Source organism: Lynx rufus, unplaced genomic scaffold, assembly GCF_022079265.1.
Source record: "Lynx rufus isolate CCGP_SWC_20201006 ecotype Redwood Valley unplaced genomic scaffold, mLynRuf1.p SCAF_12, whole genome shotgun sequence".
In the NCBI taxonomy this organism is placed as follows: Eukaryota; Metazoa; Chordata; class Mammalia; order Carnivora; family Felidae; genus Lynx; species Lynx rufus.
The window spans coordinates 54377731-54666088 of NW_025814826.1; the positions used below are offsets into that span (position 1 = coordinate 54377731).

Consider the following 288358-nt stretch of genomic DNA (forward strand, 5'->3'; position numbering starts at 1 on the left):
GTGGAAAAGCGGGGAGTGGACGAAAGCTGAAGACAGAGGACGGGTGCACAATTGCTGATCAGGGAGAACAGAGTTCCGATACTAGAGACTGGGTAGCTGGGTAACGCCATTTTCACCGCTCCTGCGCATGCGCATACACACCTATAAGCGCCACAACACTCCACCCTAGTAGTCCAGTAGCGCCATCTAGTGGAGAACGGAGCCTTTACACTGAGCCCTGCCCAACTGGGCCAACCTTGCTCTTCAAGAACACAAGTCTCACCACCTGCTTAGTTTATGGACTATAAAGCACTTCATAGTCTGACTTCTAGAGGAAAATGAAGTAATTTCAGTCCTATTTCAATCTGTTACCAGATCCATTTATTCAATCTTCTTTCTTTCTTTTTTCTCTTTTTCACTTTTCTTTTTCTTGAATACAGAAAGAGAAAAAAATCATTTTTATTTTCAATTTTTGTTAAAAATATTTTTCTTTAATTTTTTACTATAATTTTTACTTTTGTGTAAATTTTTTCAAGTTCTATTTTACTTCCATCATTTTATTTTAGACTACTTCAGTGTATTCACTTTTTCAAATTTTCAAACGATTTCCTTTTTTTCCCTTTTTTCTCTTTTTTGTTTCTTTTCTTTTTCTTGAATACAGAAAGAGAAAAAATTCATTTTTATTTTTAATTTTTATTAAAAATATTTTTCTTTAATTTTTTCCTACAATATCTTTACTTTTGTGTAAATTTTTTCAAATCCTATTTTACTCCCATCATCTGATTTTAGTATACTTTAGTGTATTTATCTTTTCAAATTCTCAAATGATTTCCTCCCCCCCTTTTTTTCTCTAATCTGTCAAACCACTTTCAAAACCCAGGCCAAAACACACCTAGGATCTAGCATCATTTATTCAATTTTGTGTGTGTGTGTGTTTAATTTTGTAATTTTAATATTTTTTTAATTTTAATTTTTTCTACCTCATTAATTCCTTTTCTCCCTTAAAATGACAACACGAAGGAATTCACCCCAAAAAAAGAACACAAAGAAACGACAGCCAGGGATTTAACCAACACAGATACAAGCAAGATGTCTGAACCAGAATTTAGAATCACGATAATAAGAATACTAGCTGGAGTCGAAAATAGATTAGAATCCCTTTCTGCAGAGATAAAAGAAGTAAAAACTAGTCAGATTGAAATAAAAAATGCTATAACTGAGCTGCAATCACGGATGGATGCAGCGGCGGCAAGGATGGACAAGGCAGAACAGAGAATCAGCGATATAGAGGACAAACATAGAGAATAATGAAGCAGAAAAAAAGAGGGAGATTAAGGCAAAAGAGCATGATTTAAGAATTAGAGAAATCAGTGACTCATTAAAAAGGAGTCGCAGAAGATGAAGAGAGAGAAATAGGGGTAGAAGGGTTATGTGAGCAAATCATAGTGGAAAAAGTTTCCTAACCTGGGGACAGACACAGACATCAAAATCCAGGAAGCACAGAGGACCCCCATTAGATTCAACAAAAACCGACTATCAACAAGGCATATCATAGTCAAATTCACAAAATACTCAGGCAAGGAGAGAATCATGAAAGCAGCAAGGGAAAAAAAGTCCCTAACCTACCAGGGAAGACAGATCAGGTTTGCAGCAAAACTATCCACAGAAACTTGGCAGGCCAGAAAGGAGTGGCAGGATATATTCAGTGTGCTGAATCAGAAAAATATGCAGCCAAGAATTCCTTATCCAGCAAGGCTCTCATTCAAAATAGGAGAGATTAAAAGTTTCCCAGACAAACAAAAATTAAAGGAGTTTGTGACCACTAAACCAGCCCTGCAAGAATTTTAAGGGGGACTCTCTGAGGGGAGAAAAGATAAAAATATAAATAAATAAATAAATAAATATATAAATAAATACCAAAAGCAACAAAGATTAGAAAGGACCAGAGAACACCACCAGAAACTCCAAATCTGGAAGCATCATAATGGCCATACATTCATATCTTTCAGTACTCACTCTAAACATCAATGGACTCAATGCTCCAATCAAAAGACATAGAGTAACAGAATGGATAAGAAAACAAGATCCATCTATATGCTGTTTACAAGAGACCCACTTTAGACCTAAAGACACCTACAGATTGAAAATAAGGGGATGGAGAACCATCTATCATGCTAATGGTCACCAAAAGAAAGCCGGAGTAGCCATACTTATATCAGACAATCTAGACTTTAAAATAAAGCCTGGATCAAGAGATGCAGAAGGGCATTATATCATAATCAAGGGGTCTATCCACCAAGAAGACCTAACAATTGAAATAGAAGGAGAGTCTTTAAAGCAGCAGCCTGACATTTTTCCTCCCAAGTTTCATATTTCCTTTGCTTTTTTTTTTATGATTTCATTATTTCTACCACCTTGTTGGTCTCAGGGTCAATTTCTTTGACTTCAATATTGTGGCCTAGTTTGGGGGTGGAGTAGGGAAACCCTTCCCTTGATTCCCCTTAACAATGGTGAGTAGTATTAAATAACCAAAATAATGTTACTCAATAGTAGGGACAACATAATGAAAAGTTGTAAGTGAATCATTACAAACATAAATGCAATCAAGTTCTCTAAATACAGATTCTTTATTCTCTTCATTAAGATCACTATATTTTACTTCTCAAAAGATGTCAATAGGGATGTTGCTTATCACTCTTGAACTCCCTAAAATTGGCCCGTGCTCTGTTCCTTGAAAGCTAATTTTTATTGACTCAGTGCCTTCAAGCCCAGGTAAAGAGTACTCTCTATTCCTGCCTCCTGCCCCCAATCCTGCTCCTGTCTTTTCTGAGGGAGGACACCCATTCATTCAACACCTATTTATAACATGCTTGCTTATATGCCAAACAGAGTTCTAAGTGCTAGGCATTCAGCAGTAAACAGGATAGATAAGATCTATAACTCTTACTCTTATGGATTTAAAAAAATTTTTTTTGCATTTATTTATTTTTTGAGAGACATAGAGAGACAGAGCACAAGTTGGGGAGGGGCAGAGAGAGAAGGAGACACAGAATCCGAAGCCGGCTCCAGGCCTCGAGCTGTCAGCACAGAGCCCGACACGGGGCTCGAACTCACAAACCATGAGATCGTGACCTGAGTCGAGGTTGGACGTTCCACTGACTGAGCCCCCCAAGAGCCCCAACATGGGGAAAGGCAAAATCAGACAAAAAAAAAAAAAAAGAATAATTTCCAAGAGCGACCCAAAAGAAGAACAACATAAAATGATGGAGAGAGGAACCAAGGTCAGAGAAGGGAAACTGCTCCAGCAACATTGTTCCAGAGAGCTCCTCTGGGAAGGCTAAGTTTGAGCTGACACAGGAATGGGGAGAAAGAGCCATCTATGGGAAAATCTGGGGTCAAGACATCAAGGTGGAGGGAGCAACAACTGCAAACTGAGTAAGACTGTTGAAGCTGGCAGTGTACTAGATCAAAGAGAAGACCAGTATGGCTACAGCATGGTGAACCAGAAGTCCCACATGAGGTGAAAATAGTCAGGGGACAGATCTGGCGGGTCACAGTAAGGAGTTTAGATTTTCTTCTAACTGCCATCAGAAGCCACTATATATACACCAGTGCTCCATCAAAACAAACAACATTGATTACTCTTAGTAGATTTTTACTTCAAACAATAGTTCATACTTACCACAATCTACCAAATTTTCCACAGCAAACATGCACTCATTTATCATGCCCCACTAACAGGAGTCACAGATTCTGAGAGACATGATTTATTTCTAGTGTGAGAGTGGGAAAATACACGAGTCTAGAACATTCTGTTGTGACTGAAGCAAAGCAGTTCTCCAAGACTAACAGTGACATGTCAAGACAGGGACACTGAAAGGCTAAATGGTTGACAATTTGATCACTAAAAAAAAAAAAAAAAGAAAAAAAGATTATAACACATTGACTATTTTTCTTGAAAAGTCTCTAGTGTTAAAAGATAAACTGAGGCATATTAAAATTTTAAGAGTGTGAGTAAAAGTCCTTTCAAGTCAGGCAGCATCAGACTGGAAGTGCTTAGAAGTACTCCACTGATGGGACCTTGAGGGGGGAGATTTTACTGAGAAAAGGTAGAAGCAAAGTAAGGAAATTATTGACTGGCTATAGTTTGTAGCTTTGTTGGCTGTTAGTGATTTGTTGTCTTTAGGTTTCAATTTCCTAACTTCAAGGCAGGCTTAGATTTTGGATTTCGTGGCATTAGTCCACCATGGTGTTAGAGCCATGTAGTGATTAATATTCCTTAATCATGGGGAAAAAGGGGAGAAGGAAGGAGGGGAAAAGTTGGGTATTTTTTAATGTTTATTTATTTTGTGAGAGAGAAGGAGAGTGTGCAAACAGGGGAGGGGCAGAGAGAGAGGGAGAGAGAGATAATTCCTAACGGACTCCACACTCACAGCACAGAACCTGAAGAGGGGCTCAATCTCCATCTCACAACTTAGAGATCATAACCTGAGCCAAAATTAAGAGTTGGAAGCTTAACCGACTGAGCCCCTCAGGTGCCCCAACAAGAAAGTTATTTTTAAAGAAGAATGTCAAGTAAAAATAGAAACAAAGGTAGTATTAAAAAAAAAAAATTTGCAACTTCTCCCTTCCACCCACCCCAATGTAACAAGTGATTGAGGAAACAATCATCCGTGGTGATTCTTGGGTAAAAGATTTTGAAGAACCGGATATTTACAGGATAATCAAAGTGCTATGTTATTGGTTACTTATTAATTACAAGGGAAAATGTCTCATTACAAGAACAATTTAATCACATGATCAAACAGCATCACTGATATTGAAAACACAAACAAAAATAAACGAATATCATGTGCCTCTTGATGTGATGGTTAAAAGATAATATTAAAAACAATTAAATATTAAAAATCAGATTATGACTCACTCAGATATAAAACAAATTCATCAAAAAATTTAGTTAACTTATTAATCAGTGAGAGAACCAGGCAGATGTTATAATTGACTCATAAAAGAATTCAAGGGAGGAGCCTGGGTGGCTCAGTTAGTTAAGCACGGACTTCTGGCTCAGGTGGTGATCTCGCCTTGAAAGTTTGAGCCTCCCGTCCGGCCCTGTGCTGACAGCTTGGAGCCTGGAGCCTGCTTTGGAATTTGAGCCTCCCTATATGTCTGCCCCATCCTCTCTTTCTCTCTCTCTCTCTCTCTCTCTCTCTCAAAAATAAAATAAAACATTAAGAAAAATTTTTAAAAAAGAGAATTCAAGGAACAGATGCATTTATAGATCATGATTATGGAAATTGATGTGCAAATGTTGGGAATGCTGGTTTTCCTGCTGGAAGATTGAGAGTGGAACGAAGGGAAAGACAATTGAACCTCTTGGCTGGGGCCATAATTTGCACATCTATAGTCAAGAATTAGGGTACATTGTTATGTTATCTGTAATTTACACACTGTTTAGATAGCTTCCATAGAATCAGAATCAGATGGCCCAGAGGGATTCCTTTAGACAGTGCACGGTTTTCAATTGAAGCCCAACGTGTTAGTAAGAAATGTACAATATTAATAATGGAACATTTTTGCCAAAAACATTTCATCTGAATTTGGTCAGACAAAACTAGAATATAGCACATTCTATACAATATCTAGCCTCAACCCAATTAAAACAGTTGATGTCATGAAAAACTACAAAACCGTAGGGAGAATGTTCTTGACTGTAGCGGAATAAGAAGCATAATAACTATATATGGTGGATAAACCTTGACTGGATCTGGATTCAACAAAAAATACAGAATATATTTGGGAGGATACTCAAGAAAAATAATATATGGACTTCAAACTAGTTGATGTTATTGAATCAGTGTCAATTTTCTTAACTCATAGTGGTTTTGTGGTTATATAGGTAAAATTCTTCAGTCTTAGGTTGTGGTGTGAGGAACAAAGGCAAAAATGAAATGTAGATAAAATTAAACTTCTTTATAACCTGCAGCCCATTGACAAATACTTGAGGCCGGCAGAGTAAAGCATTGCTCCAGGAACTCCCAACTGTCTTAATGTTGATGCTTTACTAGAGGGAAAAACAACCTTAGTTTGGCTATAGTTAGGTCTCCAGGACCCTGTGAGTCTTCCTTAGCATCTGAAAGTCCTTTTGGGAGACTTCCCCTTGGCTTTACTTCCCCCAGCTCCCAAGTATATAATCAGTCACTCCTCACAACCCAATGCAGGTCTTTCTGCCCATGGGACATATTCCCATGCTTTGATATACACACATTTTTGCACCGAACACATCTCAAGAATTCCTCCTTTGCCGGCTGCCAACACCAACATTTTCCACATCAGGCTGTAGATGCTCAAGTATCAGGATTGACATGTAACCATGTCCCGCATACTTCAAATGTTTCCAAGAAAAAGATAATAATGCACATACAGAGAACAAATTGATCAAAATGTTAACTAATTGGTGAATCTAGTTGACAAATACATAAATCTTTCTTAAACTATTTTCATAGTTTCATGTCCACTGAACTATGAATTTTTAAAACAGATTTGCAACTTTTAGTACAAAAAAAGTTAAGGAAAAAGGTAAAACACTGTTTTTAGAATAAAACAATGTTTATAAAAACGAGTGTAAAAAACAATACATATTAAATATGTTGCTATAAAAATATATGAATCAATGATACTAATATACTTAGAGACAGATATGAGAGAGATAGATGCACGGACAGATTGATTTAATGCAGGAGGTACACGTCAATCAACTATTTGTACATAATAACCTCCATTTGGTCTCCATGTCAGACTTACCCGGCATCAAGGAGTCTCAGTCTTCCCAAGTAAAAGATGTCTTTTTAATGTGAAAAAAGTTACTAATATTGTCATTGTCAGTTTCTAGTATCTATTGATTTAAAAAAATACATAATGACAAATGCACCCATGAATTCAAGAAATGATTTAAAATGAATTTCTATGTCATTAAGCACAAGACTATTTCCATAAATGTGTGAATTGGGAATTCATATGTGGATGAGGCATTGTATTTGGTTAGTTTAGAGGCTATTTAGAATGTAGAATGATTATGGGTTCTACATTTTTTTTTTTTTTTTAGCATTCTGTAGACAAAATAAAATGGATTCAAATGGGAAAAAAAACTTTAGATGGTGATACAGAAGAGCTTATTTTTATTCTATCATCAAACTTCCTCTTGGAGAGGAAGATTAAAATTTGGTTTACTTGTTCTTAACACATTTAGGAGTTACCAAAGACAGAGCCCGGGGTTCTGGAGTAAGTGTGATGTGGAATAAATTTTGATTTCATGATTGTCCTTTCTGGATGCTGGTCCCTAGAAAAATTGCTTGGTTCCCCTCAGTCATGGTTTCATCATCTGAAATGAAATGGTAACGACAAAAAAAGATAATAATACCAACCTTTCTGGGGTAATTGTATTCTTCTTCATTATTTTTCATTTGTTCATGTATTTATTAGACCTTACCATACTTCCAAAAGGATTTGAAGCAACATAATGGTATCCTGGGATGAAAGGACAATTCTTGGAATGTGTTTATAAATAATAGAAGTACAACAACTTTGGTTTCTTTCTTCCTTCTCTGTCTTCCTATTTTAAACGTTAGGATTGATAACTCTGTGATCTTGAGCATTTAACTTTATTTCCGAACTTTGGTATTGCCTTTTGTAAAATGGGGATACATTCATTAAAATCTTGGAATTTCGGAGTGAGATGACCTGTTTCTATGAACTTGAGCAAATTATTGGACATTATCATTCCACAAGTTCTCACCTATAAAACTGAGAAATATGTCTGCCCTGACTATAATGTTCAACTGAAATACTATAGTTGTACAACGTCTTTGCAAATACTGAAGTGTAGATGTATGTGAGTGATAGCTACTCTATCATGAAAGCTAAGAAAACAAGCAGAGAGAATAAAATCATTTGCCCAAATAATCTTTTTTTAAAAATTGAAGTACAATTAACATACAGAATTATATTAGTTCCAGATGGGCAAGAGAATGGTTTAATAATTCTTTACATTTCTCAGTGCTCACGATAAACATAGTCCTCATCTGTCACCGAGGTTTTTTCAATTTTCATCTCTATGACTTACTTATTTTGTAACTAAGTTTGTACCTCTTAATCCCCTTTATCTATGTCACTCATCCCCCCCAACTCCCCTTTGGTAGCCACCTGTTTGTTCTCTGTATTTAAGAGTCTGTGTGTGTGTGCGTGTGTGTGTTTCACTTTGTTTTCTTTTTAAAAAACTTTTTTTAATGTTTGTTTATTTTTGAGAGAGAGAGAGAGAGAGAGAGAGAGAGACAAAGCATGAGCAGGGGAGGGCAGAGGGAGAGGGAGACACAGAATCCGAAGCAGGCTCCAGGCTCTGAGCTGTCAGCACAGAGCCCAGCGTGGTCGAACTCACGAACCATGAGATCATGACCTGAGCCAAAATCAGACGCTTAACCGACTGAGCCACCCAGGCGCCCCTGTTTGTTTTGTTTCTTAAGTTCCATATGTTAGTGAAATCATATGGCATTTGTCTTTCTTTGTCTGACTTATATCACTTATTTCACCAAATAATCTTTTAAATTAGACTTCTAAATTGTACTATTTTGAACTCGGAAAAATTTTAGATGCTTGGAAGTCATAAATATATCAATAGAATCCCCATAAAATGCTTTACATTTTTAATTTGCATTTTTTACCAACCAGACTTCAAAATTGACAAAAGTAATAAAGGAGAGAATTTATGTGAAAATCTCTGAATTCCTATGGGTAAATATACCATAACATTTAAAGATATCATTATGTTATTATCATTTTATGATTTTCAATACACTCTTCTCTTATTTGAAAATTAAAAGTATGATGAATATAATGTATTCATCAGTAAGTGCCATCAGCCTCTGTGTTACTGGAAGAATACACTTTGTAAAGAGAAGTAAAGAAAAAAGATCATTCTCAATCTCTTGTCTCCCTGGGAGAAGGTATAACATTACAGATTCCCTGGTGTGTCAAGAGGGTTTAATTTATGAATATCTCCCACATAGTATCCATCATGACTCAATCAGATTGCATGTATATTTCATTCCATCATTCAAAAGTCGGTGACCTATAGCTGGTCAATGAGGTGTAGGCTTTTCATTAACGAAAGTAACTGCTGATCTTGCACCCTTAGAATGTCAAAAGAACTGGAAATGGTTCTTGCTAAATTCTGTAGCAGCAAGGGCAATGTCAACTACACGGAAAATTCAGCTCTCTTAAGGAGAAACTCTTTAGCCATGAAATTTCCACAAGGATGATCACTTTCAATCAGAAAGTATGGTACAATGATCTCATTGAAGGAAACAAGAAGGAGATTGCAACTCAAAGAGGCAGATTCTCTCCAGGGTCCAAATCATTTCTGGGTAGTGTTGCAGGAAGCAACACTAACACATTCAGGCCATCAGAAAAATGTATTATTGTTGCCAAGCACTAAAGTACCCCACAGAGACTTAGTTCATTCATCTTTCTGAGAGCTTAATTTACTGGGAGGAGTTGACCTATGACTCACCGAGGGAAGGTAGAATTTATATGCACTGAGCACCTACTGTGGTTCCAGCACTATGAATTATACCCTTACGTGCATTGTCTTATTTAATTTTTACCACAATCTAGAAATAGATGTTAATACCTACAGCTTACAGATAAGAAAATGGAGGATAGAGAGATAGCATAACATTCTCAAGGGCACAAACACAAATAGCAAAGGTACATTTGCTTATGTATCTGTCTGCTACCAAGGTCCATGATGTCTCAAATACCAGGGCCACCACTGAGAGAGCCCAGAAAGCAAGTTCCCTCTTTTCATAATCTTACACTCAATTGTCTCTTTGCCACCACCCTCAGACACACCTACCAATTGGATACAGGTGCTGGCTACAATCTACTGGACTGGAAATCTGGCTTGATGAAGGTCCTGTATTTTTCTCCAAGACCATGAAGTTCTTGAACATAGCAAAGACTGCTGAGTTCTCCATTATGCTATCCATCTATTACCAAAGCCCTATCTCAGAAAATAAATGTTCAAAACACATTTCATTCCTATACTATGATGAGAAAAATGAAATCTAGTTGACACGATCAGGGCAGGAGCATCAGAGAAATTAAAGAATGGATATGCTTCCATATGCAAAGATGACATCAAGAATGGCATTCACTGAGTGCAGAGTAACATGAAGGAAGGCAGAGAAGGAGGCAAGTCAGGAGCAAACAAAGATAACTCGCAAGTTTTAGAGTTATAGGAAATGCTGGTGCTGTTAAGGAAAACTAAGAAACTTAAGGAATAAGTTGAAGGAGATAACAATGTTTTGGACATATTAGCTATCTTGGTTAGTTGGGCCTTTTGTCCAAACGCTCAGGCCAAAAACTTGGCAGCCGTCCTTGACATATCTACTTCATTCACACTCTGCATTGCAATCCACCAGCCAATCTTCTTGGCTCACCCTTCAATGCATATTTTGAATTCAACCCATTTTCCATCACCTCTTTGTTAACCTGTGGCCTTGACTGCCATCATCTTTTACCTGGATTATTATAATAGCTTTTTAATGGGTAATTACAGTTTTCTGCAGTCTCAACACAGCAGTTAGAATTACTCTTAATTTTTTTTCCCACTCAAATCACTACAGTTTGATGCAGAGGAAAAGCCAGAGACCTGCAATGGCCCGTAAGAACATAATCTTGCCCCACTCCACTCTCTCCCCAACCTTACTCTGTGCTACTCTGCCCTTCCACTCTCCATTCCAACCACACTGACCTCCTTGATCTTCCTGGAATGCACTAGCTATAATCATGTCTTAGTGCCTTCATACTTGCTGTAACTTAGAAAGCTCCTTTTTCAGAGAACCATATGGTTTTCTCCCTCTCTTCCTTCAGACCTTCACCCATTTTCTCAGAGAAACCTTCCTTGATGGTTCATGCAGTCCTTTGACAACACAACCACTCCCCTTCTGTTCTGATGTGTTTGTTTCTCTCCCTAGACATTCTCACTTTCTTACATTTTGTTATGATCTACTGTCTGTATCCCTGTATTAGAATGTAAATTCCACAAGACAGTGGGATGTGTCTGTTGGATTCACTACTGTATCTTCTGTGCCTAGAACAGTGCCAGGCACATAATGAATGCTCAATCAATACTTTCTGTATGAGTAAATGAAGTAATTAAGAAATTGAGAATTCAGAGAATTCAAGACTAAAGTGACTGACTTTGAGATCTTTCCCCATTGATGGAATAAACTATATGACAGATCACCAAAGGAGGAGAGTTAATAAACAAAAGGGTACATCATAGAGTGTTTGCATTTATTTGCAAGCAGCAGCAGGAGATGAAGAAAGGGAATTTGAAAAGGTGCTATTTTTCCTTTTCTTTCCTTTTCTTCAGTATACTTTTGTAGCTAATCACACTAATAGAAGTTTCTAATATTGAATGCTTAATCATATTGTATTATTTCAAAATACACTTTTGGTTTCAATTAGCTGAAGTTTTATTTCCTGTATTGTATATTATAGGAAAGAGACATTATTTTCTTTCTTTTTTCCTTTTTTCCTTCCTTCCTTCCTTCCTTCCTTCCCTTCCCTTCCTTTTCCTTCCTTTCCCTTCCCTTCTCCTCCCTTCCTTCCTTCCTTCCCTTCCCTTCCCTTCTCCTTCCTCCCTTCCCTTCCCTTCACCTTTTTCCCTTCCTTCCTCCCTTCCTTCCTTCCTTCCTCCCTTCCCTTCACTTCCCTTCTCCCCTTCCTTCCTTCCTCCCTCCCTTCTTTCCTTCCTTCCTTCCCTTCCCTTCTCCTTCCTCCCTTCCCTTCCCTTCTCCTTCTTCCCTTCCTTCCTCCCTCCCTTCTTTCCTTCCTTCCTCCCTTCCCTTCCCTTTCCTTCCCTTCTCCCCTTCCTTCCTTCCTTCCTTCCTTCTTTCCTTCCTTCCTTCATTCCCTTCCCTTCTCCTTCCTCCCTTCCCTTCCCTTCACCTTTTTCCCTTCCTTCCTCCCCTCCTTCCTTCCTTCCTCCCTTCCCTTCACTTCCCTTCTCCCCTTCCTTCCTTCCTCCCTCCCTTCTTTCCTTCCTTCCTTCCCTTCCCTTCTCCTTCCTCCCTTCCCTTCCCTTCTCCTTCTTCCCTTCCTTCCTCCCTCCCTTCTTTCCTTCCTTCCTCCCTTCCCTTCCCTTCCCTTTCCTTCCCTTCCCTTCTCCCCTTCCTTCCTTCCTTCCTTCCTTCCTTCCTTCCTTCCTTCCTTCCTTTTTCTTCCTTCCTCCTTTTCTTTTCCTATTTTTTTTTTCTGATTTGGAAACCACATGAAACTAGTTTCATAAGGCAAGCTGAGCAGCATTTACTTTTTCTGTCTCTGGAATGATTTACCTAAGAGAAGCATGAACTGAACCAACATTCAGAAGAATCATCTAGAATTGGAACTTACTGGGAGCGAAGATCTCTGATGACTGCCTTGCATCATTTAGTACTGACTTTAGCTTCACGCTCTCTCTTCCTTCTTGTACCAAGTTTGGCATTTACACATTTCTAGGAGTTTGTCCCTTTCATCTTGTATTTCAAATTCATATGCATATATTTATTTAAAATATTTTATAGTACTTAAAAATCTATTTTGTTTCTGCATTCTTCTCTTGCTATTTAGTATTTTATTTATTGGCATCACACTTTTTTCTTTCCTTGACAGTACTGGCTAAAGTCTATTTTATTAATCTTTACAAACAATCAGCTGTTAGTTTTATTAATCCTTCCTTTTATTTATTTATTTTTAAAGTTTATTTATTTATTTTCAGAGAAAGAGAGAGAGAGCATGAGTGTGAGCAGGGAGGGGCAGAGAGAGAGAGAGAGAGAGAGAGAGAGAGAAAATCCCAAGCAGGGTCCATGCTGTCAGCACAGAGCCTGACGTGGGGCTTGAACTCACAAACCATGAGATCATGATGTGAGCCAAAAAAGTCTCATTTTTTTCTTTTTTCTTTATATTTCCTTCCTTCTAGTTTCTTTGAGTTTGTTTGTTTTTTTTTTCTTTTTCTCTCTTCTTGAGCTGAATGTTTAGCTTGTTTGTTTTAAACTTGATATGTATTCTGGCAGATGCATTTGAAATACTTTTATCTCTCTCTGCAGCTGTATCAGCCTCCTGCAAACATCAATATCTTACATTTCATTGCCTCTCAATTCTAAGTATTTCATAATTTCCTTCATGATTTCTTTTTTAAGTAAGATGATTATTTTATTTCAGTTCATAACCTGTGGAAATTTTAGCTATTTTTATTGTACATCCCTAAATTTACTGGACTATCTTTAAGAATAGAGTCTATATGAAAGTGATCTTTGACGTTTAAAAGTGAGACTTCATTTGTGATCTAACATATAATCTTTATTTTTGTTTGTTTTTAATGTTAATTTATTTTTGAGAGAGAGACAGACAGAGCACAAGTGGGGGAGGGGCAGAGAGAGAGAGGGAGACACAGAATCTGAGGCAGGCTTCAGGCTCTGAGCTGTCAGCACAGAGCCCAAGGAGGGGCTCAAATCCACAAACTGTGAGATCATGACCTGAGCCAAAGTCAGATGCTTAACCAACTGAGCCGCCCAAGCACCCCTATAACCTGTATTTTGAAAACAAATTTCATACTTGCTCACTAGCAAAATATAGTTTTTATTTGCTGAGTAAAGAGTTTATATAAATTTAGATAAATATAGGTGATACAGATATTGATATAGAGATAAATCTGTGTCTGTATATAGAGATGTATTTAGATCTATGTCATTTCTGGTTTTGTTTCCCTGCCTGATTTTTTATTTTGTTAATCTATCAGTTCCTGAGAGGAGTGTTTTAATATCTCCACATACAGTTATTGACTTCTCTCCCTCCCTTCAGTTGTGTCAGTTTGAGCTTTCATATTGTTGAATATATATTTGTCATGATGCCTATCCCTTCTCATTCTTCTGTTCCTTTCACCAGGGTATAATGCTCCTCTTTTCTGCTGGCTTCTGAGGAAATTCTTCAACCTGATTCCCACCAAATTATTTCATTCTTTGGCTACTTATTCTATGTATTGTGTTTTTGCTATCAAATTTACAATTTTCATACCTAATATTTCACATTGGTCTTTCTCATAACTTTAACTATGGCTTTATGTCATCTGTTACCGATATATATATATATATATATATATATATTTTTTTTTTTTACCTCTTTTAAATTCTTGAGGCTTCGGTTCCAATAACTCTTCAGCTGTAAATGTTTTCCATACGTGTGTATGTTCTGTGATGGTTATATCGACCCAGGGTCTGATTATTTTGGCCCATGAGCTCACGTTCCCCTAGAGGCATCAATTAGCTACTCCATCTTGTAAAACGTCTTGGGGAAGACCCAAAAGGTAGGTCCTGGTCTGTATCCCCCCATCTGAGTTTAGTAAGTACGAAGAGGGACCAAGGGAGCTCTGGGTTCTGCAGAGTTGGTCCCTTACTCTTGCTACCACTGTAGAACTCATCTGTTCAGGATACACATGTAAGTTCTTAGAAATAAGCATTACTGGCAGTGCCTGGGTGGCTCAGTAGGTTAAGCATCTGACTCTTGGTTTCGGCTCAGGCCATGAACTCACGGTTCCTGAGATCGAGCCCCGCATTGGGCTCTGTGCTGACAGTGTGGAGCCCGCTTGGGATTCTCTCACTCTCCCTCTCTCTCTGCCCCTCCCCTGCTTGCACTGTCTCTACTGCTTTCAAAATAAATAAATAAATAAATAAATAAATAAATAAATAAATAAATGTTAAAAAAGAGAGAGAGAAGCATTACTGGAATGGGGCAATCTTGACATTTCAGTCCACTTGTCTTAAGAGTTTGAAGAGAAAGAAGGTGAACAAGAAACAATCCTAGGGTAACTCGTCAATTCCTGTCATTTTTAGCAATTCTTCACCCCCTTAGGGCCATGCTGTGCCCTAACATCACCTCTACTGGCTTCAGTGGCCTGGAATGTTCCCCACAATATCTGGAGAAGAGCGGATCAACTACTGCTCTGAGACCACTTGGGCAGAAACAAGGTAAAGGCTTCCCTCCAACCCTACTTCCCCTTGTAGTGAGGCCACCTCCATCCCAACTGTGGAAGCCAGAAAGCCTTCAGTCTCCCAGGAACTTCTATAACTGGCAACTATTCATTTTTTCTTCTAGCACATGCTTCTCTATTGCTTCTACAGTTCCTCTAGACTTGACTTTGGATGAGAAAACCATGCCGACTTACCATCTTGACCAGGGTCAAATAATACTTAAGCTGCCATCTTCATCAGCGGACCCTCTGTAAGTCAGGCAGGTAATAGAATCATTTCAAAATTTAAAATTTATATTTGAATTCATGCCTAGAGCATAGGGCTGTCTTTGACAGCTGAGAAACAATGGTCTTTAATGGTGTGCAGAATTGTCCAGTATTTATTTGGAGAAAAAATATTATCCTGGCCCTCCTTGGTCATGTCAGGCTGGAAGCCATCATCACCAATCTGAAGAATATTCTAAATAGTAAGTATGGAGTTGGCTTTGCTTCATTATGCTGTTTTTCCCATTGGAATTTGCACTACAGATTTTTCAGAGGTCACAGTGTTATGTTTTTCATTTGAATAAGCTCCCAACCCTGACTTTATGTGTCCATCATGTTAAAGAGTATGACCAATTTAAAAGTGTATTCCTACAATTTCACCAGAAAACTGACCCCTGGGACCACTCTGGGCCGGCATTAGACATCTGGCACCCTCGGCTGTGCTTTCTCTGGCTCTCCGAAGGCTATTTGAGAGTCATTTCTTTATTTAAATGCAGAATTCCTATCACTTTCTTTCAGATAGGGAATTCAGATACTTCCCTTCCATGTCCTCCTCAGGGCCAATTAGAGGAAGCAAACGACTGGCTTTTTTGAGTCTTCATCCCTATTTTACTATTGGCTTGCTTATAATATAATATTTATGTTAGGTATAATACATATTTTTGCAATTATATCTAATATTTATAATCAAATAAATATATAACATTTACATCATATAATATATATGATGTAGTGTCTAAGTATTCATTATATATTATAATATATAAAAACATACTTATTCTCATTATATATACTATATAATACTGATGTTACATATTATAATAAATAAAATATTCCTCATTATAAGAATCCCTGGTGTATGAAAGTTACAGTTCAGAGCCATCTAAACTTAAGAAACATTTGAAGATGTCTTGTGGCTTCTAAATAGGACTTTTGATAATTCTGTCCAAATACTAGAAGGGTAGATAACTCTTATTAGAATAGCAAACTAAACTACTTGGCAGGGACAAACTGGATTTAGGCATTTCGAAAAAGGAGACGAGGAGTTTAGATTGTAAATCCCAGATCTTTAATCTCAATCCCAAACCATGTTAAAATATCTACTGCTGTTTTTGCACACATTTTTTTAAAAAGCTTTTATTTAAGAAGAGATGTTGGCCACTTCCTCAAATACTTTTGCTGCAAACACTGAGCATTATTGGCAATTGTTCCTTCCTTTTCAAACTCAGTAACGAGAATTCATGTTCAAGGAAAAGAAACTTTGTTTTTTTCTTGGTCGAACCAGGGCTCTACTGAAAATGTGAATGCCCAGGGGCCCAACACGCTGAGCCTGAAGGAAGCTTTGGCACCTCAGCACACAGCCTCAGGCTTCCAGGTTAATAAACCATGTTTAAGGTTAATGTCTGTTCTTACATGGTCATCAATCCTCCTTAAAAAGAGCTGCCACAGTGGGATTTGCCACACCTGCCAATCAGTTCTACTCAAGAGACCTACGAGGGGCAAGAACAAAAGCTAACACCAGAGGGAAAATAAAGGTCAAACAAGTCTGACAGTTTGATGTACATGAATCGGAATTTTATATTAGCCCAAACTAAGTCGCTGTTACTTTTCTGGGCCCTTCCTGTGCATATGTCAGATTGGACACATGCTTTATTGCACGTTAGAATAAAATTTCAGTTACTAAGAGTTTGTTTTACATTGTTACTCTTACAGGGTATTTACAGATATTAGTATTATTAAGCAGTGCATGCTTTTTGATATGTGCACATTTTTCCACTCGCAACACCACATTATCAGCATGATGACCACTTTCAGTATCATTACTCTCTAAGTGGGTCACCCCTCCCCTCCAAATCAACCCTCTCCACTCTCATTCACACAACATTTAGGGGGAGCCTACTATGTGCCAGGCTCTGATGATGCAAGATCGATTCTCTCTTAAGGAACTTCAGTCAATGGAAAGCGCACATTCCCACAAAATATTCTTCCATTTGTGTTACTGCTCTTCTTTAATGCAGGTACGGTTCTCACAGGAGAACATTTGTGAAATGCTTTGAAACAAAGAACAAGATTTTGGGGTTCTTTGGTGGAAAGCCAGGCTTAGTCTAAGCCTACTTTTTAGGGTTCTTTCACTCTGTGGTATCTCTAAGCTTTGTATTGTCTTCCGGCCATTTTACAACTCCGTAATTTGCAGATATGTGATAGACAGCAAGCAATACAATTGATTCTCACACTCTCTTTTCTCCTGTTCCTTCAGCCTCATCCCAGACACAATCTAGCTTTACATATATTTGTAAATTCATTTTGGCACCATTTACTGCTCATAGGTGTGGTTCTTTGAATTCTCCTTCTGAACCAACTATAAACATCTTCCCTATCCCCTCAGTTAATGAGTTCAATAAAATCTCTGACATGTGTTCATTTGTATGAATGCCAAAACTTGTTTTAAAACTGCTTTTTAAAAAAAATACTGTTTAACAACTTTCAAGATACTTTAAAGTAGGTAACGAACTTCCTAACCAGCCTCAACATCTATCAATATCTCCTCATTCCCCAATATCCTCTGTCTTATCACCTTTGGGCTGCTCTCACAAAATGCCACAGAATGAGTAGTTTACAAAAAACAGAAGTGTACTTCTCACGGTTCTGGAGGCTTGATATCCAAGATCAATATGCCAGCATTGTCAAGTTCTGGTGAAGGTCTGCTTTCTGGCTCACAGATGGTACTTTCTTGCTGTGTCTTTTACAAGGTGGAAAGGGTGAGGGAGCTTTGTGGGGTGTCTTTTTTTATCAGAACACTAATCCTATTCATGAAGGCTCCACCCTCAAGACCCAATCATCTCCCAGAGGCCCCCACCTCCTAATACCATCACACTGGACATCAGACTTCCAACATATATATTTGGGAGGAATACAAACATTCAGACAATAGCACTGTCCATTTCCACACGGGTACACACACCTCCAATCCTTCTGAATGAATATATATTCACTGAGCACATCCTGCACATTTCTGTCTCAATGTTGCCATTTATTCTGTTTGTGTGGTATACCATACAAACTGTTTTCAGTTCTTCATACCGTTAATTTTTTACTCATTTACTAACATTCATTTTAAAAAGTTACTTCTGGGGCATCTGAGTGGCTCCGTTGCTTGAGCATCCGACTTCAGCTCAGGTCATGATCTCACGGTTCGTGAGTTCAAGCCCCACGTTGGGCTCTGTGCTGATAGCTCAGAGCCTGAAGCCTGCTTGGGATTCTGTGTCTCTCTCGCTCTCTCTGCCCCCCCCCACCCCGCTTGCATGCACGCTCTCTCTCTCTCTCTCTCTCTCATAAATAAATAAAACATTTTTTAAAAGTTACTTCTGTGACCATCGCCCTAAATGCCCAAGGTCAAGGTAAATATTCTTTCTTCTGTGCTCCCTCAGCACCTGGCCAGCACTGCTAGAATAGCACTCATCACACTGCACATACTTACTACCTGTGTGCCCATCTCTTTTGTCAAACACAAACAGTAACCTCCTAGAGAGCATTTCTTATTTATTTTTGCATACACATCACTTGATTAGAACCTGGTGCATCACCAGTCTCTATCCCGTGTTTGTGGAGTGAATGAATCATTGAATGATGGAATGAACAGGCAATTACAATCTCACCAGCAGAATCATAGACTTAATCCTCTGTATACACATTTTGATCAATTAGATCATTCTCATAGACCCTCTACATGGGAAGCTGAACATGAATAAATGAAAAAACATCTATCTGTGATTATTGGCATAAAAATTGGCAGTGGACACCAAAAAAACATTATGACCAAGGAAAAAGAATAAACACAATATCCAAACTCATAAATATGTTTTTGTCTCAAAGTTAATTTGCGAACTGGTTGATTAGAACTTCAGGCAGATTTCCCCAGACTAACAATAAGATGCAAAGGGTTTAGTCTCCAAGTTCAGTCCCCTCAAATCTCTTTATCCTGTGACATATTTGAGAACATATATATGCAATAAAGTAGAAGAAGATCACAGATTCAAGAGATACTCAGCATAGTGTCCTGATGACCTAGTATACTCTTTCTAACATTTAGGATTTAAAGAAGATGATTTAATTGACTAGCATATCACTTCTCCATCATTTTGAATACACTATTTGAGGACAAAGGAGGCTTTAGTAGAGCAGAATGATGTATTAGATGAATAACAGAGTATTTCTGAGCACTTTGACATGTGTTTGGCTAGAGAAGCCTGATACTTGACTACATCTAATTTCATTTCAAAATTCATTGCTTTGGGGAGCCTGGGTGGCTCAGTCAGTTGAGTGTCTGACTCTTGATTTTGGTTCAGGTCATGATCCCAGGGTCATGGGATTGAGCCCCGTGTCAGAGTCTGAGCTGAGTGGAGCCTGCTTAAGATTCTCTCTCTCTCTCTCTCTCTCTCTCTCTCTCTCTCTCTCTCTTTCTGTGTGTCTCTCTCTCCCCTCCCCCCTTGGCCCTTCTCCCCCACTCGCACACTCTGTCTCTCAAATAAAAAAGAAAAAGTTCAGTGCTTTGTGTTTCCTTAACTAGGGCATTATCCCTAGCACAATTTCCACTGTGTGTGTGTGTGTGTGTGTGTGTGTGTGTGTGTGTGTGTGTTTGCTTTCTGTGGCTTTAAATGCTGTTTGGGTTAACAGAATGTTGGCTGTTCTTTTTTTTCTTGTCATGTTGTTGGTGGTGTTTTCTGTGAAGAAAAACAAGAAAGAGAGAGAAGAAAGTAAAAGTAGGAGAGAAGAAAGAGAGGTTAATAATAAAGAAAGAAAAAAGGCAAGCAGAGCTTCTGAGGTAGAGGCGAGAGGAAGCAATATTATACTGGCAAACTGGCTGAGGTGAGGCGGAAGCATGACTTGCGTGGTTTGCAATTTCCGCAGTGTAAATATTCTTGATGTCGCTGATTCCAAGCTACCGGCACAATGCCCCGAATATAGACTTGCAAAGAAAAGTGTCCATTTGGCTCTTGCAAGTGATAGGAGCCTGACTAGCCAGCTCCAGGACACCACTGGGAAAGAGAGTGAGGAGAGAGTTTAGAAAAAGAGGAAGAAAGAATGTAAGAGAAATTTAAGAATAAGTTTTTTTTTTTTTTTAAAAAAAAAGGCTGGTGTTAAAATGATGGGTGTTGTGTAAGAATCAGGCTAAGAAAGGAATCATCCAGGTGTGAAGAAGTTCCCTCTCCTGGAATCCAGAGCTAAGATCATCTCTATTTGTGACCCGGTAGGAAAGAGTTTTCCTAGAGGACTTTAGTTACTAGTAGACATACAGTTTCTGTAAGGTGCATGGTGAGTCATTTTGGAGGTAATCATTCTCCTGCAGGTAGATATTCCCCCAAGAAGGCCTGCCCAGAGAGATGAGAGAGAGAGAGATGAGAGAGAGAGAGAGAGAGAGAGAGAGAGAGAGAGAGAGAGAGAGAGAGATGATAGAGAGATATGATTTCCACTAAACCAGTTCCCACATTTATGAGCATAAAAACCATCCAAGGATCTTGTTAAAATGAATATGCTGGTTCAGTGAGTCTGGGCTAGGCCAGTGACACTGCATTTTAAAAGGTCCCAGGTGATGCTGGTGCTGCAGGTACATAACCTACAATTTGAGTTTCAAAGCTCTAGTCTGACCTCTCGTCCATGTGCTTCTTTACGTGACAGATGCAAATCTGCTGGTGTCTCATGAGAAAATCCTGATCTTCACGAAGTACCACATGCTGTTCTTGTGCTCTAAGACTAATGATCTAATCACCCTAGGTCCTGATTAGACACAGATGATAACAATAGTAATCATGTTCCCTTCTATCTTCTAAGTGCCATTTGTGTGTCATTGGCTAACTTCCCATCAGTAACTAATACTTGTTCTTTTGCTGACATATGATCATAAATAGAGATCATTAGAGCAAAGAACCCATCTTTGCTTTTATCCCATGTGACAGCTCAGCCATTTATCTAACAACGTCAGTTCACAGTCACACTATCTGTCCTATCTGCTATGGTCTGAATGCTTGTTTCCCTCCCTCAAATTCATATGTTGAAATCTTAACCCTCAAAGATGATGATATTAGGAAGTGCTGCCTTTGGGAAATGCTGGAGTCATAAAGTCATGAATGAGATGAGTACCTTATATAAAAGATCCCACAGAGCTCCCTAGCTCTTTCCACCATGGGAGGCACAGTGAGAAGGTCTAGACTCTGAGCCAGAAGGAGGGCCTTCACCAGAATTTGATACTTCTGGCACCGAGATCTTGAACTTCCAGCCCCCAGAACCATGAGAAAAAAAATCTGTTGTTTATAAGCCACCAAGTCCATGGTATTTTGTTATAGCAGCCTGAACAGACTAAGATATTCCCTTATACCATTATCCTGAGAGGGTAACCATGGCTTGAACATCATACTCTTGCCTTTAGACTTTAGAAAGTTGACAGAGGAATCCATGCAAAATCTGACTTTCCTTAAAGAGCTTCCTTAGGCTAATAGCCACGCTGGTCCTCATCTTGTCATTTTAAGTCTATTTCAAAAATACCTTCCCCGTTGTAAGGATCTCAAATTCCTTACTGTGAGAAAGGTTGCTTATTGGAAACTAACTGTACTATAATCAATGAAACTCAAGTCGGGGGTGAGGGGAGCAAAAATGCCATGAGGGAGGGAGGAAAGATGAACTAGAGAAGAAATACTGCTTTTGCCAATGTCTTGTCCTGTCCACAAAGGTGACATCACCATCCATAGGCTAAAAGAAAGGACCCTGAGACTGTAAGAAATATGTGGGTTTCCAGGACTTCTTGTGTGCCATGATTATAAAGTGAATGTTAGTAAGTCAACAAATGTTTGTATTTCCATTATAACAAAGGACTCCTGGTGTTTCAGTCTTAACCTCAAAATGGAAGGCTGTAAAAAAAAAAAAAAAGAGCACCCCTTTTCAACTTAGATATATTTGGTTTTAAGTACAAGAATCCATCACTTATGCACTGTGACTGTCCTTGGGCAAATGACTTAACACACTTTGTCTTCACTTCCCCATCTTTAAATTGGTGATAATAAGACTTGTATCATAAAACACTTTTCCAGATTAAATTACATAACACTTAAGAAGTATCTACCACATAGGGGACATTCCATTAATACTACTTTTCCCACTTCCCTTCCTGTAAAGGATGAATTTTAAGTGTTAGAAATTTCAGGTCTTATGAGTAGCTGAAACTTTTTAAGAATGGTAAAAACTTCCTGAAGAATTAAATCACCATCATATATTCTATATTGTAGACACACATGTGGTATTTATACACAGATTCATTTTAATGTTTATGCAATTAGGTAAAATTTTGTCTTAAAATCTATTTTTGTCAAGACTCTATTTCCTTTTGTTCCATCCCAGTGGAATTCATTCATCATTTATTGTAGACTTCATTCGTTTATTACTATCATTGTCTTTTAATTGATAAAGATAGTACTTATTGTTCATAATATAATCATAATACTTTATAGTTGCACTCTTCTAAAATCTTAGATTTAGATTTTTTTTTCCTCGTTTAATCTTACAGCAATACCAGTTAGGTGGCAGATTAGATATTATTATTTCTATTGCATAGATGAAGATAACAATTTATGTAAGTTAACAAAGATCACATGAGAAGGCACAATGAAGACTGCTGTGTCGGCCAATCCTTTAAAGTAGATTAAATTATCTTTATATTCAGATGGGACCAGCTTCTGAGAAGTTAGGGATCTTGCTCAAAGCCACACAACTGATAGATGAATGCAGTTGGAACTGGCATACCAATCTGCCTGATTCCACATCTCACACTTCATCTATTTTTCTACTGTATCATTTGAGGTCTAAAGCTATTTTAACTTGGGCAGCACATTATACTAACAGTCCATTTACCTATGTTACTTTGCTTTGAGTCTGATGCTTATAAGAGTCTTATGAAATTAGGATGGACAGATATCATCATAATTCTTATTTTAGTATTTAAACAGAGGCTCAGATACAAAGTATGTGGCACAAGAAAGTCATAAACACTGTGGTTGGGAGGTTTGGTTGGGGAAGAAGAAGGTACTGTGTGTAATGAAGTATCTATATGGGCAAGGCCAGAAACTTTACTAATAATTCTTCTCTCATTCCACAAACGTTGATAAAATGTGCAAGCCCCTCACCCACCCCTCTTTGGGAGGGCACTATCTTGAAGTTCTAGGGTGATGCTACCTAGAACTGTGGTCATATGTATAAACAGGCTTACTACCACTGATACAGCTTGCTTTCCTTGGCAAATATCTTTTTATTTCCCAAGGAGGCAAGAGTTCAGAGTAGAATAAAGAACTACATTAGCAGTAGTGTCTGAGAGCCTGCACCTGTCTAAAACAGGCAGCTTGCAAATTAGTCCCAATCGATTGGACTTCCAGAGAGAAAGGGGAATAAAAAGACAATCAAGTCAACCCCCTACCCCTGTCCAGCCAGTGGGACACATTATTCATGACTCAAACTCAGTGTGTGCTGTTTATAAATAGTTCTAAACCCCAGGATGCCAAATAAACCCTCTGCTATTTGTACACCATTTGAGGTAAAGCAGGACAAGCTTCAAGCCTAGAGCCTGTACTTGAGGTTTCCAGAAATTCCCTGAGCATTTTCCTCAAGCCTTCTAACAGTGGGATGAAGATTTCATTAGGGCATTCTGGACAAATGGCAGACCCGGGCTATAAATGAGGGATGTGGGTGGCCAGTGAGCATAATAAATGTGTGAGAGGGAAAGCTACCCACTTATAATCAGAACTTCATTGTCGTAGACCAGCAGCAACACTGAAATGTGGTCCTCATCTGGCTGAAGTAGAGATGAGGGGCACAAGTTCTGTGTAATAAAATACCCATGTATTATTACTAAAGTGCTTTCTATAAGCAGACAGGACTTTAATTTTTTTTAAGTTTATTTATTTTGAGAGAGAAAGAGAGAGAGAGAGAGAGAGAGAGAGAGAAAGCCAGGGAGGAACAGAGAGAAAGAAGGAGACAGAGGATCTGAAGCAGGCTCGTCACTGACAGCAGCAAGCCTGATGCAGGGCTTGAACTCATGAACCATGAGATCATGACCTGAGCCAAAATCAGATGCTGCTTAACTGACTGAGCCACCCAGCTGCCACTGAGCAGATGGGACTTCATATTAATCAAGGTCTAGTCAGCCAATGAAGATGCCATGGCAGGTGCTTCAACAGAGGGAATTTAATATGGGGGACTTAGTTACGACAGTACTACGGTAACTGAAAAACCAAACACGAAAAGGTCCAAGAAGCATACATCAAGGTGGGATTAGGTATTCTAAAGATTTGTTGGGAAAAATCTCTGTCAAGTACCAAGTAAGAGGGAGCACAGACAAGCAGTTAGAGCCTTCAGAGTCAGGCGGATCTAACATTCATGAAACAAGAAGGGATGGAAGGACTGGGTAGCAAGAGCTTCAGGCTGCAGATAAGGTTCTGACAAAGTGCCAAACAGGTGAATAGGGGTCTCCACACAACAGTTGCTCATGAAAGGAATCCTGCATTGAACAAGGACGACCTGCATCTAGTTGCCCTGCCATCTGCAGCCATTGGCTGGGAGAAGCGTAGGGAAAAACATGATCTTGTCTCACAGCAGATGGATCCACCGAGTGGTGGGGCAGCTGGGCCTGTCAGTCAACCATAGTCCCCTTGTAGTGAAAGGGAACATCTAAGCAGCACTTCTCCATAGTGACCACACTGAGGACACCCAGAGATTCGCAACAGGAGGAAGCCACCACCCACCTCAGTACCAGAGAGGCAAAGGAAGATGATGTTACAGTATTACAGACCCCATCGGCCTGCAGGTGCTGGAACAACAGAGGAAATGTGGGCTCTGCAGAAGAAGAGCCATAACAACAAAAAGTAATAAAATAATAACAAAGTAATTCAAATCTGTGAAATGGACTGAGCCAGTTAGCTCCCCTGCTTTTTAAAAATTAATTTTTAAATATGGAAAAATTCTCAGGTGTGGAAATTCCACTTCCAGCCAATTTGGAGTAACAGGGACTATACCCAACTGCCTGGAACTACTAAAAACCCAGACAAAATATACGAAATAATCACTCTCAAACTATTGGACTTCAATTAACAAAGGTCAGTGGTTCCCTAAGAGACAGGAAACAAATTAGGTGATCCCCACCAATGCCTCCTATGACTACTTGTGGAAGGTCTCCATGCTGTAGCACGTGGACTGGAAGCCCAAGCAGAGTCCAGTGGACTTCCTGAGCTGAGGTGACAGAGCTGAGACTCCTGAGAAACCATGGCAACCAAAAGTTTGGCAGGGTATTGGAGATAAGAGATATGTATGTAAGAGAGAACTTTGAAGGTCCCTCTCAAATATTCAGCTAAATGCTACTCAGTGCATGCTTAATGAGGAGATTCCTCAAAGCCAGTGGAAGAGCCACCCAAAAAGATCAGAAGGAACATGTGCAAAGCTCACACAGGGTCTGTTCACCAATTAGAGAAGAGGAACACCTATCATATCATATCATGTGCATCATGAATGAACTAGTATAGAAAGACGGTCTTAGAACTGCAGGGAAAATTAGCCCTAGACTAAATACCTTCCTGATCCCACCCAACAATGCTTTAAAAGGGTAAAACTGTTTCCAAGTAACTTACTCACATTCCAGGACAATACTTATAGAAACACAAAAATATCCAGCATGCAACAAGGTAAAATTTAAACTGTCTGGAATCCGGGGCGCCTGGGTGGCTCAGTCGGTTGAGCGTCTGACTTTGGCTCAGGTCATCATCTCACAGTCTGTGAGTTGGAGCCCTGTGTTGGGCTCTGTGCTGACAGCTCAGAACCTGGAGCCTGCTTTGGATTCTGTGTCTCCCTCTTTCTCTGCCCCTCCCTCGCTCATGCTCTGTCTCTCTTTCTGTCAAAAATAAATAAATATTAAAAATACATACATACATACATACATACATACATACATACATGAATAGTCTGGAATCCAGTAAAAAATTCCCAGACATGCAAAGGGACAGCAAAATGCTACACATAATAAATAACAAGAGCAATTAATGAAAACAGACCTAAAATTGACAGAGATGACAATATTAAAAGATGGAGATGTTAGAACAGCTTTTATACCAGGATAATGTACACAAAAGTAGAAGGTTAAGTATGTTAAGGAAATAAATGAAAGATATAAAATGACAACATTGAACTTCAAGAAATAAAAATTATAATGTCTGAGATGAATAATACACTAAATAGGACTAACATTAGTTGATGAGACAATGCAGAAAAAAAGATTAGAAAAGTTTAAAACATAGCAAAGAAACTCTACAAAATGAAATACAGAAAGGAAAAGATTGAAAACAGAAGAGAATGAAGCATCAATAAATTGTGGGACAAATTCAAGGAGCCCCCCCCCCAAAAAAGCACATAGAAATATTTGAAGATAATGGCTAAAAATTTTTCCAGATGTGGAAAAAAGAAGCCAATAAAGTCACAGATCCAAGAGTATCAAAAACACACAATCAATCAAAAGAAAAATGAAGAAAACGATATCAAGGCATATCATGATCAAATTTCTTAAAACAAATGAGAAGGGGGAGAAAAATCCCAGAGAAAAAAGATCTACGTTTCACCTTTAATAAGCTAGAAGAGAAACTATACCCAAAGTAAGCAGAAGAAGGGGAATAATTAAGACTAAAGCAAAGTAGGGGTGCCTGGGTGGCTCATCAGTTAGGCATCTGACTTCAGCTCAGGTCATGATCTCCCTGCTCCTGAGTTCGAGCCCTGCACCAGGCTCTGTGCTGACAACTCAGAATCTGGAGCCTGCTTCAGATTCTGTGTTTTCCTCTCTTTTTCTGCCCCTCCCCGTCTTGCGTGCACACGTGTGGTGCTCTCTCTCCCTCTCTCTCTCTCTCTCTCAGATAAATAAACATCAAGAAATTTTTTTTTGAAAAATTAAAAAAAAGATTAGAGCAAAAGTCAAAGCAATAGAAAACAGAAGATAGTAAAGAAAACCAGTAAAAACCTCTCTGGGCCTCAGTTTCTTCATGTGTACAATGGGAATAAAAATGTCACTCTAATAAATCTCACTGATTCTATTTCCCAACATTAAGGATGAATGGTGGGCGTCATTTATCATCACAATTGCATTACTGTTTTTCTAGTGACAAAGAAAAAGAGGAATGATACTCAAATATAATTTCCAGTGTCAAAGATTTTTATACCCCGAAACATCTTTATTCATTCCTATTACGTGCTTGATTCCTGAGCCCTAGAAGTTGGCAGTGCTTGGCTTGCATGCACCTTAACATGGCATTAAAATATTTTCCCAAGCTCACCTTAACCTGCTGGTCCTTCCACATCTGTCATCTCCCATTTCTTGTATGCCTGTTACAGCCAGATTAACCATCTCACTGCCCCTGCTGTATATACCATGGTCATTCTTGGTGTTGAACTTTGGACATGCCCTACCTCCAAGGTGGAATGAGGAATCCTTCCACCTCGCTGAATTCTACTAACCCTGTCCTTTTGAAAGCCAATGTTTTCTGTAAAATGTTGTGATACCTCTTAACCAACTCCCCTTACATAATCTAGATCTCCAAGAAATATATAATCGAGAGGGGAACAATAACACATGGGCAAACAAGTGGGATAAAATCCAATGGGTACTATGTATGTAGCACAGGCATGTACAAAAACCTAGGAAATCAGAAAGGGGGAATTAATTTCATCCAGCAGATACGAAGAGGATACACAAAGTTCACATTTCACATAGGTCTCTAAGAATGAATGGAAGTTCAATCACAGAGTGAAGCGGGGGCAGAGAAAGCAGCCTGTGCAAAGCCAAGGAAATAGAGAGCTGCATGTTTAGGGAACAGTGAGTAGTATGGAGTGTCTGGGCAGAGAAGAGGACCCAAATCCTTATGCTCCCCCAATTCTTTCAGTTGGCTGTTAGAATGTAGGCTCCCGAGAAAGCAGACTGAATAAGATATTAACATGTGGGCCACTTATTAGGGAGTACTCTTGGGATTGATAGCTGTAGAAGAGAGGAAAAGGAAACAGGATTGAACAGAAGTTGAATTTACACACAATCCCAGTGACTGGATCAGATCACCCCACAGTTAGCTCCAGAACTGGAATGACCTCTCATACTTTCAGGCCCCTTCCTCTATCAGCCCACTAGATGTGGGCTGTCCTTGGAAAGAGATGTGACATTGAAGAAGGGAATTTTCTTCAACCTGTGACAATCCTCAAGCAGGGCTGACAGATGTGGGTCATCTTCCAGTAACACTCCCAATAGGTGAATTAACAAGTGCTTCATTCCTGGGGGGCGATCTGTGTGTCACATCAGTGTCCAGTCTGCTATTTTGGCCATCACATTTCATCATTTTCCCTCTCCCCCTCCAAAACACGATACTGGACTTGAAATATAGCAACATTGACCTGCAAAGTTGCGAAGCAAACCTGAGAAATTTGCAATTTAAGATGGGATGGATTTTATTGTTTTAGGTATCTGACAAAACACTAAGCATCAATACGAATAAATCTTCAAAAACCAACTCAGGAAGTAGAACTGTCTTTCACCAAGCAATTTGGCTAGACCAATCTTAGTGATATTTGTTCTTTCAAGGACTAATACCCTATTGATATGAAAATTAATTATCTTAATTTTAACTAACTAGAGATATAATGGAAATTGTAGTGGGCATGAATAGCCAAAATGTAGTAAAATAACATAGCTGGAACTATGCTCAGAACTCAAGGGAATGCTCTGTATGCAACTTCAGTGGTGAATTCATTTATTTGCTACCAGCTAAGACTTCCCTGTAATAAAATCAAACCTGTCCATCTCCTATACAGGAGGGAGAATTCTGAGATGGTCTTCAGTGATCCACACCTTTGTGTAATCCCCTTTCTTTGAGTGTGGGTGAAACCTGTGACTTACTTCTACCCAGTAGAATGTAGCAAAGATGATGGGATTTCACTCCCATGACTGTGTTTTGCAGTATGATAAAGATGAAGGGGTTTTGCAGATGTAATTAAGGTCCCTAATCAATTGATTTGAAATTAATCTAAAGGGAGATTATCAGGAGTGGGCCTTTACTAATCACTAATCACATGAGCCCTTTAAAAGAAGGTCTGGAGATTAGAAATGGAAAAAGTAAGGGAGGGGCGCCTGGGTGGCTCAGTGGGTTAAGTGTCTGACTCTTGGTTTCAGCTCAGATCATGATCTCATGGTTCATGAGTTCAAGCCCTGCATCAGGCTCTGAGCTGACAGCATGGAGCCTGTTGGGATTCTCTCTCTCTCTCAAAATAAAGAAATAAACTTAAAAAAAAATAAGTAAGAGATATTTTTCCGTATGGCCTTAAAAAACAAACTACCAGATTCTAGGGAAAATGGCGGCGTAGGAGGACGATGGGCTCACCGCGCGTCCTGCTGATCACTTAGATTCCACCTACACCTGCCTAAATAACCCAGAAAACCACCATAAGTCTAGCAGAATGAAGTCTCCGGAGCCAAGCACAGACGAGAGGCCCACGGAAGAGGGTAGGAAGGTCGGAGAGGCGGTGCACGCTCCACGGACTGGCGGGAGGGAGCTGGGGCAGAGGGGCAGCCCACTGGCCAAGCAGAGCCCCTGAGTCTGGCAAAAGCAGAGGGGCCAGATGGAGTGTGTTCCGACAGCAAGCGGGACTTAGCATGTGGGAGGTCATAAGTTAACAGCTCTGCTCGGAAAGCGGGAAGGCTGGAGGACAACAGGAGGGAGAGTTGTTGAGCCCCAGACGACAGAGCTCAGCTTGGCGGGGAACAAAGGCACTCGCCAGCGCCATCTCCCTAGCCCATCCCCCAGCCAAAAGCCCAAAGGGAACCAGTTCCTGCCAGGGAACTTGCTCGCTCCTTGCAAACAACCAACGCTGTGCTTCTGTGGATCCATCCCTCCGGCGGGTCTGACTCCCTCCCACTGCCACAGGGCCCCTCCTGAAGTGGATCATCAAAGGAGAAGCGAGCTAAGCCTACCCCTCCTGCCCCTGTGCACCTTGACTACCCACCCCAGCTAATATGCCAGATCCCCAGCACCACAAGCCTGGCAGTGTGCAAGTAGCCCAGACGGGCCACGCCACCCCACAGTGAATCCCGCCCCTAGGAGAGGGAAGAGAAGGCACACACCAGTCTGACTGTGGTGCCAGCAGTGGGCTGGGGGCAGACATCAGGTCTCACTGCAGCCCCGCCCACCAACTCCAGTTATACACCACAGCACAGGGGAAGTGCCCTGCAGGTCTGCACCACTCCAGAGACTATCCAAAATGACCAAACAGAAGAATTCCCCTCAGAAGAATCTCCAGGAAATAACAACAGCTAATGAACTGATCAAAAAGGATTTAAATAATATAACAGAAAGTGAATTTAGAATAATAGTCATAAAATTAATTGCTGGGCTTGAAAACAGTATAGAGGACAGCAGAGAATCTCTTGCTACAGAGATCAAGAGACTAAGGAATATTCAGGAGGAGCTGAAAAACGCTATAAACGAGATGCAAAATAAAATGGAAACGACCACGGCTTGGATTGAAGAGGCAGAGGAGAGAATAGGTGAACTAGAAGATAAAATTATGGAAAAAGAGGAAGCTGAGAAAAAGAGAGATAAAAAAAATCCAGGAGTATGAGGGGAAAATTAGAGAACTAAGTGATACACTAAAAAGAAATAATATACGCATAATTGGTATCCCAGAGGAGGAAGAGAGAGGGAAAGGTGCTGAAGGGGTACTTGAAGAAATAATAGCTGAGAACTTCCCTGAACTGGGGAAAGAAAAAGGCATTGAAATCCAAGAGGCACAGAGAACTCCCTTCAGACGTAACTTGAATCGATCTTCTGCACGGCATATCATAGTGAAACTGGCAAAATACAAGGATAAAGAGAAAATTCTGAAAGCAGCAAGGGATAAACGTGCCCTAACATATAAAGGGAGACCTATAAGACTCGTGACTGATCTCTCTTCTGAAACTTGGCAGGCCAGAAAGGATTGGCAGGAGATCTTCAATGTGATGAACAGAAAAAATATGCAGCAGAGAATCCTTTATCCAGCAAGTCTGTCATTTAGAATAGAAGGAGAGATAAAGGTCTTCCCAAACAAACAAAAACTGAAGGAATTCGTCACCACTAAACCAGCCCTACAAGAGATCCTAAGGGGGATCCTGGGAGACAAAGTACCAGAGACATCGCTACAAGCATAAAAGCTATGGACATCACAATGACTCTAAACCCATATCTATCTATGATAAAACTGAATGTAAATGGACTAAATGCGCCAACCAAAAGACATAGGGTATCAGAATGGATAAACAAACAAGACCCATCTATTTGCTGTCTACAAGAGACTCATTTTAGACCTGAGGACACCTTCAGATTGAGAGTGAGGGGATGGAGAACTATTTATCATGCTACTGGAAGCCAAAAGAAAGCTGGAGTAGCCATACTTACATCAGACAAACTAGACTTTAAATTAAAGTCTGTAACAAGAGATGAAGAAGGGCATTATATAATAATTACAGGGTCTACCCATCAGGAAGAGCTAACAATTATAAATGTCTATGCGCCGAATACCGGAGCCCCCAAATATATAAAACAATTACTCATAAACATAAGCAACCTTATTGATAAGAATGTGGTAATTGCAGGGGACTTTAACACTCCACTTACAGTAATGGATAGATCATCTAGACACACGGTCAATAAAGAAACAAGGGCCCTGAATGATACATTGCATCAGATGGACTTGACAGATATATTTAGAACTCTGCATCCCAAAGCAACAGAATATACTTTCTTCTCAAGTGCACATGGAACATTCTCCAAGATAGATCATATACTGGGACACAAAACAGCCCTTCATAAGTATACAAGAATTGAAATCATACCATGCATACTTTCAGACCACAATGCTATGAAGCTTGAAATCAACCACAGGAAAAAGTCTGGAAAACCTCCAAAAGCATGGAGGTGAAAGAACACCCTACTAAAGAATGAGTGGGTCAACCAGGCAATTAAATTCTAATAATTTAATTAGAAATTAAAAAATATATGGAAACAAACGAAAATGAAAATACAACAATCCAAACGCTTTGGGATGCAGCGAAGGCAGTCCTGAGAGGAAAATACATTGCAATCCAGGCCTATCTCAAGAAACAAGAAAAATCCCAAATACAAAATCTAACAGCACACCTAAAGGAACTAGAAGGAGAACAGCAAAGGCAGCCTAAACCCAGCAGAAGAAGAGAAATAATAAAGATCAGAGCAGAAATAAACAATATAGAATCTAAAAAAACTGTAGAGCAGATCAACGAAACCAAGAGTTGGTTTTTTGAAAAAATAAACAAAATTGACAAACCTCTAGCCAGGCTTCTCAAAAAGAAAAGGGAGATGACCCAAACAGATAAAATCATGAATGAAAATGGATTTATTACAACCAATCCCTCAGAGATACAAACAATTATCAGGGAATACTATGAAAAATTATATGCCAACAAACTGGACAACCTGGAAGAAATGGACAAATTCCTGAACACCCACACACTTCCAAAACTCAATCAGGAGGAAAGAGAAAGCTTGAACAGACCCATAACCAGCGAAGAAATTGAATCGGTTATCAAAAATCTCCCAACAAATAAGAGTCCAGGACCAGATGGCTTCCCAGGGGAGTTCTACCAGACGTTTAAAGCAGAGATAATACCTATCCTTCTCAAGCTATTCCAAGAAATAGAAAGGGAAGGAAAACTTCCAGACTCATTCTATGAAGCCAGTATTACTTTGATTCCTAAACCAGACAGAGACCCAGTAAAAAAAGAGAACTACAGGCCAATATCCCTGATGAATATGGATGCAAAAATTCTCAATAAGATACTAGCAAATCGAATTCAACAGCATATAAAAAGAATTATTCACCATGATCAAGTGGGATTCATTCCTGGGATGCAGGGCTGGTTCAACATTCGCAAATCAATCAACGTGATACATCACATTAATAAAAGAAAAGATAAGAACCATATGATCCTGTCAATCGATGCAGAAAAGGCCTTTGACAAAATCCAGCACCCTTTCTTAATAAAAACCCTTGAGAAAGTCGGGATAGAAGGAACAATCTTAAAGATCATAAAAGCCATTTATGAAAAGCCCACAGCTAACATCATACTCAATGGGGAAAAACTGAGAGCTTTTTCCCTGAGATCAGGAACACGACAGGGATGCCCACTCTCACCGCTGTTGTTTAACATAGCGTTGGAAGTTCTAGCATCAGCAATCAGACAACAAAAGGAAATCAAAGGCATCAAAATTGGCAAAGATGAAGTCAAGCTTTCTCTTTTTGCAGATGACATGATCCTATACATGGAAAATCCGATAGACTCCACCAAAAGTCTGCTAGAACTGATACATGAATTCAGCAAAGTTGCAGGATACAAAATCAATGTACAGAAATCAGTTGCATTCTTATACACTAACAATGAAGCAACAGAAAGACAAATAAAGAAACTGATCCCATTCACAATTGCACCAAGAAGCACAAAATACCTAGGAATAAATCTAACCAAAGATGTAAAAGATCTGTATGCTGAAAACTATAGAAAGCTTATGAAGGTAATTGAAGAAGATATAAAAAAATGGAAAGACATTCCCTGCTCATGGATTGGAAGAATAAATATTGTCAAAATGTCAATACTACCCAAAGCTATCTACACATTCAATGCAATCCCAATCAAAATTGCACCAGCATTCTTCTCGAAACTAGAACAAGCCATCCTAAAATTCATATGGAACCACAAAAGGCCCCGAATAGCCAAAGTAATTTTGAAGAAGAAGACCAAAGCAGGAGGCATCACAATCCCAGACTTTAGCCTCTACTACAAAGCTGTCATCATCAAGACAGCTTGGTATTGGCACAAAAACAGACACATAGACCAATGGAATAGAATAGAAACCCCAGAACTAGACCCACAAATGTATTGCCAACTAATCTTTGACAAAGCCGGAAAGAACACCCAATGGAAAAAAGACAGTCTCTTTAACAAATGGTGCTGGGAGAACTGGACAGCAACATGCAGAAGGTTGAAACTAGATCACTTTCTCACACCATTCACAAAAATAAACTCAAAATGGATAAAGGACCTGAATGTGAGACAGGAAACCATCAAAACCCTAGAGGAGAAAGCAGGAAAAGACCTCTCTGACCTCAGCCGTAGCAATCTCTTACTCGACACATCCCCAAAGGCAAGGGAATTAAAAGCAAAAATGAATTACTGGGACCTTATGAAGATAAAAAGCTTCTGCACAGCAAAGGAAACAGCCAACAAAACCTTTTAAAAGGCAACCAACGGAATGGGAAAAGATATTTGCAAATGACATATCAGACAAAGGGCTAGTATCCAAAATCTATAAAGAGCTCACCAAACTCCACACCCGAAAAACAAATAACCCCGTGCAGAAATGGGCAGAAAACATGAATAGACACTTCTCTAAAGAAGACATCCGGATGGCCAACAGGCACATGAAAAGATGCTCAACGTCGTTCCTTATCAGGGAAATACAAATCAAAACCACACTCAGATATCACCTCACGCCAGAGTGGCCAAAATGAACAAATCAGGAGACTGTAGATGCTGGCAAGGATGTAGAGAAACGGGAACCCTCTTGCACTGTTGGTGGGAATGCAAATTGGTGCAGCCGCTCTGGAAAGCAGTGTGGAGGTTCCTCAGAAAATTAAAAATAGACCTACCCTATGACCGAGCAATAGCACTGCTAGGAATTTACCCAAGGGATACAGGAGTACTGATGCATAGGGGCACTTGTACCCCAATGTTTATAGCAGCACTCTCAACAATAGCCAAATTATGGAAAGAGCCTAAATGTCCATCAACTGAGGAATGGATAAAGAAATTGTGGTTTATATACACATTGGAGTACTACGTGGCAATGAGAAAGAACGAAATATGGCCCTTTGTAGCAACGTGGATGGAACTGGAGAGTGTGATGGTAAGTGAAATAAGCCATACAGAGAAGGACAGATACCATATGTTTTCACTCTTATGTGGATCCTGAGAAACTTAACAGAAACCCATGGGGGAGGGGAAGGAAAAAAAAAAAAAAGAGGTTAGAGTGGGAGAGAGCCAAAGCATAAGAGACTCTTAAAAACTGAGAACAAACTGAGGGTTGATGGGGGGTGGGAGGGAGGGGAGGGTGGGTGATGGGTATTGAGGAGGGCACCTTTTGGGATGAGCACTGGGTGTTGTATGGAAACCAATTTGACAATAAATTTCATATATTGAAAAAAAAAAGAAAAAAAAACTACCATGAGTTCCACAGGTTCAGTATAAGGACATGTCATATGTGAATATGTGTCTCTATCTATACATCTATCTACATGTATTCAGCTGACCTCTAAACAACTGGGGGCTTAGCGGCAGTGAGTGACCTCCTGCACAGTCAAAAATCCAGTGTAACTTTTGACTCCCCAAAAGGCTACTAATAGCCCACTGTTGAGTAGAAGCCTTACTGATAATGTGTCAGTTAATACATGTATTATATGTTATATGTATTATATACTGTATTCTTACAATAAAGTAAGCCAAAGAAAGGAAAATGTTGAGAAAATCATAAGAGAAAATGTATTTGTAGTACTGTACTGTATTTACCAAACTTCTCCTATAAGTGGACCCACACAGTTGAAAACTGTGCTGTCCCAAGGGTCAGCTGTGTATGTACAAATTTTCTGTGTTCCAATATGTGTACTCTTCTACACATCTGCCGCTACATATATATTTATACATTCACACCTGTGCAAGTGTGCACCTGCATGTGGTCTACGAAAAAGCATGGTTAGGTTCAGTGCAGCTCAGTGTATATTTTGATATGTACAAATGCATATTTATATATATGTTCTGCTCATCATTTCCTAATTTTTGTACATTTAACTACATGATATGGTGTGCATGTGAGATGCAGCCTATGAGCCACTACTACCTGTGGCCTCACTTTTGCCTAAGTATCAAGAAAGAGCCATGATATTTAAGTGACTTTGGTTTCCCTTGGACATCCTGCAGTTCTCCATTTGATGTTAATGTAAATGAACTGAAATGGAGCATGAGATCAGGGCAGGATGACTGCCGATTCCATCTCCACTCCCAGTGGGCCACAAATGGAGCCTGGTAATTCATCCTTCCTGCTCCCCAGGCCAGGAGTTTGGGTCTCTTCCCATTACCCTTTACTAGGACTCTGCCTGTTTTCTGGGCCCCAGCTTTTTTTCCTGACAAAGAATTCAGTAAAACCATTTGGCAAGTGCAATCTTTCAGTCTCCTGGTATAATACTCAACGTCCAGAGAAGCACGTTCCTCTCCTTCTCTCCCTAAGAGGTCTTCTTTATTTCCTTCTAATGGACTCTCTTAAGTGACAAATTTCCAGCTGTTGTCAAGATTTCTCCATTAATGTGGTCTGAAACTCTTGGGTAGCCTTCAAGCGAGGCTGTGTTATCCTGAAGTCCAGACATACCTATACTGGCCTTAACTCCATGGTCAATACCTGTGTTGACAACACTCTTAAAGTACACAGCCACTGGGGACCCTCTCAGGATGCAGTAAATATGCATTAAAACCAGAGGCTCAGGGGCACCTGGGTGGCTAAGTCGGTTAAGCGTCCAACTTCAGCTCAAGTGATGATCTCGAAGTTCATGAGTTCAAGCCCCATGTTGGGCTCTGTGCTGACAGCTCAGAGCCTTGGAGCCTGCTTTGGATTCTGTGTCTCCCTCTCTCTCTCTGCCCCCCTGCCACTCACACTCTGTCTCTCTCTCTCTCTGTCAAAAATAAATAAACATTTTTTAAAAATGTTTAAAAACCCACAGTTTCAGATTTGAGAACTTTTTCTCTCTTTTGGTTGCAGGATATGGGCTTAGATTTTCTTGCTGAATCTACTACTACTACTAGAGAAAAGTGAGTCAGAGAGTTGAAAAATCACACCACCTTCCTTCTAGACTCCTTTTCTCTTTCTTCAGTAGAAAGGGTTAGGGCTTGTTATTGCTATGACTGTATTAAATGACTCAGCTATTTTATGAAACATGTCATGCTCTGACGTTTATAGCCGCTGAGGGTCATTAAAGGAGCAAGTTTCCAGGGTGCGTTACAAGTACAATTTCTGGTTCCCCACACACCGTAGCCAGAGTGGTCTTTTACAATGCAAATCAGACCCTGTCACGCTGTTTAAAATTATCCAAAGCGGTCCCATTACTTAGAATAAAACCCCCAAATTTTCATGGCTTAAAAGGCCCTGTGTACTGTTTTCCCTCAGCTCCCCAGCCTCATCTCAGGATCCCCTCCTCCTTGACTTTCTTATATAGAATAGAGCTCTTTCAGTTTCCCTAATTCACGGTGCTCCTTTCTATGAATGCTCCTTTAGCTCGTATGTTTTCTCTCTCCGATATTTTCTTTCCCTCCTGCCCCTTCACCGGCCAAATTTGTTCACGATTGGACCTCAGTTCCAGTGTCACCTTCTTTTGTACTCCTCCCCCCACACATACACCAGGTCAATCTCCTAGTCAGACCCCTTGATAGTACCTTCATTGGACCCATCAGAGTCTATAATTGAATGGGTCCTTCCTTGGACCCATTACAATTAGTAAGCATACATCTGCTTGCATGACTCTTTGCTAAGTGTCTGTCTTCTACTAGACACAGGATAAGAATCGTGTAAGTTTGGCTAAGCAGTATATTCTTCATACCAATTACCGCCAGTTGGTACCCAGCAGGGTGCTCAACCAATATCCCTGAGTAAATGAGTACGTAGGTTAGGCTTTACCCTGATTATAGCAAAGCCTGAACTCTGCTGGGCAAGCTGTCTCCTACATCTCTCAGCGTCCAGTTCCAATACCATGCACCAGAATAACTTCCTTCTAAAAAATATATTTATGATATTTGGTGGAGCTGTTTTGCTGGTGAGCATGAAAATTTTACTTCACAGCATTCAAACTGTCTTTCTGAAATAAGAGAACATTGCTTGTGAATCCTTTGCACAGTTTGGCAATTTTCAATTTAAATATTTACCGTGGGTTCACTTGTCATATTTACCATGAATACATAATGCAAGGCAGATGGTAATAAATATTATAATAGACCTCGAAGGTGCTATGAGAACCAAACAGAAGGAATTAATCTCCACTGGGGAGATCTGGGAAGGCCCCAAGTACAAGTTAACATATGAATAAGGCCTTGAAGTCTGGGTAGGTTGGTAAAGACACTTTCAACCCTGTTTACCTGGCCAACCCTTAGCTAACCCTAACTATCTTTATAGTTCAGCTTAAGAATCACTTCCTCCAGGAAGTTTTCTCTAATCCCATCCTCCAACCAAGTTACATGCTCCCATTGTCCTTTCTCCATTATCACATCACTTATTTGTCTATCTTGCTAAATTCTAAGCTCACAGGAAAAGGAACTGAAGGTGACTTATCCACCAATGCATCTGCATGGTTTGGTACAGTGCCTGGCAAAAGGCAGACATTCAATAAATACCCACTGCATGAATGAATGAGTGACAGAAAAATAAGAAGTAAAAGTGGGAATAGCAATTCAGGTATGGAGAAATACCATGAAGACATAAAAGGAAAGAAAGCCTGGTGTGGTCAACACAGATACATTGTTCCATAAGAGAAAGAAAACATCTAGGCAGTTAAGTGCATATTGTATATGGGAAACATAGGAAAAGGAAGGTTTGAAAGCTGGAGTCAGATTTTCAAAGGACTTGAATCATAATGAAGAAGTTGTAGTTTCTATCACCAAGAAGAGCTACATGTTACTTAAATAGGAGGGTAGTGATATTAGATGTGTACTTTACAAAAACCACTTCGGTGGACCAGAAGACTGGAGAAAGAAAAGAGAATAAAGGTACAGAGAACGTTTAAGCTACTATAATTATCTAGTTCATGATTTCTCAACCTCGGCACCATTAGCATTTGGGGCTGGTAATTCTTTATTGTGGGTGGCTATTTAGTGCATTGTAGGATGTGTACCAGCACTCTTGGGCTCTACCCACTAGATTCCAGTAGCACCTATCCCCTAAGGTGTGACAGTCAAGAATATCTCTAGACATTGCCTACTATCTCCTGCAGGACAAAATCACCCTCAGTTATTTGGAGTATGACGGATCCAGGTGATAGATAATATGATATAATCGTAGGTGATGGTTTTTAGGATGAATGGGTCAGATACCAAGGACACTAACAAAAGTGATTTACCACAGGGAACAGCCATTTGTTATTGTGCAGCATGACTGGTACACAATATGGAAGTAGGTATCCTCAAAAGAAGACAGGTAGATTCTTCTTAAAATGATCACATTTCTCCTAGAAAATGTACAGATAGCCGAGTTCTAGACATTTCCATCTATTTTGTTGGATTTAGTAGTCAGGAGGCCATCATTCTTCTTTGATAGTGAAACTCTGATTCTCTCTTGGGCATCAGTCCATGGACTTTAAGCCCCTACCTCTGACTCCAAGGATGAAACAGCTAACACAGAGCCCTGAGCTAAGCAGACACAGGGGATGCCATCATGACACCTCAAAAGAACAGTATATCTGAAGAAGTCAAAGGGAGAAAAGAAGCCAAGAGAAGAAGGGAAAGAAACCAGAGCCATGATGAGGTTATCTGTGCTCTGGAATCTTACCATGCCTGAAGGTAGGTCATCCTTGGATTCCTCAATTTAGTGAGTCAACAAATTTATATTTTTGGTTTGGGTTCTCTGAAGAACTGAGGGTGAGCCATATTGTTCAAGGAGAGTAACAGTCATCTAACAGTATCCAAGTATCATTATAGAGTGTAGAGTGAGCACTGGACATAGAATCAAACCTCAGAGTTGAATCTAAGCCCAATCATGCACTCATCTATTAGTCATGCATCAAACTTTTATTGAGTACTTCTTGTGTCCTGTGCAATGAACTACACTGAGGCCATAACGCCAGAAAAAAAGACGGTCTTACCTGCCAAGAACTTATATTCTAATGCTCAGTTGATGGGTGTCAACCCTGACTACATATTTGAATCAGTTCAGGATGTTTTATTTTTATTTTTTTAAGGTTTATTTATTTTTTAGAGACAGAGAGACAGAGCACGAGCAGGGGAGGAGGGGCAGAGAGGGAGACACAGAATCCAAAGCAGGCTCCAGACTCTGAGCTGACAGCACAGAGCCCAACAAGGGGCTCGAACTCACAAGCTGAACTGTGAGATCATGACCTGAGCTGAAGTTGGACACTCAACTGACTGACTGAGCCACCCAGGCCACCCCCAGGATGTTTTTAAATATGGCAATGCCTGGGTTCCATACCAGATGAGTCAAATAAGAATTTCTTAGACATGAGGTAGGCAATGTTTACTGAGGTAATAATAATGATGGTTAGGGTTCTATTCCCATCTTACGAAAAGGAAGGTGGGGTTAAATAACATGTTCAATGGGGCGCCTGGGTGGCTCAGCGAGTTAAGCGTCCGACTTCAGCTCAGGTCATAATCTCACAGTTCGTTGGTTTAAGCCCCGCATCAGGCTCTGTGCTGACAGCTCAGAGCCTGTAGCCTGCTTCAAATTCTGTGTCTCCCTCTCTTTCTGCCCCTCCCCTGCTCATGCTCTGTCTCTCTCTCTCAAAAATAAACATTAAAAAATTAAAAAAAAAAAAAAAAACATGTCCAAGAATACACCACTGATGAGAGGCAAAGCTAGGATTTGAACCCAGACAAAGTCCCACGGGGTTTCAGAGCCTCCTCTTAATCACTAAGTTATGCTGTCATTTGAAAGGCATAGAAACACCATGGTATATTCAATCCAATATTATTATATACAAGCCAAGTTCATTTTCAGAATTCTCAGCTCTTCCTTTGCCTTCCCTTGTTCTTGCACTCACCAGCCCCAGCCTCATACGTACCTTCCACATGTACAGGGATAACAACTTTTCTTCTCTGTCCTATTCAATATATTTTTTCCAGTGGTGCCTGGGTGGCTCAGATGGTTGAACGTCTGACTTCGGCTCAGGTCATGATCTCACAGTTCATGAGTTCTAGCCCTGTGTCAGGCCCTGTGCTGACAGCTCAGAGCCTGGAGCCTGCCTCACATTCTGTGTCTCCCTTTCTCTCTGCCCCTTCCCCACTCATGCTGTCTCTCTCTCAAAAATAAATAAACATTAAAATTTTTTTAATTACAAATAAAATAAAATATTTTTTTCCAGAAGTTATCTGCTACTCCTCACTTACAATAGAGTATGTGTAAGCCATGGTGCTTCCTTATCCAGAGTCACACTTACATCTTTTTTTAAAGTTTATTTATGTATTTTGAGAGAGAGAGAGAGAGAGCAAGCAGGAGAAGGGCAGAGAGAAAGGGAGAAAGAGAGTCCCGAGGGGGCTCTACACAGAGCCCGACTTGGGGCTCCAACCCATGAACCGTGAGATCAAGAACTGAACTGAAATCAAGAGTCAGAGGTTTAACCGATTAAGCCACCCAGACGCCCCCACACTATGTCTTGATATAGCACTTTCTGCCATGGTATAAAGAACACTGGCTCTGGAATTAGAAATCTCAACTATATCACTTTAACTTAACCAGCCCCATAGCTTCAGATAAATTACATAACTACTCTGAGCCCCAGTTTCCTTTCATGTAAAGTGGGAATAACACCTCTCTTGTTGTGTGGTGGTAAAGATTAAATTGAAATATATTTACAGTGTTTAACGGGGTCAAGCACGGCAGACACTGAATTAAAGGCAACTACTGCTATTACAATTGCTGAGTAGTCATACCGATTTTCATATGGCTGAGGCCGTCAAAAATATGTAAAAGTAATTAAAACACCCAATATTATCAATGATTTACTGTGTTCCTGACATTGTTATCATTTCTTTACATGTATTTTCTCAGCTATTTCCAAAAATAATTGCATAAAATATGTGTTTCCATTTTCCACGTTTTATAGATAATGAAACAAAAACAGAAGGATACCACATAGCTTTCCTAGGAAAGTGTTAAGGATTTATGTAATCTTAGTGCAGATTCTCTTAGGGTTTCCAGACTCAGTTTCCAATGGTGAAGGCAAGGGTGGTTCCCAAACACCACAAAAGCAATTCTTTCAAACACCAGCAGGCTGAGGATTCAACTCAATTCTGACACCACCTACTTCAAGAAAGCATCATATTCCACAAGTTAAGGGTTCAATCCTATAAGACAGTCTCCAACCCCTGACTTCGGAGGTCAGTTGCAAGCCCCAGAATGTTACTACCTATACTTCCGACTGACAGCCTACAGAGTGGAGGTTCCAACAACCTCCTCCTTAAATTCAATTAATTTGCTAGAGCGGCTCACAGAACTCAAGGAAACAGTTATTTACATTGACCAGTTTATTAAAGGAAACAAATCAACAGCCAGATGAAGAGATACACAGGGTGAGGTATTGTTGCAGGATTTTTTACCTCAACACCCAGGGTTCATTGCCTCGCCGCTTTGAAGAATCAAGAGGTGGACACGGAACAAAATGAGCAGCAGGCCAAAGTTTGTTAGGATATAAGATCAGAAAGTGAGAATAGTATGAAACCTGTCTTTACAAAGAGGGGGCGTTCGAAAGTGAATACCTGTAGACTATAGGCAAGGGACTTTGCTTTATAGGGTTTGGGGTGACCCCTTCCCTTCCCCTGTGTTCCTTCTCACGTTCTACCCTTACTGGCTTGACAACTGTAGTCATTCCCTTTGGATCGGGTCGGTTCCACTGTATGACGGGTGGTCTGTAGCCATACTGTTCCTTGTGGGTCATAGTTTTATGATCTGCTTATTTTTACTCAGGTCTTTGGTCAAATTCCTGAGGGAAACCTGAGGGAAAGTAAGTGATGTCTATTACATTCTTAAGAGGAACCTTATGCCTGAGGGAGTTTGCTTATGGTCAGATGCTCCCAGCATCGTTTTCAAATCTGTGTTTTCCCCACCCAGGGACCTCGAGTCCTGGCCTTTCCCTCTCTGCCTATTTTATCCTGTATTTCCCTATCATAGTACAGGGTAAGAGTGTGGAGAAGATGTGCCATTTTCTCCACATCTCCACTTGCTCATCACCCCAGAAGCACTCTGAATCTAGTAGTTTCGGTTTTTATGGGGGCTTCATTGCATAGTCATGATTGACTAAGATATTGGCCTTGGCCGGTTCAGTCTCCAGTCCCTCTCTCTTCCCCAGAAATGGGGTAGGGGGTGGGACTCCAATCACCAAGGCACTCCAGGCAACCAGCCCCTATCCTTGGGTGGAGTCCAAAAACGACTTTCATTAACATAACAAAAGACGTCTTTATTGCTTTGATTACAGGAAATTCCAAGGGTTTTAGGAGCCAGGAACCCTGGAGGAAGACTAAATACGTAAGAGGACTATAGTTTGGTAGTCTAAATAACAAAATATGTATTTCTTGTAAATTATAATACCACACAGATCACAGAAGTTTCCTGTTTGGGAACAAATATCAGCATTGTTATGACCATGTACGAGGCACTTGTCATGACAGATGTTTGTGTACATGATCTGATTTAAGCTTTACAACAACCCCAGTTTACAAACAAGCAAACAGAGGCTCAGTGAAATTATGTTAGTTGCCTGGATGTGGGTAGAACCCTGGTCTGTCTCACTCAAAGCTTGTGTGTGCCTTTTTCCCTCTTAGATATAAATAAAAGCTTAATTAAAGGTTTTGATTAATTAATATTATGTGTACACAGAAAAAAAAAAGGGCTTCATTTGTAGATCAACAAACCCCAACCCACCAGAGAAGGGATCTAATGAATTTTAATTTCCTTCTACTGCATTTTACTGACCTCTCAACACTCTTCTCATCTTTGGTTGTCCAGACATCGATACCTCTTCAGTTGTCCAGGGTTCCATCCAGAAAAACTCCCCTCTTGGGAGGACTCACACAGCATCTCCTTTATGAATCTAATCCCCTTCGCAAGCACAAACTTCCCTGGTCTAGTTTGAATTGGAAAGAGGTCCTCTATTTCAGAATACAGAACTCTCCCGGCATTAAAAAAGAAATTCCAGCAATATGTTCAAATAGGGTGATCAGCCCAAGTCTATCACATTGAAATAGAGGCAAAGATAGCTCCCATGACTTAATTAATTCTTCTATTATCAGCATTCATGCTCTTCAACTGAATCTCATTTGCATATTCCCGTAGAGCATCATTATTTAAGTTTAAAGGCACTTAAAATCAAGTCACACAATGGTTATATGTACTCAAATCAATGCAGGCTATTCAAAGAAAAGCACTGCATGGATATAAAGACTGGCTGATAGATGTACCATTTTCACGCTTGCTCTCTTTATGCTCACATCCCAATAATGCCACTGAGTACCTACTATATGCAAGATATTAAGCAATGAGTTTCACTTCTTATGGGTGTGGTACAGAGGAAACTATGCATTTAAAATAATGCTATCCTATCAAGTTATTGATCTACATTGTATATATTTCCTGGTCATAGGCAGCTTCCACACAGAAACATCTGGATGCAAATTGAAGAATTCAATTACTCAGATCCAAGTGGGTATATCTGTTTCCTGGGAGGTGGATAATTGACTTATAGCTGGCTTCGTACAGATATAGCCCAAAGCTATTTTGACAAAGACAGAATGAAGTAATGTTTTTTTTAATGCTGCTGAGAAGAAGATCTTTGCAGACATGCTTGACATTATGCAGGTAGCCACCAAAACAACCAAATTAGGATTACTATTGGGTCACCTCGAGATGCTACGTGAACCCTCTGATTAATACAACAGTGTAAAAAATATGTCAAGATATTGCCATAATATTGTCTGATATATTGCCTCTGGTACATTTTCTGAGGCATTTCCTTGCCCATGTATAAAACAATGATGGAAAAGTAGTAATTTCAGGAATGAGGGGAAGCCAAGAAAAGGTTTAGATGTTAAATAATGTTTTGAACGTTAAAATGTTAAAATGTTAAAACAATGCTTTGAAATCATTGTTACTCTAAAAATGCAACGTTAGAACTTTTATTGTGGTAGCCAGCCTAGTCTAGTCTAGTCTCTGAAACGAGAGCACAAAGTTATACATTTGAAGTTAAATGAAATGACAATTCAATCTGGATTCCTTTTTCTTTTAATATACTTTCATTAATTTCATCTGAGCCTTGGCCTCTCCAGATCCCTGGAATGCCAGGAGTCATCTCCATGCATTTGATGAGGAAAGGAGGAGGACTGGGCCAGGGGGTGGGGGAAGGGGGGAGGATGGGGTGAGGAGGACAACATAGAAGAGGGAGGACTTAATGAGAATAGACACACCTCTCCTTACACTCAAAAGACACTCTGCTGTGCTGCTCCATTCCCTTCTGTCAAACAGCTTCCCACACAAAAGCCATCTGTAAAGGGAGGTGACAAAGCAAGTTGTTGACAGTATGCAGTCAAGTTCATCTCTGGCCTTATTAGGAAGAGAAATGGAAAGCAGATCTTAGGGCTGTCAGGAATTTCAAAGGTGCTGTTTGCCCAGATGATGGAGAAGACCTTGTTTACTCTGTCTGAGCTCATCCTGCTTCCAAAATCTGCAGGGACTCCCTAGTGCATCTCAAAAGTTAATGCGATTTGGCAGATTGGAGCCACCTGGGAATCTTGTTACAAAGCAGATTCTGTTTGGGTGGGTCTGAATCCTGCATTTCTCACAAACTCCTAGGTGATGCTCTTTCCTAACCCCTTGCTCTTTCCTACCAGATGTTGTGCTCTGCTTCTTCTGACCCCCACCCCTAAAAGGTCCCTATGATTCCCAATGTGTAGCAGTAAGAAGAAAAAAACGTTTTCTATTCTGCCATGCTGCCAACCTCATTTCAAGGATATGTCTGCAATTCCTTCTTCCCCTAATGGTACTTGCTGATACTTTTGCAGGCTCTTGGAACACTTTAAGTCTGTCTCCTTCTTCTCCTTCTCCTTCTTCTCCTTCTTCTTCTTCGCTCTTTCTTTCTTTTGAATATTTAGTGAAGCATACTAAATGCCTGTGCTGAGGGTGAGGATTCTGAGATGAACACAGCTCCTGCCTTCCTGACTTTCACAGGCTGGCTGGGAGCATTTGGAGAGAGTAGGGTGCAACACAGCCAGTCAGTACAATATGGAGGTCCTCCTACAGAGAAAGCATGTGCTGCTGAGGAAGGGCTGGGAAACTGAGTTTTAAAGGAGGATTTTACGTGGCCGAGAAGGGAATGAATATTCTTCAGACAGGAGAAAAAAAAAATCACCAGCAGCAACACAGCAAGTAAGGAAGAAATAGCACTGCAGGTGATACAAAGGGCAAGGCGAAGAGTGTCAGAGTGGAAGCTGAAGTTTCTTTGACTTTCACTGTTGAGATTCTCTGACATCTATCAAGGGCTCCAAGCCAGGACACCCTCCTTCAATCCCTTCACTTGACAGAGCCTCCTTTGGAATTCTGGACAATCGTGTCTTGCCTCCTGGGGCAAACCCTGAGCTCATGAAGCACATGTGGTTACCTGTTGGTCCCTGAGCATCGCCTAACCTATAACTCGCATACTCTCATCTTCAGTAGCGGCCATTTCCATCTTCAATCTTTGCGTTTCTCCAAGAACAGACCCTGGAGCAAGGGCTTGAGAGCAAGTAGTTTAGCTTGGGATGTGAAGACCAGCAGGGGAGTGGAGAAGTGAGAAGGGGAAGGGAGGACAGACAACACAGGGAGGATTTTCAAGCCAGTTGCTGCTATGGGTGCCTGGAACTTCATCCCACGGAGGAAAGCTGGGGAGCCAGTGTGAAATATATGTCCCTACGGTACTACACAGAGGGCAAGGAAGCTGCTGGTGCTCCGACGTCCATTTCCCTCATCACTGGTGAGGGCTGCGGGTGGCACAGGAGTTATCCCTCTGGCATGGGATGCTTCTGCTCTGCCATGCATGGAAGTGAGTCTCCTGCAGCAAAAGAAAGCCCTCAGGCAAAGACACGCAGGACCTGGCAGCTGGATGCACACTGAGCTGGTGAGGTAGGGGGGCTGTGAGGTGTCTGCCACATGCCCCACGGAACCCAGGGCCAAACCTCCTTCCTCTTTGCCGGCTCCCAATACCACCCTCAGCCCGATCTTCCTAGCATCCGACCTTGCTGATTCAGTCTCCTGTTTTGGGTTCTCCTCCAACTGAAGCTTCCCTCCCCACCTGCCACTGGGTAGAGCTCACACCGGAGTACTCATGGAACGTTTGTGGCATTTCTACCTGATGACTCAAATCCAATGGGCCACCTGGTGAATTTATTTTTAACATGATCCTGAAATGAAACTGAGATGACTTTACATCAGATGCATATTTTATCTGTAGGTCAACATTTATATTACATCCTAGCTCTCTGGTGACTGATGAAACGTGACAGCAATTTATTTTTGTCTCGAAGTCTGATTCAATTACATCACCATGCCACGCTTAGGAGGTTACATTACATTGCCTCTTCTGTGCCCCAACTGTGCACAAGCCTGCAATATTAGGGAGATTTTGCTACAATTCTTAAGCCTCAAGTACAGTTCCCCAGTGGTCTGTTTTTATGTGCTCTTTTTGGATGGCATTAATGACATCAGTTTTAGGAGGCTGAAGTGTCAGTGGCAGGTTTTTCTCTTTAGTCATTCACTCATCTTCTGTTAGCAGAAGGAAGAAACTAGCCCCTCCATCGTCAGATCACGAGCCTCAGGTGGTATATTACCACCCGCAGCTCTAGCAGCAGGCAGAGACTGTTTGCCTTCTTTCTTCTGAACTTGAACTTGAGAGGATGTTGGCCAGGTACTGCTGTCAGCCTCCTATTGTCAAACCTGAGCCTGAGAACAAAGGTGACAGGGAAGAGAGAACTGGGAGAGGGAGGGGGGCTGAGACTAGATGACCATCGTAGCCGACCTTGAAGCCATGGATCTTTCTGGCCTCAGCGGCAATGTAAGATAACAAATCTCTTTTGCTTTACGATAGTTTGGTTGGATTTTCTGTCACGTGCACCCAAAAGATCTCGAGAGGATGCAGTCCCTGAGAAACCTGGATTCAAATCCCAATTCTGCTTTTTGTTAGTTCTGTTTTTAAAGTTCAGTTTCTTCAGCTTTCAAAGATGAAATATCCCCCTGACAGGGATATTGTAAAGATGAAATGAGATGATGGACTCAAGCTTCTCTGCCTAGTGTCTGCCCCCAAGGCAGGGATCTATGTACCCACTGTCCTTCGCTAAGGAAGTATGTCCCAGCCCAACCAGGGTAAAGTTCTGCACACTGGCTGCTTTCCCAGAATTGATAAAATCAGGAAAAAATGCACCCATGAAAAGCCTGATGTTGAAGTATCCCATGACCACTATCAGACTCCATGCTGAGGAAGGCAGGAGCTCCCAGCTAGCCCAAGAAGACTTGTGTCATCTTTGTGACTTAAATAATTTATGTGTCTGCGCTGGGCCTCAGTTGTTGTCATTTTCCAACGAGAAAAATAGCATAGAGATGGTATCTAAGGTCTCTTTCAGCTCAGAAATACTCTATGCCTCATTTCCTGAAATGCCCCCTCTTGGTACTTGGTAAAGTCTAAAGTCCCTGCAATTGTATTCAAAGCAGAGTCAAGACCCGGATGAGGCAAGTGGAAAGCCTAAGACAGAGTACACAAGGAGTCAGTGGCTCCTTGTGCCAAGCCACACAGCACAACTCCAAGAGCAAGTTCCTCCTTAAATTTTGCTCCCTAAGCACCAACCTTGATCTGTGTAGTCTCAACCCTAATATGTTCCTTGTATAGCAGACCTTGTCTAGAATAGATGGAAAACAAATGCTGTGTTCACCACAGCTGGCACTAACCAGCTAGCGCTGCTAAATAATTCTGAATTTTGAATTAGAATCAGGAAACCAAACCCTTCCTGGACCCAAATGAAGACATTTCCTGACCTATGAATTATAAGACTCATTTCAAGCAACCATGGAGAGACTTATGAATCATACTGTCCTATCTAGAGTTTAAGTTTTCAGTTTTGAATTAGCACAAACACCATGAACCTCCCCCAACCCCCACTCTGGCTTTTCTAGCACATCACAAGTGCCACCACCACCTTCACTCATTGAAGAACGATTTGGGGGGGCGCCTGGGTGGCTCAGTCGGTTGAGCGTCCGACTTCGGCTCAGGTCACGATCTTGCGGTCCGTGAGTTCGAGCCCCGCGTCAGGCTCTGGGCTGATGGCCCAGAGCCTGGAGCCTGCTTCCGATTCTGTGTCTCTCTCTCTGCCCCTCCCCTGTTCATGCTCTGTCCCTCTCTGTCTCAAAAATAAAATTAAAAAATGTTAAAAAAAAAATTAAAAAAAAAAAAAGAACGATTTGGGGAGCTTCGTCATTGATGTCAGTCTTTACCTGGCAAGTATATTGATTGAGCTCCTTAAAACAAATGAAAACAAACAAAACCGCCTCTGGTTTTGTTTTATTCTTTGGCAATATACGTATGATGTAGCTTTGGGAGAAAGAGTTGATCCCACTTCATTTATAATGAGGTGCATATGACTGAGAAAAGAGGCGTGTAGGGAAGGAATATTCAAACACTGAGAACAGTGTAGAAATAATTAGACACAGGAAGGAGAGGCAAGGATTGGATAGAAAGGGAGTCATTGTCAGACTCCATCTTTGATGTAGATATTCACATGTAAATGAGTACACAAATGTACTTTGAGCATTTGCCAAATACTGGGCACTTTACACGTGATGTCTTATTGAATGCTCACAATAAATGAGAAGACATTGCTATCTCCATTTTACAAATAAGTAAACAAAGACTGAGCCCAGGTCGGTTTCTCAAGGTCACAAGACCCAAGTGTGGTTAAAGTCTTTACTGAAAATGAGATTTCTCTGACTTTAAAGACAGTTTGCCACCATTCACAATTCTGTAAAAACTCAATGTGATTTTAATTGACTATTTGCCTTTTATACCCATCAAAGTTTTAGTGTTCTTGGTCATCAGCTTAGTTGTTTTTTTAAATGTTTCTGTTAATGTTTATTTATTTTTGAGAGAGAGAGAGACAGACAGACAGAACATGAATGGGGAGGGGCAAAGACAGAGGGAGACACAGAATCCCAAGCAGGCTCCAGGCTCTGAGCTGTCAGCACAGAACGTGATGAGGGGCTTGAACTCACGAACTGCAAGATCATGACCTGAGCTGAAGTCAGACGCTTGACCAACTGAGCCACCTGGGGAACCCCAGTCATCAGCTAAGTTATAAGAGGAAGAAGTCTCTGGCCACTGAAGGAGCTAGTTTTAATAGCCTGCTTCAGTGAGTGGAGTTACACTAGAACTCTTTTTGGAGAATTAGGTATCTGACTTCATGCCTGCTTTTCCAGCAAAGTCTCACAGCTTTTGGCTGTGGCCACGTTTGTAACAGATCTCTCAGCATTAGAGGGTCCACAGCAGCACCTGTAAGATCCCAGAGGAGCAGCAAGACTCCCTCTCTCTCTCTCTCTCTCTCTCTCCCCCATCTCCCACACCTAATGTGCCAGTAACACATACCTTACTGATAACCCCGAATTTTGACAGCTCTAGAAGAGAACGTTTTCCCAGTTATTGTCTTTTTAAGGCGCAGTTTCAAGAGTGGGTTCTGATGCAATTTGCCTGGTTGCATTACTAATCCAAACTCAGAACTGATCCAAACTCAGAACTGATCCAAACTCAGAATGGCCATCTGAAGGAATCGCTCCAATGATGCTGCACCTGCTATTTTATGGTCCTCTGAAAAGGCATTTGTTTGTGAGAAACACAATTAATGTCATTTAGTTCTTTTCAAACACCCCATAGTGGATGAAGAATCATCAGAGGAGAAAATGAACAGTTCTTGGAAGAGGTAATGGTAGGAAATAATTACAGCAAAGTGACTGGACCAGTACTGGCTCCTTCAGAGGGACAGAGGGATGACTCTGGCATCTGCCCAGTGCAGACACTGATGTTTTCTAGCCTTTCGTTAAAGCCATATTTGCAGAGTGAAATAGAATATCTAAAGTAATATGGACCATTCTGGGGTTAAATTTGCTTAATGTTTAAATATAGAGAATGTTCTTCATTTCAGACTCCTTGTGTAGTGCAGATATTCGCATGCAAATGAGTCCCTGGTAGGTAATGTAATAAAGAAAATATCTATAGAATATCTTTTGAAATTGATGCGATCAGTTAGGTATTATCAGTGGTCTTTTATAGCTTGAAAAATCTCAACAGTCAGTTCTGATTACTGCTGTTAGCCTATTTGTTTCATCCATTAAGTATATTATATTTTCTAATTTCAGTCTCTCTCCTCAAGTCCACCCCAAACTATGAGCCCCTTGAATACTCCATCACATCGTCAGCTCAGTGAACCCCTGTGAAGTTTTAGTCCTATTTGGCACATAACTGATCCTCAATAAATGCTTGTTGGATGCATTGATTTCCCAAACTGATCTCCAGCAATCTTCATGTATGATTTCTAATAATTTTGTAACAATTTCTCTTACAAAAACTGGGGAACCCAGTCAATAAACAGAATAAATATATATACATACACATACATATACATACATACATACATATATATATATATACACACAATATGAAATATAATATATAATCTGTGTATATGCATGTGTATATAATGTATATATGTATATAATATGTATACATTTATACATATATGTAATCCGTATACATATACATATATATTTGTATGTACACACACACAATTCCAGGATGGCCAACTCATAAACTAGGAATAAGAAAAGTCAGTCAGTTAACCTTTTCATTGTTTTTTTTTACCTAGCTTTTTAGTTTTTTTCCATTTATATGTTAACTCTGCCATTGGCAAGTTATTTATCCATTAGTGTATAGCTTTCCCTTTCTGCCATAAGTTTGCTTGTGGTTTATATTTGTTTCTAGGGATTCTTCCTACTCTGATTTTTCACCTAATGGGAGATAGACACAGAACAGCCAAGTTTTCAGGGGAAAGGTAGAGAAAGAGGGTAAAATATCCACTAAAACATAAGAGACAGGTTAGTGGATCTCTGCTAAGCTGATTTCGCACTGGTGTGTGAGCCTCTGTAGACAACAGAATTCAGAGTTGGGTGTGGGATGGTAAGACAGAAATGGAGAAGTGACCTCTTTATAGGCTGTTTCAAAAGGGGTTACTAGGGGTGAAGCAAAGTCATGTGTCAATCTGAACCTCATAGTATTGACCAGTGCCTGGGAGTTTCTCTTCTCTCTAATAAAAACTGGCCTTGGCTGAGTTCTTTGCTAACAATATCCCCCAACACTTGCCTTGGTTTCTGCCCATATGCTAAGCCTGGTTGTGCAGCCTTCCAATTGATTAAGAGAGCCAAGCAATAGCTTTCCAATAAAGTCTTTGTATGCCTAAACTGGCTAGAGTCTTGCAACCAAGAACATTCACAGATGAAAAAACTAAGAGATAGAGATGTTTGAGAAACTTGGCAAAAGTCACAGTTGCAGGCAGCACTGTTGTGATCCAAGCAAATCTATAGGGCTCCCAGAGTCCAGGCTCTTAACTAGTACTCAACACTGCTAGTTTTGCAATAAGGTATATAGTCCCTTTTGGAAAAAGTTTCTGAAAAATCTAGTAAGGTTGAACATATGTATATTCTACAACCCAGAAATTGCACTCTTTTATTTTTATTTTTTTTAAATAAGCTCCACCCCCAATATGGGGCTTGAACTCACAATCCCAAGATCAAGAGTCACATGCTCTACCGATTAGCTACCCAAGAACCCCCAGAAATTGTACTCTTAGGTGTGATTGCAAAAATCAGTGCAATATTTTTCATATCCTCTATCAAGAGGTAGAGTTTATTCTCCCACTCTGTGATTCTAGCCTGGTCTTGAGATTTGTTTTGTCCAAGAAAGTAAGTTAAAAGTGATGTTGGGCCAGTTCTGAACCTGGGCTTCAAGAGACCTTACAATTTTTGTTCTTGCTGCTCTTAAAACTTTGACAGCCTAGGCTGAACCAGACTGCTGGAGGAGGAGAGAAAGACCATGTAGAGCAGAGGTGAACAATCCCAGCTTAACCATTTGAGACCACCAGCTAATAGACATCTTACAAGCTGATCATAAAAATATAAAAAGCCCACCTCAAAACAACAGAGCCTGAGCACAACCTAAAATGCCAGCCCACAGAATTGTGAGCTAAATAAATGACTGTTTTGTTGTCACTAACTTCTGAAGTGATTTCGTGCAGCAAAAGCCAATTCATTAAGTGTCTTAGGGGTATCTATCTATCTTCACTAGCTGTGTGTATGTACACACACACACACACACACACACACACACACGCACACATATAAAGAAGTAGGTATAAGAATGTTCATAACAAAATTGTTTATAACAGCAAGAAATATAAGGCACCTGGGTGGCTCAGTTGGTTAAGCATCCAACTTCAGCTCAGGTCGTGATCTCAGGGTCCATGGGGTTCAAGAACCATGTTGGGCTCTGTGCTGACAGTTCAGAGTCTGAAGGCTACTTCACATTCTGTGTCTCCCTCTCTCTCTGCTCCTCCCCCACTCACACTTTGTCTCTCTCTCTCAAAAATAAATACACATTAAAAAATATTTATAATAGCAAGAAATATGAGACTATTTAAATAGCCAGCAATAGCGATATAGATACACAAATTTCTCTGCCTGGAGAAATTTATAGCAGTGAAAATAAACTGAGAGAACAGTACCTTACCTGTAGTATGGGAGGATCTCACAAGCAATGGTGAGTAAAAAAACAAGATGCTGAAGAAACACATGCGATTTAGTTCCATTTTTGTAAGTTGGAAAACATGAAAATTATGTGCTGATTGGGGACTCCTCTTCAGGGGGTAAAAGTTTATATAACTGCATGGAAATGACTAGTCTATTGGTGAGAGGAGGCTAACTCAAAACAAGTCCACTCTTCATTCATGTTTCAGTCCAGTGAAGTTGGTAGCGAAAAACTGCTTCATGCAGTCACTCAGAGACCCAGTTCTGTTCCTTGTTGTCCCCCATCCTCCTTTGGGAACTTTGGAAACTTCTCTATGCAGCCAGTTAAGGAAAGAGCTTGGAGAATACTCAGGATTATGAGCTAGATTTGGAAGTGGTGTACTTCCATTCCATTCACATTCTTTTGGCCAGAATTCTATCACATGCTCTGACCTACAGCAAGGGAAGTTGGCACATATAGTAATACCTACATGTCAAAGAAGAAAAAAAAGGGGGAGCGGAATTTTTTAGTAGGTTTCATTGTGATCACCACTGGATTGAATATGAAGTGTATTCAGGAGAGAAGAAATGAAAGGTTTCATCTACACTGTTGTGTTTTATTTCTTAAGCTGGGATGCATATATAAGTTTTTATTATATTTTATAACATTTTTCTTCAAAAATTTATGGGTTTTTTTTTCTGAAGTATGTCATAAGACAGTAAGAAGCTTAGGAAAGTAATTAGACAGAATGCAGGGGCTCTAACCAAGGGGACTGGGATAAAAACAGTTCTTCTGTATTGAATATTCAAGAGAAGTGAATCAGAATTCTAGTCTGTGATCCTGGAAAAGGAGTAGGGATTTTGCAATTTAGAACTATGTAAGTGCACAGGGCAGATCCCTATTTACGCTGGGTTGATCTTTGAATCAAGATTGATTCTGGAAAGGAGTGAAGATAAGCACTAATATTTCTACTGGAGAGAGGCAGGACAGTCCAAACACCTAATTCTTTCATGCTTCTCTTTGGCTAACCAGAGTTCCCCACTACTATGGGTCCTAACATACACCTTATTATAAAAGAACCATGAAATTTCTGAATGGGAAGCATCTGCAAGGTCATGCACTCTTACCAGCTTTTTACCAAGGACAGAAATCTGCCCCAGAATCTTTGGCAGGTGATCATCCAGCCCCTGTTAGAATATTTTCAGTGAAGAGTATTCTGGGTCTTCTCTATGGGCCTGACTGTCCATCATGTACTCCCTCAGACCCTATTTTCTGCCAGGACAGGGCTGAACAATCCAAGGTAATCTGTACTATGTTGTCATCTGGACTGCTTTTCTGGGAATAGGTAATGGCCTTTCAAAGTCTTAACCCAATGGATAGTCATGCCACAAGCCTGATAGGGAATGTCTTGGAACATATGGAACTTTCATCGAAACTTGCAGGTGCTCACTTATTATCTGTTTATTTTCAAACAAATTTCTTTGCTATTGTGGGACACATATCTGAGATCAAGATTTTTTAAAAAAATGATCATCTAAAGGTGATATTCAGTTTATGGGAGGCCAATCCCATAGTCATAAAGGTGATATTCCCTTAGTCTGTGCTCCTGGGGAACTGTGTTTATACCTCTTTTTTGAAACTTCATATAATCTGCCATCAGTGAGAGAGTGCTACTTGAATATATTCTCTCTAGTATTTGAAAAATTCCTCATAGATTTTTTTTTTAATTTTTTAAATGTTTATTCATTTTTGACAGAGACGGAGAAACAGAGCATGAGCAGAGGAAGGGCAGAGAGAGAGGGAGACACAGAATCTGAAGCAGGCTCAAGGTTCCAAGCTGTCAGCACAGAGCTCGATGTGAGGCTTGAACTCACGAACCGTGAGATCATGACCTGAGCCAAAGCTGGAAGCTTAACCGACTGAGCCGCCCTCATAGGTCTTATTAATCAGCTAAAGTCTTTGGTCTATAGAAGATGGTCAATAATAAGAAAAAAAAATATGGACATAAACATTAGAAAAGTAATGAGGAAAACAATTTTAAGGTATTGATGAAATGTGAAACTACTTCTATTTAATATGAGTTATTAATGACTATCCAGCTACATAATAAAAAATTATAGTGGGGATCATTCCAAGATTTCAATAAGAAGCTAGTTGAGTGAACCCTTAAATTACATGTAAATTGGGAGGCTTTCAGAATACATGTATAATGACCATGCTAAAAGCTGTGGCCAGCAGGAGTATGAAATTTACCCCTTTTCTTAGACACCCAAGAGTCAGCTATGTTCATGTGCTGAAATTCAAGAAGATGCACATTTTTATAAAACAAGAGAGATAAGATCAACAGTGTTTTCTTCTCCACCCCTAGGCGGGAGTGCTCAGTTCCAAAAATGTCAACCTCTTCCTTCCCACTTGAGTATAGATCCAGTTGAAAGATAAGCACAAAAGTCAGATAAAAATGATGACTTAAGTGCTCGGACAAATCGGCTTGCTACTATTTTGCTGAATTGAAAATTTCCCCCAGAGTGCAGTTCATCTCCACAAGGACTGAACCAGCTCTCTTGTGCCTGTGGCATGGTGAAGGCATGATGAGAAGGAGCTGAAACACGATCAAGGAGCATCCTCCGAAATTACCAATCAGAAAAGACCCTCTTAGCAAGGGAGCAGCGATAGGGTGAGAAAGACCAAGAGAGCTACGCCAATGGAAACTTCTCACCCAGAAACGGGAGAAATAGTACATAAGCATTGCCCACCAACAAAGCGGGATTCCCCAATTCTGTTTGCAGTCTGATACCCCATTCCCCATAAAACAATGCAGAGTGTGCTCACCCCCTGAATCTTTTTCATGACCCAGTAGAAGGCTCGGTTTGACAAGTTCCATGGAAGCCACACACTCCAACACCGTATTCCCCTGCTCCTGGTGGCCCCAGTGAATGCTGATAGAAATGCAAAGACAGTCATCATTAATAAATACATAAGTAGGTCTGAGCTTGGATAGCAAGGCACAAAAAGAATCCGGGAGCATGAAATAAAGCTGCTTAGGATTCTGCTGACTGGTCTGAGGGAGAAGTGGTGCAGGCGGATTGTACACTCTTTCTGTCAGAGCCTGAGCGGCTCAAAGGGATTGTTCTGGAAAGTCCCGAAGCAGTTATAAATTTATGGTTGCAAGTATTCTGTTGTGAATGTGCAATTCTAGCGGGGGTTTTAGAATTGAGTATTTCAATTCAATTTGAAAAAAAAGACTATGAAGCCAAAAGCACATCGATCCTTTATAGTATAATTATATAGTCTTCTGTGGCTTTGTTCTAGGACTCTAAAGTGGATACATACACACATATATATTTGTTCTGTGAATTTATATATTTATATAAGCATATCACACAACGTCAGCTACCAGAGGTTTCTGACTCATAAATCGTCCTATGTAAAGTGTCCCTCTTTAAATATCAAAACGTCTTAAATATCAAAGGTTTTACATTTAAAAAACTTTCTAAGCAGATTCTCTGAATTATTAAAAGAAGATTCTGAAGAAAAAATTAACCATTCCTGAATTTTATCATCATAAACATAGATGACTCTGGGATGAATGTGGGTTATTGAAATATTTATAGACACCTGCCCTTACATGTAATGGCATGTCCATGCTTATAATCTCTTTGTCACTGTCAGCTATGTGATGCTTTAAAGATAAAATTTACAGGGCACCTGGGTGGCTCAGTTGGTTGAGCGACTGACTCTTGATTTTGGCTCGGGTCATGATTCTAGGGTCATGGGATCAAGTTCCATGTCCATGCTGAATGTGGAGCCTGCTTGAGATTCTCCCTCTTTCTCCCTCTGCCCCCTCACACTCTCTTTCTCTCTCTGTCTCTAAAAAAAAATTGAAAAAAGGTAAAATTTACACACAATGAAATACACAGACCTTAAGTGTGAAATTCAATGAGTTCCGATAAGTGTTACACCTGTGTTAGCACCCCAATCAAGACATAGGATGTTTCTATCTGCACAGAGTCCCCGCATGTTCACTTCTAGTGAAGCCTCACTTCCTCCATCAGCAACCGCTGTGCTGATTTTCAATCCACACATTAACTTTGCCTACTCTTGAATTTCATATAAATAGAATCAACAGTATGTAGCCCTTTATGTCTGGCTTCTTTCACTCAATATAACATTTTCAGGATTCATCCATGCTGTTGCATATATCTATAGTAACTTTCTGTATTGCTGATTAGTATGCCATTGTTAGAATAATTGCAATATGTTCTTCCATTTCTCTTATTGATGGATATTTGGATTATTTCCCTTTTTCCCATTATGAACAAGGCTGTACTAGACATTTTTTATAAAATCTGGATATACATATGGAAAACAAACTTGGGACCTTACATCAAATCACATGCAAAAATTAGTCTGTGATTGATTATAAAATTAAATGTAAAAGCTAAAACCATAAAGATTCTAGGGGGAAAAAAAAGAAACATAGAATATCTTCATGACCTTGAAGCAGGGAAAAATTTCTTAGGTATAACTTAAAAAGCACTCAACATAAAATAAAAGTTGATAAATTATACCTCATGAAAATAAAAGCTCATCAAAACAAGCCATTTAAAAACTGGGAAATTATTGTCAATGTATTAGAGGCATTGAAATGTATTGGCAATATATTTGACAGAGGAATTGTGTCCAGAATAAATAAAGAGGTCTACATATCAAGAATAAGAAGACACACTAGTAAAAACTCGGCAGATGATTGGAAAAGACACCTGACACTAGAAGGCATGTGAATGACCAATAAATACACGAAAAATGCTCAACATCATTAGTCATGAGGGAAGACAAATCAAAGAACAATGATATACCATTTTATACTCACATGAATGCTAAAATTAAAAATATTGACAATATTAAATGCTGGAGAACGTGGAAGGGATGGAGGTGTGAGACGATACTGTCACTTTGGCAAATTGTGCGACAATTTCTTGAAAACTAATCATGTATAACTACTGAGAAATTCCATCCCTAGGTATTTACACAAGAAAAAGGAAAACCTAAGTTCCACTATTGTTTTTAGATTACTTTATACAGGATGCCTTGAAGAACTTTCCTTTAGGGTAGAACAGAAGCAACATATTCAAGGGGCACCCGGGTGGCTCAGCTGAGCCATGATTTCTGGGATCAAGCCTGTGCATTGGGCTCTGCAATGACAGCTTGGAGCCTGCTTAGGATTCTCTCTGACCCTCCCCCAATGTGCTCCCTCTCTCTCTCAAAATAAATTTAAAAACTTAAAAAAAAAAAAAAAAGCAAGCACAGTCAAGAGAAGCCGACATTATCTGAGCACTTGCTATATGCCAGCCGTTGTGCAAAGCAAGTTATGCATATTACAGGAAATATGTGATTTTCCCAAAGGCAAGACAGGTTAATAGATAACAGATAAGGCTTTTAAAACTCATTGTGGGCTCCTGGGTGGCTCAGTTGTTAAGTATCCAACCTCAGCTCAGGTCATGATCTCAGGGTTCTCGAGTTAAAGCCTTGCATCTGGCTCTGTGATGACAGCTCAGAGCCTGGAGCCTGCTTCAGATTCTGTGTCTCCCTCTCTCTCTGCCTCTCTCTCTCTCTCTCTCTCTCTCTCTCTTTCAGAAACAAATAAAAGACATTAAAAAATCATTGTATGGATTCATCAAATATTTAGGAAGTTTGTGTTGATGCTGGGCACTGCTCTGAGTGCTGAATATACTACCTGAAAAAAAAATTAAAGGCTTAGAGTTTTGTCCTAATGGTACCTCAGTTTTAGTGGGGATTGAAGAACCATAGACGATCAAATCGTTAACATATTAACATAACATTAATATTAGCATATTAATAAAAAGCTAATTCCCCATAGAGAGGACATTGAAACAAGGTAACAGGACAGAGTGACAGCAGGGTGGAGGCACATTAGACAGGGTAGCCACGGAAGGTGGATCTGAGGAGATGATGTGTGTGGGATGATATTCTGATGATGAGAAAGAATCAGGCACATGAAGATCTGGAGATGAATAATCTACGTGGAAGGAACAGTAAGAGCAAAGGTCCTGAGGTGAGAACTAGCTTGATGGGTCAGAATAAATAGAGCCTATGTGACTGAAAAGGGAGGATGCCAAGAAATCAGGCTGAAAAAGAAGGAAGCGGCCAGATCATCCAGCACCTTAGATGCTACGGTAAAAAGTTCAGATTTTTATTAAACTCAATAGGACTCCATTAGGAGGTTTTAAGAGCCACTCCAGAAACATTGTTAGGACCCGCTTGATGGTAACTGTAATTATTACAGCAGGATCTGACTTGAGTGTTGATTCTATCACTTCTTTAATAAAGTCAAGTACACATTCATTTATCAATTTATCTGCTCAATAAATATTACTTGAGCCCTACTGTCAGCTGGATACTTTTGTCCACACAAACAATGCAATCACAAATTGCACAATCAAAATTCCTGCCCTTCCGGAGTTTATAATCTATTTCTGTGCTTCTCTAACGCGGTTGCACAAGGAGAATCACCTGGGGAGGAAAGAAGCAAGAAACACGCAAGCAAGAAACTAACAGAGCCTGGTAATTTTTCATCTCTCCAGATTATTTTAATGTGCAAACTGGGGTCAGCACTCTGCTCTTTCCATAGACACATGGGGGCAGCATGAGGTCGTCTTATAGGTTTACAAAAAAAATTTTTTAGCCTTGTTTTCAAACAAATACTGTGATGAAGCCGAAGCACAAATCAACTTTAAAGTGCAGACCCTGCATTGTCCAGCAAGTAGCACAGCTGAGATTTGAACCCATATCTTTCTGATTGCATAGCAATTCTTTTTCCACACAGCAACTACAAAATGTTTTTTTTTTTAAATAAATAATATTTTTGTAATGACTCCTTAAGTTTTCTATTTAGTATCTCAATTCTTTTGGCTCTTACAAAAAGTTACAAGAAAAGATAATATATAATTAGGAGTAGAATTTTAATCTTCTACTTCAACTCTGGAGTTGATTATAGCACTGTCATGATTTAAAGAAACAGGTGATGAAACCTTGAATAACATTCATAGCTGCATAGAGTCTGAACATTGAATTTGCTCGAGATTTGGCCCCCTCCTTCATCTAGCATCATAGGGGGAGTAAGATAGGATGTTGCTTCTGTGGACAGAAGTCTGTTCCTGACATGATCTATGACTTTGTGGGGGGATATTTCCGTTTGCAAGATGAAGTTGGCCTTATTTTAAATAAAGAACAGAATTTAAAAAGAAGAGATATTCATGATCACTAAATCTTCCTTTTTGCTTGACGTCAATTTGCATAACACAGGTAACTTATGTCTAACATGCTTTCAGAAACAAATAGAGAAAATAGAAGTTTTCTTTCAACTCCAATAGTAATTTTATATTTTGCCAAATACCAGCTAATGTGGAACTTCAAGGAATAAGGAACAGCTAGGATTTAACCAGAGACGCCGGTGACCATTTATCAAAATTCAGTGTTAATATAAAATGTGACCTCTAGTAGACCTAGTTTGTCAGTGCCTATAAATAATTCACTTGTATTGGCACAAGTGTTTTGCATGTGTATGAAAAGGTTGATAAACCTTCACTGGCCACCAACACCCCTTACCATCAAGAGATTTACAGTATGTTACAGAAGTTAGATCAACATAAGGGCCGCCTATTGTTGTGTCCTTGAATGAACATTCATTTTGCTGAATGAAATAGATCTGAAAAATATCCAATATCTGGTCATTGTGTTTCTAGATAGTCTTGCCGCCCACTCCAGCCAAGTGGGCAACCTCTCATCTTGGCTCAAGTGCACTTAGCACTAAGACTCAATACTTCTTCGTTGCATCCGTGTACCCCGGTCCCCTCGTCCAAATTCAGAACTATCAATAGGTAGCATTTACATCATTTACCATGTGAAAAATTAGTAATAATGAAAAGCAAAAAAATGACACCTGGTTCTTCACCCATAATGGCCCTTTCTGGTGACTAGCTGTCTCAGGAGGCTTCTTCACTTTCCCTTCTCCATCACAGGAAGGATGCCATTGTTCTCAGCACCCACGCCCTGACTCCAAGCTTCTAGCACCAGTGCAAATTAGACAAGACACCACCTCTAGAGGACATAGATCCTGATCTAGCAGGAAAGCAGCTGGGCTGGGATGGATTTCAGGACCTATTTGTACCCAGTGACTAGGCACCCAGTGGCTCTGTGCATATCTCTTGGGATTAACCAAACCTACCCTCCTGAGGATGAGGTCTAGTAACCTATCCTTAGTGAGTATGTTTTTGAGGGTTCTCTACCATACGTTTCTAATTAAAGAAGTCACAAAACAAAAACAATTTTTCGGTGGGGAAGGAGGGGAGGTTTCTCTAATGTTAAAACAGCAGTAACAGCAGCAACGACAAAAACAACATTTTCTCCATATCTCAACTATTAAAATATGCCCCTATCCAAGGAAGATCCACATAGGAAGCGTTGAATCCCACCAGGCTGTCACCTGAAGAAGCCAGAAGAAGGCTTTATCCAAACTTAAAGGGAGACGATGAGTTTAGTGCTCAAAGTGGAAGGGAGGATGCCAACTGTTAAACCTCTTGGCTTTTTTCTGAAGACTTTGAAACACAGCCCTGACATTAGTTGGCTAGTTTCTTTCTAAGTCAATTTTATTGTTAGAAACAGCATGCCAGTAGTGATTAGGAAAATTGTGACTATGCCCATAAACAATATTATTAAAAGCTATAAGGAGTAAAACAGTTTGTGTGGACTAGCCAGAGGATCCTACCTTTTCTCTAAAAAAGCGTCTCAAATTTGGATGTATTTTATACATCGCATTAAGGAAGGAAGGGATAGAAGAATGACAGATGGAATTGCCATTTCTTGAGTCCTAGAAATGTGGAGTTACTTTACACACATTCTTTCTACGTTGCCGAAGCAAATATTACCGAGGGCTCACTTGGTTCTGTCTGGTTTGGGGACCGAAGAATCGGCCTCTGCCTTCAAAGGGGCAAAGGTATTTGGAAATGGAAAACAGATGGCATAGCCAGTGATTCATTACCTATTGAGTTGCCTGATGTCTTTTCCTTTAGTGTTGATCTAATCCACTAATTTAACCAAAATTACCAAGTGGACATTGGGAATCCATCTTGAAATATCTAATTATATGTGCCCATAACAGGAAGTAAAACCAGGTATATATAGGCCTCTATTTGTTTTTGGATAAAGTGAAAGAGTAGGTCTAACTTACAACCCACCCAAAGTCACAAGAAGTCCCTGTATTAGAGTTCTCCAGGGAAACAGAACCAACAAGAGATATTGATATCTCTATATCTGTATCTGTGTTTGTATCTGTATCTATCCATATCAATTTATTTTTTATTTAGTTTTTAAAGTTTATTTATTTATTTATTTAGAGAGACAACAAAAGAGAGTGCAAGCAGGGGAGGGACAGAGAGAGAGAGAGGGTGAAAGAGGATCCCCAGCAGGTTCCACGCTGCCAGCACAGAGCCCGACGTGGGGCTCAAACCCACAAACTGCGAGACCATGACCTGAGCCAAAACCAAGAATCAAAAGCTTGACCAATGGAGCCACCCAAGCATCCCAATCTATATCAATTTATGATGAAGAACTGGCTTATGCCATTACGGATGCTGAGAAGTCCCACAATCTGCCATCTACAGGCTAGAGACCCAGGAAAGCCAGAGGTATTATTCAGTCTTGAGTCTAAAAGGTCTAAGAGCCAGGAGAGCTGATGGGATAAATCCCAGTCCGAGGGCACAAGAAAATTAAATGATATAAGATGATGTGTCCCAGCTCATACAGTGAGGCGGGAAAAAATGGCAACTGGCCAAGGCAGAGGCCTTTTGCTATTCAGGCCCTCAACAGACTGCCCACCCACATGGGGGAGGGTAATCTACTGAGTCTACTGATTCAAATGCTAAGCTCATCCAGAAACACCCTCACCATCACACCCAGAAATAATCTTTAATCTGGGCACCCCCAAGCCCACTCACGTTGACACCTAAAATTAAACACTGCATTCCCCCCTTGGGTGTCAAAGGAGGCTGAGTGGAGAACCTGGACTTCTAGCCCCAGCTGGCAGTCACAGGACAATGCCCCTGCCTTTCCTTTGCCAGAGTGGTATCAGAGGGCCTAGCCGAAACAGATGGTTTAAATAAGGCCCGGAGTCTCATAGCGCAATATGAAAGTGTCCAAGTTTCAACTGCACATCACACATCATCCCGAGAACTAGGAAAATCTCCAGCTGAACGAAAAAGACAATTAACAGATGCAATCCCAAGGTGACAGAAATACTGAAATAACCTGACAAAGATTTAAAGCACTCCTCCTAGAGATACAAGGAGAGCTACAAACAAACAAGACAAATCAAGAAACAGGAAGTCTCAGCAAACAAATTGGAATTTTAGAACTAAACAAAAACACAATAGCTGCAATTTAAAAACCTCACTGGATGGGTCCCAGAGCAAAGTGCAGAGGCAGGGAGACAGAGGAAAGAACCAGTGGATTTGAAGATAGAAAAATAGAAATCACTAAACCTGAACAGAGAGAGAAAAAAACAGAACAAAAAGAGGAACAGAACCTCAGGGACCTGTGGACCGTCATAACAGACCCGACATTTCTGTCATCAGCATCACCGAGGAGAAAAGGAAGAGAGTGCGGCTGAGAAATTTCCCAAACTTCCCCAAAGACAGAAGCCTATGGATTTAAGAAGCTGAGTGAACCCTTTACTGAATAACCTGCTCCCCAAATCCACAAGCCACATTACAGTGTAACTTCGAAATCTAAAGACAAAGAAAAAAATCTTGAAAGCAATGAGACAGAAATGGTATTTCCTCTCCAGGGAAAAACCCAATTCAAATGACCCCAAGACTCTCATCATAAACTATGGAGCCAGAGAAAGTGGTACAATTGAGCGCCCCAGACAGTGTATGGAAAATAAGCATCTTAATGCTCTGAAAAGTGGACGGAACAAGGCGGGCCGGCTAGAAACTATAAAACTTACAGAAAACAAAATAGAGGAAATCTTCAGTATCCAGAGCCAGACAAAGAGTTCACAGTTTTGAGCGTAAGTTTGATTCATAAAAGGAAAATTGGCCAATGAAACTTGATCAAAATTAGAAGTGTTTTTCTCTATGAAGGACTCTGTCAAGAAGATGGAAAGACAAGCTGCAGAGTGATAGAAATTTTTTGCAAGCCACGCATCTGACAAAAGACTAGTATCTAGACTCTATAAAGAGCTTTCAAAATTCAATAGCCAAGAAATAATAAAATAAGATAAAAGACTGGAAGAAATATTTCACCAAAGACATACAGGTGACAAAAAAGCACCTAAGAGATATTTAACATCATTAGCCCTTAGGGAACTGCAAACTAAAACCATGATGAAATATGACCACACACCTATCAGAATGTCTAAAATAAAATGTGTGACAACATCAAATGTTGGTGAGGATGCCAGACTGAATCATTAATACATTCCTGGTCCAAATGTAAAATGGTACGATCCCTCTGGAAAACAGTTGGGAACTTTCCTTAGAAACGAAACACACAACTACCATAAATCCAACAATTACATTTTTGGCCCTTTATCCCAGAGAAATGATGACTCTCGTTCAAACACAAACCCCTACATACATGTAGAGCAGCTTTATTTGTAATAGCCCAAACCTAGAAATGACCCAGATGTCCTTGAATGGCTGAATGGTTTAACAAGCTAGGGTACGTCCACACCACAGAATCTTATTCCACAATAAAAATGAACACACTCGTTTTATACTCAACAACCTGGGTCAATCTCCAGAGAAATATGCTCACTGGGAAAAACCAACCCCATAAAGTTGCACACCATCTAACCCACTTATATATTATTAAAGTGATACTTGATAGGGTGGAAAACCTAAATGGAGAAAACTATGGGTAGTACACTGTCAATTAGCTAAGAAAGGAGGAGGGGAGGCATACATATATATTTTTTCCTTTTTTTGTTTTTAAGAAAAAAGAAAAAGTAGAACAAAAACTTGAAAAGAAACAGGTACAGGGCGCGTGGGTGACTCAGTTGAGTGTCTGACTCTTGATTTCAGCTTCAGTCATGATCTTGAGGTTTGTGGGTTCGAGCCCTGCATCTGGCTCTCTGCTGTCATCACGGAGCCTGCCTCAGATCCTCTGTGTCCCTCTCTCTCCTCCCCTTCTCATGATCTGTCTCTCTCTCAAAATAAATAAATAGACTTAAAAAAAAAAAAAAAAGAAACAGTTCCTCAAAGAACCCAAATAAGTGGTTCAAATGGAGGAAACAGGAGAGGGGAATGAGGTTAGAAGTTAAATTTCTCTGAATATACTCTATCATGTGATATGATTTTGGAATACACTAATATTTTGCATAATTATATAAATACATAAGTAATCTCTCTAAATAAAAAATAAAGTAAAATGACTTAATAGAATACTGAGTTGGTGTCATAACCACATGAGAGAAAATATTTCAGATGACTTTATGACATAATAATTTACTAAACATCTTTAGTGGGATGCAACTTAAGGCCGAAAATATAAAAAAACGTACAAAAAATCTTAAATTGATTTTAATAATCATATTGCTAATGGTAGCATTTATATTGTTTTTCTGAGTCTGTCGTGTGTGAACTATGTGAGTAATTACATCAGTGTTGAGAAATGCAATGCTTGGCATAACAGAAAAGGAAAGGATATGTACACTTAAACATATTAGGTAAAAACTATGTAGTCCTAATTTGATTGATAAGTATCCACATCAACTCATGACAATTTGTCTTTATTTCCCGGCTCTGTCCATTGAAAGGGCTTAGAAATAATAGCCAAGGAGTACCCTTAGTACCCAGACCATGGTCTTCCACTTTTAGAAGAACTCAGGAGACTCTGAAATATTTATGGATGAGATGATATGATGATATGATGCCAGAAGACAAAGAAGCTATAATGTCTATAAACGTCATATTGAAAGGTTTTAGGACCTCAGGAGTCCATTAAAAGACTCCTACTGGTCAAAAACAGGATAATTTGGGCATCACAAGAGTAGTCACAATGGATTAAAACATTTCAGACATGGTTGTATCCATGAATTCACAGTTACTAAAAGAAAAATGTCCTCATTCTTCTCTGGAGCTTGTGATAAAATAATCTCATATAGTTTGAAAAATAATAAAGGAAAAGCATCAAACATTTATTCTTTCTTTCCTATAAGAACTTATCTCAGGGAAATCAAGTAGTTGACAATGAAAAGTTTGTCTCTAGAAGCATTTTAGCTGGCAAATGAAGGAATGTTGCCATCTCCAACCCATGAAGATAGGCTGTCGTGACAGATGCCGACATCTCAGATCATCTGCTGACGGAAGCACAAAACACCACCTATGGGGACTTCTCGCCAAAAATAAAACTAAATCTGGAACAAAGCTCTATGGCCAACCACCAATTTAAAGAAAATAGAGGTGACAGAGAACATGTTAAATAACAGAAAATTCCTAACTGTGAGGAGCTCTAGAGATGAATAATCTGGTTTCTTTAAGAAATAAATAAACTGTAAGGATAAGGAGAGATCAAAATCATGAGATAGTGATTGAGAGAGAGGGAGAGGGAGAGAGAGAAAGAGGGAGGTAACCTGTACAAATGACCAAGCAGAATGAAGGAGCTGTAGTTTGAAGCATTTTAAGAGAAATACAAACTACTATGTTGTAATTTATAAATCTTACTTTAATTCTGACCCAAAGAGTATTAAAACTTTTTTAAATAATAAAATTCGAACATCAGCTTGTTTTTTATACTAAGAAAATTCCACTGGTCTTAAAGTATGTATGTATGATAATGATATAGGATTGTATTTTAAAAAAGAGTCTTTAACTTTTGAGGAAACAATTGAAGTATTTATGAAGAAAATAATATGATAATTGGGATTCATCTCAAAATAAGGGGAGGGAACTACATGGGGATACAGGTACCACAGGTTGGGTTGTAAATGAATGATTGGTGGAATTAGATGCTAGGTATAAGGGGGTTGATTAAACTGCTCTCCCAAATTTGTGTATGTTTGAAAGTTTTCATAATAAAAGAGTTTGTAGGGGGAGAGGAACCAAGATGGTGGAACAGCATGGAAGTTTTTTGTGTCTCACGTCCATGAAATACAGCCAGATCAACACTAAACCATCGTGCACACCTAGAAAACTGAGCTGAGGATTAACACGACAATCTGCACAACCTGAACCACAGAATTCAGCAGGTACATGGCACGGAGAGGTGAACTTGGGGAGCGAGAAAGGAGGTGCTTTTGCAGGTGGAGAGAGGACAGAGACAGGTGGGGGTGAGGGTGGAGAACGGGAAAAGCACCTCCCCTCAAAGCAGCTGGAGAGAAAGTGGAAAAGTGGAAACAGCCGCAGGGACTGAACTAAAAAAGGAGAAAGGAGAAAGGACAGGGTTTAAATGCCATTAAGACTCTCTACAGGGGGAGCACAGAGTTTGAAACTCAGCAGCTGATACCTGGCGGTGCTCTGGTTGGAAGGGCGAATCCCCAGGAGCAGAGGGAAGTCCAGGGGTCTTGGGGCCACACGGGAGAGGCGGTTCCTCTGCTGGGAGGCCATCTGGTAGAGGCTGTGTGGCCCCCCACACAGGCAAAGGCCCCAGTGGAGCCGGGAGAACAACCACGTTCGCTGGTGCTGGAACAAGGTCGTTGGGGGTGAACCCCCGTGCCAGATGCGTGTTGTGATTTTCCATAATCCCTGAAACGCTGCCGCTACACAATTGCGTGAACGTTTTCTGGGGCGGGCTGGCACCCGGCCGCAGTCTCTGGGCATTGGCAGCAGCACAGTCCCGCGAATGTTCCTGGGTGCGGCAGGCACCCGGCAGGTGCTGGTGAGACCCTCCCGCAGAGCGGCTGAGCGGGTCAAAGCCGCAGTCTCTCGGAAGTCAGGGGTCAGGAAACACAGCCGCACCTGAGATAAAACTCAGGAGGGAGGTGCTGCCTGGGGCTTGATCACAGACAGTGTAAAAGTGGGGAGTGGACGGAAGCTGAAGACAAAGGACGGGTGCGCAATTGCTGATCGGGAAGAACAGAATTCTGACACTAGAGGCCGGGTAGCCGGGTGATGCCATTTTTTACCGCTCCCACGCATGCGCATACGCACCCACGAGTGCCACGCACTCCACCCCAGTAGGCTAGCAGCGCCATCTAGTGGAGAATGGAGCCATTACACTAAGCCCCGCCCAAATGGGCTAACCTCCCTCTTCAGGAACACACATCTCTCCGCCCGCTTAGTTTACGAACTGTAAAGCGGTTCATAGTTTGACTTCTAGGGGAAAACGAAGTAATTTCCATCGTATTTCAGTCTGCTCGCTGGTCCATCTATTTAATTTTCTTTTTTTCCCCTTTTTCATTTCCTTTCTTTTTCTTGATACAGAAAGAGAACAAAATGATTTTTATTTTCAATTTTTATTAAAACTATTTTTTTAATTTTTTTCTACTATATTTTTTAATTTTGTGTGAATTTTTTCAAATTCTATTTTACTTCCATCTATTTCATTTTATTCTATTTCAATGTATTCATTTTTTCAAATTTTCAAATGATTTCTTTTTTTCCTCTTTCCCCCTTTTTCTCTATCTATCAAGCCCCTTTCAACACCCAGACCAAAACACACCTAGGATCTAGCATCGTTTATTTGATTTCTGTGTGGGTGTGTGTTGTTTTTAATTTTTTAATTTTAATTTTTAATTTTTTAATTTTAATTTTTTTAACTTTAATTTCTTTTTACCTCATTAACTCCTTTTCTCCCTTCAAAATGATGAAAGAAAGGAATTCGTCCCAAAAGAAAGGGCAGGAAGAAATGGCAGCCAGGAACTTAAGCAACACAAATACAAGCAAGATGTCTGAACCAGAATTTAGAATCATTATAATAAGAATACTTATTATCGAAAATACTTATTATGGAGTCAAAAATAGATTAGAATCCCTTTCTGCAGAGATAAAGGAAGTAAAAACTAGTCAGGATGAGATAAAAAACGCTATAACTGAGCTGCAATCTCAAACGGATGCCATGGCGGCACGGATGGATGAGGCAGTGCAGGGAAGAGCAATACAGAGGACAAACTTCTGGAGAATAATGAAGAAGAAAAGAAGAGAGAGGCTAAGGCAAAAGAGCACTATTTAAGAATTCAAGAAATCAGTGATTCATTAAAAAGGAACAACATCAGAATCAGGGGTCCCAGAAGATGAAGGGAGACAAAAAGGGGTAGAACGGTTATGTGAGCAAATCATAGCAGAAAACTTTCCTAACCTGGGGAGAGACTCAGACATCAAAATCCAGGAAGCATGGGGGACTCCCATTAGATTCAACAAAACTGACCATCAACAAGGCATATCATAGTCAAATTCACAAAATACCCAAGCAAGGAAAGAATCATGAAAGGAACAAGGGGAAAAAAGTCCTTAACCTACAAGGGAAGACAGATCAGGTTTGCAGCAGACCTATCCACAGAAACTTGGCAGTCCAGAAAGGAGTGGCAGAATATATTCAGTGGGCTGAATCAGAAAAATACGCAGCCAAGAATTCTTTATCCAGCAAGGCTGTCATTCAAAATAGAAGGAGAGATTAAAAGTTTCCCAGACAAACAAAAATTAAAGGAGTTCATGATCATTAAACCAGTCCTGCAAGAAACTTTAAGGGGGACTCTCTGAGGGGAGAAAAGATGAAAATACATGCATACATACATACATACCAAAAGCAACAAAGAGTAGAAAGGACCAGAGAACACCACCAGAAACTCCAACTCTACAAGCAACATAATGGCAATAAATTCATATCTTTCAATACTCATTCTAAATGTCAATGGGCTAAATGCTCCAATCAAAAGACATAGGGTAACAGATTGGATAAGAAAACAAGATCCATCTATATCCTGTTTACAAAAGACCCACTTTAGACCTAAAGACACCTTCAGATTGAAAGTAAGGGGATGGAGAACCATCTATCATGCTAATGGTCACCAAAAGAAAGACAGAGTAGCCATACTTATATCAAACAATCTAGACTTTAAAATAAAGACTGTAACAAGAGATGAAGAAAGGCATTATATCATAATTAGGGGGTCTATCCACCAAGAAGACCTAATAATTGTAAATATTTATGCTCCATATGTGGAAGAACCCAAGTATATAAATCAATTAATCACAAACATAAAAGAAACTCGTTGATAATAGTACCGTAATAGTAGGGGACTTCAACACCCCACTTACAACAATAAACAGATCATCTAATCAGAAAATCAATAAGGAAACAATGACTTTGAGTGACACAGTGGACCAGATGAACTTAGCAGATATATTCAGAACATTTCATCCTAAAGCAGTGAAATATACATTCTTCTTCATTGCACATGGAACATTCTCCAGAATAGACCACATCCTGGGACACAAATCAGCCTTCAACAAGTATAAAAAGATTGAGATCATACTGTGCATATTTTCAGACCACAATGCTATGAAACTTGAAAGAAACCACAAGAAAAAATTTGGAAAAGTACCAAATACTTGGACACTAAAGAACATCCTACTGAAGAATGAATGGGCTAACCAAGAAGAGTAAATTTAAAAGTACATGGAAGCCAATGAAAATGATAACACCACAGCCCAATCCTCAAAGAGAAAGCAGGCAAAAACCTTTTTGTCTTGGCCACAGCAACTTCTTAACTCAACACGTCTCCAGAGGCAAGGGAAACAAAAGCAAAAATGAACTATGGGACCTCATCAAAATAAAACAAAACAAAACAAAACAAAACTTCTGCACAGTGAAGGAAACAAGTAGCAAAACTAAAAGGCAACCAACAGAATGGGAGAAGATATTTGCAAATGACATATCAGATAAAGGGTTAGTATCCAAAATCTATAAAGAACTTATCAAACTCAACACCCAAAAAAACAAAGAATCTGGTGAAGAAATGGGCAAAAGACATGAATAGACACTTCTCCAAAGAAGACATCCAGATGGCCAACTGACACATGAAAAAATGCTCAACATCTCTCATCATCAGGGAAATATAAATCAAAACCACAATGAGATACCACCTCACACCTGTCAGAATGGCTAACATTAACAGCTCAGGCAACAACAGATGTTGGTGAGGGTGCCGAGAAAGAGGATCTCTTTTGAACTGCTGGTGGGAATGCAAACTGGTGCAGCCACTCTGGAAAACAGTATGGAGGTTCCTCAAAAATTAAAAATAGAACTACCTTATGACCCAGCAGTTGCACTACTAGGTATTTACCCAAAGGGATACAGGGATGCTGTTTTGATGGGGCACATGCACCCCAATGTTTATAGCAGCAATATCAACAATAGCCAAAGTATGGAAAGAGCCCAAATGCCCATCGATGGATGAATGGATATAGAAGATGTGGTACATATATACAATGGAGTCTTGCATGGCAATCAAAAAGAATGAAATCTTGCCACTTGCAATTATGTGGATGGAACTAGAGGGTATTATGCTAAGTGAAATTAGTTAGAGAAAGACAAATATCATACGACTTTACTCATATGAGGACTTTAAGACACAGAATAGATGAACACAAGGGAAGGGAAGCAAAAATAATATAAAAACAGGGAGGGGGGACAAAACATAGAGACTCTTAAATATGGAGAACAAACAGAGGGTTACTGTGGAGGGGTTGTGGGAGAGAGGATGGGCTAAATGGGTAAGGGACATTAAGGAATCTACTCCTGGGATCATTATTACACTATATGCTAACTAACTTGGATTAAATTAAAAAAATAAAATAAAAAATAAAAATAAATAAAAATTAAAACAAATAAAAAATAGGGACACCTGGGTGGCTCAGTTGGTTAAGTGTCTGACTTGGGCTCAGGTCACGATCTCGTGGTCTGTGAGTTCGAGCCCCACGTCAAGGCTCTGTGCTGACAGTTCAGAGCCTAGAGCCTGCTTCAGATTCCGTGTTTCCCTCTCTCTGCCTTTCCCCTGCCCACACACTGTCTCTCTCTCTCTCTCTCTCTCTCTCTCTCTCTCAAAAATAAATAAAACATTCAAAAAATTTTTTAAATAATTTAAAAAATAAAAAATAAAAGAGTTTTTAAAGTATCATCCAGGATGAGGGTAGTGTCTGTACTGTGTTTGAGGACTATGAGACAAGCTACTCAAAATCATTGGGCTCAAAGCAGGAGGGCAGATTTTCAAAACAGTTGAAAAGTAATGGTGATTCAACACAGTAATACCAGTGAAAAGCAGTGAATGAAAAAATAAATAAAAATTAATTCATTAATCACAATGAATGAAAAAATAAAAAGTAACTAATCACTGAATCAATGAATCAAAATAAAAATGAGCAAACTATAGAAACAGGTAACAGCATAAATGACCCTCCCATACAGGATATTGAGCCAGACACCAAATGAGACATACAAGGTGATTTCATTTATGTAGAGCTCAAAAAAGGCAGAATTAGTCTATATTCTTTTGGAATGCATATAAAAATGGTAAAATGATTTTTTTGATTTATTTAGTTTTAATAAAATGAGGTTTTTGTTTTGTTTTTTTCTTTTTTTAAGCAAGGGATAGGATTATACCAAATGTCAGAATCCTAGGTTCTCTCCATAAGGGGGGTGGGGTCCATGAGCGGTTGGAGGGACAGAGGTCTTCTTGGGTTCTGGCAACCATCTCATTCTTGGCCTATGTGGTATTTCCTGTGTATTCACTGTATAGTAATTATTTAAACTGTATGTCTATCTTCTGCACCTTTTAAACCATAGCATATATAAAAAGAGGTTTAAGGGAAAAAAAGCACAATGATCTGTGAGCAGCATCGTGGAAGGAGGAAGACTCACTCTCCCCTGGGATTAGGCTCAAGCTAGTCATCAGATTCTGGGCAGACAGAGGCAAAGGAGGAGGGCAGCGTCTCTTGCAGAGGGCCACAGAGTGATGGTGTTAGCAGTGTCCCACAGAAGAGCAGGTGGGGACATTCTGTGAAATAAGGCATGTGAATCCAGAGGAAGTGACCTTAGTCCAGAAGGACCAAAGGGGTTTTCGTCTAGGGCATCAGGAAGGATGGGACAGAGGGAGCTGAGTCTAAGCAACAGACCTCAAACTTCTGAATGGAACTCAGGAACAGTTATTCAATGTCCAAACTGACACAGCACACAGGTTCTTCTGGGTCCCATTTCTACCAGCAACTCCATCCTGGTCGGGGGGGGGTGAGCTACCAGCCCATGCGGAAGCCACGGTATCTGTGGGACCTGACAGGCACCAGTCCCGCCCCCCATCCATTTTCATCTTTTTCTTCTGTTTGCTGTAAGACCGTATCTGCCGTGAGCACTGTATCTCCAGAGCCCAGCACGGTGCCTGGGAGACTGATGCTGGTTCAGCCCTTGTGGAATGAACTAAAGAATGAATGAAGAATTCCTATTTCATATTTGTAGAAGCTAACTAAACCTAGAAGAGCTACAGACGGGAATGGAGCCAGCAGAGGGACAGATCGCTTAATACGCGCCATTTAATCCTCAAAACCGTTTTCCGTGACCAGCTTGATCTCTGGTTCCACAAGCTCCCCTAACAGTTTTTGCAGAGCCCAGACTTGGGCAGCTGGGGTTAAGATACGCCGAGGAAAGGAGCGAAAAGCAGGCTCTTGTTCCTTTAGTAAATGGACTTGCTACACTTTTTTTTTTTTTTAAGTGCAGAGCTGTTTTGAGATCATTCCTAAGTGAGAGCTCTGTGGGGAAGAAGAGTGAATGGTTGTTTAAGGCAGTTGCAAGGCCGCAGAGACGGCTGGAGGAACGGCCACAGATCGAACCAGGTCGGAAGGAGGCAGAAACAGATCAATGAAGGAGACCGGGCTGCCTCACATCTCAGGCACCTGGGGTGGGACAGAAAGACGAAGCAAGCTTGCAGACAGGGAAGATTAGAAAGGGAGCGGGGGAGGGGAGGCATGAGAGGGCCAGCAGGCACGGTAATAGAAGTCTGTTCTCCTGACTAGCAGGGAGCATCGCAGCCCCCACAGGGGGGTGGGCATGCCTGCTGCAGGGGCCTCCTAACCAGTGTCCGTGCCTCTGGCTTCCCTTGGATCCAGCCAGCACTCCCCACGCTGCTCTGGGTTAGCATGAATGGCAAGAAACCTGTGCTCTAATCCAAGCTTTAGAAGAATGCCGTCGGGTAGAAACAGAATGCAAGCCACGTCCGTTATGTTATGGTTTCTAACAGCCACGTGAACAAGGCAAAAGAAGACACAGGTGATCTTATTTTTGATAATACATTTAATTTAGCCAAAAGTTTCCAAAATGTCATCATTTCAACATATAATCAATGTAAAAAATATCAATGAGATACTTATGTTCCTACGGAGTCAATGAAATCCTGTGTGTATTTACACCGAAAGCACACTCGGGTCAGACTGGCCCCATTTCAAGGGCTTCGTGGGCACAGGAGGGGAGTGGCTACTGCATAGGACGAGGCAGGGCTGCTGGGTGACCCCGAGCGTGACACTCCACGTCCCTGAGCCTCAGTTATTTTCCTCCATAAAATGAAGTTTGGGCTCACAGCATTTCTAAGTTACCTTCAATACATTACGGACACACGTTATCAGCAAAGTAAAGCTCTGTTTCATAGCAAGGGACTCCACCTCCCACTCCGGCCAGCTGGTTGGAAGATGTGCAACAGAGGCTGATATTTCCAAACAGCAATACAGATCCACTCAGATGACCAGGGAGTGGGCACAGGGGACAGTCCCTGCAGCACAGCCATTGCCTGTGCAGATCTGGAGCTAGAAATGTCAAGTTTGTGGCTGTACGCCCCGCAGCGTTCTTTTGTGGTGTCCTCAATCTGCAGAGATGAGAAAAGGGACATTAACTTCCACAAACCATGCAGCTGCTACTAGCAATGAGGGCATCAAAGACAGAACCTTTATAAGCAGGAAACCCAAAGACCTTAAGGGTCCAATTGGTTGCCTAAGTTCCTTAAGAGAATTTAACTAGTACTTTCTTCTGGAAGGTACACTGCTGGAGGTCACACGTTTGCTGTACTGGTGGCAAAGAAGGTGGGGGGAAGGGAGGGGTCTCCCTTCCAGGAGAACTATTCCCCAGAAGATTTTTCTCCACTGCCAAACTCTGCAAAGACAAGTGCACATTCCGGCCATGCAGCTGGCTTATTATAGAATTCTCTGGAAGCTGTCCAAGTTGGATAGAATCGTGCCTCACCTATACTCTGACTCTAACTTGCCTGAGCACATCATCCCCCATCCTCTTACCTGCCTGACTTAGAACCCGTTCCCTGTGTGCAGCCGCACAGTCTCGCTTCTTCCTACCCATGCTCTGCCTTTTGCAAATGCAGCGCTGACTTGAATGCCCCCCGGCCCTTCTCCACATTGCAGAACGCATCTCAATATTCAGCTCACAAAACTTGCAGTATTTCCTCTGTGAAGACTGTTGTAAGCAGTGACTTCTGTGTTTCCACGGCTCTTTGCACGGTATCAGTGCCAAAGTGCTTCTCAGTGACGTGCACCAAACTCCCCGCGGTGTGGAAATGGACAGACCAGAGTTCAGATCCCAACTCTGCCATCAACAAGCTTTGTGCCTCTTGAGCAAGTTACTTAACTTCTTGCAGATTCCTCCTAAATAAAATGGGGACCAAAATAACTACCCGCTGACGCTGCCAGGTTGTTTTAGCTAATCTTCACAAGATGCCACTCAATGGTGTTTATTAAAGCTGATAGCATTGGAAGCACCAGATGCTTGTGCCTTAGTCCATTCAAAAGACATTTACTGAGCAGCTCTTAAGGGCTGGCACTATTGTCGAGGAAAAGGAGAAAGTCTGGTAAATAAGTGAGTCAGTCCCTGCCTGGGAGCAGCTCGTTACCTCAATGCACAAGCTTCAGTCTTTGATGCTGGAACACGAGCTCCTCTGGAAGGCGCGCAAGCAGTCGCTGACTGCCTTTGGTAACTGGGCTCTGTCGGGACACCTGTCGCCAGGCTGGAGAGAAGGAGACTGCTGGAAAGGAAACAAGACAAGGCTGTGTTCAGTAAGACGGGCCTCCCTAGGAGTCCACGTGGAACCGACAACAGCTTAACACCATCTAGAACATGCCCTGCCCCTACCTCCCTTATATTGACTTCGCATTTCAGAGAAGGCTCTGCCCCACCTGAGAACTGGGAGCCACAGCTGAAAGTCAGCAGGGCCAGCACATGGTTTCAGGAGGATCGTGACAAAACACATCTTCCCCACCCCCGATAGGCCCAGTTTTCATATAATGAAAGGAGAGAGGGTGCATGAGTTCATGCTGACTTAGCCATGCCTCCCTCAGGTAGACTAAGATTTGGGAAGACAAAAGGAATGTGTTTCTTCTCTAAGAAAGGAGGTATCCTGGAGGGGAGAGTGGCTATCACTCTTGTGAGGGGTCGGCGGGGGGGGGGGGGTTGCCAGAGACACTCAGGGGCTGTGATGGAGGAGGGGTCAGCAGGCGCAGGGCCAGGGGCAAGGGGCGGGGTGGGGGGGTGCGGTGTGAGCAGAGAAGTCAGGGAGGAGCCGGTCTGGCAGTGAGGTAGAACACATAACCCCAGGCAGACTCCTCTGGAAATAGTAAGTTCCTCCCAGACGTTAGACTCAGGTAAGCAGAAGTCTTCCAGACCCCCTCTTGCTGTAGAGAGGGGACTCAACCGCGATGCCCAATCCTGACACCTTCAGTTGACAGGACTAGATGGCATGGACAGCCCGGAGAGCAGGTGGCTAATACCACAAAGTAGGCCTCAAGCTTGCAAAGCAGAGCCCTGGGTGGTGAGACAGAGGAGGTGCTTTCCAACCTCCACCCTAGGAATTGGGATCCCCTAGGGCTCTCTCCTCCCAGGAGACTCCATCTGCCCCCAGGGAACTGGGTGGCAGCTGCTTCTGGTACTCAGTAAGCTGCAAATTTGCACTCACAGTGCAATATGGTGGGCTTGCTTCCTAAGCATGTTACAGATGGAGAGAGCTCAGTGGTCCTCGCTACCTTCCTTACTGCTAACCATTTTTCCCTTGGTAGGAAAGATACCTGGGTGTACACATGGGCATTGAAGTCAGAGAAGATGAGAGAGACAGAGAGAAGATATCTCTGGAAGCTCTGATTCAAAACAAAACAAGTCATTTAAACAAGGACACAAGCCTCGGTTAGCTGCAAAACTGCCCTAACCTGGATAATACTTGGTGACCAGCAGTGGCATTTATGCAGATGAATGGGAGACAGAAGTGCTCACCGAGCATCCTGGGGACTGTGTCATTAAAAAGATGGGGAGAAAATGCAGCCATTTCTGCACAAACCAAGCATAAATCCAAAATGGGAATGCAAACTTGGTGCAGCCACTCTGGAGAAGAGCATCGAGGTTCCTCAAAAAAGCTGAAAATAGAACTACTTTATGACCCAGCAATTGCACTATTAGGTATTTACTCAAAGGATACCAAAATACAAATTTGAAGTAGTACATGCACCCCAATGTTTATAGCAGCATCATCAACAACAGCAAGCTATGGGAAGAATCCAAATGCCCATCAACCGATGAATGTATATATATAATATATATATGTATGCATATATATATACACACACATATACATATATACACATATATGTGTGTATATATACATATAAATATATACACATATATGTGTATATATACATATACATATATACACATATATACGTGTATGTATATATACATATACATATATACACATATATGTGTGTGTGTGTATATATATATATATATATATATATATATATCATGGAATATTACTCAGCCATCAAAAAGAATGAAATCTTGCCATTTGCAATGACATGGATGGAGCGAGAGTGTATCATGCTAAGCAAAATAAGTCAATCAGAGAAAAACAAGTACCATATGATTTCACTCTATGTGAACTTTAAGAAACAAAACAGATGAACATATGGGAAGGGGTGGAGGAGGAAAGAGAAGAAAGAGAAATAAACCATGACAGGCTTTTAAAGATAGAAAACACGCTGAGGGTTGATGGAGGAAGGTGGGTGGGGAATGGTCTAGATGGGTGATGGGTACTAAGGAGGACTCCTGTTGTGATGACCACTGGGTGTTGTACATAAGTGATGAATCACTGAATTCTACCTCTGAAACCAATATTACATTGTATGTTAGCTAACTGGAATAAAAAAAAAAAAAAGACAAAAACCAACCAACCAATCAAACACAAAATAGGGAATGAGAAGGAGGATGGGTGAATGAGAGTGGCCTATCACACCTCCAGTTCCCTCTGTCAGGGTCACCCTGAGAACTCAGGGAGCTGCCACTCAAATGCACCTCTGGGGAGACAGGAAAGAGAAGTGACCGTGAATCAGAAGTTTAGTGGGCAAGTCTCGGACCTGCCCCTCAGGAGTGGTCTCAGAAAGTCTCCCAACACCTTGTTTGCCAGATTGTGAAGCATCCTCTCTCTTAGGGGCCTGGGTAATATGGCTCCACTTTCACATTCTGCTTTGTATATACGATTCCTTCTTCCAAACCCTGAGATTCTCCTTAGGTAAGAACTTTGTTTTACTCAGTCTCAATTTCTTACCCCCAGAGCCTACTTGATATAGACTGGATGGAAGAAAGGAAGGGAGGGGAGAAGGGAGGGAAAAAGGAAGAGGGAAGGAAAAGTCTGCTGCACGAGGCAGCCTGGGATACTGCACACATCTCTTTCTTTAAGTCAAATCTGGTGGGATCAGGTACTCTGGGTTCTCGATTCAGACCACACAGTGTCAATTCCTGGCCAAGCTAGCTAGCTGTATGACCTTTGGCAAGTTTCTCATACTCTCTGTGCCTCAGTCTTCTTGGGGATAAATGGCGAATTGTGATAGCATCCCTTTCTTAGGGCCGTCACGAGCACTGAATGACACAGTGTATAGAAATAGCTAATTACAGTGGCTGGCACTTATAGGTACACGCTAAATATTAGCAATCGTTGCTACGTAAAAAGAAGAAGTAATTAAAATAAAGCCGGTGTGGTTGAATCAAGTTGGGGGATACACAGCCCCATCTGTTCTACCTCCCCGCCTCGTCCCATGGTGCCGGAGAGAGCCCCTGTGCTCCCTTTGGGTACTAGAAATCTGCGGAAAGCAGTGAGAATCACCATAGAAAGGACTCAAGTGTGGAAATCAGACCTGGGTTCCAATCTCAGATTCATGACTTAGAAAAAAGGAAAGTTCCTGAACTTCTCTGAGTTTCAGTCCTCATCTGCAATTTAGGGATGAACGAATCCTTCCTGACAGATGTGAGGAAGAAATAAGGGAAACTATGCAGAGCATTTAGAACAGTTCACTTGGGGGCTCGATGAATTCACTTCCCTTCCTGCTAAACACCCCCCCCCCTTACGCGTGCACGGTAGTTCATTATTATTTTCCAAGCGCGTAAAGAAAGCGTCTTACTTACACAGCCGCGAGGAATTTGACAACATCCAGCCCCGTTTGGACATGTGAGGTGGTCCTTTCCCTTGCTTGATGGACAGCAGTAAGTACTCAGGGTCTCCTGCAGCCAGACCTGTCAGCCTTCTGCCAACATCGGGGACAGACTGCCGTCTGACAGAACTGCCCCTTCCAGAGGCCACATCTTTAGCAGACAGCAAAAAAAGAAAAAAAAAAAAATGCAAATCAGGAAATATGTGGCTTTTGAAATCACTTTATCAATTGTCAGATTAGGGTTGCTCCAAGACAGCTAGTAACTGAGCAAATATGAAAAAAGGAAAAACTCACAAATTCCCAAGAAGAGTTTCATAAATGACTCAAGAACGACAGCTACCTCATTTCAAGTAAGATAGCAACCTGTTGCGTAAAAAAAGAAAATTCCCAAACGTGTGTGACAGTGCAAGTGGCTCCAAGACAGAGGGAAGGAAAGAACATTCCCTACACGGAAGAGAGAAGGTTCCTGACTACTCTTTCCCTCCACTTTCCTCCTCCCTTCTAAAATCAGAGCTTGAAGCTAGATTTTAAAAAGGAAGGACAGAAACAGAGGAATCGAAACAACAGAGAGTATTATCTTTAATTCCCTAATTCCTTCAACAGACTGTTTTCCTCCTTTTTTGCTAATTGATTTTGTAATCTGGAACATTTCTAACGTGTGTAAAAATAGAATAACCCAATGAGGGGCGCCTAATTGGCTCAGTCGGTTGAGCTACCGACTCTTGATTTTGGCTCAGGTCATGGTCTCACGGTTCACGGGATGGAGCCCCCGTGTCAGACTCTGTGCTGACAGTGTGGAGACTGCTTGGGATTCTCTCTCCCTCTCTCTCTTCCCCTCCCCTGCTCTGTGTGTCTCTCTCTTTCTCTCTCTGTGTCTTTCAAAATAAATAAATACACATTAAAAAAAAAAAAAAGGAATAACCCAGTGAGTCTATCAATCATTTTCAACAATTATTCAATCTTGTTCTACCTCTACCTACACTCACTTTCCCTCCTCCTGTACTATTTTTGAGGAAGATCTCAGACATCATATCATTTACTCCATAATATTTCATCCTAGCTGTATACTGAGCACCTTCTAGATAGGCTTACCCTGGCCAGGCAAAAACAGATGGGGAAGACTCTGGCCCTCACAAAGCTTGGAGGGAAACATGGATCTGGTGAAACATGCAAAGTTGAGGCATTTATTTATGCAACAAATGTTGTAGAGTGTGATTAATGCCAGGCACAGTTCTCAGGGCTTTACAATATCAATTGATTTAAACGTAGTCCTCCAAAGTCCCCAGGGGGGTAGGTAAGATGATCTTCCCCATTTTACGAATGAGAAAGCTGAGGCACAGAGAGGCTAAGTGTTTTTGCCCAAGGTGACACAGCTAGTAAATGGTGGAGCTGAGGTGCACAAATTGCTACGAAGACACAGCAAAGGAAGCGGATCATTCTATCTGGGGCCACTGAGGAGTGAGTGGAAGTTCCCCATGTAGACAAGCAAAGTTCCCCGTGTAGACAAGGGCGTGAACAACGGTCCAGAAAAAGAAAGAGCTCAACACGCAAGAAGCAAGAGTTTTGGAACGGCTGGACCTGGAACTGGAAAGGCAGGTGAGACAGGGCTATGAAGGGCTTTCCTGTGCCGAGTGGAGCAGTGTGGACGTGCCATGGCCTCGGGACAGCCCGCAGAGCCTCAGCAGGTGAATGACAAGATCACATCATATTAGAAAGACAACTCTGAAAACTGCATGGAAGACAGACTGCAAGTGGGAGAAATAGAAGGGCTGTGCGTGTCCAGGTAAAGCTGGGAGGTGATCACATCTGGACAAGAACCATGGAAGTAGGAATAGAATGAAAGATACAGAAATAGGAATCAAGGGACATGATGATGATCGGAACTTCCATTTCTCAGAGTGTTGGCAGAAGCCCAAAGCTCTGAACAATAAAGAGCAAGTACTGCGAGTTCTGAGACCGGTGCTGGACACGCTGACAAAGAAGCTGAGAAGTGACCGGACCCTGTTCTGAACCCTTCAGCCCACCCCACTCCACTCCCCAGATAAGAGCTGCCTGGAGATTTCTCCGGGAGACATTTCTTCGCAGAACATTGTTGGCAATATAAGGGAGGAATGCTCTCCCCTCTCAAGCCAAGAGAGGGAACTCAGTGGCCCCCAGGATCAACGGGACACCAGAGTAGTGGGGAAATTCTTGGGAGCACATGACAGTCTTCTCAAGAGTTGGGTGGGACAGAATGAGGTGACTGACTGTTACTCGGGGGGAGGGCTGGTGGGACCCACCAGCAGAGCCAGAATGCCACAGCAGGAGACACGAGGAGCTTCTGAGTTCACAGCAAAGGCATCAGACGGTTAAGAGACGGCCCGCCTGGGTCCCTGCTTCCCCGCAGGAAGAGGCTGAATTGTGCTGCTGGCAGCTGCTGGCTGGCGGTTGGAGAGGGCTGCTTAGAGGTGCAGGATGAGAGCGCCTTGGAAGGGGTGATGAGTCACCACGGCAGGCCTGACGACTCTCTGATGAAAGCCTTGCTTACAAGGGTGGCCCTTAACTGGTGTCGGCTGGTGACTGGGAAATCAGACCCTTCCCAGCAGCCCCAGGACTGACCGCCGTTGTGGCTGTCTAGGCATAAACTGATCGCACAAACGGCATGATTTATGCCAAACACGTGCTTCCCTTCCAGGAGTCTGGAATTGGGGGCTGTGCCGGGAAGAGGGACGTACGTACTGGCCTCCAGTGAAGACTCTGGTGAATGGTCTCTAATGAGCTTGTTGTCACAACTCACCGCTGGAGAGTTAAGCGTGTCCCGGGTGACCCCACCAGGGAGGACCTTTGGAAGCTTGCATCCGGTTTCCCCGACTGAGGCCCCATGTGTCTCTTCCCTTTGCCGGTCTTGCTCCTCACCCTTGCCCTGTAATGAATTATAGCTGTGAGGGCTACTCTGTGCTGAGTCTCTGCGTCTTCCTCGTGATTCCCCAAATCTGACGGTGTTGCCAAAGAACTCACATAGCCCCCAAGAGAAGCAATGCCAGCATTTGGGTGTCGGCCAGATATAGGGGCACAGATGTCAGACGCGATAACATCGATCATGGAAAACCATTTTTAGATTTTAATTGCTCGGTTTTCTCCTTGAGCAGATCCTGGGGAGAGCAGAGGCCACGGGGGGCATGTGGGAGGAGGGGAGAAAGAGCAAATGAAAAAAAAAAAACAAAAAACAACCAGACGCAGAAGAGGGAGCCAGATGAAAAGTGCACACCCCCTCCCACTTTGCAGAGTCTGACCTGAGCTGGGCAGGAAGGAGAGTTGGCAGGAGGCTGGCGGGGGACGGGGCGGGCAAGGGGGAGTTTGGGAGGAAAAACTGAACTAGAAATTAAGTTTTGCTATTTCTAATATCAAAAATAACTGTAAATAACTAGGAAGAGGTTAGAAAAGCCATGTGATCTTCTTGAAATGTTGTCAAGGATGGGAATGAAGGTCCACAGTGTATATCTGAGGACAATATGGGAGCAGAATAAACCTATCTCCCCGTTGGATTTTACCAAGTCCAGACCATCCAATAGTACCAAAACCCACTTTCTAAACGCGAGCCAAGTGCTCCCTAAAACCACACAGGGCCTACAGGTAAGCACGTTCATCTGTAGTTCGAAGACCAGTGGCTTTGAATTCCAGCTCTGCTTTTTTATCCATGCAGTTTTGGCAGAGGGTTCTTAATCTCTGAGCCTTGATTTCTGTTGTCCTAAAATGTGGTCTTGAATGTCAAACCTCACACATGGCTCATTGTGGGAAAGAATGAGAGAAGACACATTAAGGGGCCTACTCGCTTTGGAGGGCTCAGCAATAGAACCCTTCTCCTATTGGTCACCCACCCTCTTTCACCCTCTTTGGAGTTTTGTGAAATATTTGGAGGAGGAGGGACTCTGTGGGGTTGCGTGTTTTTATGGTCTTTCCTCTGTTGGTGGGAGTGAACGTTCGCGCAAGTTTGCCGAATGTGTAGTTGGGGAAGCTGCGATTTGGGCCCAGGAGAGCTGGTTCCTCGACTGCCTCTCACAGGTGAGTCCAGCGGCCACCAGCACTGGCTCTGGGATGCTGTGTCCATTCCCAGTATGAACCTTGCTCGCTGTCTCTCCCATCACGCATCCCTGGGCTATCGTGTTGCTCAAAGGGAATTTGGCTGTGTTTCCTTCCCTATTAACGTCACTCTGATGACAGATGGAAGTGTATGTTTTTCCATGAGGATAGACTTACCCACATCCTTTCAAAGTACATCTCCATCCACGCCTTGGACAATACAGGTATGCCTGAAATTCAACGCGTGGAAAATACTGGATTTAAATAAAGCAAGTAGATGAAGGTATTCCTTAAGTGAAGGTAGCATTGCAAGCCACCCTTCAAGGCCATAGGATGTTTCTGGGAACCGGAGGGCCCATAGGCTATCCACCCAGCTGTGAAACTCAAGAGAGCCTGTTTCCATCAGGAACTGCCAGCTGGTCCTTCTGCCAACAAGAGCTTAAAACACTCCTAGCGCACAGTTCTTGGGTTTCCTTCTTATCTTTACCACTGCATATTTAGACCTGATGGGAGCGAGAATGCAAAACAGTAGAAACACGCATATTTAGCAAATATATTTTAAGCAAACTTTATGCCTCTCTGACCTTCATTTTCCTCTTCTGAGAATGAGGAAGACAGACTAGATCAGTGGTGTCTTAACCTTGCTGCATCTAGGATCATCTGGGAGCTTTTAAAAAATACAGATGCCCAGGCCCTCTGCTCACCAATTAAACTGGAATGTCTGAAGTGGGGGGGGGCAGGGTATGGGTGTTTTCCACAAGCTACCAAGGTCATTCTGATAGGAAGCTCCCGCTGGGCTACATGACGCTTGTTATTTCCACCTCTAATATTCCTTTTATGATCTTTTGCTTCAAGGGTGGCCATAAAACAGTGGGATGGCTTCCCATACCTCTCATGAAAAGCCACCTGAATGCCAATCTTTCTCTTTGTATAGTTGAAGGAATCCAGGCCAGCCTGTGGATTTGGGACTGACCAAGTCATAGCGTGGTTTTAGGAACTTTTCTACTGCTACACATCTGATAGGTAATGATGAAATCTAAGACCCGAGGAGTGAAGAAATCAAATGGGGGGCTTTTCAGGTCAGGCAAGGAACATAAATGTGTGACTGAGACCAGGCATAACAATAGACAGGGGTGGGGTTTGTGGAACTAAAAAACATGTGCCTTGCCTATAGGCATTTAAACAAACTCCTTTTCTCTTTCCCACTCTCCCCTCCTTCCCTCCCTCCCTTCCTTCCCTCTGTCCCTTCCCTCCTTTCTTCCTACCTTCCTTCCTTCTTTCCTTCTTTCCTTCCTTCCTTCCTTCCTTCCTTCCTTCCCTACTTTTCTACTTTCTTCCCTTCCTTCCTTTGTTTCTTAAATATCATGTTGGCAGAATGAGAGACTAATCTGTGTGCTCACCTCATCCATGGGTCACCTGTTTAAGACCCCTGTTCAAGACATTCTGATACATTAGGGAAAAAAATAATGAAAATATTACAAAGGCATCTGCCTCATTATTAGACCTCCCAAAAGACATCAAGTCTTCTGCATTCCACACTGCAGTAGACAATAAAATTGAGACATAGACAATAGGACCTACTGCCAAATGCTGCTCCAAACCTACTCAACCTCCTTTTCATTCGTGCATTTCCATGGTTCTACAGATCTGGTTCCACAATCTTCAGTCCAATATCTGCTTAATGTTCTCTGGGTTCTGTACCATTCTGGTTTCTCTCCTGGGCTTACCATACCGCCTTCCCACATGGAATTTTGAGCAGAAGCTCACAATTTCATTCTCTCTCATGAAAGCATACAGCTTCAGGGAGGAGAGCCTCTCCAATCCCCCAACCCTGGAGAGTCTCCCAACCAGCCATCTCCTAACTCAGGGTTTCTCAGCCTCAGCATTATTGACATTTGGGGCCAGATCATTCTTTTGTGGGGGAGCTGTCCTAGGCATGGTAGGATAGTTAGCAGCATTTCTGACTCCTACCCGCTAGATGCCAGCAGCAATCCCTCCCACATTTCCCAGCATCCCATGTGGAATGGAGACCCACTGCTTTAAGTACACGCAGCATCCCAGTGCCTGTGAGGAAAATGGTACAGTAAAGCTCCATCAGTTTGGGACATAGCCAGCATAATATCCAAGCTTCCAAAAGAGAGGCCCCAGCTGAAAAGGAAACAAGCTTCAGTATGATCAGCTGTGTCAGTTCTATTTAATTGTAAATTTGGACAGGCTCTGCTGAGTGAAGTACAGAATGTTTTTCGCCTTGGGCACTGATATTATATTAGAATAAAAGCAACCTGAGAGGCATTTGTTTTTGTGGAAAGTGCGTGCATGGGCAAATCTCTGCTCATCAGATTGTTTTGAATTAATGTGGAAACTATAAATAAAGTGCTCTCTCTTTTGGGGGCTGGCTTTGATCTATTGTTATCCCTCCCTTTTTAGAATTCTTTAAAGGCAATTTTCATTCAGATTCTTCATCAGTGAAGCAAGCGGACTTCAGTAATTCTGCTGAAAAGCCTCTGCCGCTTTCTGCACACAAGCTCCATGTCAATCAGCCAGCTAGCCTGCTCCCCTCCATGGCTGTCCCCCTAATGCCCTGGAGAATGGAGGGTGGATGGGCAGCTAGGCTGAGGTAACTTGGACAGGCGTGTAATGTGAAGAGAACAAGTCTGACTGACATTTTCTTCTTGTGTTAAGGTTATTGAATAATTATGCTAGAATTACTGTAGTCAAAATCCTCACGTGCCCTGGAGAAAGGGGCACAAAAGAGTTGACTGGGTGAGGGGCATGATTCAGAATCCTTGGGCCCAGTTGAGTCATTAACGACTGAATCCTCAGAAGCAGCCCACATTTCCGCAATTGTTGGAACCCACGCGTGAGAGGTGACATGAGCTTCTATTGCCGCAGGCACTTACAAGTCCAGAGTAATGGACCATTAGTGTGCCAAATGGGTATGGGAGGAGTGTGGAAGGAAGAAGAGAATGACCCCCTCCTCTGAAATAGTCCCAGCCCTGCCTCTTACTTGCTTTGTAATGTGACCTCCTCTGAGACTCAGTTTCTTTGCATGTAAAATGAGGGCCATCATATTTTTTTCATAAAGACATCAAAAACTTTAGAAATTTCTGTGGCAAGTGCTTGGCATAATACCTGGTTCATGGGAAGTCCTGCCTATCATCATCATTCTCTTCCTCTTCGTCCTCATCACTGTCATCACCATCACCATCATGACTGCCACCGTCATTCTTCATAGGGCGATGAACGGCTTTGGTGGTAATGTGCTAAACTCTTCTTCGTTTGTGGCAAAGAGGATTCTAGGTTATTCTTTCCATGGGATGCTTTGGCAGGAGGAGAGAACTTTTCTCAGTCTCTTATTTCTAGAGAAAAGTGAGAAGTTCCCCAGAGGTTTAGGTCCTCATAGACTTTCCAAGACTGAGTGAATAATAGCAGCATTCACAAAGACTTAGTTCAAAGATCTAGAAGGCTATGGAGGGGGTTGTGCAAATCGAAAATATGCTTCCCTGCCTGTCTTTCCCTTAAAGAGCATGGGCTGTGATTTTATAGAAATCGAAGACTCACGTGTCAACAAATATCCTCTCCACTCCAACTGGCCTGCCAGAGTAAGTTAGAAAAACCATGTGGATTAAGGCATAGGCCATGGACAAAGAAGTCAAGTGCATGTGGAATCAAATACTGACTCCTCCCTGTAGTAGATGGGGGACCCTTACCATCTCTAAGCCTCATTGTTTTATTCTAAAAAGATGGGTAGAATAATTCTTACTTCACAGGGGATTCGTTTCTGGTGCCGTGTCGCTAGGATGTACGACGAACTAGAGAGGAGGATTGTATTCAGTGCAAGAAGTTCATTAAGTAAAAGTGTTTTTATAACGAAGGGCTGTAAGATGCTGAGGCCGAGGCAACTGTTTTGCTCCAAGTCAGAGTTGAATACCAATGAGAGAGGAGACTTTCCTCCTCCTCTCAAGGTGGTGGCCACACTGTGTAAGGCTGGAGGGAGGGTAGAGGGGGAACTCTTTCATAGATAGGATCTGAGATGCAGCTGCTCCCAGACACAAAGGATCAGAGAGTCACCAGGCAAAATGACAGAAGCATCAGAAATGCTTCCTCAGGAGGGTCAAAGCCATCTGTGGGTCCACAAAAGACAATCCAAGAGATCCATGGACCATAAAGGGAAGATTAGGAAGGAGCGAGGGCCCATAAATTCTGTTATTTAGGATGAAGTCAGAAACTGTGGCTTGTTTGTCGTGACCCTTTGATGCTTCCAGCTGGTGTGCCATGGGAAACAGCGGCTACACATGGATTTACAAACTGCTCATCCTTGCAGCAAACAAGAAAGTATGCAAGGTTCGATCTGTGGGGAGGGCAGAATTCTATCACAGAGTGCCTTGCTAGGAATCAGGAGTCCAGTTCCTAGACCCAGCTCTGCCCTCCCTGTGATGCCGTGAATCTCAAACCAGGCTTTGCCGGTTGGACGTTCATCTATAAAATCAGTGGTGGACTTCGTTGGAGAATCCGCATCCAGGAGGTCAAGTAGCTGAATTTGGTAGTAACTTTGGTTGTCCTATCCGAGGCATTGGGAATCTGAGTCCAAGGTTCTTGGGATGTACCTGAGTGTCCAGGGGAAAGCTTCACCCCCTCCCACCCCCAGTCATCTTATATCTAGAACGGAGGCAAATCTCCCTACACCAAACCTAGCAATTAGCCCAAAGCACTCAAGGAATCAATTTTTTTTCTGTCACACAATTTGGCACTCTGTCTTCTCAGCAAAATGTGGCTAAACACATAGGGCTTCCCTAAGGGAAAAAAAATACCCTGGAGAGAAATCCAGTTTTAACCGAAAGATGACCTACACACCTCAGAATGGCATCCTCCCCCTACAACGAGGTGGTTTACCTGCCCCGTTATACAGACCTGAATTGCTCACCAAAGGCTCTCGATGGTCCACTGGGAAATAAAAGCAAAGACAACCTCACTTTTCAGAGACTTTAGGGACTTATCCTCATTTGGAGTGTGCGTGGAAATGAATTTTAAGCACAAATCTGTACTTACTGAGCTTGAAGCAAATTGGAATCTTGACCGCAAGGAATGAAGGTGGCTAATCTAATTTGAAGACCTGCATGCAGGCAAATGAGTGACTGTGAGCTTCTTGGGACCCAGGTCCTTCTATTGCCAAATACTCGAGAGAGAGAGGAATAATGCATTCATCTTCAGGGCAGGATAGGTCTTCAAGAAATCCGAGAGCTTGCTTCCAGCTCTAAAATGGTGTGACTATAGGTCTATGACCCTGTGATCCCTAAAAATTACTTGATGAAAGTAGAAATTCGCCTCAATAGGTTCACAAACACTGGTAATGGAAGTTACTCAAGCTATTTGTTATAAGCACCTACCATATGCCAAGAAATATTAAACAGAGCTCTCTTTTTCTGTCTCTGTTCTCCCTACCTCTCTCGACATAGATAGATATAGATCTAATTTCACACCAAGAGCCCTGGGGTTAGCATTATTATAACCATTTTAAGATGAAGTGATTGAAGTTCAAAGAGATTACATAACTTGACCTTGATAACCAGCTGAAAAATGGAAGAGTCAGCGCTTAAACTCTGATCAGCCTGACTCTAAAGAATTTTCCAGCATTTCATCCTTCTTGGGCATGTATTGGATATGGGCATATTTGCAGAAACATAAAGTGATAAACAGTCATGGTCATAGTGGTTTAATATCCCCCAAACAAAATAAAACTGGTGGCCGTTTCCTGTGATGATTCAATATAAGAGAATAGCACTATACCTCAGAGTATGAGGTATGAAGTTTGGCAGGGCATTTCCTTCCAGGAGTCATTTAGGGTCTTGCTACTCAAAGTAGGGCCCATGGACCCCTGGCATTGACATTCACCTGAGAGCTTCTAAGAGTTTCAAGCTTTGCCGTAGGGCTACTGGATCAGACTCTTAATTTGCATTAAAAGTCTGAGAAGTATTGGTTCAGGGCACCAAGGCATAATATGGATTGTTCCCAAAGCCACGGACACCCACAAATCGAGGCTTCTGGAGTGTTGTGATTTATAAAGATTTTAAGGTCTTTTACAAGGAACACGGTATATAATAACATAACATGTATTGAACACTAACTCTATCCCAGGCACAGTATTCAGCACTTTGCATTTATTATTTTATTTAATTCTTCTAACAGTTCTAACAGGCGCCCAGTCATTATCCTCATTTTGGAGAGTAGGAACTGACGTTCGTAGAGCTCAATGAACATGTTCAAAGTCACTTAGCTGGTAAGGGGTGGTTCTGGGATTGGAACACAGACAAGACAGTGTGATACTAATTCTTCCAACTTTGAATCGATTAGTGCGCTACGCCGCCTGTCCAGCCCCAACAAGGAAACACTCAGAAAAGTTTGATGGAGCATTGTGCTTCATGGAGGTTAGCTAGCATTATAGTTTTCAACAAGGGCCTCACTATGCCCAAGTGCAACCTCCCATCAGTTACCAGTTCTGCAGAAGGCGATTATTACTAATTAAACAGTAATCAAATTAAATTTATTACTGAGTAATTAAATGTCTCTGGATTAATTAAGAAGTAAATTAAGCACAGTGATCAGGCTGTGTCGATAATAATAGTGCCAATGGACATCGCTTGGCCTCCTGCTATGACACACGGACATAGTACATGCTTGCCAAACAGGGTTTAACCTGGATCAAATCAGATGAGTGACAAACCCAGAGAAATTGTTACGGATTACAGGAGACTAAGCAGACGTGCCAACCCAAAAGCCTGTGTAACCCCTGACTGAATCTTGAAAGGGGTGAATGGTGGTGGAGATATCTATGAAAGTGGTTATGGACACAGCTGAGGATCTCTGAGTAGGGACTGTCTGTATCGTTAAGTAATAGAACTGTATTGGTGTTAAATTAATTGAGTGCGACCATTGTGTTATAACTGTGTAGAATAAGTCCTTGTTCTTAGGATATGCGTGCTGAAGGGTCTTGGGTTTGAGAATCATTTATATATGCTCCTTCTTTTTACACGGTTCAAAAATAGAGGCGCAAGATAAATCAGATGTGGCACAATGTTAATTTGTGACTCTCGATGAAATAAATACGGGTGCATGTTGTACTATTCTTTCAACTTCCTATAGGTTTAAAACTTCAAATTTAATATTTGGGGAAGAGTGAATTAGTGCTGATTCAATGTTATTTCAGTAAAATAACGCCCACTCAAGTAAGAGACACAGGACAGTGTATGGTGGAGGAGAGATGTAGGGATGAGGGGCTGGGGAGAGAATTTATCGGAAGACCAGAAATTACCAAGAACCTAGGTGAGCCAAAGGGAGGTGGCCTGCTAGTGAATGTCACCTGCATGCATTTTGAAGTGTAAAATTGCAATTTACACCTTGTTGACTTTGCTGTGGTTTTTCAGCCCTGCCCCGCTAGACCCAGTAGATCCAGTCGGGAGTTGACACTAGTCCCAGGCTTCCCCCAACACTCATCATTTTGAACCAATACCCCCAAGCAACCTTCGCCTCAGTCCAGATATATTCTGAGGAGTTCTTATGGGGCCCCCACCCCACTTTCTTTGCTGAAGAGTTGGTCCTGGGCAGTCACGTTTGTCCTACCTTGCCCTCTCTCTTAGCCACGAGGACAGTATGATTAGACACCTAAACTGAGCTGGTCAGTCAGATTTCTCCCCCAGGAATCTCAAACACCGAGAAAATGAATCTGCTCTGGGAATCTGGGATGAAAAACCATAGTTGTTAAAGTTAGCTGAGCCAACTATAGCCAAAAGCATGCTGAAGTTATCAAGAAGCAGAAACCATAAATGCACAGAGGAAGGTAGTCATCCGCAGAGAGGAGAATGAGAAGGTGTGTGGAGAAATATAGATGAGAGACCTAAGTCCCCAGAGCAACTAGGAGCTGATTCATCCCAAGGATTAACTCCTAGCTCTGCTGCCCCTTAAGCCTGATTTCCTCCCCACCCTACCCCCAGGGAATCCTCTCTTCCTCCTTTCTCTGAACTAATAATTAAGTAAGTTTCAATTCCTCCAGCAGGCAACATCCCCAAGCTATTCGTTCCACCCTCCCCTCCTTTCATCCAATGCCTGTCTCCGAGCCAGCCCTGCACCTGAGCTCACTTGAATGGTGACATGATTTATTTTACTGTTTCTTTTGTTAATGTACGGATTGGTGGGATATTTGTTCTACTTCTAGTATACTGATTGCCTTAGGGATTCTAGAGGGCCAGGGACAGGAACTGCACTACTTATGTTTTTATTATAAAAGTAATACATGTTGATAATAGAATTCTTGGGGAAAAATAGAAAAGGTAAAAGAAGAAAAAGAAAAATCATTTGTAATTCTATCATCCAGAGATGAGTCCTATTAATAATGTTGGGCTTGTTTCCTTCAAGTCCTTTCAGATTTAGCAATATAATTCAGATTACGTGGCACATACAACTTTGAATCCTCATTTCCATTACATGGAAAGCATTTACCTATATTTTTAAAGTTCTGTTAAAGTACTCTAATATCAGCATGATGTTCTATTTTATATAAAATATATAAAACATATACATATACAAATATATGAAACATAAGCATAAATAACATTTAACATATATGAATAATAACAGACAAATATATGAAATAATCTGTACACACTCTTATTATTGTATATGTTGGTTGTTTTCATTGCTTGCTAATATAAATAACCCTGGGATAAATATCTGTGTGTTTTAGATTCTTAATGCAAATGGACAAGTCAGTTTCACAAAAGGTCACAGTTTGCTTTTTCTCCTCTGCTATCAAACTTTTCTTGCACAGCCTCTCTCCTCGTATTGCTGCAAGATTTTTTACCTCAATACCTCAAGGTTCTTTGTCTCGCCACGTCCAAGAATGAAGAGGTAGACACAGAATAAAGTGAGCAGCAGGCAAAAGTTTATTAGAGTATCAGATCAGAAAGTAAGAACAGTATGAAAGCTCTCTTTGCAGAGAGGGGGCATTCAAAAGTGAATGCCCTCAACAATAGACAAGGGACTTTGTTTTAGAAGGTTCTGGTCGGAGGCTCCTACCCCCAGTCCCTCACCCCTCACCCCATTCCTTCCCCCTTGCTCTTCTCAGGTTTTACCCTTATTAGCTGGGTAACTCTACATGCTTAGTCATTCCTTTGTAATTGGCTTGTTTTCCATTGTATGAGGTGTGGTCTATGGCCATACTGTTCCTTCTGGGTCATACATTTTATGGTCCACTACTTATTTTTAGTCAGGTCTTTTGTCAAATTCCCAAGGAAAACCTGAGGGGGGAGTGGATGGTGTCTGTTACATTCTTGGCAAAAACCTCATGCCTTGAGGGCCTTTGCTTAGATGCTCCCAGCATTGTTTTCAAATCCGCGTTTTCCCCACCCAGGACCTCAAGTGCTCACCTTTGCCTCTGTGCTTAGTTTACCCTGTCTTTCCCCACCATAGCATGGCTGCCACTGTTTCAATGTTTACCAATCTAATCATTAAAAAAAAAAAATAGTAGTTCATATTTGTTTGCATTTTTTAAAGTTTTTACTTAAACTCCAGGTAGCATACAGTGTAATATTAGTTTCAGGTATACAGTGTGGTGATTCAACACTTCCATGCAACACTCGGTGTTCATCACCACACGTGCCCTCCTTAATCCCCATCACCTATTAAAACCGCCTCCCCGCACCTCCACTCTGGTAACCATCAGTTTGTTTTCTATAGTTAAGAGTGTATTTCTTGGTTGCCTCTCTCTCTTTTTCCTTTGCTTATTTTTGTTTCATAAATTCCACATATGAATGAAATCATACGGTATTTGTCTTTCTCGGACGTATTTTGCTTAGCAGAATACTCTCTAGGTCCATCCACATCATTGCAAATGGCAAGATTTTTCTTTTTTATGGCTGTGTAATGTTCCATTATATATGTATATATGTGTAATATTTGTTTATGTATATATAAATTATACACATATAATAATAAACTGTTTATATAAAATGTATAAATATGTCTGCATAAATATATATGTATAAATATATATATATTACATATGTATGTATACATATAATGGAAAGATATAAAATATCTTCTTTATCCATTCACCAATGAATGGATACTTGGACTTTTCCCATACTTTGGCTATTGTAGATGATACTGCTATAAACATTGGTGTGCGTGTGTCCCTTTGAATTAGTATTTTCATATTCTTTCCATAAAGACCAGTAGTATAATTGCTGGATCGTAAAGTAGTTCTATTTTTAACTGTTTTGAAGAACCTTCATAGTGTTTTCCAGAGCAACTACACCAGTTTGCATTCCCTCCAACAGTGCAAGTGGGTTCCCCTTTCTCCACATCCTGCCAATACCTATTGTTTCTTGTCTTGCCAATCAATGGTTGATTTTAGCCATTCTGACAGATATGAGATGATATCTCATTATAGTTTTGATTTGTGTTTCCCTGATGATCAGTGATGTTTGCATTTTTGAAAGCTAGTAAGGTTGAACTTCTTTCATTTGTCATTTGACTAAAATCAGAGTGACTTATGTTTTGTTCCACTTGATGAAAGTCATGGGTATTTTTTAACATAAAGTAATGTTTTCTGCTATCTACTGTCTTGGAATTTCCAAAACAAAACAAACAAACAAACAAAACTCACCAGGTAAGTAAGTCAATGATTAGTGCTCTGGAGATAGTATCACAACGTTTTGATAATTCCCCCCAAACTGAGACCCAAACTTTAGTGGTTACATATCTAAATGGAGAAAAATAAAGGAATGATACTTAAGTGAAAATTACATCTGAAGAAAAAATATTGCAGTATTTTATTGTAAATGACTTCTCATTTCCTTGTTAATGCTTGGTTTCAATTAGGCACTATTATAAATGGTGGATTTGAGGCGTTTACGGGTAAAAAGCTTTGGTAATGTGGTTTGAAAAGATGGAAATTTCCATTTCTTAGAACTCCAGGTAGAATTCTAATGGGGGAACAAAGAGGGTCTAGCCTAAAAAGATTAGGTTTTCTCCTGGTTTTGAAAGTGTAAGACAGGAAATGCAATGGTACCAACTATTCATATTCATGGTTACCTAAGAACTTGGACTCACTGGACCCCTCCAATGTCTGGCCAGCTCCTTTTGAGCTGGAAAGTCTCATTTTCCTCCCAACTCTACATTGGAATCACTATTCTTGAGTTCCCAAGAAAGGAGATGGAGACAAGGAAAAGTCCAGGGACTTATTTAAGGTTGTGTTAAAATTTAGAGGGAAAGGGGGAATAGGATGGGTGGCCCAAAGGTACAAACTTCCAATTATAAGATAAAGAACCACCAGAGATATAACATACAACATAATAGCTATGGTTAACACGTCTGTGTGGTGTATTTGAAAGTTGTTGAGAGAGTAGATCCTAAGAGTTCTCATCACAGGGGAAAAAGAAAGCATTTTTTTTTCTCTTCTTCCTTTTCTGTATCTATATGATGTGATGGATGCTAACTGAACTCATTGTGGTAATCATTTCACAATATATGTAAGTCACATTATTATGTTGTACACCTTAAAGTTATACAGTGCTGTATGTCAGGTATAGCTCAAAAAAAAAAAAAAAAAAAAAAAAGAGACAGAGCTTTAGAGACTTTTTCAAACCCTCTTAAAAATACCAAAGAATCCCATTGTTGAACTGACCCTAAACTTGTTTTATATGGGCAGAAGCTATTGAAAATGTAACTCGGTCTTCTTTTGTTCCTAATCTCCAGACTTGTCAGAGAATATTCACATTTCATTTTGTAATTGTAATAGCAGAAGTCATTTTACATGTCTGCAATTTTCCCTCCCATGGAAGCTGGAGATGGCTTGTACCAGCTCAGGAAAGCTGATTGCTAAACCTTCAGGAATTTTGTGAGCCGACTGATAAATACAGCCATTTTGAATTACATAAGCCTAAAATTTAATCAATTATATTAAAACGTAAAGGTTTAATAAATTTTCCAAACATCACTTCCTAATTATTGTACTATATTTGGTTACTCTCTGTGTTCTTGGGTTTATTTGCATCGACTGCCTCTGTGTGATGGAGAACCTGCATCTCTCCCCAGCTTTGTGTTTAGTGGCATGACATTTGTAGCTTGGAATTTGCCATGGTAGTATTTCTTTCCACAAAATTGGAAACCACCACAGATCAGGGCTTCCCCCCCACCCCCACCCCACACGTACAGTCTACTCTGCTAAAGCGACAGCCATTGTTGAACATTTGCCAGCCCTCCAAGGCAAGCAGGACGTCTCATTTGGTGGAGAGGATAGGGATTCATGGCAAAGGCTTGAATTTCAAAGTCAGAGAAACTTAAGTTCTCTTCCGGCTCTGTCATTTACCAACTCTGTGGCTTTGGGCACATCATACAACTTCTCTGAAACTCACATTTCTCATCTATAAAATGGGAGAGTATCTGTCAAGATTATTTTATTGTGATATGGTGACAATCTAAATATCCTAGATATTCTTCAAGGTGTACTGTCATATCAAAAAGGCTCAATAGATGCTATTATTTTTTTTTCCACTATCATTATTCCTAATTTGACATATAAACGCTAAGAGTTATCATGTCGGATAAGGCAGGAAAAACACTCTCTCCTTTCCATAGCAGAAATAACTACAATAGGGCTGAGAATACTCCAGTGCTACATAAATAAAGAGGAAAGGAAAGATTGGGGGTGGGGGTGGGTAGAGGAACAGAGGGAGGAGACGAGGTTACAGAGGGGGACAGCAACAAAGTGTGGAAAACCTGTGTGCCCCACTAAAAACTGTACCCAGATTCTCAGGCCAGTTAGCATCTACTCAGGATGTTCGAGCAAGAGACTGTTACAATCAGATTTGTGCTCTGGATAGATCATTCTGGCATCGGTATGAAAATGAAAAGTAGAGGCCAAAGCTGATGAGTGAAATGGGAAGCTACTCTATGGTCTAAGTGAGAGAGGGCGATGGTTTAAATGAAGGTACAACAGGGGTGCCTGGGTGGCTCGGTCGGTTAAGTGTCCGACTCTAGACTTCGGCTCAGGTCATGATCTCATGGTTCCTGAGTTCCAGCTCCGTACTGGGCTCTGTGCTGACAGTGAGGAGGCTGCTTGGGATTCTCTCTCTCCTCTGCCCCTCCATCTCTCTCTCTTTCTCTCTCTCTCTAAAATTAATAAATAAACTTTAAAAAAATAAGTACAACAGTGAAATGGAGAGAAAGACATGGTAAGAAAGGCACTAAGAGCTCTCTGCTTACAGAAAGGCCTTGCCATCCTGGATAGTTCCTGCAGAGATAAGCGGTACTAGACTAAATTCTTGTAATATTCCAATCTATCATGAGCTGGAAAGATAAATTCTTGCCTCCCTTTCACTGCATTCTTGGTTAGAATGATTATCACGGAGCAGCACTAAAAAGATAACAGTATTAAACACTTTTTATTGAAAAAAATTAACAACCAGGGGTGCCTGAGTGGCTCAGTCAGTTTAGCGTCGGACATCAGCTCTGGTCATGATCTCACGGTCCGTGAGTTCGAGCCCCGCGTCAGGCTCTGGGCTGATGGCTCAGAGCCTGGAGCCTGCTCCAGATTCTGTGTCTCCCTCTCTCTCTGTCCCTCCCCCGTTCAGGCTCTGTCTCTCTCTGTCTCAAATATAAATAAACATTAAAAAAAAATTAAAAAAAAAAAAGACAAATTGATACGCTACCTGGAAGTCTCTAGCACAGGAGTCAGGAAAACTTTTCTGTAAGGGCCCAGACAGCAAATGCTTTAGGCTTCAAGAGCCATACGGTATCTGTTGCACTGACTCAGTTTGGGGCTTAGAGTGTGAACGTAGTCATAGACAACACTTGAGTGGATGAGAACGGCTGTGTTTTAACACTCTAGGCTCAATAGGCCTGCAAGAATACACATCGGGAGGATAGTCTCTGTCATTTTCAAATCCTAGCATTTTATTTTTCAGTGCTCAAAGGAAAGTCAAAAGAAAGGGCTTGATCCAGACAAAATCCCACACCTTGAGGAGGATCTTTCACAAGCGTTTTTGCTTCTCTCTGTGTCCCCTCATGGGCAGTGGACACCCCATAACCCTATTTCCCCCAGCTTGGCCTGGTAACGTTACTTACCAGTAGCCTGGCATGCTGATGCCTAAGGGCAGGCTGCCAACGACCCCTCTTCCTTAAGATCCTGAAGTCTTCTGGACTTCTGAGGTAAGCACTGGCCTTGGAATGAGAAGACTAGGACCTGAGGACCATCTCTATGACCTACCCACCATCTAACATTAAGCAATCTCTCTCCTCATCATTATAGTGACACTTCATGGCCGGAGGTTGTAAGAATCAAGTGAAACGCTGAGCTACGTTGACTGAAAGTTTGAGAGATCGTATCTTTTTCATATTTTTCCTAAAGTAGCCTCTAGTGAAACCCTTTATGTCTGGTTCTATGTCCTTCGTAAGCTCCATAGAAATTTGTGTATCTATCCACACATCACAATGGTCTCTCCGACAACTTTCCTTAGTGCTTGTTGTGAACACACTTAAGAAATAGGGGAAGGGGAGGAGGAAAGTATAACAGAAAGAGCCGAAGGCTAAAGGTCTGCTCCTCACTCCCTCATCTTTGTGGCTTTGGGAAAATAATGCCCCATCTTAAGACCTCACATCTACCTAATGATGGGGTTTCAATAAGTAACTGCAGAAATGCTCAGACTAAACTTCATTTCTAGGTAAGCCTTGGGGCTACGTTCTCCTTTGTTTTTCTTTCCCCAGCTTCCATTTTACAAAAAGTCTTCCCCTCTGTATCAGTATTTTTAAGCATGTGATCCTGAACCACCCAATCACAATCAGCTGGGAAGCTTGTTAGAAATGCAGATGCCCAGGTTTATATGGTGAGAGAAAAAAAAAATTAGAGGAGAGGCGTGAGACTTTGGTATCTTTATTTTAACAAACTCTCCAAGTGATTTACACCCACTAAAATCTGTGGTTTTCACCCTAAGCTTCTTGCCTATAATCCTAGAGGAGTGGGACCATATTTGTTTTGATTACAAACATATTCCAAGCCCTTCGTACAGTGTTTGGCACTCAGATGACACTCAGCGAGCTTTTAAATGAGTCATTTAATGAATCAATGGTTCAAATGAACTCTGAGTTCTAGGGCTTTGGTCCCTCCCTTCATTGGAAATGGCCACCCTACTGGCTGCTGACAGCCTAATCAATAACGCCAGTGGTCATGAGGGTAGCTGCTAAAAGCACCAAAATGTGAAACTGTTTCTCCCACATGAGAGAGGCTCCGTGGGCATTTTCCTCCTGCAAGTGCTGAGTGGGGAAGGATTTTTGAACAGGAGCAGACTTCGGTGTCCCTCCGTCAGATCACCTAAGAAATTTGTCCGCATACCCAGCATGAAACCTCCAACTGTCTATGCCTAGAGCCTGGTAGCTCCAGAGCTCCGGTGAGTGAGAAGGTCAAGAAACCCCCAGTAGTGCTCACTGGTCCTGCCAAGGCTTGCTTGGGGGTTACTCTGCACCTCATTTCCAGTTCTTTGGGTATGCTGAGGAGAGATAGGAATTTTGGAGAACTTTCAGTTTCTTAGACTGATCTAATCCCTTATCACTGAGATCTGGCATCCTCATATTACACCTAATTGCTCAAATATTATTCATTCATTCGTTCACAATTCACCCAACATCTGTTGAACATCTGCCAGATGCTGACGCTGTGCCAAGTGCTGTGAGAAATAACCCCCCTGACCCAAACAAAGGAGGGACGCGGAGACTCGAAGCACAGTGAAATGAGGCTTAAGTCAACGTTCCTGCAAGAGAGGGTGTCTGGTGGACAGGCACACTCAGGGCAGTTACAGCAGGCAATTTATCTCCTAGCGTGCAAGTCCCTCCCCTGATTCCTCATTGGCTGAGTACTTACAGGGGTTACAGCCTTCCCCAGTGGTAGCCTATGCCCATGTAAGGCAAACAGTAGTCTCATTGGAACAAATGTATGTTCTTTGAGGTGAGGCAGAGACTTCAGGTCTTTGGGGGCACGCTCCTTGCAAAGCTTGCAAAAAATAAGTCTGTGAAATGGAGAGGGGAGGAACCAGGAAGTGAAGTGTCTGAGGGTTTGGGACTCCGTTGCCAGGCGGGGGCTGGTACATATTTCCAGTAGGTCATAAACCTATTGTTAACCAGACAGCCCAGCTCTTATTTGGTATTTCTGAAACTGAATCATCTCCCTTACTTCTCACAATGCTCAGACCAAATAAATAAATAAATAAACAAAAATAAACAAAACAGAATTTTTACATTTAAGGAATTCACATGATAAAGGATTGTTTTATCATAATAAAGGAGGGTGAGATATACAAAAGTGAATCAATGCGAAGTGATAATCTTAACCTTAGGGTGGTGCTACGGAGAGTTGGCAAAAGTAAGACAAACAAGAAATGTTTGCTTCGTACGTTCATTCTTTCAGCAGGCTTTTATCGAGCACCGACCAAGCACCAACCACAGTCTGGACTTTCTGGGAATATGGCTTTGAATATTCTAGAGCTTGAGTGAATTCACTAAGTGATCAAGAGGGAAGCAATTCAAAGGCAATGGTAGTGGCCACCATAAAGGAATGGAGTCAAATGTCCTCAGGGCTCTCCATAGTATTTATCTTCCTTCTTTTTAACCCTTTCATTTATTTTCAAAACTTGCCAGTTTCTCTTCCAGTGGTACACCACAGAAAAGGACAAGTGCTTTATTTGGTAACTTGCTAATATAGACTCTCACCCAGACAATCGTGTCTCTAAAGCTTTACATAATTCCATAAATGAAACTAAGGGCATTTAAGGCAGCTCAGGAGGAAGCATAGATGTGTGTGAAGAGACTGGGTGCTGACGACCACCAGTTCCCACTTCTAGACCTTCTTTTATGAGTGGTAAGGCCGCCTCCACAGAGAGCTGTGGGCTTACTTCACAAAGAACTGATGATGGAAAGCTCCAAGGTTATAGAGAGGGCATCCTGTCTCCCGAGATCCTGCAGAGCTCCTGGAACAGGCCAAGTAATTGTGGCCAAACAGGGTTCACTTTTTCAGATACTCAAAATCAATGGACTTGCTCACACTCAGAAGTAGTCCCCGCTGTTCGAAGCTTCCAGAACAGAGGGGGTGGGCGCTGGGGGAAAACTGTTAGTAGCAGAACAGATTGGCCAAGCTTTAAACAACAACAACAACAAATTTCCAGCTTGATGTGGATGATTTAGACACGGCAGAGCCACTGTGTCACATTAGTATATGGACTCTTCACCCCTCCTGTCTAGAGCACAACGCTTTTCCTATTTCTTCAACCCCTTCTGACAATTTGTAGTTGGCACTGAACATTTTACATGTGTCATTTTGATTTGGATGATGACAAGGTATTTCTTGAAATTGATTTACTTTATGCCGAATATGAAATTGGATTTGTGATGGTTGGAGCACATGGAAAGTCCATGAAAAAAGTACCAAAGCCACCACACTGCAGGCCCAGGGGCTGTGAATCGGGCTGCTGTTCCCATGGGGGGCAGGTGATGCCCTAGAGCTATCGCTCAGGACAAAATGGAAGGAAAATCAACTCCCTTTGAACTGGTTTGAGTATAAGTTTCTTAGGGACTGTCCTGACTGGTCTGAGTAGACAAACCCAATCGACATGACTTCCCTCACATAGACCCTCCCTCTTGACTTCTTCCCAGGTCTCCTCTGTCCTCTGGTTGCATGAATTCACCTGATTTCTGGCACGCAGCCCTTCTCTCCCTCCACTCTCCCTCCACCTCTGATCCTCCATCTATCGCCCTCACTCTCACTGCTTCTTCCCTTCATCCTTCTCCAGCCCCCACCCACCTTTTTCTCCTTTCCCCATCTCACTCTGCCTCTTTGATGTGCTCCAGCTGCTGGGACTCCGTTCAACTCATTTTTTCTGTTACTAACAAGGAACAAATGGACAACGATTATCAGAAACAGAATGGGAAACTCTCTTTCCACTCCCTCTGTAAGCACAGGACATGCACTTAACACAGTGGTTTGGTGGGAAAGAGGAGCTTTGAGTACAAAACCCACAGACCTCACCGTGGGGATTGTGCAGACCCCTCAAATGGGGGGCTCTGTTCCTCCACACCTCAAAAGAGCCCCCTCAGGATCATCAGATTCGACAGTAATGGCTGGCCCCTGCTTCTCTCCACTTGGACAGTTCCTGCTTTGGATCAAGGGCTCCAGGGACACTATCAAGGGAAGATGAAGGCTACTGGTAGCCCAGGGCAAACATTCTCTTGAAACTCGATGCAATTTCACAACCTTTTCCTGCTCCCATTTTATAGTCTTTATTCTGCATCAAACAAAACTGCTAAAAGTAGACTTCCTGTAAAACCTGTGAATGACTCCTGGTCTTCTCTCCTTTTGGACAAAGCTCCTTGCTGGGGTTCACAGGACACTCCATCTTCTGCTAATTTTCTCCTTCGAGGCCAGCTTCCCATCTCTTTCTAATCTAGTCATGATAATGTATGCATCTATCCCTGGCCATTGGTGGGGTCCCAGTTCTCTTGGTGGGCTCACCCTCTCCACTCTTTCTACCAGTGTGCCTGGCTAACTCCATTTGTCCTTTCAGTTCAAGTATCGACGTCAACTCTTCCAGGAAGCCCTCCTTGATTCTCCTACCACATACACCTCTACCCTACCATTCACATGCACACCCTCTTCCCCGCACACGTTAAATATACATTCCATCCATACAACCCACACTCCCCAGCACATGCCCACTCCTCCATACAGAAATCCACATACCCACACTTATACCGCCTACACATGTGTCCAACCTTACACATCAGATTGAGCCATACGAAATTGCCCATATTAGGTGGGTTTTTTTTTAACCTCCAAAAAAGTAATTTGATATCATGTATATTCAACCTATGTATTCTCCCACTTCTGCCCAAAAATACACACCTATTCCCAAATGCATGCTCTCTTGGCCAACACAAAACCTCCCAACTGCCCCTTCTACGAAGTATTATGTAGATGAATTGCATGGTGTTTTCATCTCCCTCATGCTCAACATTTCTGGTGACAGTACACATTTCTAGTAGCAAGTTGCACATTAATGTCTCAGCATATACTTTGGAAAGGTGACCTTCCTCCTCCAGTGCCTCAGAAGCCTATGGCTGCTGATGAAAAGATACCTGGAATGAAGACGCCTCAGTATTTCAATAATTCCATTGTACTATAGAGCAGAAGAAACCCTTAAATCAATGTGTAGAGATTTCTGAATGACAGCAAAGTGTTTAAAAATGGTACAGAAGGTGGAACAAGGAAGAGGCTGAAAGGAATGCAATCCAGCTCCACAATTATTGAGAACCCCCTACGTGCCAGTGTTATGGGCTGAATTGTTTCTTCCCCCCAAATTCGGATATTGAAGCCCTAACCTTCAGTGTGACTCTATTTGGAAATAGGGCGTATAATGAGGTAATCAAGGTTAAGTGAGATCGTAAGGGTGGAGTCTTAATCCACTAGGGCTGGTGTCTTTCCAAGAAGAGGAGACACCAGAGATCTCCCAATCTCTTCCTCTGTCCGTGGAGACAGGTGAGGACATATCCAAAAAGCGATGTCTACAAATCAGAAAGAGCGGCTCTACCAGACATCAACCCTGAACTGCCAGCCCCTTGGTCTTGGACGTCTAGCCTACAGAACTGTGAGAAAATAAATTTCTATTGTTTAAGCCACCCAGTCGGTGATACTTTGCTACGGACGCTCTAGCAGACTCTACAGGCAGGCACACTATTCCAAGCATGAGCAAGAGGGCAGCGAGCAAACAGATGAGGTCTCCACACTCATAGAACATACACGCTGATGGGAAGGAGACGGACAATAAACAAATACAATAAGTATCATAGCCTAATTAGCGTGAAGACGAGAAAAACAGCAAGGAAAAGAAACAGAGAAGGGATTGGATTAACAAGGTAGTGAGATGTCAGACCCTGTAAGGACTTGAAAGCCATGATCAAACTTTGAATTTAATTCTGTGAAACGGGGAGCCATGGCAGGGTTTTGAGCAGAGCAGTAACCTTAATACAGGTTAATGAGGCAGTTTAATAATAAGCCTTAACACCCAGGCTAGGTCACTGTGGGGGAGGACAAATTAGGCTGAAGCCCAGGGCAGTGAGGATGACCCTGGCTGCACTGTCTTCCACGTGATGTTTACAGATGAGGACACCATGGGAGGGGCCACAGCTCAGGCAGATAGTGGGGGGCAGATTCACCCTAGCACACGTGGAATAAGTCCATGCTGTAGTTAGTGGCTCAAGCTCGACTGCTCACTCCCTTGCTGAAATTTAAGATATTATTTGATCTCTCCACCCTTCACTAATTCTCTCTGTCAAACAGCGTTTAAAATAGTATTTCCTTCTGAGGTTGTGATAAGGAATAAAGGCGATTACTCCAGAGGACACAGAAGAATTATAATTACTGCCACTTATGGATTCTTATGTTTTCCTAGCACCGTTCTCTGTGCTTTTTATCTATTTATGCAACCAATGCTCATAACAACCCTCGAGTTAGGTACTCAGGGTTGCTCCTTGCCTCTCTGGAGCTTATGTATAAAGCAGTAAAAGCCTCCCTTTATTTTACTCCCATCTTTTGGAAAACTGTCATAGTAAACGATTCTGTCAGAATAGGACATTCTGTTGGCATCTGCTGGGAAACTCCAGCAAGAAATATACCAGCCTCTCATGTTGATGAGGTGACTGGGGTTCCCTTAGATCTGGTGCCTTTGTGCACCGCACAGCTTGGATATCTGCATGAAGCAAGTCTGCAGATATGATTGCTATCCCCATTGGACAGCTGAGAAAACTGAGGCTCACAGAGATTAAGTAACTTGGTTGAGATTGTACCAAAAGAACGTCACTATGCTTTGAGCTAAGGTACCCAGCACAGTGCCAGGTACAAAGGAGGGTCTCATTAACGACCAGGGGCAATTTTTGTCATTGTGAGAATTGACTCAAATAGGCAAAGTGGAGTCCATTACAGGCTTTTGCCTTAAAAGGGAAATGATTCTAATGACAGCAAAATGGACAAATTGGGGGGGGGGGGGATAATTGCATCACCTGTCAGAATTGGTCCAGTGTTGTTAACTGGTCGTACAGCACAGTTTAGTTTTTGATGTTGTGAAACAGAGTTTTTACGTGTGTTTAAAGCTTTGTTCTTTGTTAAAATGCCTTGCGTCTGACATTCTTTATCATCTTCACAAGGTTTCTACATCTAGTCCTGGTGATAGCCCTGCATTGGCAAGAGTGCAAGGTATCCTCCAGATTTCACAGATGTAAAACGGGAGACTCTGTGTCCAGCATAGTCCCTTGTTTATAGGTTAAAGGACTGGATGGAGAAGCCTTAAAGTACACGTAAGCATTGACTCATTGACTCGTAGCCCCGGACAAATGGCGAGGGCATGCGCACACAGGTTCCTGTGCTCCCAGAGGCGAAAGTGATCAGGGACCGTGGGAATGAGAGGTTTCAGCGAATGGGCAACTGTCCTGCATGTTTTCCTCCAAAGATTTAAGAAATTCCTTGAGGGGCGTCTGGGTGGCTCCGTCTGTTGTGCGTCGCGTCGGACTTCAGCTCAGGTCGTGATCTCACAGTTGGTGAGTTCGAGCCCCACGCCAGGCTCTGTGCTGACAGCTCAGAACCTGGAGCCTGCTTTGCATTCTGTGTCTCCCTCTCTCTCTGCCCCTAGCCCACTCACATTCTGTCTCTGTCTCTCTCAAAAATAAATAAACATTAAAAAAAAGAGAGAGAGAAATTCCTTGAAAGAAGAAACCAATGATGTACACACCATGACTTAACTCCTAGTCAGCAGTTTTTGAAGTGTGGGGCGGCATCCATAAATAAATGAAAACTGTCCCACCTTACAGACAGACCTATCTGTTGGAAATGCTAATTCTGAGGATATTTTTCAAAAACAGAAGATTCTCCCCATACGGGCCACCCAAAAAACAAACAAAAACAAAAAAAAAAACAAAAACAAAAACAAACAAAAACAAAAAAAACCAAAAAACCGGAAGCATTCTTCCTTTAGGTTTTAAACCGAGAATACAAAACATAAGGTAACCTTTTCTTGATGCCTCAAGATCAGCCTTTTGCTGTCGGTGATCTTTTCTCAGGGCACCTAGGAGTCATTCCTAAATCTATACAGAACAGTCCAGGGAAGGGTCCGAGAGGGACATCTCATCTCTGGTACACGAAACAGCCAGGCGGTGGCCTGGCACGTTGCCTCTTGCCGGGTTGTGATACCGACTTCCATTCCCGAGGCTCTGTTAGCCGCGGGAATGTGACTTGCGGGGAGGTGGGGATTCCAGATGTTTCCTTCACTTTCCCTACAGGACCTGGATATACGCCGGACTGAACCTGGACTGTAAGATACACCGTTAGTTTTTGCCAGTGAAAAAAGAAGGTGCTACCAAAAGATGCCCTAAATACCAAGGATGCGAAGATGCTTCATCAGCAATGAAACAGCGTTAGTTGTAAAACACAACACGGTTCAGAGACTCAAGCAGTTAGGGGGATGGGGGAGGGGGCCAGACAAGGGCCGTGCTCTGTTAGTAAAGAGTCGGGTGGGAGTGAATTTGGGATAACAGCACTACTATGCATTGGTTGCTGTGGTCAAAAATGTATTTGTAGGTGGGAAGCGTGTTAAGACAAAATTCCCAGGTGGGGGGAAGGGCTGAAGGGGTGAGGGGCATTAAGGAGGACACTCGCTGGGATGCGCACTGGGTGTTTTGCATAAGTGATGAATCACTAAATTCTATTCCTGAAATTATTATTTTAAAAAAGAATACCCAATTCGTATTTTTGACTACATTATAATGCCTGCTTTCTAACATTATTGACATGGAAAATTTCTCTCTCTTTTTTAATTTTTAAAATTATGGTTCAGTATTTAAATAAATTCTTTTGACAAAAAAAAAAAAAGAACAAAATTTCCCACTGGCTGATAAAATCTGGGTTCTGGAACCTGGAAAAGTGGGCACTTAGCATCAGATACACACAGCAGCTCACCTCGTGGACACATTCCAGACTTCCGGATCAAAGTACTTCCTTTTTTAAGTACTCAGAGCCATTCTGAGAATGTTAGGTCCACATCTTTCCCATCTATGGGAGTGAATGCAGAGAAGCCTTCTTATCAGGAGTGCCTATCAGGAGAGTCTCCCTCTCTCTCCTTCCTCTTTGCTGCCTTTGACTTGGGCTTCTGACTTTTCTGAATAAAAGATATCACCCCTCCTCCACAGGTCCTGCTATTTAAAAGATGTTTAAAAAATTTTTGTGCTAGGGGTTGCATGGGTGGCTCAGTCAGCTAAGTGTCTGACTCTGGATCTCAGCTCAGGTCATGTGATCTCACTGTTTGTGACTTCGAGCCCCGCACCAGGCTCTGCGCTGATGGCACAGCCTGCTGGGGATTCTGTCTCTCCTTTCTGCCCCTCACCCGCTTGTGCTCTCTCTCTCTCTCTCTCTCTCTCAAAATAAATAAATAAACTTGAAAAAAATTGTGCTAGAACCAACAAAGTTTACAGTGACTAATCCTGAAAACAGTAGACACTTATTACACAGTAGGTGCTTATTAGTTAAATGCTCAGTAAACACATGACCAAGTCAGGGCAGAGTCTTGAACCCGAGTGCCCGCCTCCCGCTGCTTTGCTGGGAGCTTTGAGGGGCGTTACTTAGTCTCTCTCAGTTTTCCTCTCCTCATATCAGGAGGCTGAATAGGATATGAGCATAAATTGTCAGGCAGGGTGCCTGGCACGTAGTAAGACCTCAGTTAATGGAAGCTGAGAAACAGTCATTCAGTCTTACATCAGATTTGCTGAAACTTAGGGGCATCGAGATGAAGAGAACAGACTCTGCTCTGGAAAAGCTCAAGGCTCAGTGTGGGAGGCCAGTGTAGACACCGCCAATGATACTCTGGAGCAGTGGGGTTTCGCCCGAGGGGGCCAACATGGTCTGCAACGGCCCCACCGCATCTAAGCAGGTGACGCTAGAGCTGAACGGGCATTTGCCAGATGGACACATGGGAAAAGAGAAAGGCGGGCAGAATATGAATCCTGCAATGGGGGAGGAGACTGAGAAAATAGTACTATTTCTGGGGGCAAGAGGCAGGGGAGGAGGTAAGACAAACAAATGGGCAGGGAGCCTGACATACGGTTTTGTGTGCAGGCATAAGGACTTTACTTTTTCCCCATAGGAAGTAGGGGCACAGTAGGAACTACTCACACAGAGTTATACCTTCACATCTACTATGGTGTGGCAGACGGGCTGCTTGCTGTGTGTGCGTGTGTTGGGGGGTTGGGGGAGGCCAGGTAGGGAGGTGATTTCATTCGTGCTCCCCCAACTCCAATCCCATAGACACACTCCACTGTTCACGGCTCGTTCATTGTAATGAGTTTACAAATTCCCACCCACTCTAGAGTTGAACATCTAAGCAAGAAGTCCAGATTTAGAAAACCAGATATCTTTTCTCTTTGTCATTATTTTGCTCCATCCCGACCCTTAAATCATCCTCTGCCATCCCCCACACTAGCCTGGGGCTAGCACTTAAAACCCACAGACAGCACCTCCAGCTTGGAGTAGCTGTCCATCTGTTTACTCTCCCCCTTAGTAACAGCTGTCACTTAGTCATCCGAAAATAGAAGCAGAATGCCTACCACATATCTACTCTGAAGTGTAAGGTGAGAATAAAAGGGTGAATAATATAACTATAGTGCCTACCCTCAAGGAATTTTTAGACTGACAGAGAACTTTGTATAGACTGGATGCATTTTTCCTGTGTGTTGCTCCCAACAATGCTATGAGATGCAGGGTATCGTTATCCCCATTCTAGAGATTAGGAAATGGGTTTTGGGAGCTGAGGTGACTTGTCCAAGCACACAAATAGGATTCCTCTTTTGTTCTCAACATCTTTTCTCTTATTCTTTAATCATCATCTTGTCAGGACGGGAACCTCTTTCCCATTCCTGATATATCCTTCCTGTGTAGGGAACTCAAGGAACAAAACATGACCAACCTCTCTACTCCTTCTAGACACAGAAGAGTGACTCGAGGTGACTAGCGGTTTGAAAGGAGAAACTGCACACCTAGTCCTTTTCTTTCCCTGCCTCCTGAGACTTGCCCTAGTCTCAAAGCACACCTGCTGTCCTCCTCCATGGCCTCCCTTGCCCACACATCACCACTAAAAGCATTGCCACCACATGGCTAAGTAATGCGTCCATGGCTACCTATAGGTTTGAAGCCAGGTGGGTTCACCCCAGAGTCTCTATCCTTGACCACTGCGTTGGTTTGTGAGGGCTGCCATAATGAAACACCAAAGACTGGTTGGCTTAAAGAATAGAAATATATTTCCTCACAGTTCTAGAAGCTGTAAGTCTGAGATCAAGATGTCAGCAGGGTTGGTTTCTTCTAAGGCCTCTCTCCTTGGCCTATAGATGACCATCTTCTCCCCCGTCCTCACATGGTTTTCCCTCTGTGTGTGTCTGTGTCCTAATCTCCTCTTCTTATAAGGACATCAGAGATATTGGACTAAGGCCCATCTGAATGACCTCATTTTACCTTAACGATCTCTTTAAAGACCTTACCTTTTAATACCTTCACATTCTGAGGTAATGGGGATTCAGACTTCAACATGTGAATTTTTGGAGAACACAATTCAGCCCCTCCACATCCAGCAGCTAAGACTGTCTCTTTCATGGCTAGACAAGATTGATACAAAAATAATGGGAATGTGAGGGAAGAAGCTATGTAAGCTCTCAGGAATGGATAAACAAATTAATGTGGGAGTTGAAAAGAGGAAGGAATTACCTCCAGCTCCTGGAATGGGGCAGGGCTGTGAAGAAGATAAAGGAATGCCCCTCAGGGCTCTTGGCCATGGCCAACAGAGACCAACTCTGGCTTCCATAAGCAGATTAATAAAATATATATAGTGGGAAGAATAGAAGATTTACAGAATGCCAGAAAAGGATGAAGTTGGTGTGAGAAAAGCATAAAAAATAAAATAAAAATAAAATAAATAATAAAATAAAATAAATAAATAAAAAACAAAATAAAATAAAATAAAATAAAATAAAATAAAATAAAATAAAAACATTCCAAGGGGTCTGGGTGGCAGAAACCCATGGAGAGCCCCTTCCAAATGTCCCTTCCAAAATGAATTCACTCTAGTCACTTCTTCCCTTATAGCACTCCCTTTGAGACTCAGATTTCCAAGATGGAATACAATGAAGCTGGCTTGAGGCACGTATCTATTCCTTAGAGCTTAAGGGGTCCAGGATGCCTGGAATAAGGCTGCATCAAGTAGGGGTGGGTGGGTAGTGCCTTGGAGACAGATCAAGAGGCTGTCACCAGGGGAGGGGGAGTAAATGCTGAATAGGCAGAAACAGCACCACAATGGAAGGCCTCATTGTCATGTTATAGTTGGGGAAACTGAGTCTTAGCTTTAGGTGCAGCTGGTGATTTCAGAGATACGGGATTTATAAGAAGTTCTGCTAATTCTAAATGATGTGCTCTTTCTAGCTACCCCATAGTGCATCAGGTTGCCCAGTTCCAGGGTCAGCAAATGAATATACGAGTAAATACATAAATAAATAAGTAAGCAAACAGGTACATGACAAAGCAAGAATTCTGGAATTTTAATCCACTAATAAATATAAACTCTCTCTTCACTACTAAATTGAAGTGAAGGCTGAGGTATGCTTAATAAGAGAGCTTTTTTTGTTTGGTTATCATTAATATTCAAGAGAGGATCTGAATCCACACAATGTACCTTTTGCAAGAGGAGAACAAGTTCTCGTTTTCTCTCCTATCAATTCATCTGGGCCACGACAAGCTAAGGAATCTTTGTTCACAGCTCAGCTCTTGTAGGTGACCTCTGCTTTCTTGCCATTTGGATTATTAAGGCTACCAGGCAGGGGTCATGTCCACCTCCGTGTTTGCAGTAGCACTTGATATATTGGTGGATCGCAAAAAAGCATAAATTAACATAAGCAACGTGGATAGGTTTGTCATGTATATGTGAGCAGGAATGCTGAGTTCCATATTTGGGGAAAGGTACTTGAGAAGGGGTGGGGGTGGGGGAACAGCAGATCCTGCATCAGTCAATTGATTGGGTACTTAACGAGCCCCCAATTATAAGTCCAGTGCTATGCAAGCCCCTCAAAAGAGAGGCCAGAGAGTAAGCCAACAGCAGATTCTCAGGAATGTTTTGTCTTTCTAGTTACAGGTTTTGTAACACAAACTTCATCTCTGGAATGAATTTAAAGGCCAACTCACAAGGGCATGTCATGTCCATGGTATTCTTCTCCACAACCATCATGCTAATTATGAGAAAAAGACATTCTGCAGGATACCTGGCCGGTACTCCTCAAGAAGACTGTCAAGGTCATGAAAAACAAGGAAAGACAGAAACTGCAAGAGACCAGAAGAGGATGAGGGGACATAACAGCTAACTGCGATGTGGTGCCCTAATTGGATGCTGAAATAGAAAGAGAACAATACTGGATTGAATAGTGCACCCATTTCCTCCAAAGTTTATGTTTACCCAGTACCTGAGAATTGGACCTCATGTGGGAATAGGTTTTTTGCAGATGTAATCAAGTTAAGAGGAGGTCATACTTGATTAGGATGGCCATAAAGTCAGTATGATTGGTGTCCTTGGGAAAGGAGGAAAGGTTGTACACAGAGACATAGACCAAAGGGGAGAAGGCCATGCGAAAACAGAGGCAGAGACTGAAGCGGTATGTCTACAAGCCAAGTGTCTTAGTCTATTTGGGCTGCTATAACAAAATACAACAGACCGAGTGGCTTTTAAGGAAAAGAAGTTTATTTTTCACAGTTCTGGAAGCTGGAAGTCAAGATCAGGGTGTCAGCACTGGCAGATGAGGGCCCCCTTCTGGGTCACAGATTTCTTTCTTTCTCTCTTTCTTTCTTTTTTAATGTAAATCCATTCGTTAACATATAGTATAATAATGATTTCAGGAATCGAATTTAGTGACTCATCACTTACATATAACACCCAATGCTCATCCCAACAAGTGACCTCCTTAATTGGGTCACAGACTTCTTGCCATAGTCTCACATGACAGAAGGGGCAGGAGAAGTCTCATGGACCTCTTTTGATAAGGACATTCATTTCCTTTCCTAGGACCCCACTTCCGAATACCATCACATTCCGCATTAACATTTCTACTTACCAACTTAGTGGAAATACAAACATTCAGACCACAGCACCAGGGAGCTCAGGATTGCCCGCAACCATCAGATGCTAGAAGGTTTCCTCTCTAAAGTCTTTGGAGAGAGCATCATACTCTAGACACAATGCTTTTGAACTTCTAGTTTCCAGAACTGTGAGAGAATACATTTCTATCGTGTAAGCCACTTAGTTCATATGTTATGGTAGCCCTAGAAAACTAATGTAAGAACATTATTGGAAAAAATAATGGTGGGATCAAGATACAGGCTGGATTTTAGTGTAATAATAAAGTGCTGACATTGGTTTCTTAATCTGGCAAGTGCACTACCATAAGAGATCGACAATAAGGTATATACCAGAATTCTCTGCACTATCTTTGCACATTTTCCATAAATATATAATTATTCCAAAATAGAAAGTTTAGTTTGGGGAAAAAAGTCGACTTGCAGGCTGTATCATCTTTGGACTATCAACTCCCTAAGCTTGGGTCTCCTCGTCAATAAAATGGAGATAAGAACAGCCCTATTGAGGGTTTATTTATTTATTTTTGAGCCCGCGTCGGGCTCTGTGCTGACAGCTTGGAGCCTGGAGCCTGCCTCAGATTCTGTGTCTCCCTCTCTCTCTGCCCCTTTCCCACTCATACTCTGTCTCTCTCTGTCTCTCAAAAATGAATAGATGTTAAAAATTTTTTTAATTAAAATAATAATAATAAACAAACACGATAATGCGTATAAAGTTTAGCAAGGCACATCATTTCTCATTATGAATCTGTCACTTAGTTGATTTGCCAGTCCTTCCAAATGCATGTCACAGTGAATTTGCCCAGCTCATGCCCTCATCCATACCATTATTTAAAATCTTAACAAAGAAAAGGACTGAGCCTGGGTGGCTCAGTCGGTTAAGGGTCTGATTTCGGTTCAGGTCATGATCTCACAGTTCTTGAGTTCGAGCCGTGTGTCGGGCTCTGTGCTGGCAGCTCAGAGCCTGGACCCTGCTTAGGATTCTGTGTCTCCCTCTCTCTCTCTGCCCCTCCCCGGCTTGAGCTCTGTGTCTGTCTCTGTCTCTGTCTCTCTCAAAAATAAATACACATAAAAAAAATTTTTTTAAAAAGAAAGAAAAGGACAGAACCCTTCAGGCTTCTGTTGGATTCAGAGACAGTATCCCCACTGAACAGGAGTTCTCTTTGTCTATGAATCCATCTAACTCATGTGTTATAGCTCAGTTGAAAACCTAGGCACCCGATGAATCAACATCCCCACATGTCCACTAGTTGACTAATCTTACTAAAAAGTAAATGAGGTTAGTCCAGGAAAGATATGATGTTTTCCTTATCTTTTATAGGTGACCATGTAACATCATGATTAGGTGGAGTTATACTCACAGGATTCAAATGTTAGCTTGTACCACTAACTAGCAGTGTGCCATTGGGTAAGTTGGTTACTCTTAGATTCAGTTCACCCACCCGTAAAATGAGGACAAGAATACCTTTCTCATAGATTTGGTACAAAGTTTACAGTAAATAATGCACGTGAATCACTAAACCATAATTCCTTACACACAATAAGCACTGGCACTTATTAGCACGTGTATATACCTGTGTGAGTGTGTATATGTGCATTTTCATTGCCTGGTGCAGCGACTGACATTAGAAGCACAAAAATTGTATGTTTCAAGAAAAAAGCCTATAAGTGAGGACACTACAGACTGAAGAGAGACCGTAACTTGACCAATGTCGTTGTGCAAGTGAATGACAGCAGTAACAAGTAGAACATAGGATGTGTGACTCCAACGGCGTTTCCTCCACAAGGGTCTCGGGAATAATCTAATTGCTTTTATTTTGTAGATATGGAATCTGAATGCAAACAGTCACACGGGCTTGTCCGGGGCCCCACAGTTTGTTAGGGGTAAATATTACACCTCCATCTCATGTGTTCCAACTCCTAGTGTAAGCTTGTTTTCCTCCCTCTTCTGGATTCTCGATAGTTCCTAAATCTATGCGTAGGGCATCCAGTGTGCACTTAAAGAGTTGACTGTTGATATGTGGCGCCTCAGAAATCAAGGGCAGCTCTGAGAGTTACCAGACCTTTGAGCAAGGGCACTAAGGATGAAGACAGCAGAGCCAGGACAGCTTTGATTAAAACATAGTGCTTTGCTGAAAGACCTGTGGCTATATCTTAGCGTAAATACTAGAAAGGCACAGTAATCCCAGAGGCTTCAGCGGCATGCATCACAGCTCAGCAGTATTTTGGCAACTCAGGGAAGCACCGGGAAAGTTCCAGCCCAGCTCTGTCTGCCTCACTCATACTGTGGAATTCTGAGCAAATCATTTCTTCTAGCTGTGTTGCAGTTAATATTGGAAATAATGGGGCCGGAGAGTTTCAAAATACTTCATGGTTTTCAAAAGGACGTTTTGGCTCTTGGCCATTGTCTCACTTGTCCCTCTCGAGAACCTTCAAATTATTATTGTCATTACTAGATTACAGTGCCTATAATATAGATGAGAAAGCAGTTTCAGTGAGATAGAGTGGTATTGTTTTTATTGACACATATATATTGTCAACAATGAAAATAAGGAAAGTAGGGGCGCCTGGGTGGCGCAGTCGGTTAAGCGTCCGACTTCAGCCAGGTCACGATCTCGCGGTCCGTGAGTTCGAGCCCCGCGTCAGGCTCTGGGCTGATGGCTCGGAGCCTGGAGCCTGTTTCCGATTCTGTGTCTCCCTCTCTCTCTGCCCCTCCCCCGTTCATGCTCTGTCTCTCTCTGTCCCAAAAAAAAAAAAAAAAAAAAGAAAATAAGGAAAGTAGTAGCTGTTCATATTTGCTGAGCATCTATCACAGTCCCAAGCATTTTAAGAATATTTGTCATTCAATTTTCACACAACTCTGTGAAGTTGTTGATAATTGTTACCCAGTTGTATTCTAAGCCACAGAGACATTAAGCAATTTGCCCGAGGCAGCACAGCTAGGAAGTGGAGGAGTCCGGATGTGAACACAAGCAGTCTGGCTTCAGAGCCCCATGTTCTTACTAGTAAGCTCTAATAAACACAACCTCCTGCTAAAGAATGCGCTTGTGAGACACACATGCCCCCTTCTCCTTAAAGAGCTCTCAGGCTAGTTTGAGGAAACTGACATGTAAATTAGATCATTAACATTTAGGAAGATAAAAAGTATAAGGTGCACTTGATCAGAGCGATGGCATCGGGTGACTAAAAATCAATATGGTGGAGATTGGATTAAAACCCGAGCCTCCTGACCATATAATCAATATTCATTCTTTTCTTTATTCAATAAACACTTAACATTAAGTGTTAGAGATTGGAAATAATAACGATAATAATACAAAGACACTGTTGTTCTCCTCAAGAACCAGTTACAGTCCAGAGAAAACACCTTCCAACCTGCTTCAAGCCCCCAGCCTTTGTTCCAATATGAACGCACCAAGAGCCCTCCAGGTACCAGCTGAAGCGAGGACTCTTTCGCTCTCCGGGGCCCCTCCCACCTCCTCTGCCCCCACCCGTGAAGAGGGCCATTCCATTCCAGTCCCGCTGGCAGTCCTCCCCGGATTGATTGATTGACTGATTTACATTACAGCCTTTTCTTCTTTACTTTCTGTATTTAAACGCAAGTTAGTTAACATACCCTGTAGCATTGGTTTCAAGAGCAGAACCCAGTGATTCACGTCTTACACGTAACACCCAGGGCTCATCCCAACAAGGGCCCCCCCTTAATGCCCATCACCCATTTAGCCCATCCCCGCACCCACCCCCACCTCTGGCAACCCTGAGTTTGTTCTCCGTGTTCAAGGGTCTCTTACGGTTTGCTTCCCTCTCTGTTTTTATCGCATTTTTCCTTCCTTTTCCTGAAGTTCATCTATTTTGGTGGCCTGATTTAATATAACCTCAAACCCCCCTGCTTCCACTAAATGTAGGGTCAAGTGGGACCCCTTAGAGGTTTCTTCTCAGTAGACTGGGTGGTGTCTCTGCCATGAGAACTGTGCTCTCTGATGCCAGGTCTCCAGCAGGAGTCTCTCAGCCATCTCGGAGCCCAGCAGCGGTCAGCACACTCTTCAGTATCGGCTAGGGGTTTTCAGCCAGTCCTCACGGTAACGTTGATGAAGGAGGGATGTAGTCAAACGTTCCACACCTACTCCCTCTGGGGCCAGACCCATCTCAGAAGACCCGTTCTCCAATGTTTGGAGGATAGAACCCATGAGATTACAATTAGAAAATGCTAACGATGGCGTTTTATTCTTAAAATAACTCTTAAAATTCAGCTATAAATTCCACTATGTAGCTCAGAGTGTGTGAGGTAAAACTATAAAATATGCCTGCTTCAACAACGTGACTTCCAAATATGGTTATAGTTCTTTCATGTTTCCAAGTAATCACCAGAATACCCATCCCGCCTATTAGCAGAAAGGCCAAACCTTGAGCCTTCCCTAGCAATTGGCTGGAGGAGTCCATCGCCATATTCACGCCATCTAAAGGGCAAGGAAGGGGTGGGGGTTGATTCTGTTTCTACATAGCGAGAGCAGAGAGAACACATATCCAGTCTGCCAACTATCTTGCTGCCACACTGTGCCACTATCAGACTGGCCCATGACCTTGTTGACCCAGGTCATCGACCAGAGCACAGAGAATCCCCAGGTTGGACCACAAGTCTGGCCACTTGACCCCAGGGCTTAACCAGGGTGCCCGGGTCCAGTTTCAGCCACTACTTGGCCAAACCCAGCTGCCCCTTATCCCTCTCCACGAGGAGTGCTTCCATGAACCTGGGCCGCCTACCTAGGCTACCTCTGTTGGAGACGTTTTTGATCGTCTCCTTCATTGGGCTTCGGTTGGACCACCCTGGTCCCTCATGGCCCATCTTCCTCGCTTCACATTTTCCTGGCTTCTTTCTGTCCTTGGACAATTAATGCAAGCTGGTCCCCCTCTTCCTCCTCGGGGATCAGTTTTGCATACCAGGGGTCTCAGCGATGGACACCTTCATCAAGGGCGTGCCTTCGGTTACCCCTCCTCCTCACGGACGCCTATTCATTCCGAGTCTGTGCCACCCAAAGAGTCATTAAAGCCTCTCCTTTGAATGGAGATCTCCTTCAGGACTTTCACCACTGCATCCAGTTCAAGAAGAGTCTGGCCTCTTTTTCAGGACCTCCCTCATCATCTCCACCCTGGAGGCAGCACGTACACGTGCCAGAGGGCCCGAGTGGGGTGGCAGCGTGCTCCAACCTCAGCGAAACCCAAGGGGCATGGACTCCACTTTGGACAAACTGGTCGGGGCAGGGAGGCAAAGCCACAACAGCAGAGCGACTGTACATGGCCTCGTCTACTTTTTCTCCTCTGGCCTGGAAGCCCGGCAGTTAGAGCACAGCTTGCTTGTGTGAGCGGCTGACCCGCAGAGGGTGACCCCAGAGAGGAGACGACAGCCAGCCAAAGAAAGGCTCCAGGATGGAGTTTGTACGTCAGCGTGACTCATGGCCCAATCGAGCCCGTGGTCCTCAAATGTGAACCCTTGAGGTTCGCCAGGGCTGGCGAGGCTGCTGCTGTGAATTCAGAGGACAACGTCGTGTAGGCAAAGTGTGTTGTTGTGCCTGGAGCCGTTTGCCTTCCCTGTCTTTGTTCCAGAGGCCCAGGCGGCGGCCTTCACCTGCTTGCCTTCTTCCGGGGTCCTCCTGCTCAGATAAATCAATTAAAAGCATCATCTGCTGGAGGAACACAAACGCAGGCAGCAGGAGAGGGCCCGGAGGGCCAGGTTCTGTTCAGTTACTCTGGGTTTCTGGGTTTCTAAGCACGTTCCAAAAATATAACCCCCACCGCCGTGGCAAACCTGCCTTTGATGAAACACAATGTACGATCTCTAATGTTGACACAGAACAGATGGGACTTTGATTTTTTTTTAATCTGTTCTCGATAGAAGAGAAATAAGCACAATGGATTTTTTTTCTTGATTTGGAGGGTTTTTCTTTCCTTTTTTTTTTTTTCTTCCTCACATGCATATCTGAGACTGAGAGTCCTTTGGTTCTTTCTCCTTGTTTGTCATTGATCCCTTCTATACCAGGGAGTCTCTGGTGGACCGGGCCTTTCTTTTCTCATCAACCAGCCAAGATGAAGGTTACTGGCCCCCGTGTCCCTTCCATCTGGCTCAACAGAGAAGTTGTGGGAGCTGCACACCCAGAGCGTCCTCAGACTTACAGGCAGTGAGACAGTGGCTTGTCATTAATGATCTACAAAGTGATGGCTGAACAGGGGACATGAGGGGCAGTTAGCCTCACCTACCCCAGATATTGCTCCAATCCAAGCAAACCTGTGGGCAAGCCATGAGAAATTGGCTTCAAGACAAGTCTGAACAGGGGTGCCTGGGTGGCGCAGTCGGTTAAGCGTCCGACTTCACCCAGGTCACGATCTCGCGGTCCGGGAGTTCGAGCCCCGTGTCGGGCTCTGGGCTGATGGCTCAGAGCCTGGAGCCTGTTTCCGATTCTGTGTCTCCCTCTCTCTCTGCCCCTCCCCTGTTCATGCTCTGTCTCTCTCTGTCCCAAAAATAAATAAACGTTGAAAAAAAATTTAAAAAAATAAAATAAAATAAAAAAAATTAAAAAAAAAAAGACAAGTCTGAACAGACTGCAGCCCATTAGCCCGTCCCAAACAGGTCTTCCAGAGCCGACCCTGGTTACAAAATGTCTTCTTCAAGCCCTCCCAATGACTGCCAACAGATCCTTTGAGCATGATCTAAGCATGGAATGTTCTTTGGTGCGGGGATGTCCACTCCCCCATGATTCCATTCCCATAACAACAGCTGTTACAGGGGCAGAGTGCAGTAGACACTGTGAGACAGGTTAGGCCCCACTATATTAACTCCAAACTGTTTGATTAGATGATAACAGGTACAACTGGATAGCTGCTTAAGCCACATTTCAAACCTAATTTGCTCTTGGGTTTTAATTTCTTCTCACCCAAACACATCGTTCAAGAAAGAAAAATGTTACAAGAGACAGGGAAGAACACACAAGAGACTGCCACTTGGGGTAGTCTGGGGTCGTGGATGTTCTGCCCAATGCCGAGAGTAGTCTGGCCGTTAGTCTCAATTAGACAGCTCCCCGGGGTTGTTGGATTGATTCAAAGAAACAAAGGCGTCTTGTGTGTGAGTGGGTGTGCAGGTTTTGTTGACTTTCCCAAGCCCTGCTCACTGTCCCACCATTCTCAAGGGGCTGTTGGGGTGGCAGGAGGTCTGGGAAGGTTTACGTTTATGAAACTGGTAGGATGGCAGCCTGGAGTCCCATCTTAGAGCCTGGAGTCAGTCTCTCCAGTCAGTCTTAACACCCAGATGCCAGTCTCTCCAGCACAAATTAAATTGCCCTAACCATTTTTCTGAAAGAAAAATATGGAAATAGGAACATCTCTCCAAAAACCATTTTTTGCAGAGGAAAAAAAACAAGATCATACAGCAATATTTTGTTAACAACAGCAACAGTAAAAACCCAAAATCATGATCTTCAAGAGATATCTGCACCCTCATGTTCACTGCATCATTATCCACAATAGCCAAGACTCGGAAACAACCTAAGCATCCACTGGTGGATGAAAAGATAAAGAAAAATGTAATATACATATTGTGGTATACATCATTCAGCCATAGAGAAGGAAATCCTGCCGTTTGGGACAACATAGATGGACCTTCAGAGTATCATGCTTAGAGAAGTCAGAGAATGACAAACACTGTATGATCTCTCTTATATGCAGAATCTAAAAACCAAACCAAAACAAAACAAACCAACCCCCACACACCCACACAAACCAAACTCAGAAACAGAGAACAGGTTGGTGATTGCCAGATGGGGAGTGGAGGAAATAGGTGAAGGTGATGAAAATATACAAACTTCCAGTTATGAAACTAATACATTCTGGGGTCTAATGTAGAGCATGTTGACTATAGATCACAATACTGCATTGCATATTAGAAAGTTCCTAAGATCTCAAAAGTTCTCATCACAAGAAAAAAAAATCACTGTTATAATTCTCATCACAAAATGTTACAGTTTCTCATCATAAAAAATCATAATCTCTCATCACAAGAAAAAATTTGAACTATGCCACAATTGTTATATATATGCTATGAATGTTAACCAAACTTATTGTGGCAATCGTTTCCCAATAGATCCATATCCAATCATTATTTTGTACACCTTAAGCTAATGCAATTTTACATGTCAATGATAGCTCAATAAAACTGGACAAAATTTTACAGAGGGACAGAAAATATTCCTGGGTTTATTTATTTTGTGAGCTAGCTCTAGAAAAAGAAGTCTGATTCTACCTTTTAGATATTTCACACACAACGGAAGCATGTCCTCTTGGTGACTCTATTTCCCATACTCAATACCACGTATATAAACAAGAGGACACTTGTCATTTCGTTTGCCATGCTAGACAGGAAGTGCCATGATACATAAAAGATACTCAATAAATGTTTTGGCTTTAAAAAAAAAATGTTTTAACAGTCATTATTTAGTTAATGAGCATTGAGTGAACAAGCAGCAGGAGGAGAATGACAGCAATGACGCTGACCGTGGAGTAAAGAAGAGAAAAACAAGATGGGCTAATAACCTATGTGGGGTAACCTACCAATTATCTGATGAGTAAGTGTAAGGAAGATGGGAGCACCAGGGACTCAAAGCCCGCTCTTACCACTTAGGATGATTAGTTGGCCAGTCACATCATGTCCCATGTCACTTTCTTCACCTTTAACAGGGAGGTGATGATTCTTCACAAACTGTGAAAAATCAAGAGAGAAAACTATATGTGAAAGCATTCTGGAAAAGGGTTTGTACAAACATAAGGAGGTAATCTGATTTACAATCATAAAAGATCTACATAAGTCACTCAGCATCTGCTCAAGTGTTAAAACATCATAACTACAGTCTATCTATAAAAATGCAGAATTACCAGGAATGATATATTCTTTTTTTGTTGTTGTTGCTGTGTAATGAATGAGCACAAACTTAGCTACTTAACACAACACCCATGTATAATATTACAGTACTGGAGGTCTGAAGTCCAGGCGGGTTCACCTGGGTTTTTGCTTGGGGCCTCACAAATTTGAAGTCAAAGGTGACAATTGGATTGGGTTCTTATCTGGTAACTCTTAGGAAGAACAGCTCCAGAGCTCATTCATATGGTTGCTCAAGTTCAATTCCTTGGGTTATAGGACTGAGGTCCCTATTTTCTTGCTTACTATCGGTAAGATACCACACTCAGCATCTTGAGGCTGCTCTTAGGACCTTGCCCTGTGGCCTCCTCCATCTCAACAGCCTTCCTTGCATCATATTCTCTCCCTCTGACCTCCTGTTCTACAGCCAGCAAGATAAAACTCTTTTTTTAAAATGCTTTTTATTGTTTTTAATTTTTTTTAACGTTTATTCATTTTTGAGAGATAGAGAGCGACAGAGCGTGAGTGGGGAAGGGGCAGAGAGAGGGAGACACAGAATCTGAAGCAGGCTCCAGGCTCTGAGCTGTTAGCACGGAACCCAACGTGGGGCTTGAACTCACGAACTGTGAGATCATGACCTGAGCCTAAGTTGGACGCTTAACCGCCTAGGCCACCCAGGTGCCCCATAAAAACTCTTTTTTTTAATGTTTATTTATTTACTTTGAGAGAGAAAGAGATAGAGCTTAAGTGGGGAAGGGGCAGAGAGAGAGGGAGAGAGAGAATCCCAAACGGGCTCCGTGCTGTCAGTGCATTGCCTGACACAGGGCTGGAACCCACGAACCATGAGATCATGACCTGAGCTGAGACCAAGAGTCTGACACTTAACTGACTGAGCCACCCATGTGCCCCAAAGAAAACTCTGCTTTAAAAATATTTTTAAATGTTTATTTTATTTTTGAGGGAGAGATAGAGACAGAGCACAAGCGGTGGGGGGGGGGGGGGGCAGAGAGAGAGGGAGACACAGAATCTAAAACAGGCTCCAGGCTCTGAGCTGTCAGCACACAGCCTGACGTGGGGCTTGAACTCATGACCCATGAGATCATGACCTGAGCTGAAGTGGTTGCTTAACTGGCTGAGCCACCCAAGTGCCCCAGAAAACTCTGCTTCTACAGTGATTAGATTAGGTCTGCCAGAAACAGTCATTATTTTGATTAACTTAAAGTCAACTGATTAGAAACCTTAACTACACCTAAAAAATCCCTTTTGCCAGGAAATGTAATCATGAGTACAATATCTCATCGCATTTACACTCCTGGGGATTAGGGTTGGATATCTGGGGAAGGGGATATCTTAAAATTCTGCCCACCACAGATTAGGAACCCCTTGGAGGATAGCTTTGAATCTGTACAAGATCCCATTCATATACTCTTGGTGCCTGTATACTTACTTATACACAGCAAGTATTTAGTGTGAGTTTGTTATTTTTTTTTTTTGTTCACTTAAAAAAATTTTTTTTATGCTTATTTATTTTTGAGAGAGAGAGAGAGAGCATGAGTAGGGGAGAGTCAGAGAGAGAGAGACCCAGAATACAATGCAGGCTCCAGGCTCCGGCTGTCAGCACAGAGCCCGATGCAGGGCCCGAACCCACGGAACATGAGATCATGACCTGAGCCAAAGTCGGTGGCTTAACTGAGCCACCTCAGTGCCCCTAATGTGAGTTTATTAAACAGAGACATGAGGCTTCTTTAGGGACATCTTCCCTGAAATCTCTGCTTTCATAAAGAAAATAAGGAAAGAAAGTGCTAATAATTGCTAATTATTGTACATCTTGCTAATAATTGTACTGTACCCACCTCACCCCTCTGCCACCTAGCAAAATACCCAACATATAGTGAGCCCACAATAAATCATGCTGAATGAATAAGTGAATGAATGAATGGAAGAATTTTCCACTTAGGCTCAACTGATGATCTCTTTTGATATCTGCATATTAAGCTAAGTTTTTTAGTCTTGTTTTTATTTTTTCTAATTTTTTTGGAAAAGAAGAGATTGGGGAAACCTCAACAGTAAGATTTTATTTTGCCTTTTTAAATTTTTTATACATGTTTATTTATTGACTTCTTTATTCTGAGAGAGAAAGAGAGAAAGAGGCTGAGACAGAGGGAGAGAGAGAACTGCAAGCCAGAGCCCGACACGGGGCTCAAACCCACAAACCGCGAGATCATGACCTGAGCGGAGATCAAGAGTTGCATGCTTAACCCACTGAGCCACACAGGTGCCCCGATTTTGTTTTGACTTTTTAGACACTTTTTATAAAAGTTTCTTCAGGGATTTGTTCCACTATGACCTACTTGCACAGAATAATACTGTTCCCCGTCCACACAGAGAACAGTATTTCCAGACAAGAAGGAGATTTACGTAGATCAAAGGAGAGTTCTGCCCGAGGCATCGGACAGCACCTGAACAAGGACCAACTCCAAGAGCCTTCTCAGAAAGAATTTGAGAGCCTTACCATTTTGCTAAGGAATTTGACTTCACGGAGCATCATAACAAACTAGATTCTAGCTCAGCTAAAGAGTGAATGGCTCCTACCAAACAAGGCACAAAAATACTTCCATTACCCATCCGCGAAAATAACAAAGCCTCCACACTGTGCAAAGCTTCCTCTTTGAAAGCTGGATTGACAGATATTGGATTGAAGCAACGCAGCTTAATATCAAGAAACGACAGCTGGCAGCGTAGCGGGGAAACACAACCCACTTCGCTGTGGATAAATCAATGTTCTGCTCTGAGCCATTACTGCATTAGTGGCTGGTTATTACTTAAAAATAAAAACTCACAAATGTATTGGCTACACCTTCATCAGACCGTCTCTCTGGAGGATTCTTTTATGATTCTTCTGTTTTCCAAGTTGCACAAAACAATTTTCCACTAAACCGTATCCCAGCATATTCTGCTTACTAAACCAAACCATTTACATAATAGGTAATTTAACACACACACACACATACACACACAGAGGCACACAAATTAGCTAAATATATGTGTAAACAAATACCTTGCTAAGGTTTGGATACACTTGGGAAATGCAAAATATTTACACTGTGGTGGAAGGGGAAGATGGGAGTAAAGTATATATATGTCACAAGTTCAAGAACAAAATACATTACTATTATCTAATATTTATGATAGCACTTGCTACACTATTCTAAGCACTGTATTTGTATTAATTCATTTCATCCTCACAGAAACTCTATGATGTGGGTGTATTACTAGTATCAACTCCCACTTACAGATGGACCTCTGAGCCAGGGAGGGCAGACAGAAGAGCTGGGTATCAAATTCAAGAAGACTTAATTATTAGACTCTGCTACCGCTAGTATACTCAGTGGTGGGCTGTCCAGACTTCACAACCACTTTGTTACCATGTGACCAGGTGCTGCCTCCTGCTGCTGGTTGGCTCCCAGTTCTTGGCTCCATTTCTCTAATCCCCAGTTCCCACATCTGTAAAATAAGGATAAAAATAGAGGCAACCTCCAAGGGATAATTAATGTGAGGATTATTCATTTCTCCATTCGAAAGATATTCGATATTCAGTGAGCATCTGCTCTGTGCCAGGCACTGTCCTGAACAATAAGAGGAATGGACAAGCTCCTGCCCTCAGAAAACTTACCTTCTAAAGTGAGGACTAGACAATAAACAAAAATGCGGCTGAACTATACAGATTCTATAGGTGCTAAAGCAGTGGAGAGTGGACCTCCTCACTGGGCTGATCAGATACAAACCTGACCCTTGGGGTGAAGAAGCCACTGGGACACCTAGACATATCATAAAGAAAATGGTCTCACATTATTTAGCCAACACAGACTCAGAAAAGTTAAGTTTTGCCCTCAGGATACTGTGTCTAGTGAGTGATGGCGGCTGTGTTTTTCAGGTCTGTGGGACCCCCAAATCAGTGGTTATTCTAATGGAGATGTTCAATAAATGAGCATTTTCTAAGCTGCTTGCAGCTGAAGAATCTTCCTCTTCTTCTAGGCTTTACATTATGGCTGGCTTTAGCACAACTGATAAAAGAAAAAGTGGGCAGAGATAGCAACTTGACTTTCAGGTACCAACTGCATAAAAGACTCTATCTCAAGACATGACTTCTTCCTGAGCTGGTCAAGGTCATCCATAGAAATGGGGATCAGAACGTGCCATCTCAGGAGAAGGGCTGATGAACTCTTAGTAAGATGTCACTTTCTGTTGTCAGAATCCTCCTGGGGTGATTTTAGGCAAGTTAAATAATGTCTTTCTTCCCTGTTCCTCATCTGCAAAATGGGGTTAAGAGGAGTCCTATTTCACAGAGTTGTTACAAGTGTTGAGACAGCACCATTTGAATGTTTGAATGAGATACATCCAAACATACCCAAATTAAATATGATGATTCTGATTTTCATCCCCAAACTACTCCTACCCAGCCTTCTCCATTTCAGTAAGTGGCAATTCTGTTTTTCAAGGGTCTCAGTCTAAAAGCAAGCAAACAAAAAATAAATTTTCTGGATTCTCTCCCCCACAACCCCTGCCATATGCATTAACAGAAGTCTGTCATGTCAACCTTGAAAATTACCCAGAATCCAACCACCTCTCACATATTTACCTGCTAGAACCCTTGTTCAATCACTATAATCTGTCACTGGATTGTTGCCATGACTACTTAATGGTCTCCTTATTTCCATCCTTGGCCCTCAATAGTCAATTCTCAAAGCAGTGACCAGAAGAATCCTTTAAAAATATAAATCAGCTTATGACACTCAGCCCAGAACCCTGCAATGGCTTTCTCTCTCACACAGAATAAATTCAAACCCTGGTCTACAAACCCCACACACTGTCCCTCCCCCGTTTCCCTCTAAGTTTGTGTCCCCTCTCACATTCTCCTTAGGTCACAATGGTCTTCTTGCTATATTCCTTGAAAAACCCTTGCTATTCATGCTCTTCTCTGGGTCCTTTCCTTTTGCTTTTCCCTCTGGCTGGAAGTAACTCTTCCCCTTGGTATCCACATACATGCCCCCCACTCCTTTAAGGCTTTCTTCCAAAGTCACCTCTTCAGCTAGGTCTTTCTTGAACATTCTGTTTAAATTTCCAACCACCAACCCTCCAGCCGAGCACACAAATGTACTTCTTATCCTTCCTCCCTGGTTTTATTTTTCCCTTCACAGTATAAAACGTTTACTGCCTTACAATATAATTGACAAATATTTATTTTTTAAGTGGTTTGTCTCCCCTCCCTAAAATATAAATTTCAGGAGGGCAGAAATTTTGTCTGTTTTGTTCACTGTTGTACCTCTGTTGCCCAGAATAGGGTTTCTCAACCTCAGCACTACTGACATTTTGGGCAGGATAATCCTTTATAGCAGAGGGCTATCTTGTGTATTGAAGGCTATTTAGCATTGTCCCTGGCCTCTGCCCATCAGTGCTTTTCCCCAGTTACAACTAGTCTCCAAATATTGCCAAACACCCCCTGGAAAGCAAAATATCTTCCAGTTGGGTATCACTGATCTAAAGCAATGCCTAATACAAAGCAAATGCTCAATACATGTTTATTGAAAGAATAAATCAATGTTAAATGAGTTAATGTCTTAAGTACATAGAACACTGTTTGGCACGTAGTAAGAACTCAAAAAATGTTACATTTTATGAATGTGTTATTTTTATTATTATTATTGCCTTGCTGTCTACATCTAGAATAAACTATGGAGGCAACCAAAGTGTATTATGTGGAGCCCTAGGACTTGGTACAGACTTCATTTTTTAAATATATGTGAATTATTTTAAAAACTGCAGTACAAAGCCTCACACTGAGAAGCGTTAACACATTGGTTACCACCAATTCATTAACTTGTGTTGCCACGTTAAATTGTTTTGTGCAGACCTCAGAATACATCATCTTCTGCCATCTCTGCATATATTTTAACTTCTTATAAATGTGTTACTGATTCGGAAGGCTATAGTTTGGCACTGGTGTTTATTTTTATTCTTGTCTATTCCTGTCGGCTCATGTAAAACTGTTCAAGCAAGTATTCCATGGTAGAGTTGTATCAAACATACATTGATTTAATCTGCCCAAATTCAACTCTACAAGCTTGGCCAAAAAAATAAAGAGAAAAAGCATAATTTTCATTCAACATGGGCCCCTAAATGCAAGCCAATTACTTCATCTGGTGCTCAACTAAGCAACAGCAATCTGTTCCACCCTGGAGAAACAATTGGCTGTATTAGACTTAGCGGAAAAAATGGGACACTCTACACAAAACTGATATACCATCTTTTATGGGAGATTTAGGGTATTTTTCATGGCCAAATTTGACCATGTATGTTTATAGTTCTTTTTTTATCTACAGCCTCAAAATGCAAAAAGTCTTTGAAAAATAGCATTTGGGAGTAACTCATATGGCAGCAAATTCTGTGAGGTTATTCATGGTCATTGGTTTCCCCGTGTGTTTGATTATGAGATGCTGCCCAGACCCTGCTGAAGGGGTCACAAAGAGAAGACACGTGCCTTATTGCCTTATGAAAATTCTGATTTTCAAAACACATGTGACCACACAGTTTCAGAAGATGGATTGTGGACCAGTAACTGGTTTTCTGCTCACTTGTTATTTTTTTGAGGCCTCAGTAGGATGTTACCTAGGGGTACAGCAATACCACTGTAATGCACCCCACCCAATCCGTGCTCCCTGCTTGTACCTCATATGTCAAAAGAATGATAGTGAGTAAAAGCATATACAACATTTAGGTAGCTTTCGTACTTAGTGTAAGTTTGGGGTACTTCTTGTCTCATTTTTATATTTACAATATCAAATTAAAGTAGTTGTTATATAACCCATGAAGCCACTAATCACAGGGACTAACTATACTACACACAAAGTCTTATTTATTTTTATAATAATAATAAGCATCATCATTGTCATGGCTGGTGGTTCATCTTTGAAGTCAAATTTCTTACCAGTGTTTTTTCACACTTCAGTAACAGTTTAGTTGAACAGGTAAACTGTTAAAAATGGTCATGTCTGCTCCCACATGTAATATCTTATTTGTTCAGTGCAGACTTTATCAACAAAACCGGTAAACCACTAACCAGACAGATCAAGTTAAAAAAAGAGAAGACATAAATGATCCATAATAGAAATGAAAGAGGGAGTATCATTACAGTGCCAACAAGTGTGCAAAGGATAGTAAGGAAGTATTTTAAACAAGTTTATGCCAATAAATTTGATGATACATGGACACATTCTTTGAAAGACACAAACTACCAAAGCTGACTAAAGAAGAATTAGATAATTTGAATAGTCTTATATCTGTCTAAAAAGTTGAATTTCAAGTTACATCCTTACAAATTGATTCTAATGCTCTCATTTTTGAGCTCTAGATTTAACATGTAAGAAAGAATGCAAAGGAGTAGTAGAGATCTTTGGGGGCTTGAGCAGAAATAATCTGTAATCTTAGTTACGGCACAAGTTCCATAATGTGTACATCTTTTAAAACTCTTCAAACTATACACCTAAAATAAGGGGTGAATTTTACCACATGTAAATTATATCTTTAAAAACCTGAATAAAAAGGGGTGCCTCAGTGGCTCAGTCATTTGAGTGTCTGACTTTGGCTCAGATCATGATCTCCCAGTCCGTGAGTTTGAGTCCTGCTTCGTGCTCTCTGCTGACAGCTGGAGCCTGGAGCCTGCTTTGGATTCTGTGTCTCCCTCTCTCTCTGGCCCTCCCCTGCTCATGCTCTGTCTCTCTCTCGCTCTCAAGAATAAATAAACATTAAAAAAAAACCTGAAGAAAGAAAGATGAAGAAAAAGTGAAAAGTGGCCACTATTTGGGAACCAAAATCCAGGCAGAGTCTGAAACAGCAAAATTCAACATAGAGAGTGCTCAGATGACAAGCCCAAAGAAGGTTCTCAGGCAGTGAAGTCTAGACAGAGTTACGGGTTTTACATCAAGTTGGGTAGAGGCCCTAATGAAAGCAAAAGCCACATCTAAAACCACCACAAAGTCCTGTCCTCACTCTCCATCCAGCAGGCTCTAGAAGAACACAGAATCAATCTGACCTCTAGTAGCTTTCCCTTTGATGAAGAAACATTTCTCTTCCTTCTCCATGGCTCCTGTGAGAAAGTACACGTACAAGTACATGGAGTGGTTATAGCTGCTTTCCTTGGGAAATAACCTGCTCTTCTCGAATGCGAAAGAGACATTTTTTAGGTGAACGACAGAGGCCTAAAAAGGAATTAAAATAAATTTCTTCGCTCAAAGTAAAAAATACACAAAACTAAAGAATTTTGTCTCCCTTTTACTTCTAGGACCTAAGATTTTATTAAAGCTCAGAAGTGTCACTTGTAGACCCAACTGTCATCATTTTTGTTTTATTTTTTACTACTTTGTTACGGGCTGAACTGTATTCCCTACAAATGTGTATGTTGAAGTCCTGACCCCTGCTACCTCAGGATGTTACTATTATTGGAGATAGGGTCTTTGAAGAGATGACTAGGGTTGAATGAGGTCATTAGTGTGGGCCCTATTCAAATCTGACCCATGTCCTTATTAGTAGAGGAGATTTGGACACAGACACACACGGAGATAAAACTTTGTGAAGACACAAAGAGAAAATGGCCTGCAAGCCAATAAGAAAGGTGTTTAAGAAAAAAAACAACATGGGGCACCAGGGTGGCTTAGTCGGTTAAGCGTTCAACTTCGGCTCAGGTCATGATCTCACGGTTCATGGGTTTGAGGCCTGCATCCAGCTCTGTGCTGACAGCTGGAACCTGGAACCTGCTTCGGATTCTGTGTCTCCTTCTCTCTGTCCCTCTCTCACTTGCTCTCTGTCTCTCTCTGTCTCCCAAGAATAAAGGAAAAAAAAACATTAAAAAAAAAGATAGAAAAAAGAAAAAAAACCCTACAGACTGCAGACGCTTTGACCTTGGTCTAAAATCATGAGAAAATAAACTTCTGGCCTTCAGCCTGTGGCCCCTCATTATGGAAGCCCTTACAAGACTCAAATAGTGACTTTCTGGGCAGTGGGTACATAATAAATACAGGGAAAACTCTGCATTAGGAAGCTATGATCTCTGCCTTGCTTGAGCCAAGTCACAGCCCTCACAGAAAGGGCAAGAAACTCCAAATGAGCTTGTCCCAAATGGAGTCAGACGTGACTCAACCATGCTGGACACTGGTCTCAGCCTTCAAGTTCATTTTAGCAGCCCTGGAGCGATTGTAGTGTGAGCCTTTTCTGTATGATTTCCTAATGGCATTTGTGCCTTGTTCGTGCCCATATTTGAAAATGAACAAAACAGGCATTTGGTTAATTACATATTTTTAAATCTGAACAAATTTTATTCCTGAATCCAGCCCAGCTTGTTTTTCGCTACTCCAAATGCGACAGTGAGCTATGCGGGGTGACAGAGTAATTTTCTACCCAAAAAAGTCACAACAATAATTTAAGAGCCCCAAAAAGAAACAGGAAGAGGAGGACAAGAGAGGATATTTATTTTCAACGAACACAGACGGAGCATGTTCTCTGTTCTCCGTACCAGCCTCTTCATCAAGGAGCACACAGCCTTGGAGCTCATCTCACGTTCTCTGAAAAGCCTGCTTTACAACATACTGCTTCACAGCAAGGACTTTAAAACAAGAATGCCTTGGGTTTCAATTCTGGCTTCATCACTTACTGCTCTGTTTCATTTATCTAGCTTTTAATCTCTCTGGGGCCTGCGTTCCCTCATCTTCTAAGTTTTATTACTGTTTGGAAGGCACTTATTAATTACTATCCTTCAAATTCAATAGAAACTGTCATCGTTTGTATAAGAGTTTGAGACATTGTAAAGCACTTTTACATACGCTATTGTTTTTATCCCTAAAATGCCTCTGCGAAGCCAAGGGAGGGTATTGTTACACCTGTTTGATTTGTAAGGAAATTGAGTCTAAAGAGATTTGATGACAAGCAGGGAGACAGTTTTATACTTAATTCCACATCTTCAAACCCCTAATGCTAGGCTCTTTCCCATCAGTACACTGCCTTCTCCCTCCCTAAAGGTGACCTGGAAGGTTGCTTTAGGCCAGGATTTATTTCAAATACCTGCCTTCCCTCTTGCAAGTTGTAATCAACAATCCATAAACCAGGCAGACCGCAACCACGCCAGACAAACGCAAGTCTGCTAAATGCCTTTTGCTGAGACAACTGATATCAACGATGATGGTCTACACACACACACACACACACACACACACACACGCATCACATACATCCCCTGGGGCTCCCTGCCTGGAATCAGGTCATTTTAAGAACTCATTTAATACAACTATGCTTTGAAAGGCAACTGCTATTGGTTCAGAACAGCACTGTCCGAAGGCAGCCCACTCCTGGAGCCCTGGCTGCTGACGGCAAGGGCCATTAACTAGCCTCCCGGCTCGTCATCACAGAATTTCCCCAGCGTGGGATCTGAGTGATCTCAAGTCAAAGGCCATTTGCCTGGGGTATGCTCTCTGATGCAGAATGTCTGGGCCTGGGCCTTGGCTTGTAAAGCAGGATTGCTCAGACTTTTTAAAATGCAATCTTCAGTAAAAAAGATATTTATGTCGTGACCCAGCTGCAAGTGTGTTTGGAAACAGTGGGTAGAGAAATCAGTTTAGTTGAGTACAACCAAAATTTTAAAAAAATAATTAGATTAGAAGGGGATGAAATGGAATGAAATAATTATAGAATAGAATAGAAAGCGTATTGTATGTGGTCAGGATGATCTATCTATCTATCATCTATCAATCAGTCAATCATGTGTCAATCTATCTATGAACTGAGACTTCACGTTTAATCTACTTCTGACTGTGAGTCATAGTCAAAAAGGTTTGAAAGACCACAGTGCAGACCATGTCAACAGAAGGGTGTTGCAGTGGTTGGGGATTTGAAGAAAGAGCTGTAATAAGGTTTGAGAAGATGAGTGAATCCTACTTCTTCCCTCACTGGGTTCTTTCAAAGGCTCCTCCTCATCATTTCCCAGCAACCCCCCTCCTTGCTGAGCACACGCAGTCATGTGAGATAGAGCCTGTGACATCCCCAGCCTCATGGCTGACCACTCCGTCGAAGTAATGAAACAAGGAGGCCATGAGGCTGGGGTGACTCTAATGCCTTGATAGCCTGTGAGCAAACCAAAACCCAAGCCAGGCTCAATGCATTGAAATTTGAGAAAATGAAACTGGAAAACAATTATCCGAGACAGCCAACCAGACTTCCCCAAATAAGTCAACTGCTTACGGCTATAGCCAACCAAAAAATGTCCTTGCTTTGCTTCCACATCTCTATAAGGACTTAACCCTAAGCTCCTCTTTGTGGCGGGGGGTGAGGGGGGGGGTTCCCAACCACCTTTGGTTTAGCAGCACCTAACTCAAATCAGTGTCTGCTCAAATAAACTCTTGAAAGTTTTCATGTGCCTCAGTTTCTCTTTTAACAACTCCTGTTGCCATCCTGCCTAAGCTTCAGCCACACCAGTGCAGTTGCTGTTTGGGGAACAACCCAAGCTCCCCCATCCTTACAGGGTTCTGCTCGTCTATTTCTTCTACCTAGCATTCCTGTTCTTACCGTGCTTCTGCCTTGGTTACTCCTGTTCAATGCTTTCAATTGTACAATGGAATTAACCACCTATCTCCTCCAGGAAGCTTTCAGATCTCACTGAGCATTCATTCATTACCAGATTAGTCCCCTCTACATATTTAAATGTGTGAAGAAAGAAATCAACAAGCAACTAAGGAAATGATTGACAGAATGAATAAATGAGTAAAGCTTTTCCTGTCTTAGGATCCTCTAGAGTGAAGCAGGTACCTATACCTAGAAGGAACAATGGGCAGGATATAGTCCATCCTTGACTATACGGATAAGGAAGTGGATACAGAAGAAGAGTCACTTCCAAGGGTCTCACTGGAAATTAGTGGGAGTAAGGGCCAAATTCCCGGTTTCTTGAGAGATCCAGATCTAGAGACTCATCTTTCCATTAGACCTGTAGTTACATCCCAAGGAGAAGGGAGAAGCAGGGCAGACCTTGTTGTCTGTGGTCTTCATCCAGGCAACAGGGGAACTCCAAGAAATGTACACTTTGAAAGGGAAACTCCGGAAAGAAAAAAAAAGAAACAAACTTTCCCAGAACTAGCCCAGCTGATATAAGCAAAACCAAAAGAAGAGGTGAGTAGATTGCTTAATTCTGTGAAAAATGTGCCCCATTAGGCTGAACCATCCAGACTCATTAGTTTGGAAACTAAATTGCCTTTCAGGGGCGCCTGGGTGGCTCAGTCGGTTAAAGCGTCCGACTTTAGCTCAGGTCCCGATCTCGCGATCTCGTTGGATCTCGCGATCTCGCGGTCCGTGAGTTTGAGCCCCGCGTCGGGCTCTGGGCTGATGGCTCAGAGCCTGGAGCCTGTTTCTGATTCTGTGTCTCCCTCTCTCTCTGCCCCTGCCCCGTTCATGCTCTGTCTCTCTCTGTCTCAAAAATAAATAAAACGTTAAAAAAAAAATTAAAAAAGAAAAAAGAAATTCCTCTTGGCTCTGCAAATATTCAGTCTTGTGAAAAGAGATGCCATGCCCCTGAAAATATTTTCAACTGTCTACAATATGGTTCTCTAAAATATTAGAGGTAGAAGAAAAAGAGAAACTTCCCCAAAGTCCTCATCTGATCATATAGAGAAGGAGGCAGGGTACTTGCTTGCCCAGGCTGTGCCCAGAACCTGTCCTGTCCCTTTCATGTTGGGGCACTTGCCTCCCACCATACTGCCTTATCTTTTGCTCGTTGCAGATTAGTTTTCTTCTTTAATTTTGTGAGAGAACATTCCTCCCAATTATAGGATTGAGATTTATGGAGATAACTGGAAAGCGTGAAATTCTATTGGCCTTCTCCCAGATTCCAAGATATCAGAGGAAAGATTGCAACACTGTCACATCAAATTAAGTGTCGGATGAAAAGAGCTCCAGGGAATCTTCAATCCAAGAGCTCCTTCCCATCTCACTCTCTTTCTCTTTGAACTCCTGCACTTTAAATAAAGCTTAATGGGAGCTGATCTCAGAAATAGCCACTTTTTCTCAGCACAGATTATATTGGGAAGAGATTTAGAATGGTAAGGTTGTGAAGTGTGCTCAGGGATAATAATATGACTTGGAGAGTTCTTTGCATTTTACATTTCTTAACCAATAGTCAAAGAGATTCAATATTGAATATTATTTAAGTATTTATTTTAGAATATTTTGGGGCTTAATTTTGGTTGCAAAGATAATACAGAAAGCTCCCACATATCCCTCATGCAGTATCCTTTATCACCTACACCTTACAATACCGTGGGACATTTGTCACCGCTAAGGAACCAAGGCTGGTCATTATAACCAACTGAACTCTACACTTCATTTGGATTTCACTAATTTTGCCCTAATGCCCTTTTTTTGTTCCAGAGTCCCATGCAGGAAACCATGTTCCATTAAGTCATCCCATCTCCTTATACTTCTTTGATCTATAACGATTCCTTCAGATTGCTTTTGTTTTTGATGACCTTGACAGTTTTGAGGACTCCTGGTTGGAGAGTCCATACATTGGCCTTCACTCTGCGCTTGTCTCTTATCTTTTTCACAGTTAGAATGGGGTCATGGGTTTTGGAGAGGAAGCCTGCAGAGCTAACATGCCATTCCCGTCATATTTCGAAGGTTCTTGTGATCAACATGACTTATTGCTGATGATAACCCTGATCGCCTGGCTGAGACATGGACTAAATCAAAATAGCAAAACTTTTTAACCACGTGTAAATCACTTCCGTTGCCAAAACTTCTCTCACTACACTTCCCGGGAGTACAGAAGACAGGCAGTTTACAAAGCGTATCGCATTCTTCATCCTGATAGTTCTTTGTTCATGCTGCTGTCTCTGCCTAGAACTCACTCTCCTTCTGCCTTGGCTAATCCCTACTCATCCGTCCATATTCAGTCTTGCTGATACTTACATTACTTTTTCTGGGACCCTCATTGCCTAGAGAGAGGCAGGGCAGGGTATCCCTACGTTTGTTCCCACAGTGCCCAGTTTGCACCATTTGGCATGCTGATTTATATGTGCTTACTCTCTACCACCTCCCTCTCATCTGTGAGCTTCTTGAATAACATGGCCATGTATTATATATTCTCATCCTTAGGGCATAAGAGCGCATAGAGGAAAGTTGAGAAATGCTCACTGAGTAGGTGAGAGAATGAATAAACCAGAGCCTTACAACATTGTCCAGTGGATATTATTTTCATTTTTAAGATGGGGAAACTGAGGCTTGGAGACATTAGATAACTTCCTCGAAGTTAGGAAGTAAGGACTGTGTCCTTCATGTCAACTTCAGTGCTAATATCTCAAGAATTTGAAATGACCTGGTGATGTGTGCAAATTCCTTAGTAGCTAGAGGTGGTTTTTGTGCTGTCTTGCCTCTTCTTCTAGGTTCAGCGGCTACTATTTGGGTCTTGATTACAGTGTTTTAATGTAATGTAGTTGAACCTTAATTGTAAGAGCTTCATGTTCTCTCCTAAAATTTGACGCAGGGTGCCCAAGGGACTTCAAGGTTTGTCCTTTGAAAGTGAATTTAAGAGCGTACCTAATGTTGGAGGCCCAAATGTGATCATTCACATTATTTGCACTCTCAGTTTGTGAGATATATATATATCTCAGTTTGTGATATATATATATATATATATATATTTGGAAGCAATTGCTAGTCCTAATTTGGATTACAATCAAGGATGTCTGTTCATAAAGATCACTACATTTGGAGCTCATCCTTTGCTTTATACGGGATGATGCAGAGATCCAGAGAAGTGATTTATGTGCTGAAGGCCAACCAGCCAGAAGGGGATGAGACCATGTCCTGAAGCTCCTCACCACGCCCTTCCTCTCCATCACTTGGGCTCCACTAGAATTGGCTGACTTCCAGAACACTAGGTAGTACATACATTCTCCACGGAGTATGATAAAATATTGGAGTTGCTGAAGACAGAATGAAGAAAACCTGGGCCATATGTACAGCCCTTCTCTCACCCCTTCTTTGTCCTCCTTTGCTCTTTCCTCTTCCCTCCCCCTCCTTCTGCTTGACAAGTGGGTTACAGTAAGAGAGAGGGAAGTGGGCAGAGTGCCAAACTAATTATAACATCTAAACTTAACCTACAGCTAAACAAACATATGCTAGATTTTCTAGATGAGTTCCAATCTCAACGATTCTGTTCACTCTCCCTGAAGAATTTCTCACAATGCTACACTCAAAATGGGAACCTCACCACTCCTAGGAAAGGTGGGCAGTCCTTGTAGCTGTGCCAGAGAAGCTCCAGCTGACTGACAACATGGGTAGAGTCTTCTTTCTTGGCATTCTGCATCATTGTTGTTTTCCAGCACAAACTCTCAGATCACCGATTCCCCCTAACTGTTGGTTAAATATCCTGTCCATTCCCATCCACAGCTGCCAACCCAAGGACATCCCAGCTGCAACAGTGGCCATCAGACCACTGCAGCCCCTACTCAGATTTTTTTGTATGGCCTCCAAGCTAAGAATGGTTTTTGCATTCTTGAATGGTTGAAAATAAATCAAAAGGATAATAGTATCTCTTGACATATGAAAAGCACATGCACCTGAAATTCAAATTTCAACATGCATAAAGTTTTGAATTTCATTGTTTAAAAATTTGTAAAAATTAGTTTTTGCTTTTTTTATATAAGTACCTATATAATCGTCTCAATTTTGCCTCTTGGCCTACAAAGCCTAAAATATTTACTACCTAGCTCTTTACATTAAAGATTTGTTTCCCCCTGTTATGGAGAAAAACTGTAATGTCATAGTTAGAAACTCATGTCTTAGCAAGCTGACTTGGATGGAATCCCCATCTGTGGGGCTTCAAAGCTGGGTGATTTGGGGGCAAGTTACATACCCCTCGCAAATTTGCTTGTCAATTAAATGGGAGAAAATAGCACTTGCCCTGTAAGAATATCAATGAGGATTAAAAGGGAAGATACATGTAAGGCACTTAAGCGTGTGCCTGGCACATAACAAGCACTCAGTAAGTGTTGGTTATTATCAGTGTCTACATCATCATCCCTGTTATCTTTGTCATTTATTATTAAAGTGATTCTTCTGAAGTTCAGTTCAGAAACTCAAAATCTCTCTAAAGTGGGTCCTCTACTGAAACGGTGATTACGGGGAGAAGCTGATAACAGGAAAGCATGTAAAACTCCCTTTCAGGCTCCTCAGTCCGAAGTTCTGATAACAGGGAACCTGCATACTGGGCTCTCCCTGAGATGCTGATCTAATTAAGTTTATGCACATTAGAGAGTCTACAAGGCTTAGCCCTCACAGAGGAGGCATTTTTGTATTAACAGAGTTACTTATTTCACCAAATAAATCTTTAGTTGTTGAAATAAGTAGATGATGGAGAAGGGAAATTGGTCAATGATGGTAGAAAAAGAATACTTACCTATTTTTTGTGCACAGGAACCAGTCCGCCCTTAGTCCCTGTCAATGTCACCTTACATACTTCTCACTACTCCCATTTAGGATGATTCAATAACCCTCCCTCTGCCTCCTCCAGCCCAATACACATTTACATCACCTACACACATACTTTAATTTGTCTTTACGAAAGCCTGATATATATAAAAATGGCATTGTATTGTTTTGTTTTTAAATATTTATTTTCATTATAAATGCCATATTACCATATCATTGAAATTTGGGGAAACAAGGAAATAAAAGAGAAAAAAGCCAATATCCCACTTCAGACCTTACTTTTCCTGAGCATATGCTTTTTCAGAATTGTACTCATTTTTTAGGTATATTCGTATCATTCAACAAAGTCACACACTGCAATTTTCACCTGCTTGGTGAAAACATTTTTCTGTGTTATTTTATAGCCTTCGTAACCATTGGTTAGTTGTAGGCCGGACACAGCTAACCCAAATGGTAACTTTGAGGGAATTAAACTTTCCTTTTCCCAAGCCAAGGCAGTCCCACTGTTGGATAAGCAGAGCACAGACTAGATTTCAGTCTTTACTGGTCTCTACTTGCCCTTGGTTGGATAGCCTTGTACAGTGAACAATCTAAAGCACTATGCATGGCAGCTTTGGCTATCCTGGAGTCTTAGACTATGAATCACAAGATGCCAGTTGTGACCCTTTGGGGCTTTTACTTCACCTGTGTTTTTACACTACTGAGTTCTGAATCTTTAAAGGTATGATAGATGTAACGCCAACGATAGGTAGGGGAGATACTAATAAAGTAACAAGCCATAAAAATAAAAGAACAACACTAAGAAGGACTCAGGAATCAGATAACTAGGTTAAAATCCATCTCCTCTACGTAGAGCAAAGTACAATAAAACATTTATTTGGTCTTTGTCCCAGTTCCTGGCACAGGGCTCCTAAAAACCCTGGGGTTTCCTGAGTGATAGGTGTGTCTTTTATTACTCATAACAAGGCCCCTTTTGATTATATTTGAGTTTATCCTAATGAAGTGTTACACGGTAGAGGTCCCAGATAGCATCAGGATGGGAAAAACCAAACCTGTGATCAGTAGGTAAGAACTTTCAGCCCCTCCAGCCATCCACCCCACCCTAATGTCAAGGGAGGGAAGGGGGGGGGCTGTAGATTCAGTTACAAAAACTCTTGAACGACAAAATTTAGAGAGCTTCTGAGTTGAAGAACACATCGATGTGCTTGGAGAGTGGTGCACCCCAACGGGCTCCTCACATTCCCCCACTCCATGCACCATATACCTTGCCTTATACATCTCTTCCATTTGTCTGTTTCTGAGTTCTAGTCTTTATGCAAAACTGGTACAGGAAAACCTTGGTTTGCGAGCATAAGTCATTCTGGAAGCATACTTGTAATCCAAAGCACTTACATATCAAAGCAAATTTCCCCATAAGAAATAATGGAAACTCAGATGATTTGTTCCACGATCTAAAAATATTCATTTAAAAAAGGATGACGACACTGTAATACTCTACAAAATAATAAAGAAAAATGTAAAGAAAATAGAAAAGTAAACAAATTAACTTGCACTTACCTTTGAAAACCTTTGTGTGGGTGTGAAGGAGACGAGAGAGGAGGATTATTGTGTAAGACAATTTTCACTATCACTAACGGAATCGCTGCTATTGGCTTGATGGAATCCTTTTCTCTTCGTTCAACTTTAACAAGGAAACTGTCCAGTGACACTTGCTTTTGCCTCCTTTTGAGGACTTTGTGGAAAAGTGACATCACGCTGTCGTTAAACAGATTCATCGCTTGCCCTGCTACAGCCTTATTCGGGTGGTGCTTTTCCACAAAATTTTGCAGTTTCCCAAATTTTTTTTTTTTTAAATTTTTTTTTTTTAACATTTTATTTATTTTTGAGACAGAGAGAGACAGAGCATGAACGGGGAAGGGGCAGAGAGAGAGGGAGACACAGAATCGGAAGCAGGCTCCAGGCTCTGAGCCATCAGCCCAGAGCCTGACGCGGGGCTCGAACTCACGGACCGCGAGATCGTGACCTGAGCCGAAGTCGGACGCTTAACCGACTGAGCCACCCAGGCGCCCCCAGTTTCCCAAATTTTACACATCTCCCTAATCTCATTTGAAGTGAGGGATTCCTCCACCTTTCTCTCCTCCTCCTCTGCAGGCGAGAGGTAGATGCAGACTTCTTGTGAAATCTTGCAATTTCGACCACTCGCATACCTCGTTCATACTTCTCGATGATTTCCTTCTTTTTAAAAAATTTTTTTTTCAATGTTTATTTATTTTTGGGACAGAGAGAGACAGAGCATGAACGGGGGAGGGGCAGAGAGAGAGGCAGACACAGAATCGGAAACAGGCTCCAGGCTCTGAGCCATCAGCCCAGAGCCTGACACGGGGCTCGAACTCACGGACCGCGAGATCGTGACCTGGCTGAAGTCGGACGCTTAACCGACTGCGCCACCCAGGCGCCCCCACGATGATTTCCTTCTTAACTTCCACTGTAATCATCTCCTTTTTCTTACTGCGTTTCTTTTCAATCTTTTTCTGCATGGGAGCCATTTTATGCGCTCGCACGGATGTTGACTATAGTACAGTAGTAATAAACTCTTGTCATGTACTGTTAATGTAACTGGCAACAAGGCAGCAGAGGAAAGAGTCTGTATCTGCAGGCAGCCTGACCTAGAGTGAAGCAAAGCATTCCTAAGCTTTCTCTTGTCTGGAAAAGCAAAGGACTGTTCATAGGCGCTTTGAAGAGACAAAATACACTAGTGCCAGCTGTAGGCACCTTCCAACATTCTGAAAAATCACTGATTTCTGCCAAACTCCGCCGTCTGAGACGGACCATCCAAGCATGGGAGAGGATCACCCACAATCCTGGAGACAGAGAGAGAGAAAACCATTGGCTCAGTTGTGATCATGTGACATTCAGTGTCACGTACTACTCATATTGCAAGAGGTCACTCATTTATCAAATTAAAATTTATTAGAAATGTTTGCTCATCTTGCAGAACACTCGCAGATCAAGTTACTCATAACTCAGGGTTTTACCATAAATGTAAATAGATGTTTTTCTGAGTTCTGTGAGTCATTTTACTAGATTATAGAACCCGATGAAGGGAGTCATGGGAGCCTCCAAATCTGGAGTGAGCTGGCCAGGAGTGTGGGTGGCCTGGCCATTCCATCCGTAGCTGGCATCTGAGGTAGGGGCAGTCTTCTGGGGTCTGTGTTACCTCCGGGTGGATAGTGTCAGAATTGCATTGCATTGCTGGATACCCAGTTGGGATTGGGGAATTAGAGAGCTGGGATGGGAAAATGACACACATTTGATATCCGAAGTGGGGTCAGAAAACACCACACAACACCCTTCATGACTGCCGGTGACAGTTCATAGAACAGGGGAAGAGATTTCCCCAGCATGGTCCAAGCATTCCCGGGTTCTCCAGTTCTCATTCCTTCCCAAGCACCCACTATGGGAGTGCAGACACACTTGTTAGGCAAAACACTCCCAAGGTACAACCTCCCCAGGACAAATCTGGGGAAAGAATCTTCTCAACCACAAGAACGAAAAAACTAATTTTGGAAGCGCTTCATAATTTGAAAAGTTCATCTCTACCCATAGCATCTGTAAATCACATTATCCTGCAGAGTAGAGTGAAGCCCTTTTTATTTAACCTTCCCCCCTTCTAAATTGGGCCACTTGGAGCTTGCAGGGAAAAAGAACAGACCCCATGGCAAGAGCTGCTTCCTTCATTACTGGAAGAAAATCAGTGCAATCGCTGTCCTAGCAAGGATTCAATTAAATTCTTAGCCAAAGGCCCTTGTTCTCTGTAGTTTCTATCTAAGGAAAGAAGGCGAGAGAAAGCTCTTGATCTCTCGATGACTCCAGGTTTTGCTCTTAGCTTCATCAACATTTTATTCATATCTCTGTAGTGGTACTCAACATTGCAGGATTTATCTTTTTGCTGCTTTCTCCCCCTCGCCTTCTCCTACCCTATTAAACTGGATGCACCTCAAAGGCAGGGTCGACTCACCTTGCACAACAGAACCCGGTAGAGTGGCCTACAGCAGGCATCCAGTGAGTAAGTGGATGAGTTTGTGGGAGTCTATATGTATAAATAAGGCATGAATGAATACACAAATAAATAGCTAGTTAGGCTAATAAGGCCGACCTTTCAGGATTCTTGCAAATAAGGAAGGGAACTGGAGGGAAGAGGGAGCACAGTTCCTAGTCTGTGTCCCTGTTGAGTAAACGCTAAGTTTCCTCCGTTCATTTGCTAAATACAAAGGCTCCCATTTTGCCTCTGGGGTTTATGACGTCATTATCATTTATATGTTGTTTTACTGTAGTAATTGGACACTTTTAAGAAGTCCTCAGCTCAGTTTTTGTCTGTGCTTTTAGCTGTTATGTGTCTCATTTTATCGCGGTATTGCAATGTATTCCAGGGAGCAAATCTCTATTCTCATGTTATAAGCAAAGAGCCTCCTTGCCAAGGATGGTTGAGTGTTAAGTGCAGCATCTATTTGGGATGATAAGTGGGGTCCTTGAAAAAATACAGGGTATATATAGAAGAAGACAGTCTTTAACCTAGAAGGGGGAAACATCAGCATATTGCAATAATTTAGGGAGAAAGTGGGTAAGAATATCTTAATTTTAAATGATATATGAAACCCACTCAGCCATTAAAGGAAGAAAATTTTTTAACCTTTAAAAAGGGGGAGAGGGGGTATCTCTCTAGTATGCAGATAAAATAGTATGCAGAAAAAAAATTGCTAGGAATATCATAATTCAAAAGCAGATACTAAAACTACCCAGCCACAAACAGTGTATAAACACAAAGCCTTTCCAGACATTATATTTGCTCATTAAAAGAGAAAGCACTTTCCAGGTTTGATTTTCTATTTTATTCTGTTTAGCTGTGTGTGTATAGTACTTCCTTTTATCTTTACTTAATGAGAAGAAGCAAAAGAAAATAGAGTAGGAATTGCTAAGTCAAGTTATGTTCATTTTAGCCCATCAGAGGTTTGTTTTGTTTTTTGTTTTTCAGAGAATCGGGGTACCTCCAGAATATTCAAAATAACCTAAAATGGGATTTTGTTTTTCTTACTCATGCCCAACCTCCTTAAAAACAAAAACGAAAACAAAACCACTCTGCCCACTGACCTGTATGAAACTGAAATTTGGCATCCATGAACCAAGCCATGGTTCTTTTAAAAACCTTCAGAGTCATAGCCATTCTCTCCCTTGGATAGAACCACAGGATACCTAAGTATAATTACCATTTAATTTGTTTTCTCCCTCTTGGTGATGATAAACTTTGTTGCAACAAAGTTCCAATTAAGGAAGAATTAAGAGAAACCACGCCTCTCTGGATCTAAGCAGAATTCAAGGGGGCTCCTGGCTTGGGTCTTCTAAATGGGAGAGGAGCCAGCTTATTTGCGTAGCTTAATTTATATCCATTACAATTACAATATGGTGAGTCTGATGCCGGTAATGATGGCTTGGAATCCAGCCAAGGTTTCCCTTTCCCTCCGTCAGGCTCTGGCCGGGTGTGCCTTTCAGAGCCCCTCCTGCCCAGGCTTCTTTCTATTGTCCATAACCAAAAGGCTTTCCCATTCAGGCCACAACAAGCCCCACTCAGTACCCATGGTCAAAGAAAAAAAGGATCAGCACATAAATTTAACTGACGGAGTCACCAGGGATTAGAAAACAGAATCTGGCAATAAATATGGTAATTAGGTAATTCGAGACTTTAGCGCAAGGTCTTTTGAAAATGCAATCTCAGAACTGGAGTCTGGAGCTGATTTTTGCACCATTAAGGAGAATTACGAAGAGTCGAAACTTTTTAATGATATTTAAGTATTTTTCATTGGCCAGTTAGTAACTGCTCTGTCCACACTAGGGAAATTTTAATGATGCGGCTAGGAAAAAGACCCCTAGCCTATTCCAAGCTGCCCAGTCCAAAGCAAACTCCCATTCCTCTGGAAGGCAAAGCAGAGTTTGGCTTGAGTATGTAATGAGCACTTAGTGGATGCTTAAGAATTCAATTCAGCTGCTACTTAGAAGAAAGAGAAAGAGCTGGGGGGAGGGAGGGAGGGAGGAAGGCACGAAGGAGGGAAGGAAGGAAGGGGAAGAAGAATGAAGCAGCCATCTTTTCTCCCCCCTCTAATTTAATAGCGTGGACGTTTTAATTGTTTTGCCATTTCACAGAGGAGAGTTTGGGACATTTAATCAATCTGTAGGTTGTGCCTCAGCATGCTGTGTTGGCTGTGAAGAAGCCTTTATTCATCAAGGAAGCCTTCCCTTTGTGTTTGGAAAAGGAAGAGAGAAGGCAGCTCAATGTGACTTCCTTCAGAAGGTCACTTCTAAACACCCAAGACTGAGTCTTGAGCTCCTCCTGGGGCCATTGCCTCCCGTCTCCCTGTACCCTCACAGGGGCGGTTGTATTGAGATCCCTGGTTTTCTGGTCTCTCCTCCTCCCCCAGCTTCTGAGCTCCTCCAAAGAAAGGACTATGTGCTGTTCCCTATGGGACTCCAAGTCTTTCCACAGCTCCTGGTACATAACGGCTCAGTTATTTATTGAATAAATGAGGGGGTAGGGCCCATAGGAATAAAAAATGCTCTCATCATATAAAAACTCTGTGTATTGGAAAGATTCCAGGTTCTATTTTCCTGCAAAGGCTATTTGTGTAATTCCTTGTACTGTCCTAAACTATAATCTTTGAGGCCTCAAGATAAAAGAGCCTTGGAATAGTAGCTCTCAACCTGATTAGTGATCAAAATCACACTCAAAAGTTAAAATATCGATTTCCTTGTGAAATTCTAGGATGGGGGTCTGAAATACTACTGTTTTGTCGTAGTGGAATTGGTAGCTAGATCTCTACTTAATCCTGAAACACTGGAACCCCTGCTTTTGAAATTAGATCATCTAATCCTTGCAGTTGATGGATTAGGTCATTGGCTAGAAAGAATAAGGGACCTTGGGCAACCAAGGTCAAAAGCAAGTCAGTGGCAGAGGTAAGACTTGGACCTACGTTTCCTGATTCTCAGCTCTTATAGCTCTTTCTTGCACTTCAAGTGCTTAAGAGTTTACTGAGCACCGATTATGTGCCAGCACTCTGCTGGGTGTTGGAAATAAAAGACGAATAGTAATAAAGCTCCTTTATCAAACACTTAGTATGTATGCGATACGGAGTGAAGTGCTTTATATAACACAACCCTGGAACGTATTATTATAACTGACTCAGAGAATTTCAGCCTAAAGAGGTTAACTTGCTCAACAGTAAAAAAATAAAAATAAAAATAAATAAATCAGTGGTTTTTAAATAGTGGGTCCTGCTGGGGGGGAATTCAGTCTAACAACAGAGCTCAGAAACACCTCTATGCGGTTTGATCCAGTTTTCTCCCCCAACACTCCTCCCACCCCTATCTTTCCTGGAGCTGGTGACTTTGACAACATCACTCAAACTGGGGAAGGAGACAGACCCTCTTCAGCATAAGATACAGGATATAATAAGGTATAGAAGATGTGTCTATAGGAGCTGGGTTTTGTGGAATAAGGCCTTTGTGGATTTTTTTTTTCTTCATATAATCACCCTCTGGCAGACCAGTGAACTGTGAAACCCACTGCTTCTCTTTCCCACTTCTATCCCCAAACCCCAAACCCCTGCTAGGCCTCTAGCAGCTGCAGAAACAAACATAAAAGAATACTTAACGTGGAAGAGTGGACTTTGAAGATAGGACAGAATGGGTGATAGGGTTAAAAGGGCTCAGGGTGTTGATTTGGGAGGAAAGAAGGTAAGTGGGAAGGGTCCCAAGGGTCACACCCTGCAGGTGACGAAGGTGGCCCAGGAGCCTGCTTGGAAATCCAAGGACAAAACCCCACACCCATGATGATATGGAACTCAGGGAAAGGCAGATGATCTAAAAAGGCCATTCCCAAATGCCCGTTATTTTATAGATTCTCACTCAACAGAAAAGCGAAATATCTTATCCAGGATTTCATGTGCTCTTTATGTGTTTTCTGCTGACATTTTCTGATAGACTATGTTCTATCCTTGTCTTCCATGGTGGGGTGGAACAGGGAACAGAACAATGAGCACATTCCAGAAGTGCTATGGAGCCCAGATAAAAGAGAAACAAAATCTGCCTGAGGATAGGGTGTAGGATGAAGACAATTATCAGGGAAAATGTGGCAATGTTGGGGCAAGCCCTGCAAGCAGAAGGAGCCTTGAAAGTATAGCTGTTTGGAACACAATGCTCAGGCAGTGGGTCTCCTGTTCTGGAAACTTGCTGAAATGCGGATTCTTAGACCTTCTCTCTGAGACTTGACTCTCTGAGGTTTAGAGGAGTGTTGTTGTTTTTTTAAAACTTGGTGTACCTAACTCAAATTCAGGAGGTCCCTGACCTTGGATGGAAAACATTTCACATCTTTATTTTCACTAACCCTTATTTTTCATAACATGATTTTTAATGTTTATTTATTTTTGATAGAGAGAGAGAGACAGAGCGTGCAAGTTGGGGAGGGACAGAGAGAGGGGGACAGAAGATCTGAAGCAGGCTCTGTGCTGACAGCAGTGAGCCAGGTACGGGGCTCAAACTCACAAACTGAGTTAGCGACCTGAGCCGAAGTTGGACGCTTAACCGACTGAGCCACCCAGGTGCCTCTTTTCACTAACCTTTAAGTGAAGTTTAGCATTTTTTTTATATATATATGAAATTTATTGACAAATTGGTTTCCATACAACACCCAGTGCTCATCCCAAAAGGTGCCCTCCTCAATACCCATCACCCACCCTCCCCTCCCTCCCACCCCCCATCAACCCTCAGTTTGTTCTCAGTTTTTAAGAGTCTCTTATGCTTTGGCTCTCTCCCACTCTAACCTCTTTTTTTTTTTTTCCTTCCCCTCCCCCATGGGTTCCTGTTAAGTTTCTCAGGATCCACATAAGAGTGAAACCATATGGTATCTGTCTTTCTCTGTATGGCTTATTTCACTTAGCATCACACTCTCCAGTTCCATCCACGTTGCTACAAAAGGCCAGATTTCATTTTTTCTCATTGCCACGTAGTATTCCATTGTGTATATATACCACAATTTGAAGTTTAGCATTTTGAAAGTAGGCCACAAACTCGGGAAGTATCAGTACCTGTGATGCCACCAACAGACACCCCAAATATTTTGAAGTCACGTTATTATTGTTGTAGATACCGCAAAATAATGTTTATGCTGAAACAACAGAAGCTATTAAACTTGATGTTAGATCTTATTTCATGTGTTAATAAATAAACATATATATTACCACATCAGAAAATTGATATATAGTTATAGAGATAGAAAACTATATAATTATTTCCCCTTGTAGGTCCCACGTATTTAATTGTGTGCATTGTGAGAAGGGAGTCCAAGGGAGGGGTCTGAGCACAAAAAGTGCCATTACTTCTTACAGGGTAAGTTCCAAAAATCTCCATTTTTAATATGTAAACCTGGTATTTCTGATGGTAACGGTCTAGAGACCAAACTTTGAGAGATTCTGATGTAGGTTATGTGTGTATGTGTATATGTGTTTGTGTGGTTGTGGGGGAGGGGGTAGGAGGTCGGTGTAAGTGTGTGTATTGACATGTGTGTATGTGTGTGTACGTGTATATGTGAACACATGTGTATGCACGTGTGTGTATGTGAATGCGTATGTGTATGTTTGTGTACATGTATATGTGAATGCGTGTGTATATGTGGGTATCTATGTGTGTGTGTGTGAATGCATGTATATATGTGTGTGTATGTGTGTGTGAACGCGTGTGTATATGTGGGGGTGTGTGTACGTGTGTATGTGAATGCGTGTGCGTATGTGTGTACGTGTGTACATGAATGTGTGTGTATATGTGGGTGTGCATGTGTGTGTATGTGTATATACGAATCCATATGTATATGTGTGTGTATGTGTGTATGTGTTTGTGTGAATGTGGAGGGGTAGAAGGTGGGTGTGAATGTGTGTATATGTGTGTGTGTTTGTGTATGTGTATATGTGAATGCGTGTGTATATGTGAGTGTGTATGTGTGTATGTGTTTGTGTGAATGTGGAGGGGTAGAAGGTGGGTGTGAATGTGTGTGTGTGTGTGTGTTTGCGTATGTGTATATGTGAATGCGTGTGTATATGTGGGTATCTATGTGTGTGTGTATGTGAATGCATGTATATATGTGTGTGTATGTGTGTGTGTGAACGCGTGTGTATATGTGGGTGTGTGTGTACGTGTGTATGTGAATGCGTGTGCGTATGTGTGTATGTGTGTACGTGAATATGTGTGTATATGTGGGTGTGCATGTGTGTGTATGTGTATATATGAATCCGTATGTATATGTGTGTGAATGTGTGTATGTGTTTGTGTGAATGTGGAGGGGTAGAAAGTGGGTGTGAATGTGTGTATGTGTGTGTGTGTGTGTGTGTATATGTGAACGTGTGTGTATATGTCAGTGTGTGCGTATGTGTGTACGTGTGTATGTGAATGTGTGTGTATACGTGGGTGTGCATGTGTGTGTATGTGTATATATGAATGCGTGTGTATGTGTGTGTGTGAATGTGTGTGCGTACGTGTGTATCCCTAATGCGGAGGAATTGGGGGTGAAACGTAGTGTTACAGAGCAACAGCGCGTAAAAATGAGACGGCAAAGTCAGCTGGGCCTAATACGCAAGTCTTCTTGAGAAAGTTTGTTAAGCACAGCACAAGGAATGTCACACTCTCAAACTTAAATGTAAAGTCATAAACGAGTAATGCATACCACTTAGCCACCCAGCTGTAATTTATTCCTCACTTCCTACAGTCACTGTTAAATCACAGAAGCAAAGCTACCAGGGTTTATGACAATAGTGGATTTATGTGTATGCTATGGCTCTTATTAGCCTGAAATCCAGGCCAAGAATAGGAATGAAAACAAATGAGCTTCGAGAGACAAAAGGAAGCAGGAAATGCCAAGAAACCAGGGCTCCACTGGTAACAAAGGTGGGGACCTGGGGCTCCGGGATCATTCTGGCAGGCTGATCTCCCCTTGGCTGGTGTCCAAAGAAAGAAGAGACAGCAGCCACAAAGGGAGATAATACGCATGCCACCCACAGTCTTACTTCAAGTGTTTTATTTGACCTCTTCATGTTTAATTATAAACCACATTCCTTTGTGGGTTCAAAGGGAACCAAGAACTAAATTTCATATATATTTCCTGCAATCCAGATACCGTATGTACCTGATCTCATTGAACTTTGAGGGAGCTACTCTGGTCCCCATTTGACAGTTACATGAAACCCACATGGCTAAAGATTGTGCTTAGCGGCTAAAAGGGCTACTGCCATGATCAACCCTCGCTACTTTTCCAATTCCACGCTGCTTCTCTAATTTGTGCTGAGGAATTTCTGCAATTAGATGGGGAGAAAAATTACATACTGTTTGTCTTGAAAAACAAAATAAAGACGGAAACACGCACTCATTTTTCTCTTCAGCTACCCAAACGCAGTCCAGTCGAAAGAGAGTGAAAGGATTATTCTAAGTACAAACCCTCAAGGACAAAGAAAACAGGAAAGGACATAATAGTGGCATAATCTGAGAAGCTACAAAGCAGATGGATGATTGATATGACAGTGAATGCAAAGGGCTGATCCAAAGCCTGCAGTGGGAAAGCCAGTTGTACAAGCTGGTTTATGCTGTGTCCCCAGAGAATCAGAAATAGGTGGCACTGTGTATCTCTGGAGAGGGGGATCTTGGAGGCTAACAACAAAAGGATTCCTTTAAAATAGGCTTAAGAAACAGTGAAACCCCACATTGATTTCTCTATGAATCACAGTCAGGAGTCAGTTGCTTTACTGCAGCAAAAAGCCTGGAGGTTTATTCTTTGGAAGAGCACAACCAACTCGGTGGCCACCCATATTAAGGTGAATTCGGGTTGGCTTCCCACATCCTCTCCTTCCTTGGCTGTGTACTGGGTTCCCAGTCTCCTTAAAACCTGCTGAATCTGGAAGATGGTGATAAATGACCCAGACTCTTGCAGTGAAACGATGGTCTCAAAAAAACAAAAACAAAAAAACCCGAGAAGATGCGCTGGGGATTGAGAAGGCACAGTAGCCAGAGAGAAGCATAAATTTCCCACCACCAGCTTCACAGAAATGCTGACACCAAAGATTGTGGGTGAGATTTCTGACTTCTGCAGCGAGTGTCAGCATGATGCCAGATACCACAGACAGTTGTAAAAGTGCCCAAGTTTCCCGTGAAATTTCCTGGCAAGACAACTGGGTTCCATCTTCAGAAACGCACTAGGTTTGGTAAATGTCATGATTGGACAGAGCCTTAGCACCAGGGCTGTCTGATTCTGCCTTCCCCTTGTTTTCAGGGAGAAGAAAAAGGGTAAAGAGGAGGCCATGGGGAGGACCAATGTTTATTGACTCACTGCAATCATCTACTATGTGCTTTCCCTGAAATAGCAAGAAAAAAAAAAGAAAGCTAAAAGCCCATAGCCACTAGAAGTTGCTCTGGACAACAGTGAAGACATTCTTTCATGGCCTCTCTCTCCTTCCACCAGCAGATGCTGCTAAAAGGGAGAGAGTATGTTGGACTTTCTTTAAGAACGGGGGTGAGACGGGCACCTGGATGGTTCCGTCAGTTAAGTATGACTTCAGCTCAGGTCATGATCTCATGGTTCATAGGTTCAAGCCCTGTGTCGGGCTCTGTACTGACAGCTCAGAGCCTGGAGCCTGCTTTGGATTCTGTGTCTCCCTCTCTCTCTGCCTCTTCCCCACTCACACTCTTCTCTGTCCCTCTCAAAAAAATAAATAAAACGTTAAAAAAAAAAAAAGAACAGGGGATGGGAGAATTAAAAAAAAAAAAGGTTTTTTTCAAAGTTTCTGCCTTGCTAAGATTAATGATACGTGATGAATAGCTCACTAACTTAGGAAAACATTCCTATGTCCTTTGGGGTTAGGAAAGACAAGACGCAGCTGTGATTTACAAGGAGAAGGTTGAAACCAAAGGGGGGATAAAGTACCCTGGAAAATAAAGGGAGTTTTCAATCCACCCCAATCCCCCAACCCACACCCCAGGAGGCTGCAGGGTGGAAGACATAGGAGGGCAGGGCTGAAGGGAGGACCAACGCCCAGAGGTGATGCCAGGCTGAGACCTAAGGAGAACTAGACCGACAATGTTCATCCTTGGGGCTGGCCAAGGAAGTGTTGGGAGAGTGATAGCCGATACTCGCTTTAAGAGGTGCCTTTTGTTCTTCATGGTAGTCAGGCTGGCCCTGACAACCGAGTCAGAAGATGAGAAGATGCGTGACGTTGGCAGGTCTGTAAGGTCACAGATGCTGGGGTCAGTGCCTCCCGAATCTGGCTTATACTTGAGAACAGCTTTTTTTTTCTGGGCCTGAGCTGAACAAACCAGTAATGAAGCAATCATGCCTGAGGTTTGAGCCCATTGGGGTGTGGGGTCCCTGTCACAGAGTATAACCCTGGGAAGTGGACCCAGGAATCACTGTCCTTGGTGTAAGAACGATCTTCTCTGGGAGTCAGGGACTCTGACCCAGCTCTGCTTTTTGGACTTGACCTGGCCCCAGACCATCTTCTATTTAGCAACCAACATTTTCCTCCCTTTCTGTTCTTTGCCATCCCAGACATCATGCTCAGATAGAGACTGAAGTGCTGACTCTGGGTTCTCTTCCAACTTTGTCTGTCACATACTATGAACAACTACAATATTAACAGCTACCATATTAAGAAAACTTACTACATGCCAAGCATTGTTCAAAGTGCTTTCTGTGTATTAACTCATTTAATCTTCATAAACCCCTTTGAGATAGCGGCTGGTGACATGCCCACCTTTCAGTTAGAGATGAAAGGCTGTTGGTCTGGACTCCCGCAGGCCCATCCTGCTGTGCAGATAATAAAGGGAGGTATAGCCATCTGAGCCTCGGTTTCTACCACCCCTGCTCAGTGTTTGCAAAGTCCCCCACCAGCCAGCCAGGGGGCCTGGAGTGGGGCAGGAGAAGCACTGTGGATCCCCATGCATTTAGTTTGTCATTTACACTGACTGCATCCAAGTTAGCAGAGGGCACAGTGGTCTGCCGTACCCAAGATTTTCCTCTTGGCCAAACTGTGCCAAACTCACTTCTCCCCAGACCTTCCTCCAGGGAGCTCTTGCTAGGTCACAGGTACAGGTTTTGTTTTTGTTTTTGTTTTTTTCTCATTATAACATCCTGATCCCCAAGAAGGAGTTACCAAGGTAACCAGGAATGATGCATACACACCGTCTTTATGGAGACTTCATCTCCACTTAATCGGATTACGTGTTCTTGGCTTACTCTGTTTCTGTGATAACAAGAACATGACATTTTCTTCTTATGTAGTTTCCTGCTCCTTATTCTGCATTTCGCTCACCCTTTCTTACTGACCTTCAAACTTTTTCCAGAAGTTACTACCAACTCAAGAATTTACCAGATGTGAAAACTCCCTAACCTTCCGTGAGATAGATAACCTTTTTGAGCCAAGCTTCCCCTCCACATGAGGCACGTGGAGATTCCTTAGAAGGAGAAGGACCAGATGTTTGGACTCCCTTCTATACCACTGTATGCTCTGAGAAGTGATTTGAAGACATCCTCTACAACTCAGGTGGCAAAGATGGACACTGCAGTTAAACACACACACACACACACACACACGCACACACACACACACACATCACTTCCTATCTTCTTGATGATTAGAAGAGACAATGTTTTAATGTCCCTGAGTTCCCCTGCCTTCTCTCATGTCACTCTTTCCTTGAATACCTAAATAGATCATCTCAAGTCCCCATTCTACGAGACTGAGAGAAGTCCGAAATGTTCCCAAGAGGTCTGAAGATTCTCACGATTCTGCAAAGTACCACATAATAAAGCCGTTCTTGTCTTTAATGAGTTAGTTTTTAAAAATAATGTCAGGGCACCTGGGTGGCTCAGTCAGTTAAGTGTCCAACTCTTGATTTTGGCTCAGGTCATGATCTCAGTGTTCATGAGATCGAGCCCTGCATCGGGTTCCATGCGGACAGCACAGAGCCTGCTTGGGATTCTGTCTCTCCCTCCCTCTCTGCCCCTGCTCTGCTGTCTTTCTTTCTCTCTCTCTCTCAAAATAAATGAATAAGTACTTTTTTATTCAATGAATAAAAACTTCTAAAAATTAATTAATTAAAATAATGTCAAGTGACTACCATGAAGAACAAAAGGCACCTCTTAAAGCGAGTATCGGCTATCACTCTCCCAACACTTCCTTGGCCAGCCCCAAGGACGAACATTGTCGGCCTAGTTCTCCTTAGGTCTCAGCCTGGCATCACCTCTGGGCGTTGGTCCTCCCTTCAGCCCTGCCCTCCTATGTCTTCCACCCTGCAGCCTCCTGGGGTGTGGGTTGGGGGATTGGGGTGGGTTGAAAACTCCCTTTATTTTCCAGGGTAACAGCGGCCCTGGGAAAATAATACCAACATGAACTTGGTGGCCCCGCTGCCTTTGTCCACCTCTGAGCAGGTCACGTTCCCATTGTCCTCTGAGTAGCTCTTTCCACTTGGAGTCTTTGGTACCAGTCCTTTCTTCCTCAGAATATCATCTGGGTCCCTTAAACAAAATGGCCCACCACTCCCCAGAGCTCTGCAGGCCACAAGGAGCAGAGGTAAGGAGGTCATAGACTGTTGGCTGCTGTCTAAAGGGAATGGAATTAAGCAGAAATACAATTTTGGATTCACCCTCTCCTAGGGTGGGACCATCTTATGATAGGAAAAGATAGGATTCAGTCGGCAGGGAGGGAAAAATTAGGACTGAGGTCCCTGGGGGGGGGGTGGGGGTGGAAGGAACACAGATTTTGGAACAATGCTGGGAGTGTCTGACCACAGCAAACCCCCTTAGGCTTAAGGTTCCTCTTAGGAAAGTAACAGATACCACCTGCTCCCCCTCAGGTTTCCCTCAGGAATCTGACAAAAGACCTAACTAAAAACAAATAGTGGACCATAAAATGTATGACCCACTAGGAATGGTATGGCCTTAGGCCACCCCTCATACAATGGAACTGAGCCAATCAGGAATGGACAACCCAGCACCTAGAACTATCAAGCCTGTAAGGGTAGGACCTGAGAAGGAACGCGGGGGGAGAGAACAGGGGAGAGTCAATCAGAACCTTATAAAACAAAGTCCCTTGCCTATTGTAGTGGGCATTCGCTTTCGAACACCCCCTCTCTGTAAAGAGAGCTTTTCTACTCTTCTTCCTTTCTGATCTTACACTCTAATAAACTTCTGCCTGCTGCTCATTTTGTGTCCACCTCTTCGTTCTTCAAAGCAGTGAGACGACGAACCCCGGGTATTGAGGTAAAAAATCCCGCGACAATCTGACATCCGCCCGCATGCCTAACATAACGCCCTAAAGATCAGCATGAACGTGACATTGTTTCTCTGCCTACCCTGAAAGTACCAGGTAACTGTTTGGGAGCAGCGTCATTTGAAAGAGAGAAGAAAATCAGTCTTCAGTGAGTCTTTCCAACTTATTCCCAACATAAGGATTAAAGAACTGAGGCTCAGAAAGGTAAGCCTTTCTGAGAAATTAATAGGAGAAAATAAATTTTAATGCATGTGTATCTGGTTCTAAGCATGTCTCCCTGCCGTAATCAGAATAAATGCCCTATGTAATAGAAGCAAAATAGAAAGAGGTGCGGAGTAGAATCAAAAGACCAGGGTCATGCCCTTCTTCGCATTCAATTTTTGTTGTTTCTGTGTGTGTATCACAAGGGAGGGTGTGACCTGCACGGAATAACGGCAGCGGTTAACCAAAGTTGGTACTCAGAAAACACTAGAGCATGGGAGAGACAGATCTGAAGGAGCTGCGGAAGGAAAGGAGAGGAAGAAGAAAAGAACGTCGTTAAAGGAAGGAAGGAAAAAGAAACAGGATAGAACAAAGTCCCTCACAAACTCAGAGGCTCCAGCTCTCAGTTGAGGCACCAACTGAGAACAGGAGGAAAAAGCAAGTCCAAAATGGAAAACCCCCCAACAATTCATGGGACTGAGCCAAGCCCAAATGCCATGGCTTACATTTCTGGCTGTTAGATACACATTGACTTAATAACAGACTTCCGGAAGGGGTGGGGAGCAGGGAACCAACCCTTCATTAGCTGGGCACATAGATGTTGTGGTTTCTCGGAGGTAACAATTACAAGCCTTCATCTTCTGAGTTGGGAGCCCATTGACGTTAGATACCGGTGTCCGGAAATAAAAATCTCAACTTCGTCGTGGACAAAACTGGATTGGACAACTACAGCTTGGATATGCCGCCAAGAGGAAGGGTTGTACATTTTCCTGGGTGGAGTCTGCAAAGCCGTAGGGCCCGCAGGGGAGCTTTCAGATGAAACAGAAAAAGGGGCCCTTTCTGGCGACAGCAGCCCCATGGGCGCACGGCCTGGCACACAGAGCGAGGGCTGCCTCTTAGCCCCCGCTGGTCCTCATGGCTGGCCACGCTTTTGTTCGAACACTGACCACTCCATTCCTTACAGCTGTTCTGCCAAGGAAGGACGTGCCCCTCAGTCCGCAGCACCGAGAAACTCAGCCTGGCTCCAACTTCCTGACCCTAACCGACCACCAGTGAAACCGTGGGCCTCTAAACCTGCCTCCAGAAGAGGCCCTTGATCCAGATGTCCTTACTACATTGGACATGAAGCAAACAAAGGAAACACCGTGCTCAGGAAGCAGGCCAAGTGACCTGAGGAAGTGAAGACAGGCAGACCCTGCGGGAGTAATGGCCTGTGATGAGCCATCTCAGTCCAGGGACACCAACTAGTAAAGACGCATAAAAGGTTTTGACCAAGACCTACAAGAAGAGATATGTTTTCGCTGGTGGGAGTGCCAACCGGTGCAGCCACTGTGGAATCAGTGTGGATGTTCCTCGAAAAGTTAAAAACGGGGGCACCCGGGTAGCTCAGTCAGTTAAGCGTGCAACTCGTGATTCCAGCTCAAGTCATGATCTCACGGTTTGTGAGATCGAACCCCACATCAGGCTCCGCACTGTCAACGTGGGATTCTCTCTCTCTCTCTGCCCCTTCCCTGCTCATGTGCTCTCTCTCTTTCTCTTTCAAAATAAATAAATAAATTTAAAAAATTAAAAATAGAATTACGATACAATCAAGTAATTTTACTACTGGCTATTTACCCAAAGAATATGAACATACTAATTCAAAAAGATATATGCACCCCTCTGTGGGTTTTTTGTTGTTGTTTTTTGTTGTTGTTGTTTTAAAAGAAAGACAGGCTGTGTCATGCAGCACCTCCTTTGGATGTGTCCAGAGTCTTGGAAACTTGACTACCCTGCGTTCTCCTGAGAAAGGACCTTGAGAGCTTATTTGGAGACGCTAGAGGCAAGTGCAACTACTCCTACAGCCTCGCCTGAAGAACGATCCTCCTCGATCGGGGAAGGTCATCCTCTTCGACAGACCGATCGTGCAGTTTCGGGAGGGATGCACAAGGAGCAGTGATGGAGGAAGGGGACCTCAGCCCAGCCAGCCAGATCGGCCAACTCAACGCTAGTGATCAATGGGGTGACGGGTGTCACAGCCAGATCACCTTCACATCCTGTGTACCCTTATGTTTGTGCACCCAGTGTTATTTACAATAGCCAAATTATGGAAGCAGCCCAAGTGTCCATCAATAGATAAATGGATAAAGAAGATATAGTATATATACACAATGGGGCAGTACTCGGCCATAAAAAAAGAATGAAACCTGGCCATTTACAACAACACGGAGGGAGCTAGAAAGTACAATGCTAAGCAGAATAAGTCAGAGGAAGACAAATACCATATGATTTCACTCGTGTGTAGTTTAAGAAACAAAACAAATGAGCAAAGCAAAACAAAAATAAAAAGAGAGACAGACAGACAGACAGGCAAACCAAGAAACAGACTCTTAACTGTAGAAAACAAACTGATGGTTACCAGAGGGGAGGTGGGCAGGGGGGTGGGTGAAATTGTGGATGGGAATTAAGGAATGCACTTGTCATGAGCACCGGGTGATGTAAGGAAGTGTTGAATCACTAAATTGTACACCAGAAACTAACCTCACACTGTATGTTAACTAACTGGAATTAAAATACATACATACATACATACATACATACATACATAAATACATAAATAAAGATATGTTTTATGCTATGATCCCACACATGTGTGTGCCCACACCCAACCCAAAATAAATCTCACGGAAACTATATTTACAACATCCTCCATATTTATGTGATGTAAATCTCAACCTTTTATTGATTTCAACCTTTAATCAGTCACCACTCCAGTCTGAAAATATTCTGAACTAGTGGAAGAAATCTTCTCCCATCAATCAGAAAAATGACTCTTCCTTCCTTATGGAGGATTTGGTGACGGGGCTGGAGAGAAAAACCGGTCTCACCTTTCTGATACTTTGTACAGGGATAAAATGCCCATTCTAGGACCCTTGCCCTGGCAATGCAGACACGGTAGTTTGAACGATGGATGACAATTTCAGAAATGACAAAATGGTTTAAGTGCTTCTTTTAATTAAAGAAACATGTTTTGTTTTGTTTTGTTGTCTTGAACTGTGACTTGAATGAAAAGTACTTTTTTGTTTGTTTTTTCTACAAATATGCCTACTGGATGGTTTCAAAGTGTGACCAAATCAATGCATTATCTGGTGATTCAACTGGAAAAAACCAAAACAACAAAAACATCCTTCATGCTGAACCAATATTTTGTTCCTTTCAAGCCTCGATGGATCCTGAGACTTAAGGCTTCGGAAGTGTTGATCCCAGAAGCAAAAGGACCCTGGACTTAATGCCACTCTGTCCCCCTAACTTGGAGCCTGTAACCCTGTTGTCCTCAGTTACTCTCAGTTCCCATACAGATCCCCAAAGGCTCATGTCTCCAAGCCTCTGCTCACATAGCTCCTTCTATTTAAGCTGTCCTTCTTTCTACCTCTTGCCTCCCTGTCCGCTTGCCTCTCTACTCATCTTTCAAAAGTCAACCTCATAATCACTTCACTCATTCATTCATTTATTCATTCACTTTTTCAACAAATGTTAGTTGGAGATTCATCATATGCTAGGACCCATCCTAGCTAGGACCCATCATATGCTAGGACCCATCCTGGTTTATTGGGGGAATCCAAAGATGAACAACACATGGTATTTCATGGTACAGCACATAGTACTAGTCAAGTGCAGTAGGCATTTATAAAATAATGTGGTGGGGGTAGTCATCCAAGAAAGCATATAGGATAGTATCAGAGGACAGAGCGGGGTCCTTAACTCAATGTAATGGGCCACATAAAGCTCCCTGGAGGAGCTGAGGCTTGACTCAGCTGAAAATATGGAAAGAGTGGGGATTCTAGGGGTCAGCAATAATCGAATTAACTATCATTATCTCCAGTTTAGAGATGAGGAAATAAAGGCATAGAACGGTTAAATACATCTCCCAAAGTGCAAAGTTATCAATTAACAGAGCTGATATTTGGTTGTAATGCACACTGACTCCAAGGCAGGTCTCTTTAATCATTAACTTGAATCATCTCTCATTTGCCATAGGAATCCAGAAAAGGTGGCAATACTAGTGGACAAATAGAAGAAAGAAAGGAAATGGGATAGATCCGTGGTGAAGGCAAGTGCTAAGCCCAGAGAGATTTATTGAGAGAGGTGGCGTCTGGGTGGGGGATGGGGACAAACCCCCATGCACAGGACCTGTAGTAAAGTGTTAGGTCCTTGTAGAGAATCTATCAATACTACACGTTGGTTGAACACTTGTTATTTCAAAGCCAAACCAAAAGAGGTTTTTGGTAAATCCTCTGATAATTATTATAAAAGTGTCCTTGGACAATGCATGTATCCTTTGTGAGCCTCCCTTTCTGTGCCTGTACAATGGAGATAGCAATGTGTCTACCTTATGGGGCTGTGATGAGGATTATATTGAGCGAATAAAGCATCAAGCGTAGATCCTGGGACACAGTGCTGATTCACATTCTGTCTGCTTCCCTTTTGCATCCCTTAGGTTTTCCCTCCTTTGCTGAGAACTTATGCCTGGTGTCCATCCACTTCCTCTGCCACAGAGTGAGCAGCAGCCTGGGACTCAACCTCATCCTGGTACAGGTGGGTCCTTGGTAGCAACTTTGCCAGGGAGCGGCTGGGAACAGAGTCCCAGGGCACTCAGCAGAGTTTATTAGAGTGAAAATGAGGAGAACAGGGTCCATCTTTAAGAGCTGTCCAAGGGAGACCGGAGCCACCCAGCCCCTGTAGGAAGGAACTGTTAATTGTGCCATTAATAATACTTAGCATTCTCCCCATGCTTTTCCAAGCTAATTAATTCTGCTTCAAATCCTGGAAAACAAATGACTGGGTGTGTTGGGGACAGGCTTCTGTTTCTGAGATTGAAGGGTGGGGAAGCTTGCCCTCTGCAATGACTGGGGGAAGGGAAAAGTGGTGTTACCTCTTCTTCGGGTCAAGTTTCTCGGAATGTGCAGAGGGCTTTGACCCCTGGTAGGGACTTCCCCTTTACCCTCAAGACCTTCTTCAAACAGGGATAATCACCCAAAGGTACAAAGATACAAGGCTCACCCAGCCGTAGGACACTGTCCAGAAGTGGCAGATGTTAAGCTGACACCGTGGTCTGGAGGGAAACTTTCTCTTTCTCTTTCCCCAGAACCCAGGGTAGAGCTTGCGTGCCAGAGGCTAGGATGTGTAGTTAGCTCATCAACTCTGCTGTCCTTTAACTCAGTGGAGACTAACCTTACAGACCAGAATCTGGGGGTCCCAAGAATCTGACCCAATTCCCTCCCTTCACAGAAGTGCACGGTCAAGCATGAGAGACAGAAGTGTCAGGTAAGCAAAGAGAAAGCTACAATAATAAAAAGAATGACTTCGATAAGGGGAGCACCAAGAACCTGTGGCAATCTGAGAAGTATAGAATGGGTTCCTGGTGGAGAACATGTTTGAGCTGTTCGGGTGGTTGACTAAGAGACAACAAAACAAAGAAATGGAGATGATGGTCAAGTGAGGACTAGCTGTGCAGATGCTTAAGGTCAAGAGGAAACAAAGTACGTCCGGGAACTTGAACCTAGTCCCATGCGTTGTGGGGAGTTGGGGGATTGCAATTAGACAGTGATTTTTGTCATCACAGAGCAAAGAAAGGCTAGTGGGAAGGCACACAGATGTAGAGGCATGCATAATACATGAGGAGGGCTCTGGTGAAAGAGAAGCGATTGAACGAAGTAGACACTACTTTTGCCTTTCAGGAAAGGAGCAAGTCAGTGACAGATGAACAGGGCAGGGTCCTGGCTTGAGGCCAGAGGAAGCATTTCTCAGGCATGAACTTTTGCCAGAAGCTCCTAGCCCACAAGATTCTGATTCAGCAGGTCTGGTTGGGGCCCAAGAACCTACACTTCTAACGAATATTCTAGGTTACACAGATATGGGACATCATCTCCCAGGTCTCCCTTGGGAGGTGTGGTAGAGATGTCTCGGTACCCAGGCTGGCCTCACAGGTGTTCTGACTCTGGTCTGTGCTATTTGCAAAGAAATCCCAGGGGGGGCAGCACCCACTGCGAGATGGGTATGGTGCACAGGGTAAGTTTTCATATTCTTTTCCAGTATTCTACCTTTCTAAATCCAGAAAAGCTCCTGCAACATAATTTTTCAGATTCTATCCCTTGTCGCAAGACCCTTGAGAGAAGGGATGCATCCTATTCGAAGGTATACCCCAGCTCCTAACACAGAGACAGCCTGGGCAGATTAATGCTTGTTTAAATAAATGGAACTGATCTCCATTTCTTTCCTGAAGAGTGTCCAAATGTCAGCAGCCATCATGGTTATTTGTGTGGGTATAGGCTGCCTATCCTAATTTCTCTCTTAAAAGTAGGAATCTGGTCTCTAGTTATTCTAGAACCACAGTTGGCACAGGGACCAGTGGTTTCATGTGCTTGTGGTGTTATGTCCCCTGTGTGGTCACTGCAAAGGGCAATGGACATAAGAAAACTCACAATTGTGACTTAGCTAGTTACTAGTTACAGAACTCTGGGAAAGTGAACTATTGTCTCCATATTTCAATTTCATCTTTAATGAAAGTGAAGGCATTAAGTAATTTACTCATTGGTTCCTTCACTCAATAAGTAATAATCAGGCACAAACACAAAGACTACTGTGCGCTCTCCTCGTTGCAACGAGTTATTGATCAACAAGACACACTCCAGGGGCGCCCGGGTGGCTCGGTTGGTTGAGTGTGACTTTGGCTGAGATCATGATCTCACAGTTCATGAGTCTGCGCCCAGCATCTGGCTTGCTGCTGTCAGTGCAGAGCCCGCTTTGGATTCTCAGTCCTCCTCTCTCTGCCCCTCCCCCACTCGTTCTCTCTCTCTCTCTCTCTCTCTCTTTCTCTCTCTGAAAAATAAATAAATAAAGACTTAAAAAAATAAGACACACTCCACCCTCGTCTGGAGGACATAATGATGGGTAATGAGACCATCCCCTCTCCACACAGTCATTCATACCCAAAGTTTGGAACCATCTTGGAACAGGATCCTTCTACATCCTCCTACCAATCACTGTGTCTGGATAATTCTATTGCCTCAATAACCCTATAATCAATTCCCTCTTTTCCATCCCCATTATTGCACAGATATTCCAACCCGCTCCTAAGTGGTCCCTGCCTTTCATGTGACCCATTAATGTTCTTCCTTTTCCATGGCCCCCAGCTGCACTTTCTCAGATGTAAATCTGCTTCTGTTACCCCTCTGTTGACACGCCCTCCCTGACTCCCTGAGTCACTAGATAATAGCGGTAATTCTTAAAAGCAACTGCTTACTAACACCAGGTATTGTTTTAAAGGGCCTTGCGTACTTGAACTCATTAACTCACAGCAAGCAGACAAGGTCCTTGTCCCCATTTGTGCTGGTTGCCTGTCAGCTGCCAGCTCCATTCCTGCCCTCTGCTGTTCTCCTTTACACCGCGTGGGAGCCTGCACACTACAGTTCCCAGGCCCCCTGGTCAGCTGCCTCCTGGTTGGGCTTTGCCAGTGGGAGGCACTGGGAGAGACTGGACCGCTGGAGGAAGGGAGAAGTTTGCCTCTGTCTTGTTTTGCTTGCTCCCTGCTGCCGCGGGTGTCCCCCCCCCCACCAAGTGGTAGTGGTGTTAGTGGGGGTGCCGCTTCTGGTCCTCACAGCTGCGGGGACTGCCTGAGAGCAGTGGCAGCGACCATGCCTCTAGCGGATGAATAGCACGCGCAGGCTGCGCTCCCGCCAAGTCTGGTAAGCAAGCGCCTACTCCCCTCTTGGTCGTTTTCTTCTCCCCTTTATTCTTCGATCTCTTCCCAAGGCTTATAACTAATCACCTGCATTGAAGCCTTCTCTGCTGGAAATATCTGCAGTGCATTCTATTTTCTTGACTGCATCCTGATGGCTACACCACTTAATGTATGAGAAACTGAGGCACAGAGAGGTTAAGTAACTTGTCTCAAGTTCAACAGCCAGGGAGTACAGCAGAGCATGGATAAAGCAGGGGAAAACAACAACAACAACAGATACTAAATTAAGTCGAAGTTCTTTAAATATGTCATTCAAAGCCCTTCAAAACGGTTTTCCTGATATCTCACAGTCCAGTTGGGGAGTGACACCCGGTAGGGGATTGTATTTTGTTCTTGCTTTTGCTGCTGAATAAATGAACAGACGAATGGCAAATGCACCATACTTGTGCAAAAACCCCAGCAGGATGGGTAACTGTAGCAGATGTTTGATGGATGAGTAGGAAACACGTAATAAACAAATGAATAAACTCCAAGCATAGAACAAATTGACCCAAGAAGCAATTCCCTACCTCTGTTCCTTCCAGCCTCAGTATCAGAGCCTGCTGTATTTGAGACAGTGAATATGCACATTCCTTATATGGAGTCAGTGTACGATAAATACACATTTGTTAAATGGATGGACGAATCAATCAAGCAAAAATGTGATCAATCAAGCCGTGGCTCAATGATGTTTGAAATTCTAGTTTATCAAAATATGAAATTTTCCAGGAGAATGGCACGCACACACACAAAAAAAGCATTACGTTTTCCTAAAAACAAAAACCTTGCACACAGCAGCCCACAAATAATTAGATGTTAATGTTTCTAACTTGACAGGAAAAAAAAAAAGCCACAGTTAATCTCAAGGGACATCCTGTATGAACAAGGAAAAAACAAAACAAAACAAAACAAAACAATGAGTCATGGATTCTAACCTCCTATTTATAACCTGGATCCACAAATGATCTGTTGCTAAAGGAGAAGAAAGCCATTAATCTCCCAACTCTGGGAGCAATTTTATATTTCGAATAAAAACAAAATAAACAGCATTAAGGAGGAAAATAAATCAGATATGCAGTAATTAGTTTGAAAGAGCCGGATTTTCCTGCCTAACACTCTCTTTGGAACTTAAGCCTCATCCATCAAAGCGAAAGTGTATCCGATGACACGGAGATTTTCCATTCTCTTTTCAGACAGAATTAGTCAGTTGATCTGAATAGTGAATTGACAGGAGCCAGAAGAGAGGGCAGGAGTGATGGGGCTTTAGCAGAGGTGGGACCTGAGGCTTAATAACGTTTGGTGAAGCCCTGACTTTGCACTTTTAACCTCCTAGCCTCTTTACTCATTAAGTTGTTAGTTTTCTATCCGTGCAGTCTTAAAAGACTAAGGATTTTTAAAAATAGAATCTAAAAGGGACCTTATTCATTTTCTAACCCAGTGTCCTTAGTTTACAGATTGAGAAAGCTGGGCCCAGCGATAGTAACTGACTTGCTTAAGTCTGCACAACACAATGAGCTTCAACTCCAGAACCCACATCCTCCCAGCACTTTCTCACAAAATTCCATAAAGACAAAAGCCCCAGCGATCATAAAGGGGTTCCTTACTTCAGGCGAGATCTTTGATTTTTTGCACCACTTTCTGGGCGGGATTCCCCCTTTATGCCTACATTATGGACAAGGTCTACTTCCTTTCCAGGCTCCACTTTCTGTATGCTCCCTCAGCCATTTTTCTTCCCAATCAAAACCCTTTCTCCAGATTCCTCTATGACTCATTAGTACCTTCTTCTGAATTCTAATTATTATATCCTCTCTCCCTACTATTTTCAAATGTCCTGCTGGAAGAGGTTTTTTTTTTTTTTTTTTCAGCAGCAGTTTGGTAACTAATTTATTTGAAGCACAAGCATAATAAGTCTCTCCAGATATATTTACAAATCCTTGTGTCGGATTTTTTAAAACTCTTGTGAATAGAGCTCTGTGTATAACATGTCCTTTTCATCTTCCGCAATCCCAGCTATTCGGTTTGGGCCTATATGTGCAAAGATTAATGATCATACCAGTGGAGAGAGCAAGGAGATGTAGAAAGATTAAGGATCTCATCAAAGCATTGGTCAATACTACTACTAATAATAATACTGGATAATATTAGCTATATACAAGGTCTAAAAATGATATTCATTATCAGAATAATTCAAAATTTGCCAAAAGTTAAATGCCCATCAACTTTTGGTTCACCGATATAACAAAAAGCTATTTAGCCATTGAAAATGATTTAGGGAAGGACATGCATTAACATAGAACAATGTTCAAGGGGCGTGGTTAACATAGGGAATGTGAAGATTTATCAAACGACACTTATTATATGGTCCTATTTTTTTTTTATATGGTCCTATTTTTTACCAAAAACAAATAAACAGATTTTTATGAAAAAAGTATGTAATGATATTTTCAACTTTTCTATTGCATTTCATAGCCATACATAGATTCCATTTGTTATTTTTTTATGTTTATTTATTTTTGAGAGAGAGAGAGGGAGCCCAAGGATGAGCAGGGGAGGGACAGAGAGAGAGACGGAGACACAGAATCCAAAGGAGGCTCCAGGCTCTGAGCTGTCAGCACAGAGCCCAACGTAGGGCTTGAACTCACAAGCTGTGAGATCGTGACCTGTCCGAAGTTGGACGCTTAACCAACTGAGCCACCCAGGTGCCCCTTGTTATTTTTAAATATAAAGTAAAACTACCCAAGCCGTTGCCCTGCACACCTCGAAAAACAAGGAAGAAATTACTCCTGAGTGTTCTCAGGGAATATGTAAATATTGGGGAGAAGAAGGATCCTTGGTGATTGGTCCCATCCTTCCCACTACCGTGCTTTATTTTATATATTGGTTTTGTTTGTTTTTATGTATGACGTTCTCTTTGAACGAAAGCTCCCAAGGGCAGATATGTAGATGTATTTTGCTCAGTTTCCTTTAATAATGATCAGAGTAAGTACTTACATTTGGGTATCTTCTTGGTGTGGACAAAAGTAGGAACATAAACAGGTACTGAAAGGGTCCGATGTATCAGGTGTTGTCCTAGAGCTTTTTATGGATGCTGTCCTATTTGTCATCACAGCTCTGAGAAGCAGGTGTGATTTCGTCTAATTTGAAAACACAGGAGGGGCGCCTGGGTGGCGCAGTCGGTTAAGCGTCCGACTTCAGCCAGGTCACCATCTCGCGATCCGTGAGTTCGAGCCCTGCGTCGGGCTCTGGGCTGACGGCTCAGAGCCTGGAGCATGTTTCCGATTCTTCCGATTCTGTGTCTCCCTCTCTCTCTGCCCCTCCCCCGTTCATACTCTGTCTTTCTCTGTCCCAAAAAATAAATAAACGTTGAAAAAAAATATTTAAAAAAAAAAGAAAACACAGGAGTAGAAGCTTAGAAAGAAGTAGTGACCTATTCATGTTCTCTCAGGCAGACGATGGTGAGACTGAGAAAGGAACTCAGAGCCGGGAGAAACAAGTCCTATCTTCCGGCCAACTCATAGCCACGTGGTCTACCAGTGCACTTGGCATTAAGGGTTGAATCGTATCCCTGGCTCAAATGCACGCGTTGAAATCCTAACCTCTCAGTACCTCAGAATATAACTTGATTTGGAGACCGGGTGTTTACAGAGGCAACCAAGATAAAGCAAGGTCATTCTGGTGGGCTCTAATCAAATATGACTGTCGTGCTTCTTCTAAGAAGGGGAAAGTTGGACACAGACATGTACAGACGGAAGACGATGTGACCAGGTGAAGATACTGGGGGAATGCCATTGAACATGAAGACAACCAAGCCAAGGGGAGAGGCCTGGAACAGAGCCCTCCCTCAGAGCCCTCAGAAAGAACCAGCCGTCCCAACCAACACCTTAATTTGGGACTTCCAGCCTCCAGGAGATGAGACAAGAAATTTTCTGTTGGTTAAGCCATCCAGGCTGTGATACTTGGTTACAGTAGCCCTAGCAAACGAATACAGCTGGCCGCCTGGTGAACATAAGAAATGTCAATTGTGATGTGGGAAGGGGTACCCCTAAGAACACAGGGAAGTTTGAGGCCACTATATGGCTTTGAGGAAGGGAATAGGGAAGAGGGGGCAATGCCCAGGAGGAAAGACGTCCCACAAAGCCCTGCTGCCTTCCTGCCCCTGGGGCCTTTGCCCGCCCTACTACTAGGAATAAATCTACAAGGTAAATTATTCACAATTGTGTGTATTAGCACCCAAAGTGCATTATTTAATTTTTTTTTTTTTGCAGCAGATGTACCTTTTTAATTTGGTTTTATTTTAGGCTAAAATTGCAATATTAAATTTTAAAATCCAAACACTAGCATGACTTTGCATTCCCTGAACATCCACTGCCTCCTTCTTCCAGCAGACGCAGAATAGCAATAGGGCAGAGCTGGAAAGAAGACCAGGCTTTGGCTGCTGGTCCTGTCCCTGCACCAGAGTGGTTGTGTGACCTTGAATACGTGGCTTCACTCTTCTGAGGCTTGGTGATCTCTGCTGTCAATGGTAGAGACGACCCCGGTGTTCCCAAGATTCCTCCTGCTGAGAGTATCAGCAGGTCTGAGTATCTATAGAGACCAGGGGGAGCCAGGTTGAGATCAGCTATGGCTGGCAGTGCAGGAAGTGAGTCTTAATCTGTCCCTTTGCCATTGCCAGAGAAGGGCAGGCAGCCACGGAAGGTGAGCATCTCCAAGTGTTGATAGGTGTATGTACCCTAAGGAGGGTCTTTATAGATCTTCAAGGACCCAAACAAAAGTTCATAGTGCCTGTTCCTTATTCTCGTTAGTAAATGATAAAATACAAAAGTTACACGTATGCTGAAAATAAAAGATTTTCTGGGGGCGCCTGGGTGGCTCAGTTGGTTAAGCAACCAACTTCGGCTCAGGTCATGATCTCACAGTTCGTGGGTTCGAGCCCCGCGTTGGGTCCTGTGCTGACAGCTCAGAGCCTGGAGCCTGCTTCAGATTCTGTGTCTCCCTCTCTCTCTGCCCCTCCCCTGCTTGAGCTCTGTCTCTCTGTCTCTCTCTGAAAAATAAACAAACAACAAAAACAAAAGACAAACAAACAAAAAAAGATTTTCTGGGCTCCTGGGTGGCTCAGTCAGTTGAACAGCTGAATACAGCTCAAGTCATGATCTCGCAGTTCATCAGTTCGAGCCCCACATCAGGCTCGCTGCTGTCATTTGGGAGCCTGCTTCAGACCCTCTGTCTGCCTCGCTCTCTGTCCCTCCCCCGCTTGCATTCTCTCCCTCAGAAGTAAATAAGCCATTAAAAAAAATAAAAGATTTTCTGACTGCAAATCTTGGATTATTTGTTCAAGCTTCTATGATTATGGAGGGGTGTGTGTGTGTTTGTGTGTGTGTGTGTGTGTGCACATGCACGCACCTACATCACACAGGAGGTGCCTCAGCCTCAGTTTCCCTGGTCTCTCAAGCAGGTTCTCAGTCTTTCTGGGGGTGGTCATTAAGCTTTGAAAAGCAGGTGCTTCAGTAATCCTTCCTATTCTCTCCAGGCTGCCTTTTAATTTCTACTATTGTGGAGAGTATGATTTGGTGACACTTTACTTAGTACTCGGAGCTTCTCTACAGCCCCACGGGTTGGGAGTCTCTGTGCTATGACTGATATCCTCGCTCTAGAGAAATTTTGTGCCAGAACTTGGAATGAAATTGGATAGAGAAATTGGTCTCTCCTGGCCCCCTTCCTGATCGGCCCCATCAGTCAAATGCAGCAGACTGCAACAATACTAGAAGTTTTTCACTGAAGAGTCAGGTAATGCCAGAAAATTATTGTGACATAGTAAGAGCAGATAATGACTTTCCAGCTAACTTAGAAGTTTCCTAGAAAACGCTTCTATGCTTACGTCTTAGACAGCAGGGATACTCTGCCATATGGTGTAACCGAATCGAGGGACTGACATCCTTTGCCATATTCTGTTGGTTAGAAGCTAGTCACAGGTCCTGTCCACACTGCAGAGGAGGGGATTATACAAGGGATACCTCACTGGGAGTTACTTTAGGGTGTTTCTATGATGCTTGTAATAATTTTGAACCCCTTCCCGGCCTTGTTCTTCTGCTTCCTCCCACCAGAGCACAGTAGCAAAAGTGGATGACCAACCTGGAAGAAACTAACAGAATCAAGAGCACTGCCTGGCTTTTCTTTCCTTACTTCAGTAAATATTTCATAGAACATCACTGAGCCCGGAATTTCCTAGGTAAAGTGAGCAACTAAATGAACAATAAAAATGGTTATCACATGCATCTACTACTCACTGTGTTCCATGAGCTGTATACTAAATATTTCAGTTATTTTGTTAAATACAGTAAGTTTTCATTATTAATCCCATTGTGTCGACCTGAAGGTAAGGATTCAGAACTTGAACAAGATCTGTCGGACCCAAGCACAATATAATAATAAACCAAAAAAATTTATGGAATGCTTAATAGGTTTCAGGCAGCATTCTGTGGATTCCATACATAACAATGAACTCATTTGATTTTCATAGCATTCCTAGGACGTAGGTACCACTATTAACCCCATTTTATCTATGAAGAAACCGATGATCAGAGAAAGTAGTTAACTTGCTTTAGATCATGCAGCTGGCCGGTGGCAGAACTGAAATTAACCAGAAAGTATGGTCCCAGAAGTTATGTTTTTAATCTCTGTGCTATCCTTGCTGCCACAGCCTTGAAGGAGAAAGAGTGGGTCATAGTATATCTACCCTCCCAAGGGTTAGCAAAATAGATAACTCATAGTAGAAGAAGAATGAAAAAAATGAGTAACATAAAATAAAATATTCTTCATCAAGAATTATCTTTCATTTTAGAAGCAACATACTTCATTTGGATTCTCTGGTCAAAAATAGACTTAAAGCCTTCTGAAATATTTTTATGAGAGCAATATTTTAGACCTTGAGTCCAAACAGAGAAGTACAATGGCCAGAATTCTCAGCTATGAGTTCAAACACTGAGCTAAACTGACTGAATATTTGATGATATTAAGTAATTATTGTTATATTCGTTTCCTACGGCCCTATAACAAATTACTACAAATTTAGGGGTTTTCACACCACACAAAGTTATTATCTTATAGTTCTGGGATCTGAAATGGGTCTCACTGAGTTAATAAAAGGTATCCACATGATTTCATTCTTTCTAGAGGCTTTGAGGGAAAAACTGTTTCCTTACCTTTTCCAACTTCTATAGGTCACCCCCATTCCTTGGCCCCCTTCCTCTACCTTCAAGGCTAGCAGTACCAAACTATGTCCTTTTGGGGGTGGCCTGGGTGGCTCAGTCAGTTAAGTGTCCAACTTTGACTCAGGTCATGATCTCATAGTTTGTGAGTTCAAGCCCCGCATCAGGTTCTGTGCTGACAGCTCAGAGCCTGGAGCCTGCATCAGATTCTGTGTCTCCCTCTCTCTCTGTCCCTCCCCTGCTCATGCTCTGTCTCTCAAAAATAAATAAACATTAAAAAATAAAAAAAAAACAACAACTATGTTCTTCCTCTGCTGCCATCTCTAGGGTTCTCCCTCCCTGCTTTCCTCTTCCCTTTAAGGACTCTTACGATTTCCTTGGGCCCACCTGGATAATCCAGGATAATCTCCCTATTTTAAGGTCAGCCAATTAGCAATCGTAAACCCATATGTAACCTTAATTCTCCTCTGCCATATAACTTATTCACAGGTTCAGGGATCAGGACATGAACATCTCTGGGGAGTTACTATTCAGTCTGCTACGACTATTGGTTTTCTTTGGTTTTGTGTTTTTCAGGGCCAAGTGATAATTGTACTGTAGTTATGAATATTTTTTTAAGTTTATGTATTTATTTTGAGAGAGAGAGAGTGCAAGTGTGAACAGGGGAGGGGCAGAGAGAGAGAAAAACAGGGAGAATCCCAAGCAGGCTCTGCACTGTCAGCATAGAGCTCCATGCAGGGCTCAAACCCACGAACCGTGAGATTGTGACCTGATCCGAAATCAAGAGTCGGATGCTTAACCAACTGAGCCACCCAGGTGCCCCATGGTTATTACTACTTTTTAATCTTTATCTTTCAAGGGCACATGTTGCATAACTTACAGATGAAAGGATAGGATGCTTGACATCTCCTTCAAAGTAATAACGGGGAAAAGAAGATGGGGACGGGGGTCAAATTGGCCATGAGCTGAGCCCCGTAGATGCTGTGTGTTTGGTATGGGGTGGTCACTGTGCAATTCTGCCTACACTCGAATACATTTAAAATTTCGTGTAAGATAAAGATAATGACTTCAAATAGAGACCCAGGGACCAAGAGACAATAGCATAAACTAAGCAATTCTGTGTGCCAGGCAGTATGCTAAATGCCTCATCTGACTCTCACAACAGCCCTATGAGGAAAACATTCACAGTCCCACTTACACATAAGAACCCGCTGCTCTGCTAGGGTTAGGTTTCACCCAATATGCCAAGAACCAGGTTCTGAATCCAGGTTAGCCTCTGTTTCAAAGCTCATGTGCTGAATCACTATTTTAAGTTAAATCTCAAATCGAGGTTAAGTGGCTATTTAAAGCACTGGTAGGGTGCCAATATTTTAAGAGATGTGATGGTTGGTCTCAAGGAGATGAAGCGTTAGAAAACACTTGTTGAATCAAAATTCTGATCCTGGCTCAACCACCTACAAATGATGAGAGGCAAAATATCTCAATTCTCTAGACCTCAGGCCTACACGATGAGATCACAGAATCCATTTTGCACATTGTAGAGGAGAGTAGGGAAGATCAGATTTAAGTAAAACCATTATCATCAGTAAAGGGTTGTATAAGTAAAAAGGACAAAATGCAGCAACGGTGATGATATTGTGGTTGAAGATAAAAAGGCTCACAACCCACACACAAAGAAGAGTTTTAAGGTACTGTGTCACGTTCTCCCATGCCACATGGTTTTTTCTTCATGGAAGCTCCTCAGCAAATTCACACAGAGTGAGGCCGACCCTAAGAACACCCAAGACAGTGACATTTCAGAGTGACTGTGGAAAAGCTCGGTCATTGCACTGATATCTCTCCCACCTCAGGGACTGTGCTTAGCACACAGGGGCAGCCATGTATGGGGAACAGGGATTATTCTCGATGTGGTGACTGGGGAATCATGACATGGTATATTAATAAGGAGACAAGAACAGATGGTGTCAAATGCACATTAACCTTCACTGTGATGTCCTTCAGGATCCGGTCCCAGCTGGGATCTCCAGGTTTATCATCCAAACCCAAGTCATCTATACCTTTCATTCTGGCCTGATGTAAAATGAAGTTTCTGGGGAAGTCATGCCATCTCACTGCCGTCTTGTTTATAATTCTCATGTGAGCTCGCCCTTCCTTCACCCTTTGCTTGGTTCTTACTCATTCTTTAAGATTCAAGTCAGGTCCTTCCTTAGGAAGACTTGCCTGACTTAGGTCCACTTTGTTTTTGTGTTTGTTTTGTGTTGCTTTTAAAAAAATTTTTTTTGAGAGAGAGAGAGAGAGGGGGAAAGATGCAAGCAGGGGAGGGGCAGAGAGAGGGGGACACGGAGGTTACAAAGAGGGCTCTGTGTGGACAGCAGAAAGCCCGATGTGGGGCTTCAGTTCACAAACCATGAGATCATGATCTGGGTCAAAGGCAGACACCCAACCGACTGAGTCATCTAGGCACCCCAGGTCCACTTTGAATTAGTTATCCCTGCTTTGACTTCCATAAGGCTCTCTGACTTCCAAACTATATTGTATTATCCATTTTAGAACACTGAAGGCAGCTGTTGACTTTCCTTGCTCTATCTCATTTCTAGAGAATGGGAGAGAACACAGTGTATTGTGATTATATGTTGAATGTAAGATAGTATATCACCAAAAATAAATATTATTGAATGTACTCTTCCTTTGTAATTGAAGGCTTCTTTGCTGAGCACTGCACGGATTGTGAGGGTGCCAGCCTGGAAACAGCTGCCTGAGATCTACATAATCAAGAAAAGAGAGACTTGGAGAAGAACAAATATTGTTAAAATGTCCATACTACCCAAAGCAATCGATAGACTTAATTCAATCTCTGTCAAAATACCAACAGCATTTTTCACAGAACTAGAATAAACAATCCTAAAATAATTGTACAGAACCATGAAAGACTTCATATAGCCAAAGCAATCTTGAAAAATAAAAACAAGGGGCGCCTGGGTGGCGCAGTCGGTTAAGCGTCCGACTTCAGCCAGGTCACGATCTCGCGGTCCGTGAGTTCGAGCCCCGCGTCGGGCTCTGGGCTGATGGCTCAGAGCCTGGAGCCTGTTTCCGATTCTGTGTCTCCCTCTCTCTGTGGCCCTCCCCCGTTCATGCTCTGTCTCTCTCTGTCCCAAAAATAAAAATTAAAAAAAAAAAATTAAAAAAAAAAAAAGAAAAATAAAAACAAAACTGGAGGTTTTCAAGATACATTACAGAGTTCAAGTTATATTACCATGTGGTAGCTTTTAAAACAGTGTGGTGCTGGCATAAAAATGGACACATAGATATGTAGAATAGAATAGGAGACTCATAAATAAGCCACAGTTATATGGTCAGTTAACTTTGACAAAGGAGGAATGAATATACAATGGGAAAAATACAGTCTATTCAACAAATAGTGTTGGAAAAACTGAACGGCCACATGCAACAGAATGAAACTGGACCACTTTTTTTCACCATACACAAAAATAAACTCAAAATAGATTAAAGCCCTAAATGTGAGACCTGAAACCATAAAAATTCTTGGAAAGAGTGCAGGCAGTAATCTCTCTGACATCAACTGTAGCAACATTTTTCTAGATAGGTCTCCTGAATCAATAGAAATAAAAGCAAAAATAAACCTTTGGGACTATATCAAAATGAAAAGTTTCTGTGCAGTGAAGGAACCAATCAACAAAACTAAAAGGTAACCTATTGAGTGGGAGAAGATATTTGCAAATGATATATCTGATAAAGGGTTAGTATCCAAAATATATAAAGAGCAGATACAATGCAATACCTAAAAAACAAATAATACAATTAAAAAATAGGCAGAAGACATGAAGAGACATTCCTCCAAAGAAGACATCCAGATGGCCAACAGACACATGAAAAGATGTTCAACATCATCCTTCATCAGGGAAACACAAATCAAAACTACGGTGAGATGTTGCTTTACTCCTGTCAGAATGGCTACACACACACACACACACACACACACACACACACACCACATACACACACACACACACACACACACACACACACAAGAAACAACAGGTGTTGGTGAGGATGTGGAGAGAAAGGAACCCTCTTGCAGTATTAGTAGGAATGCAGATTGGTGCAGCCATTGTGGGAAATCGTATGGAGGTTTCTCAAAAAATTGAAAATAAAACTACTCTGATCAAAAAATATGAAAACACTAATTCAAAGGGATACATATACCCCTATGTTTATAGCAGCATTATTTACAATAGCCAGGCTATTCAAGTAGCTCAAGTGCCCATTGATAGATAAATGGATAAAGAAGATGTGGTGTGTATATATATACATATGTACATACTGGAGCATTATTCAGCCATAAAACAGAATGAAATATTGCCATTTGCAAGGACATGGACAGAGCTAGAGAAGACAATCCCAAGCAAAATAAGTCAGTCAGAGAAGGACAAATACCACATGATTTCACTCATATATGGAATTTAAGAAACAAAACAAACAAGCAAAGGAAAACAAAACAGAGAGAGACAAACGAAGAGACAGACTCTTAACTATAGAGAACAGATTGATGGTTGTCAGAGCGGAGGTGGGTGGGGGATGGGAAAATAGGGGATGGGGGTTAAAGAGTATACTTAACCATGAAGAAAAAAGTGAAATAAAATAAAACGATTTAAAAAAAGAAAGAAGGAGGTGGGTGAGAGGATGGGTTAAATAGGTGATGAGGATTAAGGAGTGCACTTGTGATGAGCACTGGGTGATGTATGGAAGTGTTGAATCCCTGTATTGCACACCTGAAACTAATATTACAATGTAGGTTAACTAAATGGAATTTAAATAAAACTTTAAAAAAAAGAAAAGAAGAAGAAGAGAAATGTTCTTCCAGCAGGTACCTAGAGGATCTGAGGCCATACGTGCACATCCACTGAACACATTTTTAAAATAATTTTAGAGAGAAAGAGAGCACACACGAGAAGGGGAGGAGGCAGAGAGAGAGAGAGAGAGAGAGAGAGAATGTTAAGCAGGTTCCACCCTCAGCACAAAGCCAGATGTGAGGCTCCATCCCATGACCCTGGGTTCATGACCTGAGCTAAAATCAAGAATCAGACACTCAACTGACTGAGCCGCTTAGGCACCCCCACTGAACACATTTTTATTGAACACCTACTCTGTGCCAGGCAGTAAAGATGAAAGAGAGAGCAAAAGTGCTCCCGGGTCTTGGGGAGGTTAGCTCATAAAGTGTCACTAAAGCAAAGCAATAGTGTTGTCCCTTCCATTTTTGTCCCCCCCCCCCACCTCCAAGAGATTGAATTTTGCCCTTTGTGGCTTTTTTTCCTGTGTAACAGCCCTTTTCATATTGCTGTAATATCCACTTCCTAATAAAATTGACCAATGGCAAAAAGAGAAAGAGAGTGACTTGGAAAAGCACAAGATCCGAAACAGTGGGAAAGGAGTCTTCTCGGGCTATTTAGACATAAAGTTTAATTTTCATTTACAAGAACTTTCTCACTCACATAAGCCCCCAAGAGATGATTGTGATGGCAAGGGGTAGAGGTGTAGACCAGAGTTAGAAGTAGTTCAGCCCCACATGTAGACAGGTTGCTGGAGGCTTCAACACCATCAACAGTCCCTGGATTTCAACACTGAGCCGGTAGTGCCGGGAAGAGAGAGTGGACCGTCCATGCGAGGTTTTTACGGGCCAGGTCATCAGGAAGCGGTGCTCCCCATTTTTACTCATATGTCAGTGGATCAACTCCGTCACATGGCTACACCTCACTGCAAAGGACCCTGGGAAATGTACTCTCACCATGCGTCCAAGCGCAAGAGAAAACCACCTTTGAGGAACACAGGGTAGTCTCTACTGCGAGGGCTGAGAGATGGAGAGGATCAAGAATGAGGAAGTGTTCTGGCAAGACAGAAGGCAGAGAAAGGGCAGATGCAGGCAACGAAGAAGGAAAAAGGAAAAAGAAAGGAGAGAAGAAGGAAACGGCAAAGGAGAACTAGAAGGAGATCGTGGTGAATTGTGTTATAGTTACAGTTACAGCCTCAACTCCACCGTCCCTTAAAAAAGAATCGTCAGTGTATGACACTGCTTAGTCATGATTGTGCCTGAGTGGATACATCTGGAAAGGGACGAGACCTGAAGAACGAGGACAAAGGTAACATGTGGGTTATAGCATGAATAATTACAGAGATTACATGCTTCTTCCAATGATGATTCCCTCTATCAAAGCATGACTGACACTCTTTTTGGGTAACTGCCTCCACAGCCAATTTCCAGACTTTCAAGAAAAGCAGAGCATTTTGTTTGTTTGTTTGTTTTAAGGAAAAGTCACTAAATGAACACTTTAGTCATGGCATAGCCAAGACGAAGACCCAGTCTACAAATCCTGTTGTCTCTCTACTCCACTAACGGAGCTAAATATGAGACAAGACATGAGCCTTGGACCATTTGGGTACTGAGAAAGCAGCCTCCATGATCTATACGAGGACTGTGCATTTGCTTTATCACTAAATCCACCTGATCCCTCGTCAGGTGGTGTCATTTCCTCCATTTACAGATGAGGAAGCTGCGATCACCAGGGCCACGTGACTGGTAACCGGCAGAGCTAGGAATAAAAATCCAGACTGCTAATTGTATCAACAGCAATAATAAAAGGTGATGTTTGGCTAGCACATCCTATACGCGAAGCGGAATTTTAAGAACTTTACCTGAGTTATTGAATTTTAATCTCAAGGCAAACATATGAGGGAGGTATTAAATACTATTCCCATTTTGCAGATGAAGAAGCTGGAGTAGCACAGACGAATCACGTATACAAGTTTCCTCAGCTGTTTTGCAATAGGGCTGGTACCTGCACCCAGGTGTTCTGACTGTGACTCTGCCAGACTAGCTTCCTACCGCCCCCATGACCAGCCCAAATCCATCTCTGCCAATGACACCCATTGCTTCCTGACAACACATCTACCATGTACAGACCCCTTTGAATATTTATCCAGTCAGAACCCCCAGAGGAGAGAATATATTTTGGAGCCTTATGTCTGAGAAGATTGCTTTATGGTCCCTTCCATCTGGATGATCAACCATCCCAGCTTGCCTGGAACTGTCCCAATTTCACTCTGAAAGTCTTACATGCCTGGAAACTCCTCCGTCATGGACAAACCAGGAATGTCAGTCACCCTACTTTCAACTCTGAAATCTGTGTATTTATAAACTTTACGCAAGACCCTCTGTCCTACCCCGAAAAGAAGAGGGTCAACTGGGCGCATGCTTAGAATCCTAACTCTTCTCTCAATTAGACCCAAGTCACCCACACTATTTTCTCTTTTTAACCCACCTCCTATAGCTGGTTAAGGAAAACATGTGAAAAGTGAGACACCATTGGAAGGAATGAGGAGCCATAATATTCTCAGTGGATCATGCAGTTTTATCATCTGCGAAGACTCTAATGGGGAGAACATTCTTCATTTTTAGTAAGCCATCCAAATGGTACATTTGAGATCAGGCACCATTAGAAATTAGCAAGTCTCTCTTTGGTCTGTGCTGTTTGCAAACCCGGAGAATTAATGAAGCCATGGACAGAAGCTGAGACATGGAGCGCTGGGGAAGGGGGGGTGCTGGCACAACTTCGATAGGGGCGGCACATGTTTCAACACCGTTTGGGGTCCAACCCTGGATTGGTGACTCAAACATGGCACAGAAGTGAGCGAGCTTTCGCGACATCCTAGTCTGCACTGCGAGCAACCATAGAAGAAAGGTTTGCCTGGGTGGAATGTGAGATGCGAGTCAAAATGAACCATTACCAATTCCCCCACGTTACTGCAATTTCATTTTAAAGTATCGTTTCTTTAGCTTGCCACCCTTAACAAAGGATGTCATCCTCTGTCTTGGTCTTTCCCGGGCTGCTATAACAACATACCACAGACTGTGTAGCTTAAACAACAAACACTGATTTCTTACAGGTCCAGAGGCTGTGAAGTCCAAGATCAAGGTGCCAGTGGATTCGGTTCTTGGTGAGAGCTCTCTTCCTAGCTTGCAGATGGCTGCCTTTTCTCTGTGTCCTCACATGCTGGAGGACGAGTGAGCTCTGGGTCTCTTCCTCTTTTTATCGGGACACTAATCTCATCACAGGGGCCTCATCCTCATGACCTTGTCTAAACCTAATTACCTCCCCAAGGCACTACCTCCAGATACCAGCACATTGAGGAATAAGTCTTCAACATATGGATCTGGGGGGGATACAACATTCAGTCTATAACACCTTGTGTCAGGAGCTCCCCCCACCTACAGGTCTGCCCCAGGCTCTACAATTGATCATGTGTTTAGTCAGGGGAAAATGAACACACACACACACACACACACACACACACACACACACAATTTTGTTTTAACAAACACTTAATTTTGGAATAACTTTAAATTCACAGAATAACTGTAAAGATAGTGCAAAGAGCACCTGTATGTCCTTCACCCAGCATCCGCTATCATTAACATCTTACATTATCATGGTAATATTTGTCAAAGCTAAGAAACCGACATGGGTACATTATTTTTAGTGAAACTCCAGACTTTATTTGGATTTCACCAATTTTTCCATTAATGTCTTTTTCTTTTTCTGTTCCAAGACTCAATCCGGGATTGAATTTAGCTGCCATGCCTCTTTAATCTCCACTGGTCTGTGACAGCATCTCAGCCTTTCCTTGTTTTTGATGACCTTGACCAGCTTTGAGGAATATGGATCAGATATTTTGTAGAATGTCCCTCAATTTGGGTTTAAGTGATGAAAAATGGTTTTTATTCTATGACATATCTGCCATGAGTTTGATTTTGCTTTGGCCAGATGACCTATAACATTAATAGGGCCCTGACTCATTTTGGGGAAGAAGCATCTCTTTTACATGCACAATTTCTGTAGCTAAGTATTATCCCTCTGTCCTCAGTCCCTCTGGCACTGAAAGATGTCTGACCCAGAGGAAAGAGCATAGGCATTAGGATCATAAAAACTTGGATTCAAATCTTGACTTCACATTTACTAACTTTGATCTTGGGCAAGTCGCTTAACTTCTGTGAGCCTCAGTTTAGCCTTTAAAAACAAAGGAGAAAGAGAGAGAATCGAATGCTGAGTTTCTGGTAGTGTTGCTTAAGATTAAACGAGCTACAATGTAGCATTTGCAATACTATGTAGTACATGTGGGTATTTAATTAACTTCTGTTATCTCCCCCTTAGATTTGTTCTTTTTAGTCAAAAGAGCCTGCCTCTAAGTATCATCTGTTGTCATTTGTTTCTTAATAAGAATATATGGAAAATGAGCTTGTCACAAGGAAAAAAATTCTAGCTTTAAATGGGGACAGATGACAACTAGACATTGGTGATCATTTTGCATTGTACACAAATATCAAATCATCGTGTCATACACCTGAAACTAATATAATGTTATATGTCGATTACACCTGAAAGAGAGAGAAAGGATGAAAGGAAGAAAGCAAGGAAGAAAGGAAGAAAGGAAAAGAAAGAAAGAAAGAAAGAAAGAAAGAAAGAAAGAAGAGAATAGAGAATAAAAAAGAGAAAAAAGAAAAAAGAAAAGAAAAGAAGGAAGGAGGAAAATGGAGACTGGGGTGACAATCCAGCTCACAATCCCCCTCGTAGTGCCATTATCTGTGTGATTAATTCCTTTCTTACAGTAATGGACCTGCCTTACTGGTCATAGAAGGGACATGTGATCCAAGTCACCTAATGGTAGGGCTCCCCTTCCCTGGCCATAGTGATTGGTCCAAGCTCAGCCAATCAGAGTTTTTCCCTGGAATTTTTTCCACTAGAGTTAAGAGAAAGTTCTCTTTCCTCTCTGTTCATGCAGTTAGCTGTAAGGATAAGCTGCTTGTAGCTTTGCTTACTGCCGTGTGGAGACAGCCAGCCTGACGGCAGGAAACCAGCATGCATGAAGAAGCTGAGCTGAGAGATGGAGAGAGCATTCAATGGAACTCTAGTACTTGGCTCCGGAGATTCCTGAGGACAGCCTATCTCTGGCCTTTCCATAGTTTGGTGACCTGATTAAATCAAAGATCCTTTTTTCTTAAGTTATTTTTGGATTGCGATTTTATAAAGTGCAAATTAAAAGCATCTGAATAGATTGCTTTTCTGAACTTCGCTGCCTATGCCACCTGTTCTAAGCACCTTGCCCTATAACCTGTTATCTTTCCTTTCCCCCTCCTGTGGACTGGTTGGTACCGAAGTGGCCTCCCTCTTTGGTCCTTTGCCCAACACTGGCTCTAACGTTAAAAGTCTAAATTACTCTGACACAGACCATCCACTAAAGGGACAAGAATCGAAATCTCTAGGAGCAAGTCTGTGAGAATGCACTGAAAAGAAATAAAACTACAGATAATGTCACCGAATTGTTCAGAACATAGACTCCAGAGTCCATCAGACCTTACTCCATACCCTGCCTCTGTCACTCACGAGTTGTATGACTTCAGGCAACCCACTTAACCTCTGAGCCTGTTTCGCTTCGTTAATAAAGGAGCACGAGGAGACCTTTTTATGCAGTTTTTGTGTGGGTTCAATAAGATAACACACATGTGATGCCAAGCTTAGTGCCTGCTACGTTGTTGATACTTAACTTTACAATACCAGTCATTGATAATGATAAAACTGTGTAAATCACCTGAATCCACCAATTCATCTCAGCCGCAGGAAAGGTAGAGTAGTTGAACTTTGTGTCTAGCTTGATGTGCTGTAGTATGAGACACACATGAAGCGCCACTCATGAAATATTCTTGCCAAAAACAAAAAAAAAATCTGAATCTGAATCAAATCAATCCTCAAGGGCTCATTTATAGGAAAGGGGCATGAGAAAGAATAACAAGTTACATAAAACTCTAAGGAAAGAAACACACATTCAGAATGTGGGACATCGTAAAAGACAGATAACTTGATTTCTTCAAGGAGTCAATGGCAGGAGGAAAAAAAAGAAAGACAAACATACAGACAGACAGAGACAGAGACTGAGAACAAACCATGATTATGCTGTTATCTCACCATGTTATACTCATTTGGGAGGTACTGGAAAGAGTGCTGATTTTATGAGGTGACCTGAGCACATATCCCTATCAGCTATAGTCATTACACAAATAAGCTTGTGTGATTCGTTGAGGGATGATAATCCAAGAGCTGAGGTGAGCTTCAAAAGAGACAATGTCTACGAACTAAGTCATGTATACATAACTTTGTTTACACTGTCTCACATAAATGCCTATACACTAAGTTCCTGCAATGCTTATCATTTCTCTCCGTTTGCTCATACTGTCCTCATGTGTTTCAAGCTTATCTGTAACCTGCCCCTCCACCCATTAATGCTGTCAACCAACTCTTACTGAATATCTGTGTGTGCTCGGGATGGCAGCAATTATAAACACAGTAAGAAAAAGTCCCTGCCCCGAGAGGATTTCCACTGCAGTCAAACTGTCACAGGTGCATCATGAAATAAAGGCAGAGGCAACCAAATGTGACATAGGGGTTGGGGTAGGCAGACACGGTTTCAAACCTCAGCTCCGCCATTACTGGCTGAGTGGGTCAGATCCACTCTCCACCCCAAATCCCCTTGCTCATGGCTCTGGGAGACCCACATATAGGGACAGCTTTAACAGGCACGGGTAGTGCCTGCTGGCTCCTTACTGGGTTTGACTTCCAGAGGAGCTTGGAGACAGAGAGTAGAGGCAGGCAGGCTGGCTTCCTTCCTGAGCCATGACTTAGGACCTGCTGGCTCCTACAACCTGAGCTCTCTGCTCCTCTCAAAGTGGCCCTCAAGACCGTTTTCTCCTTCCCTCCTCCTTTTCGTCCTGGGGGTAATAGCCCTGCTGCTAACTAGTCCCGAAAAACTGCACTATCCCCTGTGGCTTCCTAACGCTGCCCACATCTTTCTAAATGATTCTCTATTAAACTGTTTTCGAGCTGCTTCCTTTGTGTGAGCTGCTGGAACTTGGACTCGACCACAAGATGGACTTTGACTAGTCTACAAGGTGAACTCAAACTTCTGGAGACTTTGTTTGCTCATCTGTAAAATAGGATTAAGTGTAATCTCTTCTTCTTGGTCCTAGGCCACTTCGGTTAGGAGAAGGCTTTGGAGTACAGGGAAGACTGAGCAGGGAGAAGGACAGATCAGGGTTCAGATCTGATTTCTGCTCTCACAAGTTGAGTGACTACTGGCATTTGGCAACAAATTTCTTTGCAGTTCAGTTCCTTGTGGGTAAAAGGATAATAGCCAATGTTTACTAAGACGAAGTTTTGGCTGAAACCTCAAAGATGGGGACAAAGCTAAGTAGCCGTGTGTCCTCAAGACAGGACCTCGACCCCTCTCCACAAGAATGCCTGGTCTGCATCCAAATCAACATTCCCAATAGCTTGTTTATAGGAAGGCCAGAAGCTTCCTTAGATAAAAGGAATTCTTCCAAGGAGCCTAGTAGTATTGGGTATGGCATTGCTTCCATTCACCCACAACAAGATGAGGACATCTAGGATAATTGATCTTGGAGAGAGGATTCATTGGAAGAGGGCAGGCTGGATGCTTGCAGGATGTGGAGATGCAGGGACTGGTCCCAAGCTGTCCAGTCTTGGAGCATAGTTGAATTCTTGGGAGATCTTCAAATATGTTCTATTGGCATTGGTTGCTAAGAGACTGGTGCCTAGTGCTTGCCTGGAGAAGGCTGGGGCTGGGGCTTGTGAAAGCTGCTCACGATGGCAAAGCAGGTATGTAAGCATTTTACTAGGGCCAGGTGAATGCATTGGAAAGCAGCCAGCTTAACTTATCTGCTCAAATGGACTGGGGTACCACGAGGTACAGACACTGAGAGAAGTCACAAGAGGTTAGTAGAGTGCCTTGCCAAGTCAGGGTCTCTAATGAAAGCCACCATTTGGATCCTACTATTTGTAGGGCCTTCAACAGCTAAAAGGACACCAAGAACAGCATCCACCACGAGATCGCTCATCCTTCTCACTACTCTAACCTTGGAATATCCATCGGCAATTAGGCGAGTCAGGTAAGAGGTGGAGCAAAGATTGTTGAAGAACAGATCAAAGGCTCTATGTCTTTTCTGGTACCTGAGCATCTGGATACACCTGAGCCGGGCAGAAGGGAGAAGCTCTGAACTGGATATGAGATTCAATTTTGATTTCGATTGGACTGGACATTTTAATACTTACAAGTGACCAGGAAGCTATAGACTGTCCCCAATATGCCATCAGGGGAAGGAAGAGGCAAATGAGTGTGAAGGCCATAGGGAGAAAAAGAAAGCTATTTCCTGACACTATCAACCAGGTCCAACCTATTTCCAACAAACCTATTGTATTTACTGTGCAGAGTATTTGCCAAAAATAAGTGAAATGACATGAAGTCGTGCCTGGAACAGTGCATACTTGTGAAAAGCAACAGTATTAAGATTCCAGTGTATATGTTACAGTGCGCGTGAACAACACACGAAGTAATCACATCCCAACAGTTAATGTAGAAGACTGGCTGCCCACAGTGAGCTTTGCTCCAGGGATCTGTTTTTAGGGGATCCCAGTTTCCTCCTGGAAGCAGCCTGTCCTGCCTTTTGGACCTGGTTGCCCTTTCAGAACAATCAAATTCTTTCCATTAAGAATAGAATACCTAGGTGTCTATGTTCTTTTCGGCTTCTTTTTCACCTCCTTTTAGTAATTCACTAACTCTATCATTTAACTATTACATCCTTTAAAGGCGAGTTAGGTGAGCAGACTTGCCTGGATTGAACAGGTGATGGAACGCAGGCTGGGGCATTAAGAAATTCGTCAAAATTCACAGGTAGGACACAGACCTTGAGACTTTGAGAAGACTCACTCCGTGGTTTTGCACACTCAGCGAATGTCGAGTGGCTGTTCTTGTAAGAGCACATCTGTGGCAATACACAAAAGCCATCAAAGCTTCTGTGTAATCAACATATCCCTTCCTGGCTGTACCTGTGTGGCAGGCACGGAGGGTGAGTGCCCATCTTTAACCACTTCATGGCTAGTATTTTGGAGACCACACAGATTCAGAAAGCCAGCTGGTATCCGAGTGGGGGCTACAACTGAGCTTCAACTCCCACTACTCCTTCGCCACTCCCACCACCGTCCCTGTGCGTGGGTCTTGTGACGAGAGTAAGACTGCTGTAAGCCAAGGAAAAAGGGAGTTTCTTCCCCTCTCTTTTTTGCCTAAAATATACTTTGTACAGTTTACAGAATGTTTCAACTAACCCTCCACGTTAGTGGTTCTTAATGTTTTGGAGGATGTGCACAACCATGGGATTCTCCTGAAAGACTTGGAAATTTTTCTCAGAAAGAGAAGCCCATGGAAGACAGAGATACAAAACTGGTCTAAGTATCAGAAGGTTCATGAACACTATGTATAGATCTTTGCACATCAGTGAACTCCAGGCTGAGATTCCTGCACTCATTCAAGTGGGAGAGAACCAGAGGATCGATGAATCCAACATGGTTCCCCTTCCAAGTAGTGCAGGAGAAGAGAGGACAAGGTCACTTGGATCAATGCTACTGAAATGTGCCCTACGGGAAGTCCTCGGCTGAGCCTTCCCCAGGCACTTTCATGCAGCAAACAGCAATGTTCACCGGTGCTACACATTTCAGGGAAGTTTGCTTCAAGTCCAGCTTGCATTCCTGACTGTGATTCATGTTATATGGATCGCCATAATGCACAGGAACCAAGTACCATCCTCAGCTGCTGAATTTAATGAGAACATTTTGCTTTAATGTCTAGCTAATAACACCTTGAAAGAAAGCTGCCAAATGCCTCGTATTTTGTGGCCCCTCATTCCTGCCTCCTCTCTCCTCCTCCAGCACCCAAGTTGCAGAGGAGACTGATGAGCTCATGTTAGAAACACAGTGAACACAGAGTAGGGACAGTCCCTGTAGAGAGAGTCCCTCCTTGTCAGACCACAGGTGGGTGTCAGCAAGGGAGCTGATACAGAGAGCCAGGGGGAGTCGGTCCGCCATTTTGTCTGTTAAATGCTGTCTTCACCGATATTACCACTAAACACACTGCTTTTGGTGGAATGAGGGGTGGGAAGCATGGGAACGAGAGCAAGGTATGAGACTCTCGTGGTGAGAATGATGAAGGCAAAAAGACTCGAACTTTTACAGGCTGAGAAAGCTGACTGGAAAAACAAAACAAAAAAAAAAGATAAAAAAAAATCACAACTAACCCAGAGATGAACTACTTAAGCACCATGTCGTGACCTGGTGTCATCCCGGGCTTAGGAAGGCTCAGCAAACCCCTGCAGCAAGAGCTTTTACCTCAGAGAGGACGAGGAGGGGTGGCTTTTAAACCTTCCTTCGTAACCCTTACACGTGGGGTGAGAAGCCTGCTCCGTTGTGTTGATTTTTTTTTTTAATATTTTTTTTCAACGTTTTTATTTATTTTTGGGACAGAGAGAGACAGAGCATGAACGGGGGAGGGGCAGAGAGAGAGGGAGACACAGAATTGGAAACAGGCTCCAGGCTCTGAGCCATCAGCCCAGAGCCTGACGCGGGGCTCGAACTCACGGGCCGCGAGATGGTGACCTGGCTGAAGTCGGACGCTTAACCGACTGCGCCACCCAGGCGCCCCCCGTTGTGTTGATTTAATAACAGAGGTCACCTTGCTACCTGCACAGCTTTCTTCGTCGGCTTTTTTCTCAAGTGGGAAGCTTAAGACCTGTTTGTTGTTTAGACGGGACTGTCTGGAAGCAAATTCGTTCAAATAATGGAGGTAGCGAAACGTTTCCCCAAGGGAGGTTGCGTCCTCGTTATCACAGTCACTGTCATCATATCATCATGGTTACCTTGCCAGATGCAAAAACAGTATTGAGTGTGCACGTGTGCGTGTGTGTGTGTACAACTTCCCAGAAATCCTGCAAATGTAGGGACGTTTAGTTGTCCTTTCATGTGTGAGCACACTCAGGCTCCCAAAGACTCGATGGCCTCCCCAGGGACTCTCACTTCACTCAAAGATCAATAGCACCAGAATGATGTTCCTGATGTCATTGGCTACCAAAACCCTCAGGGTTCCATTATTTGCTCTGTTTCCAAAGACTGATTTAACAAATGGATTTGCGGATGGTAGCTACTAAGTGTCAGACGCCTTGCTGGGTTGTAGGGACACCAAAATGACAAGCCACCATCCTCAGGAAGCCCACAGTCTAGTAAAGGAAACTATCGGCTGCTGAAATATTTGGGAATCTGTCTTAACCACTAAAGCACTATACAAATCATGGCTGCCGTGGTTGCACTAAAGCAATGTGTCACTCTCCTCTTTCACCCATTTCTTGAGGAATGGTGCCAACCTCATGTATAACCTTTATGTTCCTTATCGCTTTTCCTCTGGGCCCAACCTCCAGGCTCCAGGTGAAAGTCTGCATCTGGTCTCTATGTTCCTTTCTGCTGGTTCCCTGGTCACTGTTCTGCGGCCCTGTCTGTCCACCATGAGCTGCTCAACCGCGGGCCTTCACCGGATCCGGTCTTGCCTGTTAGCGCCTGGACCCGATTTCTGAATCCTGTGACCAGTGATTCAGACAACTTTTGGAGAGGAGGGGAAGTCAAGGAACCAGGTCATAAAGGCCCCTTAGGGTGCTGAAGAAGCGTCTGGCTCTGAGGAAGTGCCCAAGGAGAGGGTAGAATAAGTTTGTAGAATGTAGTGGTTATAAGCAAGGACTGAACAGGGGCGTCTTACAAACTTTTTCTCAGAAGTCTTTCTAGCTATATTGGAGCAGTAATTAATCGCTGTCTGCCTTGGTTTCTGGGGAGTTAATAATAATAAATCCCTTACAGGGTGACTCAAAGTAGTGACTGAATTATCAGAGCAAAGTAATTATCGTTGTACGGTACTTTGCCATTTAATTGAAAAAGTCTTAGATTGCCGTATGAACACTCGATGACATGTGGTCCCCGTGGCCTTTGTGCTGGGCGTGTGCAAGTGACTGGCCCAGATCCACTCTCCATTCTTCTCTGTGCCCCAGGAGGCCGCCTGGAGGAACCCATCAATGGGTTCTCTTGCCATTCGGCTTCTTGTAGGCTTTGGCTAATTATCAACACCAGCAGAAGAGGGAGGAATGTGAGGTGGGGTGTTTATTCTGAGTCACACCTGGAGACGGCCACCTCCTTCCTCTTTGGGTCTGTCTCATGTCAGGCAGCTTTCTCCATACTGGTCAGGCCCTCTCTGTTTCTGTTCGATATGCCACTCTGCCCCCTCTTTCCCTTGGACCTGGGGATGCAAAGGAACCTTGTTCTTATCAGCCCTGGTACTGGCCCTCAGGGTTTCCTTATACCCACATGTGACATCAGGAGTCTCTCCATGAAACTCGCCTTGACTGTGACTAACCTGAAGGGCATGTCTTCTCCCAGGAACAAGACTGAAGCCACTCCCTTCACTTTGCCTGAGATGCTGCTGCTTGCTCCAAAAGAGGGCCGGAGTCCAGCTTTGAAGTTCTTGTCTTCTGGTTGGAATTTCTGTTGGTAGGATAATTGAGAACAAAGTACTAGTTAAAATAAATTACCCTGGGGACGATAGGTCCTGAAGGAATAAAGGGAAATGTTGCAAGGAGATTTTAGCCCTAGAGATGAACAAATCCTAAGGGAAGAGCTGACAAACGGAATCAGGAACCACCTATCTCAGTTCTCATACCTCCCCAAATCCCCCTACCACATCTTCCTCCCTGTCTAGCACCTCCAGGCTCCCTCCCCTGCCACCCCCCAGGACTCCTGAGAGCAGATCTGGGACCACACTGGCTCTGGGGCAGGGCGGGGCTGGGAAGAGCAGAACAGATGTTCAACTTCACTGGTAACCGAAGAAAGGAAATTAAATAGCAATAATGGTTTTAAAGAAATGAGGAATGCTTTCTAAGCCAGGACACAGTTTTAGATTCACAGGTTTAATGAAAAGACTTCTGGTGTCAGCTCAGAGATGTAGAGAACAGGAAAGGACAAAGGGGGAGAAGGGGGGAGGGCACAGGGCTGTCCTGGAATCTGGGAGAAGCAGGCATTTGTAAAGGAGACACGGGATCCAAGAATTTGCTCATTTACTACCCCGGGGCCGATGCCAGGTAAGAAGATTCAGTTAAACTCATGTGTGGTTATATGTGTTATGTGAAAAATACATAGAGATAAACACACACATGTATATAAATTCACTGATGCAAACATATGGTGGGTAAGCATTAATTTGAGTTTAGGGTACTGTAAATTATACCATGCCTGGTTCATTTCACAACGTGGGTTTAATCATTCTCATTCAGCCCGTTGTTACCTGTACTCTTATTTTACATCTTATTCATCTAATTTTTTAAATGTTTATTTATTTATTTTTGAGAAAGAAAGAGCACAAGCAGGGGAGGGGCAGAGAGAGAGACACAGAATCCGAAGCAGGCTCCAGGCTCTGAGCTGTCAGCACAGAGCCCGACGTGGGACTCGAACTCACGAACCACGAGATCATGACCTGAGCCGAAGTCGGACGCTCAACCGACTGAGCCACCCAGGTGCCCCAATTTTACATTGTATTTTTAAATATTTCCAACATACGTAAGATGACAGAGAGTATAGACATCGACAGAGCTCTTGCTCCCCAGGTTTAACCAATGAGGATATATGTCACCTGCCACGTTGGCCACCCCTCCTGTGTTTAAACACGGCCGCCCCAGCTCCTTGGGTTCAGCAGACTTCTGGGACAATGCCTACCCCATCTTACTGCCCACGCCCACCGCACCATGCCTGGACAACCGCAGCCCGTGTTCTCCTCCGGTTCTAGCAATCCACCCCCTTCCTCTCCGAATGGAACTCAGTGTGGTGAGGCAGAACATCAGAGTTCATTTTTATTTCTCTTGGAGCTGGTGAGTTTTGTTTTCATGTGTAAGCAAAAGGATCTTCTCTGAGCCTCAGCTTTGAAACAGAAGTTGGCCTGTACCCGGCCTAAAATAGCATGCTTCCTGTCACACAAAGACCTTAATGTTAAAAAAAAAAAAAAAAAAAAAAAAAAAAAAACTCTTGGTTTTTGAAGCTCTGATTTGTACTAACTCATTTAATGAATTGTTCCATTTGTCTTTCCAGCAACACTGTGAGATGGATGGGGTGAGCCCTGCATGACAGACGGGACCCAGAGAACAGGAAAGGTCACCAGCTTACCCAGGTATACAAATGTATATCTGTCAGGCATCAAAGCCTGCACTTTCTTTCTTTCTTTCTTTCTTTCTTTCTTTCTTTCTTTCTTTCTTTCTTTCTTTCTTTCTTTTTTAATGTTTATTTATTTTGAGAGAAAGAGAGAGCACCAGCAGGGGAGGGGCAAAGGGAGGGGGGTAAAGAGGACCCAGAAGCAGGCTTCGAGCTGACAACAGAGAGCCCAAAGTGGGGCTCGAACTCACCAACCATGAGATCGTGACCTGAGCAGAAGTAGGACACTCAACTGACTGAGCCATCCAGGCGCCCCAACACCTGCACTTTGTTTTTAATGACGAAGGTACAGGTTGCCTTTTATCTTACAATATCTAGATCTGTTACTCATAAGCCTTTTCTAGGTCTGTGGCTACATTCAAGGTAATTGACGCTGAAAGGTAAATGACCTCCACGTTCGTAAGGACAAGGGGGACTAGCCGATGGTTTTTTATAGCAAGACCTTTAATTCCTGGCTATGATATTATTTTGGACTTAGAGGAAAGATCCAGCAGAATTTCGTTACTATCTGCCTTAGGTCAGTGACATCAAAGCAGCCCTTGCAACAGTGATTTGGGTGAATGTAGATTCAATGCCTGCAGAAGGCCCTGGAGAGAGAAGAAATGCAGGGAGCAGGGTGGGCAGAGGAGGATTCTAAGCAAGGATGTGGTCTCTGGTCTCGGCAGGATCCAGCCTTCGCCTGATCAAAAAGGGAGCTCTGGAGCATGAAACACACCTGCTTAGTCATTGCCGCTTTGAGGCAGTGTGGAAAGACGAGAGATACCTTCTCACAGCAGTAGGGGAATTTGTGTGGGGACCAAGTAAAAGGGAATCTGGAAAGGGAACCAACATCCCAGCTCCACTGTCCTTGAACATTTGAAGGACTGATTGATGAGGCCACAAGTGTCCATTTGCATTACAATGGAAAGCCACAGCATCATTAAAAAGATCGAATTGGAACTAAAGAAAACCTGCTACCTTTTAGATGATTGGACACGCTGAATAAGGAGATTAAGTAGAGGGAGGTGGGAAAGCTGGTCCTAAATGGTTAATTTCCTCTACCACTTGCAAAACCATTCAACTGAAGTGAAGTGAGAATGAGTTTGGTCCATGGCTGACTACCTTCAGAACCTTCTGCTATTCTTTGTGATGAGGCCTTCACGGAAGTCCCCTTTGCCAGCCTTGAGATTGCTGATTTCAAGGCACTTCTAAGACAAAAATAAAAATTCCATTACTTTCTGCGGGAGATGACTGTCTGCTCCTTTAGAGCTGGGCCGGAGGGAGCATTCAGAATACATTGCTGGGAGTAAATGGAATTTCTCAGCTATTTAAATTGCAATTCACCCCTGAAAACTCCATTTTATCAAAACTCCTGGTTAATACTATTTTCCATGCTCAAGTATTCTCCCCAGGTACACAGGCAGGAGATGCAGGAGCCCGGGGGAGACTGTGCCGGGAACAAAGTTCCTTTAAGGGGCCTCAGATACTAACATCCTTACTGCCGTGTAACAAACAAAACTTAGAAAGGCCTGAGCTTTAACATGGCGGACAGGTGTGCAGAAGGACAGCGGGTGTTCTACAGGAATCAGAGGATTTAATCTGCCTCTCATTAGTTGTACGCCCATGAGAAAGTCATATGGTCTCTCTGAGCCTTTAAGTTCCCATCTCTGAAATGCGTTTTGGAACACCTTCTTTGCTATCTCAAAGAACTGTTGTGATGATTACATTAGGTTAATTTATAGGTATGATTTATATAAAACAGTGCTACACAAAACCCTACAATTAAGACTATGGTAGGCAAAATTCTAAGACAGCCCCCAAGAATCCCATCCCCTGGTGTATGTACCTTATATTATCCCTCCTCCTTGAGTGTGAGTATGTCCTGTGAATATGATAGGCTAGTCACTCCCATGATTAGACTATGTAGCTTAAGTCTCTATCTTAACAGACCGGGGAGAGGCTTTTCCTGCTGGCTTCAAAGAAAGTAAGTTTCTAGGCCATGTTAGGACCTGAGGGTGGCCTTGAGGAGATGAATGGACTGTCAGCCAGTGAAGAAACAGGGACCTCAGTACCGCAACCAAAACTCAAAATCTACCAACAACCTCAAGGAGGATGAAAGGAGAGCCCAGGTTCAGAAAGAACTCGGTCTAGCCAACACGTTGATTTTAGCCTCATAAGACCCTGAGCGGAAAATCCAGTTGTTCTGTGCCAAAACTTCTGACCTATGAAAACTATGACATAATAAATGGGTGTTGGTTTAGCCTCCAAGTTTGTGCTAATTTGTTACGTAACTATAGAAAGTGGATATACAGCTGGTTGTTCTGAAATGGTTGATTGAGGACCTCTGAAACCCGCTTCTCCATAACGGCAATGAGAACCCTAGTGAAAACTGTCAAAATTAACTGTTTCGTAACTGAAAAATCACCGGTGGCTTGCAACAACCCCAGCAGCATTTACTCAAGAAAAATGGCCGAATCTCAACAAGGACAGGGAGTATCGTGGCATTTTAACGGGACTTAAGCCCATCACCCTCTCCCCAGCACTTCAGTAGCACTGAAAGCCAATAGCCTCACAATTACAGTAGCTGTGAAAAATAGCAGATTAGCAGCTACTGAAGAAAGCAAAATGGCTTTGGAGCTTCTAGGAAGTCCCATTCCTAGAAACTGTCGCCACATGATCTGTCTGGCAGTTCACGGAGAAGCTCCACTTTCAAGAATGCCTTTATCTGATCTAATCAGAGCGTGCTTTCTGAGGAGCCCCACCCACAGAGTATTTGTCAAATATAATCAGTGGCAATTGTTTAATATCACCGCTGCCTGAGGATGTGTTAACAGTTGGAGCTAACAAGTGGCAAACCAAAAGTATTAAAAAGAAAAGCAAAACTGGGTAATGAGATATCATAGGCATCTTTGAAAAGCTCCAGCATATTCCCGGGAGTCTAGAAGCCCATGTGCATATTCGGGACTGTTGGGTATGCCCAGGAAAGCCTTGAGAATGTCCTACTCTCACCTCTGGTTATCTTGAGTCTCTGTGTGAGCAAGGAGTTGACTACAAACTAGAGTTGTAAATTGCCTGCCAGAGCACTGAAAACATAACTCTACACACACACACACACACACACACCTTAACAAGGCTGAAAGATTATTAGTTTGAGTAATTTTATGGAAACCTCTTGTCCAGTCATCAGTTAACCACTAGGCTAAATGAATAGAAACTTCGGTAAGTTACACATGACATAGAATACATATTTTACACAAATAGTCCAGGAATGTCACTAAATTAGCAAACAGTGGCAACAATAACAAAGCTCAGAGAAGAGAAGGAATCTGAGTTTCAGAACTGACAAACCATATTATTTTAAATGTCCAGTTTTCAGTAACAATAGCAACAAATACAAGACATGAAATGAAATAGGAAAGTATGGCCCACACACAGGAAAAAAAAATAGTTTACAGAAACTGTCCCTGAGAAAGCACAAGACACTGGAGTCACTAGGCAAAGACTTAAATCAGTTATCACTGATATATTCCATTCCACTTGGTCATGATGTGTTATCCTTTTTTATATATGCCTGCATTTGATTTGCTTATGTTTTGTGAAGAATTTTTGCATTTATCTTGATGAGGGATATTAGTCTAAAGGTTTTTGCTATTTGGGAGGCATTTCAAAATAAAGCAAACCCACAGTTTTTCCCGAGTGTCTATTCTGTCCACGAAGCATAAGCACATGCACTTGTTTAATTGCTATGTGACTTTGGACAAGTTATGTGACCTCTCTGAGCCTCAATGTCCTCATCTATAAAATGGGAATAATACTAACATCTGCTTCATTGGGTTGTTATGAAGATTGAATGAGAAAATATGTATTACGATAGGTTGAATTGTTGTCTCCAAAAAAGATATGCTGAAGTCCTAACCCTCAATATCCCAGAAAGGGATTTTATTTGGAAATGGAGACATCGTAGATGTGATTAGTTAAGATGACAGTAAGACGTGAGTAAGGTAGGCTCTTCCCCCAATATGACCAGTGTCCTTATAAAAAGGTAACTAAGTGACGACACAGACACGTGGGGGAGAATGCCATGTCACAACAGAGGTGGAGATTGGAGTTATGCTACCGTAAGCCAAGGGATGCCTGTGGCTTCCAGAAACTAGGAAAAGGCAAGGAAGAACATCCCTCAGAGACTTTCAAAAGGAGTTTGGTCCTGTCAACATCTTGACTTTGGACCTTCTAACCTTCAAAACTGTGAAACAATGAATTTCCATTGTTTTAATCCACCTAGTTTGTGGCATTTTGTTATGGAAGCCCTAGGAAACTAACGTACGTGCGACGCTCTGAGAACAATGCCAGGCATAGGATAACTCCATAGTTGTTTGTATTAATTTTAAAACAATTTCATAAGTTAGGTTATTCTGGCTACCATATCAAAATACCGCAGACTGGGTGGCTTAAACAACAGAAACTTCTTACAGTTCTGAAAGCTGGAAGTCCAAGATCAGGGTGCCAGTGTGGTCGGGTCTCTGCAAGGACTCTACCTTCTTGCTGTATGCTCACGTGGTGGAGACAGGAAGCAGGGTCTCTGGTGTCTCTTTTTATAAGGACACTCATCTCATCATGACCTCATCTAAACTTAATTGCCTCTTTTTTTTAATGTTTATTTTGAGAGAGAGAGAGAGAGAGAGAGAGAGAGCACAGCAGGGAGGGGCAGAGAGAGAGAGAGAGAGAGAGGGAGAGACAGAGAATCCCAAGCAGGCTCTATGCTGTCAGCACAGAGCCCAACGTGGGGCTTGAACTCACGAACTGTGAGACCATGACCTGAGCAGAAATCAAGAGTCAGACGCTTAATCGACGGAGCCACCTGGGCGCCCCATAAACCTAATTACCTCTTAAACGCCCAACCTCCAGACACCATCACACTGGGGGTTAGGGCTTCAACATATGAATTTTGGGGAGCACAATTCAGTCCATAGCAATAGGTATTATTAAATCCATGAAAATGGAGTCTCAGTGAAATTAGTACATGAAAAACTATAAAAGGACAATGGGGGGCGCCTGGGTGGCGCAGTCGGTTAAGCGTCCGACTTCAGCCAGGTCACGATCTCGCGGTCCGTGAGTTCGAGCCCCGCGTCGGGCTCTGGGCTGATGGCTCAGAGCCTGGAGCCTGTTTCCGATTCTGTGTCTTCCTCTCTCTCTGCCCCTCCCCTGTTCATGCTCTGTCTCTCTCTGTCCCAAAAATAAATAAACGTTGAAAAAAAAAATTAAAAAAAAAAAAAGGACAATGGTATTAAGAGGAGAATATTCTTGTAGACACGTGAATTCCTCATGGGCATTTTCATACACAGCCATCCATACATATACATCCATGTATATTCCATAGTAACAGTCATGTTACAGGTCCTGAACTCAGAGCCTGAGTTCAATTCCACTTTCTGCCAATCATGAACTTTGGGGCCTTGGGGAAGTTACTTAACTGTTCGGAGTCTCAATGTCCATTACCTGCAAAGGGGAGAATTCCTAATTTCATGGAGTAGTTGTGGGCACTAAATGACAAATACATATAAAGAGTGTCCCAGAGTGCATGGTACAAAGCAGACATCGATTAAGAGTTCAGACATCAAAGATACATATACAAACCTGTTTGATGCCCATGTGATTGTTAGAATAGATTTGGACGACTTCCATATCCAACAATAAGTCACACAAACTACGGTTCATTCCCATAGATACTATTCAGGCACAAAACAGAATAAGATAGATTTTTTTTTAACCTCCTGGGTTCTCTTCCCATCCCTAAGTGTTGTGTGAATTTAGGCAAGTGATTTAACCCCTCTGGGCCTGTTTTCCTATCTAAAATATGAAAATAAAAGCAGGACCTTTTTCACAGAGTTGTCATGAGGGTTACATGGCATATTGTCCATACAAGATGCTTAAAATCTTCCCAGGCACATAGCAAGTATGTGATAAATATTATCCATTATTATATTATAATTCCATTTGTGTGGAAGGAAGGAAGAAGGCTAATTGATTAATTTCTGGGAAAAGATGTAAGAATCTGCTATTAGCTGTTGTTTCTGGGGAGTGAGAGTGGGAAGTAAGAGTGGGAAGTGAAAGAGAGAAGGGCTTCAACCTTCCCTTTACCCCTCGGGTGCCATTGGGAAAAACCACCCCCGAATCATTAGCTCTACCCCTTCCCTCTTTCTCACATAATGAAGGCTAGACTGAATGGTAGGTGAGCACTTTCTTTTACTGCCAGCCAAGGCTGTTGTTCAGTCAGGACACATGAACACAGTAGCTAAAAGATCTCCGTTCTACTTGGTACATGGCCTCCTTGCCCCCATTATCCAGTAAGGAAGCATTAACTCCTTGCCTGCTGGGGGACCCCTGAGAGCCTCTGGGATGCTGATTCACCATGACTGGTTTCTTTAGGCGCCTGTAATCCAAGTTAGTAAATATTTTGACTCACTCTTGGTGCTAGGCATTGAGCTCAGGGCTTTGCACCCATTGTATTCGACTCTAAATAAGTCTTCAAGGGACTTATTCTTACTTTCCCAGTGATGAAATACAGATTACTTATTATATAACTGGCCCAATAGCACACCACTAATAAGAGTCTCTCTGGCTCCCAAGGACATGCTCCTCTCATTGTGTCTTTGCTTTCATTGGCTCACATTCTGTCTCTAAAAATATTCCTATGTTCTGCCTCAACGAGTTATTTTTAAAAAGTTAGTTTTACCAGCTTTGTAGTTCTGGCTTGTTCCAACTGGTTCAACGGTTTCCAGAGAAGAGCAGAATTATCATCAACTCTGTGAATAATTAACAAGTTGAGTTTGATCTCTGGACTAAAACTGACCACTGAACTTAATATTTGCCATGAACAAAAAGACAAGGAAAATTTCCCTAGATCAGCACTTTTTCCATGCCTGGAGAAGTAGGGAAGCCAGAGAATCATTCTCACTCTGTTGCCCCTCTAGGAGATGAAGTCCCCTGCTCAAGGTCACAGGTGCTGAACCCAGCCTGGAGGCTGGGACTCTACTCTGTGGGGACTGGACAAGGTTTTGGAAATTAAATAGTCTCAGGCTGAAGTCATTATCAGTTGTGTGACATTGGGCAAAGTTACTCCCTCCTTCCCTCAACTTCCTTCGTCATTTGTAAATGGGGGTGGTAGTATTTATAGGTACTTAAGCTAATATTCTGCAGTGATATTAACATTTTTCGGCAGTCATCAACCAATCAAAGCGGTGCACATAGAACTTCAGCCGAGTGCTGGAGGCCCCAACTCTGCAGGCGTGTACCTGTTAGTCTTTGGGGATGTTGTGGTGGGGGGGGTCCCAGGGCAGCGGCAAGGTAGCCAGGAAGGTGGGAGTGCTGAGGGGGTGAGGGGCAGGTTTTGGGGAAGCAGATATTTATCAACTGCTATGGAAGTGTTTTAAGATTTTAACATCTGCTAGGCTGTTCAAATGGTTACAGGATGAAATAGGGGTCCTTCGCAATGTGAGTTTGCATTTATAGGGGAATTTACTCTGCTTGGTGCTGTGGCGAAACTTCTTTTCTCTCACATGATCCCACATAATCTTCACAAACACTCTGGAAGGGGCCACCTCAGGCCCCTTCTTTCGACGAGGAAACTGCCTCTCTGAAACTTACAATAGTAGTAAGTGGTAGACCAGCATGCCAGAGCCAGCCATGCACCTCCGATGGGTGAGAGCAGGAAATCCTGGGCAATAGTGCAAAACTGAAGTTGAGAACATGGGTAGGAAAGGACGAGTAAGAGAGATGGGCTGCAGGACACTTCTTATGAGGAATAACAGAGCTGCTAAACTCACGGAGTCCTTGGCAAGAATGACATTAAAAACATGTATCCCACTCCCATTTTGCAAATGGAACAAAATGCTGACAAAAGATGAATCTGCATCAAGGGTAGGTAAGAGTTTTTTGCATTATGCTTATTGAAGCAACTTTGAAATTCTGCCCAAAAAATAAGTTCAAGTAAAAAAAAAAAAAATCACATAGCCCTTTGTACAGAGGGCTTTGTCCTCTCTCAGCTCTTGGTCATCTGTCAGTTGGATTGTTCAGTTTCTTGCCTTCATTGACTCAGTTTTCAGAGTACCAGGGGCCACTGAAGAAGGTATAGGTGGGATGTTCCACCTCGCCAACTTTCAGCAGCACCGAGGAAATCTGAAGACAAGCTTTTGTGATTGTGTGACCTGGAAATGCTTGCATTTCCAGTCAGATAACTGTGAGCCGAATCTTGTTTGGCCCATTTCACAGGTCGGCCATCTTGGACAAATCATGACTTCATATTAAAATAAGAATCACCGTGGCAACCTCCCAGGTTATACTGGAGATTAAATGAAATACCACTTGTAAGGCTGCAACCATGGGGTCTGGAGTATAGTATGTGCTCAGTGGACATTTTATTTCCTTTTCTCAGAAGCTCAATTTCTACACCTATTCAAGGAGAATGGTAATCGTATCTTAAAGAGAGCGTGCAGAGATTTAATTCAACAACCTGTGAAACATGCTTTAGCAATGCATAACATTATCAACACGTTAAATTAGTGTTTTCATTGCTAGAGGGAGATGATGAAGGTGGCTCAAATGCCCTCTTGTCCCTAGCTACATCTCACAGTTGAATGTCTCATTTTATCTTTATTACTTTCAAGTGTCTTTCAACTCTTTAATCTGATTCTTCCAAAATGACTATTGAAACATTATACATGCCTCATAACACAATTCACATCTCCCTATCATGCCTCGCCCAGGTCTGTAAGCTCCAAACGTGTGGTGAACATGTGCATTTCTGAAGGAAAGGCTAAGGAGGTGACAGGCATTCAAATGAAACGTTTGTCTAAAGTGATCTGTAAAGAGGTGAAACTATGAGGCTCTGGATATTTCTTCCCCTTACGAGTGAATCTTCAATTTCAGGATTTCAACGAGTCAGAAAACATTAGGGTGCAGACAGCTTTGGGGAGCCATGATTCTGCACCATCTTGCGACATGGTATCACAGTGCAGTTAGGAATTGTTTGGTCAAATTTAGTTTCAGATATGTACATACACACACATATATACACACACAGGCACACACATACATATATGTAGGCATTTAGTTATGACACAGTTCATTTCGTATTGCAGGTCGACAGAGTGTCTGAAAATACTGTTCTAAAGCAAGTTAGAAAGACCTTGGTGTGTTTAGGGAAAAAAATATAGGACTGTGAGGCTGGAATACAGCTGCAAGAAGGAGTGATAAGAAGTGAAGTTGGCAGCTAAGCAGAGGCCGGATTGTGCAGGCCAACAGGTCACGGTAAAGAACTTAGATTTTATTCTAAGCACCACTGGAAGCCACTAAAGGGTGTAAAGCAGCATGTTGCACACTCCGATTAACATTTTTAAAAGCACAGTTTTGGTTTGCTCAAGTTCACATATTAGACTCTGGAATTCGTCAGGCCCACTCAATAACCAAGTGCTTTGGAGAGAATTAGAATGTTTGTAATGGAATAACACTGTAAACCGCTGATTTGAATTCTTGGAGATACCAATGAGATTAGCTCGGGCGGTAAAAAATAAAACTCCCATAGAAACTCAAACAACAATGTACTATTTTTCACCTGTAAGTAAGCGAATATTTTCAAACAGCTTTACTGTAATTGGCACAATCTTTTTTAGAGGGTCACGTGGTCATTCCTATCAAAACTTACATTTTGCATAACCTTTAATCCAGAAATTTCACTTCAATGATTATGTCCTTCAGAAATACTCCCATACAGGGGTGCCTGGGTGGCTCAGTCAGTTAAGCATCTGACTTTGGCTCAGGTCATGATCTCATAGCTTGTGGGTTCAAGCCCCACATCAGGCTCTGTGCTGACAGCTCAGAGCCTGAAGCCTGCTTCGGATTCTGTGTCGCTCTCTTTCCCTACCCTGCTCACACTCTGTCTCTCTCTCTCTCTCTCAAAAAATAAACATTTAAAAAAAATTTCCTTAAAGAAACACTCCCATACATGCCAAGAACATGTATAGCAAAAATGTTTGTATTATTTATAATTAAGAAAAAATGGATATAGTTGAAATGCACATTAAGGAAAAAATGCATAAATAAGAAACAGAAACTTTTTACTATGAAATATTAAAGAGCTATTTAAAAAGAACATTCTAGAAACTTTATGTACTAATATGAAGAAGGTTTGGATTTATTAACGAGTGAAAAATAGAACTATCACAGTAATATGAGTAGCATGAGCTAATTAAAAAAACTGAGCAGATGGGGCGCCTGGGTGGCGCAGTCGGTTAAGCGTCCGACTTCAGCCAGGTCACGATCTCGCGGTCCGGGAGTTCGAGCCCCGCGTCGGGCTCTGGGCTGATGGCTCAGAGCCTGGAGCCTGTTTCCGATTCTGTGTCTCCCTCTCTCTCTGCCCCTCCCCCGTTCATGCTCTGTCTCTCTCTGTCCCAAAAATAAATAAACGTTAAAAAAAAAAAATTAAAAAAAAAACAAACTGAGCAGCTAAGCATATCTGAATATTCATAGAAAAAATTCTAGAAGGAATACACAACACATGTAATATTGATAACCCCTGGTCACATGTGGAACAAGGTGAAAAAAGGCAATGGAAGATGTCCTTTCTTTTACTTTATAGACTTTGCTATTTGAACTTCTTCTAAGCACATATTATTTTTGAACTGTAAAAAAAAAGTAATAAAATTATATTAATAAAAAAATATTCATAAGCTGAAAGGGCAGGCAGAGAGAGGCACTAACCCGGGAGGTAATAAAACAGTTACAGCTTTATGAGGATATGATGTCAAAGCCTGAGCTTCACCTCCTACGTTGTCGGGTTGGGGAGAAACTAAAGATTCCGATGAAATGATGCACTTGGCTCGTTGGGGTGTGTGTGCATGTGAGCATACATGTATGTGCACATCTATTTATGATTTTCTTCAAACACCTGGAGCCAGAGAGTTTTAACCATTACAAAACTAAATGTCACATCATCTCCGACCATCTTAACTCTGGTTAAGTTTCTTTGGCTCAACTTGCTGAGTTTTGGGTGAGTCGCGCACACAGGGCAAAAGGGAAAAGGGGAAAATGGATAATGACAGCAACCAATCCCTGAGCATCAAGCTTCCTCCCAGGACTACTTCCCAGTGATTTCCGTCTATTACCAGGTACTCCATAACCCCGCGTGGTGGGTAACACATCATTCCCCCTTTACAAATGAATACAGCCCGGTCTCCCAAGCCAGGCGAGGCCATCTGCCCAAGTGGCACAGAAAGGGGAGGTGCTGGACTGACAACCCAGGCCTGACTCCAGCGCCGGGCAATGCTCTCCACTCCCTTTCCAATGAGAGCCTCTCAGCTCCCTCGAAACACAGAGAAAGCAGCCTCAACCTCAACTGTGTTGCAACTGCTTAGTTATGCCTAAAGGTAGCTGGAGGATGGGGCTAAAGAGAACAGAACACTTTTAACGCAGTGCAATTATGCTTTCAGAGCTTTCAATAATGTGCCCTGGTTGGCTGAAATCTGTATCCGTGCTACAAAAAAGAAAAAAAGGAATTACTAAGCAATTTATAGTATTCGTTCTCATGTCCCCCCACTCCCCCAACCTCGTACAGAGACAGATGTGTGTTTTGCTCCCAAAATAAAGGGTTGATGAGATGGGAGCAGGATTATGTCAGAACCTTCCTCTGATAAGACTTCCTCCTATCTACTTAACTTTGCCTAGGAATTTCATTCTGGCCCCCCTTCCCTAACCCCACCACATGGGGTTAGCTGCTAACACCCCCACCCCTTGCCAGTGCTGCTATAACGCCTGGAGCCTGCCCGTTCTCCGTCCTATTTACTATGTGCCTGTCTTGCTCAGCGGAATGCGTGTAGGCACCTGGACACGGGGACCACGTGGTATTCCTTTTTCTAGCCCCAGTGGGTAGCAGGTTGCCTGGTCAGCCTCAATACGTAAAGAATGAATGAACACAATGCTAGCCAGACGCATCATTCGGAATGGCAAAGAAAACAGAAGGGTCCTGCAGAGAAGTGTCCCTTAAGGCTTGATAAAGAGCTGAAAATAGTCCAATTCTTAGCTTGGGAGAGAAAGAAAGGAAGGAGACATGTCTTGCGTAAAACTATTCCCAGATACTAGAATGGTGGATATACTTTTCAAAACCATAGAATGCACAACACAAAGAGTGAGACCTAACGTAACTATGGTTGCTAATGATGTGTCAATGTTGGCTCATCCAGTGGAACAATGTGTGAAACTGATAGTCATGCTGACCCTGGGGGAGGCTTTGTGGTTGGGAGAGGGGGGATATGGGAACTCTGTGCTTTCCACCCAATTTCGCTGTGAACCTAAAAAATAAATTTTGCTCTAAAAAATAAAGTCTATTAAGTTTTTTTTTAAAGTACTAAAAGAGATGTCAGCACAAAGAACTGCCACCGTTTGATGCTTTATGGCTTTATGAACAACCTTGCTCTTACTGAAATATAAAAAGAAATAGACCCCATTAGAATAAAGTAGAATAAATCATGTGTATCCATTGAGATACAAGAGAATTCTCTCTCCGTGGGCTTTGATGTATCCACCAACAGTAGAGCCAGATAGCAAAGTGTACCCTAGCGTGCAAAAAAAAAAAAAAAAAAAAAAAAAAAAAATCAGTGTTCAAAGAGCAAAATTAAAAAAAAATTAAAAATGGAACAGCAACAAAAAACTTACTCTAGGAAATACTATTTCTAAAGGAGATACAGATTTACTCTTATCATTGCCTTTTACCTCATCAATGGCCCAGATTTGGTTTCTAACATTAAATATTGTAACACAATTTGCCGGTTCATAAAAACATTATATAGTCTCTACTTTTCATAATAAAAGTACTCCCTGAAGTTCAGTCATCCTAGTATTACTTTTTTACATTTACATAGTAATTTTTTTACATATTAATTTTTTACATTAATGAGGTTCAGGGCTATGGCCAAGGAATAAGTATTCATTAATTATAATCAATTAAAGCAACTAGCAACTTCTAGAACCATCTCAAAGGATAAAGTTGTACTTGGAATCTTGTCATGGACTGCTGTTGGGAGTCCTAAATTCAGGATCCTAGTGTGGTAAAGGGACTTGTTCAAGGTCATATATCATACTTGTAGCCACACCATTTGTGGCAAAGCCAATATGGCCACCACTCCATACCTACATGCTCCATGATGCACTTGATTCACGTTATCTCATGTAAGCTGGTAAACAGACCTATGGAGTACAGAGTCATACTAGCTCCAATTTTTAGGTCCGTCAAAGTGGCTTCAAGAAGTTATTCACTTGCCCACTGGCCACATAGCAGGCCAGGGGCTGGAGCCATGATATGAAGTCGGCCTGTGTGACCTGACTTTGGCCTTAAGGGGGAAAGGGAGTCACAGAAGCACAGAGAGGGACAGTTTCAGTAGGACTGTCACAATGCTCAACCACAGGGAGGGTGGAGGTAATTAGGGGATGGTCAACATTCACCCAGGGCTGGTGATCGTTACTCATTATAAGGATGTAAAATCTCTCTTGTGAGAGCTGCTTCTCCTCTTCCTGACTCTTCTGGCTTCCAGGGTCACACTGCCCTCAGAGTTGCTGCAACAGGATGAAAATCTACCTGCTACTCAGATAACGCAACAAGCCAAATGTCGGAGCAGAAGAATGTTCTATATATTCTTTTTGGGTAAGGAGGGAGGGGCAGCCAAAAGTGGGGAGTGACCAGATGATCTTCTAGTGGGGGAATCCTAGCCTGGGGCTTTGGAGACCAGCATTCCTGTTCCAGGCCAGAAGCTGTAGCTTATTAGCTATGTGACCATGGACAAATCGCTTCATTTCTCTAAACCTGTTTCCTCAACTATAAAATGGAGATCTGAGCATCTGTCCAGAAAGTCTGTTGTGATGATTCAAACTGGACATTGTGGACAAGGTGACCTCATCAGTGTTAATATTATCACCACACAATCACTTCTAATTCCTCCTCAGCTCTCCAACACCTTAGTACCTTAAAAGTTCTTTGGAAATACTTGAATTAATGAGTAAACGTAAAAAAACGTATTAACAAGTTAAACGGTTCATCTACTAAAAATCAAAGCTCAAGAAAACATTTCAAATGCTATAGCAGTAGTGAGACAACTAAAGTATTAATTAGTTATCTCTTTACCTTACCAATTTCTTGTATCTAGCTGAGAAATTCTCCAGAACTAAAGGGAAGATCTCTCTCCCAGAGAGTCACTTCATTCTGAATAAGGTTTTCAACACATACAATATCCTAGATTTTCTCTAGTCAATCATAATAGCTATTGATCTGCGCTTTATGTGCATGTTTCATTTTGTGCTTACAGCCATTTGAAGTAGATACTATTATTTTAGTCCGATTATGTTATTATACACACTATATATTTTCCAAGAATGACTGAAATGAATTGACCACCGTTGTCAGCCACACCATACAGAAGATAAACTAAAGCTTCCAAGCAAGTATGTAACTTCTCCCACGAAGCTTAAGATTACGAGCTTCATAGTAAGCAGAGCGCAGAGGAGAGAAACCCAGGTAGTTTGACAGTCAGGCCTTAACCACTATTCAGTTCTTTGTTACCTAGGTCAGACTCTCTACCTCCAGTTTATTTTTTATTTAAAAAATTTTTTTTAATGTTTATTTATTTTTGAGACAGAGAGAGACAGAGCATGAGCAGGGAAGGGGCAGAGAGAGAGGGAGACACAGAATCTGAAGCAGGCTCCAGGCTCTGAGCCGTCAGCACAGAGGCTGATGCGGGGCTCGAACTCACGAACTGTGAGATCATGACCTGAGCTGAAGTCGGATGCTCAACCGACTGAGCCACCCAGGCGCCCCTCTACCTCCAGTTTAGCCCAACTACTGAGAATCCTCAGTTATGAGGTTTAAAAAAAAAAATGCACCTATCAAGACAATCAAATCTTGGGGGTTAATTACATTATTGTACAAGTTTCTCCCCAAAAGTAGCAGAGCGCATCTTCTGAGTCATTTATGGCCACACTTCACAAGCAAGGCATCAAAGACTTATTATAGCATCAGGGAAAAGACCGAAATTCACTCTACTTCATAACCTGGCTGGCAATTGAGTTCTGGGAGAGGGAAAGACAGTATCACTCACTTGCTCCCACTTTTCATTCCATCCTAAACCCACTGCTGCCTGACCCTATTCAAACCAGAGCTATGACAGTACCTTTAGATGATAGGAAGGCTTTCTACTCTAGCAAACCCAATCCCCAAATTCATTCACTCACTCAAACTCTGCTTTGTCCTACTGGAGTATGAAGCAAAGCCATTCTGAGAGCACTCAACATTCTTTTGCTCACTCCCCAGACTTCCCCACCCCCCACCGAATTAATGTAACCTGTGCACACTCTGAAGCCCCTGGCTCTCTCCTGCACCTCTTCCAGAGTTCAGCATAAATGCCTCTTCATGGAAGCCTCCACTGACTCATTGATGGAGAGATCCTCTTTTATATACCCTGTACATTCCCATTGACTGAAATGAAATTCCTTACTGTGAATTCCTTTTTGGCAAGTAGTTACCTGCCTTACCTGTCAGAATGTAAGTTACATTGAGGACAGAAACTATGGATCTGGTTTATCTTCGTAGGTTAGGCACTGGGAATTTAGAAGCCTCCCGGTTAAGTACTTTGAGAGTATTTTATTAGTTACCTCCTTTTTGCCATCATTTGTACAATTTTGGTCTGAATTCTCCAAAGGGAGTACTTCAACTAAACCTACACCCATGGGAATGCCAGCTGGTGCAGCCACTCTGGAAAACAGTATGGAGGTTCCTCAAAAACTAAAAATAGAACTACCCTAGGACCCAGCAATTGCACTAGTAGGCATTTATCCATGGATACAGGTGTGCTGTTTCGAAGGGACACATGCACCCCCATGTTTATAGCAGCACTATCAACAATAGCCAAAGTATGGAAAGAGCCCAAATGTCCATCGATGGATGAATGGATCAAGAAGATGTGGGATATGTATACAATGGAGTATTACCCGGCAACCAAAAAAGAATGAAATCTTGCCGTTTGTAACTACGTGGATGGAACTGGAGGGTATTATGCTAAGTGAAATTACTCAGAGAAAGACAAAAATCATGACTTCACTCATATGAGGACTTTAAGAGACAAAACAGATGAACATAAGGGAAGGGAAACAAAAATAATACAAAAACAGGGAGGGGGACAAAACAGAAGAGACTCATAAATATGAAGAACAAACTGAGGGTTATTGGAGGGGTTGTGGGAGGGCGGATGGGCTAAATGGGTAAGGGGCCCTAAGGAATCTACTCCTGAAATCATTGTGGCACTAAATGCTAACTAATTTGGATGTAAATTAAAAAAAATAAAATTAAAAAAAAAAAACAAAAAACCCTACACCCATCTGCTTTCTTTGAAGACCTACCAACCATCAGCACTTTCCAGGGCTATCTTTGATTAGAATCTGTCCTAAACATAGGTGTGAAATTGATTTGCCCTGAGAAACAAACTCCAGGGCAGGGACTATCTCTCAAGGTGTTGCTTGTAACCTGTGTTCTAGTACCTAGACTAGAGCTCAACATCCTCCAGCCCTTCATAAATAGCTAGTAGTATCTTGTTGTGCTCGCAAATATACCCTAATCACTCTTGCATCTACTCTGCAGATAAAATTGCTACATTCGTTCAATAAGCAGTTTTCCCAGTTAATTCAGTAAAAGGAAATAAAAGCCCTTCTGCACATATTCTGGGCCTGTTCATTTTGGAGGTCCTTTTAAATGCCTCCAAACATGTCATTTTCCTACATTAGGCAGGCTCAGTCCACTTAGAGGAAATGGGAACAGCAGCCTACACCAAGATCACCCAAGTATAAATGCACATCCTGTATTAGGGTCCCCTCCCTTTACTTTGTGCAGTGAGAACCATGATAAATTAAGGACTCCCACTCTGGGGATAAATGGGCTCCCCGCCATGGAGCGTCCTACTCCCTTCTGCATTCACCTTTCTTCCTATTTACATTTTTCATAGGAGCCTGTTGACAAAGCCAAGGCTTTTGAATCTCACAGGTCTGTGGCAATGGTTTCAGGTGCTGGCCACCTCCCACACACCAGTCCCAGATGCCACATCTGCTCCTCTACCAACGCTGGCACCTGCCTCCTTACTATGCCAACAGGGCCATATGGTCACATTTGCCCATTTTCTGTAATTCAGCTACCCAATGAGCACACTCCCTTTGTCTGAGACTCTGAAACTACTTAAGATGCAACTGATCTTAATACCAAAATGCCCCAGTGTAGACTCCAACAGGGGAGCGTAGTGATCAGCAATGTTCCCATTGATTCTGAAAATCAATGCGCTCAGAAAATTTATGTTTATGAGACATTTTTCACGAACACTGATAACCTAGAAGCAATGGGTGATGAAATTCTCACACAGCAAACGTAGGGAGGGCTTTGTCACTAAATGAATTCATCAAAATGTTTACTGAACAACCTAACGATGAAACACACTAACATTCTCAGAAAAATTGCAGCTTGATTTTGGACCGCATATGGCAGAAGAAGGTATACAAGTGGGAAAAAAATATAAATTCAGTTAACACTAATGGATGGTTTATTGGAAACCCTCAGAGCGCTTTTCAAAAGGACTTGACAGATTTTAATAAGATAGTGAAGAGGAAGTAGTTCAAAAGAGGTCATCAGTCTTTTATTTAACTAAACACTGCCCTTCATTTTGAAGGAAATGATACAATTTCAAATCGGAACCTCCTTCTCAAGAAGAACGTAACATTGATTTAACGTACAATCTTCAACAAAAATACAGTTTACACAATTCACCAGGAAATAAAACACACAGAGAATTTACCGTATTAGTCAAAGGAATTCCCCATGGGTCACAGGAATTAGAGCTAAGAAGAGAACATAGTGAAAATCTGAATAAACCAGTCAAGTTCATAGCTACCACGATTTGAAAAAAAAAATTCACAAATAAAACATAACTTTTCAAACAAAACCATTCAAGGACCATGATCACAAGAGATTTTATTCTCATTTATATTTTAAAAAATGGTTAGACAATCACATAATATCAAGAGTCTTCGACACAGTGAATTCCATCTTAAGAAAAAAAAAATAGAAAACAAGTAGCATTAAATTTTCTTCACTCTCCATAGCATATGTCATATAAAATTAAAGTTTTGCTTCCAAAAATATGTTTTCATGTGGTTGTCGTGTTGTCTAGTGGTGCTCTTAGGGCCAGAAGCACCAAAGACACGAGAAGTGTTAACCACCCAAGTGTCATTTTTTTCATAAAAACTAAAAACTTTCTTAAAGGTCTGGTGTAAAGTCTTCTGCTAGGCATTTTAGTGCTATAAAGTCATTTGAAATCACATGTGGAATAAAAGCTACAAAAAGTAGTTCTTTCAATACAAAAAGTCGTGTAGCTGAAGTTGTGGGCTTCTCTGACATACATAAGCACTCTCACTAAAATATTTGCTCAAATAAGAAAATAGAATTTGTTTCATTACTTTTTAGTATTCGGTCCGGTCCGCGGCCCTGTTCATCCCTGCCACAGCTTCTCAAGAACGTCAGAATCAATATTTCTTTCTTTCAGAGAACATACATACTTCACAGCGCAAAACAGTTCTGAAGTCTTATTACAAGGGAGAAACAGAAATTATTAAATATATCTATTTTTTTTTTAAAGTGCCGGATGTAGCCATAGCCTGGACATGAAGAACTCACTTATCCACAACACTGCCACCTTGAGGAGAGAGCGGAGTCGATGGAGTCCCCCTTTCTTGGAGCCTTCGTTGGTTGGTTGTTCCTTTAAAGCATTAGAACTCTAACAAAACTTCCAGTGAAATCCTTTTTTGTATTTACACGCTTCACTTCTCGGGTAGCCAGTAAAGACACATGCGTTACACGGGAAAGCCATATCCGGAGTAGATGGATTTTCTCGTCCGGTTCATTTTCACAAAAACCTCTTCTCTGGAGGCAGAATGATACAATGGGCGCGGATTTCACAAGTTCTTCCTTCAAGTTGAGACTTCTCACAGAAAGCAGTTCCTTTGGGGCGCCCGGGGGGGGCTCTTGGTTTCACTTCAGGTCATGATTTCATGGCTTCGAGGGTTCAAGCCCTGTGTCAGGCTCCGCGCTGACAGTGCGGAGCCTGCTTGGGATTCTTTCTCCCTCACTTTCGGCCCCTCCCCACTCGTGCTCGCTCTCTCAAAATAAATAAATAAAAACTTAAAAACAAACAAAAAAGCAGTTCCTTTTTAACAGACTGTCACTGCTGTTACCTCCATGTGACCAATGACATTCACTTTCCAACTGAGGGCAAAGGAGGGACACAGAGATGGGGGAGTGAAAGAGCTAGCTGGCTAGCCAGCCCAAAACTGCTAGAAAGTGCCGTTCTGCTGTTCTCCTTCTGGCTGTCCGCACATTGGTCTTTCGACTACTGCATTAAGCATAAAAGAAAATCCAGATCTGTTAGGTATGTTAGGCTCTCCTAAAGGTCTCTTACCTTGCTCAGCTTTTCCATGAGCAAAAGAATGTAGACATGAAACTGTGACATTATTAAGCATGGAAAACTAGATCTACATCTCCACAGGTGACTGGTAGCTCTCCAAAGTTCCAGACTAGGGCTGAGTGTGGTTCATCTTTAGCAAAGTGACAGGACCTGTTTGGTGATCCTTGTGAGAACAGGGAACACAGCTAATGTCCCTGAAATTAAATTATTTCATATTGAGGTGCTACGACGGTCTAGGCTTTTAAAAATTATGGCCTCAGCTTCCAAGTTTGAAAAACGTATACCAGGACATCCTTCAAGTCTTGTTGCCATGAGTTAGAAATCCCCAGGGGAGAAGGCCCAAGGACCACTATAGGATGTTCACACAGAATTCCAATCCAACTGTGAGAATTCATTCACAAAAGGACTTGTTTAGTGTCATCTATAAGGATTCCCAAGAGAAAGAAAAACTTCACTCAACTTTTGAGACGGCATTAGCAATGCCAATCTGCAGCAGAGAAGAACTGTGAAATCAAGGGCATACACTACCAAAGAGCTCACAGGAATACAAGAGATGGGTTGTAAAAATGCTCTAAAAGTCCCGCAGTAAAGCACACAGGATCAGCAGCAGATCCAAACGGTATAGGCCAGCCTGTGGCTGACAGATCTCACAACCCTAACCCGTGCCTTAGGACTGTCACCAGATTTGGTGCTGACTACACCAGGTGGCATTTAATTTGTGATGGCTGTCACCCCTCTGAATTGCAAAAGCGCTCTGAAGGGGTGTTCTCCAAGGATCAAAGACACTGCTGCAACAGAACAAGACTTTGCATCTTGAATTAAATTGCATCAGGTGTGGCTAGCGAAACAAACAAACACCTTATCCTTGAGCCCACTTCAAGCCTAAGATTTTATCCCGGGCAGAATAAAAGCGAAAGTGAGGAGGAGGAACAGTGAGGAGGGAAAAAAAAAAAAAATTACAGGCCCACCACCAAAGCCTTACATTTTAAAAAAGGTTACCTTCACTGTTCAGGAAGGGGGTTAGGGTGATGGGTGGGAGATTAACTAATCCCTGCCAGGGCAACCCCATTTGGCTGCTTCTGTAGTGGATACTTTATGGGGTGGCACCAGCCAAGCCCCTAGATGACCTGCCGAGGAACACAGCCAAGCAGGTTTAATTAGATCTGAGACACAAAGGGCTATTCCCTCCTTTGATAACAACGAGGCTGCAAGTGCCCACGATAGCAGGTGAGAAACAAAGGCGGCAAAACAGAACCATAATTGAATCCTTCCCCTAGCTGGTCGGTGACAATGATTTACTTGGAACCTGGGAAGTGGTGGCTGGAGCAGGAAGGAGCAGGAGACTCTGCTAGAAGCCAGCGCCAGATGATGAATTACTTGCGGGCGGGGGTGTGAGGGGGGAGGTAGCAAAGTCTTTGTTTTGTAGCCCAAGTTTACCCAACTATTTATCCCTGCTGTAGTCTGCTGCTCCCGGACCTGGGCCTGGTCTCCGGCCTTACACCCCAGGAATCCCCAGCTTCCCAGGTACCACACACACCCCTGGGGAGTGGCGGTAGCAGATCTGTAGCTCGGAGCTGGCGGGGCGCCGCCACCCAGGCCGCAGTACAGGGCACCCTTCAGGCCTTCAGAGGAGGGGAGGAAGTGGGGCGGGGGGGGGGGGGGGGGAGGTAGGCAACGGCCGGCCCTAGTACTCCGAACTTCCCTCCACCCCCGAGGGCGAGTGCTTAAGGGTCGATTTTGGAGCCAGGGCCAGCAGGGATGAAGTGTCAGGCAAGTCCACCTTTTGGCCCACCTCAGAAAGAAAGAAAGAGCCAGCGGGCAGGCAGGACGTGCCCCCCTCCCCCCGCCCCGGCCAAAGTGCTCCTACCTGCTCCCTCTTCCTCCTCCGTCCAAGATAAAAGCTCAAGCCACAGCTGGCTGCGCAATTCGCCACCTCTCCTTTTCCCAAAGGGCCCAGGAGCCCAGATGGGGCCCGGAAGGTGCTGGAGGAGGGAGTGAGAGGAGGGAGGGGGTGGTGGCCGCGGAGAACGGCTCCCTCTCAAGGCTCAGCACTCGGCTCGCGCCTCAGTGCACCGCCGCCTCTCGGGCCTCTTCCTCCCGTCCGGGCGCAGGGGGGCGCCCGGGAGGCGGCGTAGTCCGCGCCGCATCGCTGTCGCCCTCGTCCGGCTCGGCCGGATGTAGGTGCATGGCGAGCTCCTGCAGCACCGCCGCGCGCCCGATCTGGTCGTTGCGCCGTTTCTCCATGATCAGGTCCTCCAGGCTCTGGAACTCGAGCGTGTGGCTGCGCTGCGCCGAGAGCTGGATCTGCAGCCGGTAGGGCTGCTTGCCGATGCGCAGCTCGCCGCCAATCTTGAACTCGCGCTTGCCGTAGCGGCACCAGGCGGCGAAGCTCTCGGAGTTGCGCCAGCTCAGCTCGCGCTCCTTGGCGCCCACGTGTGCCAGCGCGTTGCGCACCACGGCGCCCGGGCTTAGTGGCTTGTAGCGGTACAGGTCGTTCACCACGCGGCCGCGCCGGCCCTGGCTCGCGTCGGTCAGGAAGCTGTTGCTCACTTCCAGCCGGTGCAAGTGCACCACCTGGAAGTTGCCCACGTATACAGCCCAGTGCGGGTACTGCGCCTGCGACACGAACTCCACCAGGTCGCCAGGCCTGCACTTGTTGAGCAGGTTCTCGGGCGTGTAGGTGCTCAGCGCCGCGGAGCCCGGCGAGAAGCTCTTCTGGTAGATGCACTCGTCGCGGTAGAACACGGAACACTCCACTTCGTGCAGCCGCGGGTCGTACGGCTGCGGCGGCGGCAGTGGCGGTCCGTCGCCGCCGTCGGGCAAGCTGTCGCCGCCGCCGCCATCCGGCCCCTGGGGCGGCGGCTGCGGCTCCACGTCCTCATCGTCGTTGGAGAAAATGTAGGAGACCCCGATGCGAGGCCCGTCGTCACGGTCCACGCCAGTCGGGTCGGCCGTGGGAACTTCCTTATAACTTAGGTGGGTCAGTTTCTCCACCTGGTTGCCCATCACGCTGCGGATACACGTTCACACAGCCGAGAGGGGAGAAAGCGAAACCACCACTAGGGTCATTGGCACGGGTCCCCGGACAGGGGCTGAGGCCACCTGTTGGAAGAGGAAAGCAAGGAAGCCATGTAGGACCCTCCGTGAAAGGGACGATTTCTTAAGAGAAGGAAGAATGGCTGGGGGCCCAGCAGCTGGAGCCATTTTACGGGGAGGCTCGGTTGCGGCGAGCCTTCCCTCATTTCTCCACCTCTAGGGTCACGGTCACAGGAGGCCGGGCAACTCTAGCTCTACCCCGCCCCCAGCACTTCACCTCGCCCGGGCAAAAGCCCATTGCATCAGCAGCTCCAACAGCTTCCGCCGGCGCCCTACCTGCCGAGCCCAGGCAGGAGGGAGTAAAGACGAGAAACTTTACTCCAATCCCCCTTTTCTTCATCCTCCTTTCACCCCTGGGCCCTAACTTAGCCCCTGAGACGCCCCCCAGGCCTCCATCCTCGGGGAAACCGGCGAGGATCCCGCAGATCGGCCGGGGCAGGTGAACCACCCTACCTGGCTCACCTGCGGCGCTCTCTCCACCCGTCTCGCCCGCCCCTCCCCCGCGCGCCTGCCCTAGGGCTTCGGGTTACCTGTGAAAACTCACCCGCAGAGAGGTGGAGGCCTTGGGGAGTTTACCCCTCCCTCCCCCCCAACCGCACCTTGAGACTTCTAGGGTGAGTTTGCAGGTGTGGGATCCGCAATCCCTCCTCTCCAGGCGCGGGTGGCAGCGAGGCTGGGCAGCGGGAAGCGACGCATGTCTTGCCCCCGCGGGTACGTAGCGCCCCAAGATATGAAGGTGGGGGGCAATACCTGTTTACACCGACCCCCTCCCTCCTGCAGGGACTGCTGTTCCCCCTCAACCTGCTCTCGGGGGTAGGTGGGACGCGAGAAGGCGGAGAAGGAAGCAGCCAGGCTGCCCGGCGGCGGCAGCTCCGGCTCGGACCCGGCGAGCAACAAGCGCCGGAGCGGGAGGGACGGGATTGTAGATCCGGCTCCGGGCTCCCCGGGCGGGAGCGCAGCCCCTGGCATTTAAAGAGACAGACGCTTGCTCCCGGAGCCCAGGTCTTTCCCACACGGCGCAGAGCCTCCGGGATCCCCGCCCCCGCCCCGCCCACCCGGGCCGCGAGGCTCCGCCCAGACCACGCCCCCACGTCGGAGCGGGTTTAAATCCAACTAGGTAAGTAATCAACCGGCGGGCGGGCGGGCTGGTTGACACTGATCGCCGCCGTCTGCGCTGGCCACTGGGAATCCCCACTGGGAATCCTACTTGCCTTCTTAGAGCAAAGGCTTGCAGTGGGGGTCTTTGCTGCTTGCTCAGTTTGTATTTTTCCCAGCTGATGGCTTTAAAAAGAAATTGGAAGGCATACGCCACCTGCCAGTGCAGAGATGAGAGAGAAAATAAGAGTTTGGTGTTTGTTGTGTTTCTTCTCTTCTTTCCTAGAGTACCTGGAGAGGGAGGAATAGTCATTAGGTAGTAAACAGACGTTTGCTTCTTTTCCTTTCTTTTTTCTTCTCTTCTCTTCTCTTCTCTTCTCTTCTCTTCTCTTCTCTTCTCTTCTCTTCTCTTCTCTTCTCTTCTCTAGATTGTATTTCTTGCCAGAGGTCACAGAAAAGAATGTTTTGCTAGGACAGCTCAGTTTAGAGGTGTTCCTAGAACGGGAAAAAAAAGTTTACAGAAAGGAAACAGCATAAAACAGAACAAAGACTAAGTTGCTGGCTTGTTTTCAAGCCCTGCGCTCCATTTATTAGATGTCCCTGGAAGTTAGCACAAAGTTGATTTCATAATCTCTTTGTTTCGAATGTTACCAGGTCATCCGGTAGTGAGAGAAAGCATTCAGCTCTCCTTGTTTTTCTTGGGGCTAGGGGACATAGGGATTGTCTAATTGTCCTTAAATTAAAAACAAATTAGCAGAGGCCCCTCCTAGATGTATTTCCTATTTGCTGGTTTACAGAAGGAAGTGACAGGAGAGGAGCATTGCCTATTAACCTTCACTACAAGGGGACACTTCCTCCATGCTGATTTTGCTTTTTGTTTCTTTGTGTATGTGTGTTTTGTGTTTTGTTTTGTTTGTACCTAAGATGCAGGTTACCAAAATGTTCTTTGTCTTTTAAAAAATAATAGGTCTAGATTGGAGTGGGGGTGGGGCATTGTTAATAGACAAGCTCAGGCAGTCACTGGAACACCAGACTAATGCGTGGTGGAATTAAGAATGCAATTTTAGACCTCTTCTACCCTGTTTTCCATCACTGTTTCTTTTAACTAAATTTTTCCAGGTAACACTATTATTTATTCAGTGTGCATACCAACCAGTGGAAACAGGCATATACTAACGCTACTGCGATCCTTTTTAGTTTGAGAGAGAGAGAAAAAAAAAAATCAATCTACTTAGGTCCTTTTGAGCCCGAACGATCAATATTGGTGGGGCTGTGATGGAAGTTAGTCCTTCAGCAAGTCTAAAATCACAGTACAAGTTAGACCAAAAAGAGACTTCTGTGTGCCTGCTGTGAAGATTAAATTTAAATATTTTCTGAACAGCCTGAGGCACATGTTCTGAGGTGCTGCTGTTACCTGAAAGCTTTGTGTCAATGTAGGTACCCATTTTATAGGGAGGAGTTAGGCTTCTAGAGGCAATGGTGACTCATCCTATGTCTATTAGACTGGGAGACTTGTCTTATACACCACACATTCATTCTACAAGTTCAACAGGCACCAGCAGTGAGAAGGCCACTTTGCTCTTAGCTGCTACTGGGTAGGTTGGCTAGGGATGGGAGAATCCATAGAAGGATGCGGTGGTATGACAGTTTGCTGCCAGCACTTTGGGACAAAGATCTAATAATTAGGAAACCACACCTTGTTGTCTAGATGTCTGTCCCCTTGTCTTGAGGAGCTCTGTTCATGTATGTGATAGTGGCTCAGCAATGTTTCTTCAACTGACCAACTATAAATTCTCAGAGAAAACTTGTGCTGAGTCATTTTTATATCCCAATGCTTGGTACTTAGTAAGTGTTCAATAAATGCTTGATGGATGCGTTGCTGGAACCTTGGCTATCACCTGCCTTCTGGGTGGCTTCTGTTAATTCCTGTTTGGGGGCCCCAACTGCCATCTCATCATCTTGGTCAGAGGTTGTATAGGGCTCCCAAACATACTTTGCTCATCTCCAATAATCATTTAATTAATTACACTTGGGAAATCTCATGTTTAGATTTCCAACTTCACTTGAAAAAACTAACTATATGAGCCCATCAGGCCCACGTTCCACGATAACATCAAAGAGCTAGAACTAAGTGATGGTTGCCTTGGAGATGAGATGTAGACTCCAGTTGGCCCCAATCCTGTCCTACCACCTCACCTACCTGGTTCCTTGATCGGCCCGGAGAATCTCTGTGTTGGCCATCTCTGCCATTCAAATTCTACTACTATCCCTTTTATCACTTCATTATATATAATTCAGCAGTGGATCATATACCACCTGGTATTATTCTTTAATTCATGTACTTAAAATGTCTTTTCTAGGGAGAGCTTGATTGAAAACATATTTCTTGAAGACCTACTAGGTACCTCCTTGTCTTACACACCACATATTCATTCTACAAGTTCAACAGGCACCAAACCAGGTTTTATACATATTCATGTCCCCATGGAACTCAATGTAGTGGAGGAGACAGAGAAATAAGTAGACTTCTTAGGACAGTATGACATGTCCTGAAGGAAGAGGAAGTAGAGGGTGCTGAGAAGTTTCAAGGCATGTGGGTATAAAAATGAGTGTCAAAATGCCTGCCATCAAGGGTGTTGGACTCATGGGGGTGACACAACTCTAGATTAATAATGACAATGACCGGTGAGCTCTTGACTCTATTATTCTATTAAATTTAGATAGGCTAGATGACTTCTCCCAGCAAGCGGGACAGTTTCACAGGTCCCATTGACTTCAAGGCTTGTGCTCATAACCACTTTGTTTAAAGATTTGACAAATTCTTGAGTTTTGCTGATTTTACTGGGCGCCAGAGATAAAACGCAGTAGACAAAGTCCTTTCTCTGATGGCGTTTATACACTGACAGGGGGAGGGGTGGCAAGTAAGTCAATGAATTAGGATTTCTGAGAGATAAGGGCCATGAAGAAACTAAAATAGGGTAATGGGATTAACTGTGGCTACAGAGAGGCTGTTGGGGTGGTGACCTACTTTGGATAAGATGGTCAGAGATGGACTCCTGCGGAAGGGGAACTTGAGCTGGCCTTGGCATTCCCTTCACATTCCTAACCAAGGTGGGAAGGAATTGGGATGTTCAGGAGAAAGAAAGAAGCCAGTGAGCAAGGGGCTGGGTTGGGAGGTACAGTCAGAGAGGTGGGAGGCTTTGAAGTTTGAAGGCCCTTGGAAAATGGACCGGAAAAGTATGGGAGAGGACGCACGCCCAGTAGAGGGGCCAGGCTGCGTGAGAAAAGGCACTCCATGCAAATGGAGCCTGGCAGGCAAAGGATGAAGCCCCGTGAAGGCATCTTCCCAAAGAGCAGCCACTCACTGAAGACATGTTCGTTGGATTTGGATTCTCAGCCACACCATAGCTTCATCCCCCCAGCCCGGCAGTGACCCAAAATGTCACATCCCACACACCTTCTTGGAGGAGGCGCTCAATAAAAACAAGCTGTGTTGAATGCCAGTTAGTCACTCTCACAGTATCCCTGTCCAGAGCAGCAGGGAATAATCGAGAGCTGACATTTCTACCTGACAAGGCATGGGCACAGACTCTTCAGGTGTAGTGGTTTGAATGGCTCACTCCCCAAGAATGTAGAAAACAGGAGCACGAGGGCAGAATTATCTGATTAGGCAGTCTGGAACTCTGCCTGTTCCCCCGGGCTGGGCCCCAGGCTTACAGTGGCAGCAGATAGCTGAGAGAATTTGCTGGAAAACAGGTTCTTCCACACCTTCTTATTTGGGGAAACTCCCAGACTTACCTGCACCTGTTACCCACTGCTGAGGTTTTGTTGAGATCGTAAGAAGTGAGCGGTAGCAGAATGGAAACAGGTGACCTGGGCTGGCGTCCTGTTTGCCAGGTATATGACCTTGGAGCCTCTGTTCTCCATTTGGCCTCCTTTCCCAGTCTCTAAAATGGGGCTGATGCTACTCCTTGTCTTATGAATCCTCCAGTGAGGCCGTTTATGTGGAAGTACCTTGTAAACCCTAAAGACTGTGGAGATGCCAGGCATTATTCACACATCATGTAAGAGCCAGATGATGATTTTAACACGGGGAGGAAAAGGATAACCATTTGTCGTGGGAATGGTCTTCCTAAATTTCCATACTAATCCTGTGTTTTCACATTTCCCAGATGAGCACTCAAAGGCCCAGGGATCTGAATCTTGCTGACTGTAAGTGAGAGAAGCTGGATTCAAATCCAAATCCGGCTGGTTCCAAGTCTACTTTTCATGCTGCATCAAGCTGCCTGAGGAACACCAGCATATATGTTCATTCAGACATTGGCCAGGGTGTGGGCTGGTATGTCCTCTGGATGTAGAGTGACCACCTTGTCCTGGTGTGCCTGAGACGATCCCTATGTTAGCACGGGAAGTCCCGTATCCTAGGCAAACTGGGACAGTTGGCTGCCTGCCCTACATGGATGTCATTGCCCTCCCTGAATCAAGGGCTTTCGTGGGGTGTTGCCGGGAGTGGAGCAGGGATGGGACAGGAGCAAGGTGAGTCAGGTGTTTTAGTCCAGAGCTACCTCACAGAGGTGAGGTCGTATACACACAGCAGCAACTGCATGAGCAGGGCCAGCCCATGAAAAAGACAACACAGATAACCTGCTTTGGCATTCATTCTTTTTTCTCTTTTTGTAATGGGCTCCTCCGCGGGAGGCAAGGGCTGGGTCTCTCTTCCCCTGTGAGCTGCTCTTCCCACCCTCCTAGGCTGGCTCTCTTGGGCTTTAAAACCTGCAGGAGTTTTGCACTTTAACTGAATTATTCCTTGACCTTCAGATTAAGGAAGGAATCACAGAGGGCGCCTAGTGGGAGTGGCATCCTTTTCCTCGGCTCCCATATTTTATTTGCGTCCCCTCCCCCCACCCTGCCCCCAGACAATCAGAGCGGGGTCTCCCCAGCAGGCTGGGCCACAGCTAGTCTGCCCTGTGGGTAGGTATGAAGACCAGATGCCCCGAGAAGGCCTCTGGGGCGGCTACCCACCCCACCCACCCCACCCACCCCAAACCATCAGCTCTCCAGTCATTCATTCATCCTGTGGCCAAACTGCGAGGAAGCTTTGAATCCTTTTTCCAGAAGAGGGCTCACCAGTGGGAAAACACGGAGGCCTGTCCCCCCCAGATCCTTGCTGTTTTGGGAGGCCCCTGACAACATACTGTTGATGTTGAACCGGAGAGTTTGATTTGTGCTTGGGAGTCTGAGCTTGTAGCTGGGCTCCTGCAGAAGCCTCATGAAAGATGCATTTCACCAGGCGGTTCCAGGGGAGAGACTGGCTTAAATTACAGCTCCATAAATCCAAATATTGGCATCTCTGCAAATCCAAATGTAGAGATTTCAAAAAAAGTCTAAATTCTAAGAATCTTATTTTGCACTTCTTGTGCAAAATGGGGAGGATGAGATATTTAGAGAGGAGACAAGGCTGTCAATAATGAGAAAAGCTTTAGCACAGCGAACCCAACCCCCTTTTCTTTCCTTGGGCATTCTTCATGCTTCCAGGGAAAAGGGATGACATGAGAGAGGAAGGCAGCATTTGTTCAGCTTGGCTTTTTTCAGGACAGATTAGGGGGACCACCCACCCAGGATTTGGGGCATAGGGCTCAACAGATCTGGTTGGTCAATTTCTGTCTGCTTTCCCCAAGCCACTTCTAGGCCTGGGACCAAGGGAACCCCATGGGGAACTCACCCCACTATAATCTGTTCACAACCCAGCAGCCCCCAGCAATCCCATGAGACTATGAGCCAAACCAGATCACTCCTTTGCTCAAAACCCTCCTGTGGCTCCCTATCTCCCCTGGAGAAGGGCCAAAGTCCCTAAAATAGTCCCCAAAGCCCTGGCCCGCCTTCCCCATTACCTCTCTGGCACCTCTTCACGCACACCTCCAGACACACAGGCACCTCACTATTCCTCTCCTGTGATGGGCATGCTCCTCTCTCACAGCCTTAACATTTGCTGTTCCTTCTACCTGGAACATTTTCCCCCAGACATCTTCATGGTGTGCTAGGTCTTAACTCAGATGATAGCTTCTTCGTATGCCTTCCCTGGCAACTCTATTTAAAATTCCAGATGTCCTCCCATACATACCCCTTATTCTTTCCTGATCAATTTCTTGATCACTCAACTCATTTATCACCTTTTAGGATTCTACTTTAATTTCTCTATTAATTATTTTTGTTTATTATCTCTCCTAATTAGAGCACAAGCTCTATGAAGTCAGGGATCCTTATTTTGTTCACTGAGGTATCCCCAGCTTCCAGAACTGTGTTTGACACATGGAAAAGATTGTCCTTAATTTAGAGATAAGCAATTACTTATAAAATTTACTAAACACCTATGTGTGCCAGGCATTTTACGAGACAGTTGAATTTCAGAGGGATTAAGAAGTTAAGCACAGGTAATGCAGCTAATTGCACCAAGAAATTACAGCTCTGTCCTGTTCAACATGGTAGCCACCTGTCCTATGTGGCTATTGAGCACCTGAAATGTAACTGGTCTGAACTGAAATGGGTTGTAAATGTAAAATGCACACCAATCTTACACTATGACACAAAAAATTTAAATATCTTACTTTTTTTTTTTCTGAGTGATTACATGTTGAAATTGTGATATCTTAGATCTCCTGGGTTAAACAAAAGATATTTTTTACAGAGCCCGGACACCAGCCATTAACATTACTGAGCATGTGCTACTCCCTGCCAGCTAAGCAACCTTCTGAGAGGCATCTGGGGACTCACATAAGGCATGCTTACAAAGAATACAAATTGACTTAATAATTATATTTCCTTTGGGGCGCCTGGGTGGCGCAGTCGGTTAAGCGTCCGACTTCAGCCAGGTCACGATCTCGCGGTCCGTGAGTTCGAGCCCCGCGTCAGGCTCTGGGCTGATGGCTCGGAGCCTGGAGCCTGTTTCCGATTCTGTGTCTCCCTCTCTCTCTGCCCCTCCCCCGTTCATGCTCTGTCTCTCTCTGTCCCAAAAATAAAAATAAACGTTGAAAAAAAAAATTAAAAAAAAATAATTATATTTCCTTTTGTCAATCAGTGAGCTGAGAGGTGAGGGGCTGGCTTTATGCCTCTGACTCTGTGGGCTAAGTCCCTCCACTTTCCGTGAGTTGTCAGAGTTGGTTTCTGAGCCTTTGAGCTTGATGATTACATACACCTCAAATGATGGAGAATTCACGGAGGTGGTAATACACAAACAAATAAATAAGATCGTAGCAGCTAACGTCTGTGAGATGCTTACTATGCATAGCACCATTCTAAGACCTTCACCTACAAGGTAGGCATTGTTATCATTATCCTCAAGGATCTTGCCCATGGCAACACAGCTAGTGCCTTGCGGAGTCAAGAGTCAGACATAAAACAGTGCCACAGAGTAGGGGTAACCTCGAGCTAGCTGCCCAGCAGGCCCAGATAGTAACCAGTATGGCAGAGTTCCTTTGTCTTCATACTCCACGTTCCCCCTGGTCCCACCTGTGGGTGATGAGGCCCTCACCTGTTACCTTTGCATTCATTCATGAATCTGACTCTTCGTCACCCTTCCGACATCATGTCCTCTCAGTTTCCCACTTGCCCACTACGTATGTCCCAGCCACGTCAGTCCTTGGTTTCCTGTCGACACCAGGCTTGTGATTACCTCAGGCCTTGACAGATCCATTCCCTGGGCCTGGAATGTTCTAGAATTCCACTCTAAACAAAGCTAAATCCTTTGTCTTCTTTATGCCTCCAATTAAGTCAAGTCCTTAGAGGGGGTTTTGCTAACTAGCTTGTTACACACCTCACCCTTCCTCAGCTTGTTTGTTTCCTACATAACACTTATTACCGTAGTGATTATATTTGCTTATTTCATCATTGCCTGTGTCTCAAAGAATCTAGACTGATGTGTCACTATTGAACCCTCGTTGTCCAGCATAGTGTCCTACACACAGTAGATGCTTAACAAATATGTGCTGAGTAAACACACCCTTCTTTGGATTAACCTGCTATTCTCATTTGATGTGACTCAGGAGAAGCATTTCTTCCAAAAAATGATTTTGAGTTCCAAGTGTGTGCTTAGTTTGTAAAACCCAGGTGTGAAGGGGAACCAGGAAGAAGTAGATGGAGTAAAATGGGTGAAGTAGGAGAAATAGAAAAGAAAAGAAAAAAAGAAGAAAGGAATACAATAAGGACCTATTAAGGAGAACAAATATCAAGAAAGGGTTTTGCTACAGTTCACGGCATTGGGGTTGATTGCCAGTTTGGTGGCTGAGTTCTCGGACTAGACTACGGGAGCGAAAGATGGGATGGCGTTCTCCCTCTACATGGTGAGGACCCGCCTGCGGGCTAGCCCTGCCCTGGGCCCTGTGGCAGGGGCTGAATGTGCACTGCTCCACATGGCAGTGAGCCCCTGTGCCTGGCAGTGCAGCTCCAGGAATCCATATTGAATGCCTACTTTATGCCATCCGTTGTTCTCCCTTGCTATGCAGAGGGAACAAAACCCAATATTTGCCCTTCGGATGCTCACGGCTCCATCACACCAACTAGCATCTACTGAACAGCTCAGGAGGTATTTAGTAAACATTTTTTTTTTTTTTTAAGTAACGGATTAATGAATGCATAGAATTAAGCCTTTGTCTTAAGAGTCCTAAACGCAGTTGGGGATGCCAGACGAAGTATATTTAGAGACTGAGCCCAAAGGGTAAGTTATATAAGCTTATATAGCTATGTTTACCTAGCATTTGCAAACTGGAGAAGCTATAATCACTCCGTACATAGCTATTGTAGGGGAGGAAGCAACTGATTTTGCTCTGTCTTAGGTTCATTGGCTGGGGTCCTCAAATTAGACTGGCAAATGACAGATTAACAAGAGAAAAACAAATAAAAGCTTATTAACGTGTGCTTCACGCATCTACACAGGAGTGCTCTGTGATGAGTAGATCAAAAGGGTGGTTGGAACCTGGGCTTATATAACATCGTAGCAAAGTATAGTAATTTTGTAGAGAAGTGACGTGACAAAGAAAAAGGACTTTGAGCTTCTAGGGAAAGCAAATTGTGGGAAGGCAAATATATGGGGAAACTAATGGAAATTTCCTCAGTGCCATCTTAACTCCAGTGGTACAGGAAGTGGGGAAAGGGGACACCTTAACAAGGGGGATTTATGTTCTGTTTTCAGGCAGAGAGGTAGAGGGCAGAGAACTTTTCTTATATCTGCTTCTTCTCAGTTGCTTTCAACTCAATCCTTGTGCCAAAGTGACATCTTTTGGGACGGTGTGTTATACTACTCGTTACTATGAACTAGCAAAACGATGAGATCCTATCTCTGAGATAGCAGGAGAATTCATTCTGTGCCAGGTACTGTGGTAATTTTGTAATCATTATCTGGTTAACCCTTCTCACAACCTCCCAGGGCAGGTTCTATCAGGAGTCTAATACTCACTTTATAACTGAGGAAAGTGCACCATCTAAAGGGACCCGTCCCTATCACAGAGCTGGCAAAGCAGCCAACCAACAGAATATGGACTGAGACAGGTCTGAATACAAGTCTCACTGGACCGGGAACCCCGGTGCTCCAACCACTATTTGCCCCACTGATGTGACAACAACAGGAAGGAGCTTCTTGGTAAGGCAAAATGCAGCCATTAAGTGTTTCTTTCTCCTCTTCCTCCTCCTCTGAGTGAGGCATGCTTTACCCAGAGCAGCTAGCTCAAGGTTTTCAGACTGGTTTCTTAGGACTTAGCACACCCATACTGATTTCAGTAGCAGCCTGATCGAAGATGGCCCCACTGGGAAAAGGAACCTGAACTTTCTATATCAGGATAGCCCAGGGAGAGGCAAAAAGAAACAACCTGGGGACCCTGACTAATTTGACAAATGAACGTATTACTGTGGGAGGGTCTGAGTCATTAGAGCTTTGGGGACATGCCAACTATGATAAATAAATTGGATTTCAGTGTGCTGTACCGAATCGCTACATCCCCATAGGCACTTCAACACAACACCAAACCTGAGCGTGAAGAAGTCTGCCATTTTGGCAAGGTCGAAAAGATTCCCATTCCCAGCTGGCAAATTTCCCTCACCTCGTGATTTACAAATTCCTGCCCAAATGGTCAGGGACTGGATCAACATTTACCAATACTGTACTCAGCCTCTTTCCTTCCATTGTCCACAAGCCCCAGGGGCTCTTCCCTCCTGGGTCATTATGTAAATGAGTTACTGGCAGAATATGACAGCCTTTAACTAGGAACACTCCACCTTGACCATCTCTAGTTAGCTGGATTTCTGCTTAACTGAAGGTTAAATAAAATCTGCTTTGTTTCCTTCCTTGTTATTGAAAATCTTCCTAAACTGTGTTAGTTCACCTACCTGCCTAAGTTTCTGGAGTAGAATACAAATAATTACATTTTTGCTTGGTGATCGCACATCTTGCAGTGCCTCGGGGCACTCTTCTTGCCTCGTGGTTAGGATTAAAATCTCCATGTAGTTGTAGACTTTTGTGAGAAATTGGATGCCAACTCTCCTTAGTTGAAAAGGAATTAATTTAGTTTTATTAAGAGAAACACAGCATCTTGCCTTCCCAGTGCCTAGCAGAGTGTCAGGGGTATTTTTCTCAAAAATGCTGGTAGAGTCATTGACTACCTGCTATGAATTTATTTCTTGCAGATTCCACTCCCCCCCCCCCCAATAATAATTGTATCTGGTCTTTATTGATTGCTAATGGTAGTTCCAGGTGTTGCACTAAGCCCTGTGCGTGTTTTACAGCATTTCACCCCGTTTTGCCACACGGTGGGTGGGCTTTCTTCTACAGATGAGGAAAAGGAGCCTCAGAGAGGTTGAGTGACTGGGCATATGTTCTAAAACTAGTAGGAAGGCACAAAACAGAATTCACATTACATGAGGGGTTTTATTTATGGATGGCAGTTTTCCTCTGCATGAGAGGCTAGATATGCCAGAACTGCTCCAAAAACCACAAGAAAATGGAATGAATGAGAAGCGAAATTGAGGTGGGGAAGACAGACATTTATCCCATGGTCCTAGACTTCCCGTCGATTGGGGAGTCAGTACAGTTTTGTAATTGCGAGAAGGAATTTTCCCATTATCTGTGGGGAAGGACCAGGCTGTTTGTTTTGTTGGCTTGCTTTGTTTATAATTTCTAACTTCTTGTGCGTGGTACCTTTGCAAAAGAACATGGATACCAATTACCAGAAGAATGAAGTAAAAATAATAACAGGAGTACAAGCCCTAATTTTTAAAAAGTGATTATTAGATTTACAGATATGCAATAGTTGTCAAATAGTTATAGAATTTCGAGTGGTTCACTCCCAGTTTTTGTTCTTTCCCTGTGGACAGGTAACAGTTTGTGGACCTACTCCCATTCCACTTTAGAGTGCCGATGGGGTTTTGGAGTGATGGGGGTCCGGACCTGATGGCCAAGAAAGAATTCTTGAGACGTCTTTGGTGCAAAAAAGGTGATTTTATTAGAGCAGGGGACAGGACCTGTGGGCAGGAAGGGCTGCACTGTTTATATCTTATGGAGTTGGGGGAGGTGAGGTCAAAAGGGAGGCCTCCAGAGGGACTTTTTTTTTTTTAATGTTTATTTAATTTTTGAGAGAGATGGGGACAGAGTACGAACGGGTTAGGGGCAGAGGGAGAGGGAGACACAGAATCTGAAGGAGGCTCCAGGGTCTGAGCTGTCAGCATAGAGCCCGACGTGGGGCTCGAACTCACAAACCGTGAGATCATGACCTGAGCCAAAGTTGGACGCTCAACCCGACTGAGCCACCCAGGAGCCCCTAGGGGGACTTTCTTATGCTACAGGAGACTCATAAGACATCAGAGGCCTAGCTATTGTGAAGCTAAGTGTGTTTTTCCTCTAGTAAGGCTTTAACATTATGATGGTAGGGAGTTCCCGGAGAAATGTTATACTCTGTACTTGCCTTGAGTATTTGTCAATGGGCTGCAGTTATAAGGAAATTTAATTTTACCTGACCCTTCCTTCTTGCCTTTTTCCCCATATCACTAGGGAGGGGAAGGTGGTGTTGGGGCTCCAGAAACTGAGTCTACAGGTGTCTAGAGATTAGGCTAGTGATAAGATTGTCTTTTTCTTGTAATTCACTAAGATATTTATAAACTGATGGAGACTCCTGTCTTGCAAGACTGTGATCTCGATCAGTTAATCATTTGGGTTTTTTCCCCTTTCCTTTGTTCTTGGGCAGCGGGACTGCCAGAGGAATATCACATATACCACACCTGGGTGTGGGGTGTTATTAGCTTGTGCTTTGCCCCTAGCTTGCCTCTGCTCCCTCATCAGTGCTGGGTCAGACTGCCCCTCCTCCCAGTGTGTGGTCTTTCACCTGGCAGCATGGTCCTCACCTGGGAGCTGAGCTCATTGGAAACGCAGGCTCTCAGGCCCCCAGGCTCCCACTTCCTAGTCAACCTACTGAATCAGAACCTGCAGTTTAGCAAGGTCACCAGGCGATTCTTGTGCACGTTAGCACGTAGGAAGCACTGTCTCAGAACATAGGCTCTGAAGTCTGACCACCTGCTTTCATCAAGCTCTTATCTCTTACTTCTGTGTGACCCTGTGCATCTCACTTAACCTCTCTGTGCTTCAGTTCCCTAGTGTGAACAGTGCACCCCTCTCTGGGCTACTGTGAGCCCTGCCAGGTAATACACGTGGAGAGTTAAAGCCAGATGAGCTGAGTCCTATTGAGCCCTGCATTGTAAGGTAATGGCTCTGAGCTATTGTTATTGTTAATGATTAAAAAAAAAATTTTTTTTTCTAAGCCAGCCTATTGTCTTTGAGGCCTAAGCATCCAGGCCAAGGACGTTTACTTTGATGGTTGATAAGGGAGCATATGGCAAGCAGAGGGCAAAGCACAAGCCAGCACCGCTGCCTACCCGCCTCCCCCGCCAACCCCCCGAGGGCGAAATATATGTGATATTCCTCAGGCGCTCCCGCTGCCTAAGAACAAAGGAAAGGACAGAAAATAAATGGTTAAACTGATAGGAGTCTCTTTCAGTTTACAGATAATTGAGTAAAGGGCAAGAAAAAGGCAATCTTATCCATAGCCTAATCTCCAGCAACCTATAGACTCCGTTTCCTGGAGCCCTAATAACACCCTCATCAAGATGTAAGGGGGTTTGAGTGCTGGCCATGGTGATGCAGAAACAAAGGCAAATGAAAAACTAAATTTCCTTACTGCCTACAGCCCATTCACAAGTCCTTGAAACAGGCAGAGTGACCTTCCTCTAGGAGCTCAGCTGCCTTGATGATGACACTTTGCTGGGGGCAAAAGGGGATCTTGGCTTAACATTATCCTGACCCCTCCCAGGATCCTGTGAGTCTCCTCAAACACATAAAAATTCCTTTGCAAACCCCCTTTATCTTTAACTCCCAAGTATATGCTGGCAGTTATACTCCACGCGTATGGCCCCTGATATACATCTGAAGGGTCTCATGACTGAGGTTTTACTCAACAGTAATAAATGACGCTTTCCTACCAACAGCTAGCTTCTCAAGGTGCTAGAAACCTTGCTTCCAAAATTCCTTAGAGACTTACACTGTCCCTAACCCCCTCTGAACCTGAAGCTGTATAGAAGAAAGAAAGCAGCTCTTTCTGTCCACAGGTCCTATTCCCATGCTTTAATAAAGTCACCTTTTGCGCCAAAGACATCTTCAAGCATTCTTTCTTGACCATCGGCCCCGAATCCCACCATCACCCCAAAACCCCATCAACGGTCACATTTTTTTTTAGCTGTATGGCCCCCTTCCCCTGTTTGATCCACGTTATTTAAATGGCCGCTGAGGCCATTTAAAACCCACTTGGACAGGTTCTTCACCCCACTCAGGACCATCTGTTCATACTGGCCCCCGTCCTGAACAAGTAAGACTACAAGAGGCCCTGCAAACTGGGAAATTCTGGTTTCCCAGGAGGTTGAGGGCAGATCTCACTGGGACTCTCTGGGTCAGGGACCCATGGCAGTTCGGCTGGGAGAGAGGACACACGCTCTGCTCTGCCTGGTGGGGTTTCTGTCGGGTTTCAGAGTCACGGCTGGATTGCCTTCTTTTCTTCTGTTATCTCTACAGATGAAAACCAGCGTGTCCACTGGTGAGGCTAACTCCTGTGAGCTGGGGCCAGGAAAAGGCAGCAGACAAAGGGAACAGTCAGCCAAGTAGAGTTTGCTGGAGATTTACGTGGAAACCTCCTCACAGAGGCAGTGCTGCTGGATTTATAACAAGGGTGAGATAATTTGTTCTTGTGTGCTAAGATAAGGGTAAACAAATTTCATGCTGTGATGTAAGCCCCTATCTGCAGAAGTCAGGAAAGATTCCCTGCCCTGCCGCCGAATCGCGTTCTTGACAAATTATCCTCAGAGCCTTATTTCTCTGGAGACTTCATCTAGCGGTCATGCCCGGGCCTGAGTATGAAAGGTGGAAGGACCGGCCTGGGTGCAGAGGAGGGGGACTCTTGTGTTCCTGTGCATCTGGAAGCCCAGAAATGAAAGTGACCACAGCGCTGCGGTGGCATTGAGTAGCTCCGTGGGATCCCTGGGCATGATTGAGGAGACATGCCTGGAAATGTGAGTTTCTGTTTCACCTCGTGCTTGGCCTTGGGGCAGCAGTCACCTACGCCCTGTCTCTCCCTTTACACCGTCAACGGCAAGTAGGTAAGTGTCCAGTGTTCCTAGTTGCTCATCACACCTCCAGGGAAGGAAGCCTTCACTGGGCTCCAGGAACTAGTTGGCTGTCTCTCCCATACCTTCCACTTCTTCTTCTTTTTTTTTTTTTAAGTTTATTTTTGAGAGACAGAGTGTGAGCGGGAGAGTGGCAGAGAGAGAGGGAGACACAGAATCTGAAGCAGGCTCCAGGCTCTGAGCTGTCAGCACAGAGCCCGATGCGGGGCTTGAACTCATGGACCACGAGATCATGACCCGAGCCGAAGTCGGATGCTCAACCGACTGAGCCACTCAGATGCCCCTTTGTTTATTTTTTACAGAGAGAGAGAGAGAGAGAGAGAGTGTGCATGCACGAGTTGGGGAGAGGGAGAAAGAGAATCTTAAGCAGCTTCCATGCCCGGCATGGAGCCCAACGCGGGGCTCCATCTCACGACCGGGAGGTCATGACCTGAGCCAAAATCAAGAGTCTGATGCTTAACTGATTGATTGAGCCACCCAAGCACCCCATTTTTTTCTGTTTGTTTTTGAACCTCTTTAAAAAATATTGGGGTGCAACTTAAAATTTGGAAAGCTTATTATTCTAGAGTGTACATTATTTAGTGTTTTGCATATATATGTTTTATAATCTTAATTATTCTGTATGTAATTATTATCATCCCCTTCGCAGATACTCAGACTGAGGCCCCAGAACCAAGAAAACACAGCTCACGTGTAGCAAAGCCCAAGCTGGTCCCAGTGTCCTGAGCCAGGGTATATTGCTATCCGTGTGCCTTTGGGCATTTCCCTAGGCCTGGGCCTGCCTCTCATTTTCCCCAACTGTAAAACATGGGGAGAGACAGTTAAGATCCCATCAGCTGCTCATCAGTGGCGTCAGAGGTACAGGAGGAGGAGGTGTGCAGTCAGGTAGACTGGGCTTTAAGGCTTGAGCAACGTCACGTGTGAGTCCCCACTACACAGCCTTGGGTGTGAGAAAAGTGAATAGGGAGCCAGTCAGTAGCACAGGGCCTTCAAGAGGCAACTCATCCCGGAGCCTAGAAGTCTAACCTGCAACGGATGAGTGACCAGGCCGGCGTCATTGACAACGCTGATCCTAAAGATGGCATGGTCGTGTTTGTGGGTTTGCAGAGTAAGGCACACATACGTGCACACTCATGCACACACAGATACAATCATCAAGAGAGTGTGTGTAGCCAGAGACACAAGAGACATAGGATAAGGTTCTTTTACGTTGCAGATGATATCATCCAAACTCTCCGGCATCCCCATAGAGGACTTTGAAGATTACGACTGTCTTCTGTTACTCAGTCTTCCTCTGCCCATGCTTTCCATATTCTTGGTGCAGACGGTATGTATAATATATTACTTTTTTGGAAAACAGAGTAATGTATATGTGTGTGTATATATACGTATATATATATGCGCATATATATATACATATATATATATCACTATATATTTTTTCCCCATGATTTTTCCTTACGTAGACTATTCTGAAAGTTCATTCACAAAGCTGGGAAGCATAGTTTCCTCTGGGTAGGGATCTGAGTGCCAGAGGTACGAAAGAGAATAATTTTGCATAATATCCTCTTTTATATTTTTTGAATCTTTTAATCATGGGTATGGATTCCTTATTCAAAACAGTAAACTTAAAGCAAAAATAAATTAAAAAAAATAAACTGTGGTCAAGTGTCTCTCTTACACTCCACTGTTCCTGAATTGGTTCCTCCGAGCAGATGATTGTTTCTGAATGTGATTAACTCGCAAAGTATTTATAATACAGTTAAAGGCTGTTTAGGGTTCATCAGAAAGAAGTAGACTGAAGGAAGGCCCCTGAGGTGTGGAGGATGGAAATGCCCTAGAGGGGGGCTGTTTCTCCAACCTCAGCCAGGAGAGACCAGACCACTGGGGCGTGATGAGTGCTGGTAATTCCAGAAAATCAGTTAAGAAATGAGGTGGACTCTCCGTCTTGGCACGTGGCTGGAAGGGGAGTATTTAGTAGGAGCATTGGGGATTTGAACTGGACTTACGGAACTTCTTTTTTAGTTTTGAAAGTAATTTGGCTGCAGGTACCAAACATTTGTTGCTGGACTGACCTGTGGCCACAGAACCAAGGTGCAGGCTTTAAAGGCAGAGTTACCTGACTGTATTTAATACCTGCCCTGGGCCGGATGGTGGGTAGGCATTTTGCAGGTCTTAAACAATCCCAACAAGTAGTGAATTTTACCTGCGAATGAACTTGAGACCATAACGAAGTTAGGGGTTAATCAGCTGGCCCCGGATGTCACAGCTAATATGGCAGACTCACAATTTGACACCAGATTCTCTTTGATTCCAAACCCTAGGCTTTACCCGATACTGTCTAAAGAAAAGGAGCTTGAGGTGGGGGTGGGGGGGGGCGCCTGGGTGGCTCAGTCGGTTGAGCGTCTGACTTCCGTTCAGGTCATGATGTTGTATGGGTTCAGGCCCCACATTAGGATCTGTGCTGACAGCTCAGAGCCTGGAGCCTGCTTCGGATTCTGTCTCCCTCTCCCTCTGTCCCTCCCCCGCTTGTGCTCCCTCTGTCTCTCAAAAAGTAAATAAACATTGAAAAAATTTAAAAAAGAGAAAAAAAAGGAGCTCGGGCTATTGTCTTATTATATTGGCAAATATTTATATTATATTGGCAAATATTTATATATTGTCTTATTATATTGGCAAATATTGAGGTCGTGGCTCTCAACCCTGGCTACATCACAATAACCTGCAAGCATTGTTCGAACACTTGTTGCTAGCCCCCATCCCCAGAGCTTTAGGTTCCGTAGGTTTGGGGCAGGGCCTGGGAATCTGCATCTCTAACAAGTTCTCAGGTGATGCTGATGCTTCTAGTTTGGTGACTCCTCTTTGAGAACCACCGCCATAAAGCGACTAGAGTAGGGGGCTCATAAAGCTTAACTGTTGAGTTGAGGATCAGATGTGATAGGAACAGGGCGATTTCATGCTGTTTATATTTGTTGCAATTATTTGTGTTTTTCTTTGGGTTTTAATGAAGTACTTTCTGAAAATACTTACCTATTTTTCCTGTTTTAAGGTGAAAGAGGGAAATGACTGTGTTGGCACATGAGCCAGAGAGAAGGGGGAGCAATGTACCTTAAAAGTACCTGGAGAGGCGACCACAGGACTCCGTAGGGGAAAGAGCAGATCACTGATCAGCACTGGTCAGGTCACAAGTGACAGAAATCTAACTCCTTTCTCTTACAATCAGATTTGGCTGTGTGAAACAGCAGCTCACTTTAAACAGTGTCTTGAAACCAATTTTCTGTTTTTCTCGGACAACAATTCTGGAGGTAGGTGGTCACTGTCATTGCTTTAACGGCTCAACAATATCAGGTCTGGTATCTTTGGGATTTTTTTCCCTTTTTGTAAAAACACCTGGTCTTAAAAGAGCTGCTGTGGCTCCAGTCATCACATCTATATTCTAGTAAGGAAGTGGGAAAGTGGAAGGGATATGGTCTACCTCCTCAATTGGTATATCCCTCTTAAAGGCTTCAACTGTGTGTCATATAACTACTTCTAGCTGCAAGGGAAATGGACAGAGTATTTAGAGGCGATACATTGCCTCCCCTACACAAAATCAATTTTTCAGAGAAAGGAGGAGGAGTGATTGGATATGAAGAATGCACTGAACAGTCTTGCACAGCAGATTGGGCAAAATGGAGAAGACAGTAGCTTTAGGAGAAAGGCAAAAATGGGTGGCTTCGAGAAAGTTATACGAGTTAGCTTTTGCTGAAAAACAAGCCACTCCAAAATTTGCTGTCCTATAAAGTTTAAGTAAGCATCTATTTGTTTATGAATCTGTAGATTGGCAACTCATCTGAGAGACTCACCTGTGCTCCATATGGTGTCAGCTGGGCTTAGTGTTGCATCTGTGACCTTAGCCAGATGGCTGGCATAGCTGAGATCTTTGAGATACCTGCGATCTTTTGTCTACATAGTTTCTGGTCCTACTGTCACCTTCTTCACATGGTGGCAGGAAGGTCCCAGAGAGTCACAAGTTATTTATTGTTGAGCAACACAACCACTCTAAAACATGGAGAAATACACAACCACCCTTTCATTTGCTCATAGCTCCGTGAACCATCATTTTGGTCTGGGCTCAACTTGATACTTCTTCTGCTGATCTCTGGTATCGCTCATGTGACAAAACTGGGGCCAGATGATCCACGAGGGTCTTCCTTTTATGTCCAGCAAATGGTGCTGTCTATTGGCTGAGCCACTTGTCTTCTTAGGCTAGCCCGGGCTTCTTCACATGCTGACCAAGTTCTAAAAGCAGCAAGGGAGAGAGTAGGTCCCAACATGTAAATGCGTTCCAAGCCTCTATCGTATCACATTTGCTGGTGTCCCACCAGCCTCAGCGAGTCCTGTGGCCAAGATGCGAATCAGCATGGGAGGGGACTGTGCAGGTTGTGTATACGAGGAGACAGGATTTAAGTCTCCCACGTGTACCTTAAGCCGAAGACTTGGATATCCACAGGGTTCTCTCTATCACGTTCTTGCTCTTCTCTACTTGTCTTCCTCATTCCTTTAGGCAAAAGCCTTCCCCTGAGCTTGGAGCCACACCTGCCCTCAGCTCCAGGAATCACCTTTCTCAATTTCCCAGCAAAGGGAAAAGGGTCTTTCCCCTTTCAGCGCCATTCTGAATGCCACTGGGAAGAACTCTGATCTACTTTCGGTGAAATGCCCTTCCTCTGGCTAAGCAATAAGGGTACCATTTCTGGCAGTTGCCTCTAAATGGCATATTTGGACAGGGGGTGCCGATAGAGCAATTTTGGAGACGCTGCCCTAGAAACAAAGTGGTGTCTCTTCCGGAATAATAGAGGTCTGCTGTCCAGAAAAGACCGCTATAGTTGCACAGACAATTTTAGGGGCCATTTGAACAGAAAGCCTCACGGACTCTTCTGTGGATATTTTTTTGTTTGTTTTGTTAGCCGGTCAGGAGGGGGGGTTGGTTGTAATAAAGGCAGTTTCTATCGTTTTCCAAAAACACTAAACCAATCTACACATTTCCCCTATTTTCTTTGAAAAAATGCAGACCAACATCCACTGCTGGCCCCAGTGGGAAGGTTTCTTTCTAACTGGGTGTTCTTTGTGGCAAATATACAATAGCAAGTACATTGTCTTGTCACTCACCTGCCCCTGAGATTGTGTTGGGATAACAGAACCCAGAAGACCAAAAGAAGAAAGACCTGAGTCCTTAAGTGGCCCATTGGTCATATCAATGAGGGTCTATTTTTTCCCCCTCCATTCCCGTTAGGAAGTCGAGAGTATGCTAATGACTGACGTTTCACATTATGATCTGTGAGTATATGGGCATGAAAATTGCTGGGATTGCCTCTGCTTTGCATGGCTTTCCGGGTGAGTGTCACTGAGGGGCCCCAGCAGGAGCGGAGTGTCAGGGCCCACTCTGGCCTTTTTAATTGGAGTGAGGGACAATCAAGAGAAGCAACCACTGAGGGCACATGCAGTGTAGGAATGCTGGCCTTTGGGGAACGTGATCCAGTTTCCAGAAATAGCGGAGATTCCTGAAAGGCTTTGTGGCAGGCTCTGCTGGGTAGCCATAGAGATGCTGTGTCGCCTGCTTCCCTGCTGCAGAACGGCATGAGCTTGCTCTCCTCTTTCCAGGGGCCTTACTTAGCCGGTGCAGCCGGGGGCTCATCTCAGAGACTCTCCCAGACACAACCACTACTCAGAAGCACTCCATTAATCGGTGGAACCGGGGCCCTAACGGTCTCGGTGCCCTGCGGCATCTCACGGCCTCCCCTTCTGCCCAGCAAACATTTGCCAATAATTGTGGTGTCACCGCTTCTAGTTAACAGGCTCCGGTTTGCCTTCAAGGGGTTGTTGAGTTCAAATCTTTTGGACTCTTTGTTAGCAGTTAGAGTGTGTTTATAAGTAGGACTGCTGAGGAGTCTTGGCGGTGACTTTGGAACATGAAAACCGTCTGGCTTCACGCATACCCAGTTTTACACTCCACGTATCCTCTCGCCACACTCCTCCGTGGTCTCCCATACCCACGGGTCCTGGATAGACCTTTTCTGGGAGATGGCTGGGCCCAAACCGGGATTTCTCAGCCAATGCAATGGAAGAGCCAAAATGAGAAGAACAGAGTTTCAAACAGGCAAAATTGTGCTATGGCCTGTGAGAAGCCACAGGAGAACCACGTGCCTTTCTAAAACAGCACCGTGGGCCTGAGGTGGGTTTCCAGGCTGGGCTACGGAGCAAGGAGCCAGTTCAGACTATTTAGGGCACACTTGTGGTGCTGGGGATGGGGATGGCAGCTGGGGGGTAGGCAAAGCCAAGGAAGAGTTCACGTAACTGCCTAGTACAATGGGGATTTTTCCACAGTGGTATCTCAGGGACCCACAAGGAGGAGAGTAAGATCTGAGATGTGCCTGTGGGTATAAAGTAGGCAGGACTGCACTCCTACCTCAGCCAGGATATGCCTGTTCTTATATTTTATATATTGAGTGACCAGCCAGGATGCAGATTTTTAAAAATTAGTAGACTTTTTTAGAGCAGTTTTAGATTTACGCAAACACTGAGCAGAAATCGGAGTTCCCATAATCCCTTTCCTCTCCACTCCCCAGTTTCCTCTATTATTAACATCTGGCATTAGTGTGGTACATTGGTTACAACTGATGAACTAATACTGATACATTATTATTAAAGCCCATGGTTTAAAAGTTTTTTTTTTTTCAACGTTATTTATTTATTTTGGGGACAGAGAGAGACAGAGCATGAACGGGGGAGGGGCAGAGAGAGAGGGAGACACAGAATGGGAAGCAGGCTCCAGGCTCCGAGCCATCAGCCCCGAGCCTGACGCGGGGCTCGAACTCACGGACCGCGAGATCGTGACCTGGCTGAAGTCGGACCCTTAACCGACTGCGCCACCCAGGCGCCCCTAAAGCCCATGGTTTAAATTAGAGTTCACTCATTACTGTACATTCTATGAGTGTTGACAGACTCATAATGTCGTGTATCCACATTATAGTGTCATAGAGAAGAGTTTCACCGTCCTACAAGTGCCCTGTGCTCCATCTAGTCAGCCCTCCCTGAACTCCTGGAAACCCCGCCTTTTTACTGTCCCCATAGCGTTCCCTGTGTCATACCGTGGCAATCATACAACATGTAGACTTTTCCGATCAGCTTCTTTTACACTTAAGTTTTTTGCCATGTCTTTTGTGGCTTGATAGCTCATTTCTTGTTATCACTGGATAATATTCCATTGAATGGATATAGCACAGTTTGTTGGGTGCAGACTTTAAAAGAGGTCTTCTAGGGAAAGCGTGTGTAAAAACCACTGCTTTAGAAAACAACAACAACAACACTAGTTTAGAGTTTATGCCTTTCCCCCCCCATTTATTGATTTATTTATTTTCCCTAAAGGATAAGAATTTTTATTTCTTTATTGTTATTTTGTAATTTTTTCTTTTCTTCTTTTTATTTCTTTTTATATAATTTATTGTCAAATTGTTTTCCATACAACAGCCAGTGCTCATCCCCAACAGGTGCCCTCCTCAATGCCCATCACCCACTTTCCCCTCCCTCCCACCCCCCATCAACCCTCAGTTTGTTCTCAGTATTTAAGAGTCTCTTACGGTTTGCCTCCTTCCCTCTCTGTAACATTTTTTCCCCCTTCCCCTCCCCCATGGTGTTCTGTTAAGTTTCTCAGGATCTGCATAGGAGTGAAAGCATACGGTATCTGTCTTTCTCTGTATGGCTTATTTCACTTAGCATCACACTCTCCAGTTCCATCCACGTTGCTACAAAAGGCCATATTTCATTCTTTCTCATTGCCACGTAGTATTCCATTGTGTATATAAACCACAGCTTCTTTATCTATTCATCAGTTGATGGACATTTAGGCTCTTTCCATAATTTGGCTATCGTTGAAAGTGCTGCTATAAACATTGGGGTACAAGTGCCCCTATGCATCAGCACTCCTGTATCCCTTGGGTAAATTCCTAGCAGGGCTATTCCTGGGTCATAGGGTAGATCTATTTTTAACTTTTTGAGGAACCTCCACAGTTTTCCAGAGCGGCTGCACCAGTTTGCATTCCCACCAACAGTGTAAGAGGGTTCCCATTTCTCCACATCCTTGCCAGCATCTGTAGTCTCCTGATTTGTTGATTTTTATGGTTTTATTTTATGAGGCGACCAAGATGTTGGGGAGGCCACCCATGTAAACAGATGTGAGGGTGGGCAAGAATGATTGGTTCACAGAAAACCTCAATTCCTACACGCACATAAAAGACAATATTTAAAATGGCTAGTATTAAGAGGAAGAACATCGGACAGGAATGAGAAAACGTGGTCCAATAGGAGTTGAGCACAGAGTGACGATTTGTTCATTCATTCATTCATTCATATATTAATTCAGCACTTATTTACTAGACACCTTGTTGGAAGATGTCACGCTTCACACTGGGACTAGAATAATGAACAAAACAGCTGCAACTGATGGAACTTTCAGGAGAGTCAGGCGCTCACCAAACAGGTCATGCCAGGGAATATACAGTTCCCTACAGAACGACGTGCTCTGCAGGAGGGCAACACGACTGCTATTGGAGAGCCAGGGATAGTTGCCTATAGGAAGGGGCACTTGACCCGAGATCTCAGGAATAAGTCAGAGTAGACTTGGGTGAGGGAAAAAACTGCTACTCTTGTGACCAGCTCCACCCGAATCCTGCTTATCAGACTCTTCTTTTCCACTGTCCTCCCCATAAGGCAACTCCGTGATGGAAATGTAGCCCTTTTTGGAATGATGGGGGCATACGGTGGATATGACTCTCTGACCCCAACCCCAAGGGCTGTCTAAGTATCTCCACGCAATGCAAGAGGGTCAAAGACAACGAAGCTTTATTTCTTGCGTGCTGCGTCTTCCGTCTCCATTCTTCCTGCAAAATGTATTTTGAGCAGTCATGGTATTCCAAACAGGGAAGTTATAAAAATAAATAGAATATGGTGTCTCCCTTCGTCGATGAGGCTGATGAGTCAACATATAATCGCAGAACGCACTCCAACGGCAGCTCTCGCAGGGTGTTCTGAGGCATCCGTGTGTGTTCCTCCTGTAATATGTATTGAGTGCCTGCTGTATGCCAGGCGTTGTGTTGGGCGAGGGATGGAGAGAGGAAGGAGGTACATGATCTGTACCTCACTTTCTAGTGCAGGAGATGACCTATCAATGTAATTGAGGGCAGCGGCTGCCAAGATAGGTGTCAGAGGTAACAGAACTACTTGGAAGAAGGCACTGTTGAGAATCCTCGCTTAAAATCTTTTTGGCTTTAGTCAGAGGAAATAGACTTCTTCCTAAGTTATGGTAAAGTAATTTATGGAAATGCATATATGTAACTATTTTGGCTAAAACATTCTTTTCACTTAATCTGAGGCCTGAGATGATAAATTCCTCACTCTGCAGAGGGAGGCTCAATGTTGCAGAATTAAATAAAGATCATTCGGCTTCCTGGGGTGGAAGACAGAAACCAGCACGCTGAGGTCAGACCTGCTCAGATGCAAGCAGCATCTTTAGTTAGTTCTGGCTATGAATTCTCCCAGGGACTAGTGAATGAATGAGATGTTGGGGATCAAATGTAGCCCCTGATTTTCCTTTTGGAATAAAGAATCAACCATAGCCTGTCCTCGTCCAAGGGCCCCAGTGGGAGACTCTCTAGGTTCAGCCAGGACCCTTAGAGAAAGGCTGATGGGCGTCTGGAATACGATTCCCAACCAGGATTTAAATGTGTCTGCTGTCCCCTCATAGCCTCTCTGCACCAGCAGATGTGGTCTGTCCCGTCATCGTAGAGCGAGTCCGGGATTCCGGGGGCAGTAGGCCCAGTGAGGATGTCTGTCTTTTGCCCACTTTCTTTTTCTCCCTGCCTGGTAAGGAGGCTGGCAAGTATGCACTGTCTGCCCTGTGCCATTCTGCCCACCGCACTTTCCCATGAGGAGGTGCTCGAGGCCACATCCCCCAGGGTTCCCAGCTGGCCTGCGTTGTCCAGAACCACTTATTGCTGTTCCAGTAGAGCAGTTAAGAACGTGGGCTCTGGACTTAGGCAGATCTGGTTTTGATACCCAGTTCTGGGAGCTCTTGGGCAAGTTGCTTTACTTCTCTGAGACCTGTCTGTAAAATGGGTATAATAATAGTACCTTTATCAGGATCCTGATGGGAAATAGGCGCCACCCTCAAGTTAGGGTCATTCAAACAGGGCTTATTTACAAAAAGAGAAGCTATAAATACGTGGAAGCCACACAAGCTAGTGAGGTAACTCAGGTTAGTTGCATAAAGCTGTGGCTACACATAAGCTAGTAGGAAAGAGGGAAGAGACAAGTGACAGGAATCAGAAGGAGGAAGAGGTGCTTAGAAAAGGCCTCTTTGAGAAAAGCCAAGACCTTAGTCTACCAGAAATGGCCTCACAGGAAGAGAACCTGACCCTTCTTACTTTCCTTTCTCCAAAACCCTGTTCTCCCGAGGCTGCCTATTGGCCAAACCCAAGGAGAAGCTGAGGGCATTGAGGGCAGGTGATACTAGCTGTACCCACCAACCTCCCGGGGCGGAGAGCAAAGCGGAGGCGGGGGGTGGGGAGGGTGGCCGTGGTGGGTGAAGGGAAGATGTCCAGCACAAAGCAATTCGAGGCATGGCTGAGCTGATTACATCATGCAATGACCTTCAGGCCTTCGGCACCGTTCCTGGCACTGAGTATTTACGGACAGTTAACCATGACTGTTAGTATTTCTGTTTTCTCTATCAAAGGTTCAAGAGTTGGTGACGTTTTAGGGCTAAGTGCACGAAGCAGGGCCCAACTGGAATAATTGGGGTTAGGCATGTGGTCCCTCCCCAAGCCGAAGGAATGATGAGTTTGTGCTTCTGTGGGTCTAAAAGGAAAATTTAAGTGTTGTGTCTCCTGTGCTGAGGGATGCTCAAACACTTCTTTGAACCCACCCCACTTTCTGTGCTTCTCTCATCTTTTTCTCTGCCGTTTCAGGTTGTGTGGAAATGTGCTGTTACAGAGAAAATGTGATTTAAGCTACTAATCACTAAAGCAATGGTTCTCAAGAGAATAAGAGTTATTTGGGTTATTGGAGGGGCAGAACATGGGACTTCACTTGCCAAGGTGCAGAATGTGTGGAATGTAATGTATGAAGATGATACGAGCTCTTATCATCAAAGAGGCTGACTCATAGAGATACATCCATCTCCGGTCTTGGTATTCACAGACCTTCCACAGGGTCCTTTTTTTTTTTTTTTAAGTGTTTATTTATTTTTGAGAGAGATTGAGAGAGAGCACAAGCAGGGGAAGGACAGAGAGAGAGAGGGCAGAGGATCCTAAGCAGGCTCTGTGCTGACGGCAGAGAGCCTGATGTGGAGATCAGACCCACAAGCCATGATATCATGACCTCAACCAATGTTGGACGCTTAATGACTGAGCCACCCAGGCACCCTACATATGGTCCTTCTTCTGCCTTAACTTTCTGTGTGAGCATGAACAAGTCATGGTACCTAAGATTTCTGTGAATTCTGTGTCTTACCTCCCAGGAATATTCTATAGATTAACAAACATACAGAAAACAGGTGAGTCTTTTTTTGCACGGAGAAGGTTGCCCGCCCTGCTTCTGCCTACAGCCAGAGTTCATTAGTCAAGGTGGTTTGGCACCCCAGTTCCACCTCTCACTGATGGTGTGAACTTGGGTGAGCTGTGTCACCTCTCTGAGCCTCAGTTTCCTCATTTGTTAAGGTGAGATAACAATATTTTTCTCATGCGTTATTTGGAGTGAATGAAAGGAAATCATGTATGCAAAAGACCCGTGGGTACTCAATATATGACTCTGTCTCTTGAAATCTATTTTATTTTATGTTTTATTTACTTTTATTAATTAATTATATATTTTATTATAAACATCCATAAATGCTCCAGTCATAGGGAGCAAGAGATACTCCACGAAGGTTCTCTAACACCCACAGGAAGTAGAAATATTTCCCAATCCTCCTATATCCAAGTGTCACAGATTGACACAACTTCTCTGAACATAGCCTTCAGGTTCCCACCTCCTTCTGCTTGTTCCTGCCGGTCCTTTCTTTGGAAGGCTGCCCTTCTGCCCCACACCAGCATCTCTCTCTTTAGTTTCCCTGCGTCTGTCCTTCCCTAGAACTGCAGTCACGCTCTATTCAAGACTCGCACCCTGAGATGCTCCGATCTGCCCAAAAGGCCCCCTGTTAGGCTGTGCCCTCTGTGCAGGTAGCACCTGGGATTTAATACCAGCAAAATGCAGAAAGTCTCTTCGGTTCTAGACATGCTCTCTCGTTGAATCCTCCCATCTGCCTTCTGGGGCATTGTGAACACACTTTATGGGTGAAGAAACTTTAGACACCAAAAGTTTCAGCATTTTTACCTCAGGTCTCCAAGGTCCAAGTAGCAGAGCTCGAATGTGAATCAGGCCCGACTTGAGAGTCTCCTCTCTTCTCCGCACCAGATATGCTCGCACTCCTGGCTCTGAATGTAATCCCTGCCTCATCCTAGGTATTCGGGAAGTGCTTGTTGAATTAACTGGAACAAACATCCAAAGCTATACTTAGAAAGTTTTAACTTCATGGACTCTATACCCTTATTTGAAGGAAATGCCGATGTAATGAATTTGCACCCATGAGGCAAAGGAGAAAGGCAGGTTTAACACGTGAAAGTCACTCTGCCGGTCCGTATAACACAATCTGTGTAGAATCTTTTTCCACGAAGACACTTACCCAGCATGATATAAACATACACATCACTCACGAACTACGTATGCCGCACACTTCCCTTTCCTAGGTAGGGACGCTTGGGGATGGCTGGGGGGGGGGAGTAAGACTGCAACACATCTCTCTGTGTCCTTGTAAGGAAATTCCAACAGCTCACACGGAGAGTGTGGCCTTTGGTGGGAAGCCGCTCATGCTGCACAGAGTGAGATAAGTGTTATCATGGCCATTGGACTTGACTGGAGTTTAACCCCAAGGTCACTGGGAGGCCAGAGGAGAACAAGGGAAGGAATGTGGGCCTCTGAGCCAGCTGAACCTCTGGCACTCTCACTCCCCCTGTTGGCTTTTCCACGGAGTGCTGTGACAGTCGGTACCAGCCCTTCCTGGGGCCGCCATGCTTCTCCTCGCAGGAAGGGAACAGACCCAGCAGCCAGGAAAGCTTGGGGACCTCCCTGCATGGCCCTCACTCCTCCTTCCCCATGCAGCCTGTCTCCAATTCGTACAAAAGACTCTTTCAGAAACTAGTTACCTAGATTTGAACTTTTCAACAAGGCTTTTTTTTTTTTTTTCTTTAAGCTCTGCAGCTCAAATACCAGATCCTGCTGTTGCTAAGATTAAGGATTTTTTCCCCCAGCTCAGTTTCCGTTGACTAGGAAAGACCAAGAGATGGATTACTGTTCTCTTGCCAAAAGCAGAGAGGGTGCTTGAGCTTCTGGGGCTTACACCGGGATCCTACATTCTTCAGGCCTGTGCTAATAGTCCTTAGTTACTCCTTGAGCTCTCACAAAAGTCACACGCATTTGTGTCAGTAACTAAGGCCTACGGAAACCACTCAGCCCTAAGTGCACACAGGAGAACCATGGTGTCGGAGTAAAAGGTAATTTAACATGAATATTTATACACTGTACAAACTGCACGCCATGATTCACCCAGCTTATTTTCAGTTCATGCATTTGCTTCCCATTTGCAGTCTTTATTTATTACGGAGTTAAGGCCGTTAGCAAACTAACACATCAGAGTGGGTTTTCTCCCCCGCCCACCCCCGTTTTTAAAATTTTCCCTGCTTTCTAATCTATTTCTGGGAAAGTGTGCCAATATAGCAACAAAGCTGGTCATCGCTGCAAAACCCTGAAGAGACGGACCGAGTATTACGCAGAGCAGCCTTTGCCAGGCCTTCACCACTGAGGGTGGTGCAAAGCTGCCGTGGGAGCCCCGTGGTCACGGAGCCGTGGCAGCTCCTCTCCGTCACCGTCACTGGCAGGAATCACCCACGGCTCTGACTTTCAAGGTGGGGATGCAGGTGCGAAGGCTGCTAGAGTATTCCACAGCTGCAGGGGATCTGGAGCTGGAGAAGCTGGGGATTACGGCCCAGGACTGCCCCTTACGAGCTCTGCGGAGTCTAGCAAATGACTTTCTACGAACATTCTGAGTCTCCATTTCCTCTTCTACGAATCGAGCATAATACTGGAGCCTTCTTCCTAGAGCGGGGTACATGTTAAAATGCATAAAATGCATGAGTGTACTCAGCCTGACCCTTGACGAGCTCTAAATATGCGCACGGTCCTAACAGTTATGGGGGGGTGATGAGGAAAGGCACAGCCTTAGGAAGTTTCAGTCCCTTCCTTAATGCACACACCTACTGCATTTTGGACCTAGTTGTCCGATCCCCTGTTTGCTTCATTCCAAAGCTTACAATCTGTTCATAATGAAATGTACCTCAATATCCCTTGCCACTTTCTACCAGAAACACGTATTCGAAATCTGGCAAGTTTGAGTTTTGGGGGGGGGGGGTTGACCTGGATACAAATGGTAAGAACGCATGAAAAAAGGGGGGAAAAAAAGACTCAGGTTGTCCTCATGCCGGTGCCAGATGAAACCGTGCTTTTTAGAAATGTCATCCTAATATTTTGATTTGCGCCTGAGTTCCGTTTCTATGGGAGCTGCGATTCCCAGCACTCCTAGACTTCGCTGCTGCCATCACGGTCTTGATGACTGGTTCACAGAGAGATGCGTCTCTCAATCCCCGGGGAAGATCTTGACCAGCCCTGGATGTCACTTTCCAAGAGAAGCAGAGACATTTTGGGCATGTCCAGAGGGGCGGCCGGCAGGACGGTGAGGGCAACAGTTGCTAGATCTCAGATGAAGAGGCCTGATGTGTGGGAGATGGATTAATCTTTACCTTTGAGGCTTCAGACAGAAGCCTCATCTTTACCATGAGGCTCCTCTCGTGCAACAGGCAGGAGGCACTAGATTTGGGTTCAACCCGAAAGAGGGAGTTTTAAGCCTGAAAGCAGCTCGGCAATAGAATGAGCTCTGATGAACAGGAGACTTTCTCCTCCCTATGGCTGTGTCTGATGGACTGAGGAGCAGTTTTTAACCATGTTGTGCCAAGGATTTATGCAGAGACAAGAAGGTAACTAAGGTCCCCTCCAACTCAAAGATTCTATCCTCATGATACGTCTGGTGCTTACAGATGTGCAAAAGGCTTTCCTGTATCTGTTTTTCTTCTGCTCATTCATATGCAGTTAGTCAGTAGACCAATGAATAGCTACTGTGCTCCTACTATCTGGTACTAGGTATTGAGTACGCAACAGTAAACAAACCTTGGTCTCAAGTCCCTTACCGTCTTGTGGGAGGAAGGGACAAGAAAACAGACGTTTGTAACAGAGCCTAGTAAGGGTTGGAAGAGGAAGCACACAGAATGCCAAAAAAGAAGACCTACTCTTATCTAGAGATGAGAGAAGGCGTCCTGGAGGAAGGGACATCTGGGATGGGGCCCGGCTGGACTAAGGTGAATAATGCAGGAGCATAGTAGGCAAGGCATTAGCCTGAACCATAGCCTGGAAGCCTAGAAGAACAAGGCAGGATGGGGAGCTATAAGCCGGTCAGCTTGGCTGGAGAAGTCTGTGGAGATGAAAAAAGGGACCCAAAGAGAGGAGACTAGAAAAGGAAGTTGGGGCACCTGGGTGGCTCAGTCAGTTAAGCGTCAGACTTCGGCTCAGGTCATGATCTCGGTTTGTGAGTTCGAGCCCCACAGTGGGCTCTGTGCTGCCAGCTCAGAGCCTGGAACCTGCTTCAGATTTTGTGTCTCCTTCTCTCTCTTCCCCTCCCCTGCTCATACTCTGTCTCTCAATGATAAATAAACGTTAAAAAAAAATTTAAAAAAAAAGAAAGAAAAGGAAGTCGTGGCAGAGGGCAAAATGGCCACATATTCTTTTCCTCTTATCAACAGGGGTCATCGACTTTCCCATCTCATCCCTTGAATCTGAATCACCTATGGGACTTGCTTCGGCCAATGAGAAATTAATAAATATGATGCAAAGAAGAGGCTTGAAAAATGCCTGCATGTAAGCTTCCTACAGTTGCCCACAGATGCACGAGTGAGCCCAGCAAAGCTCATGAGAAGAACTGCCCAGCTGAGCCCAGCCCTAGTGGCTGCCTTGTAAAATCATGAGCTAAATAAATGGCTAGTATTTTAATCAGCTAAGTTTTGAGTGTTTTTTTTTTTCTTTAGTAAAAGCTAATTGATACAGCAGTCATAGAGATGTATAAATCATGTTAAGGAATTTGGACTTGAATCTGAGAGTGCCATGGTTAGTTCAAAGTGTGTGAGCCACGGAAGTGGTAGTTATCAGATTTGTGTCTCAGAAAAATCACTGTTGGAGCCAGCCAATGAGATCATGTGTGGTTAAGTATTTGCAAATTGTAGAGCAGTATACAAATATAGTTGATGCGGGAGGGGGGTGGGGTGCAGCTGGGTGGCTCAGTTGGTTAAGCGCCAACTTCAGCTCAGGTCATGATCTCACGGTTTGTGGGTTCGAGCCCTGCGTCGGGCTCTGTGCTGACAGCTTGGAGCCTGGAGCCTGCTTCGGATTCTGTGTCTCCTTCTCTCTCTGCCCCTCCCCCGCTCGCCCTCTGTCTCTCTCTGTCTCTCAAAAATAAATAAATGTTAAACAAAATCAGATAGAGTTGATGAGTAAGAGAACACACACCAATGGCCTAGACGTGCCTGGCACACAATTTCAAAGCAAGTCCTTCACATCAGACTCCTTCAACACATCCAGCAATGGCACCTCCAGCTACAAACAAATGATCTCCCAAGTACCTTGGTGCTCCTAACCAGCTCTGGGCCTAGAAGAACTGGCCAAAGCTAGGCGGCATGGGGGAGGCGTGAGGTGTACCAAGAACGTGGAAGATTCACTTCTCTTAGAACTTGGATCAGCAGTTTTTCAGGCTAATTTGGTCCCTGTAACAAATACTTGGGTCGTGGGGCCTCAAGGAAGCCTTTTAGAAGCTCATCCTAAGGAGATGATCAAACAATTGCACAAAGATTAGTGAATTTGGAGGTGCCTGGGTGGCTCAGTTGCTTAAGTGTCCGGCTTTGGCTCAGGCCGTGATCTCCCAGTTTGTGGGTTCGAGCCCCGTGTCAGGCTCTGAGCGGTCAGCACTGCTGACACAGCACAGCCTTCTTGGGATTCTGTGTCTCCCTCTGTCTCTGCCCATCCCCCATTTGCACTCAGTCTCTCTCTCTCTCTCTCTCAAAAATAAATAAACATTAAAAAAATTTAAAAAAAGATACGTGAGTTTGTTCTTTCCGACAGTATTTATACTGTGAAAAAGTTAACATTATAAATGTCCAACAAGAAGGAAATAATGATGTAAATTTTTATACGACTATGTAACAGTGGTTGAAACTATGAAAATATTAAAATAATATTTTTAAAGATCACGACACAAAAAATGTTCACAATATAAAAAATATATATAAAGTATGTGACAGGTTTCCACTAATATCCATTCGGCCTTTTTACTTTGAATAATAAACTTCTGATTTTTATCCTTATTATTAAAAAATTTTATTTGCAGTTTATTTATTTATTTTGAGAGACAGAGAGAGAGAGAGAGCATGTGAGCAAGAATGGGGGATCGGAAGACAGTGCGGGAAAGAGAGAGAATCCCAAGCGGGCTCCACGCTGTCAACACAGAGCCTTATGTGAAGGCTCCCATGAACCATGAAATCATGACCTGAACCAAAATAAAGAGTCAGATGCTTAACTGACCTAGCCATTCAGGTGCCCCAAAGCTCTTGATTTTTAGCTGAATACATGGCCACCAGCTAGAAACCTCATTTCTCAGCCTTCCTGTTTTCCAAGTGTGACCACATAGCTGGGTTCTGGACAATGGGATGTTCCCAGGAGGGGTGTGTGCCATTTCTAGATTGTCCTGTAACTATTTGTGGATGGATGCTCCCTTTGCCCGTTCTTTTCTGTAAGGTTGAGTGGCAGATGCCATGATGGGAGCTAAGAGATACATCTTGGAACCAGCACCTGTTTAAGGAGTAGGTGTCTCCCATGTTGAAATTCCTGCCCAGTGTGAATGCCTCACCAAAGCTCAAGTGACCCATGAGCTGCTGCGTGTTTGAGGGACACTCACTTGAAGGTCACTGATCAGGTGGGCAGCTTGGAAAAGTCACACACTCAGTCAGCAGCGGAGTCATGCTGAGCCAAATCTTCTCATTCGATGCCTGGCACCTTATCTCGCAGATTAACTGTGATATTGTGGGGACTGCAAGTGATGTGAAGAGACAGGAAGGACTGTCACGGGAGTGCAGGTGGGTACATATAAGGTGTGAGTCAACTTGGGCTATTCATTTGGGGTCATTTCTCCGTTGGTCTATTTTCATTGACTCTGGATTCTGCTCCCTTTCTGTCATGGGTTGAATGCTTCCCCCCAGCCAATTCTTATATTGAAATCCTAACCCACAACGCCTCCGAATGCGACCTTTACTACACACAAAGATCTCTGCAGATGTAATCTCTGCAGGTGAGGTCACTAGGGTGGTCTCAAATCTAACACGACTGACGTCCTAATAAGATGACACAGAGACACACATGGAGAAGATGGTCATGTGATAATGGAGGCTGAAGGACTATAACTGCAAGCCAATATTTCCAGCAGACCACCAGAAGCGAGGGAGAGTCAAGGAAGGATCCTCCCACATGAGCCTTCAGAGACAGCATGGCCCTGATCACCCCTTGATCTCGGATGTCAGGGCTCCAGAACTAAGATAATAAATTTCTGTTCTTTTAAGCCATTCAGTTTGTGGTACTTGGCGAGGCAGCCCTAGGAAATTAATACATTCTTCATGGGCAGCCTAATTCTCTGTAGAAATGGCCAAAGCAGGCAGGGCACCTACAAGATTCTGACCCCTTACGCAGAGCGCTGGGAGTGACTGGCTGGCCAGCCCGGGGTCTGAGTTCTAGGATTTCCCTCAGCATTAACGCCAGAATGGATCACGCATGGACAACTGCAAAATTTATTACTTAACCCTGATTCTTTACCAGGGTTATGGGGGAAAGAATCAGATCCGTGGCTTCTGGAGACCTTCCTGGGAGGCCCTTGTCATATTCTCCACGTTCCCTTGTTTGGTTTCATTCTTTTTCTGGGACAAAACTCTCAGATTCCTACTCCTGTCTCTGGATAAGGTGGAGCTAACTTGAGGAATGTGAACATTAGCACCAATAAAATAACAAGTTACTTCGTTTGCATACACTTTTCTCATTTAAATGCCATTACTACGGGGGGGAGGTCCTATTGCCAGGGGTGACAGAAAATGAGTAACAGAAAATAAGCAGGCTAGCTTTGCCAGAGCCTCTTTCTCCACTTTGGTTCCTGCTGTGGTCTCTGCTGTCCCCTCATCTGCCATTAAAAGAAAACAAACCATTCCCTTGTTCTCCTTTTTCTCCTCTTGCTGTGGTTTTCTCTTTGCCTGAGATCTTGCCCCTCACCCTACTGGATTTGCTCATTTAACACTTCCATTTCTTCCAGCTGAGCTCGATGACCCTTCTCCTCCTGTTCCATACCCTCTTTCTCCGATCGACGCCCCACTTACCTGTTTTCGTGTCTGTGTTTCTGTCCAGTGCCTGGCACTCAGTCGTATGACCTGTATGGTACGCCTTGAGTGTGAAATCCAGCGTGGCTGTAAATTAGCTCCACGACCATGTGATAAGTTCTTCAATAATTCCAGGCAGCAGGTTGCTGATCTGTAAAATGAGATGTTGCGCTTTAAGAGAGTTAACTAAGGTAGCACATAGGCAGGCTGATGCAGACAGGCTCTGGTTAGCTAATGCTGTGTAACTTACGAACTTAAAGCAGCAATACTCATTTATTATCCCTCACCATTTCTGTGGCTCAGAAATTCAGCAGCAGCTTGGCTGGGCTGTTCTGGCTGGGGGTTTCTTTTTTGTTGTTGTTTTTCCTTTGTTTTTTTAAAAGGTTTATTTACCTTGGCGGGGGGAGGGGCAGAGAGAGGGGGAGAGACAGAATCCTAAGCAGGCTCCACACTGTCAGCACAGACCCCAATGCGGGGCTCGAACCCATGAACTGTAAGATCGTGACCTGAGCCGAAATCAGGAGTCAGATGATTAACTGAGCCACCCAGGTGCCCCACTGGCTTGGGGTTTCTCATGAGGGTGCAATAAGATATTAGCTGGACCTGTGGTCATTTGAAGGCTTGGCTGTAGCTGGAGAATCCACTTGGAGAGTGTCCCTTCCACGTTGTCCACTCCACTCACAGTGGCGCTGGTTGTTGATGGAAAGCCTCGATGCGTGTCTGTGTAAGCCTCTCTGTAGGGCTTTTGAAAAGCCTTATGGCACGGTGGCTGTCTCCCCCCAGAACAATGCGGGGGGAGCAGAGAGAGGCACAGGGGTGTATGTTTTTTATGACCTAGGATCTTAAGTCATATACCATCACCTACACCTCATCTATTTGTTGAAAAGGAGTCATGAAGTTACTAACTTCAGCTCACATTCAAGACTAAGGGATTTATTGTTATTATTTTTTCAGTTTATTTATTTATTTTTGAGAGAGAGATGGGGGGGCGGGGAGGGACAGAGACAGAGAGAGAGAATCCCCAAAAGGCTCTGTGATATCAGCGTGCAGCCCAACACAGGGTTTGAACATACAAACTGTGAGATCATGACCTGAGCCAAAACCAAGAGTCAGAGGCTTAACCGACTGAGCCACTCAGTGCCCCCAGATGAAGGGATTTAAACTCTACTATTTCAATGGAGGAGTGTCCAGATTCACTTACAGAATCAAATGTGTCCACGGGGTCTGCAGAAACTCACCCTGGTCCATGGGTGTCTGCACTGAGTCAAACAGTCTGGACAGAGTCCCGGTCTGGGCAGCAGCTCCTCTGCCGGGGCCAGGCCTGGGCTCTCCCTAGCCCCTCTGCCCTCAGCACCTGCTGCTGCTGGAGGAAAACAGTTCACAGGCAGGTGCCTTGTTGGGCCGCTTGGTCCCCACCTGCTCCTGGCCAAAGCACCAGGACACCACAGCAGGCCAAACACCTCTTCTAAATTTTTTTTAATGTTTATTTATTTTTGAAGAAGAGAGAGACAGAGCGTGAGCGGGGGGAGCAGCGGAGAGAGAGGGAGACACAGAATCCGAAGCAGGCTCCAGGCTCTGAGCTATCCGCACAGAGCCCAGCTGGGGATTCAAACCCACAAGCCGTGAGATCATGACCTGAGCTGAAGTTGGACGCTTAACTGACTGAGCCAGCCAGGCGCCCCAGGCCAAACATCTCTTCTATTGTGTGTTGATTTTGGGGTGGTTTGAAACTTCAGGAGATCTCCAGGGAAAATTCAAAACCAGACTCAGCACAGGGAGGGCACGGGGAAGGAAGAAAGAGGCAGGCCACTCCAGATCAGTAGGTGACGGGTTTAAATAGCAGGGGAACTTAGGAGGCAGGCAGGGGACCATCCCAGGTGCCAAGAGCCGTAGATCTCTGCACCTGCCAGCCAGAATCTTAGCGGTTTACACGGAGGCCTTAACGGGGTTCAGTCATGGTACCCGCCAGCACCTCCCTCCCTCCAGCTGCATCCTTGAGTGGCTCCTAGTGTGGCAATGGTGGGCTGAGTGTATATTTCAAGGACAGAGGAGGGGGTAAGAACCTCTGATTGCTCGAGGGTCAACCGGAAGTCGTGTCCTCCGGATGACCTCTTCCGACAACGCCTGCGCCTGCGTGGGAAGCCGGCAGCCTGCAGGATTAGCTTCATTTCCTCCAGGGCTTTCCCTCTGGCCTCCAGCTCTGGCTCCAGGCTGCTCTCTCGTGGACAGGGCTAACCCCGGCACAAAGTGCAGTCTTTTGGCGGAATCTGCCCTCAGGCCCTCCAGGACCTCCGGGTTCACGGAGCTGGACAAAGCCAACCTCCGCGCCCGGCTCCCACGCGGAAACTTCTTGCCAGGAAAGATCAGCTGGTTTTCCCAAGCCTGGCTCTGACCTTGTGGACAGGAAGCACCTTGAAACAATCTCTGCAGAAGGATCACCACAACAGGTAGGCCGCCCTTGTCCTTGACACATTCTGCTCATAGCCAAGCCTCAGTGGTAGCAGCTGCTTGGGTACTTCCCTGGAGTCCTCATCCACTGGGCACACATACTGTGTCAGTGTTTGGGGTAAAAAGAAAAATAAAAAGATGTTACACCTGGAATTTACTGCATCTTGCTCTGGTAAGCCCTGAACTACTGAGGGGTGGTGCAGTGGACTGAATGCTTATGTTGTCCCCCAAATTCCTGTGTTCGTATCCTAACCCTCAATGTGATGGTAGGAGGAGGTGGGGCTTTGGGGAGGTGATTCGGTCATGAGGGTAGTACCATCAGGAATGGATTAGTGCCCTTATAAAACAGACCCCAGAGAGCCCCCTCGCCCCGTCTGGCATGTGAAGTCCAGGCGAGAAAATGCCGTCCATGAACCAGGCAGTGGTTCTCCCCAGACACGGGATCTGCTGGGGCCTTGATCTTGGACCCTCCCAGCCTCCAGAACTATGAGAAATGGGTTTCCATCGTTTCTAAGTCCCCCAGTCTGTGGTGGTCTGTTAAGACAGCCCCAGCAGAGGGAGACAGCTGGCCTAGAGTAGCCATACTGACATTTGGTGACTGAAAATATCAATCTCTTTCTTTTTGAAACAGTTTCTTCAGACTCTTTAAGGTAAATAAGCCACTGATTAAGAGCTCAACCTCCCTGCAGGCCCGATGTTTTCCCTCTTAGGACATCTGTCCTTTCCTGTCTCCCTGAGGACCCACCCCCCACTCACTGGCGCTGAACGTGTTTTCTGCCCACAGCTTTCTTTTTGGCCCCACCCTGCCATGTTAGTCTTAATTTGGCCCCATCTTGCTTCTTTGACTTTGAATTGAAGTCGTCCTTCTTTGTCAAGTAAAGGTGGAAACCCAAAATGAATTATTATTACTATTATTATTATTATTATTTGCTGAAAATATTGTGGTAAGTTGTATCTACATTTCCAGGCCAGTTGCCAAAGGCTCATTTCTCCAACACTGTAAGTCATATCTGACAATGGGCATTTTTGGAAAAGTGGTGATGTTACCAAACGAATAACTACATAAAACAGAAGAATATATTTTTTCATTTATTAATTTTATTTCTTAAATTATCACAGAGGAAAATGGACTGTTTTGGGGTACATAGTTCTTTGAATTTGAACACATGTATGATCGATGTAGCCATCTCCACAGTCACGTTACCAAACAGTTATGGTGCCCCCAAAACTATCTCATGCCCTCCTTTCAAATAGCTTCCCCCACCCCTAATCCTGGCAAAGGACCAATCACTGCATTACCATCATTTTGTCACCTCAAGAATATTGTGTAAATGGAATCTTTTGAGGTTGGTTTTTTTCCGTTCAGCATAATCCTACTGAGGTCTATCCATGTTATTAAATACCTCAACGGTTTATTCCTTTTTTTTTTTTTAACGTTTATTTATTTTTGAGACAGAGAGAGACAGAGCATGAATGGGGGAGGGTCAGAGAGAGGGAGACACAGAATCTGAAACAGGCTCCAGGCTCCGAGCTGTCAGCACAGAGCCCGACGCGGGGCTCGAACTCACGGACCGCGAGATCATGACCTGAGCTGAAGTTGGCCGCTTAACCAACTGAGCCACCCAGGCGCCCCCGGTTTATTCCTTTTGAATGTTGCATCATATCCCGTTATATGAACATACAACAGTCTATTTATCTGCATGACCACTGAAGGACATTTGGTTTCTTCCCAGTTTTTAGCAATTTGAAACAGAGCTGATGTAAACATTCAGGTACAGGGTTTTTGCCTGAATTACAAGGTCTCATTTCTCAAGGGAAAATGCCCAGGAGTGAAATTGCTGTTGAGTCGTATGACGCACGTATGTGTGTAAGAAACTGCCAAACTGTCTTCCGGAGTGGCTGTACCATTTTAACACTTCCACAAGCACCAAACGAGCGTTTCAGTTATTCCACATAATTAAAATTAATTCAAAATAATTCAAAATAATTACCATTGTTTTTTAAGCCATTCTAATAGACATGTAGTGGCATCTTTCTGATGCTGTTAATTTATATTTCTCTGCTGGCTAGTTATGTGGAACATCTTTTTATATGCGTATCTGCCATCCCGCTATCCTCTGTCCTTTTGCCCATTTTTAAAATTGGGTTTCTGTTTTCTTTCTGTTGTGTTGAGAGAGTTCTTTCTATACCTACATATACATGTCCCTTGTCAGATATCTAATTAGTTTCTTCTAGTCTGTAGCTTGTCTCTTCAATCACTGAACAATGTCTTTTGTGGAACAGAAGTTTTTAATTTTAATGAAGTTTGGTTTATAATTTTTTGTATGAGTTGTGCTTTGGGTCTCGTTTCTGAGAGCTCCAGTTCTTCTCTCTTCTTCGGTTTCTGATGAGAAATCTGTCATTCAAATTGTTCCCCCGTAGGTAAGGCATTATTTCTCTCTGGCTGCTTTAAATATTTTTTTCTTTATGTTAGTTTCTCAAAGTTCGATGATGATGTGCCTGGATTTTTTTTATAGTTTTTTTTTTTTAATTTTTATTTATTTTTGAGAGAGAGAGAGACAGAAAGAGAGAGAGAACAGTTGGGGGAGGGGCAGAGATTGAGGGACAGAGGATCTGAAGCAGGCTCTGTGCTGACAGCAGAGGGCCTGACTCAGGGCTCGAACTCCCGAAACCACGAGATCATGACCTGAGCCGAAGTGGAATGCTCAACCGCTGAGCCACTCAGGTCCCCCACGAAGTACCTGGATTTTTGAGGGCTTATCCTGTATGGGTTTTGCTTAGTTTTCTTAAATCTGTAGGTTTCAGTCTCTTGCCAGATTGAGGAAATAGTTAGTCATTATTTCCTGAAATATTTTTTCGGCACCATGCTGTCTTGGGACTCCAGTGACCTGTTTTTTATGGCCCTGCAGGTCCCTATGACTCTGTTTTGCTCAATCTCCTTTCTCTTTGTTGTTCAGATTGGGTGATTTTTATGGATCTGTCATCAGGTTCACCGAATATTTTGTCTGTCATCTCAGAGCCCATCCAGTGAGCTTATTGATACAGTTTTTGGCTATTGTACTTTTTATTCCTAAAATTTCCATTTGATTCTTGTGATATTTTATTTCTTGGCTGAGATTTTCTAGTTTTCAATTGTTTCAAGAATGTTTGCTATTGCTTGTGGCATTTATTTATTTATTTATTTTTTTAACGTTTATTTATTTTTGAGACAGAGAGAGACAGAGCATGAACGGGGGAGGGTCAGAGAGAGGGAGACACAGAATCCGAAACAGGCTCCAGGCTCTGAGCCGTCAGCACAGAGCCCGATGCGGGGCTCGAACTCACGGACCGCGAGATCATGCCCTGAGCCGAAGTCGGTCGCTCAGCTGACTGAGCCACGCAGGTGCCTCTAGTCAGAAAATTATACTATCTGTGTGTATTAGTCTACCGAGGCTGCCGTAACAATCACCACGGACTAGGGGCTTGGACAGCGCACATTTATTTTGTCACAGTTTTGGAAGCTGGAAGTCCAAGACTAAGGTGCCGGCAGGTTTAGGATCTTCCAAGGCCTCTCTCCCTGGCTTGCATGTGGCTGTGTTCTTATGGTGGCTCAGGCACTCTTTCTTCTGTGCACATGTATCCCTGTGCCTCTGTGTGTCGTTTCTTCTTCCTATAAGGACCAGTCAGATTGGATCAGAGCCCACCCTAAGGGCCTCATTTTAATTTAATCACACGTAAAAGGCCCTATCTCCCAATACAGTCACATTCTGAGATACTAGGGGTCAAGGCTTCCATATAAGAATTTTGTGGGGACACAGTTCATCCCATAACACTGTGTCATCTTGAGGTTGCTGTCTGTTGATTATGTTCTCCTATGTGGATTGAGAGTTGTTTTTGTTTTTTTTTTTTTAAATCAGGTAATTGTCCTGTTAGGTTCAGGCTACAGGTTCCAACCTTTATTCTGTGGGCTATCTTTCCAGTGTCAGTTCAGTTTTTAAAGTTTTTTTCAGGTCCGGGGCCCCTGGGGGGCTCAGTCAGTTGAGCATCCGACTTCAGCTCAGGTCATGATCTCACGGTTTGTGGTCTTGAGCCCCACGTCGGGCTCTGTGCTGACGGCTCAGAGCCTGGAACCAGCTTCGGATTCTGTGTCTCCCTCTCTCTCTGCCCCTCCTCTCTCCCTCTCTCAAAAATAAATTAAAGAAACATTTAAAAAAATTAAAAAAAAAAAAAAGAAAAGCTATTGCAGGTCTAGTTAGATCAGTCCCATGTGTGTGGCATTCAGGGATCAGGCTGAGATGTGGGCGGAGTCCTGTGTGTTCAGTTCTCAAATTCTTTGATATGCAGGTCAGGATCACCTCCATGCATGTGCAGGTCGAGGGAATGCATACGAGTTTATAAGTAACTTCATGGGGGTGATTTTCTTCATGTGTTTCCTTTTTGCAATCTACTGGTGTTTATTTGTTCCCTTTGCTCTTTTAGCTGGAAAGTGAGGTTTTTGTTAATCCCCCCCACCCCCACCCACCACACATTTCTGCGACTATGTCCGTGGCCTGGGCCAACTTCTGGGAGGACAGAGAGAGAGAGGGAGAATGGAATTGTTGGCATTCCAACCTTGTTGGAACTTGTTGGAATTCCACCTCCACCAGAGGAGTAGGGCACCCCAGGGCCCTCACCATTCAGTGGGCTCCCGTGGAGGGTCTCTGCCACCACTACCATGGTGTGTTGCTTGGGGACCGGGATGCAAAACAGAAGGGGAAAGAAATGTGAGAGTTTTATATATGCTCTTATTCCGGCACTAGAGTTCTCTTTTCACGTCTCGACACCAAATTGAGGGCTTCTTTTGGAGCTCTCTGTACTGATACTCACTTCCTGGTTTCAGGCTCCACCGTACCCAGGTGGAGGGATACCTAAGGGAAAACAAATGAAAAAACTCAACATGGATGGGTGGTAGCTCAAATTCTGACCTTGTTTCCCAGTCGTCCTGCAACTATTCACTTCTTAGAGCCTCCGAGTAGCTCTTTCGTGTATTCTGCCCGTTTGTAGCTGTGCCCAGGGAAAGAGAAAGAGCGGATTGTGCTCACTCATCTTACTAGGAACTGGAAACTCCTGAAACAGAACAATATTAAACTTGAGTAAGAAAAAGACAGGATGCTAATGCTTAAGGCAAACAGATGTAATTAGGGGAAGATGAAGAGATGGGTAGTTTAAGTGAAGAATAGGAGTTCTGAAGGAGATGTCTAAAAATCAGTGAAGGCTTTTGAAATTGAGAATACTGGAACTTACTGTTTCATTTTAGACAAAAATGGATGGTTTCTATTTTCTTGAATGCTGACATATAGCTAATACTATCTTTATGCTTATAAGCGATGATAAGTTTTCAGCTCACAGGAAAAAAAGAGTGAGAAGAGGGAACATTTACGGGGAATATATATGAAACAAGAGAGAGAGATGTCGTTTAAAATGATATGTTTGTCTTAATTTGATTGAGTTTCCCAGTAAAGACGGGGAAGGACAGAAGAAGGGGTGAGTGCTTGACTCCCTTTAATGGGAATAGAGGTAGGAGGAAAAGCAGGCATCTTGGTTTTCTTTGGTGACCACGTGGTGGCGCTGTTGGCATGAGACAGCTTAGTGCTGTCCTCTCCAAAGAGGGGTGTATACATTCTAGGGATGTGCAAGAATATCCCTGAAGAAAATATTACAACTTCAATTTCTGTCTAGATTTTCTCTTCAGAAAATGGAAATATACTAAACTTTACTAATGTTTGATATATGGACTCGTACTGGTTCCATCACCGAATCAGTTAAGTCAGATGATTCTGTGTCACACAGTCTGCAAGGACACTCCAAGAACGGGGACTCTGTAAGTTAGAGGTTGGTGGTGGCCCACCACCATTCATTAATTTGCTCTGAATGTATGGTGACATATTACAGTTTGCATATTCTTGATGAAATGTGTTTATACACTGTATTACCAATTTTTTAAAACTTTTTTTTTAACGTTCATTTATTTTTGAGACAGAGAGAGACAGAGCATGAATGGGGGAGGGGCAGAGAGAGAGGGAGACACAGACTCTGAAGCAGGCTCCAGGCTCTGAGCCATCAGCCCAGAGCCCGACGCGGGGCTTGAATGCATGGACCGCGAGATCGTGACCTGAGCCAAAGTCGGATGCCCAACCGACTGAGCCACCCAGGCGTCCCTGTATTACTGATTTTAATATACTAACCCTCTTAAAACATACAGATGACTTAAACTATTTCCTGCAAAGAAACTGCAGGTCAAAATGACACTAAGTCAGGACACTTAGTCAGGACACTAAGCTATCCTGACACTAGCTCAGTCAGGTTAGCACGGGACTCTTGATCTCAGGGTTATGAGTTCAAGCCCCACATTGGGCATAGAGCTGTACTTAAAAAAAAATGATACCAACAATTCAAGCCCAAGATAACAACAAGAAAATGAAGGAATAGCAAGCCTCGTTCTTCTATTTTGGACTCTTTTCCAGACATACCATGGGATTGAAAACAATGGCTATTGGTGATAGATAATCTGACAATGACCTTATGACAAAATAATGTCAACTTAATTGATCCCTTCGAGGTAAAAGTAATTTTTTGACAATAAATGAGGAAATGACAGCTTTTTGAAAGAAATTCATGCTTTGGAGAAAGAGTTTTGAAAATATATGTTTAAAAATATTTCCGTCATTATGTGATTTTTGTTCCTGAGATGAATATGGATGTATTTTACCTGTAAAACTCTTGTATTTTGATATTAATAAGGCTTTCAAGCTGAATTTTCTAGTCTGTTCAAAAATCTTCCAGGGGCACCTCGGTGGCTTAGTCGGTTGAGTGTCAGGCTCTTGGTTTTGGCTCAGGTCATGATCTCATGGTTTGTGGGTTCAAGTCCCACATGAGGATCTGTAACTGACAGTGTGGAACCTGTTTGGGACTTTTTCTCTCCCTCTCTCTCTGCCCCTCCCCTGCTCATGCTCTCTCTCTCTTTCTCTCTCTCAAAATAAATAAGCTTTAAAAGAAAATCTTCCAAATGAAGACTCTTGGTAGGTTTTAAGACCAATTGTAAAAATATAAATGTTAAATACTTTTCATTAATTTTCAACCAAAGAGACTGACATAATATAAGATGGAAATTTATTGGTCACATATCAACATTAAACTTAGAATTATTAATAAATGGGACCAAAAGTAGGGACCAAGACTTAATAATTTGAGCTGATATGATTACTTGTATATGAATATGCTTTTTCCATGGGGACTTGTGTGGTTTCTTTGTGAAGTATATTTTTGCAACTAGGCAGTTAGTAATTTCAGGAAACAAAATACATTTTGAACCAGGCCATGAAATTGCTGCATCATGAAATGTGGTGTCCAGACTCTCAAAAGCAACTGAGCATATTTAATCATATTTCTCTTGGTAAAATTAATATTAGTAATATTTTTCAGTAATATTTTCAGTAATAATTTTCAGTAATATTTTCAGTAATTAGTAATATCAGTAATATTTTTAATAATTAGTAATATTTTCAGTAATATTTCAGTAATATATTTCAGTAAAATAAATATCAGTAATATTTCAGCACAGAAGATTATGTCGTTAATCAGTAAACTAAACTAAAATTTATTATTTTTGATTTTCCTTACATTTCATTTTTTTGTATTTTACAATAGGTACAATCATAATAATTATTATATCCTGCATTTTATACATTCTACTGTGTACCAGGTACTGTTTTTTGTTTTTGTTTTTTGTTTTTTATTTTTTTTAATGTTTATTTATTTTTGAGAGAGAGAGAGAGAGAGAGAGAGACAGAGAAAGAGCCTGAGTGGGGGGAGGGGAAGAGAGAGAGGGAGATGCAGAATCCGAAGCAGGCTCCAGGCTCTGAGCTGTCAGCACAGACCCCAACACGGGGCTCAAACCCACAAACCATAAGATCATGACCTGAGCTGAAGTCAGACACTCGACTGACTAAACCACCCAGGCGCCCTACCAGGTATTGTTTTAAATGCTTTACATATATTAATTTAAAACAAATTTCATGTTTATTTATTTTTGATGGAGAGAGAGCTAGAGCATGAGTGTGGGAGGGGCAGAGAGAGAGGGAGGATACTACGATATATTTGGGTGTTGTAAGGATCCTTTATTTAAAGGATCAGGAACCTGAGGCATAGATAAGAAACTAGCATAAGACTGATTAACTAATAGATAGAATCAAGATTTATTAGTATAGTAATACATATATTTAACTTATGCATAAATTACTACAACTCTAAACCAATAAAAAGGCCAACAGAAGCGTGGGAGTTCAGAGACTATCTAAAACTAATTGGCATGGTGGCTCCGTAAGAATGTGCTCACAGGGAACTCAACCCAACATTCAGTGTGGTTTATTAGCATTTGTAAAGCACATTCATGATCCTGTTTAATTCCCATAATAACCTTTGAAGTAGTGATGTTAATCTCAAGAACACAAAAAATAATATTTAATGGAGTCTGACAGACTTGGATATAGAGTCTAGCATTATCAACTCACCACATCTTAGAGTATTTCCTAACTTTCTTGAATTTAGTTTTTCTCATTTTCAAAGTGGGCAAACTAATATATGTCTTGTGGGGTAACTGTAGGATTAAATGGCATGTTCTAATGTACTGTAGGGTAGTGGTTAAGAATACAGATTTGGGAGCTGGGCTGTCTGGGTTTGAATCCTTGCTCTGCCACTTAGTAGAAGCAGCTTTCTCTGTTAAGTTATAAAGTTTCTCTCTGCCTTAGTTTCTTCATCTGAAAAATGGGGCTAATAATACTACCTTTCTTGTAGAGCTTTTTATGTGGAGCGATTTATGTAATGTTATTTAGGATCTGGTACCCAATGAGTACTCAGTAAATAATGGCTGTTCTAATAAATATAAAGTGCTTGACATACAATAGGTGGTCAACAAATAACAAATGTTTGTAATCGTACCCATTGAGAATTCCTTCAAGATTATACAATTGGGAAGTACCCAGGTCTCCTACTTCTGGATTCTATGCTGTAAACAGCTACAGTTTACCTGCTTGGCTAATTCTCTTCTGAAAGATGTAGGCAGAATGTGTTCTTGGGGAGAAAACACTTAGCCTGAGCTCATCAGGACAGAGCGCTGGGATCTGACTAGGCTTTGGAGAGGCAGGAGACTCAGAAGAGGGAATTCGAGGGAGAAGGGGTGATGCACATGGCAAGAAACAGGAAGAGAAAGATGTGTTCAAGGGAGAGTGAGTAAAATGTTTTGATTAGATCAGAGCTACCTTTTTGAAAGATTAACCTCGGCAGGCTATTTAGGTAGAACTAGAATAGGAAAAGACCCAAGAAGTGAGAAGACAAAAGAGAAGTGTATTGTGGTCATCCAAACATGAGTACAAAGGACCAGAGAACTAGGGAACCACTGAAGGTATGGAAGAGAGGACGGGGACAGATGCCCTCGCAAAGAAAAGTCAGCAAGGTTTGGAAACTGATTAAATGATGATGAGTAGATGGACGTAAGTAGACAGACTGACACTGGTGTTCTCATTTCACTTGGTTGGGTGTATATAATGACATTGCGAAATAGGAAAGTGGTATTTAGAGGGGCAATGATAGCTTTGACTTTTTACTTTGAATTTGAATTAATGGAGAGGCACTTTAAGTAAAAATGTCCTGGGGCATTTGGAAAAGATTGCTCAGGTCCACAGATAGAGTGGGGAGTCATCTGCGCAGAGGACATAACTGAAGGAGGTCTCTGTTATCCAACGAAGATTTATATTGCAAAAAGATCATTTAAATGAATCCACACGGGACAAGACTGATATTTAACAATAAATAGTGAAAAACTGGTTAAATTGGGACCTCAAAAGAAACAGATAATTACAAATAATTATTTGTATCTTATATTTAAAATAATTTATAATTCTAACTGGTTACTAATTCTTAGAATGAACAAATAATTAATTGCTTATTTGTTGTTATTACCATACATCCAGTAAACTTGTGCACTCGCTAGTTAGGAGAATCTTCACTCTGTTTTACTTTAAAACACAAATAAATGCATGTTTATTTTTATTTTTATTTTTTTAATTTTATTTTTTATTTTTAAAAATTTACATCCAAATTAGCATATAGTGCAACAACGATTTCAGGAGTAGATTCCTTAGTGCTCCTTACCCATTTAGCCCATCCCCTCTCCCACAACCCCTCCAGTAACCCTCAGGTTGTTCTCCATATTTATGAGTCTCTTCTGTTTTGCCCCCCTCCCTGTTTGTATTTTTGTTTCCCTTCCCTTTTGTTCATCTGTTTTGTCTCTCATCCTCATATGAGTGAAGTCATAATGATTTTTGTCTTTCTCTAATTTCACTTAGCATAATACCCTCCAGTTGCATCCACGTAGTTGCAAATGGCGAGATTTCATTCTTTTTGATTGCCGAGTAATACTCCATTGTGTGCGTGTGCGTGTGTGTGTGTGTGTGTGTGTGTGTATATATATATATATATATATATATATATATATATATATGCCACATCTTCTTTATCCATTCATCCATCGGTGGACATTTGGGCTCTTTCCATACTTTGGCTATTGTCGATAGTGCTGCTATAAACAAGGGGGTGTCCCTTTGAAACGGCACACCTGTATCCCTTGGATAAATGCCTAGTAGCGCAATTGCTGGGTCGTAGGGTAGTTCTATTTTTAGTTTTTTGAGGAACCTCCATATTGTTTTCCAGAGTGGCTGCACCAGCTTGCATTCCCACCAGCAAATGCATTTTTATTTTTAAATCTTTTTTTAAAAATAAATCATTGGCATATTGGTTAGAGTTTTGACTGGTCTCTCATGCACAGATCTCACACATAGTAAAGAAGCCAATCTTGCTTCCTCAACATGGAGTGAAAATTTAAACTCTTTTGGGAAGCAATCTGAATGCAGTATCCTTTTAGATTTTTATAATGGTTTCCCCTAAACTTTTAAAATAGTTTTTTTTAATTGTGGTAAAATATATACAGAAATTCAGTTTTCAGTTTTTTGAGGAAATTGTAGCTGTTTCAGTTGTTGTGAAGGGATATCTCATTGTGGTTTTGATTTGCATTTCCCAATGAACACCTTTAATGTGCTCATTGGTCATCCATATATCTTGGGGAAATGTCCATTTCATCTATACTGAGGGAAATGTCTATTCAAGTTTTTTGCCCGTTTTTGAATTGGGTTGTTTGGTTTTTGTTGCTGTTGATTCTTCAGGGTTCTCTACATAATCTGGATGTTAACATTTTATCAGATATGTGGTCTGCAAATATTTTCTCCCATTTCATAGTGTGCTTTTGCCTTTTTACTCTGTCAGTTGTGTCCTTTCATGCACAGAATTTCAATTTCTATGTGTCCCAACTTATATGCATTTCCCTTTGTTGACTATGCTTTTCATGTCATATCTGATGTAGATCAGAGGACGCTCCCCCAAAGTATGGCACCTTGGCATATTCAGTATTTTAAGCTGAAGGAGTTTGAGAAAATGGCAGTCATAAAACCCTGTGTGAGAAGTCCTCTCACACTGGAGGAACTGGAGGAAAGGAGATTCTTACCTGTGAAGAGAAAAGAATGCAAGAAGAATTCCTACAAACAGGCCTTGCTAAATTTCCCCCGGTTTGTTACACTTACCCTGCACTCTTTGCCCTGTCATATTTCTCCACAACTGTCCATTCTTCATCAGACCCAGCATAATGATACTCAGGTTTAGCCATTTCTTGTTAAATCTGTCTTTATCAGTTTAATTTTCAACCTCAGCCAGGGATCCCAAGAGGGTCAAGGCAATTTTTTTTTCTTGTCATACATGTCCAAGAAATTACTGACAAATCCAGTGTCATGAAGCTTTTCCCTGTGGTTTTTTTTTTTTTTTTCTGGGAACTTTACAATTTTAGATCTTACATTTAGGTCTTTGATCCATTTTGAGTTTATTTTTGCATGTGATAGAAGATAAGGGTACAACCTCATTCTTTTGCATGTGAATATCCAATTTTCCCAAAATTATTTACTGAAAAGACTGTCCTTTCACCGTTGAATAGTCTTGACATCCTTATCAAAAATTACTTGACGGGACGCCTGGGTGGCTCAGTCAGTTGGGTGGCCCGACTTCAGCTCAGGTCATGATCCTACGGTTCATGGGTTCAAGCCCCATATCAGGCTTTGTGCTGACAGCACGGAGCCTGCTTCAGGTTCTCTGTTTCCCTCTTTGTCTCTGTGCCTCCACTGCTTGTACTCTCTCTCTCTCAAAAATAAATAAACTTAAAAAAAAATTACCTGACTGTATATGTGAGGGTTTATTTTTGGCCTACTATATTCCACTGGTCTCTGTGTCTGTCTTTATACCAGTAACATACTGTTTTGAGTATAGTAGCTCTGTAATAAGCTTGAAATTATGACGTGTGAGACCTTCAACTTTGTTCTTTTTCAAGATTGTTTTAGCTCTTCAAGTACTCTGTTTTACATTTACGGCATCATTATAAAGAGGACAAGATTGCAAAAATATTTGAGGGTTCACCAGTTTTTTTTCTAAGAAACTCTCTTAATGTTTTGATATTCAGATAATTTTCTGTGAAGACTTTGAAGTCGCTATTCTGTCATCATCCTTACACATTGATTTTCATTTATTAACTGAAGTACCTCTCCCAAGTTCTCTTATATGAGTGCCTTTGGAAGTGTTTCAGCTATACTCTGACCTCATGAAATCCTGCATCTTTTTTTTTTTAATTTTTAAGTTTATTTATTCACTTTGAGAGAGACAGAGAGAGAGAGAGCACAGGTGGAGGAGGGGCGGAGAGAGAGAGGGAGAGAGAATCCCAAGCAGGCTTTGCACTGTCAGCCCAGAGCCCATTGTGGGGCTTGAACTCAAGAACAGTGAAATTGTGACCTGAGCTAAAGTCGGATGCCTAACTGACTGTGCCACCCAGGTGCCCTGAAATCCTGCATCTTTTACAAGATGTGCGATTTTACCGTGAAATAGAATTGCTCTTGTATTTCATGGTGCTAGTAGATGTTTACACGTGATAATCAGTGAATGACTGCCTTACTTGTCTTGATGGACTAGGAGACTTTTGCTTTAAATAGGGAAGGATGCTTGAGTGGAGACGAATTTTTAAAACATTTTTTTAAGTTTATTCATTTTTGAGAGAGAGAGAGACAGAGCGTGAACAGGGGGAGGGGCAGAGAGAGAGGGAGGGAGACACAGAATCCGAAGCAGGCTCCAGGCTCTGAGCTGTCAGCACAGACCCTGATGCGGGTCTGGAACCTACGAACCACGAGATCATGACCTGAGCTAAAGTTGGATGCTAAACGGACTGACCAACCCAGGCGCCCTGAGATGAATTTTTATAAATTGTCAGTTCTTGGGTAAATATTTTTATATTGACCAAATATAAAAAAAACCTCAGTGGGGCGCCTGGGTGGCGCAGTCGGTTGAGCGTCTGACTTCAGCCAGGTCACGATCTCACGGTCCGTGAGTTCGAGCCCCGCGTCAGGCTCTGGGCTGATGGCTCAGAGCCTGGAGCCTGTTTCCGATTCTGTGTCTCCCTCTCTCTCTGCCCCTCCCCCGTTCATGCTCTGTCTCTCTCTGTCCCACAAATAAATAAACGTTGAAAAAAAAAAAAAGAAAAAAAAAGAAAAAAAAAAACCTCAGTGATTCTGAGGTTATACATTCAAGTAAAGATAATGTGTTGTTAAAGCCACAAGAATGGATATCTTCTTCAGAGGAAGCACTTTGAGCTGGAAAGAAAACCAAGGTGGTCATGAAAACAGTAACTTTTAGAGGATTGAGGAGAAAAATAGTTGCTGGGCCAGGAGCTTTCAGGGAAGTATGAAAATCGTTTGGCTAATTAAAAAAAAATAAACAGGAGAGAAGAGAATTCAGATTCGTTATCTCAGGCAGACTGGTTATTGAGGAAAGAGGCATATGGGGTATAGATGCTCCTAAGAAAGAAAGAGGACATTGGGTATATTTGAAGATTCCAGGCACAGCTCTAGGCATAGGAAGTGGACAGTGAGATGTAGTAGAAGCCCCTGTGCCTTCTCTCTCAAATGCCACTGCTGTTTACCCAGCACTGACCTACAGATGAGAAGAGCTTCAGCTCCCAGGAGCTCTGAGCTTGACTAGTCACTGGCCCCCGAGCATCCTGTGCTCATCACACATCTAAGACCAAGTCCAATGTCAGAGAGGGAGGCTCCGTGCCACGTTCGGGACATGACCTGGACTCAAAGTGAAGAGAACCGAGTAGGGGAGTCACTCGTGACCTACGTGTCACAGTTTTCTCATTTACCAGTGCGTTTAGTCCCTTGTTTCTTTCCACAGGGTGTTGAACCCCATTTGGGAATCCTGGAGGAAAGTATAAATTTAAAATTGGAAAATAGGGGCGCCTGGGTGGCTCAGTCGGTTAAGCATCTGACTTCAGCTCAGGTCATGATCTCACGGTTCGTGGGTTCCGGCCCCACGTCGGGCTCTGTGCTGATGGCTTGGAGCCTGGAGCCTGCTTCGGATTCTGTGTCTTCCTCTCTCTGCCCCTCCCCCATTCACATTTTGTCTCTCTCTGTCTCTCAAAAATAAATAAATGTAATAAAATTTTTTTTAATTAGAAAATAATAGTTGAAAACAAGACTGAAAGAAAAAGGCAATATGAATATACCAGCCATAACCTAGATGTTTGGTCCTGGTAGTGAGAAAATACAGTCAGGAATATTATATTCTTTATCTGTGTTGTTCAACTGACTGAGGTCCTTGAAATTTTAGAAGATAAAGGATAAGGTAAAAACAATGTTAAAATAATTTGTAATCCCAACACAAAGAGATTTATAATTGTTAATATTTTGGTATATTCCCCCCTGAGTTTTTCTCTCTTTTCCTCTTTCTGTGCATTTAGATTATATCATGAGCATTCTCCCATGTCATTAACTACCTCATGCAAACATGATTTGTAATGGTCTTAAAATATTACTTCATATGGACATACCATAATGATTCCAAAATCCTTATTATTGGATATTTTGATCACTTCTTAAAAAAAAAAAAAAAGGAGAAAAATGATGGTAAATGAAAAAGGACCTTTGGTTTCAATTTCTTTAACAATACAGGGGGAGGTGGGTAAGAGATGTATCTCCCAGGGAGCCCCCATTACATATACTTTCTTATTTTTATGCACGGACCCATGCAGAGGCATCATTAGAGATCACACAAAGCTTTCCATTTTGACCATGTGCTTGAACACCAGTCCATCTCCTTTCTGTTCTGCAAACTACTCCTGTAGGGCTTTTGTCACAGCTGGCATTCAGCCACCTTGATGTTAGTTAATAACTGCTGAAAGTACTTTCCCTCGGAATGATTTGCAATTTAATGAGGGATTCTAGAAACCTAATAGAATCATGTACAACAAAAGGTATAAATATATAATAGCGGCATGTGAAGCGTATTTACAAAGTCATACTGTTTTATTCATTCACCTTCATTCATTTCTTTTAGGAGTGTTTATTGAGCTGTCTATGTGCTAGGCACAGTGTTGGATAGAGAACACAAAAATAAACAAGTCCTCAAGGAGTTCACTGCCTAAGTCGTTCTTAACCAGGAGGCAACAACACTTCTCTCTCCACGTTTGAACATGTTGGGGGCAGTTTGGTTATCCCATTGACTTGAAGGACGTTATTAGTATTTAGGGGTCGGGGTTGCTAAATGTTCTGGAGAGGTTTGTACAAAGAATTGTCTGGCCCCAACCAGTGGGGTCTCCCTTGATTAACCAATGTTAGAATGTGAATAAAGCTAGTACTAACAAGGTATTATAGACCTGCATTGTGTTAGGCACTTTACCTGCATTGTCTAGTTTAACTTCACCTTGGCACTTTGCAGTAAATACTGTCTCCATTTTTCTGCGCAGCTTAAAGAGCATAAAGAACTCTCTCAAGGTCACATTGCTACTAAGTGGCAGAACCAGATTTTAAACAGTATCCTAGATCTGACCTCTGAACCCACACTCTTTTTTTTTTTTAATTTTTTTTTCCAACGTTTATTTATTTTTGGGACAGAGAGAGACAGAGCATGAACGGGCGAGGGGCAGAGAGAGAGGGAGACACAGAATCGGAAACAGGCTCCAGGCTCTGAGCCATCAGCCCAGAGCCCGACGCGGGGCTCGAACTCACGGACCGCGAGATCGTGACCTGGCTGAAGTCGGACGCTTAACCGACTGCGCCACCCAGGCGCCCCTGAACCCACACTCTTAAATAACTATACCATTCAGCTTTTTAAGCTAAAGATAAAATAGAGCCCAGATATCATGTTTGAGCAACCTGAGGAGACAAACTATGATTTATTCATCTTTCTTCTTTATATCTAGTACAAAGACTGCAATAGTGCCTGTCCTTTAAATGTTGTTTTATTTAGTCTAAACCTTCTGAGTTTTACAGATAAAGAAAACTAAAGTTCAGGGAGGTTAAGTTCTTCTAGTATGGGGCAGAGCTGAGGTTAGAATCCACGGAAATGGAAAACAGTATGGAGGTTACTGAAGCTACTATGGAAAAACAGTATGGAGGTTACTGGAAAAAAAAAAAAACTAAACTAAAAATAGGACTACCATATGATCCAGCATTTCTATTTCTGGGTAAATGTCCAAAGGAAATTAGATCGCTATCTTCAAGGGCTAGCTGCACCCCCATGTGCTTTGTAGCATTATTCACAGTAGCTAAGAATGGAGGACTGTGTTAGAAACGTAGGCTCCTGAGCCTCACCCGTAGAGATTCTGATGAAAAATGTCTGATGAAGAGCCACCATGTATATATTTATGATGGAATCTTATTTGGCCATGAGAAAGAAGGAAATCCTGCTATTTGCAGCAACATGGATGACACTTAAGGGTGTTGTGCTCATTTCATCTGAAATGAGTCAGATAGACAAAGACAAATATCGTTTGATCTCATTTATATGTGGAATCCTACTTTACATATGGAAAAAAGCCAAACTCCTGGAAGCAGGAATAGTGTTTGCCAGTGGCTGGGGTGAGGGGGAAATGGAGAGATGTTGGTCAAAGGGCACAAGCTTATAAGATGAAAAAGTTCTGGGATCCAATATACAGCCGGGTGACTAAGTTAACAGTACTGTATTATATACTTATATAGTTGAAAGTTGCTAAAAGAGTAGACGTTAAGTGTTTTCAACACACACACACACACACACACACACACACGGCAATTATGTGAGGTGATGGAGGAATTAACTAATGCTACTGAGAGAATCATTTCACAGTATATAAATGTATCAAATCTAGGTGTTGTATACCTTAAACTTATACAATGTTTTGTGTATACACACGCACACACACACACACACACACACACACACACACACACATCAATTATATATCAGTAAAGCTGGAAAAAATAGAGTTCACCCACCCTGGATCACTTAGAAAAAAGTCCAGGGAAGGGAGAGGACAATTTGCTAGAAGCCAGCTACTCTGCTAGCCTATCTCTTAGCATGCCCACGTTCTTCGTCTCTCAGTCCCTTGAGACCCCCAATAGTCCCCATCTATTGACACCAGAAGTTGGCAAACTTTTTCTATAAAGGGCCAGGTAGTAAATATTTTAGGCTTTGCAGGCCATATGGTCTTTGTCACAACTGCTCTCTCTGCCATTTTAGCAAGAAAGTTGGCATAGATAATTTGTAAACAAATGGGTGTGGCTGTGTTCCAATAAAACTTTATATACAAAAACAAGTGTTGGGCCAGATGTAGCCCAGGGGCCATAGTTTGCTGATCCTTGGTCTATCTCCAGTGGTGGATTTTGTCCTTTTAGATCAATCTGTACTTGAATCGTTACTGATAACTTGGAATAAGACTGGGAAGCATTTGGAACCAGTATTCTTCAAAGTGATTGTTCGCTGGAATACTTGGGAGCTGTGTTAGAAATACAGGTTCTTGAGTTTCACTCTTAGAGATTCTAATGCAGAATGTCTGGGGAAGAGCCTCAGCCTCAGGATTTCTAGGCCCTGGCTCTGATGCCTGCAGCAGAGTTTGGAAACCATAAGTTCATGCTTCCAGTAGATAACTTTGCAAAGAACTGATGTTAAACAAATGTCTGTGTCGTTTCAGTCTCACCCACAGTCCCAGCTCCATGCCAAAAACTCTAGTTTACTGAACAGAATATCCATTTCATCTCAAAACCTCATATCATTCCACCCATTCCCCACTTATTCAGAGGCAGACACATTTAAGCAAAAATAATCACCATCAGAATACTAATGGGCCATAAGCTAATGCAAGGATATTTATTCAGCTGAATGCAATTACCAGTAAAACCTTGTTTTCTAAATGGTGTGACTGTAATCCAATTTAGGTCTTTTAACCCCTGGTGATTTTTGTTTCATTTTGCTTTGTGATGGGTGGAAACCAGGCATGGTTGCTGGGGGCTGGCAAAGCTAGAATAAAAGGGAAATATCACCACCAACCACTACAGGCAATTTTCGATCGCAATGAGTCACTAAATCTCCATAACCACGGGTGGCTCTACATGATTCTGTTGCTAATTGAATTTTTTTTCCCAAGTAGAATGAGGGCTTATTTTTACATCAACATGATTCTATTTTGTGATGATTGTTGATAAAGTCAGCTAAATTAATGGTATTCAGCTTCTGTACCCATAGGTATCACTGCTTTAAGGAGGATGAATCTCTAAGTAGGTTTAAAAAAAAAAAAAGACAATGTACAGAAAAGATGGCCCCCCCCAAAAAAATAATAATAAAAAAAAAAAAGAAAAGATGGTCCCAAACTCGCTGCACTGATGCGGATTAAATGGTTGGGATGGGCTCTCACATAAGTGACATTATGCCCTTCTCAGTTCATCTATCAGAAGGTACACGATGTCAATACATTTTATTACTGGTGAGGTGATCTTTGATCATTTGGTTAAGGTGGTATCTATCAGGTTTTCCCACCATAAAGTTTTAAACTTTCCCTTTGCAATTAGGAAGCATCTTGTAGGGAGATACTCTGATGCCATGAAAATTCATGAGTTGAATTGGTAATGGAAAATGGACTCAGTTATGTGCATATGAGTGGTATGTATCAGAGAAACTGATGGCTAAAAGCGATTTTACCATTAACTAATCCAAAAGTCCCTCATTTGAGACAAAGAAAATGGCTCACCTTTAAGAGAATTCAGTCTTAAAATTGGGATGACCACCAGCCTAGCCCATTTTCTCACCTCAGATTGTTTTCTCCTTCCTGACCACCCTTAGAATTTATCATCTGTCCATAGTTTGTTGGCTTTTGATTATGTTTGTGTTATAGAGACAGAATTCATTCAGGTTTCCCCCTTATTCCACTCATTGGTCAGCCAACTTTTCTCTTCTTCTCACTGTGTAATTAAAGCTCTGTTTTCACTATCTTGGCTCGTGGATTTTCTGGGATACAGAATGTTGCTAATTGTGTTTGCTTCAGTCCTTGGATCTGCTGGAAGAGGGGCTCCAGTTTGCTAAAGGCAGAGATAGCTTGTGCCCCACACTGGTGGGACAGCCCTGGGCCTTTCCCAAAGCTTTTATTTCTTCCCTCATATGCAAGGCCATGCTTGGTTCCCCAGGCCAGGCCAACTGTACCCAAAACCTCAGCCCTGTTTTCTACGCTGCCTTAACGGGAGCTCATCGGTGCCTCTTTAACATGAAGTGTCGGAGTTATTTTAGTCTTGTTAGTCTTAGTTTATTTCGGGTAGTCAGCCGAACACTGATCCATGTGTCTTACACCAGTGGTTCTCAATTTTTTTTTTCCGGTGCCTCGTCCTAGACTGCATTTGAGAAGTTGTCAGAACAGAGCCTGGAGGAATAAAAAAGAGGTCAGAAGTCTCTAGAGACCATCAACAAGGCCCCCTGTCTCCCTCTCAGTCCATAAACTTACTCATTAGCAGGAATGAGATCATTAGGACTGCCTTTGAGAAAGCCTTCTTCTACCCCTCGCCCAACACGGAAGTATGGTTTTATATTGAAGACCAAGGATTTAGACATCATCACAGGGCACATATTAGGATTGCGTAGATAAGTGCTTTGGAAAATGTGTTATCCGAGGAGGATGGTGATGTTAACTCAGCGAAGAGAAGACTTATGGCCACATAACTTTTATCTTCTAATATCTGACTTGTGAAATTGGTAGCAAATGTGTTCTGGGCATGTCTAGAAGGGGAAAGTAAGTCCCATGAATGGGTGAAACAGAGGAAGATTTTGGCTCAGACCAAGGGGAAGAGTATGTGTCTACTGTGCTTGGCTATAGTGGGTGAGAGGTTTCATTCTATGTCGCTGCATCTTCGTACGTGAAAGGTTATTATTCCTATGCCACCTATAAGGAAACCACGACGCAGAGAATAGCCTGTCCCAGGTTGCTCTGCTTCGTAAGGGCCAAGGGGGATTTGCGTCCGGGCCTGTGTGGTCTTTCCCCTGTGCCTTCTTACCTCCTGGGCCCACGGACCTGAGCTGTCCACTCACGCCCTGGTCATTCTGTGTCCCAGTGACCCTCCCATCGCGGGCAACGTTGGGGCAGAGTGTGTAACCCCAGAAACTCCTGCACTGGGTGCCACCTTGCCCCAGATGACCCTTAAGGCCCACTTGCAAATGTCAGACCCTGATTCCAGTTCAAACCAAGGAATAAATGAACAGGTCACAGTTTAAGAGTGTCAGGCCGTCTTCATGGTGTCCTCCTTTCCTGTACCAGTTCACACCTCTGTTCTTCCTTGTGCTGCAGAATAACCTTCTTGAAAACACAGCTCAGACCCACCACTGCTCCAAAATCTTAAGCAGCTCCCGTCTGCCTATAGAATCAATCAGTCAATCAGTCTAAAGCACATTTCTATTTTCAAAGCCTGTCTTCCTTTCATTTTCAGCTCACTTAGTCCCTCTCGCAGAGGCTGCCCCCCCGGGACATCATTCTTCTTACATGCGGATGCTGTACCTTCTGTAACCAGGCTGTTCCCTCTTGCTGAAATGTGCTTCTTCCTGACAGCTCTCCTCGAATCCCTTCCCTCCTTGAAGGGTCACCTCTGATGGCCCCACTTCTGTGAAGCTTCTCCTCAGTGCTCAGCCAGAAGTGAAATCTGTTGTTTGAACTAGGGAATGGGTAGCCTGTATCCACCTTATAGAATGAGCAGTTTCAGGATTCTGTGTACCCTTGTCCTGTCTCCTCACGAAATCGGTGGCTTCTTGAGGGCAGGGCTTGGATTAGAGTTATTCCTTGAATTAGAGTTATTCCCGTTTCTCCCTTTCTCCCCTCCACGGCCCAGGGAACTGCCCAACACACACCAGGTAATCAGTGTTCTTTGGGATCTGTGGAGCTGGTGACAGGATTGAGTCACCAAGTTAACTCCCAGAGCAACCTACTTAACACGTTGTAGTGTCTGAAGAGTTGGGGGTTACCGACTGGAGAGGAAGAGAAGGAGGAGGAATAGATTTTACCTGTTAATTCTTGCCTGGTATTTTTAGTCTTCTTATGAAAGATAAAAAAGGAGAAAAAAAGTAAAAGCTTTGTCGACAGTAAAAAGCAGACATCTATTATCTCCAAGTGTGTGCTCACTCTTCTCAGAAGGAACTTAATTCATCTTCCAAATGGCTTTTTTTTTTAACATCGCTATAATTATTTTCTTTTTAAAAATAGCCATTTTGAAAAGAAAATTCAGTTTCAGGGAGGTTAATTAATTTGCCCAAATAAATGGCGGAGATGTCGATACTCAAAGATTTCGCTTCTCCTTGTGGTCCATTCTGCCTCCTGGACCCGCAGAAAGATGGAAAGCGAGTGGTTTGGGGATAGTCTGCGGTGGCTCCAGGAGGCGCTCGAGCTGAGGTCGTCTTGCTTCGAGTTTGAAAAATACCAAAATTAATAATGCAACGTCTACTTGAAGTTAGCAGACTTGACTTTCAACTTCCATATTTGTTTCAGGTCACTCTCTTTAAAGTGGAGGGGGAGGGAGAGAGGGAGAGGGCATGTGAGCTGGCCCTTAATTTTTCACTCTTCAACCGTCAACCCATCTTTAGGAAAATGAGTGATAAGAAGCAATGTCTCATCAGTCTGTGGGAAACTAAAGAAAAAAAAATACTTAAGGATACACATGTATGCAACATTTGCCTTGTTTATATATACCGAGCTATGCGCGTATTTTTTTCAGTACAAATATCAAGGAATCGTGCTATAATCTAAGACTGTCTTTTTAGCCTGAGCCTTTTGGCCTAAGAAACCACACGTGTGCCCTGCAGAGAACCGTGTGATCTCTGGAGTATTTATGAAGGAGGAAAGGACGCCGGGCTGGGAGTCAGGCCCTAGGTCTGACTTTGCTGCCACTCAGATGCACAAGATTGGGCAAGAAATGTCACCCCTTCAGTCCCCAGGGGTTTTGTTGCTTGTTTGGTTTTGTTTTGTTTCGGTTTGTTGTTTTTTTTTCACGTATCAAATGACGATGTTGGGTTCGAACAGGGTTTCTAACCTCGGTGGTGTTGATACTTTGGCTCAGGTGACTCGTCACTAAGGAGGCTGCCCGGCACATTGCATGGAGTTTAGCAGCCTCCCTGGCCTCTACCCAATAGATGCCAGCAGCATACTCCCCCTGCTCCCCACCCCTCGGAATTGTGATGGCCAAAAAAATGTCTCCAGCCATTGGCAAATGTCCCCATGTCCCCTGGGTGGGGGTGTCATTCTCAGCTGAGAACGACTGGCTAGAAGCATATTTTACATTCACCCAATATGTATGGAGAACACCTGGTTGGGAAGGCCGTGTGCTGTGCACCAGGGACACAGAGGTGGACCATCTTCACGGAGCTTCAGTCTAGTGGGGGAACAGGTGTCTTCAGGCTGGAGGGAACCTCTAGAACAGGTGCTGTCACTGGGCACACACAGGAGTCAGGGACCCTCCAGACCTGTTATTCTGGGAATGTATAAACCCTGAACAGACACAGCCACTTCTTAATACATGATACATTTTGGACTGAGGCCCCACAGAGAAGTGGGGAAAATGAAGAGTCCCATTTGGGAAGTCTTGCCTCTGCCGCCTAGGCTCCCAAATAGATGGGCAAATGAAGAGTGGGTATAAAATGGGCACCAGAGCCGAAGGAAATGATTCTCTGTGCTTACTTCTCATCTGTCTTTCCGGTGATGGTTTGGGCATACTTCCTCCTCTCAACTGCCATAGTCACCCGAAGAATGCGGCAGGGATGAGCCAGACCTTGTGCCAGGTTTAGCTTTTTTTAGCCTCCGATTCTCATCCTCCTCTGGGGTGTTTTCTATTGTAATGGGATTACAGGACATTTTATATAAGGTTTCCTTGAGGGGGGGGAGGGGAAGCACTTTTAGAAAGTCATTTCTTCCCTAAACAGAATATACCAATAGGATATTAAATTAATAGGTGCGGTAGCATACAGACGAAAAGTCCAGGCTCAGCAGGTAGGGTATTTGGGTTCATAATTCTGACTCAGACACTTACTTGCTGTGCAATTGCAAGCAAGTTACTTGACCTCTCTGTGCTTCATTTTTTTTTTTTTTTACTAGTAAAATGGAAACTCTGATCCTATTTATACCTCACAAGGTTGTTGTGAGGATTAAAAGACTTTGAACAGAACTTGACACATGGAAATCACTCACTAATGTTTGAAAGATATTCTGATGATTCTGGGAATCACTGGGTCACTTGGATCAGGTCCTTACTTATTTAAGGTTATGAGTAGATTTTCACAAAGCACGGTTTAGTGGACCAAGTTATGTTCTTCTGAGTCCCTTCACATCCTTCTAACATAAGCACAGTCCCACTGCCAGCTTGTGTTACCTATAAAATCGGGGAGGGGGGCGGGGGATTAAACATTATTTATCCACAGTCAGGCATTTGACCCAGAAGATTTCTGGAAAAATCCATCCCAGGTCTAAAACTTCTGGTTTTGATTTATTCTGGGTTCTCACAAATTCTCTCACTTCTTTGGTGCTGTAAAATAAGAACAATTGATCTCAACCCACTGTGGTGATTAAATATTAGGTGAGGGTTTAAGAAAGACATTTTCGCTTATTGAAAAGAGTGTTTTATAAGTCAGGATGAAAAGATACTTCGATTGGTTAAACACTCTTGGACTCACTTTTCTTCCTCCCTTAAGATTTTTCTCTCCTTTTGTCCTTTTGCCTCCATTTCCATTCCTTCTCTGATTCCTCAAGCCCTCGTCAGTATCCTGCAGGATGCACGCTTTGTTCGGATGCTTCTTCTGGGCCGGAAGCAGGCCATTCGGTTTGCACTGTGCACCTGCCTGCAACGTCTCCAGTGTGGTACTTCCCAGAGGAGCAGAACAGGGGACTTTTAAACTTGCCCATCACCCTTTTTCCTTAACTAGTACAGACAGCCCATCTCTGTTGATTGTTGGTTTATGGCTTAAACTTGTCAAGCTAACTATCTGCAGCTTTCTCAGCTGCTTTATGCATCTTTTGGTTACTTTATCCTCTTAGAAGACAGCCAGGGGAGCCCAGAATTCCCATGATTGATGGGAGCAATGAATATTCGTCAGTCGACTGATTCTGAAAGAAAATGTTCCTAGAGGGCAGGAAACCAACTTCCTCGTGCAAACATAACCAGACCATTCCCTTGTGTTACTGAGTGAGAATTCGCTGAACACTTTCTGTGTGTGTCAGGCTCTGTGCTAGGTGCTGTCATCATAATGTCATAGTCCCTGGGGCGAAGGGGGGTGAGGTGGGGGGGGGACTTATTAGGTAAGCCAGACCCTACATCCACTTGACAGCCTTGTCTCCTGGTTCTGGAATCCTTGCCCAGGAGGAGGTTCAGATCACGGGACCCAGATGAAATGGGGCTTGGGGTTCCAACAAGGAAAGAATGTGGAAATCAGTGGAGTAGAATCTTTCCCGTTTAGCAGTTGCCTCTGAGTGACTGTCTTAGCTTCTGGGGATTAGCCTCTGAGAGAAACTCCGAGGGTAGAGAGTAATTGACTTCTAGACTCATCAGGTTCAAACATGGACCCTGAGAAAACCTTTGAAGTTTGGGAAGGGGATCATAGCAAATGCATACTCTTGCCTGAATTGCTGACATCTGGCTGGGATGGTTATCCTCTCGTACCTGGCTCACAGCTGGACATCTAAAGACAGCCGAAGAAGTAAGGTGTACCTCCCCAGATTGCTGAGTCAGGCGCCTCAAGATCTGTGGGGTGACTGATGTTGCAGGCTTCTTACCTGGCCGAGTCACAGAACATTAGGAATAGAAAGATGCATGAGTTGATTCAAGATAGCGGTTCTCATAACTGGAACTGGAGTCACCTGGAGGCTTGTAAAACCAGAGAAACCCGGGCCGGAGATGCACTAACAGAATTAGGACAATCTCAATATACAGGGATTGGCAATCTGTATGTTTTTAAACATCTAGTCTAAGCCCCACGTAAAGGGAGTCACTACACAAGATGCGCCAGTCAGGCCTCTTGTGGATGCCGTCATTCTGTTCGTTATTTTAAATATAGTTGTCATTTCTGGAATATTCTTTCTAAAAGTCACGGTTTCACTATTTTAATTTATGTGAATTTATGATTCCTGGAACCAGGTCAGAATACGTTTAAGACTGTGCCTCTTTGGGAAATTAAATGTCTGTTCCTGATCCTAGGATGAGTGGTTAAGTAAGGTGACCACTATTTCTGTGAGGAAAGTATGTGTGTTTGTGTGTGTGTGTGTGCGTGCGTGTGTGTGTGCGCGTGTGTGTGCGTGTGTAAGCACACTCACACAGTGTTTCCGACAGTTGTTTCCAAACTGTTGACATATGATCTCAGATGTCATTTGATAATGGCCCAATGTGGGGGGCCCAGGGTGATCCCATTTGAATTATAGGGAGATAGAACACCATATAAGGTGGGGTGCTTTCTTCAATGTTGAAGGCTGTTATTGTTGACCTAAAAAGGACACTATCTGCCACCATGACTTTTGTGGGACTGCTGTAAAAGGTATTCATTCATCCCCTCAATATTCCATATTTAGTTAGCCCCTGCTGTGTGGCAGGTACGTACTAAGTTCCTACTAGGGATTCAGGGATGACGAAAGCCCTACATGGGACCACTGAGGCTTTAAATGTAGTTGGGGAAATGCATCCAGGTTAAGAGGTTGTTGCTCTGCTGACACGTGGTTAGGAGTTTGTGTTCTGTTCTCTAGCCACATCACTTACAAAATGTTCATTAAATGCGAAGGGAGCCCTGGGAGTACAGTGGACCTAGCTAGCTCCCACATCCTACACCTCTTCCAGGTTTCTTCCTCCCCATGGATACTTTAATCCAGTCTCCATTCCTCACGTAAGGTGGGGCTGGGAGCTTCTGATACAACCACATATACACTGTTTTCATGGTTATGTGAATCAGGGTGACTAATTCATCAAAAGTAAGTTTCTAAAGCCTAATGGAATAATGTCTCTAAATTGATACATGCTTCCTTTAAAACTAGTACATTTTTAAATGTCTTCTATAAAACACAAAAATTATCTGGAAGGTCTTTTAAAAGTTATTCAATTTGTAACTATTTATTACATTTCTGTGCACAAGGAATATACTAAGTGTTTTACATAAGTGATTTTAATTTTTTTTACTTGAAAATTTTTTTGAGTTGGGGGAAGGTCAGAGAGAGGAAGAGAGAGAATCTTAAGCAGGTTCCATGCCCAGCATAAAGCCTCATGCAGGGCTTGATCTCATGACTGTGAGATCATAACCTGAGCTGAAATCAAGAGTTGGATGCTTAACTGACTGAGCCACCCAAGTGCCCCAAGTGATTTCAATTTTACAACAATTCTGTGAGGTCTTCATTATCCCCGTTTTACAAATGGGGAAACAGAGATATGAATAATAGCTGAACTAATTTGCCAAGAAAGCAAATAGAAAATAATGGAATTGGGATTCAAATTCGAGTTTGTCTAATTCCAAAGCTCACAATTAAAAAAAAAATCTCTACCCTGTCTCTTTTGATTATGTATATATTATCTGTGTATTTATGGATCTACCTGTGGCATTGGAAGTTGTCATTCATTATCTGGATTTCAGGACCACTTAGAGATTATCTGATTTTGAACCTATAATATAAATTCTCTCTGTAAAGATTTTGATTTGTTTTCAGATGCACCAAGTATCTAATGAGTATGTGTTTGACTTTGTGGCAAAAACTGGAAACCTAAAATTGAGAATACAGGTGCAATAAAACAGACACTTGTAAGATCAGATCGAATAATTGCAGTTCTGTGATGCTGTAAAAGAGAAGTCCTAACTTCTGTTAATCCTAGGAGACCAATATGAGCTATTAAATCCTGTTCTAATCCCTTAAGGAGATCACTCAGCATCGGACACAGATACAATTCACATGTAAAGGGAAATGAAAAATGTTGCAGCAACCACGTCCATCTTCTTCTCTTTCAGCACATGCTCCATGTTGAGTGAACAAGTCACATGAACTTGAAAAGGAAGCATGGGTTTTAGAGGGAAAAATGAGTTTGTCTCTGTAGGCAAAGGCCTCCATTGTTTCCTGGGATCAATGCCATCGATTTTGCACTATGGTTCCTAAGAGCAGTAGCTTTGAGATGCAGACGTTGACCAGCAGCAAAAGGCCAAGGATAAAGCTGCGGTAATGAGAGAAAGTGACTTGACGTTTCTCTGTCCACCAATAGGAAGACTTTGATTTATCTCTGTTCCTCCAGTCTCAGAGTTCAGAGCAGTGGTACATGTGAAACCTTAAACAGTGAGCCTCACAGAAGTGGCAAAGTTATACCTGGAGTGCCAGGATCTGTTGCTGGCATTCGAGGTAAGAGAGGGGAAAAGTGGGTAAGGACCAGAAAAGTGTGCTCTCAACTTGCCTGATCATAAATCCTACTTGGGCCCCATGTCAGTTAAATAGCCATGGCTTTTGTCACATAATGGCTGCATGTTGGTGGCATTTATTCAGCTCCCATGTCTTCTGTCTCTTGGATGGGGGTCGGCTGATCTAGACTGAACTTGGCTCATAGGGTCACTGGTCTCCTCCCTCAGCCGAGCTGGCTCATTAATCTGTTCTGGCTTGGGTCCAACCCTTCCACATGACCCTCATCCTTCTCCTGGGCCATTGGTACAGCTGGGGTGACTTTTCCACATGGCAGCATCAGAAGTGCAAGAATAATGCTAAGCGTACAAGTGCTTCCAGACTTGAATCCTGCAATGCCCACTGATGTTCCAGGGCATACCACACAGACCCAGGAAAGGGCGGACAACTGGGACTGTTATGCACGCCACCTTGGTCTTCTGTTAAATATGTTAAACAGGATGTCTATGGGAGCTGCCTCTGACTCTTACCATGGAGCTAATTTAGATCCAAAACACAAACTTTTGGAGTATTATTTTTATGTAATCAAATAAGTACAGATACGTATACGAATACCCATTGGGTCATCTTGGAAAAGTCAGGTTAACTGAAACTTCTTTCCAGTGGAACTCTGAATCTTCCCTCAGAGTTTCTCTCTTTCTCTTTCTCTCTTTCTCTTTCTCTTTCTCTTTCTCTCTTTCTCTCTTTCTCTTTCTCTCTCTTCCTTCCTTTTCTTTCTTTCTTTCTTTCTTTCTTTCTTTCTTTCTTTCTTTCTTTCTTTCTTTCTTTCTTTCTTTCTTTCTTTCTTTCTTTCTCTTGCTCATAGCTGTATTGAAATGTAATTCACCCATACCATACAATTCACACATTCAAATAGTTCAATGGCTTTTACTATATTCAGAGAATAGTGCAACTATCACCATAATTAATTTTAGAACATTTTTATCAGCTCAAAAAGAAACTTGTATCTGTTAGCTGTGTCTCCCCAAACCCACTTTTTTGGGTTTTGAAGTAAGGTTTTTGATAATTTTCAAAGGCATTTCTATTTGTGTGCTGAGTTTTGGAAATAACTGCATGATAGCACTTAATCACATACCAAGGCTATTATTTCTTTTTCTGTCTCTCCTATGAACCTATAACTTCCATGAGGACAAAATGCTGTGCCTTATTGAACTTTGTTATTTTTTAGCCTAATGCCTGGTATATCTTGGGGTTCAAAGAAGGAAGGAAGGCAGAAAGGAAGGAAGGGAGGGAAGAAGGAAGGAAGGAAAGAAGGAAGGAAGGAAGGATAGAAGGAAGGGAGGGAGGAAGGAAGTTAATTGTCAATAGAACTTTTGGGTTAGTCTGTAGAATATGCTCCAGAAAAAAATATCCTTGTGACCTATTTTGACAAATATGCATGAGGCAAAGAATAGTATTTTTTCAAGGAAGAGAAACATCTTGAATTTTGAATAGAAACCATTTTTTTTTTTTGAGCTAGCCTCATCCCGGAAGTTCTTCAGAGCCGTCACAGGATTATATGATCATTCTTTGTTTGTATTAGTTAAGATATGTGTTTGTTTACTATCACAGAGTCACAATAAAACAAGTCAGAATTTTATTTTTCAGTGTCACAGCGACAGCTGAGTAGATGGTTCACTGCTGATGGTGGCCTTGTATCACAAGACCGTCTAAGAAACCGTTCTTGGACTTCATCTTTTCCAGGGTATCAGTCTTCAATTGGCTCCCCAGTATTTCTTTTTTTTTTTTTTTCAACGTTTATTTATTTTTGGGACAGAGAGAGACAGAGCATGAACGGGGGAGGGGCAGAGAGAGAGGGAGACACAGCATCGGAAACAGGCTCCAGGCTCTGAGCCATCAGCCCAGAGCCCGACGCGGGGCTCGAACTCACGGACCGCGAGATCGTGACCTGGCTGAAGTCGGACACTTAACCGACTGCGCCACCCAGGCGCCCCGGCTCCCCAGTATTTCTATGTTCCAGCCAGTTGAGGAGGACCATAGAACTTTAAGAGCATAACCTAGAGGTTAAGTTAAATCACTTCCGCGTACCTGCTGGCAGAATAAATCCTATGGCCAAACCTAGCTGCGCAGGGAATCATGGGATATGCTCTTTCTTCTGCTTGGACTTGTATCCAGATAAAAGCTAAGCGTTTCTTTCTCTAAAGGAAGAGGAAGAGACTGGGTGTTAGGAAACAGCTAGTTGTGTGTCCAGCTTTTATAAGTCTTAGCATGCAACCTAATACCGAGCTCTTCATTTTCCTTTAAGTTCTGTATCTTCAACTTTGAGGCCTGAAAAATTATTGTGAGTTTTAAATGTGTTTTGCTCTCTTCTCCATGTTTAGGCATGTTGCATGGCATTAAAAGAAAACATCCCCTTCAGAGCACTGTCTTCTACTTTTGCAAATGAAAACGTATGTCAGCTAAATTATAAAATAAATGGGTTTCAGTTGAGCGAGCCTAGAAAACTTAGAACCACTTACAATATCGTTTCTGTGGGAAAATGGCTTTGAATTCTGCAATGGATCTGACAAAGAAGTGTACTTTTGGACTGAAACACATTTGGAAGTTGGGAGCTGCTAAATGTAGGTTTACACCCGGGAAGTAACAGGTGAGATTCATTGGAGCGCTTCCTCGGCAGTGGCTTACACAGCACCCCAGCCGCTTTGGTGCCCGGCCAGGACCAGGCAAGTCGCGATCCGACTTCTTGCTTCCTGCAGGTGTTTGTTGGGCGCACAGGTTCTGGTTTCTCTTTCACTTTAAACGTTTTGCTTGTCATCATGAAGGTGTTCAGTTGCGAAGTTGTAACTATAGTCCAAATAAAAGGCTAAGTAAGGCTATCTGGAGATGTTTCAGTTATGAGCTCGATCAACACTTCTGAGACCATTAATTTGATTTTAATAAATGCAATGGTGGCTTTCTTAGGCTAGAAGATTGCTACAAATAGAATTTTACTATTTTTGAAACAATATGTGGTATTGATGGTATCCTAACATGAAAATAGCTACTTATGGGATGGGTGGAGCCCAATGTTCTGGATATTTGGTTAAAGGAGTTATTAAAATGCTTTTTAACTGTTCTGACCCCCAATTCTATCCCCCTCACCTCCCCGCCCACCCTGTGCCCTAAGCATGTGCTTAGCCTGAGAATTGGATAATCCAGTACTGATAATAGAATTTAACTCCCAGTTCAGTCTCAACCAGAAAGTTCTCTTCATGCATTCAACAAATATTTACTACATTTACTATGTGCCTATTAAGAAAGTACTTGAATTATGTTCTGGTCACTGGGAAGGTGATTTTGGGCATGAGTCACGAATCATACTCCTTTAAAAAAATTTTTTTTGATGTTTATTTATTTAAAAAAAATTTTTTTAACATTTATTTATTTTTGAGACAGAGAGAGAGCATGAACAGGGGAGGGTCAGAGAAAGAGGCAGACACAGAATCTGAAACAGGCTCCAGGCTCTGAGCTGTCAGCACAGAGCCTGACGCGGGGCTCGAACCCACGGACCGCGAGATCATGACCTGAGCCGAAGTCAGACGCTCAACCGACTGAGCCACCCAGGTGCCCCGATGTTTATTTATTTTTGAGAGAGACAGAGTGCAAGTGGGGGAGGGGCAGAGAGAGAGGGAGACATAGAATCCGAAGCAGGCTCCAGGCTCCAAACTGTCAGCACAGAGCTCGATGCGGGGCTCGAACTCACGAACAGCGAGATCATGACCTGAGCTGAAGTCAGACGCGTAACCAACTGACCACCCAGGTGCCCCCCAAGTCACACTCCTAGTGAAGTGTATTCTCTACTGGGGGAGAGAGACTGTAAGTAGGTAGTTACAAGGTTTGAGGGGGGTTTTGTTTGGGGGAATAAGTGTGCAGTGGGAACAGATTGCAGGGGTGGATGTCTTAGACTAAAGGTCCCAGAAAGCCTCCCCAGGGGAGAACGAGTTGGAGTAAAACATACTCTCCAAGCAGGGTGAAGGTGACGGCATATCTCACTGAGCGATTACATCACCAGGAAGTAGGCTGTGGGAGGAAGGGAAGAGGTTTATCTTAGCACCTGTGACTTACCGGTGGGAAGACAGCTAGCATAGGATTTGACACACTAATGTCTAAGGAAATTGAATCAATGAATGTTGGAATTTCAGGCAATATTGCTGATGACAAGAAAAAAGTTTTCTGTGCATCCCAGGGCGCAATGACCTTACGTATCGCTTCCTTCCAGATAAGGCTAATACTTCCAAAGATGGCTTAGAAAAAGCTCAGCTGGTCAGAGGGCCAGGCATTTATTATAAGTAAAAACAAAACAAAACAAAACTCTGATAAAGAGATTGGAATGCAGCAACTCTATGAGATCATAAAATCAGAGTGTCTGAGCAGGAGCCCCAGAGGTGGGCAGGCCGTGTCTTCCATCTGATGTGTGTGAAATCAAGTCCCCAACTGTGTGTGCATATGTGTTCAATGAGTTTATAGAATTCAGAGAGGAGAGCTCTGTAAAGATCTTCTATAAACCAAAGGGGGATTTCTCAACTTAAGAAATAAAACAAAAATGGCGAGTTAGAATTTTGGCCAGAGAGACGTGTACCTAAAGCTGCACTGGGTAGTGATTCTGGGTTAAACACAAAGATGAATAAAGGGAATGGATTCCTTTCTCTCTTAAAAGGCATCCAAGGAATCAGAGCACCTTGAAACAGTACAGAAAACCGTTGAGATTTCATTTATTCATTCATACAGTCACTAATTGACTCACTCCTTCAAAGATATTTCCCGAGCAATTAATAGGTGTTTCGTGTTGGAGATACAGTGGTTGGTTACCCTTTATTGGAAAAGATGGGATTCGTACTCACATGGAACATTTAGCCTAGTGGAAGATGATAGGCAATTAAAATACAGTGTTAAATTCTTGGCTGAGAGAGAGAGAGAGGGAGAGACAAAGGATATTTAATGCAATATGATGGTATGTGTAAGGGGTTTCCGGTGAAGGCTTCTTGGAGGAATCACATATAATCAGATATCTGAGAAATAAGTAGGACATCATCAGGTGATAGCAGGCAGAGTACAATGAGAGCTCAAAGTTCAAGGAAGAGCTTATGTAAAAGCACGGAGGTCAGAGCATAAGTTGGAGGCCAATAAGGCACATAGACAGTCCCTGCCAGGCACAGTGCAAGGTCCCAGTTCTAAGACAAATAAGGCATGATTTGTGTTTCTCTGTAACGGGCCATCCGCCACTTCTGCACACCAGGATTTCAGAGTGAACCGTTCAGCGGTTATTCTGGAATCATTTGAGCTAATTTTAAAATATTCTCTACTCTGCTTTCTAGGATCAGGAGTGAAACTCCTGGTTCATTGTAGTTAGGTGGGGGCTGCATGATTGATTATTTCCTGCCAGTGAGTTGTGAGTGGAAGGCAGCTGTGTCACTTCTAGGTTAGTATTTACCTGCCAGTATAAGGTTCTCCAGAGTTTTCTTTGGCAGCAACAACCTAGCAGTGCCTATGCCATCATCCTGGGGCTCACAGTGAGGTTGATATGGAACAGAGGCCCCAAATGGCATGCGATTGACATGTGGTACAAATGATAAAGAAATGGTTTTTGTTTGTTTGTGTTTTAGTGAATGTTTTTGATTTAAGGTAATTTTTTTAGGGGCACCTGGGTGGCTTAGCCAGTGAATCATCCGACTCCGGCTCAGGTCATGATCTCATGGTCCATGTATTTGAGCCTCGCGTCGGGCTCTGTGCTGACAGCTCAGCACCCGGAGCCTGCTTCAGATTCTGCGTCTCCCTCGCTCTCTGCCCCTCTCCCCGCTCTTGCTGTATCTCTCTCCATCTCTCAGAAAATAAATAAATGTTAAAAAAAATACTTGTTTAAAAAAAGATAATTTTTTAAAACCTTCCCAGACTTCTCATGACCAATTTATTTATTTATTTTTAAATGTTTATTTTTGAGAGATAGTGGGTGGGGGAGGGGGAGAGAGAGAGGGAGAGAGAGAGAATCCCAAGCAGGCACCACACTGACTCAGGGCTCGAACCCACGAACTGTGAGATCATGACCTGAGCCAAAATCAAGAGTCAGACCCTTAACCGTCTGAGCCACCCAGGCGCCCGGATTTAAGATAATTTTTTGTTCTTCACTGGGTTGCAGGGTTTGTTTGTAGCATAACCCAGCTCACTGTGACAGATATAGAAGAGGAAACAAAGTTTTAAATTAAATTAAATTAATAGTCATTTAAAATTTGCCTACTCTGTTAGGTGCTATGAGCATAAAGGCTGGAAAGGCAGATGTTCTGCCCACCAAGAACTTAATCAGGGGGAGACAGACTCATGATCAAATCAACTGGATGCCAGGAGGTCAGTGAACACGAGAAGCAAGCACAAAGTCTGGTGGGAACACACAGAAGGCCATGCATGTCATCTGAGGGGCGTGTAGAAGGTGAATGAGGCCCAAACCGGTTCTGGAAAGATGCCTAGGGGAAAGCCAGGTTGAAATGATGGGAGAGGATATTCCAGGGAATGAAAAGAGGAGGGAGAACAATAGAAGGAGATTAAGCCCTGCCTTAAGCAAGCAGCAGGTATTCTCCTTGTGAGGACTGTGAAGTCTGACATGTTCTAGCCCCAGGACATAAAGCACAAGGTCTACGTTTTAGAGCTCCTTGTTGCCGTAGACTGCACATTTGTGGCCCTCCTCCACCAAATTCAGATGTCGAAACCTAATCCTCAGTGTGATGGCCTTTGGAGGTGGGGAAGGAGCCTTCATGTATGGGGTCAGTGCCTTTATAAGATGGACCTCAGAGAGATCCCTCGCCCCTTTCACCATGAGAGGTTACCATGAGCGGGTGGCTGCCTGTGAACCAGGAAATGAGTTCTCAACAGACACTGAATGTGTTGGCACCTTGATCTTGGACTTCCCAGCCTACAGAACTGTGAGAAATCAACCTCTATTGCTTATAAGCCACCCAGTCTATGAACTTCTATTTTGGCAGCCTGAATGGACTAAGACAGCTGTCCTGGTGGGTTTCCTGTTAATACATATTAGGGCTCAAAAAGGGGGCGGTGGATAGAAATAAGTCAGAAACAACCAACAACTAACTGAGTATAGCTGGTAGAAGGAACGATCTGTTATTTCTTGGCAATCCTGCCTGGTGAGGGCCAAGCAGAGCAACAGACTTCTGCTTGAACTTCGTGTTCAGACCCTAAACATCTAATGGCCTCTCTTAGTCTCTGGAAGGGAAGCAGGAGACAATGTCACACCCACATGACACTCCTGTGCACACTTCTAGACTCCAGAATCCTCTTAAAGCCCTGGTGTGGCCAGATGTGCTTCCCCAGTGGCTCTTTAATGAGAAGAGTAACCTGATAGAAAAAGAGTTTCAACTTGCCACATGGTCGTTCCAGTTGGAAGGTCCGTGGTTGTTCGGGGGTGGGGTAGCGTGTGCATTTAGATGTCGTCCCAGTTTTCCTGAAACCCACTCCTCTTCACCTCTCTACCAACTGGTAGCCATGCATCCAAATGCTCATTTTTCTTAATTAAATATGTGACGGTTTTTAAAAAAATGATTTCTCTCCATTTTAATTAGACGTTAGTGATTCTGCTTTCTCTGCTAATTACCACATATCTTCCTTCTGAAGACTATATTTATATATATAAAACTATATGTGTATTTATATGCACACATGCATATATGTGTGAACATATGCATGTGCATATATATATATACACACACACACACACACATATATATACACACACATACATAAAATTGAAATTTTAATAACCTGCCTCTTGGGAGAATGCATCATTGATAAAAATACCACTGCCTTGAGTTGGTGGTTTTCTGAGATTTCAATTTCAATAGCTTCTTCCATATTAGGCTGCTTTCATCTCAGAGGAAATAATTATATCCAGGTTTGGCTTTGTTCAATGGGGCATGACTACACCAGAATGGGTCTCTTCCTGAACAGAAAAAGAAAATTGAAAGGAAAAAAAAAAAATATATATATATATATATAAAGGCCTGACACGCCAAACCCCAAATTATCTAAATCCATTTTCAATAAAAAGCTTGGTGGCTTGGTAAAGACGTGATGACTTTTGAAGGTAAAATCCATTGAAAAATCCCATTTCCCATGCTGTAACGTTAGGAGAATAAATTGCACTCGGGGAGGAGGGGGAAACTCCTTTCGACGCGTAATAAAGCAGGTGTCCTCATTTGAATTTTCCCATTAGGGCTCCTGGAGCGATCTCAGAAATATGTTGGCCTTGCAAACTGTAACTCAGCCTTGGCTCTCTGACTCCAGGACTCACACAGTTTTTCATGCAGCAGAATTAGAGTCTGGATTACTTGAAATGTCCAGCAGGAAGTTATTTGTTACCGTGTTGGGTTTCCTATTTGCCATGGAATATTAAACAGGTGTCTTATTTTCCATGGAATATTAATAATCTGACTTGCCAGTGGGCAAGTGCCTTCCCTCCCAACCAGTCTTTCCTTTTGTTCCTTTCTTTCTGTTTTCACATCCTGGGGTCAACGGAGATGCTGCCATCCAGCGTGCAGGGAGGGGCTTCCTAGATGCAGCATCTGGTATGGATGGGCTTCCGATAGTAGTCAGCGGTAACCAGCCCAAACGTAGGCATCGCCAGGAGAAGCTTGATGAAGCAGGCCATGGAGAGTCTGCTACATCTTTTTGTTCACTCAACAAATGCTATTGAAGGGCCCTGAAACAACATAAGAAACACGGCCTCTGTCCTCATGTGCTATATGATCAGAAGAGACATTACAGAAATAATTAGCAAAACATTAGCTCATTGTCATTTTGAAAAGGGCTATGAAAGAGATGTATAAGAAGAAATGAGAAGGCGTGTCAGAGAAATTCAAAAATATACACGCCCCACATAGACTAATAAGTTGGTATGTTTTCAAATGGATTAAAAAAACTGGTTTACCTTTTATTTAATGGAAGCAGGACAAAATGGCTTTAAATGAGAATTCACTACCCCCCCCCCTTTTTTTTTAAAGAAACAGCAAACAGGCTCTCTGAAGGGTATGCACGAGAGAGAATACGTGTTGATGTGGGCAGGTATGGTTTTACAGATGTGCCCTGTTGGAGGGTGGGGGGAGAGCGTGTCTCAGCAGCCTGTGCAGAATGACCCATGCACTAGGTCAAGAGTCTACACCTGCCTTTCACCTAAGTTTAGAGTGATGACGTCGTCCTAACATTTGGGTTCTGTGTATGAGATTTCTCCCTGTGCCATAGCTAGGGAGTTTGTGGAGTGCTTCAGGCATCCCACATAACCTCACGGCTTCCCTCTTTTATTTCTTGCTACGCCCATGGGGACTCTATGGCCATGTGGCCCCCTATGACGTTGCTAGGGACTCCTAGCAATTACTGAGTGAGATATTTGGGGTTCGTCAGAGACCATCCCAAGGCAGGTGTGGGAGAGAAGAGGAAAGATTAAAGAAAGGCGGTCTGTTGCTGGCTCCGTCAGCCCATCCATTACTCCTGTGTTGGCAGGGTTGTCTGTTGTCAGCTAACAGACGTGATGGGCATTTGTGCGAGAATCATGGGGGGCCCGAACTCATGAAAAAGGGCCCCTTCTTTTGCTCTGTTGCCCATGTTCTCTAGCAACACAATTGCTTTTACCCTCGATGCCTTCTAATGCCCCAACCTAACCTCAGCCTGGATCCAGGCGGCCAGTCCTCTGGCGGCAAGATGACCACAAAGAGGTGTATGGCTAAGGGTCACACCGTGCGAGCGGCTGTCGTGCCCATATGTGGATGCATTTAGTGCCGCGTGTCATTTTCATTCCTTTGAATTATATTCCACGTATAAGTATTACTTACACACTCGCCTGATCAAGGAGCTCCTTGAATGGAGGGTCCGTATTTCACTCACTTGTATTTCACTCCGTATTTCACTCACTCACCCCTGACCCATCGTAGGTGTCCAATCAATGGTCAGATTCCTCTGGCTGGCTCTCGCTGGGCTCCACCAGGCCCTGGAAGCTGGTGGGAAGTCTTTTTATTGAAACACTGATAGCAGTATAGCCTGTGGGCTGGGCTGGCGTCCGGTACATGCTACAAACAGAGGACACAGCCGTAGGGTATGCGGCCTGCCTGTAGCCAGACTTCAGAGAAACTTATTTGAACTGATCACAATTATATACCAAAATAGTTCTTCCCGTGAATTCACTTCACTGACTAAAGCAGCATTGGTATTCTGAAACACTGCTGGCAAAATGTTGTCTGCGTACCCGCGGTTCTTATTCTCACTTACGTTTTCTTTTGCAATTTCCCGAGCCAGAAAGCATCTTGGGAGGCCTGTTAAAGGATCCAAGATATGGATATTAAAATAAATAATTTGCTCTCATTTCCCCGCATGGATTATTGGGATTCTGAATCGCAGCTGACTGCTGATAATAGGCATCTCTTAAAAAAAAAAAAAAAAAAAAAAACCACAACGCACCACAGGCGGGCTCAGCCCAGTAAGAAATATTTGCTTCAATTTACACTCAAGGGTGTGATTGACTTTTCTGGAATCAAGAGCAATTTACATTTTGCCAGTGTTGTAAGTTTACTGTGCCAGCCTGAGTTAACTGCTTCGGGATTATAGTGATGTCCCAGAGCAAAGGTCAGCACGCTATGGCCCACAAGCCAAATCCAGCCCACCACCTGTTTTCATAAGGTTGTATTGGGCACAGCCACACCCATGCACTTAGACTTGGGCGTCATCTCTGACGGCTTTTGCACTCCAACCACAGGATCGAGCAGATGTGACAGAAACTGGATGGGACGCAGAGCTGAAAATATTTACTATCCAGCCCTTTACAGGAAATACGTTGCTCACTGTCAGTGTGCCGTGTATAAATTAACTCTCCGGTGGCTCCCCTGTCCGGGGAACTCACCTAATCTGACATGGCAGGAACAGCGGAGCCCAAAAGAGAAGTGGGAATAAACAGGTAAATACAAGGCAGAGGGAGGAGCCCTAAGCCTGGAAAAGCCTCCATCGGGGAGGAATCTGAGGTATGTGCAGAAGGGAAAGGAGGCCACTCCGGTCACGGCTAAGGGGAAGTCGGAGTCTTATTCACGGTCCGGCTGCCAAAGCCCTCCAGAGCCAGATCACGCAAAGCCTTG

General features: G+C 43.0%; 1 protein-coding gene and 1 long non-coding RNA gene across 5 annotated transcripts; both read right to left on the minus strand.

Moving 5' to 3' along the window:
• Positions 1–75337: 75337 nt before the first annotated feature.
• On the minus strand, positions 75338–80630 carry LOC124507480 (uncharacterized). The gene is made up of 3 exons (XR_006961030.1): positions 80471–80630; positions 76920–77051; positions 75338–76674 (listed from the first exon to the last, which is right to left on the minus strand). It is a non-coding gene; the product is annotated as an uncharacterized LOC124507480 (long non-coding RNA).
• Positions 80631–83282: 2652 nt separating this feature from the next.
• On the minus strand, positions 83283–212513 carry LRATD2 (LRAT domain containing 2). 4 transcript variants are annotated; one of them, XM_047074184.1, is made up of 5 exons: positions 212138–212513; positions 210310–211544; positions 187088–187215; positions 121451–121535; positions 83283–83398 (listed from the first exon to the last, which is right to left on the minus strand). In XM_047074184.1, the coding sequence occupies exon 2, from the start codon at positions 211446–211448 to the stop codon at positions 210507–210509; it is 942 nt and encodes a 313-aa protein (XP_046930140.1). In that variant the 5' UTR covers positions 211449–211544; positions 212138–212513; the 3' UTR covers positions 83283–83398; positions 121451–121535; positions 187088–187215; positions 210310–210506. The 4 variants fall into 4 exon arrangements, with proteins under 4 accessions (XP_046930140.1, XP_046930141.1, XP_046930138.1 ...); XM_047074185.1 differs by lacking the exons at positions 83283–83398; positions 121451–121535; positions 187088–187215 and adding an exon at positions 208105–208370; XM_047074182.1 differs by lacking the exons at positions 83283–83398; positions 121451–121535; positions 187088–187215 and adding an exon at positions 208775–208863.
• Positions 212514–288358: the final 75845 nt, after the last annotated feature.

Bases quoted from the DNA above. Each gene is read 5' to 3' on its own strand.
- LRATD2 (XM_047074184.1), bottom strand. From the start codon at position 211,448: ATGGGCAACCAGGTGGAGAAACTGACCCACCTAAGTTATAAGGAAGTT.